General features: G+C 34.6%; 10 protein-coding genes and 1 non-coding gene across 11 annotated transcripts; 7 read left to right on the forward strand and 4 right to left on the reverse strand.

Annotated features, from left to right (window-relative positions):
- Positions 1-25,005: 25,005 nt before the first annotated feature.
- Positions 25,006-25,123, forward strand: LOC131850046 (U5 spliceosomal RNA). Its single transcript, XR_009357822.1, has one exon. It is a non-coding gene; the product is annotated as a U5 spliceosomal RNA (small nuclear RNA).
- A 64,198-nt stretch (positions 25,124-89,321) lies between these two features.
- LOC131849364 (uncharacterized) lies at positions 89,322-107,431 on the forward strand. The gene is made up of 13 exons (XM_059199462.1): positions 89,322-89,434; positions 90,602-90,736; positions 91,710-91,830; positions 91,910-92,037; positions 92,118-93,205; positions 93,590-93,813; positions 94,423-94,596; positions 95,590-95,741; positions 96,820-96,984; positions 100,973-101,227; positions 103,724-103,854; positions 104,958-105,096; positions 107,390-107,431. The coding sequence occupies exons 1-13, from the start codon at positions 89,339-89,341 to the stop codon at positions 107,429-107,431; spliced, it is 2,850 nt and encodes a 949-aa protein (XP_059055445.1). The 5' UTR covers positions 89,322-89,338.
- Positions 107,432-110,618: 3,187 nt separating this feature from the next.
- Positions 110,619-156,809, forward strand: LOC131849458 (uncharacterized). The gene is made up of 8 exons (XM_059199573.1): positions 110,619-110,706; positions 119,783-119,928; positions 145,470-145,615; positions 146,035-146,149; positions 149,631-149,753; positions 151,412-151,562; positions 154,105-154,276; positions 156,689-156,809. The coding sequence occupies exons 1-8, from the start codon at positions 110,619-110,621 to the stop codon at positions 156,774-156,776; spliced, it is 1,029 nt and encodes a 342-aa protein (XP_059055556.1). The 3' UTR covers positions 156,777-156,809.
- Positions 156,810-161,998: 5,189 nt separating this feature from the next.
- On the forward strand, positions 161,999-175,372 carry LOC131847271 (caveolin-3-like). Its single transcript, XM_059196841.1, has 3 exons — positions 161,999-162,334; positions 173,897-174,076; positions 174,595-175,372. Exons 1-3 carry the CDS (start codon positions 162,254-162,256, stop codon positions 174,781-174,783), a joined length of 450 nt encoding a protein of 149 aa, XP_059052824.1. The 5' UTR covers positions 161,999-162,253; the 3' UTR covers positions 174,784-175,372.
- Positions 175,373-177,653: 2,281 nt separating this feature from the next.
- Positions 177,654-194,908, forward strand: LOC131849550 (mutS protein homolog 5-like). Its single transcript, XM_059199673.1, has 18 exons — positions 177,654-177,772; positions 178,871-178,925; positions 180,580-180,648; positions 181,507-181,711; positions 182,575-182,803; positions 183,319-183,489; positions 184,508-184,646; positions 185,421-185,483; positions 185,968-186,072; positions 186,752-186,848; positions 187,438-187,628; positions 188,131-188,176; positions 188,482-188,620; positions 189,460-189,680; positions 190,229-190,374; positions 191,044-191,256; positions 192,711-192,866; positions 194,364-194,908. Exons 1-18 carry the CDS (start codon positions 177,654-177,656, stop codon positions 194,454-194,456), a joined length of 2,457 nt encoding a protein of 818 aa, XP_059055656.1. The 3' UTR covers positions 194,457-194,908.
- Positions 194,909-196,447: 1,539 nt separating this feature from the next.
- LOC131844690 (ubiquitin-like modifier-activating enzyme 5) lies at positions 196,448-203,925 on the reverse strand. The gene is made up of 9 exons (XM_059193668.1): positions 203,789-203,925; positions 202,197-202,332; positions 201,456-201,652; positions 199,562-199,748; positions 199,173-199,284; positions 198,395-198,492; positions 197,856-197,982; positions 197,380-197,453; positions 196,448-196,788 (listed from the first exon to the last, which is right to left on the reverse strand). Exons 1-9 carry the CDS (start codon positions 203,923-203,925, stop codon positions 196,675-196,677), a joined length of 1,182 nt encoding a protein of 393 aa, XP_059049651.1. The 3' UTR covers positions 196,448-196,674.
- Positions 203,926-207,271: 3,346 nt separating this feature from the next.
- On the forward strand, positions 207,272-232,146 carry LOC131845760 (peroxidase). Its single transcript, XM_059194886.1, has 13 exons — positions 207,272-207,470; positions 210,031-210,200; positions 211,148-211,382; positions 214,566-214,777; positions 216,702-216,872; positions 217,370-217,528; positions 219,174-219,392; positions 219,818-220,015; positions 226,364-226,500; positions 227,308-227,475; positions 229,782-230,014; positions 230,801-230,967; positions 231,926-232,146. The coding sequence occupies exons 1-13, from the start codon at positions 207,340-207,342 to the stop codon at positions 232,099-232,101; spliced, it is 2,376 nt and encodes a 791-aa protein (XP_059050869.1). The 5' UTR covers positions 207,272-207,339; the 3' UTR covers positions 232,102-232,146.
- Positions 232,147-254,692: 22,546 nt separating this feature from the next.
- Positions 254,693-256,566, reverse strand: LOC131849831 (dnaJ protein homolog 1). The gene is made up of 3 exons (XM_059199994.1): positions 256,417-256,566; positions 255,458-256,290; positions 254,693-255,105 (listed from the first exon to the last, which is right to left on the reverse strand). The coding sequence occupies exons 2-3, from the start codon at positions 256,274-256,276 to the stop codon at positions 254,872-254,874; spliced, it is 1,053 nt and encodes a 350-aa protein (XP_059055977.1). The 5' UTR covers positions 256,277-256,290; positions 256,417-256,566; the 3' UTR covers positions 254,693-254,871.
- A 2,209-nt stretch (positions 256,567-258,775) lies between these two features.
- Positions 258,776-272,711, reverse strand: LOC131846769 (cysteine-rich protein 2-binding protein). The gene is made up of 13 exons (XM_059196200.1): positions 272,392-272,711; positions 271,386-271,523; positions 270,744-270,892; positions 269,103-269,195; positions 268,601-268,726; positions 266,293-266,417; positions 264,953-265,365; positions 263,781-263,865; positions 262,761-262,951; positions 261,688-261,806; positions 260,776-260,957; positions 260,251-260,331; positions 258,776-258,898 (listed from the first exon to the last, which is right to left on the reverse strand). The coding sequence occupies exons 1-13, from the start codon at positions 272,601-272,603 to the stop codon at positions 258,806-258,808; spliced, it is 2,007 nt and encodes a 668-aa protein (XP_059052183.1). The 5' UTR covers positions 272,604-272,711; the 3' UTR covers positions 258,776-258,805.
- LOC131844596 (transcriptional adapter 2A) lies at positions 258,891-260,242 on the forward strand. The gene has a single exon (XM_059193563.1). It carries the CDS (start codon positions 258,911-258,913, stop codon positions 260,186-260,188), a length of 1,278 nt encoding a protein of 425 aa, XP_059049546.1. The 5' UTR covers positions 258,891-258,910; the 3' UTR covers positions 260,189-260,242.
- Positions 272,712-273,371: 660 nt separating the features above from the next.
- LOC131845573 (lysosomal Pro-X carboxypeptidase) lies at positions 273,372-281,651 on the reverse strand. The gene is made up of 8 exons (XM_059194685.1): positions 281,399-281,651; positions 279,497-279,585; positions 278,642-278,799; positions 277,416-277,617; positions 276,655-276,898; positions 275,366-275,476; positions 274,346-274,562; positions 273,372-273,556 (listed from the first exon to the last, which is right to left on the reverse strand). The coding sequence occupies exons 1-8, from the start codon at positions 281,594-281,596 to the stop codon at positions 273,387-273,389; spliced, it is 1,389 nt and encodes a 462-aa protein (XP_059050668.1). The 5' UTR covers positions 281,597-281,651; the 3' UTR covers positions 273,372-273,386.
- Between the last annotated feature and the right edge of the window lie 6,707 nt (positions 281,652-288,358).

Here is a 288,358-nt window from a genome sequence, read left to right on the forward strand (position 1 = left end):
GAAAAGTAAATGAAAAGACCATTGATGATAAGTACCCTATCCCGAATATAACTGATGTTTTGGATAAGTTGGGTAATTGTCATTATTTCACAACTCTTGATCTGGCTAGCGGGTTCTACCAGGTCGAAATGAATCCAGATGATATACAGAAAACCGCCTTTAACGTTGAACATGGACATTTTGAATTCATGCGTATGCCCATGGGACTTAAAAATTCTCCTTCCACGTTCCAGCGCGTAATGGATAACGTTCTAAGAGGCCTCCAAAATGAAATATGCCTCGTATATTTAGATGATATAATTGTATTCAGCGTCTCGCTACAAGAGCATATGGTTAACTTAGCAAAAGTATTCAAACGTTTGAGAGAATCAAATTTCAAAATTCAGATGGACAAATCAGAGTTTTTAAAATTAGAAACCTCATATCTAGGACATATTATTAGTAAAAACGGTATAAAACCTAATCCAGATAAGATTGTTGCTATTCAAAAATTTCCTTTGCCTAAAACAGCCACAGAAATAAAACGATTTTTAGGATTACTAGGCTATTATCGCAAATTCATTCCCGATTTTGCTCGCATAACGAAACCAATGACACAATGCTTAAAAAAAGGTTCAAAAATTTCCATCAATAACCCAGAATATATTAATTGTTTCGAAAAGTGCAAAACTTTATTAACCAATGACCCAATTTTACAATACCCAAATTTCACTAAAGAATTTGTTTTAACAACTGACGCTTCAAATTTGGCAATAGGCGCGATTTTATCACAAGGACCCATTGGTGCTGATAAACCCATAGCTTATGCTTCGAGAACATTAAATACAAGCGAAATAAACTATAGCACCATTGAAAAGGAATTGCTAGCAATTGTGTGGGCTACTAAGTATTTTCGCCCTTATCTGTTTGGGAGAAAATTCACTATAGTTACAGATCATAAACCTCTTCAATGGGTTATGAGTTTAAAAGAACCTAATTCTAGATTAACTAGATGGCGATTAAAGTTAAGTGAATACAATTTTACTGTTATCTATAAGCAAGGCAAATGCAATCAAAATGCAGACGCTTTATCTCGAGTTGAAATACATAACGAAGATTTAAGCTCCATTGCCGTGCAACCCTCTGAAAAACCTCCATCAAGAGCCGACTCTACAACCCTTACAGCTCATACTAGTAACGAAAATCCTATTTTAGAGATACCTATTACGGATGAACCTATTAATAAATTTAGTAGACAAATATGTTTCACGATTGTAGGCGATGTAAAAAGACGTCCAGTTGTTAATAAACCTTTCGAATCACACGTTCGAACTAATATTCAATTATCTGAAAATAATCTAGAACAGGACATCATAAATGCGATTAAAGAATATGTCAATCCTAAAGTTAGAACTGGTATAATAATTTATCCACCCTTAGCAATGTACAAGATCATTCCAATAATACAAGAAAAGTTTAAAAGCTCAGCTATGAATCTCATTTTAACCAAATTAGAAGTTGAAAATGTTAAAGAGTATGTACGTCAACAGGATATCATTCAGAAGTACCACGAGGGTAAGACTAACCACCGAGGTGCAGGTGAATGTTATCTTGCATTATCAAATAAATATTTTTGGCCTAAGATGAGAGATCATATCTCTAAATACATAAGTGAATGTAATATCTGTGGAATGGCAAAGTATGACCGTAATCCAATAAAACAAAAATATTCTATTGTACCACCTCCTACTAAGCCATTTGAAACAGTACACATTGACTTATTTACAGCTGAAAATGAGAAATATTTAACTTTGGTTGACGCATTCTCTAAATACGCACAGGCGTATCACCTTCGGGATGGTACAGCTGTAAGCGTAATACAAGCGCTACTTAAATATTTTACTCATCACGGTGTTCCCATAATGTTAATATCTGATCAAGGTCCTGAATTCACAAACCAAATATTCTTAGAATTTACTAGATTACATAAAATACAGCATCATAAGACTTTAGCACATAATCCTAATAGCAATGGAATAGTTGAACGATTCCATTCGACTATTCTGGAACATCTACGAATTCTTAAATTAGAACATAGCAATGAACCAGCTGTCAATTTAATGCCGTACGCGGTACTAGGATACAATAGTTCTATCCATAGCTTTACGAAATGTAGGCCTATAGAAGTTATTACAGGTCACTTTGACCCACGTGACCCTATAGATACGAACATAAATGAACATCTTTTCCAACAGTACGTAATAAATCATAAGTTACGAATGAGTATGGTTTATAACATCATTAATGAAACATCTTTACACAATCGTACGGAGATTACAGAGGCTAGGAATAAAGATCGAGAAATTGAAAATGAATATAGTCCAGATGAGCAGGTTTTCATTCGTAACCCTATGGCTAGCAGACAAAAATTAGCTCCACGTTTCACCCAAGATGTGGTACTGGCTGATCTGCCAATACACATATATACTAAAAAGAAAAGAGGTCCCATTGCTAAAGCACGCCTTAAGCGAAGACCTAATAGTAACCCGTTGTTACAGAACATTCCTGACGATCACATTACAACTGACCAGAGCGGAAGACGTAACACTTGACACCCTTGACAATGGACCAGGAATTCTTCCCTTCAACCTTGGACCCACAAAAGTCATTTCCCATTATCACTCATTTTTATACTACATAGACCTAGATGACATGTTCACAAAAATAGAATCAGTTATAAGTCAGATAGATAATTTTAATCCTCAACTTAAAAATAAAACGTTATCTCTCTATGAACCTCATCTCTTACATCTTAATAATAAGCTCATAAGAGTACGCGAACAGTTGCAAACTTTCTTACAGTCACGTAATAAAAGAGGACTCATAGATGGTCTCGGTTCAATAATTAAAAGTATTTCAGGTAATCTTGATTATTCTGACGCTGTGAAGTATGACGGTGCTATAAAAGCTCTTCAAAATAATGAAAATAAGTTAGAAACAGAGTTGAATGAACACATTAGTTTAGGTAAAGAATGGATAACCGATCACTCTGTAATATTAAATAACATAGTAAAAAATCAGGATGAAATAAGTAAAACTATTAACCTAAAACTAAAATCAGACGCAGACAGAGATACTGACTTAATAAAGTATGCACATCTAGCTCAATATCTATTGATGCTCACAGATAATACAGATAATTTGTCAGAAATTTTACTTAATTTAGAAAATACGTTAGCTTTTATTCAGACTAAGAGTATATCTCACTCTATAATTAATATTAATTCATTAAATAATATGCTAATTAAACTTAGACAACTTTATTCTAAGGAAAAGGTTATAGATATAGAATTAAGGGAATATTTTTACATTATAAAATCGGGTTCATATTATGTAGGAAATAAAATAGTTATAGTTATTAAGGTGCCGATTGTCTCTCCTAATACCTATATCCTGTATAAACTATCAATCATACCAAACCAACATAATCAAATACTTATACCTACCCAACCCTTCATAGCAATTCAGAGAACAGGTTCTATGTACATTGCGACAGAATGTCCGAAGTTAAGCACATACTACCTTTGTGAAGAACAGCTCCAGTACCAGTACCAGATTCGTGATAACCAAGACTGCATGCAACAGCTTATCCTAAAACAACAGGTCAGTCCTTCCTGTGACCTGACTTCAATAAATCTTACCAGAGCAGCCCTCGAGAAGCTCGATGACCAGCACTACACCATGACACTACCTAAAGCAACTAGAGTACATATATCCTGCGGGCACGAGTACTACAAAATTCTTAAAGGAAGCTATCTAGTATCAATTCCTATAAATTGTATGCTGTCAACTCCAGATTTTACCATCTCTAACATTCAAGATAGAATTAAAGGACATGCCGTGCAGATTACACTGACGGAAGTACCATATGACGAGCGTGCCACATCTAAACCTCAACCTATAGTAAGATTAAATTCTATCAATCTAGAACATCTTCACGAGACAAATGCTAGAATATCATTGCAGCAGCCAGCAATCTTAGAACAAGTCAATGTAGATAGTGTCTACCACACAACTATACCTATCTACACTATTATAGTAATCATCTGTGCAAGTTTTGTAATTATTAAATTATATCGCCGATTCCGTAGCTATTGCGGACAAATAAATTCAACTGATGTAATGGATACAGTGAACATTACAAATGAACAACCTGAGGTGAGAAATATCCAACCTAAAGATGTGAAGATCGACACTAACAGCATCCCGGCAACTTTCTCAGTACAGCTTACGAATAGTTGCCTATCTTCGAGGGGAGGCGTTACGAAATCATGAAACATTGAAAACGCTGTATAGGCAGCGGCCTCAATACGGCGCATCGTACCATGCGCCGAAACGTGCCGTCGAGTCAGCAAAACTGAAATGTTGAAATCGACCAAAGAACGCTATCGGAGTTGAATCACTCTTGGTTCTAACATCGACCAATTGGCATCTATAATAGTTAATAAGTTAAATTGTAATTTTTATATTTCAATTAAATTTAATATATAATATTTTTTGGTTTTTTTTGCGCCCTTCGGCTGTAGACTTTTTATCTAACACTTTATTGCACCAGAATAATGTATACAAATACAATACACCAAGATATTATAAACAAATACAAAATACACAGGAGTGTTAAGTAAGTAATTATGTAACACGCAATTTCGAATAAGCTAACTGGATGAAGAATGACAGAACAAGAAAAGTTTAGTTGGAGAGATAGTAACATTTAACAGAGTTCTTGATAACGGACAGTGATGGTGCGCTACGAATAGAGAATGGAAGTGAGTTCCACAAACGAACAGATAGTACAGAAAAGGATTTAGTATAGAATGAGGATGTATGGAAGGCATTGGATGCGAGCAGCGCAGGACCGGTCATCGTGGAGATCTTTGGTGGAGGCTTATTTCCAGCAGTGGACGTCTTCCGGGCTGCGATGATGATGATGATGATGAGGATGTATGGATAGGTGTTTTAAAACTGAGATTTGTAGCACTGCGTAGCCCATGACTTGTTAATTTTTTTATAATATTTTTTTGTGTATATGTTAGTATGCAGTCTTGTATAAATAAAATAAACTATAATGCGATTGGTAATAACTAATACGTGTTGCCATTAGCCGAGCGTTTAAAATACCACTCTAAATCAAGACCAAACACACACTTAGCCGACGCTTACTTTAACAAATCTATAAAGCGATCTCCACACTTGTACGCAATAATGTATTGAATAATCTATTTACTGTGATATCGGATACAAATACGATATTATAAATACGAAAGTGAATGTGTATGGATATTTGTTACTTAGATTTACATTAATAAGTGAAAATTCGGCGGGTAGTTGTACAGTTATAATATAGCTCCATAAAATTTTAATATATTTAATTGTTTTCTAACTTACATAACAGTATTTTCCTAGAAGTGTATTAATAATTGTCTAAAGTTTAATATACAGTGTTAGCACATCATTACATGTGCTAAATAACTAAATATCTGCATAAACCTGCCGGCCACTCTCACACTTGTTTCAACACTTGATAACTTCGAGATGTCAAACTTTGCTGACTTAGCCTCCACTCAGAAGACATTGGAGAGCACTCTTCTTAAGATGATGGCTGGCTTTGAAGGTAAGCTCCAAGCTATTAGTCCACAAACAACAACAGATATTGAACAGTTGTCGAAGGAATTTAATGACTTTAAAAGCTACACTCATCAAGTCTTGAGTCTTCTACGTCAGCAAATTACATACTTAGTGCACACTACTGATGAAATAGAAATGAGGCATAGGCGCAAGTATCTTCTACTTGGTGGAGTTCCTGAAAGTAGTGACAGCTTGACCACTGTGGTTGCTACTATTTGTAAAGATCAACTTGAACTATCTGATGTCCGACCCTCAGACATTTCTAGCTGTCATCGTCTTGGTACAGTAATTGAAGGCAAATGTAGACCCTTAGTGTTTCGAACCGCCAATCCAGCCCTCGGTACGTTAATTTGGAAAAACAAGACGAAATTGAAGGGAACTAAGTTTGTTATTTCCGAATTCTTGACCCGTCGGAGGCAGGAGTTGTTCCTTGAGGCCCGAAAGCGACTGGGTATGAAAAATGTTTGGACGCTGAGTGGCAATATATATACAAAAGATCCGGCTGGCGGCCGCTGCCGTATCCACAACATCGACGACTTGGACGCCATAATTCCCATATCTAGTGTGCCCAGTGCTGCCCACAGCTTGCACACTTCGTCCAAAAGCTGGTTACAGCTTCCCAACCTACTCAGCGTGACAATGAGGCTTCTGGGGCATTAAGAACTCGACGTGGTATGCGAGACAAACATTAGTATTAAGTAGTTGATGATTGTATTATCCAATCAATTTCAATGATACACTGAAGTCACTACCGCTAAATTTCATTTTTCTTATCAACCCTCATATTTGTTTTTATTTTGAAAGTTCACTCTAATTGTTAGTGTTACAACAATTTTATTTTTCTTGTATTTATTATTTTTAATACCTTCCATGTAAGAACTTATTTAGTATGTAGTGACAGTGACAGCTGATAGCTGACTCTGTCATGTCTGACATGACACTATTACCCATTTTGGCATGTTATCCAATATTGTTTTAAACGTAGTGATTATTGGCTTATTAAACAACACTACTCTATACCTTACGTACGACTAATGTGGTGCTTTTTGTTTTTGTGTTGTAGTGTTTTTTTTTTTTTACATTAATGACTTGTTTGTATTTCTGTATTTTGTTTATTTTATAAAATGAAAGAATACTTATATTATTGTAAACGGTTGGCCGGCAGGCTCCTGCAGAGACTAAATAATATTAGTTTTATTTGATATTTTATTAGGCATATTTATTTATTTATACAATCAACAAATAGTTTTTTTTTTTTTTTAACTTGGTATGTCAGAGGATGATTCTTTCTATTCTGCTTTAGATGACTCGAATCCTTCAATTCAGTCGCAAAATATTTCTTTAGATGAATCTCTTTCTTCCCTTCTCTATGACGAATTTCAGCGCTTCCCCTTTAGCCTCAATATTTGTCACCTGAATGCTCAAAGCATCCCACAACATCACAGTGAGCTTTTTAACATGGTTTACAATATTAATATCGATGCTATTTTAATCTCGGAAAGTTGGCTTAAACCGTCTATACCGTCCACCAATTATAGTCTCCCCGGGTTCGTTATGATTCGTAACGACCGCTTGGAGAAACGTGGCGGTGGTGTTGCAATTTACGTACGCACTTCTTTTAAATACGAAATACTGGCCTCCTCTCCCACCTCCGCTAACGCTGAATTTTTATTTATTAGTCTTAATGTCAAGGGGACCAAAATTATTCTTGGTGTTATTTATTGTCCCCCATCTCTCGATTATTTCCTAGAATTGGAAACAATTCTGGAATCCATCATGTCCGAGCACACTCACCATATAATCATGGGAGATTTTAACACTGATCTCATTCGTGATACAGCAAATACTCGCAAACTAGGTCAAATTGTTAATTCAGTGGGATTAACTTTGTTGCCGTCAGGGCCGACACATACCAATATAGATTATCCTGATAGTTGGATTGACCATATTTACATTTCATCTCCAGATTTCGTCCTTAATCATGGTCAAGTTCCGGCACCTGGTATATCCCGACATGACGTTATATATGTATCGTATAATACTAAAAAAATTAAACACAAACCGGTAATCAAACAAATTCGTAACTTTGCCAGGATTGATGCAGAAGCACTGGAAAAAGATATTCTTGAAGTTAATTGGGATTGCGTCACTAAAGCTATTGATGTCAGTGCGAAACTCTCTAACTTTAACGCCTGCGTCCTGCAGCTTTACCAGAAACATGCTCCATTACACTCTGTTAAGTTAAGAAAACCACCTGCCCCCTGGATCACGAGGGGCGTTTCTATGGCAATGAAAAGGCGTAACCAGGCTTTTTGTAAATTTAAGGGGAATCGCACTGAAGAGAACTGGTCTTCATTTAAAACAGCTCGCAATCGGTGTAATTACATGGTAAGAGCAGCCAAACGCCGCTATATCCATTCACTTACTTAATGCTTCACCGGCCAATACTTGGAAGTTCCTCAAGTCGCTTGGTGTGTGCAAACAGTTCAACGATATTATCCTTCCCTTCTCACTAGACAATCTGAACAGGCATTTCTCTTCTTATTTCCCGCTCAGTTCTTCTATCAAGAAAGCCACTTTAGAGGAAATTGCTTCCTGGCCTAAACTATCCACGGATATATTCTCATTTTCTTCAGTGTCCGTCGAGGAGATCCGCAAGATTATATCCTCCATTAAATCCAACTGCATTGGTGCTGATAATGTGAGTAGAATCATGATTATTCTCATACTTGAACATGTACTTCCTATGGTCACTCACATTATTAACTGCTCACTGCTTTCTAATACCTTCCCTTCATCCTGGTTAAATGCTTTCGTCCTTCCACTTCCTAAGGTATCATCTCCTTCTCTTCTCAAGGATTTTCGGCCTATTTCCATTCTGCCCTACCTCTCTAAAATTCTGGAAGCGGTGGCTCACAGGCAGTTGTCTAATTTCATTTTTGGAAACAAACTTGTGAGTCCTTTTCAGTCTGGTTTCCGACTTGGTCATAGCACCATTACTGCACTTCTCAAAGTGACGGAAGATGTGAGGGAGGGCATGGAAAACTCCAAAGTTACTATTCTTGTCCTTATTGACTTTTCCAATGCCTTCAATACAGTCGACCATGACGTCCTTCTTGCTTTACTTTCTCATCTTGGGGTCTCCTCCGCGGCCATTAATTGGTTCCTTACTTATATTCAGGGTCGCCGGCAGGCTGTCCGCTTTGACGAAGCTTTATCTGAGTGGTGCGAATTGGTCGCTGGTGTCCCTCAAGGCGGTATATTGTCTCCGTTATTATTTTCTATTTTCATTAACTTCATCACTAATGGTCTCAAGTGCTCTTACCATCTTTATGCAGACGACTTGCAGCTGTATTACCAAACTGAAGCTGAAAGAATATCTGAAGCTGTAATCAGCTTAAATGATGATCTCTGCTTACATTGAGGACTGGGCGGCTAGGTTCGGTGTCACTGTTAACCCTAGCAAATGCCAAGCAATTGTTTTGGGTAGCTCGAGACAACTAAGTAAACTGGACTTGACTTCTATTCCACCAGTAATCTTCAATAAAATGTCGATACCATATTGCTCAAATGTTAAAGACCTTGGATTAACAATTGATACCACCCTCAGCTGGAGTAATTACGTCAATGAGGTTAGTCGTAAAGTAACATACACCTTACGTAATCTATATCGTTTTAAGAATTTTCTACCTACCAGTACTAAGACCTTACTCATTCAGTCCCTGGTACTCCCCATTATCGATTACGCTGATGTGTGCTGCTCGGATATGAATGAAGAACTTCTAAATAAATTGGATCGCCTTCTTAATAATTGTATACGTTACATTTTCGGTCTTCGCAAGTACGACCATATCTCCTCTTACCGTGCTCAGCTTAAATGGCTTCCAATCCGCCAACGCAGAATTGTTCGTCTCTTGTGTACACTTCATTCTTTACTATACGATCCTAACTCTCCCGAGTATCTTAATACCAAATTTCTTTTTCATGGGGACATCTCCTATCGCAACCTTCGTCCGTCTAGGAATTTACTTCTCCACGTTCCTGCTCATCGTACGAGCTTCGTTTCAAAATCCTTCACATTACAAGCCATCAAACATTGGAATAAGTTACCCCTTGACATTAAATCCAGCGCTTCCAAATTCTCATTTAAATCAAAATTGCGTAAACACCTTTCCTTGAACTAGAGTAATTCCTTTTATCCCAAATTTCAATACTATTTAATCTTCCTCTACCTCTCCTCCTTCAGGAATCTGACTTTCATTGTTGATTTGTATATATATTGTATGTATATGTATTGGTATGTATTTATATATATATATATATATATTATTACGTTATGTAAGTATTATGTTAATCATAATGTACCGCCCACATAAATCTCTGTTTGCCCTATGGTTGACTGGGAGAAAATGCCTCTAGGTGTTAAGTCCGCCATGTGCACCTTTATTAATGTATCTGTGCATTAAAGTTTAATAAAAAAAAAAAAAAAAAATAAGGATTAGGCATACGACAATCAACATAGAAACCGCTACGCACTTAATCTCTGTTAAATCCGTCCCTATGTATGCTTAACTCTTTAAAACTACGCAACGGATTTTGAAGCGGTTGTTTTCTAATAGATAGAGTGATTCAAGAGGAATGTTTATATGTATAATACATATACATCCAGGCGAAGCCGGGGCGAGTAGCTAGTATATTATAAATAAATGCGAAAGTTTGTGAGTATGGGTGGATTTTTACTCTTTCAAGCAAAAACTACTGAACGGATTTTGATGAAACTTTACAGTAATATAGCTTATGCATCAGAATAACACATAGATTATATTTTCTATTGATATTCAACGTGGGTGAAACTGCGGGCTCAGTTATTAATATATAATGTTAAAATAGTAATTACGAACAACATTTATTTAAAACTAGCTTTTACGCGCGGCTTCGCTTGCTCGTCGTCCTTAGGGGTGCAATTTATCAAAATCCTTTCTTAGGTGATGCCTACGTCATAGTAGCTTTTTGTATGCAAAGTCTCAGCCCGATCGGTTTAAAATTGACAAAGTTTCATATAAACTTTCATCCTAAGTTATTTTATCCCCTTGGGGGTAGAATTAATCAAAATCCTTTCTTAGCGGATACTTAGGTCATAGCATCTATCTGCATGCCAAATTTCAGCCCGATCCGTTCAGTGGTTTGGGCTGTGCGTTGATAGATCACTACGTCAGTCACCTTTGAGTTATATATATTTAGATGACTTGTAATAATGTGTGTTGCTGGCGGCTTGTCTACCATTCTTTTTATTTTTGTTATATATTGTTTTAAGTTTGACGCGGTCATTATTTATAAGTTTAATTAGTAAATCACGGGATCTGACCACGTTTTATTTTTCATGATCATCATGACCGTTGAAACACTGCCTAAATATCGGGAACTCAACAAAAATAAAACGTGGTAAGATCCCGTGATTTACTTATTATATTTATATTTTTATATATCACTTTTGACTACTTCTCGTTACTCCCCGCCGATCGATCCCCCGTCCAATTCAAACGGGGATCGAAATTACGACGGCCTGAGCCGAGGTTCGAACCCCTAGTGGTGCCCTCAGACTAAAGTCGTATCCGTCAGGCAGGAGTTGGCTTTCAGCCGCTCCATAAGACCTTCCGGTTTGGAGTGCCATCTGCACTCGCCCCCTAACGTCCAGTGAAGCTGTAAAGGCCACCTACGGCCAACAGCATAAGAGTAGTCCGAAAAAAATTCCTGTTACTTTCATTGTTCGCAGTGAGCCCTTTTGAGAAAAATACAAATTTTTTACTAGTATTTTATTTTTAATTAAAATAGAAGTTCTGTTCCCGCTCCAGTCACAATATGAATTAAAGCAATTTTAATTCAATATTCACTTTATTCAAAGTAGGTTAGTAAGTAGTAAAGTAGGTAGGTTGTAGAGTAATCGTCTATCGTGGTATAGATATGTAATGCGTGGGAATATAGATCATATCCTAAGGACGGTGTTACATATGAATGTGGATGGTTATAGGGGCAGAGGAAAGCCGAAAAAGAGATGGATGGACTATGTGAAAGATGATATGGTAAGAAAGGAAGTAAATAACGAGATGATTGCGAACAGGGATGAATGGAAGAGAAAAACATTACGTTGACCCCAAATAAATGGGATAAGGAAGAAGCATTGACGAGTCGCCTTATTCAATGTGAGTTGTAGTGCGAAAGAGTGTGTAATATCCTTAACACAACAGTATGTAACTGTTTAGTATCGAGTACGTACCTATGTAATTCCATAAACCGCAAACGCTTGATATTCTGATTTCCTTTCACTGGCCCGATAATCACTGGCTACTTTGCGCACATGCAGATTGTGGTACAAGCCATAAGCGGCGAGTGTCACATCATTATTAATTTAGCAAAAAAAATATATTATATTATATACTATATATACAAAGATGATGATTGTGGATAGAGCTGGACAGAACAGACCTGATATATCGACAATTGGAAACTGTGAAGTTGTATCAAGTTATGTATATCTCGGTTCCACAATCACTAATACAGTCGGATGTCAGGACGAGATAAGAAGGAGATGCGCTATCACGAGAACAGCCGTGACCAAGTTGCAGAAGATATGGAAAAACCGTAATATCACGTAGAACACTAAAATGCACTTAATGAAAACACTAGTTTTTCCAATTTTCCTTTATGGTGCAGAGACTTGGACAGTGAGGATGCAAGAACGCAGGAAAATTGATGCCCTCGAGATGTGGTGCTGGCGGCGAATGTTGCGTATACCTTGGACTGCTCGTCGAACCAATGTTTCCATCCTTAACGAACTCAATATCAGAGAGAGATTATCGTCGACTGTGCAAATACGAATTCTCAAGTATTTTGGTCACATTAGCCGGAACGAACACTGTATGGAGCGGGTAATTATCCAAGGTTCGGTTGAAGGCAGACGTTCTCGGGGTCGATCACCAACGAGATGGACTGACATTATAAGAACGGCTACACAGCAGTCCATGGTACAATGTTCTCGTGCAGCCAAAAACCGTACCAGGTGGAGACAAATTGTAAGGAGCTCTTTCGCCAAGGACCACAATGATACCATATCACAAAATATACCATCATGAAAGCCACGACCACTCTGCCAAGAGTGAACGACTGAAGAAGAAGATATACTATATTATTGAAAAGTTTCATTAAAATCCATTCAGTAATTTTGACGGGAAATACCTATATTGTCAGTGTTTAATCATTTATTTAAAGGAGCAACACGCAAGTTTCTTTCCCGTTCATTCTGTGATCAGTCTGTTTTCCGAATGAGCGGTAGAAGAAAATTATTTTTTATTTAGATTATTCAATAATTTTTATGTTATGTATATTTGAATAAAGATTAGTTTTATTTTTAATTGGTCAAAAAAAAAAGTTATTGATCAATAAGAAATAACGACCGAGTAAATAGAAATCATCTTTATTCAAATAAACTTAATATAAGCACTTTTGAATAGTCAAGTTTTTTTATTCTACCGCTCATTCGAAATGCAGACTCATCACAAGAAGAATGAGCAAGAAACTTGTGTGTTGCTCTATATAGACTTTATAAAATAGTAGACTCTCTAATAGATTTTATAAAACAGTCAAAAGTTCATCACTTGGACTGTACTTACAAAAAAATTGGCATGCGTTGCGTCACTGCAAAGTTTGTGGTTTTATATGATCTAAATTATCCCAGCAATTAGATATTTTTATTGTTCAACGATCGCCGCCGTATGATTATAGTGTAGTTAACATGTAGTTTATCTGAACTGTCGAACTTCCTCATAGCCCAAGTTTCGAATCTCGTTAACAAGTTAAGTATATTTGCGTAACACCATTTTGCCGTCTGAAATGAACGAAAGCCGTGGCGGACTAGCGGTTTAACACACCGCCTCACTACCGTCGGTCGCGGGTTCTATTCCTGGCACGGTACAAAAATTTGTATTCATGTGTATTTTAGATAGAAAACTCTCAGACCAATATATACGTGAATGGTTCTGGCTGTTTCCTATCTATGTTATGTATGTATTTAGAAATATAATGTACTAGCTACTCGCCCCGGCTTTGCACGGGTGTACATATATTATATATATAAACCTTCCTCTTGAATCACTATTTATCAAAAAAAAAAGCGCATCAAAATCCGTTGCGTAGTTTTAAAGATTTAAGCATACATAAGGACGGACAGACTGCGACAGCGACTTTATTTTATACTCTGTAATAATTTTCTCATCGTTTAAACCTTCCCTGGAGTTGCACGAATATTTCAAGACTAAAATTAGCCAAATCGGTTCAGCCGTTCTCGAGTTTTAGCGAGACTAACGAACAGAAATTCTTTTTTATATATAATAGATTAGATTAGATTGGACTTTTAGTCTGTTTTTTAGTATTACATAAATCAATTGATTTTCCTGTATCTTTGAAATTACATAATACGCAACGAAAAAATCAACTCGCCTTTGACATCTATAGTATTTTCCGTAGAATGCACATTAAATTATTGTCATTGTTAACTTCTATTGGTTTTTGTGTGTTGATGAAGACGTGATCACGCCGTGACGACGTGATGGCGTGATAATGTCAACTCTATTCATGTCCGTATATAGAAAGTTAACAACAAATAAAAAGTACGTGGGCCGAACATTGAATACGTATGTTTTTTTCTTCGCTGTTCGATTTATCTTGAAAATAAACATTGAGGTAGTTCGATGTTTTTTATCACATTGGAATGCCAAACAAACTGATAGCTGGAAAGTGACAACTGCCTCCTACAATTATAATAATACTAACTGTGCATACGGTTTCATTCGCGTGAAATTTAGAGCATATGTGTTATTCTGAGGTATAAAGCTATATTACTGTAAAGTTTCGTCAAAATTCGTTCAGTAGTTTTTGCGTGAAAGAGTAAGAAACGTCCATCCATCTATACATAGATACTAATACTAGCTATGCTGCACCGTCTTTGTAACAAGAACTTGACAAGAAGAATCTTCAGAATCTTCAATCATTGTTAAGAATCTTCTTATAAATTTTTGTATGTATATTCAGTAGGTACGAGTATAGTAGTAAATTTTTTTAAATTTTTTGAAAAATAGATGTTGGCCGATTCTCAGACCTACTCAATACGCTCACAAAATTTCATGAGAATCGGTCAAGCTGTTTCGGAGGAGTATGGGAACGAAAACTGTGACACGAGAATTTTATAAACGCGAAAGTTTGTGAGTATGGATGGATGTTTGTTACTCTTTCACGCAAAAACTACTGAACGGATATTGATGAAACTTTACAGCAATATAGCTTATACATCATAATAACATATAGGCTATAAATTTCACGCAGGTGAAGCCGCGAACAAAGCTAGTAATTAATAAAAACAAATCGATTCAAATTCCTTCTATTTTACATTGTATCCTTACCATCACGACACATCTTATATATACGACGATTCTTATATATAAAATTCTCGTCACAGAGAATTTTATATATAAGATTATGGATACAGAAGGAATGGATAGACTGCACTATAAGTCCATCGTATCAGTATTGCCGTGGATATTGACGTCCGTGTGAACAGCCCTATAAGGTGCACTGTCTGAGTTACTTTCACCTTCGTATTATTGAGATGGTGAAGTGGGCACAGCGCCCATTGTCCGCGGTATAGCATTGGTGATCCCCAATCCCCAATAGTGATACATCAAACATATATATTAACTGGCTGCGCCCTCGGTTTCACTCGCATGAAATATATAGCCTATATATTATTCTGATGAATGATCTATATTACTGTAAAGTATCATCAAAATCCGTTGAGTAGTTTTTGCGTGAAAGAGTAACAAAGTTCCATCCATACTCACAAACTTTCGCGTTTATAATATTAACTAGCTTTTGCCCGTGGCTTCGCTCACGTTAATTTATCCTCTTAAGGGTGGCATTCATCGAAATCCTTTCTTAGGGGATGCCTACGTCATAGTAGCTTTATGCATGCAAAGTTTCAGGTGACTGACATAGTGATCTATCAACGCACAGCCCAAACTTCTGGACGGATCGGGCTGAAATTTGGCATGCAAGTAGATCTTATGACGTAGGTATCCCCTAAGAAAGGATTTTGATAAATTCCAACCCTAAGGGAATAAAATAGGGTTTAAAAGTTTGTATGAAACTTTGTCAATTTTAAACCGATCAGGCTGAGACTTTGCATGCATAAAGCTACTATGACGTAGGCATCCCCTAAGAAAGGATTTTGATAAATTCCACCCCTAAGGGGATAAATTAACGCGGGCAAAAGATAATCATAATATAATGATACACGACATATCGAACCATATCTGCCTGCGTCGAACACTGAATTGGCTACCATTTTCCTAATATTTCTCCCGAGCTTGTGCATTATTACCAATAATTTTCAGACCTCGTGACACCGTACAATTATCAATTGCACACCTCAATTAGTCACGAATGTCCCCACTACTGAGAAGTTTGTTACCGACTATGTTTACGCGTGATTATGTGATTAAAAAAATACGTCTCGTACATAGTTAGTTGAGATCAGGGCTGCTAAGGGTACACAGTTGCAATTTTAAGTTAAATAACTGAAGGAATGAGCACAGTTCAGCTACATCAAACAAATTAAGGACTGGGAGTGGTGTTGTATTAGAATTAAGAGAATAATAGGAGATCTGAGAGGTAGATCAGAGATAAAAGTCTGGATTAGGTTTTGTGTCTATGGGACACAGTCACCTAGATACCTCAAAATAATAATTGCATTTAATAATGTCTAGTAAGACAAATTCAATATTGTCTACTAAGCACTGCTGTGTCTAAACTGTGTCACCCCACCTTACATTTTCCTATTGTTATTTAGTATATAAGATCATTATTTCTATGTACACATTGTCAGTTTATCATCATCTGTAATATACATCGTCTCGACCAGCAACATCTTATTATTTACCCGCAACAGTGTCAATAAATTAATCTCGTATCTGGAGAAATTTTTTTTTTTTTTTCTATTGTTTATATTATTTTGTCCAGTGCTTTTTTTTATATTTGTTCACTAATTTAAGATAATAATAACTAACTATAACTGTCCACACTTCTGTGTGTCAATATATGATTTATTTATTTATTAATTTACCAACAACTTACATATTTAAACACATAATTTTATAATTTCTAAGTTACATCTAAACTATACTGGAATTATAAAGTTGAAGAATTTATTTGTTTGTTTTGAAAGTGATTATCTCGGAAACTACTGATTGGAATTGTACCAACTGAAATGAAATTGGAATTCAAGAATTTTATTATTTATTCATTGAGGATTCGACCAATAGGAGCGAAGCAAAATAATCGCAAAAATGGGAAATTTCTGCGAAATTACGCTGTTCAGATAGATATGCCCTTATTTTATAATAAAACTAACTGTTCCCGTGACTTCGTATGCGTGGAAAATAACTTTATTTTTAAAATAAAAGATTTTTTTTCTAAAATTAATGTAACCTAAGTTACTCCTTATTACGTCAACTACTTGGCAAAAAAGTTCCTTAAAAATCGGTCCAGCCATTTTAAAGATTAGCTGGAACATACAGACAGACAAAAATTGTTGTAAATTATCTATACATATAAAGAAACGGTTATTTTAATATTACAAACAGACACTCTGTTTGTAATATTAAAATAACCGTTTCTTTATATGTATAGATAATTTACAACAATTTTCACTTCTCCATATGAGCCAACAAGATCCAAGAGAGCAACCCTGCTCGAGATAATAAGGTTTAAGGTCCTGCTCTAATTTATGGTTAAAAAGAACCGTGTATAGTTACGACAAATTGTTTAATGTTATATTACGACCCACGTTTGTTTTAAGGTACACCTTATTAGTTTGTAGGTACAATGATTGCAGAAGAAAGAAAGAGATAGAACATACAATCAAGTGGCAAGTACTAAATTGCATGAACAACGCACTGTCATGAGATATATGTTTTTTTTATTTGATGATAGTGGAATGCACCCACCTGCATACACCACTAGTGGATGATGATAAAATGAGCTTGAGGTCAGATCAGTTAACCCATTGACTAACAATTTATCATGATGGTTTCCAGGGGGAACCGTGTGGAGGTCAACCTGGTATGGTACATTTCTAGCAATGTGTTTAGTCCACATGTCCGACATCTGTCTGTTATTATCTATTTTGTTAGTAATATAAATTTAGTACAATTCTATATAAAAACAAAATTGTAACTGGCAGTTTATCAATATGTGCGTTGCCATGTCGGTAAAACGTAATAAAAAAAAGTTTAAAAAAGAACAAATTAAAATTACATTGCATTTTTGTTTAATCTATAGATCATCCTTCAAATCTTAGTGCAGGTTTTAAAAAATTCTTATGGTTAATGTTAGTAATTAGAAAATTAAACAGTACTGTTCGGACTATTGCTGCTAAACTCCATCAGATGTGCTGTAGAAATGGTTCACTTATAAGTCGTAGTTCAATTGCCAGCAATATTGTCCAAAATACTGTTGATGCTTCCTTTTTTTTTTTTACGAGGGGATATGTTCAAAACAGAACCGTCCGCCTTTATGAGAGGGACTTGACCCACGAAAACCCCCCGATGTTCCATCACACCACAAAGCACGGGAGCACAAGATTCGTCCGCGTTCTCTATGACAGAGCCGCCTCCGAGTGTGGGTTTTTTTAAAAAGGATGATAATAGAATGCTCTGCGCTAATGGTTTACGCTGGCGGGCACCAGTGGAGGATGATAGGATAAACATGAAGTCAGATCGGTTAGCCCAACGTGACAAATTCACCAGGAATGTATCACGATGGTTTCCAGGGGGAACCGCGTGGAGGTCGATCTGATGGTACATTGCTAGCAATGGGATCATCAGTCCACATTACTAACAATACCCTTAACCCCTCCGAGTGTGGGTTACGGGGTACTGTACCTACCCTCCACGGACCACACCTCGCCAGTGAGTCTTGGATGTTGGTGCTTCCCCTGGTGTAAGGTAGACCATGTCAGTTTCCGTTAGTTCTCATGTAGTATTTCATGAATATACATCTTCGGATTTAGAGAAAATGTGGTTAGTATTGCGATTTCGTGGAGCGGGTCGTTTAGCCATAGAAACAGTATACAGACCAGAATCAATATAATATCGCTGAACAACTTCCACAACGCCATCAAGCACCAAGGTAACTAAAGCTTGTGTGAAGGCCTCGGTGCTCTAGCGGGGTACCATACCACCTTACTTCTAATGATCGCGGGTTCGATTCCTCGCACGGCACAAATATTTGTATTATTGTGTGTCGGTCTGAGTATTTCTATGTATATTAATTCTTCATGTAAGTATTTATATCAGTTGTCTAGTACTCATAACATAAGTTCTCCTTAGCTTGGGATTAGATGGTGTTGTTTAAATTATCTGGGGTATATTATATTATTACAAAATAAAACATAACATCAGAGTTAATGCATACAGTTTGTTTTATTGCAAAAATATTGACCTTTACTGTGTGAACGCAAATTCACTTCTATGGTACAAACGTTTCGGATGAACAAGTTTTTATTGATCAAACAAAAAAATACATGTTTCTTTAAAATTATTATAATTATCGACCAGTGAAAGCTTATCATAAATATTGTTAGGTATATTTTAAAAGAGAAATTCACAAAAAGATTGGTGCATGTTAATTTTAAACAAAACCCAGTAGGTGTAGTGGAATTAACACTGACCTCTCGGTTGTATCGGCCTCACTGTTAAGATGAGGGGTCGTCAACCTATCTGTTACGTGTGTACGAGATTTCACTTTCGATCGGCCCCAGTCGGTTATGCGCATTGATGTCAAGCTCATTGAAGATGAAATTGACTTGTTGTATCTCACGGCTTCACGAGTGGATTCGTTAACATACCAAATTTTTAAAAATGTGATGAAGCAGCATCAGCTGTTTTTAAGGCATATTTACACAAAATGGAATATTTGCAATTATTATAGGATATATATAGCTGTGCCCACAGTTTTACTCGCGAGACATTTATAGCCTATATGTTGTTCTGATGTATAATCTATAATACTGTAAAGGATCATCAAAGTACGTTCAGTAGTTTTTGCGTGAAAGAGTAACAAACATCCATCCATATTCACAAACTTTCGTGTTTATAATATTAACTAGCTACTCACCCCGGCTTCGCACAGATGTATATATATTATACATATAGACCTGCCTCTTGTATCTATTAAATAAATATCTATCTATTAAATAAAAATCGCTTCAATATCCGTTGCGAAGTTTTAAAGATGTAAGCGTACATAGGAACGGACAGACAGCGACATCGACTTTGATTTATACTATGTAATGATGATAAGATTTTTTTGTACGAAAAAATAAAGATCTCTGGACAATTCACACAACGCCATTTAGTCCCAAGCTAAGCAGAGCTTATGTTATGGGTACCAGACAATTAATATAAAAACTTAGATATTTCTTTTGTAAATAAATAATATAGGTAGAAAACATTCAGACTGATACAAACAATCATACGAATACAAATGTGGAAAATGAGGATTCGAATCTGCGACCACCTGATGTAAACCTGCGAGCTTAACCATTAGACCACCGTGGCCACTCCACATTATGGCGTCCATGCAAGCCATACATTTATCTTATTGTGCTACCATTATCATTAATTTTAATAATTTCTTAATTAATTAAATCTATATATATATATGTGTGAAGCAAAAACTTTGTATCCCTTATGGGAGTGAGTAGAGCTGTATGAAATTACGCACACTTATAGTTCATATAGAGAAAGAGAACAGAATGGTATTATTTTCTTAAAAATATGCATAAAAAATATATGAAATCAATAAAAAATATATTACATATACTACAATTTATATGACACACGCATATATACTCTTTTGTTTATTGTTATAGTCTGTGGTCAAATTGAGAATAGATTAATATTGTTTGTTTTTAATATTATTTGTCTATAGTATTACTGAATGTTAAATTAATTATGTTTGAATTTCGTACATTGGACGACCACTATAATATAAATAATAATAAAAATCTAAAGACAATTCCCATAGCGCCATCTAGTTTGAATAGAATAGAAAATAATTTATTCAAATTAACTTAATTTAAGTTCTTTTGAAGAGTCATATAATTTTTTTTTATCTACCGCTCGTTCGGAAAGCTGTCTCATCACAAGAAGAACGAGCAAGAAGCTTGTGTGTTGCTCTTTTAAATAATCTTTGTAAGTTTACATGTACAAGTCGAAAGTCACAAGTTAAAGCTAGCTAAAGCTTGTGTTATGGGTACTAGATTACTGATATAAATACATATATTTTTTTCGTAAATACATACATATTATACATAGATTAATAGTATAAATTATTCGGTCACTGTACGAGTGGTTTTCGTTTTAGTTTTTATAATGTGTATTCAAAATTTATTTGCTGTCCGTACTTTCGAAACGCTATGAACTTGAACCTATGCATATAATTAGCTTAGATACATTATTTATATGAGTAACATCCGTTTATAGTTTAATAGAATGCTGTGTAGTGTCTTCTCAGCGTGAATTATGAGTTTTAACGACCTCGGTAGTTTAGCACACAGCATTACTTCCGATAGTCGCGGATTCGATTCAAACATTTGAATTAATAAGTATCATTGTTTGTATCGGTCTGAGTATTTTCTATGTGTGTTATTTATGTATTTCCAAAACAAAGTATTTATACCATTGTCTAGTACCTATAACACAAGCTCTGCTTACCGTGGGACGACATGTATTTTTTTATTGAAGAATATTACTTATATACTAAAAACTAAAATATATTATTAAAAGGAGTCCCTTCAGGCAAGGTTCCGAAGATACTGGCAGCGTTCCCCCTTTGAATGGCTATACTAATTCTTTGTCCGAGGTAGCTGCCAGCTCTTCGGTCTTCTGTGATGTCGGCTAACCTTTTTAAAAAGCCTTCAGGTATTAGTACCAAAATGCCAGATCTTGACGTAACCAGACTTGAAGTGGTGACCCGGCGCGGACCGGTCCTGGTATTAATTACGAAACAATTTCGCTTTTAATACACGCTACTACATGCCGGATGGCATTTTTTGTATGAAATCGTAATCAACTCCTTTTGGGACAGGTGGGCGGAATACTTTCGTTTAGTGTTGTTGCTTTTACTATCAAATATAAATAGAATAGAATAGAAATAATCTTTATTCAAATAAACGCAATACAAGCACTTTTGAATAATTTACTTACCTTTTTAATGAAAATTACTATCAAATCCTGAAAAAAAAAACATTTGTTCATTTTAGTCGCTTATAACCGTCAAGTTTTTTGTATTATAATAATAAATAATAATAATAATCTCAGGACAATTCATACATCGCCATCTAGTCCTAAGTTAAGCTATCTAATGCTTGTGTTACGGGTACTAGATAACTGATACAAATAAATAGATTTTTTTTTTTCATAATTACATACATATTATACATAGAAAACACCCAGACTGATACAAACAATCATACTCATGAATACAAATGTTTGTGCCGTGCGAGGAATCGACCCGCGAGCATCGGACGTAAAGCGGTGTGCTACACCGCTAGACCACCGACGTCGTCATACTTTCATTTATTATTGTTGCTTTTACTATCAAATCAAAAATCATTTGTTCATTTAAGATATTTTAGCCGCTTATGAACTTAGTATACGTACCTACCTAATAATATATTAATTCCTAAGTAAAAATAGAAAAAACCCTGAACTTTCATAATATTTCATGTTTATTTCTTTGTTTACAGATAACTTGCGATTGGTTTGTTACACAAGCCCACGTGTCTACCAGATAGTTACAAGAGGTATGTAATGTTACAGATTAAAATAATGTATAATTGTAAACTAGTCAAATTACCAGATGACAATTTTGTACAATGTAAATAATAATACTGTACTACTATTATATAAAGTACAAAGTATGCATAGATTGCCAATTTTTTAATTATTATTTTTAATTATTCTGTCTATAAATTTCAAGTTTAAGATTTATTGCTATCTTTATCTTCATATATAAGAATTTCTTGTCACGTTGTTTGTCCGCGATGAAATCCTAAACTATAAAACCGATTTTGATGAAATTTTATTTGTATACTCGGTAGGTATAGGAATAGTTTATTATCATTTTTTTATATATTCAAGCGATAACGGTTGTTCAACCCAAAAATAAACCTTTAATTTATGACAAATTAATATTTATGATTCATCATTATTAACCCTAAATTTTCACCCTTCTACCATGAACCATCTGCTTCTTCCTTATCCCATTTATTTGTGGTCGTCGTAATATGTTTTCGCTTCCATTCATCCCTGTTCGCAGTCATCGCGTTATTTACTTCCTTTCTTACCATATCATCTTTCACACAGTCCATCCATCTCTTTTTCGGCCTTCCTCTGCCCTTATAACCATCCACATTCATATGTAACACCTTTCTTAAAATATTATCCTCGTTCCTACGCATTACATGTCCATACCATGATAGACGATTACTCTTCAACCTCTCTGACACCGGTGCCACTTTCATACTTCCTCTAAGGGTAGATACTACCCTTCTACCATGAACAATTATTTTTTTAATAGCGATATTAATTTATATGCCAATATTTTGTGTATACATATTTGTTTTTATACTTTAATAGTGACCCCTCCTGATTTCGTACGGATTCGTTACAAATCTTTAAATTACTCTGCTTGTTCTATACTATAACACGCATGTATTATACATATAAACCTTCCTCTTGAATCACTCTATCTATTGCTGCTACTGTTAAAGCTTCATTAAAATCCGTTGCGTAATTTAAAAGATACAAGCGAACAGACAGCGGCTGTGATCTTGTTTTATGTAAAGATGTAGAAAACAATAGTTGTCTCCTCTCCTTCTACATACAAGCTTTAAAAAACTTTTCGCTTCACATATTAATGTTATGATTACTGTTGGAAACTCCGACAAAAATAGGTATTAAAACCTCAATTATTTACTTCATAATATCACAGATAATATAATATTACAGATAATATAATATTACAATAATATTTAAATATAGAACGCTGTGTTTTCATTTGTTTTAAAATGTGCTCGTTGAGATTCACACAATTACTAATAATAAAATCCACACAGAAATACCGTACACGTTTCTCGTCCGACTAAAAATTTCATTTCGCCATTTTCTTCTTCAATTATCTAGTCCGTGGCCATAATTCATAATCTGCGAGCGATTTTTAAATTACCACTATTGGTAATAACGTATAATTTAGGTTGGCTCGTTAACTCTTGGAACTCCAAATATTGTTATTATAAATTGACATGTGAATGAGTTGCTGTTACTTTGCGATTTTGTAACAACCAACCGGTTATGGTCGAAATGCTTTACTCGTAAATATAAATTGTCCACATATACATTCATGACTTATTGCATAAAACAAGTGGTGGGAAAGAGTGGGTAAAAAACCGAAGTCCTATTGGATGTTCAGTCCAGATGTACAGTCAGCTGAATGTTACTGTCAGCGCCGCACTACAGGCGTCAGGCGATGCCGACAGCTGGTCGACAAGATCATGTAGAGTCACGATTCTCAGCAGTGAGAGAACGATCAAAAAGAGAAGTGGGAGTGAAATATTTTGATTACGGGAGGCCTGTATTCAAAATATATATCAAAAATACAATGTACAAAATTAACAATATTAATAGAAACAGAAATAGAAATAATCTTTATTCAAATAAACTTAATATAAGCACTTTTGAAGTCACATTTTTTTTATTCTACCGCTCATTCGGAACGCAGACTCATCACAAGAAGAATGAGCATGAAACTTGTGCGTTGCCCTTTTAAATAAATATTGTTTTAATTAGATTTTTATTAACGACGATTAGGCGACAATCAACATAGAAACCGCTACGCACTTAATCTCAGTTCAATCAGATAACATTGTCAGCGCTATGAATTTCATTATCAATTATCAAAATTACAGACTATTATAAAAAACCTAAATCTTTTTTAGATAGGTTTATTTCTCGTGTTGATAACGTATGTTGTAAAACTGTAGATTTATAGATTACGAGGACATATCTAGACTCATTTACTTGTATCTCTAAAAGCGGACTTAGTTTTGAAATGTATGAAGATTACTCCTGTGTGCCACTAGATGTCGCTAATCAATATTGTTAACGTTTCTACAACGCGCTATTAAGATTTTTTCCCTTTCAATAGGGTGAAATTGTTGGACTAATCTCGGTACTCTGGTTTCCCTTCAAAACGTATAAATCTTTCGCCTTTTACTAAAGATTTCCGTGGAGGGGAGCACTCAAATGAGTCTTACTCGATTTTTTGTTAGCTCTACTTCGGTAGTGCTACTATAAACTGGTCGATTGCGTATTAGCAACCAAGGTACACTGAGATTGTACTTTGGCGGGCTTGGTGGTCCAGTGGTTTAGCATACCGCCTTACTTCCGATGGTCGCGGGTTCGATTTCTCGCACGTCACAAATATTTCTATTCATTAATAGTATGTTTCGGTTGTATATCTATTTACAAAAAAAAATATCGAAATATTTATATCAGTTGTCTAGTACCCATAACACAAGCTCTGCTTACAGTAGGACTAGATGGCGCTATGATAATTGTTCAGGGTTATTATTATTAAAATGTTATTATATTATTTATTTAGACCAGCTCACACTTGACACTTGACAGTCATTAGAATCCGGTTTTACCTGCAGTTGGTAATACATTTGTCACAGCGGCGTGTTCCCGGGACGGCAGTGTTTGTTGATCATGTAATGTTTGTATTTATTGCACGGTCAGGGGCATATCTGCAAAACGATCTATACCACTTACGACAAGTGATTGGTCGCCAATATCTTTTAACTTGGTGTCGGCGCGAATTATAAACTTTAAGCGATATTAAACATATTGTTATATGTATAACAAATGTTATTTATTGACGGCCTCGGTTGTATAGCGGATTAGCGCGCCCCGTTCGTTCCTATAGTCGCGGGTTCGATTCCTCGCACCGCACAAACATTTGTATTCATATATGATTGTTTGTAGTCCATCTGGATGTTTTCTATGTATGTAATTTATGTACTTACCTACAAAAAAAAGTATCTATGTATTTGTATTATTTGTTTAGTACCTATCCATAACACAAGCTTTAACTAGCTTAAATTGGAACTGGATGGCGCTGTGTGAATTGTTCTTATATATATATATATATTATTATTATCTAAATATATATAACTCAAAGGTGACTGACATAGTGATCTATCAGCGCACAGCCCAAACCACTGGCGTATTGAGTATGTCTGAGAATCGGCCAACATCTATTTTTCATCCCCCTAAATGTTAGGGGTAGTCCACCCCTAAATTTTTTATTTTATTTTTTAGACAAAATTTTTAGTTTCTATTTTTTTATGATACAACATACAAAAATACATACAATCCTAAATTTTCACCCTTCTATCATCAACCCCTATTTTTTATAGCGTTATTAATTTATATGGCATAACAACGTTTGCCGGGACAGCTAGTAAATATATATGTATATATAACTCAAAGGTGACAGATATAGTGATCTATCAACGCACAGCCCAAATCATTGGACGGATCGGGCTGAAATTTGGCATGCAGGTAGATGTTATAACGTAGGCATCCGCTAAGAAAGGATTTTGATTAATTCTACCCCCAAAGGGATAAAATAGGGGATGAAAGTTTGCATGAAACTTTCTCAATTTTAAACCGATCGGGCTGAGACTTTGTATCCATAAAGCTACTATGACGTAGGCATCCCCCAAGAAAGGATTTTGATAAATTCTACCCCTAAGGGAATAAATTAATGCGAGCGAAGCCGCGGGCAAAAGCTAGTTAGATATATAATCTAATAAAAAATTACGTCAAAATATTTTTCTGTGCGCAATTAAGAGTTACTTATATTATTATTATTAATAATAATAATCTTTAATATCTAATAATAAATACACAGAAAAATATGTATTGAAGGATTCAACGTTTAATAATGTAACGCTGTACTACTCGTATTTATAAACTTTTGACATATTTTTCACCATAATTTTAATATTTACCTTATACTTTATAGATATTAACATTTCTCTCACTAAAATGTGCAGACACGTGGCGGCGTGGTGGGCAGGGTCATTGGGCTCCCTAAAATATGGTCGAGCGCAGTGATGGCTGGCTCATCCGTCATACTCGTGAACGAGTGCTTGTCTGTGCTGGTCTGCTCTTATCACTATGACTGATTTAATCTTATTGTTTATTTATATTTGACCCAAAAAATTAGTGCTGGTTGGTAGTTTGTATTCACACGTTTCGACTTGTAAATGTAAACTTACAAGGCTTATTTACATAAAAGAGCAACACACAAGTTTCTTGCTCGTTCTTCTTGTGATGAGACAGCTTTCTGAACGAGTGGTAGATAAAAAACAAATTGTTATGACTGTTCAAAAGTGCTTAAATTAAGTTTATTTGAATAAATGATTTTTCTATTCTATTCTTTCGACTAGGTTGCACTATCCGTGGTCACGAGCTGACTGCCAGTCTCGAAACGTCTCGAGAGGTAATTTATTTACCATAAAATTATTCATGTTAAAATCCGTTGAACTATACTTATAGAAGAACATAATTTGAGAAGTTTAGAAAGACAGAATACGGTATAATAGTGTTAAAAATATATATTAATAGTGTCTAATATATAATTGATTTATCGTAAGAAATAAAAAATCCTTCATTTTGTATCCACTAAATCCCAAAAAAATATGACTAAAGTTGGTTAGCCTATACGTCGTCGACACGACGCGAAGCAGAGTAGTACTTATTGTAAATTACAAGTATAATAATAATATATAATTAAATCTATTAAGTTTATTCTAATTAGGTATCTAAAAACTATCTTCAATCCACTCATGACTTGTACCACTGCGGACATGAGAGTGAGGCGCGACGCACGCGCATCCTAATCTCCAGCATCGTTTCTGCTAATTGATCGGCCGCACCTGCCCGCCGTCCGCCGTCCACCGTTCACCGTCCACCGTCCGCCACCGAGCGGCATCCGGCAGGGTTGCCAATCTAAGGCATACAGCCTTACACCTCTAAAAAAATTCTAAATTAAAAAATAATTTATTTATGTAGGACATTTTAGCTGCTTATGAACGTCAAAAAAAGTGGCTTTTATGTGGCCATTGATAAACCACGAAGTCCACAAGAAACCTCGAAATAAAAAAAGAAAATAACAGTGGATCATATGTACAGGATAATTAAAAAGAAAAAAAAGAGGCTAAAAGGAAGTCGCCACAAAGGAAGCGGCACATCATTACGTAGTATAAAAAAGTCGCCGTCACTGTCTGTCCGTCCCTATGTATGCATAAATCTTTAAAACTGTGCAACGGATTTTAAATCTTTTTTTTTAATAAATAGAGTGATTACTAGAGGAAGGTTTATATATATATATATAATACATGTACACCCGAGCGAAGCCGGGGCGAGTAGCTAGCATTACTATAAATTAAAAAAAAACTGGAAACCGTATTTTGTTGAATCCTCTCACTGTTGGCATCCCTGCCAAGCGGCATGCGGCAGGCCGTCTGCTCCATACGCTATATAAAATTCTTCACTTCTCATTTATTATTACTCTGCTCTTATTTTCTTAGATTTCAGATAAACCCACTCTCTAATACCATCTCTACTATATAAGTTCAAACTCATTAATAATAATAATTATATAACTTTTTATTGTGCACAGAAAATATATTCAAATGAAAGAAATTAATTATATTAATTTCTGAATATTGAAGGATATACATTATAATAATTCCTTGTATTACTAGAAATATATGGAAATGAAGAAAACACGTCTTGCGACTACAAGACTCAACATTATAACGAACAAAGACAAAGAATTGAATAGAATAGAATAGAATAGAAAATCATTTATTCAAATAAACTTAATTTAAGCACTTTTGAATAGTCATAACAATTTGTTTTTTATCTACCACTCGTTCGGAAAGCTGTCTCATCACAAGAAGAACGAGCAAGAAACTTGTGTGTTGTTCTTTTAAATAATCCTTGTAAGTTTACATTTACAAGTCGAAACGTGTGAATACAAACTACCAACAAGCACTAATTTTTTGGGTCAAATATAATCATGCAATAAGATTAAATCAGTCGTAGTGATAAGAGCAGACCAGTCCCTACAAGCAGCACTCGTTCACGAGTATGACAAAAACACATTTACCCACATTTGACACACAATTGTTACATTACTTGTTTTGTACATTGTAATTACTTGTATGCGAAAGCATATAAATACAGGGGTCTAGGCTCCGACTATGATTTTGTCCCATTCGGTGTCGAGACCCTTGGTCCGTGGGGTCCTAGCGCTATAAGACTTTTCAAAGAAATAACGAAAAGGTTAGTCGACATCACAGAAGACCGAAGAGCTGGCAGCTACCTTGGACAAAGAATTAGTCTAGCTATTCAAAGAGGGAACTCTGCCAGTATCTTCGGAACTTCTAAAGGGACCCCTTTTAATAATATATTTTAGTTATTGTATTATATTTTTTAAGCTTTTTAATTTTAGGTTGTAGTAAGTATTATATAAAGGTCAATGAAATTAAGGCCCATTACACATATATACACACACTAGCTGTCTCGGCAAACGTTGTTTTGCCTTAAAATAAAAAAAAAAAATTAGGGGTGGACTACCCCTAACATTTAGGGGGATGAAAAATAGATGTTGGCCGATTCTCAGACCTACTCAATACGCTCACAAAATTTCATGAGAATCGGTCAAGCCGTTTCGGAGGAGTATGGGAACGAAAACTGTGACACGAGAATTTTATATATAAGATTACACAAAAATGATGTACAAAAGGCGGGCTTATCGCTTAAAGTAATCCTTTTTATAGATTCTTGGAAGATATATACCTCATTTATATATAGTGATTGTATTTTTTTATTTATTAATTTTACACAACAGGATGTCTTACAGAAAACATAGTTTTATATTGATGCAATAAACTATGTAAGTAATGCATCTAACTAGATTTTAATGCTTAATTATTATAAACACAAAATGTAATACATTCATAATAATAATATAATAAGAATATCTAAGGATTCACACAGCGCCATCTAGTTCTAAGCTAAGCAGACCTTAGGATATGTTTACTAGACAACAAATATAAATACATAGATACTTTTATACTATATTATATTATATTTTATATATTATATTTTATATATATATTTAATTATACATACAAACATTTTTAATAAATTATTAATTGCACACTTTAATCCACTCAACACTTACTTACTTGTCACATTTTGTTGGGTTGACGGGAAGATATCCTCTTTTCTTAACATAATTTTTAATAATCATACTTATATAAATTAATTCAAGTGCAAGAAAGAATATACAAACATGAATAAAAATATTTTGTACCGTCCGAGGAATCGAACCCGCTACCGGGTTAAGTCTACACTGGTAGACCACCGAGAGCGAGAACCTAAATTAATCGACTATATTGTATAGTAGGCTTGTTAATATACTCTTGTACATTACATAACGTCTTATGAATGCTCCATTAACGTGGTGGCCTGGTGGGGCAGTGGCCAGATAACAATGTGGTGGTGAAAAGCAACAATAGCACTGTACGGAGTGGAACAATGCGGCGCGAGAAGCCGCGGGCGGAGCGTGTATGTACTAGGATGTGAGATGCTCTCAAAGTTGGACAGACATGTCATACTATAAACGAGAAAGTTTGTGAGTATGGATGGATGTATGTTTATTACTCTTTCACGCAAAAACTGCTGAACGGATTTTGATGAAACTTTACAGTAATATAGCTTATATATCAGAGTAAACATAGGCCATAAATTTCCCGCGAGAGAACAGGTGGTTATCTAATATTAATAGCTATTTCATTATATAGTCTTATTATAGATTGTTACTTTTTAAATTAATTAATTTTACTTTGTTTTGTATGTGTATATTAAAAAATTTATATCAGTTGTCTAGTACTAATGACACAAGCTATGCTTAGCTTGGAACTAGATGGCGCTGTGTGAATTGACCTGAAATATTGCTATTATTATTAATTGATCAAAACATCCTAGTCCTCGGGAATGACAATTTAAAAGCGGTATCACAAGCGTTACATGATAACATGATGTCATGATGAAGTGTTCATATGAACACTTCATCATGGCGACGGTTGCAACTTACCATCAGGACGGCGACGGTTGCAACTTACCATCAGGACGGCGACGGTTGCAACTTACCATCAGGATGGGGAAGTGGATTGTTAGTAATATGCACTAATGACCCCATTGCTAGCAATGTAATGTCAGGTTGACCTCCACGCGGTTCCCCCTGGAAACCATCGTGATAAATTCTTTGTGAATTTGTCACGATGGGCTAACTGACCTGACCTCATATATGATAAGATTATCATCCTCTACTGGTGCCCCGCCAGCGTAAACCATTAGCGTAGGTGGGTGCACCATTCCATTATCATCCATAAAAGAAACTTACCATCAGGTGTGTTGTATGTTTATACGTCATACTCGTGAACAGATGCTGCTTGTGGGGATTGGTATTCGGGTTACGGACACTAAATAGACTATTTTCCTTTAACAAAATTGCAATAGCATATGCTGGCGGTAGCTATTATCCCAAATTTGAATTTAAAAATGAATCTGTATTATTGTAAACACGTACAATCATATTTGAAAAGAGTACAAGCTTCTCATTTCTTCAAAAGTGCTTAAATTAAGTTTATTTCAATTAAGGATTTTCTATTCTATTCTATTCTCATCTCGAATGCACTCCGAAGTGACGGTAGATTTGACATATCATAAGTCTGTAATAGACCAACATGAATCTATGTAGATGCTACAGGCGTAATACCTGACAATGGCCCAAAACCCTCAATAAAAAATGGTTGTTCAGACTTGTTCTAATTGTGGCATATCCATTCCAAATTTCTCTCATCGTCGACTGGAGGGCAACTATTAGAGCGTCTGGTAGACAATATGAGAGATGTTAGATTACGTGACCATTGTTTTCATGAGGTGGCGGTCAGCTCGCCTGAACAGTACAACTTAGACCACACCGGCCTGACCATTATAATGTTAATACTAGATTTAAAGACAAACTTGCTGTCCCCAAGTATCGTTTAGAAAAAGCCAATACGTCTTTCATGGGAATAGGTATAAAAAATTACAATAATATTAATACTAGGTTTAAAGACAAACTTGAAAGAACAAAACGTGGATTTTAACTTTATTTTTCTAAAATGAAAGTAGCCTAAGCTTTTCCTTATTACATCACCTACCTGCCAAAAAAGACCCGTCAAAAGCCAGGCATTTCAGAGATTAGCCGGAACAAACAGACAGACAGACAAAAATTGTAAAAAGTGTTATTTTGGTGTATTATGTAGTGTATTTATATTCATATGCATGTAGTAAAAAACGGTTATTTCAATATTATAAATAGACACTCCAATTTTATTTATATGTATAGATAGATAAAAACAAGTCGTAATAATATAGTATAATGGAAGTGGTTTGTTTTGTTTATTTTTATAATTCTAAGACGTAATGTGCTCCAAATTACATATGTCCCATTCATATGTGGCAGTTTAATGAGCGGCAATTCAATTGTAGACTCTTCACCTGCATTTTCTTTCATTTCACGGGGAATATGACGTATGTATACTTTTTTAATTGAAGTTTATAACATACTAGTTTGTTCTCACAGCTTCGTCCGTGTCAACTTAACTGGGTATGATTAAATATCCTCACTAATATTATATATGTGAAAGTAACTCTCACTGTCTGTCTTTCTCGTTTACTCGCCAAATATTCTTAACCTAGTCCCTGAGAAAGGAGATAGGTTATTTTCTAATGCGAAAAAACTTGTAAGGGGTTGAAAAGGGGAGATAAAAGGTTGTATGAAAGTATAATTTTTTAAACTAGAAGTTTGAAACATAGTTCTAGGCTGTTTATGAAATATAAATCAATATGACATTCAATAGAGAGATAACTCTTAATAAATTTTATGGAAATTCGTCATATTTTAGCTAGAACAATGAAACTTTTTTATCTAACTTTTTTTTTAATTACAATATTAAATAAATCGTCGATTAAATAGAAAAATTACATTTTTCAAAATTAGAAGCTAGAATTGTCTCCTTTTATATAAGTCAATTAAATTAACCATGTCGTCTTAATCGTGATCTCTAAATAATTTTAAAATGATATATAATACTTCTGTGTAAATTTAAGACTTTATAGGAAAAATAATTTAAATAAATAAAAAGAAAACTTCAAATGCTTGTCTTGTAAAAAATGTACATTTTGAATATTGCCATTTTTCTATTTAACCGACGAAATCTTTATTTGGTCAAGGTCACGATTCCACGCGGACGAAAGCACAGATAGTAATTAATTTTGTTTTAAACATCTCACATTTGACATTCATGATTAAATTTCCCGCCAATTATTTTGTTTTTATTATAATTGACATATTTAATAGTCAGATAGATGTAGTTTAAAAACTTAACATTCTAAATTCAAATTTGGCCTTAACATTTTTTAATACGTACAGGTAATATATTTTTTAAAAACTACAAAATTAAAATAATATAACAACAGCCCGTAACATATGAATGCCTACAGATTATATATATTTTTAAAACATTCGAATTTCAAATATTTCTAAACAATTGACGCTACAGATGGCCAATAGATGATATATTTTTTAAAACTCTACATTCGAAATTCAAATATTACTAAACAATTGGCGCCACAGATGGCTAACCAAGGACTTTTATTATCTGTACCATGTGAATGAAGAGTCGAATATTTATACCTGTCAAATCTTCAATTAGAAATTGATTATGATGACGTGTAGGTAGAAAATCATCAATTGTTCATTAGCGCTCGCTCCATCATCATCAATATTAGCAATGCTATTAGCTGCGGTTTCACTCACTATGTCCGACTGTCTGTTGGATTAGATGTGACGAATTTTTTACAAATAACTTTGATTTCACCTATGGAGAAGTTCTATTCCAATGTTATCTATGCTTATTTCCTACTAGCTGTACTCGCGACTTCGTCCGCATGAATTTAACTTAATTTTTCTAAAATAAAATAAATTTTCTACAATAAAACTAGACTAAGTTATACCATATTCCATAAGCTACCTTCCAAAAAAAGTCCTGTCAAAACATGTGCAGCCGTTACAGAGATTAGCCGGAACAAACAGACAGGCAGACGAAATTTTCTACAATAAAAATAGACCAAGTTATTCCTTATTACATCAGCTACCGTCCAAAAAAGTCCTCTCAAAATCGGTACAGCCATTTCTGAAATTAGCCGGAAACGGACAGACAGACGAAAATTGTAAAAAATGTTATTTTGGTGTATATACCGTATTTATATTCAAATGCATGTAGTAAAAAACAGTTATTTCAATATTACAAACAGACACGACAATTTTATTTGTATGTAGAGATGAGTACCTCGGGTGATGACAAATCCGTACTGGTCATATGTACAACAGTTACCATATAAGTACCACACGGTTGATCATCACCAATCTTGTTACCAATTATATAAAAAAAAGTTACCTATTACCGTCCATTACTGCACTTGATTGCATGCTAACCCGTTGATAATCACTCTCACACTTTCTTCTCTGTACTTATTGTCTACTAGCTGTTCCCGCGACTTCGTCTGCGTGGAATTTTACTTTACTTTTCTAAAATAAAAGTAGCCTAAGTTACTCCTTATTACATCAGCTAACTGCCAAAAAAAAGTCCCGTCAAAATCGGTCCAGCCCTTTCAGAGATTTTGAGAAGGGTTTTTTTTTCGGACTACTCTAATGCTGTTGGCCGCAGCTGGCCTTTACAGCTTCACCGGACGTTAGGGGCGAGTGCAGATGGCACTCCAAACCTGCGGAAGGACTTATGGAGCGGCTGAAGGCCAACTCCTGCCTGACGGATACGACTTTAGTCTGAGGGCACCACTACGGGTTCGAACCTCGGCTCAGGCCGTCGTAATATCGATCCCCGTTTGAAATGGACGGGGGATCGATCGGAGGGGACAGAAAAGGGAAAGATCCGACTATGCATTTTTAATTTTGATATATATTAGTTTGTGCTAAATTATTTTTAAACGTGATTTATAAAGGTGTCACTTAATGTTTTGAAAAGATTTGGGTACTTTCTTACTTTGTACGTTTATAAAATATACTATTCAAATTCAAATTCAAAATATCTTTATTCATGTAGGTCTATTACAGACTCTGTTTTAAACTTGACGCGGTCATTATTTATACGTATAATTAGTAAAAATCACGGGATCTTCTAATATTCAAATTCAAATTCTTCTAATGCCTGGAATCCAGTGATTGGTTTAATTAAACAAAAACAAAAAACGCGATCGAAAAGTGTATTAAATGTACGTAAAGATACTGTGATGTGTGCCGAGATGAATATCGAGCGAGTTCCAGTAGTAGCAACAAACGAAGACGTGTGAAGGTAGACGCATATGTCTGCCCATAAAAAGATTTAATTTTCCATCTACCCGCTGCTCTTCAGTTTACCCGTGATCATGGTGGTTGAAACACTACCGAAATATCGGGAACTCAGCAAATAAATATAAAACGTGGTAACATCCCGTGATTTTTACTGATTATACGTATTACAGACTCTTATGATATGTCAAATCTACCGTCAGTTCGGAATGATTTCGAGATGAGAAGAACTGAAAAGAAACTCAGCTCGTATTCTTTTCAAATTAATATTATACATGTTTACAATAATACTGAATAATTTTTAAAATCAAACTTGGGAGAATAGAATGACTACCAGCCTATGATATTTCAAAATTAATTAGTTATAATTATTAGTCTATTACTCACTAAACGATTACTTGAATGACGAGTGTGCATGGCAATAGTTGTTCATGCACTGAATTTTCATTTAATGTTAGACATAGACACCTATATAAAAATACATTGTAAATAAACTGGCTTTAAAAAAAAAAAGTAATTCAATTGAGTTTCTTGCCAGTTCTTCTCAATTGGAACTATATACCGAACTGGACGGTAGGGAAAAAATAAAATTATAATGTAAAAATTTGACGTTCATAAGCGGCTAAAATGTCCTACATGAATAAATGATTTTTGAATTTGAATTTGAATTTGAAAATAGTATATATGTATATACTGAGAGCTCATTTTATACTGGTTATTGGAGTTGCCACTTTACGTGTAATTTTTAATTACCCAAGCTTGCAAAATCATGGGCGTAGGAATTTAATTGAACTTGTCGTATTAATTTTAACCTTATGTATTTACTGTTAAGGTCTAAATTTAATTAAATGTGCATATTCTAATTTTGCAACAATGAAGGGACTATTCTGTAATTAAGAGACAGTGGTAATAAATCTTTTGTATATCTTGAAACATCATTTTAATTGTATTGACAACAAAATTACCGAGTAAACGTACGTTAATTTATTTCTGATGCAGCTATATTAGTGTTATAATTGCGAAAGATTGTCTGTCTGTCCGTCTGTATACCTGATTGTTACATTTTCGCAAATAAACTTTTATCTAAAAGAATAAGTGAAATAAGGGGTTGCAATATGTAATTTGTAATTTCTCATTATTACTTAAAAATATATATATATATATAACAGCGAAATATGCCTGCGCAATATAACCATAAATAAAAGATTTTAACCCATTTTCAATATTTTGATATCATAATTGACTTTTTCTATAAGTGCAATTTTGCAATTATATATAAAACAATATACATAGTATAAAACAAAGTCGCTGTCGCTGTCCGTCCGTCCCTATGTATGCTTAAATCTTTAAAACTACGCAACGGATTTTGAACCGTATTTTTTAATAGATAGAGTGATTCAAGATGAAGGTTTATATGTATAATACATGTACACCCGGGCGAAGCCGGGGCGAGTAGCTAGTATATATATGTAGTATATACGAAAATCTGTCTGTTCGCTACCTTATTACAAAATCAAATTGTGTCACGAAGTCGGATATAGGAACATGTTTTATCTCAATATTAATAAAGGGGTTGAAATAGGGGATGAAAATTTTCAAGACGAAATCGCCTGCAACACCTAGTGTACCACAACATTCATTTAATTCCATAAAAATTAGCATAGTTTCGAATAATTTACGTATAATAATAAGATTTCTCACGGAACAAAGGACGCACATCAGTTTCTTTGTTTGTCCGTTTGTAAAAATAGTGTGACATTTTGTAATAATTATCCCACTTTAAATGCATTCCCATTGTTTTTTGAAATGCAACAATTATGCAGCGGATAAATGGCCGAGTAGCCGTGGATGGGCAATTATTAAAAATGCAAAACTAAAATTAGTACCGGCATGACAAAGTCTTGCAACTTAGGCTGGATTTCACCAATCGCAGTATGAACAAGTTCAAGGAAACGGAGTTCAGCGTAAAACTCGAAAAAAAGAAGGTTGATCACGTTTTACTTTAAATGGAATTCACCAGCGTTATACAGATCGCGTTTACCAAAATGCAGTTTAGATTTTCATTCGATGCAATGGGTAATTTAACTAAAATAATTTTAAGAAATATTTGCAATTCAATCATGAGATAATTAGGATAAGTTTGTTAATTTTTAATTTAATAAGCACCGGCGACTACAAAATATATAACAACAACCGTTACCTATAAACGATGTAAAACGTTATTTTATTGAGATTTTTTTATACTACTGGAAATTTCTTTTTTCTTTGATATTATAATATCGGGAATAAAAAACAATATATTGTTGATGACTGTTTGAAAGATTTGAAATTATGAATTTGAAAAATTTTATTGATGATTTTTTGACAACTGACAACTATTTTAAATACGTTTAAAGAGTTAACCATAATCGGGCATTCAGAATTTATAAACGTGTTTAGCGAAATTTGTAGTGGTGAAATAGAAAATGAAGCTTTGAACTCGTTTAAACGTTTTAATCGCGTTCAGCTAGAACTAAACGTAATCAGTTTGTTTGGTGAAATCTAGCCTTAATCTCCAATTTATTTACAATTAAAAACCGAGTTAAGATGAAAAATACATAATTACTTGTACGTACATGTAAATGAAAAATTAATTTACAATTAAAAACCGAGTTAAGATGTGAAAAATACATAATTATTTGTACGTACATGTAAATATGATACTCATAATTTAGTCTGACACTGCTTTTCTTCACCCTGCATGCTACTGAAATGAGAATGTTGAGGTGGATGTGTGGTGTGTGACAAGAATGGATAAGATAAAGAATGAATACATTAGAGGAAGTATGAAAGTGACGCCGGTGTCAGAGAGGTTGAAGAGTAATCGTCTATCATGGTATGGACATGTAATGCGTAGGAACGAGGATAATATTTTAAGGAAGGTGTTACATATTAATGTGGATGGTTATAAGGGCAGAGGAAGGCCGAAAAAGAGATGGATGGACTGTGTGAAAGATGATATGGTAAGAAAGGAAGTAATTAACGCGATGACTGCGAACAGGGATGAATGGAAGCGAAAACATATTACGCCGACCCCAAATAAATGGGATAAGGAAGAAGCAGATGATGATGAAGACTGCTCTTCTTCACCCCATAGAGGGGTGAAGGTTGCCGGGGTGAAATGTACATGCGAAATTCCCAGCTCCGGGTATAGGCGCTTGCAGGTTTCTATATTCAATACTCTTTTTTTTACTACGACGGTGGCAAACAAACATACGATCCATCTGATGGTAAACGGTTACTGTAGCCTATGGACGCCTGAGACACCAAGGATGTCACGTGCGCGTTGCCAACCCTTATGAAACTTTAATATACCCTTCTTGAAAAACCCCATGCTGTAGTCGATGAAATTATCGGCAGGCCCAATTTATATATAATAAATTGGATCTGCTTAGTTATAAATTATAATAAATAAATAAATAACCCTGAACAATTAACACAGCATTTAGTCCCACGGTAAGCAGAGCTTGTGGTAGAGGTACTAGACAACTGATATACATTTATATATATTTAAATACATACATACACAGAAAACAATCAGACAGATACGAACAATCATACTCATGAATACAAATAACAATAATAATGTTTAGTAAAAAAATCAACATCAGCATACCTACATGAAATTAATTTTGCAGTATGTATACATGAATGAACATATATATATATATATACCGCCACTCCAATATAGTAAAACAATAATTAAAACCGACACAAATGTTTGGACCGTGCGGGGAATCGAACCCGCGATCTCCGGAACTAAACCGTATATATACAGGTATGAACGTGGTATAGGACGTCATTCTCTGTATCTGTATGATGTAACAATAATATTCCGAATAATAAAGGCATGGAGCGGTATTGTACATACATAATCATTATTATTAGGCGTGTGTCCGCCCAAATTGTTCCGATTTGTTAAGGCGCAGATCAATTACAAGCTATTACACTTTACTTAGCTTGTATAGAACTGTAGATTTATTTCACTTGGTATGTATAGAACTGCAGTAAGTTCGATACTTTCCAGTATAGAATCAGGCCTATATGCCGATATATATGATGTTTTTTTTATCGTTTTGTTCAATTACCCGCTAGTGTCATTTACATGTATCACGTGTAATCAGGACCAGTCAGTCATTTTATTTGAGAACAAAAGACATATTTTTGAATCATCATCATTGCCTTGCCTTTATCCCATTATTTGGGGTCGGTGCAGTATGTCATTCTCTTCCACTGATCTCTATCAGTCGTCATATCTAAACATACTCTTCTTTTATTCATATCATCTTTCACACAATCCATCCATCTTTTCTTAGGGCGTCCCCTCCCTTTATATCCATCCACATTCATATTATACACTTTCCATAAGACATAGTCCTCATTCCTCCGCATAACATGCCCATACCAGCTCAATCTGTTACCTCGCAACTTTTCTATAACCGGCGCAACTTTTAAACTTCCTCGTATATACTCATTCCTTATTCTGTCATTCCTGGTAACCCCACACATCCATCTTAACATTCGCATTTCTGCCACATGCACACGCCTTTCGTCCATCCCTTTGAATGATTTTTTAAAAGAATTAATTAATAATGGCTATGTGGTTATTTTATATAAAATCTTCTAAAAGAATTTGGTACTATACAACTGATAAAAATACATAGATATATATTTTTCTAAATACATCGAAAACACTCAAACCGTAACAGTCATAATTATGAATACAAATGTCTGATTGTGCGAGGAATCGAACCCGCGACCATCGGAAGTGAGGTGGCATGGTAAACCACTAGACCATCCAGGCCGTCAAATATACAGCATAAATTCACTCATGAATAGTTGTTATATAATACTAGCTACTCGCCCCGGCTTCGCACGGGTGCACATGTATTATACATATAAACCTTCCTCTTGAATCACTCTATCTATTAAAAAACCGCTTCAAAATCCATTGCGTAGTTTTAAATATTTAAGCATACATAGGGACGGACGTACAGCGACAGCGACTTTGTTTTATACTATGTATCATGCACCAACACAGTACAGTGTACAATTGTCAAATGTGTATATGTAATAATGGTTGACAATAAATGTTTTTCTTTCTTTCTTTCTTTCTCTCAACAGTATCAACAGTTATGAGCGCCAGCAGTATCCTGATACTGTTGATTTCCCACCAGCATATAACTAAATGGCACGTCGCCTTAAGTGGTCCAGTCCATTCTCACGGGTATAGGCGGTCGAATCAAAAGAATCCGCTGCGACTATGCTGCAATCCATACATTATCCACTACGGATGTATTAGTGATGATATAAGAATATTTAGACTCCGAATATTTGCTCCAGGCTTTTATGAACATATGTTATTATATTCATAGCTAACTAATTATTTTTCCCACGAACAATATAATAATAATAATAATAACACACACACTGCACTTACTTGGTTTCGGCCCGTAAGTGTGGTAAAAAATCTAGCAAAAGCTGAGAAAATGTAGTGTAATTAATAATAATAAGTGAGTATTACCTTATAAAAGAAGAGAAAGAAAAGATAAAAGCCAAGTTAATTGATAGAGTGATTCAAGAAAATCAAAATTCAACAATCATTTAATCATGTAGGACATTTTAGCCACTTATGAACGTTAAATTTTTACATTATAATTTTATTTTTTTCCCTACCGTCCAGTTCGGTATATAGATTCAATTGAGAAGAGCTGGCAAGAATCTCAATTGAATTACTTTTTTTTTTAAAAGCCAGTATTTACAATGTGTAGGTATTTATATAGATGTCTATGTCTAACATTAAATGAAAATCCAGTGCATGAACAAGTGATCAACTATTGCCCTGCACGCTCGTTAGGTTTACGTATATGTATAATACATGTACACCCGGACGAAGTCGGGGCGAGTAGCTAGTGAATGTATAAATCTGCAAGATTATAAGCAGATGGTGTTACGCTAGTTCACCGTGACCTCATTACAAGTTCAATTTGAGTCAGAAATCATACGCAAACATAAGTATAGTCATGTTTTGTCACGTAATAATAAACATATGCTTGCCATTTTTGTCAATGTAATTAAAATCCCATCAAAAACATAAATGTGAAATGATAGCCGAGTTTAATATTATGATATATACCTTGATTGTTGACTTCTACGACAAAAGAGATGAGAGCTGAATGGGTGGCAAGTTCAATGATCTGTCCAGGATAATATACTGTAGCCTAAGGTTCTCATATACCATTACTTTCGATTGCTAGTTACTACTAATAATAAAATAGGAACCGACAAGTAACATGTTTAGAACTTGCGAAGGCTACAGTATATTATCCTAAGTTATAAGAAGAAATGATATTTTATATTGTTATAAATACATTTCAGGACAGACCATTGAACTTGGCACCCATTTAGATCTCATCTCTTTTGTCGTAGAAGTCAACAATCAAGGTATATATCATAATATTAAACTCGGCTATCATTTCACATTTATGTTTTTGATGGGATATTTACTTTTTGTACATAAATTATGTACTTATTTATAACTAAATTAATACCAAATTATTTTTGATAAATTACTGTATTTTCGTATATTTACGGGGTATAATTGTCTTTTTTTGTGTTATTTTCTATATTTTCTTGTAACTTTTAAATGTTCAAGTGCATTGCCAATTCAGTATCAGGAATTTTTGGGCAAATCGGGGCGGTATAACGTCCACAGATGGTTGTACTCTACAATAGAGCTCTCGTGACTTGGATCAAAATTGTTAAGACGTACTCCATCTAAGGTTTTAACTCTGAAGAGTCCAACGTAAACCTGCCCTTTATTAAATATAGAGGAGGCTATGTTGAGAAGAGGACTGCCAAAACTAAAGCCTTGTGATTTGTGGATAGTAATAGCATATGTTAAGCAAATACGGAATTGTTCTCTATCAACATATGCCTTATTTAATATCTGAAACTTCGTATTGACACGTTATAGTTCGTAAAGACGATTATGTAACAAATTGACTGTTATCTATTGAATTCTCAAGAAAACAATTTGTTACCAATAAGTTCTCATTCTCGAGTTAACTGTACATTCCTACTTATAATATACTAAAATTGTTATTAATTTTTGGTTTAAACTATTGTCTATACCATACGTATTTACTAAAATAATGTAATAATAATATAATCACAAATATATAAGTATAATTTAAGAAAGCTATAAATTTCGTAGCATAAATCGCAACCTTATAGGTTAGATATCCAGAAACAAAACATTGAGTTTTATCGCACCGCTCCCACACGGCGCCGCCGCGGCGCCCTATACCGAAATGCCTATTATTTAATAATTATTTATAAAAATAATGATTTTACACTATCGATGTGCGCTAATTATGAAACAATAATTAATACCAAATCTCAGTTAATAACATAATAAATACGAAATTCGACTATACTCCTAGTTATAAGTACGAGTATATTTTAGACAGAATCTAAATTATAGCAACTAGTGTTTACCGCTCAATGCAATATTTGAAGTTTGCTAGTTATCGACACTGATGTGAAGGGGTCAACGTAAATTGGTGGCTATCGACGTTTTCATACAATATTACTTTCCGTCCAGTACAAGATGAGATTTTTCGCCAGGGATCAATGTCAATTGGTGGCTATCGACGTTTTCATAGAATTTTAGTATTCGTCCAGTATAAGTTGAAATAGAATCAATTAAAGTGAAAAATTGTAGTAAAATGATAACAATTTACCAGTTTCAGATTTTTTCCTTTATATTCACCTAATTACCTATCTGCATACCAAATTTGAACTTCCTAGGTCATCTGGAAGTGGGTTATAATTTTGATCTATAGTTGATCAGTGATAAAAATGACGATTTTTGGACATTAATATCTAAATAACCGTTTGAGATATGTTTATGAAATTTGGAACACATATTTATCTCGCAAGTCTCAATATATGAACCAAATTTGACAGGTTTGTGTGAAAGAGTTTTTGAGTTATGAGGGGGTCAAAAGTGGCTCCAAATGGTTCGTGTAAATATACACATGCTGCAAGCCAGTTTAAATAGATATATCTTTTTATGGATCATTTATATGTATATATGTATAAATAATATTGGAGTGTCTGTTTGTAATATTGAAATAACCGTTTTTTACTACATTCATATGAATATAAATACAGTACATATACCAAAATAACATTTTTTCAATAACATTTTTACCATTATTGTCTGTCTGTCTGTTTGTTCCAGTTAATCTCTGTAATGGCTGGATCGATTGTGACGGGACTTTTATTGGCAGGTAGCTGATGTAATAAAGGCCACTTTTATTTCAGAAAATTCATCTAATTAACTTTTTTGTTTAATTCCACGCGGACAAATTCACGGGTACAACTAGTATTCTATAAAATTCTCGTATCATAACGTTAGTTACCATACTCCTCCGAAACGGCTTGGCCGATTTTTATGGAATTTTATATGCATATTCTATTTCTATTTCTGAAAATCGGCTGCTATCTATTTTTTATACCCCTAAGTGCTGAAGTAAGTGAAGAGTTGTCCATACCTGACATAATTTTTTAATTTTTTTGGACTATTTTTTTTAATAAGGTGGCATTAAAAATACATACAACCCTAATGTTTACCCTACTATCACCAACCCCTATTTTTTATTTATTTATTTATTTAAGCTTTGCATTCCATAATTTTACAGTAAATAGATAGACAGGTACATTTCAAAGTAGGTTAATTATGGACCCTGTTGGGCAGCAAGCGGAAGAGAAGAGAGGAGGACGAGTTATTTTTTATATAATATATAATAATAATAAAAAAATAGTAATAATAATTAATAATTTGAAATTGTATATATTTAATTACTAAAATTGTATAATATTTAATTCAATATGTCATTTTTATATTCTAAAATTATATAATCACATTTTTTAATCAATAATGTCTTGAGATTTCTTATAAATATTTTATCATTTTTTATCTCTTTTAAAGAAAGTGGTAGTAGGTTATATATGTTTATGGATGACACCAGAGGACCACTTGAATGTAGTGCTAACGTGGAGGAAGGAAGAAGGCGGCGAAGAAGACGAAGTTTTAATAGCGTTAAAGCAACTTTTCCACAAGTAAAGTGCCTAAACGCCTAAACCCCTATACCAATGTCAATTGGATTTCATTGGGTGAAAATTCACAAACATATATACATATATATCTATTATATAAGATATACAATGTCCCGTTTTAATGTTTATACACGCTTGGCAGTAGGTACTTGAATTTTATCACGCCCAAGCCTTCAAAATCGATGTTAAAAACGTAATATCAATAATGCAAGTCACATAACACTGAAGATCGCAAATATTTAACATTGTTATGTATTTTTATGTGTGTATGTACGGGGTATTGCATACAATCTCGCCCACCTTATGGTAAGTGGTAACTGGACGCCATTACGTCATCATATGTACCACTTATACTTGTTATTTCGGAAAAGTAAGGAGTCAAGCCTTCGTACCTTGTAATTTCACCAGCTTATCTAACTGCTACCGGTTAGCTGTTCTCGCCACTTCGTCCGCGTGGAAATTAAATTCATTTTTCTAAAATAAAAGTAGACTAAGTTGCTCCTTATTACATCAGCTACCTGCCAAAAAAAGTCCCGCACGGAACAAACAGACAGACAGAAAGATAAAATTTTTTTAAATGTTATATTGGTGTATGTATTAGTGTTTATATTCATAATGTAGTAAAAAACTGTTATTTATCAAAATCCTTTTTTAGACGATGCCTACGTCATAGTAGTTTTATGCATGCGAAGTCTCAGCCCGATCGGTTTAAAATTGACAAAGTTTCATACAAACTTTCAACCCCTATTTAATCCCTTTGGAGGTAGAATTAATCAAAATCCTTTCTTAGCGGATGCCTACGTGATACCATCTGCCTGCATGCCAAATTTCAGCCCGATCCGTCCAGTGGTTTGGGTTGTGCGTTGATAGATCACTAGGTCAGTCACCTTTGAGTTATATGTACTTAGATATAGGCCCACATATACCTTAGGGACTAATATAAGGGGTTGGTGATAGAAAGGTGAATATTATAATAATTCATATGTTCTTATGTCACATTATAAAAATATTGTTTAAAAAATGAAAAGGGATGGGCAACCTTAAAATTTACTGAATATCGCGCATTCAACCGTTACACGGCCTGAGCCGAGGTTCGAATCCCTAGTGGTGCCCTCAGACTAAAGTCGTATCCGTCAGGCAGGAGTTGGCCTTCAGCAGCGCCATAAGACCTTCCGCGCGTTTGGAGTGTCATCTGCACTCGCCCCCTAATGTAGTGGTGAAGCTGTAAAGGCCAGCTACAGCCAACAGCAGTAGAGTAGTCCGAAAAAAAAAAGGCCACGGCATTCGGTCTTTGAGCACAGGATGTGCTGGTTGTATTTTAATTGCTAAAGTGAATTGTGTTAGAGACATAGTTAAATTAATGTTATATAGTTGTTATTTTATTATAATACATACTTTTACTAGTACATAGAGTTGATATATCTAACAATAATAAAATGTAATCTCTGTGGTTACCACACTAGCCATTGTCAATCTGGCACGATAACGCCGGTACACCAGTCCCTTCGGCCAGTAGTCTTTCTTCATGAAAGTGGACTGCATGTTAGTGGGGATCAGGGCCACAAACGCTTTGAGGGCCTCGGTGGTCCCCGTCCCTACATGAGGTCGGGCGGTTCCGTATGAAAATATCACCTCGTAAAAAAAGGTCATCTAGAGGTACCCGTGCAGACAACTTTGTGCAAAGTGTACCACGGTAAATTGTCTATTAAACGGCAACCGGGTACTATCCAGTATCTAATGACTATAATAAATGGATATGTACACGAAGAAAGATAAGTTTGTACGTTCACTTTCGCAATAGAATTTGAAAGGAATATATTGTCAAACAGTGGCCATTTAGATAAATCTATAGCTGAAATGGCTTCTGTCGTAATAATATCGACAACTAGACACAAACGTGTCGACAGGAAACGTATTTTAATAGTTAAATAATATTATAATATAACATTAATAATTCTGGGCAGTTCACATAGCGCCATCTATTCCTAAGATAAGCAGAAATTGTGTTATGGGTACTAGACAAATAATATAAATTGTTGCAAACTCTGCACATTATTATATATTTATTTTTCTACAAATTTTAAACGTATTTTCTTTATAGAATTGTCATATATTTTTATTGTTACTTTTTGCCTTACAACCGTTTGTACACGTATCTTCTTTATAAGTATTTACCATTTTCTATCCCTTGTTTGATTTACATCACACATACAGTCCACTCATTCTATCATCTACATACATAAATAGTAATACTAATCATACTCATGAAAACAAATATTGCGAGGAATTGAAGCTGCGACCATCGGAAGGAAGGCGGTGTGCTAAACCGTTAAACCACCGACGCCGTCGTGTAATTGTATGAAGTTTTGGCGTGGGATATGGAATATTAAATCAAAAATGCTGGTCACGTAACTTGTACCGGTGAAATATTTTCCTTGTAAACATTTATGAAATCACAATTTTTAAAAACTAAACGGCATGCTTGACGAGAAATCTCTCGACTGTAAAATTTATGTGTGTTTCCACATTTTTACCAAATATATATTAAACAATTATACTAATATAAAAACGTGAAATTTGTGTGTGCGTAGATAGAAAAGAGCTGAATGAAATTGGATTATTTTCGAATCATTTTAATGCCATCGTCACTGAACTTCACCGAATGGTAGAGGCCGAGTGCGGATGGCACTCCAAAGAGGCGGAAGGACTTATGAAGCGGTTGGTATTCACCAACTGCTGCCTGACGGATGTGGCTTTAGTCTGAGGGCATCGGTAGGGGTTGGAACTTCGACTCAGACCGTTGTAATTTCGATTCCCGTTTCAATTAGACGGGGAATAAATCGGAGGGGATTGGATTTGGCACATTGGTTGTTTTTGGCAATTACCTGAATTTACCAAGGTATCATAACGTTTTTTAGGGAAATCTTAATTTACTGTGGGATGATCAGGTATGATTGAAATTTGGTGTGTATTTTATTTAATATTATTAAGTTATAAACTATTATCATCATCATAGAGTTTGTTAGATATATTTTCGTTTATATTACTATGAGTTTTAACCTAAAAGAATGGGAACACGCTTGCAAATTCCCTGGTGCTCATGAGTGGCGGTAATCACTTACCATCAGGTGATCTGCCAGCTACTTTGTCCTCGTTGCTATAAAAAAAGTGTTCTGCGTGATGATACTCACAACGTTATGTCACAAACAGAGCCGCAGGCAAAAGTAGTTGTGTAATAAAAACTACACTTTAAAATGCGTAAAGGTTTGTCAATATTTGTTTATGACTGTTTGAATTTCGCAATTTGAACATTTAACGAGTCGAGGGCAGGTTTGTTTATTGAAGTCGTAAAGTATAACCTTCGTGTGATTCGACATAAGTGTCGAAGCATCTTATATATGTGTTTAATTAATTTATGAGCTGATGAAAACATTGATTAAGACTTGCTTACTTAAGAGGGAGGGTGTCTTACGATTTTTTTTTCGATTTTTCAAAATTTTAGACATAAATAATAATAATAATAAACAACCCTTAATAATTAACACTGCGCCATAGTCCCACGGTCGGCAGACCTTGTGTTATGGGTACTAGACAACTGATATAAGTGTATCAATATTTTTTTGTAAACTATTATCATCATCATAGAGTATATAATATACATAGAATATACCCAGACCGATACAAACCATCATACTCATGAATACAAATGTTTGCGAGGAATTGAACCCACGACCATCGGAAGTAAAGCAGTGTGCTAAAGCACTAGACCACCGACATGTACAGTCTCGGTGGTCTAGTGGTTTAGCACATCGCTTTACTTTCCCATGGTCGTGGGTTCGATTCCTCGCATGGTACAAACATTTGTTTCCATGAGTATGATTGTTTGTATCGGTCTGGGTGTTATCTATGTATAATATGTATTTATTAAAAAAAAATGTATCTATGTATTTGTATCAGTTGTCTAGTACCCGTAACACAAGCTTTGCTTAGCTTGGGACTAGATGGCGTTGTGTGAATTGTCCTGAGATATTATATTATTATTATTATAATTCAGGAATATTATTGCTCTTTTATCTAGAGCCTCCCAAAAATATAAGTGTCAAAAAAGAAGTCGCTGGCACTAGTAGAATAACATAAGTTTAGTGTACTTGTTAATTGGCTCAAAGGTACTGGTATCCAGAGCCGTAAAACGTGATCAATAAAAAATAAAAAATATAATTACAATGTTGTGAATCTCATAGTGTTGTCAAACAAAAACCAGTTTTATCTGTATCTGTACATGGTATAAAATGAAGTTGCTTCGGATGTCTGTTCACTTAGATCTTTGAAACTACGCTGCGGATTTTAGTACAGTTTTTAGAAGTAGCTGGGATGGCTGGCTTCACCCTGGTGCATGTATTATATATATAACCATATATAAACCTTCCTCTAGAATCACTCTATCTACTGCTAAAAACCGCTTCAAAATCCGTTGCGTAGTTTTAATGATTTAAGCATACATTGGGACGGACGGACAGCGACAGCGATTTTGTAGTGATGTCTTTATGAAAGAAGATAGGTTTTAATACAGTTCTTAGCAGTCATTGAAAGGTTTATATGTATAATATTTATAATAGTAACATTAACACTTTTTATTCTGCATGAAAAAAACAAATAATTCCAAAAAAGAACAATATAAAAATATTCGAACAAAAGGCGGTCTTATCGCTCAAAGCAATCTCTTGCAAACAACCTAGTCTAATATTTACATATACACCCGTGCGAAGTCGGGTCGTGTAGCTAGTAAACAATAAAGTTTTAAACAAAGAAACCGAATGGTGAAATTGTGCACTCTCCAAAACTTTTTATGAAACATCGCGTGATGTTGGTAACATTGCGTAACAATTTTCCTTTAATGTTTTGTTGAAAAAATCGCAGAATTACGTGTCAACCGTGCGAAGTTAAAGTTGCAATTAATAACGGAATGCATGGTTGTTACTCACGAGATGGTATTAAATGGTAAATGGTAAATAAAGTGGTAGGTATAGGTATAAATAAAGTAGTATTTAACACATAAACAGTCAGCAGTAATGACTTAACGATCACATTCTATGTTTATAGTTACAATATCATACTCGTGAACGGGTGCTGCTTGTGGGGACTGGTCTGTTCGGGTTACGAACACTGATTAGACTATTTGCTTTTGCAATAGCATATGGTCACTCTATTCTCCCAAATTTGAATTTAAAAATGAATCTGTATAATTGTAGACATGTACAACGTTTATTTGACAAGAATACGAGCTGAGTTTCTTGTCAGTTCTTCTCATCTCGAAATGATTCCGAACTGTCGGTAGATTTGAAATATCATAAGAGTCTGTGATAGACTTACGTGAAAAAAGATATTTTTAGTTTTATTTTTAAAATTTTGAACAATGTCTGTCATGGATTATTGGTCGCAAAAATTACTAAATTCTTCCCACAACTACAACTTCCGAAGTCCGTTCTGAAGTTCCGTTGAAGTCGACACATCTCCGAATATTTCTCCATTTATTAATATATTATTTATACGTTGGAATAATCTTACATTAAAGTAAGTTAGAATATATTACATAATTATTTTATGTTGATCATTTGAATTATACATTGTAATTGTGTCGATTTTGTTTGTAATATGTAGATTGTAATTATTTAGCGGTGTGAGTAATCTGATGATAAGAAATAAATGTATTATAATCTGTGTATTGTATCTTTTAATATTTATCTATATAAAAACTATATTAGAGAGAAAAAAGAAAATTTTCATTATTTGTAATCAAATCAAATCAAATTAAACATCGATCGCCAAAGAAAGACATTATAGAAATAGTAAACAAGACGAAAGTCCACTATGGGCAAGTAACAGCCAACTTTATTACTTTCCATTTGGTGGACAATTTTTAGGCATCACCTCGTCTTCGTACCCGTTACTTTTGTTCTTTCAATTTGATTAGATTTGATCAAATCAAATCAAATCAAAAATTCATTTATACCTGTATGACATAATCGCTTGTGAACGTAAAATTTTTTGTATTAATATATTTTCCCTATCGTCCAGTTCGGTATACTGATTCAATTTAGAAGAACTGATAAGAAACTTAATTGAATTAGTAAATTAGTAAATATAAGTAATTACTATTTTTTTTTTCTTTGAGATAGTTCATTTACACTGTGTATGTCTAACATTAAATGAAAATCCCGTGCATGAACAACTATTGCCATGCACGCTCGACAAGTAATCGTTTGAATTAATAAATATGATTATGTTTTGAATTTATTTAAAAATAATTCTAGTATATCCTTTTTCTTTGATTTTTTTTATTTACAAAAGTGTGTAATATATATATGTGTAAAATTATTTGTGATCATTTTAAATGATGAAATACTTTTTATGATATGAATTACAACTATTGCCATGCAACTATATGTATTTTTTATCGTTGATAATGTAATGGTGAATCCGCCTGCGCTAATGGTTTACGCAGGGGGCACCAGAGGAGGATGATAAGATGAGCATGAGGTCAGGTCAGTTAGCACATCGTGACAAATTCACCAGGAATTTATCACGATGGTTTCCAGGGGGAACCGCGTGGAGGTCAACCTGAAATGGTACATTGCTAGTAATAAGATCATCAGTCCACATTTCTAACAATCACCTCTCCCCCAACAATGTGTGTGGTATTATTATTACATTGGACCGGTGTAATGCGAGCATTTAACAACAATGTGTATTACATTGTCACATTTTTGTTGCGTTACACAGGCTGAGATTACAACTATTACGCATTGTTTTTATGTAATAGCGACAAATTACGGCACATACCGATTCATAATCACAATGCCAACAATAATGAAACGTGGATAAGGTTGTGGGTTCGATTCTTGATTTATGCAATTACTAACTGTGCTCGCGATTTCACTTGCATGAATTTATAGCCTATATGTTATTCTGATGTATAAGCTATATCACTGTAAAGTTTCATCAAAATCCGTTCAGTTTTTGCGTGAAAGAGTAACAAACATTCATCCATACTCACAAACTTTCGCGTTTATTACATTTGTAAGATGAATGATAAGCTTACGGCCTAACTGATGGTAGGTAGCGGCCATTTATATCTATACTAATAAATATGCTGAACTGAGTAATTTCTGTACAACTTAACAGATTTTCGCCAAATGCATGTGAAAGCGTACAAGGTATTACATATATTGTATATGGTATTACATTAAAAATGTCTAAAAATTTATTGTCTGTCTGTCAGTCTGTTATTCTTGCTAATCTCAGAAACGGGTTGACCGATTTTGACGTGACTTCACTAGCAGATAGCTAATGTTATAAGGAGTAACTTAGGCTACATTTACTTTAGCAATTTTATTTCTTTTAATATTTTAAATTATAGATAAGAGAGTAAAAAATATACATACATTTATTTTAGAAATTTTATTTATTTTAATTACAAAAAGTTACATTCAAAGCGAACGAATTGTTGGATACCAGTCTAAATATATAAATTTTATACAAACCAAATAACAGTATATATATAATATAATCTGAAAGTGAAAAAAGTTATATAAAATCATTTACGGCGACTGCTAACTTGTTACTGTCGTGTTTACTCGTGATGCAATAGTTAGCTATTGTAGACAGATGAACTGAGTTCATCTTGAATGACTGAAGTGTTTATAGAAATCGTAATGACATGTCTACATGTTATTTTTTAATAACCTATACTAATATCATAAAGCTGACGAGTTTGCTAGCAGACTGTGTTTCGGGTACTAGACAACTGACAATACATAAGTACATACATAATACACATAGCGAACACCCAGATGAATACAAATTTACTTATGAATACAATTTTTTAATCGAACCTGCGACCATCGGAAGTAAAGCGGTACGTTAAACCACTATACCACTGAGGCCTTCGTAAAAATAATCCAACGCAACTTTGAAGCGGCAAAAAGGTTAATATTTCTCATTAGGAATTCGCAAAACTATCATTATGTACTTACTCTATTTTTACCGACTCTACGGAATTCTTTAAGAGCGTCATAAACACCTCTTAAAGTGTCGACGCTGTTTTTACATTAATTTGCATTTAAAACTACGTGTACTAATAAAGTTTGCTTAATTAATGTTCAGGAATCTTCGTAGTCGATAAAGGAGAGCTACATTCAACATTGTTCTGTTTAAGGTATATATTGTGTGTGTAATTGAAAATAATTTACTTATGTTTATTAGTTTATTTTTATTTCTTTCTTTCCACAGACAGCGGTCCGTGTCTAACATAATTTCTTCTTTATCATTACATAGTTTAAAAATGACGATCTTTACTAGTTATTTTGTACTTTATTTGAAATAATTAATGGAATCGAACCCGCGACCATCGACGACAATCCTCGCGGGCCAATAATAATTTAATTAATCATTATTGGCTCGCGAGGATTGTCGTCTGTAATTAATCTAATTAATGGGCAATTAATTAGATTAAGTCCTTCCGCGGGTTTGAAGTGCCATCTGCTCTCTCCCCCTATCATCCGGTGAAGCTGTAAGGGCCATCAGCATTAGAGTAGTCTGAAAAAATCCAGTAATAACAAAAGACAGAGATTTTTTTTTACTACAATGGTGGCAATCAAGCATACGGCCCATCTGATGGTAAATGGTTACCGTAGCCTTTGAACACCTGAAACACCAGGGGTATCACTTGCGCGTTGCCGGCCCTTAAGAAACCTTAATATACCCTTCTTGAAAAACCCCATTCTGTAGTCTCGTGGGAAAACCTCGGCAGGAAGTTCATTCCATAATCTAAGTGTACGCGGGAGGAAACTCCTCTGAAACCGCACTGTTCGGGACCACTTAGGTTCCAGTGTGTGGGGATGAATTCCCTGTCGATGGCGAGCGGTGCGGTGGTAAAAGGTGGCTGTCGGCATCATGTCGAACACTTATAAATTATAATATTCCCTATCATTAAACAAATCATGAGATTTATACCATCGATAACGGCAACCTTTACCATTTTCGTGTACAGCATCCGTTTATCTATACATTGGAGCAGACCAACAAAGCAACTGTCAAGAAGGGTATATTTGACGACCTCGGTGGTTTAGCGGTCTAGCACACCGCTTTACGTCCGATGGTCGCGGGTTTGATTCCTCGCACGGCACAAACATTTGTATTCATGAGTATGATTGTTTGTAACGGTCTGGGTGTTTTCCATGTATAATATGTATGTATTTACGAGAAAAAAAATATCTATGTACTTGTATCAGTTATCTAGTAACCATAACACAAGCTTTAGGTAGCTTAACGTGGCACTAGATGGCGCTGTGTGAATTGTCCTGAGATAAAAAAAAATCTCTTAAAAAAAATAACAAAGAAAAAAAAAATAACAAATAACTGTCGTAACCTGTCAAAGGTCACAGTATAACTACACGGTAAAAATTTAAACTAGAATTACCAACCGTCCTGTTTTCCCGGGACATGTCCTAGTTTTTGAAGTGTCTTGGGGAGTCCTGAATAGTTATAGCGGCTCCACCCCTGCACTAGCACTATTGATATCCCTGCTCGCTAACTACAGCTGCTCGAAGTATCCGTTTTGCATCATGTTTCCTTATGCGAGCAGCTAAGGAGTGAAACTCTCTACCAGCGTCTATTTTTCCTGCCTCTTACAACATTGGATCTTTTAAGTCATGAGTGAATAGGCATTATTTTAGCTTAGACATCATCACTTAACATCAGGTGAGATTGCGGTCAAACGCGCTCAATTTTATTATAAAAACAAAGTTATTTGACAGCTTCCTGGGCTTTTAAAATACGCTCGCCTCTTAATTACGGAATTTCAACAGTATAATTTTATCAAATACTTTTTATTAAACACCTGATTATATTAATTACTAGAATTTTACTATATATTAATAATACTATTGCAACACTATTATTGCGTTCTGTTTTTAAACAGGACAGTCCTGGTTTCTTGAACTTTCTATCCTGGTTTCTTTAATTTGTGCTTGGTAACCCTAATTTATACGTCAGTAAATCAATCATATGCATAACTGGTTTTTTTATGTAATCTGAATAGTATACAATCTTAAGACCTACCAGATTGAAGAGCATCACGGATGTCACAAAATACATCAACATATGTGACAGTCTCGGTGGTCTAGCGGTTTAGCATACCGCCTTTATTTCGATGGTCACGGGTTCGATTCCTCGCGCGACATAAACATTTGTATTCATGAGTTTGTATCTGTCTGGGTGCTTTCTATGTATATTATGTATGTTTTTACAAAAAAACTCCCTATGTATTTATAATTATAACAGTCGTCTAGTACCCAAGCTAGTTTGCGATTAGATCGATTAAAAAAAATTGTATTCTGTACTTCTTCTCTATATAAACTACTACCTACTCGCCCCGGCTTCACCCAGGTGTACATGTATCTTATATATAAAATTCTCGTGTCACAGTTTTCGTTCCCATACTCCTCCGAAACGGCTTAACCGATTCTCATGAAATTTATGAGCGTATTAAGTAGGTCTGAGCATCAGACAACATCTATTTTTCATCCCCCTAAATGTTAGGGGTAGTCCACCCCTAATTTTTTTTTTTTATTTTAAGGCAAAACAACGTTTGCCGGGACAGCTAGTTATATATATAAACCTACCTCTAGATTCACTCTAATTATAAAAAAAACCGCTTTAAAATCCGTTGCGTAGTTTTAAAGATTTAAGCATACATAGGGACGGACAGACCGCGACAGCGACTTTATTTTATACTATGTAATGATGTGTCCGAAATTTGTACCCCTCTGTTTACCTAACTTCGTAAAAAGGGGTACATAGTTTTTGTTTCACGTGTTAATATACTGATTGTAGAAAACAAGAATGAAGGGGCGCACCCACCGCCACCGGCCGTCCGAACGCGAGTAGCTTAACTGCACTCGCCATTACGAAACTAATGGACGTTCTGGCTAGGGTTGCCAACTTTTTTCAACACAAAAACATATAAACTTGTTTGAATTGGTAAAAAATAAAGTATTAGAAAAAAAAAGTATTTTTCAAATGTTATCTTTTTATTGCTCTAAAAACGTACTTTTGTGTGCTTTTAGCACATGCTAACGATTTTTTGTTATCTATAACTGTTGCAAAGCTTATTTGACAATCAATATTTAAATTTAAATAAATAGAATAGAATAAAATAGAAAGTCATTTATTCAAATAAACTTAATTTAAGCACTTTTGAATAGTCAACATTTTTTTAAATCTACCGCTTATTCGGAAAGCTGTCTCATTACAAGTAGAATAAGCAAAAAACTAAACGAAAGAAATAAACAATTTGTTTTTAATCTTCAATTATACACAAAACCAGCGGATCATTTCTGTACAATTTCGTCGATAGTGAGAGACATCTGTGAGCTGTGACAAATGTCACAACTCACATTTAACATTTCGTTCAGTAATTTTGTTTTACGCATCACAGTAGTAGTTGAAAATAAAGTACTTTTGCATACTTTATTTGTACGTAATAGTATAAAGTATAATAACCGAAAATACGTTATTATAAATGTATAGTTGGCAACCCTAATACTGGCCCACATTTGTATCAACAATTTGATGGTTTCCATTACCCATTTAGGAGACATTTACATTGGTACCTACGACACTTATTTGATGAATTATTTATCGTATAGTAACAAGTAAAATAAAAAAAAAAATGATATGAAATATAAAAGTACTCCAAGGGTATAAAATAAAAATAGGAAATGAAGAAACAAAGGATTAAAGAAAAGAGGCAGATCATAAACATTATTGAGATTAGGCGGAGAAAAATGTTGGGGCACCTTGATACGACACGACGAACTAATAGGAAAACTAGCAGACCCGACCACGTGGCTAAGGTTCTTGAATGATATAATATTGCGACTATAAATTGAGATGTAAGCTATCCTATCTTTCAAGTTGGATCAAATTGCACACAATGTGCAAATCAAATTTGCAATCGGTGCAATACGAGTCCATCACGGACAAACAACGTGACGCGTAATTTTTATATATAAAGATATTATCGAAGGAAAAATAGAAGAAAAGAGAGGAAGGGAAAAACCAATTCAAAGGGAGATCGAAATTACGACGGCCGAGGTTCGAACCTCATATCCGTCAGTGGGAGTTGGCCTTCAGCCTTTCCATATGTCCTTCCGCGGGTTTGGAGTGTCATCTGCACTCACCATAGCAAAAATGTTTGTACCGTGCGAACGTGAGACTATCGGAAAGGAAGGCGATGTGATAAACCGCTAGAACTTCTTTCATCGGACCGAAATATCATTTATCTCTATTCTACTGTACAGAAGTCCAGCTACAGACTACAATCGCTACCTCCCCACCACTGCTATGGTGTGGGAAAACAGTCGACAAGTGCGCCGCGTGAGCCGTACGACCTTGCGCGTCGACCATTCGCTAATGGTATATTTGTGGTATCTACACCCACGACCGGGTTTCATAGATATAGATAGATAGACGAAGCAAATACCTCAATATATTATGTTAGCCTGTCACTAATGAACTTAGGTACTTGATTACAAAAGCTATTTATGAGCACGATAAGACTGAGTTCAGTGGGACGAGGATTGTTAGTAATGTGGACTGTTGGCCCATTGCTAGCAATGTACCATGTCAGGTTGACCACTACCAGATTTACCATCATGAAAACTATGGTCCCATTACTTACAATCAAATTCCTGGTGTAATTGCCACGATGGGCTAACTGACCTGATCTCATGTTCATTGTATTTACTTCCACTAGTGCCCTGCTAGCGTATACTGTAAGTGCAGGCGACTGCACCATTCCATTATCATCCCTTAAAAAATATTTCTCATACCCCAAAGTGATAAGGGTTCTCCACCATTTTTTTTATTTTTAACATAGTTTTATTATTTTTTATGATTCGCCATAAAAAATACATACAACCCAAAATATTAATTCTTCTACAATCAACCCCTATTTTTTATAGCTATTAATTTCTATGGCAAAACACTTTTCTACAGCTAAAAAGCTAAAGTTTTATTTGAACAGCTAGAGATTTTTTAAGTTACATTTTTTTACATTGGACTTGAACTTACGACCTTTCAAATCTATGAGTCAGAGTTATAATCCGCAACACTCTCAATAGTTTAAGAAACATTAAGCATTGGGCGCGGCTAATGGTTGTGGCCCGGTTACGTCCCCTTTTGTGGCCTATATTTTACGGCATTGCGACAAGCTGTCAAAAACATTATTGACCGGGGGAAAGGGACTAGTAATATGGACTGATACGGTGTACCATGTCGGGTCGACCTCCACGCGGTTTCCCCGGAAACCAACTGAACTGTAAAGGCCAGCTGCAACCAACACCAATAGAATTATTTGAAAATATCATCATATTCAATTTAAATAAGACAAGCTTCGAAAAGCACTTTTAGAAGTAAGACTGTCCAAGCAGAACCGCGGCGGATGGTAGGCCTGGTTGAATGGTGCCTATCTAATAGATGAACAAAAGATTAATCACTGCACAATGCAATACACAGCCAACTGTACAGTGTTGCGTATTGCGATGCGTAATTGAATCGCGCAGTGTTGCCACATCACCGCCGTACTTTCCTCCTCAAAATTCCCCTAAATTTAAAGTTTTTATAGTAATCTGTACAGAAAGTATAGTTTTTAAGTTTCGATATTTAAATGAGTTTAGCTGAGGTTGCCTGGAAAAGATTGTTTTCTGAAATAATATAATATAATATAATAATAATCTCAGGACAATTCACACAGCGCCATCTAGACCCAAGTTAAGCTAGCTAAAACTTGTATTATGGGTACTAGATACATATACGGTGGTGTAGTAGTTTAGCACACCGCTTTACTATCCGATGGTCATGGGTTCGATTCCTCGCACGGTACAAACATTTGTATTCATGAGTATGATTGGTGGTTTACAAAAAAAAATGTATCCATGTATTTATATCAGTTGTCTAGTACCCATAACACAAGCTCTGCTTAGCTTGGGACTAGATGGTGTTATGTAAATTGTCCTGAGATATTATTATTATTATTATAGCACACTTGGCGGACATAACAACGTTTTTCTACCAATCAACCACAGTTAGTACAGAGAATAATTTAATATTTATAATATTTGTTCCCCCAAATTTTCCTCCTTACATATTCACATGAAAACTCCCTAATTTTTGGGGAAATCGTTACAATCTGGCAACACTGGAGTCCCAATTGTTTCCAACCACCTGTCAAGGTTATAATCATAATTTTCTTGTATTGTTTCAGGTGAGTGGACGTTTTAAGAGGCGGTGCAATAAGTAAGTCGATATAATCAGTTTAGCCGTATGCTTGTTTGCCAATATTAAACGATCTGGTCAAGATCGCTGGAAGGCATTGGATGCGAGCAGCGCAGGACCGATCGTCGTGGAGATCTTTGGGGGAGGCCTATGTCCAGCAGTGGACGTCTTCCGGGCTGCGATGATGATGAAACGTACATAAAGACTGATACCATTTTTGGTATAATCTAGAATATATATTGACGACCTCAGTAGTCTAGCGGTTAACACACCGCATTACTTCCGATGGTTGCGAGTTCGATTCCTTGCACGGTGTAAACAATTGTGTTCATGAGTATGATTGTTCAGGTCTGAGTTATATTTGTATATTATGTATGCTTTTAAAAAAAATATCTATACATTTACATCAGTTATCTAGTACCTATAACACAAGCTCAGCTTAGCTGGAGACTAGATATCAGTGTGTATTCACTCAACAGATACCCATCAGATTATACCGTAATTCCTTTCTATCGTATAGTCCAATTACGAACTATTTCTGTTACAACTACTAATTATGATGAAAACTTAGGCTTGGATGCCGGCCACCGGGAGAGAAACCCCAAGTAGCACCCGTGACTTGTGACACGGGTGTAGGTTTAAAAGGCCCTTTTAGAATGCATTAACACTCACCTTCACTACTTGCAGCTTCCCCCCAACTAGGTCCTGGATAACCCTCTAATACAATTCAGTTTAGCATCCAAAATACAACCGGCACATTCAGTGCTCGTTGACAAAATGCCGTGGCTTACAAAAACTACTAGTTTAACGATATCGAGTAATAATGAAACTACCTTCTTTTAATTCAAAAATCATTTATTCATGTAGGACATTTTAGCCGCTTATGAACGTCAAATTATTACATTCTAATTTTACTTTTTTTTTTAAAGCCAGTTTATTTACAATGTATATTTATATAGGTGTCTATGTCTAATATTAAATGAAAATTCAGTGCATGAACAACTATTACACTCGTCATTCAAGTAATCGTTTAGTGAGTAATAGGCTTTGCTCAGTAAATATGATTTAACAGATGTTTTGAATTTATTTAAGGGTAATTCCTATATTTTTAAAATATCGAATTTCTCTACAGTATCGATGTGAATCCTAATTTGTAATTCAAAATCTACTCCTTGAATATATTGACATGAATACACAGCCCAAAGACCGCAATAATTGGCACTAGCGTCATTTCCCGCTGGTATACGTCATGCTCGTGAACGGGTATTGCTTGTAGGGACTTGTCTGCTCTAATCACTGACTGATTTCCTCTTATTAATTGTTTAACCAGTTGTTGTGTATTCAATATTTTTTCTATTTGATTATTTAATTGAATTAGTGCTAATCGGTAGTTTGTATTTACACATTTAAACGAAATTGTAAAGTAAGAATAAAATTATTAAAAAGAGCAACACGCAAGTTTCTTGCTCGTTCTTCTTGTGATGAGACAGCTTTCCGAATGAGCGGTAGATTAAAAGAAATTCATGACTATTCAAAAGTGTTTCAATGTAAGTTTATTTGAATAAATGATTTTCTATTCTATTCTATTCTATTCTATACATTTCCTGTATATAATACAACGCTTGCCCAATTTCCTCCAGTCGGAAACAGCTATCAAGCTAATCTCAAATATTGAGGGAACGACTTAAGGTGTGGCTAAAAGGTTGATAAAATTAATGTCATTGGACTATGAAAATATGTTAACTGCAATAAACGCCTTTATGGGGCAGTTATTATAACACTGGTTTAATATTATTACACACTACCTGTACTTAACTATAACTACTAACTAACTACTACTAGAACTAACTACTAGAAAAATAAAGTTAGTGTAGTGTAGTGTACACTACACTAAAGTATCATAAATTGCTCCTTATTACATCAGCTACCTGCCAATAAAAGTCCCGTCAAAATCGGTCCAGCCATTTCAGAGATTAGCCGGAACAAACAGACAGACAGACAAACAAAAATTGTAAAAAATGTTATTTTGGTTTATTGCTGCCGAAAAATATTCAGTTATATCGCAAAATCTTCCATTATTGAGCAATTATAACATTCATTTCAATATTCATCAAGAAAATTTTCTCAAGAGCGCCGTCATTTCATGGTAGTCATTTGTTTCAAGCGTTCCGAATGTTATAATTTTGAGTCGTAATAGTGTGTCAGTTCTGTCACCCGTATTTATAGAAGAAAAATATCGGAAATTATTTTGGTATTTTCATTTATTGGAACACAATTTATAATATATTTATATATGAGAATAGCGACACGAATAGAGGTTCGTCGAGTGACTCTACTAACAGTGTTTCCTATATTGATGCGGAATACATTATAAACATGGCAGAACAGGACAAGAAAAAATTGATTACAGGTGTATGTAAAGCAACTATTACACGCCTTGAAAAGTTTTTTGCCGATGAAAATAAAATACTTACGACAGAAGACGTGCTTATAAGAAAAAAGAGCTTGATAGAAGTTTACACAAAATATCAAGAACTGTCACTGGACCTGCAATTATTGGGTGAAACAGCCGACGAGGAGGAGGAAACTGAGGAGCGCTACTATAAATTAATGATAATCATGGAGCGTAGACTGAAGTCCCCTCCCCAAGGAGATCACTCTCAGTTATATAATGCGGCGAAGCTGCCGACCTTAGATATACCGGTATTCGACGGCAAGAACATTGCAAGTTATAAACCGTTCATGGAGATGTTCCAAACAGTCGTACATGAAGATACAAGGATATCACCTATTCAAAAACTTTGCTTTCTCAAGAAATATCTCAAAGGAGAGCCATTACAAATAATAGATAATTTGCCAATTATTGGTGAATCATATGATTCTGCTATTCAATTATTGGAAAAGCGGTATGATAATCCATCATTATTAATTAATAGTCACGTAACTAGTCTATTAGATCTTCCAAGTCTACATAGAGGTACTGCACAGCATCTGCGAGACTTAGTGGTAAAGGTTAGACAGCATATCATTGCTTTACAAAACCTCCAACAACCAGTGAAACAGTGGGATGCGATTTTATCCTGTATTATAATGCGTAAGATTGACTTCTTCACAGTGAGGTTATTTCATGCCGAGCGTGACGCTACTACTGTCGTAGGTGTTGAAGAGTTGCTGTGTTATTTAGAAAAGCGAGCCACATCATTAGAGGCCAGTCCTAATCCTGTTGAGAAATCTCATGGGAAGTCATCATATGTCCACTTTGCTACATCAAGTAAGGCTATTAGTGATAAAATGCAATGCATATTGTGTTCTCAAGAACATAAGTTATTTAAATGTTCTAAGTTTAATTCGTTCACTTCTGAAAAACGTAATGATTTTATTGATAAAAACAAACTGTGTAAGATCTGTTTAAACTCTCATTCCCAAAAATGTAAATATAAATTCATATGTACAATTTGTAATTCCAGGAACCACAATACATTGTTACATGTAAACAGGGAACTTTTGAATAAAGAAGGTGAATGTGAGAACTTAGTAAGTATGCATATTCAGCATTCAGCACAGTCATTAAGCAAAGGTGTCCTGCTTCCAACAGCCAAGGTAATGGTTCACGGAGCTAATAATAAAAAGTTTATTGTTAAGGTACTTCTAGATTGTGGTTTCATTCTGCACCACTACGTTTGCCAAACAGTTAGGACTTCCATATTTTTATTTATATAAAAATATTAGTACTCTGGGTGATGCATGTAGTAGTAATTCATATAAAGCCATTAACTTGCCCATAGAGTCTTTAGTTCATGATTTTAAATTAAATATTACTTGTTCAATTATTGACAAGATTACTTCAAAGTTGCCACAAAGGGCTCTTGATTTACATACGTTTAATATACCTAATAATATAGCATTGGCTGATAAGGAATTTTATGTCCCAGGAGAAATATCGCTATTGCTTGCTTGTGATGTATTTTTTAAAATTATTCAGGACGGTAAAATTCAGCGGATCCCATATTACTTAATACTTATTTGGGATACATCGTTTCGTCCTCTAATCAGCTGTTCGTAAAAAATGTTCATTCTATGCATATAGTTAGTTCAGAATCGGATATCGAATATTATGTTCGTCAGTTTTGGGAGACAGAGAAGGTTCCAGAAATATATCAGGAATCTCTCCCAGAGCTTCAATATAGTGAGAAGGTTTTTAATGACTCTGTAACCTTACAGAATAATACATTTGAAGTGAAAATTCCTCTTAAGGTCGATTTAAGTGAAATTGATCCATCAAATTCATATGCTATTGCATTAAAGAGATTATTTAATTTAGAAAATCGATTCAAAAAAGATCCTATATATTATAACTTATACAAAAATTTTATTCATGAATACTTAGATTTAAAACATGCTAAAATTATTGATACAAAAAACTGCAATACATGGGATATGCCATTATTTTATTTACCACATCATGCTGTATTACGTCCTGATAAGCAGACTAACAAACTAAGGGTAGTTTTCGACGGAAGCGCGAAAACAAAAAATGGTAATAGTTTAAATGATTTTATGTGTAATGGTCCTGTAGTGCAACGTTTATTATTTGACATATTATTATTATTCCGTACGTATAAATATATTATTCAATGTGAACGTCATGTACCGTATGATCAATATTCATCCAGATCATAGGTGTCTTCAGAATATTTTGTGGCGGGAGGATGGAGTCATGATGACTCTACAGCTACAAACAGTAACGTATGGATTAAAAAGTTCAGCATATTTAGCTACAAGGTGTCTCATTGAATTATCACACGTTATAAGGATAATTTTCCATTGGCAAGTGCAGCAATAAGGAATAATTCATATGTTGATGATATACAGTCAGGTAGCAATTCAACAGGGAGCTATACGTCTTAAAAATGAGTTAATGAATATTGCTAAATTGGCTAATTTTAAGCTTCATAAATGGGTGTCTAATTGTCCTGAATTACTAAATGATATACCTAAGGAAAGCCTGGGAATGAGTTGTAAAAATTTTGATCAGGACAACTCAATTTTCAAAATATTAGGTCTTTCATATAATGCAAGAGACGATGTATTTCAGGTAAGTGGACATGTTATAAACCCTAAACCTGAAGTGCCAACAAAAAGAAACGTTCTCTCGTCAATAAGTAGGTTATTTGACCCTATGGGATTTGCTGGACCTGTCATAACTAAAGCTAAATTAATATTACAAGAATTGTGGCGACATAATCTTCATTGGGATTCTCCATTACCTAATGATTTAATGATTACATGGGAAAAATTTTATACTAATCTTATTAATATGCCAACTATTTCTATTTCACGTTATTTAAACACCGCTGAAACATCTAATATTCAATTAATTGGCTATTGTGATGCTTCTGCGTATGCTTATGGCTGTTGTATTTATTTAAAGGTAAAAAATAAAGATGAAACTCATATTCACCTACTTTGTTCTAAGTCACGTATCAATGGTTTGAATTCTAAGCTTACTATACCAAAGTTAGAGTTAAACGGTGCTTTTCTGTTGGCTAAACTTATGAATAATGTATCGAACATACTTAATATCATAAATATTAAATTATTTTGTGACTCAAAAATAGTTTTAGGTTGGCTTGATTCACCTTTTCTTAAGGTTCCTCCTTATGTAGGGAATCGCATAAAACAGATTAAAAGGCTTACTACACAAAAGACATTATGGTATTTCACTCCTGGTCTACTCAATCCTGCAGACATTCTTTCTAGAGGCGCAGACCCAAATGACATTAATAGTAATTCTTTATGGAAATGTGGACCGGATTATTTAGTAAACTGCGATGATTATAATTTTTATATGTCTGAGGTTGAACTTCCTTTTAATATTTGTGATAGTAATGTAAATAATAGTTTTTCTATTGTTAATAAAGAGACTATAGATCCTTTGTTTGAAAAGTACTCTAACTTATATAAAATGACTCGTATTATTGTATATGTATTGCGATTTGTAAAAAGATGTAAACGTAATTTAATTCGTAATGTGAGCCATACATACTGTAAGGATCTATGTTTTGCAATTTTCTAATATGAATTTTACACAAAATTAATATGTATTGCTTTCGGGCCCCCAATTTATGTCTATGACATAACTTTTTAATTGTCTATTTTTAATATAATTGTCATTGATTTCTTTGTAGTGTAACGATGACAGTTCACGTCTCTATATTAATTATATATCTGATCTAAAATAATTCATTTTTATTATTTATATATATCTATTGTTAGACACAAAGTTGTGTCAGAAACACTGTATTTATATTCATATGCATGTAGTAAAAAACGGTTATTTCAATATTACAAACGGACACTCCAATTTTATTTATGTGTATAGATATATAGATTAATATAACAATCCACATAACGCTGCCTAGTCATAATCTAAACTAAAAACAAGTGATGTAATCCATACGGGTAGCGCCGGGAGATATAATAATGCCGGGAGGAATAATAAAAGTATTATTAATTATTATTACTAGACAATTCACACAGCGCCATCTACATATATAAATACATTTTTTTAAATACGTAAATAATATGCATAGAAAGCAACGAGATCAAATAAGTAATCATACTCATGAATACAAATATTTGTGCCGTGCGAGGAATCGAACCCGCGACCATCGGTATTAAGGCGGTATACTAAACCGTGAGCCCATCGAGGCCGTCAAATGACTACTCGAATATATGTTTTTTTTATATGTTCAATCGCACTCATGAATATGTTTGCAATGCGTGCGGAATCGAACCCACACCCTTGGGAAGTAAGACGGTATGCAAGACCACCGAGGCCGTCAAATAACTACTTGTATAAATATGTATGTATGTCTGTTTTGATATTCCATCACTACGAAATCTATCACAATCCCAAAAGTTGATTACCACGTTCCAGGTGCAGTTGCGTAAAAGCTATTCATCAACAAGCGGCTGATTATTAAGCTTTTTGTCTTCCTGTCCGTCTGTCCATCACGAGCTTGCGATCCAATTACTGTGACCATTTGTTATCTTAGATTGTGTAAGTTTTGACACAAGTTCGTATCTTCGTCCATAGTTCCTTGAACCTTGAAGTGACGTGGTACTTTTAGTGGGCCTGAAAACGCTGTTTTTTTATATCTCTTAAGTGTCTAGTACCCATAACACAAGCTCTACTTAGCTTGAGACTGTATGGCGGTGTGTTTATTGACTTGGATTGTTATTGTTACTATTAAAATAGGTTGTTCGAAATTCTTCAGTAACAGCGATACTCTGTAAAATTACGCAAGCCTATAATTTTTAATGCAAGATCTGTTATAAATGAGATAATGATGACAATTTACAGATGTAGTTAGATATATTAATAATAATAATCTCAGGACAATTCACACAGCGCCATCTAAGTTAAGCTAACTAAAGCTTGGTTTATGGGTACTAGATAACTGATACATATACATATATATATTTATTTTCGTAAATACATACATATTTGTAGTATATATAGTTTGTGGTATAATTAATATTGTTGTCTATCACGTACTCTGTGCATTTGACAGTCTGTATTGTAAAATGGCGGGAACGGCCAAATAAAATGTGAAACACAAATTAAGTTTTTATTTAAATACAGTACAATATTATATATAGAAAATATCTAGACAGATACAGACAATCATACTCATGAATACAAATGTTTTTACGAGGAATCGAACCAGCGACCATCGGAACGGTGTGCTAAACCAATAGACCACCGTGCCGTCGAGTATTAAAATTAGAGAAAATGTCTCTGTTAAATATGTTACCTTTACCACAGATAACATAATATTACATACCTTTACCAAGTGGCTTCACATTACGAAACTGCATGATTTTTCTTTTTAAATAAGATCCGGTAATCCGAATCCCAATCTACTTAATGAGAAAATAAATTATGAGATCAAAATTAACAAAATATATTTATAACTAGCTATACCCACGACTTCGTCCGCGTGGAATTTAAATTTATTTTTCTAAAATAAAATTAGCCTAAGTTACTCCTTACATCAGCTACTTACCTAAAAATGTCCCGTCAAAATCGGTACAACCATTTCCCTGGTTACCTTGTATTATATCTCGTGAAAGTTGCATAATGAAATGTACTTTGATGAGTTTATAGAAAGTTCTAGAATTTCTCAGTACTAATCACCTATAAAGTAATTAACGTTAATTAATGAACATTGTCAACATTTAACTTCTAATGTAGGATGTGAAAATGCTGGAATTTCTCTTCTACTTTCCATATCAAGTTACTTTAATTGTTATTTGCAGTTATTAAAAAGTAATTTATTGACTATGTTACCAATTAGTTCTATTTATAATGATCTATACATATAAATAAAATTGGAGTGTCTGTTTGTAATATTGAAATAACCGTTTTTTACTACATACATACGGTACATACACCAAAATATTTTTTTTTACAATTTTTGACTGTCTGTCTGTTTGTTCCGGCTGGTCTCTGATCTGGACCGATTTTGACGCGACTTCTTTTTGGTAGGTAGCTGATATAATAAGGAGTAACTTAGGCTATTTTTATTTTAGAAATATTAAGTTAAGTTCCACGCGGACGAAGTCGCGGGAACAGCTAGCATACATGTAATAACATTCAAGTACTATTGAACTACGTATAATATAATCTCTAGATTAGTGTTTTTTTTTATATTTATTACACCATTTGTCTATATATGTAAATGTTCACTAGGACAGGACAACCTAGGACCTAACAATTCACACAGTGCGCTCTAGTCCCAATCTGAGCAGAGCTTCCTTTCTAAGTAGGTACTAAATAAAACCTGATACTTATATACGTTGTTTATGTTGTAAATTCATATAAATTGAAAGAAATATTTAGAAGATCGAGCAGGAAACTTGCGTGTTGTTCTATATACAAAACTAGATTTTACCCGCGGCATAAATAAGGCATTACGACTGAGTATCACGGCTAAAATTACGTGCCGCAACACCGACCACGGCAATGTACCTATCCCGCCTACACTACGCTACCAAGGAACAGGACATTGTTGACTACATCCGGACTAAAAGCAACCTGACATTGAGGGTGACGCAGTTGGAATCGACCCACAACGCGAGCTTCAAAGCGTTCGTGGCCCTGGTCCCCACCAGTATGCTGCCCACCTTCATGAAGGAGGACTACTGGCCGAAGGGGGTGGTCTATCGGCGCTACCGTGGCAGATTGCCGTCGTCAGTGCCGTGACCATAGATACAATTTTATTTTACATATTTGATTATTATTTCTTATGTATGTTAGTCTATAAGGTATTTATAATATGGGCCATGTAGCCTGAATTAAATAAATAAATAAAATAGAAATAGAAATAATCTTTATTCAAATAAACTCATTACAAGCACTTTTGAATAGTCATATTTTGATTCTACCACTCATTCGGAATGCAGATTCATCACAAGAAGAATGAGCAAGAAACTTGTGTGTTGCTCTTTAGAATAGATGTTTTTTTATATAATAATTACAGTATAACAAGTAAGAGGCATGCGATAATCAACATAGAAATCGCTACGCACTCATTAGTGTAATCAGATAATATTGTCAGTGCTATGGATTTCAAGTTTTTCTATAAAAACATCAACGAATTCTTCAATTTTATAGTAAGTTTTTTTGCAAAGGAAGTTTTTATATGACATTAAAATTTTTTTTCAGGCAGATTTATAACAGACTCTGGTATTTTGTTGTAAAACCTTACGCAATTGCCATAAAGCGAATTACTAACTATAGTTAAACGACATTTAGGTAAAAAGCTATGTGCAGACTGAGTTTCGACTGTGTGTAAATAGTTATTAAGAATTTTAGACTAATCTTGAACACTCGTTTACTTTCTCTTCACAAAACATTTACGTTGTAAACCTTATTGATACATTAACAAACACTTCTCATTTATGAAACCAACTCCATTCCAAATACGTCTTTATATCCTACATTATAAAGTTCAAATACGCGAGTTAAATTTACCACACTTTATGTATATTCTATGTAAATTTTCCGGCTAATTTTAAAGTACATACAATGTACTTCTATCTGAAGGCTTCGTGGTATTATGTGTTTTACACCATTGGTGATAGAATGCAGAATTCTTTGATGAATTTTGAAGGGACCAGGTGGGCCTAAGTGGTTGTTAGGTAAACATTTGGAAGCAGCTCCAGTGACCGGTTGTGTTAGGACCGGCCCTATGACACACTGACTGACTGGCCCATTACATATAACGGTGCCCTTTTCCAGTTTATTTACTGGAGCAGATTTATTTACTACTAGCTGTACCCGCGACTTCCTCCGCGTGGAATTTACCTTTATTTTTCTAATATAAAGAATTTTTCTAAAATAAAAGTAGCCTAACTTACTCCTTATTACATCAGCTACCAGCCAAAAAAAGTCCCGTCAAAATCGGTCCAGCCATTTCAGAGATTAGCCGAAATAAACAGAGAGACAGACAAAAATGATAAGAAATGTTATTTCTGTGTATGTACCGTTTTTATATTCATATGCATGTAGTAAAATACGGTTATTTCAATATTACAAACAGACACTCCAAGTTTATTTATATGTCTAGATTTTTAATGTACAATACCGTATAGGTTTTTCGATGGTAAGTGGTAACTGTCAGCTCTACAAATATATATATATATATATATATATCTATATATATGTACTTTAATAACAACGTTACAAAATTTATTGCAACAGTACCATGACTGTTGCAATAAATTTTACATACATTGCGTTGTTTTATAGAAATCATTATTTATAGAAATCATTATAATAATACCTCAGTGGTTTGCAGTTTAGCAGACTGCCTTGCTTCCGATAGTCGTGTGTTCGATTTTTCGGTGCAGATATTTGTATTCATAAGTGTGTTTGTATGTATTGGTCTGGGTGTTTTATATGTATATTACGAATGTAGTTAAAAAACAAGTCTCGTGGATGATCATGGAATGGTGCACACTGCGCTAACAGTTTACGCTGGCGGGGCACCAGTGGAGGATGACAGACGAGCATGAGGTCAGGTCAGTTACCCCATCGTGGTAAACTCACCATGGATCTATCACGATAATAATGGGAAACCGCGTGGAGATCAACCTGATATAGTACATTGGTAGCAATGGCGTTATTATGACAGCCTCGGTGGTCTAGTGGTTTAGCATACCGCTTTCCTATCCTATGGTCGCGGGTTCGATTCCTCGCACGATACAGACATTTGTATTCATGAGTATGATTATTTGTATCGGTCTGTGTGTTTTCTATGTATAATATGTATGTATTTACGAAAAAAACCTGAGTATATATCAGTTGTAACCGATTACACAAGTTCTGTTTAACGTGGGACTAGATGGCGCTGTGTGATTTGACCAATGTTATTATTATTATTAGTCCATATTACAGAAAATCTCCTTCCGCTTAAAAAAAATATTAACATTCTACATTCCAACTCTATATAAACAATAAGTTTGCGAAATTTCATCACTTCTCCGTCCGCGCAGTTTTCATAAAAAGGGGTAAAGTTATTGGTTCTCATAACAATATATATATAAAAAAATATGACTAAATCAGGTTACGATTAACCTCATGATCCAGTAATGTGAATTAAAACAAAACAACAGCGGTTCAACAGTGGCTATGTATGTTAACTGATTGCGAATCACAATGTTGGGACTGGATGCTCTCTCCACGCTCTATTTCCGACGAACGCGTCCAACATAAATGTAGTGTAATTAAAACTAGTTGTAAATATTTAGCTACTGGTAAGAAATCATAACAGAAACAGAAATAGAAATAATCTTTATTCAAATAAACTTATTACAAGCACTTTGTTTGTTGTGATAAATCTGCGTTCTGAATGAGTGGTAGAATCATATTTTTTTTTTATACTACTATGGTGGCAAACAAGCACACGGCCCATCTGATGGTAAATGGTTACCGTAGCCTATGGACGCCTGAAGCACCAGGGGTGTCACGTGCGCGTTGCCGACCCTTAAGAAACCTTAATATACCCTTCTTGAAAAACCCCATGCTGTAGTCTCGTGAGAAAACCTCGGCAGGAAGTTCATTCCACAATCTAAGTGTACGCGAGTAATCATAATCATAATACGACTATTCAATTTTTATTCTACCACTCATTCGGAACGCAGATTTATCATAAGAAGAATGAGCAAGGAATTTGTGTGTTGTTTTTTTGAATAGATGTTTTTTTTTATATAAATAATTACACAATAACAAGTAATAGACATGCGATAATCAACATAGAAATCGCTACGCACTCATTAGTGTAATCAGATAATATTGTCAGTGCTATGGATTTCAAGTTTGTCTATAAAAACATCAACGAATTCTTCAATTTAATAGTAATCTTTTTTACAAAGGAAGTGTTTTATATGACATTTAAATATTTTTTTAGGGAGATTTATAACAGACTCCAATATTGTATTGTAAAACCTGACGCAATTACTGTAAAACGAATTACTAACTTTAGTTAAACAATATTTAGGTAAAATCAGTTTTTTATTGGTACGCAAACTTTTATTATATATATTATTAAGCTGTTTCCCGAGGTGTAATGGAAAAAAGTACTGAAATACCATCCTGATCATCTGAATGAATGGCGGTCCTGCACCGTGCAATTTTCCAGACACTTTTTGCCACGCACAACCACATTCTGGAATCACCTTCCAGCAATGGTATTTCTGAAAGTACGATATTGAAACCTTCCTGAAACTGGATGGAAAATAGTGAAAACAATAATTTCATTTTCCCATACAAACTTTTCGAACCTTTTAAACAGGGTGCGTTGAGAAATTTATTGCGTAACTAAACTTCAAAAAACCTTTGATATAATTAATTCTGAGACGGAACGAAGTTCGTGGGTTATCTAGTTTAAGAATAAAGGTTAACTTAACTATAGGTTTTTGTTATTACACTAAATACACAAGTATTGGGTAATGGATTAATACAATGGGGAATCCGCTGTTAATTCACCAAAGTCATGGTTCACCTGAAGGTTAGTTCGCCAAAAGATAGGGTTGATAATAAAACGAGAAGAAGGGGTTTAGATTTGAATGTGGATGGTAAGGACAGAGGAAGTCCGAAAAATACTTGGATGGACTGTGTGAAAGATGATATGGTAAGAAAGGGAGTAAATAACGAGATGACTGCGAACAGGGATGAATGGAAGAGCAAAACATATCATGCCGACCCGATTTGGGGTCCAAATAAATGGGATAAGGAAGAAGCAGATAATGATGATGATGGTCTGCATATGTAAAATCAGGTGAACGGGTGCTGCTTGTGGGGACTGATCTGTTCGGGTTACGAACACTGATTAGACTATTTGCTCCTGCAATAGCATATGCTGGTGATCACTCTATTCTCCCAAATTGGAATTAAAAATGAATCTGTATTATTGTAAACATGTACAACATTTATTTGAAAAGAATACGAGCTGAGTTTCTTGTCAGTTCTTCTCATCTCGAAATCATTCCGAACTGACGGTAGATTTGACATATTATAAGAGTCTGTAACAGACCTACATGAATAAAGATATTTTGAATTTGATTTTTTTATTTGAATTAATAACAAAATACTAGGATCAGCAGGCATCAGCCCTGCTGTGTGGTAAGTGGTAGACACGCTGGCGCGCGGCTACGAAAGAGTGTGAGCGAGACAGATGGATTTCACGGTTTATCGACGTAACCGGCTGGACGGCGACTTTGAACTGCTTATCCGGCCATTCATGCCGATATCTATGATGGTTTTTTTATCGTTTTGACCGATTACCCGCTAGCGCCATTTACACGTGTCACAAATGATTAGGAACTTGGATTTTATTGTACAAAAAAAATTAATAATTAGGAATTTCGATGTCAAGGTTGTTCCTTAAAAAAATGTTTGTTTACAATATTTTTTTAATATAAATGGAATGGTACATAAATTCACGGTACATTTGATAGAAATTGAGTACCATCGCCTATGTACATTAACAGTACCACAGACATCACGTTATCATAATATCACATTATGACGGCCGTTGCACCTACCGCCTCCCACACTAAAGAATTAGAAAGAATATTCTATTTTTACAAATATACTTTTATTTTTAAATTAAATAGTCTATTTTAAAAAATACTTTTATTTCTCATTTTTACCACCAAAGATAGGATTTACAGATTTTTTTAACAGAAACGTTAACTGTGAAATCTCCCTGTAGGAAAGTGGTAATAGCCAACTTTACTACTTTCCATTTGGTGGACCATTTATAGGCATCACCTCGACTTCGTACCTGTTACTGTTGTTTAAATGAAATCAAATTAGAAATTATTTATTCATTCATTCACATTTTTGCCTCTTATGACCGTCAGAAATCATTTATCATGTAGAACACTTTAGCCGCTTATGAACGTCAAACTTTTTGTATGAATATTTTTTCCCTACCGTCTAGTTCAGTTGAGAAGAACTGGCAAGAAATTCAATTGAAATTCCTTTATTTTTAAAAACCAGTTTATTTACATTATGTATTTATGAAGGTGTATATGTGTAACATTAAATGAAAATTTCGTGCATGAACAACTATTGCCATGCACGTTTGTCATTCAAGTAATAGTTTAGTGCTATAGGCTTTGCTCAGTAAATATGATTTAACATATATATAGATATAGTAATACTAATAATTCATTTGTACAACCACAAGATTACAAAATTAAAAATGAGAGTACATAATAGTTGAAGTTAGCTAGGTAACCAAATAAGAAATAGAATAGAATTTTACTAACTCGTTTTTACAGTAATAACATAACATTTTTTTTCTTTGTATATAATGATTTCATCCCTAATTTAATGAACTATTTTTTATTTACGGTTTTCTTATATAATAATTTATATGCAGCTGTCGGCATCGTTTTTTTTTTTTGTGTTGAGATGTGTGATGTAATAAATAAATAAATAAATAAATAAGAAACACAAGAATAATTTACACATTAAAAAACGGAGTCAATGTGGACCACAACTCAGCATAATGCCGGAAAAATTTCCAGCGCTGATTTTCAGTTGGGCCTTCAGTACGGACGCGCAAATATTACAATTAAAAAATACGTATACATTAGCTTAATAAATCAGATATTATACAATTAAAATAAAAATAATAATATCAAGAGAAAAAGTATATAAATAATGAAAAGTAAAGTAAAATAATAAAAAGTAAAATAGAATATATTAGAATATAATAAATATTATTATCCCACACAACACAACAATGAGGCTCACAGCAGCATGTAAATTACTATATCGTTTAAATTATAAAAAAAAATACATAAAATCGGACATGATTCAAAGGAGAACAAGGAAAGCAAATAGATTTGACAGCCTCGGTGGTCTATCAATTCATAGACTTTACTTTAGTTTGTCATCGTAAGCAAAAGAAAAACAGTAAACGTTTAATTAAACAAATGGCCGTTAATGAGCGGCGATTGTGGCGGGAGATGTTCCCAGGTGCGGCAAGATGGCGGCGCGGCGCGGAAGCGCGCGCGCTGTGCTCTCGCGAATAATTTTCCGCATCCGTGCGCCGGCGCATAACTGTTAAACTTTTAATGACGCTTCAATAGGGCTGTCACAGTGGAATAGGCTATTGGCACTCGGCCGTCTGTGTCATGCAAAGTTATTTATAAAGTGCATCAATCGAGTTTCTTACGCATTCTTATCAGTAAAATCATGGAACAGGCTATTGGCACTCGGCCGTCTGTGTCATGCAAACTTGTATGTAAAGTTTTAGATTTGACGCGGTTATTATTTATACGTATTATTAGTAAATCACGGGATCTTATCACGTCTTATTTTTATTGAGTTTCCGATATTTCGGTGTTCATCCGCCGTGATCATGACGTATCTATTACAGATCAGATATCCTGATTAGCCGTGATAGTAACACTGCCGAAATATCGGGAAATCATTGAAAATAAAACGTGATTTGTAAGTAAAGTGCATCAATCGAGTTTCTTACGCATTCATCGCAGAAAAATCGTGCAAATCTTATATATTCAGAAGCATTTAAAAAACGATCCAATTATTTAATAAAACTTAAATTTACTTGAACTATTGGAAAGTTTTTTCGTAGAATAAAAGTATTTCCAACTTAAGAGCCATTCTGTTTCGTAATTATTGCAAAAACTATTACAATTTTTAGGAGACACTTAATAAAATAATGCACACAAACACATACTTTTTTCTCCGGGATGAAAGTTTGTATGAAACTTTGTCAATTTTAAACCGATCGGGCTGAGAATTTGCATGCATAAAGCTACTATGACGACGGCATCCCCTAAGAAAGGATTTTGATAAATTCCACTCCCAAGGGGATAGTATATGTGATTAAAGTTTGTATAAATCTTCTTAGATTTTCGACTGATTGAACTGAAATTAAAGATTGTAGCTACTATGATGAAGACGTTCGCTTAAAAAGGATTTTGATAAATTCAACCCCCATGGGGATAAAATAAGGGATGATGCAGGATGTAAATGTATTAGTTTGAACCTATCAATACCTAATGGAACGAATACATTAAGACGAACAAAATAATTTTTAATTTTTTAGACTAGATTTATTTTAGAAATTCCACGCGGACAAAATCGCGGGAACAGCTAGTACACCATACTGGTTGTAGAGTAGTCCGATCTGCAGCCAGCCCTACCGCTCGGTGCGGACACTGCGTTCGCTACAATCGTCATCACTTTATGAGAAATTCTCTATGAGCGTTCAGCTGACTACATTGTAAGATAAATGTGCTGATGATGCTATCTGCTATGTATCACCTAGGTAGGAAGCATTTATTGTTATCATACTGTGATCATACATCTGTCAACACATATGGATGATGATGGAATGATTCTTCCCTGTAGCTGTATAGCTATAGCTGTCATGGCAAATGCTGAGGGTCGGCCATGTTGCCAACCATTATATATAAATACTAGCTTTTGCTCGCGGCTACGCTCGCGTTAATTTATCCCCTTAGCGGAGGAATTTATCAAAATCCTTTCTTAGGGGATCCCTACGTCATAGTAGCTTTATGCATGCAAATTCTCAGCCCGATCTCTTTAAAATTGACAAAGTTTCATACAAACTTTCATCCCCTATTTTATCCCCTTGAGGGTAGAAGTAATCAAAATCCTTTCTTAGCGGATCTCTACGTCATAACATCTACCTGCATGCCAAATTTCAGCCCGATCCGTCCAGTGGTTTGGGATGTGCGTTGATAGATCACTACGTCAGTCACCTTTGAGTTATATATATTTAGGTAATAGATGTATTTTTTGTGTTCTACGTATATATGTATGTGTATGTATATACCTATATATGTATATATGTATGTGGGTGTGTGTCTGTGTATATTTGTGCATATATATATATATATATATATGTAAAATGTACCCATGTCAAATGTGTAAATGTATGTTTATATAAATAATGGTTGTCAATAAATGTTTTTCTTTCTTTCTTTATTCCCCCCAGCTTTCCCCCCAAAATTTACTCATTTAATATGAGTAAATTTTTGACGGCCTCGGTGGTGTAGCGGTTTAGCACACTGCCTTACTTCCGTTGATAGCGGTTTCGATTCTTCGCACGGTATAAACATTTTGTAATCACGAGTATGATTGTTTGTATCGGTCTGGGTATTTTCTATGTATGTATTTACGAAAAAAAATCTATGTATTTGTATCAGTTATCTAGTATCCATAACACAAGCTTTAGTTATCTATGTATTATAAAGATATACAACTTAATATAAATGTTTGTCTCGTCCGAGGAATCGAACCCGCGACGTGTGGTGTGTTTTTTTTATGAATGATAATGGAATGATGCACCCGTCTACGCTAACGGTTTACGCTGGCGGAGCTCCAGTGGAGGAAGATAAGATGAGCATGAGGTCAGGTCAGTTAGCCCATCGTGACAAATTCACTAGGAGTTTATCACGATGGTTTCCAGGGGGAACCGCGTGGAGGTCAACCCGATTACTAGCAATGCACCATGCATTGCTAGTAATGGGGTCATGAGTCCACATACTAACAATTCCCTTCCCCAAAGTGTGTGTTAAACTTATATATGATATATATAAAAGTTCTTATTCGTCTACCTACTATCTATTCTTTAACATTCATCAATGGAGGAATATATTTGCTAATAGGCAATACTACTAAGAAAAAAATAACACTTCTCGTATTCTGAGTATGTAAATCTTAATTGTACCTGGTACTCAGAACCTAAAAAGTCTACAGTGAAAGAAAGGAACTAAAGAACCTAAGAGGAACAGTCTAACTGCCTACACCGAGTACTGGGATAATATATTTTTTATTTTGATTCCCAGCGGATGACGCAAGGCAGCAGATGTAGCGTGTTTTATACATTTTAATTAGCTGAACCCGCAAATGTACTTTTGTTATATAAATTAAAATCACTAATATAAAATAGGGGTTGATGGTAGAAGGGTGAAAATTCGGGGTTGTATGTATTTTTAATGTCACATATTATAATCTCTTAAGTTCCACACTTTTGAATTAGATGGCATCTAATTAGATTGTGAATTTATTACTAAGTAATGTTTAAATAGTAATATTTTTCGTAGTCGCACAAAAAGTCAATGCCGGCGGTGAGGATGGAACGCAGTACTAAAAAGCATAGGTGATTATTCCAAACCATGCACAACTGCTCCAACAACTGCTTATGAATTTTTGGTGAAATAGTGGATATTATAATCGTGTTATGATAATACAACATCTTCATTTGAATGACTACCATATACAACAACCGCACTTTTTCTGAGTGTAAACAATAAAATTTTTAACACTGACTTTTGCTGATATTTTTTATAATACTCGTATTTTTGTTAGAATATATACCACTGGTGTCAGAAAGTATAATTTGCACTGTATGTAGCAATGTCAGATTGTATTTTTAATGTCACATTATAAAAATATTTAAATAAAACCTCTCAACCTAGGTATAAATTTACAGAAAAAGTAGTACCTCACACTTCATATTTTGGGCAAAAAGTTTGACTCAGCTGATGCTGTGAGTGTAACTTTTACGATGTTCAGTCAGTCCCTCTAATCAAATAAACTTAACAAATTTTTTATAACAGAAACGAAAATAAATGATTTATTTTAATAAAATAAACACACAGACTAAATCGCCGGTAATAGCTAGTGAATCATAAAACGTGCCACCTCTTGTGGCTTGCACCACATATTCGTTAGGAATGTCTAGCGGTGGTCGAATGGCGCAACACGCGTTACTTTATTTCCGCAATAAATGTTTTAAATTTAATTTTTATAATAAATAAGTAAAACTCCACGCGGAAGTTGATAACTGTCACAAGAAGAAACCTTAACCACCATCATCATCATCATCTGCTTCTTCCTTATCCCATTTATTTGTGGTCGTCGTAATATGTTTTTCGCTTCCATTCATCCCTGTTCGCAGTCATCGCGTTATTTGCTTCCTTTCTTACCATATCATCTTTCACACAGTCCATCCATCTCTTTTTTGGCCTTCCTCTGCCCTTATAACCATCCACATTCATTTGTAACATCTTTCTTAAAATATTATCCTCGTTCCTACGCATTACATGTCCATACCATGATAGACGACCTTTATTCAAAATTTTATTTATTTTAATAGATATGTTAAACTCGACGCGGATGAAGTAGCGGGTCAGACCTAGTGAATCATTAAACGTGCCACCTCTTGTGACTTGTACCACACATTGGCTAGGAATGTCTCGCGGTGGGCGCATTAACACGCGTTACTTTATGGCCGAGCTCGCTAATTATCGGTTCTCTTCGTTTTGGACGTCCTCCCCGAGTTTCTTACAGCTTTCTTTATACTTATTGCGTTGATAATAAAGTCACAAGTTTGTTTGTAATACTTTATTGTACAATAACATCTTCTATACATATAAATATAATTACATTAGCTTCATTTTTATTGAAATGTGTAACGTGGGTGAAATCGCGGACACAACTAGTAATGAATAAACTAATCTGTACATCTATACATATAAATAGAATTGGAGTGTCTGTTTGTAATATTGAAATAACCGTTTTTTACTACATGCATATGAATATATATACGGTACGTATATCAAAATAATTTTTTTTATTATTTTTGTCTGTCTGTCTGTCGGTCTGTTTGTTCCGGCTAGTCTCTGAAATGGCTGGACCGATTTTGACGGGACTTTTTTTGGCAGGTAGCTGATGTAATAAGGAGTAACTTAGGCTACTTTTATTTTAGAAAAATATAATAATACATAAAAGGACCAAAATTTGAAGCTGTATGTTTTTTCCAATACTAAATCATAATAAAATAAAAATGTTTATGACGGATAAATAAAAAAAATATTTAGTGGTGAACAACCCTTATCATTAAGGGGTACGAAAAATAAATGTTAGCCGATTCTCAGACCTACATATTATGTACACAAAATTTCATAAAAATCGGTAAAAAACCGTTTCGAAGGAGCATGGTAACTAACATTGTGACATCCGCGTGAAATTATGCTGATGTATAAGCTGATGTACTGTGAAGTTTCATCAAAATCCGTTCAGTAGTTTTTGCGTGAAAGAGTAAAAATCCATCCATACTCACAAACTTTCGTATTTATAATATACTAGCTACTCGCCCCGGCTTTGCCCGGATGTATATGTATTATACATATAAACATTCCTCTGGAATCACTCTATCTATTAGAAAACAACCGCTTCAAATTCCGTTGCGTAGTTTTAAAGATTTAAGCATACATATGGACGGATTTAACAGAGATTAAGTGCGTAGCGGTTTCTATGTTGATTGTCGCATGCCTAATCCTTATTAATGTAAATCTAATTAAAACAACATTTATTTAAAAAAGCAACAAGTTTCTTGCTCATTCTTCTTGTGATGAGTTTGCATTCCGAATGAATGGTAGAAGCAACAAAATGTGACTATTCAAAAGTGCTTATATTGAGTTTATTTGAATAAAAAATATTTTTGTTTCTAATTGTATACTGAAAGAAAGTCAGAAAAATATTTTATTCAGTGGTTTTGAACAATGTAAAAAATACAATACAATCACACTATTTAAAAAACAAACGAAAAAATATATATATAATGTACCTACGTATAATTACACTTAATTTACCATGTAGATTGTAGATAATCTAAATATATATAACTCAAAGGTGACTGACGTAGTGATCTATCAACGCACAGCCCAAACCTCTGGACGGATCGGGCTGAATTTTGGCATGCAGGTAGATGTTATGACGTAAGCATCCGCTAAGAAAGGATTTTGATTAATTCTACACCCAAGGGGATAAAATAGGGGATGAAAGTTTGTATGAAACTTTGTCAATTTTAAACCGATCGGGCTGAGACTATGCATGCATAAAGCTACTATGACGTAGGCATCCCCTAAGAAAGGATTGTGATAAATTCCACCCCTAAGGGGATAAATTAACGCGAGCGAAGCCGCGGGCAAAAGCTAGTTAAGAATAAATTAAAAGAATCATTTTGTTACATCCATATATGCACTGAAATGGCTCCACTCAGCTTTAATGTATGTCCTATGTGAACATACAGCTAGTTTTCAGTGGCACCAAAACGAGGAAAAAATATATATATAAAATAATAATGAAAACTGAATTACAACTAATAAATACAGACCAATTAATATAATGTTACATACTATATCGCTACTTGTGGACGGACGGATGCTGCGATTATCATAAAGAAAGTGGGCCCATCTGTGCGCACGCGCATTTCTCCGCGAGAAACCCAGTACGTGGGCTATGCACTTTTGCCTTCATCGGACAGGGGTGTCACGTACGTGAGATATGCACTACGTTTGCATTTAATTGTATCCGGAAGAAATTATTTGGAGAGAGATTTTATCTATATACTTGTGGCAGCTGTAGATTCGCGCGGGTGATCAAAACTGTGAGTTTTTCTATGTTCACACTACTTTTTTTATATACTACGATGGTAGCAAGCAAACCTTAAATTTTTGTGAGTTTTATATACATTTTTTTATCTACGATGATGGCAAACAAGCATACGGCCCATCTGATGGTGAATGGTTAGCCTATGGACGTTTTTTTAATTCGGAACGCAGACTCATCACAAGAAGAACGAGCAAGAACTTGTGTGTTGCTCTTTTAAATAAATGCTGTATGTGTATATATCTATTGTTCATTCTGTATCACAGATTGTTTTTTTTTATTTTAATTTATGTATTAATACTTGTTTTTTTTTCACTGTGTTTTCTGCTATGAAATGACCAGCCCATAACCAACTATACTAGCATGATCTCACTTGTCATGTTAATTTGTACTTTCGCCCGTTATTAATTAGAATTTTAATACGATGATCATTGCGATGGTCGTTATGATTTATTGTATTGTTACGTTATGTTTGGAGCGTTGTTTTTGCGTCTTTATGTTTTATGTATCAAAGTAGAAAATATAACTAAACTAACTGTTACTCGCGACTTTGTTCACGTAGAATAAAGACAGACAGACAGACAGGAAAATAATAAGATTGCAATATATTATTATTACTCTTACTAATGTTATAAATGCGAAAGTAACTATCTGTAGCGGTTGTACGCAAAAACTATTGAACTGATTGAAATGAAATTTGGTATACAGATAGTCTAGACCCCGAGAAAGAGCATACGCTACTCTGTAATGCGAAAAAAGGGTTGTATGGGGTTAAAAGGGGAAATGAAATTTTGTATGGAAGTATCGTTTTTTTTAGAGCTAGAAATTTAGAAAGACAGGAAAATAATTACATTTTTAAATGTTTTACGATCTTTATTTTTGAAAATGTAAATTTATAAAGTAAAAATATAACTAAACTAACTCGTCATTTTTTTACTCGATGACTTTGTTCACGTAAGATTTTTATAAAGACAGGAAAATTATTACATTATGTTTTACGTCTTTATGTTTTATGTATAAAAGTAAGAATTAACAAAACAAAAATATAACTAAACTATGCAATTGTTACTCGCGACTTTGAAAATCACGTAGAATAAAGACAGACAGACAGATTCGGCTTTAAAAAAATAATAAAATTGCATTAATATTCACATTGAAATTATTCTTACTAATATTATAAATGCGAAATTTTGTAACTTTAAAGTTACATCTGTAGCGGTTTTATGCAAAAACTATTTTTGAACCGATGAAATGAAATTTGCTGACAATAAAAAAAATTATACAGATAGTCTAGACCCCGAGAACATAGCATATAGGCTACTCTCTAATGCGAAAAAAGGGGAGTGTTGTCCAAAAGAGGAAGAACTTATGGAAAGGAAAACTGTTCTGTATGGCTATAAGACATATCGAATATTTTTTGCGCGCTAGAAGCATTTAGAGCAAGCTAAAGCTTGTGAGTAGAAAAATAAGTAAATTCTACTTATTTTTTAAATACATAATTATTGAAAATTCAAATTTGAAATTCCAAGATTTAAAAAAAATGCCCTCAAAAATAGGAGATTATGCGTAGAAAATGCACAGAGATGCAATTCTTGAAATTAGAACGATGAAACTTTGTTCTTTAGCTTTCTTGGGTTAGATTATAAAATTTTTATATGCAAGGACACTATCCATCCGGACGAAGTCGCGGGCACAGCTAGCTATTGATACAATCTCGGCCGTGCATGTATGCACCGTCAGAGGTCACTGTGCTGCGGTCAAGGTCATATGCGCGCGCATCATTATGACATATGTAAACAAATAAATCATCCTACTAATAAATAATGAATTAACAAAACAATTCAATATTTTAATATTAGACTTTAAAGATACAACTTGAGGGTGGATTTTCCTAGATATGCAATTTTTGAGATAATGCATTACGGTTTTAGGTGTGAAATCGCGCCTCATACGCAAATATGAATTAACAATAAAAATCAATAATTTGAAATTCGGCTTTAAAAGTACAACTTTAAGTAATAAAGTCATATATGGATTTATCGTAAAATTTGCATTTTAACCGGACTCCAGACTCTTACAAGTTAATGCATATACTTTTGGTTTTAAGTGTAAAGAATTTATAGCGCTAAAATTGATACAAAGGTGGACTTAATGCGTAATGCAACTATGAATGAATATAGTTGAATTTTATAATAATAAAATCGCTGTCGCTGTCTGCTGACAATAAATCTCAGGAAAAATATGTACATGCTATAAGTTTAAGTACTGCGTTGTTTAATTGCTTTTACAAAAACACAATGCGATTACTTTTTTTTCGCTACAAACACGGTGGAAAACTATTGAAACTCAGCAGTTAGTATTAATCCAATTTAAAAATAATTCCTCAGAACACTCCCAGTGATATATGTGGTGATGCACAGAGATGTAATATTTCGCCGCAGAGCCAATGGGTCGAGTCTGTCACAAAGACGTTGATTACCAATGATTCTGGCTGCTCGGTTCTGAATGCGGTCAAATGGAAGTAGCTGGTATTGTGATGCTCCTGCCCAGAGATGAGAACAGTATTCCATGTGCGGCCGGATCTGCGCGTTGTATAATTGCAAGCGATGGGCCGCCGTGAAATACCGTCTCACTCTACTGAGCACACCAAGTTTTTTTGAGGCTATTTTAGCCTTGTCCTCCTAATGACCGCAAACCTGAACGTCACTGGATATATCAACGCCAAGGACCTCAAGATTTGGCTTCGCATCAAGGAGAGTGTCTTGAAACTGAGGAAACACTATAAATGGATACTTTATTGTTTGTATATTTGTTTGTATGTTTTTATATTTGAGCCAAAATAAATTAGTGCTGGTTGTTAGTTTGTATTCACACGTTTCGACTTGTAAAATATGAACTTACAAGGATTGTTTAAAAGAGCAACACACAAGTTTCTTGCTTATTCTTCTTATGACGAGACAGCTTTCCGAATAATCAGTAGATTAAAAAAAAATGTTAACTATTCAACAGTGCTTAAGTTAAGTTTATTTGAATAAATGATTTTCTATTCTATTCTATTCTTTATCTAGTCCTATCTGCGGGGCGTCCGCATACTCTCTTAAATAATAAATAACCTATAATTATGTAATTATAAATAATTAAACCTCCTACTTGGAGGTATACGTCCAGCTTTCTCTTAATAAATCTCACACAGTATTTAGGGAGCATAAATTATCTAAATTACCGGACCACACAAGACGAAACGCTCGGAGGGTTGGTCCACTAACGAACCTCACATATCGCCATCCCATTGGCATTCTCGTTTCATGATTTGTAATATATTTTAACCTTTAAAATAATTAACATAGAGTACAATCTATTTTGTAATGTAATATTTATATTAACCGGGTCTTGACACGAATAATTTTATGGCAAATGAAGGTTATCTTTTACCTCTGTGGACGTTTCGGCTAGGTTGCACTAGCCGTGGTCACGAGCTGACTGAAAAAAATTCACTATTTTGTAATGTTTCTGTAATAAAGGCATATATCATGAGATATTATTAGGTTTATTATATAACACAGTAAGTCCTCGGAGAGAGCCTGGAGATCTGTAATACAGGTTTTAACTTAGTTCGGACTCCAGACTCTTACAAGGAATAACTTGTAAGTTTCAATATATACTTTTGTTACTTTGTTTAATATTGCAAGTTTCCTTGTGAGCAGTAAATAAAGATTATTATTATTTATTTATTTATTTGCTTTATTGACCACTAAAATTGGTACAAAAGGTGGACTTAATGCATTAATAAGAATAATAGCATTCTCTTCCAGTCAACCTTTGGGATGTGCGAAATACATGAATATAACATAATATAATTATAATTATAAAGAATATAATGTAATTATAATAACAAAATACACATAAACAATAAATATATTGTGTGAACAGAATTTTATAATCATTATTACATAGTATAAAATAAAATCGCTGTCGCTGTCTGTCCCTACGTGTGCTTAAATCTTTAAAACTACGTAACGGATTTTGAAGCGATTTTTTTTAATAGATAGAGTGATTTTGATTCAGATGGTACTGTAATCTGTACTATAATTTTGTATTTTTAGGCGTTATTTTATTACATATATGCTGTGCCCGCGACTTCCTTCGCGTGGTTATCAAAAACACAATCGCGATTATCTTTTAATTTTTCCCGTGTTTGCAACATTTTTCACTGATACTTCGTTTCTATTGGGTCATAACGTAATTTTATATAGCTTTAAGCCTTCCTCGACAAATGGACTATCCAACACAAAAAATATTTCTCAATTCAAAACAGTAGTTCCTAAGATTAGCGAATTCGAACAAACAAACAAACTCTTCAGCTTTATAATAATAATAATAAGCTCAGGACAATTCACGCAGCGCCATCTAGACCCAAGTTAAGATAGCTAAAGCTTGTGTTATAGGCACTAGACAACTGATACAAATACATAGATTTTTTTTTCGGTAATAAATATTATACATAGAAAACACAAAGACCGATGCAAACAATCATACTCATGAATACAAATGTTTGTGCCGTGCGAGGAATCGAACCCGCGACCATCGTAAGTAAGCTCAAAAGACTATTGTACTTGTCTTAGAATATTATCTAAAACAGCTGCAAATTATTAACACGAGGCAGGTGGCTGTCTGCGGAAGTGTTTCCATATATCGTAGTACAATGCGCATGATGCGCATGCGCCTTGGGCTTACTACTATTAAGGATTAATAGTCCGAGAAAACGCCTCTTCAACCATGAAACAGATTGTAAGGAGTAGCTTATGGACGCGTAATATTTTTTAATGTTATTACAGGCTGTTTTAACCGTCCGATACGAATAATAGGAGAAAGTTTAAGCTTCGGTGATTGCTTTGGGCGTTAATATATTAGGGGTTTTAGTTATGTTACTGTATGGATGGTAGGGTTGTCACAAATCGTATAAAAAGCATGATGGTAGTCGCTATATTCTCTCTAATTGAATTTTTCATTTCTGTAATCATTTACTCATTTGAAAGGAATAAGAGCTGAGTTTTATGTATGTACTAGCTTTTGCCCGCGGGATCGCTCGTGTTAATTTATCCCCTTGGGGGAAGGAATTTATCAAAATCCTTTCTTAGGGGATGCCTACGTCATAGTAGCCCGATAGGTTTGAAATTGACAAAGTTTCATGTAAATTTTCATCCCCTATTTTATCCCTTTGGGGGTGGAATTAATCAAAATCCTTTCTTAGCAGATACCTACATCATAACATCTACCTGCATGCCAAATTTCAGCCCGATCCGTCCAATGGTTTGGGCTGTGCGTTGATAGATCACTATGTCTGTCACCTTTGAGTTATATATATGTACATATATATTTACTAGCTGTCCCGGCAAACGTTGTTTTGCGATATAAATTAATAACGCTATAAAAAAATAGGGGTTGATGACAGAAGGGTGATAATTTAGGATTGTATGTATTTTTGTATGTTGTATCATAAAAAAATAGAAACTAAAAATTTTGTCTAAAAAATAAAAAAAAAATTTAGGGGTGGACTACCCCTAATATTTAGGGGGATGAAAAATAGATGTTGGCCGATTCTCAGACCTACTCAATACGCTCACAAAATTTCATGAGAATCGGTCAAGTTTCGAAGGAGTATGGCAACGAAAACTGTGACACGAGAATATTATATATAAGATAAAAAAATATCTAAGTATTTGTATTTCAGTATCTAGTTAACACAAGCAATGCTTATTTTGGGATTAAATAATGCTGTGTTAATAGTTAGGGTTAATAATAATAACATTTGTAATCCGTGTTCTTCTTAATTGTTGCCTCACTGCTGAGGATCGCGACTCTATACGATTCTGTCGACCAGCTGTCAGCATCGCTTACGCTCAGACGCCTGCTGTAGTGCGGCGACGACAGTAATATACAGCTGACTGGATATCTGGTCTGACGTTCCAATAAGATGTACACCGCTTTACGACCGATGGTCGCGGGTTCGATTCCTCGCACGGCACAAACATTTGTATTCATGAGTATGATTGTTTGTATCGGTCTGGGTGTTTTCTATGTATAATATGTATATATTTAAAAAAAAAAAATCTATGTATATGTATCAGTAATCTAGTACCCATAACACAAGCTCTGGCTAGCTTAACTTGGGTCTAGATGGCTCTGTGTGTATTGTCCTGAGATGATTATGATTATGAGATGATTATTATTATATATTTATATTATATACATATTAAAAAAAAAAAAAAATAAGACTTCGGCCTCCAGGTCTTCTACCCTATTTCTTCCCTGTTATTCTATCCTTCGTTACTAGCATACAAATTTTTTAATTTATAGTCGAGCGCAGTGGTGGCTGACTCATCCGGCATACTCGTGAACGGGTGCTGCTTGTGTGGACTGATCTGCTCTAATCACTATGACTTATTTTCTCTTATTAATTGTTTAATCAGTTGTTGTGTATTTAATGTTTTTTCTATTTTATTATTTCATTGAATTAGTGCTAATCAGTGGTTTGTCAACACTTAAACTTAAATTGTAAGTTAGAATAAATTATTTAAAAGAGCAACACACAAGTTTCTTGCTTGTTCTTCTTGTGATGAGACAGCATTCCCAATGAGCGGTAGATTAAAAAAAAAGTTATGACTATTCAAAAGTGCTTCAATATAATTTTATTTGAATAAATGATTTTCAATTCTATTCTATTCTATTTAGTTCCGATTTACGTTTTTAACATATTGAACGGTTACAACCCTGACCGAGAACCACTATATTTTGGGACGAGCTGTTAATCTTGACTTATGAGTTACGCCCAGTGCCCTGTAATTTGTAACTTCGTTTGTACTAATAGAAAAGATTATAAAAGTTATTTTATTGCTTTTTTATATCTTTTTTTTATTATAGGTTCTATTAATTTTAAGTGATTGGAAACATGGGTTTTACTCGCATAGTGAGCTTCTGTTTTTAAACAATTTTTAAATTAATAACTATATAATTTTTCTTGTATGTCTTTACATAAAAATGTATTTATATCAGTTGTTTACTATACATAATGCAAGCTCTGCTTAGCTTGGCACTAGATGGCGCTGTGTGAATTATCCTTAGATATAATTATTATTTACATAATTAATATTTGAAGCAAAAACTTTGTTCCCCTTTTTACAAAATTTGGGCTGACGGACGAGTATGAATTTTCACACATTTATAGTTTACTAGCCCGCGGCTTCGCTCGCGTTAATTTATCCCTTAAGGGTGCAATTTATCAAAATCCTTTCTTAGAGTATGCCTACGTCATAGTAGCTTTATGCATGCAAAGTCTCAGCCCGATCGGTTTAAAATTGACAAAGTTTCATATACACTTTCATCCCCTATTTTATCCCCTTGGGGGTAGAATTAATGAAAATCCTTTCTTAGCGTATGCCTACGTCATAACATCTACCTGCATACCAAATTTCAGCCCGATCCGTCTAGTGGTATGGGCTGTGCGTTGATAGATCACTATGTCAGTCACCTTTGAGTTATATATATTTAGATATATAGAGAAGGAGTGCAGAATGCGATTTTTTTTAATTATGCATAAAAATAATATTATACACACTACCACGTATTTGACACACACACACACACACACACACACACACACACACACACACACACCCACACACACATACATATATATACTCTTTTGTTTGTCGTTATAGTCTGTGGTCAATTTGAGAATAGAGCAATACTGTTTGTCTTTAATATTATTTGTCTATAGTCTGACTGAATGTTAAATTAATTATTAATAAAAATCACGTGATCTTACCACGTTTTATTTTGTTTTTGTTATTTAGTATAGGTACGATGGAATTGATAACCTATATTAAATAACAAAAATAAAATAAAAATCAATTTAAGACACTTAAACTTACTATGATACTAATATATCATGGAATACTCTTATGTCTAACCTATTTATCTTTGAGCTTGGATGATATATTCCCTTTTAGATGCATTACGAATACATTCCGACGACCTCGGTGGTCCAGCGGTCTAGTACACCGCTTTACGACCGATGGTCGCGGGTTCGATTCCTCGCACGGCACAAACATTTGTATTCATGAGTATGATTGTTTGTATCGGTCTGGGTGTTTTCTATATATAATATGTATGTATTTACAAAAAAAAAAATATCTATGTATTTGTATCAGTTATCTAGTACCCATAACACAAGCTTTAGCTAGCTTAACTTGGGTCTAGATGGCGCTGTGTGAATTGTCCTAAGATTATTATTATATTATTATTATTCCACCAAAATATGATGCAAATATTTCCCACAAGCACTTTTTTTTTCTTTTAGCTCCGGCGGTCTGTGTTGCCATTAGTCATACCTCAAGACCTTAGAAATGTTATAATAATAAATTATTTTTGTTTTTCAGATGCGGGAGCAGGTATAGCAGTGGTATGGGCCAGGCAGGCAGCCAGCCGTCCGCCGCGGTCCCTCAGCGAGCCCGGCGGGCGCACACCTTGCCGCACGAGCCACCGCGACATGCCCCCAAGGTATTACTGCCCTTATTTATTTATTTATTTCAATGTATAGCAACTTAAAAATACTTTATAGACTAACATAGAGTATCAATCTATTAAAGCTAATTCTTATAAATAAAACAAATCTATACATATAAATAAAATTGGAGTGCCTGTTTGTAATATTGAAATAGCCGTTTTTTACTACCTGCATATGAATATAAATACGGTGCATACATCAAAATTACATTTTTACCATTTTTGTCTGTCAGTCTGTTTTGTCCGGGTAATCTCCGAAATGGCTGGACCGATTTTGACGGGACTTTTATTGGTAGTTATCTGATGTAATAAGGACGTAGGCTACTTTTATTTTAGAAAAATAAAGTTACATTCTACGAGGACGAAGTCGCTGGTACAGCTAGTATATAGTATAGAGAGACGAACTTCTTAGCATTCCATGGATTCACCGTGCGGGTGTCGAGTCCATGGTGTGGCAGAGAGGGAAACTCCGAGCAATTCGCGAGACCCGGGTGTAGGCTGAACCCTTTGCCTTTTGGGAGAAAAACACTCAAGTTTTTAGTTTTTGTAACAGTTCTATTGTAGAGGAGGGAATTTGCAATATATCTAGATATTTTGCAAATACCTAGATGTTTAAAAGGATAAATTTTATCATGTATATGTATTATTTCTCAGCATAGCTGGTTTTGTAGAGACAAGGACAGGTTTTTTCCAAGTCACTTGTTCTCATATATTATTTTATTTAGTAGCAATGTTAGGAAGATATAGAGATATATAGAGTATATATGTATTTAATACTGTAGATTTCTGGAGTTCAATGAAGAATGTTTTATTAAGGTTATTATTATTATTATTATTATGTATCTTTTCTTTTCTCTTCTTTAATCTTGTTTAAAAGAAAGTGGTACTCTGGGTGAATATCATGTGCAAATGTTTTATTGCCGAAAGTTATACATTTTGTGGGAGAGGTAGTGCTATGTGAAGATGTTATTATTGTGGAAATTAGAAATTTTAAGTTTGTGACGGATGTTTGTTACTCATACACATAAAAACTACTGAACGGATTTTGATGAAATTTTACAGTAATATAGCTTATACATCAGAATAACATATAGGCTATCGATTTTACGTGTGAAACCGCGAGCACAGCTTGTTATTATATAAAATACAACATGTTTCCAGGTCCTTCCGTCGCTGCCGGACTCACCACACCTGCGCAGCACCGACAATGGTGCCATCCTTCAGTCAGGAGGCACTATTAGTGGACGGAGACCTACTTCCATCCTACACGAGCCCCGAGTACCTCATGGACATGTGGTAACATGTGTTTGAATTATTTACCAGTTGATGACCTCGGTGGTCTAGCTGTTTAGTATATATACTACATACTACTTTTCACAGGTTCGATTCCTCGCACGGTGCAAACATTTGTATTCGTGAGTATGATTGTTTGTATCGATCGGGGTGTTTTGTATGTATATTATGTATGTATTTACAAAAATAACATATTTAAGTATTTATGTCAGTTGTGTAGTACCCATAACACAAGCTCTGCTTAGGTTGGGACTGTATGGCGGTATGTTAATTGATTTGGATTATTATTAAATGAGGTCGTTCGAAATTCTACTAACATTAACAGTGACTACCAGGAATATCCTGTAAAATTACGCAAGCCTATAATTTTTAATGCAAGACCTGATATCAATTATATAATGACGACTGTTTACAGATATAGTTAGATATATTATAATTAATAATAATAATAATCTCAGGAAAATGGAGGACGAGGACCACACAGGACCATATAGACCCAAGTTAAGCTAGCTAAAGCTTGTGTTATAGGCTCTAGCTAACTGATACAAGTATATAGATATATTTTTGTCGTCAATACACACATATTTTACATAGAAAATACCCATACCGGACATAATCAATCAAATGTTTGTGCCGTACGAGGAATCGAACCGCACCATCGGATGTAAGGCAGTGTGCTGCACCGCTAAACCACCGAGGCCGTCAATGTATATTGTATGTCTAACGAAATAAAACAACCTTAATACACAACATGAAATATTAATTCATCTGTCGAGAGTGTTGACAGCAAACAATTTAACACTCAACTATGAACGCACTAAAACATAGGAATCTAGAAAATTAATCACTTCCCTATCAGCCAGGTCAGGTTAAGGTCATATAACATTGCACCCTAGAAAATACGTAGAAACTACCATGTCCAAGACGCCGTTTATTAAGTGCCTATCATATTTTAAAGCAATATAATTATTTACAGCATTCCAACGTGTTTCGTTCTCGTTCAGCGGGTGCTGGTGTCGAAACAGGTGACCTGCGGTCGAGAGAGAGGGACCCTTTACACAGGTCACACACAAACCTCGACCTTAGGCATCACGAAGGTAATTTTAATTTACATTAAAGCAAACTATGGACATTTGACATTTTCTATCCGTGACACTAAATCTAAATTCGTTGCAGGTAGTAGTTTAAATAAGAAATTTGGATCAGAACCTGATCTTAGGATTGAAGAAGAGCGTCAGAAACCTAAATGTAACAATAAACATTTTCGTAAAAAATATCGGGCTCCACCACCGCCAATAAATGATGTAAGTAATGAAAATAACTATAGAAATAATAAAGTGGGTACGTGAAATGGATTCTTTAAAACGATATTTCATTATTCCAGAAATACGACGGTTCATCGCCTGATTCCAGCGAAGGAAATGCGAAAACGGAACCGCAACGGAAGCTGCGGCTTTTTAAAACAAGAAATGAAACGAAAAAGATGAACGGCCTCGATAATAAATTATACAGAAATGTCAACAATGACTATAGATCACTAGACTTGAACGAGAATCAAGCTTTTGAAAGACGTTATAGATCACCTTGTAAAGACAAGGAACAGCATCTTAAATATCCAGACAGCAAAGACATGGTACAAAGTACGTCATCACTGAAAAGGGAAGAGCGCCTGCTACAACAAAGACAAGATTACAAAAAGGCGAGAACTGACAGAGTCAGTGGATGCAGAGCTAAAACTTCAAAAACGATAGAGCAAAGTGAGGCTTGGAAGACCCCTTTACTTAATAGAAATTTCAGGTATTCAGATAGGTTTAGGAGAGACGACAACGAACAGCCTACATTAAGAAGAGAAAAGACTTTTGATAGCACTTTACTATCAAGTGAAAATGATTGTGATATTCCAAAATCTTCACATGAAAGTAAGTTAAAAAGTATAGGTGAGCAGCTGAAAGGAGCTCGGCTCACACCTTTAGCAGAAACAAATAATAAGCCTTTGAGAAAATCTCTTCCGTCACTATTGCCCAAAAGTAGTGATGAAAAAGATGAATTTCAAGCGGAGCTCAAAAAGGCTACAAGTAGAATAAGAAACGAGTTAGGCAATAAAATTAATATAAGTGAAAACAAAACTAGTCAGAGCGATAAAACGAACACACAGAAACCAAACCCAACGAAAACCGTAACACAGAACAAAGTCAAAGAGTCTAGTCTTAAAACGAATGTTTGTAACAAGAAAGAAACTAAGACGGCGATTAGTAGAAGACCCTTGGTACGATCAAATGATACCAAATTGAAAGCGAATGCGCCAAGCCATCCAAATGTAAAAAATAACGCGGTAGTCAGTAAATATAAGTTCAATAGCAAAGAGAGTGGAAAGTCGATACCAGACCGAGGCCAGGCTTCTGGCAAGGAATCAACTCCAGAACACTCTCCCACCAGGAAAAGTATATCATCGACTGAACTTTCCCAAGATCTGTAAGTAATAGTTCTACTTTATATCTTTATATGTATAATACATGTACACCCGTGAGAAGCTAGGCTCGATAGCTAGTTACCTAATAATTGTGAGTTAATAAAGATGAAGAGAAAAATATGTGATATTTAGTTTGTAATGGAGATAATAAAACAATACTTTTTTTTTAAACCTCTCTAAAATTCCTCTTTAAATCTACGTTGTTAATAAGAAACATAAGCTATATATTATTTAAAACAAATACATAAAAGAAAATATAGAGGTTCATACAATAATGGCCCCAGTACTGTGTCGATTGACACTGCAATTTAATTAACGTAAGACCGTAGTATTACATAAAATATTGACATAATTAATAAGAATTTAATTATAATGTTTATTTCTAGGAAAAAATCGGCACCATCCAAACAATTCTACTTTGGCATGATTGAAAGTAAACAAACTGAGCCGCGGGAACACTTGAAGGATTTCCCTGGATTAGGAAGCCCCATAATAGAAGAAATCAGCAACTTTCACATTATAGAACAGAAGTTATTAGGATATCATGACGAGGATGCTGAATTCGAAAAGTTCAATGCAAAACTAAGAGAAGACTGCAAACTTAAAAATTGTGAGTAATTGTTTTAAATATATAATACTAGCTTCCCGGCAAACGTTGTTTTGCCTTAAAATAAAAAAAAATTAGGGGTGACTACCCCTAACATTTCGGGGGATGAAAAATAGATGTTGGCCGATTCTCAGACCTACTCAATACGCTCACAAAATTTCATTAGAATCAGTCAAGCCGTTTCGGAGGAGTATGGGAACGAAAACTGTGACACGAGAATTTTATATATAAGATTTCATGCAATGTATTTTTAACTCGTTGTGTCCGTGGTTTCACTCGCCTAAAATTCATAGCCTATGTGATATTTTGGTGTATAAGCTATATGTAAAGTGTCATCAAAATCCGTTAAGTAGTTTTTGCGTGAAAAAGTAACAAACATCCATCCATCCACAAAAAAATTAAGTACATCTATCAGTTTTGTACCCATAACACAAGCTCTGCTTAGCTTGGGATTAAATAGCGCTATGTGAAATATATTAAGATTTGTATAGCACCATATACCACTAGCTGCTATTAAATCAATTTTACTGAACGTTTTTTTTCCATTAGCCTCAACTTGTACATAGTTAAAATAACAATAGACATTAACACCATTTTATGGTCTCTCTCCAGTGTCATCTGAGTCAGCGTTGTCATCAGGGTCAGATGGCGAAGGGTCAGAGGGGTCCCTTGGTATCGCAATAAGACTACGACCTACCTTACCTAAGAAACAGCAACCTGTGCCGCGCTTCTCACCGGCTGCTGCTTGGCGGCAATTAGCATCGTTAGACGCATATTTAGCTGCAGGTAAAATTCAGATAAATTCAAAAACGTATTCGTGTAGCATTCATATATCATTTATTCATATTAGCCGCTTATGACTGTCTAATTTTTTATGTCTAATGTCTAATTTTTTCTCTACCGTCCACCGTCCAGTTCTGTATATAGATACAATTGAGAAGAACTGGCAAGACACTCAATTGAATTTCTTAAAATTATTTTAATATGCCATTTTAAGTGCAACGTTTATTTATATAGGTGTATATGTCTAACATTAAATGAAAGTCCCGTGCATGAACAACTATTGCCAGGCACGCTCGTCATTCAAGGAATCGTTTAGTCAGTTTAGGTTTAGTAAGTAAATACATCAGTTTGATATTATTTTCTTTTCTTCTTTTGCCGTATTACCTACGTGTTCAAGAATTTCCGTCTCCCTAAGGTTGTCTTTAAAAAATTGCGTTCTGCAGTATGTTCACCTTAATGTAATTCCATATTATCTTTAATATATTATTTATGTCCTTTCTTCTCTATATATTATAAATAAAGATGGTCTGGACGATATTGCTCAGCGATAAGACACCCTTTTGTATCAGTTAATGTATTTCTAATATTTTAATTATTTTCTGTATTTGGTGCAATAAAGAGTATAAATAAAGTAATCTAATTATTTTATTTATTTATTGCATATAAATAAATAAAACATATTATAATACAACACCATAACAGATTATCCAAATCGGTTTTGCAACTTAGTACAGTGCAACTTAGTATATATATATAGTAATTTATTTCACAATATAAATATTATAAAAATTCAAGAAAAATTAAATATGAAAATTTTTATAAATTGGTCCTGGCTAACAGAAATCGGAATAAAACTTGATTATGGTGCGCACCTACGTAACCATTCGCTACCTATAGCTGGAGTATAATCTATCTACCTATCAATTATAACATCAAAGATTATCTTCAAAACACCAACTGCAATGAAATCTAAATAAATCGCATCTGAATTTGCAGAAACACAGCCGCTGGCAGTGGAAACGAAGATGTCACCGAATGTGTCGCCAGAGTCCTCACCGAGATCGGAGCAGTCGGCCGACAAGTCCGGCGACTCGGGTATATCTGGTGACCATGGGCATAGTGATCAGAGGATTGATTCACCAGGACATGTGAGTACCTCAAATTTAGTTTTATTTAAATTAGTGTACACCACACGAACAACGGATATCATAGAAGATGTGGTCAAAGGCATTGTCAACTGTCAATGAGGCGGTAGTGCATCGTTATATATTTTTTTATAGCCAAGGGATAATCTGACTGCGGCTCACCTGATGATAAGTGATTACCGCCGCTTATGAGCACCCACAACACCAGAGGAATTGCAAATGTGTTGTCGTCCAATTAAGAAGAAGTAATTTCTTTTCTTCGCATTGGATGCGAGCAGCGCAGGACCGATCGTGGTGGAGAACTTTTAGGGGAAGCCTTTGTTCAGCAGTGGAAATCTTCCGGGGTTAGATGATGATGACGATGAATTTCTTTTCTTATTTGTTTCAATATATATCGGTCCGGAAATACCATTTGCTGGAAGGTGAATCCACAATGTGGTTGTGCGTGGCAAAAAGTTTCTAGAAAAAGCGTGGTGGAGCACCGCCATTTATCGAGATGATCAGGGTGGTATTTTAGTTTCTGATGGTTAGTGCGATGGTGAAATTCAGTGGCTGGTATTAATTCGAACAGTATATATATATACCTATATATTTTGAATGCAACGTGTCAGGGGGCGAGTCTACTCGGATTAAGTTTTGGTTTTGATGTTACTTTCAACGAAGAGTAAGTCAGAATATAATATGACAGAGATTTTTTTTGTGTTCGCCAGGTTTTATTCACTTATGAAAGTCAAGTTTTTTGGTTATAAGTTTTTCCCCTATCGTTCGAGCACAGGCTATAGATTCAATTGAGTCTGTGTAGTGAATTGTACTGAATTCCTTTTTTCTGAGTTTTTTAATAATGTTAGACATACGCACACATACATACACATATAAACCTTATATGTGTATGTATGTGTGCCTATGTCTACCATTAAATAAAAATCCGTTGTTATTTAAGTAATCATTTACTAAATAAAAACGGCTTTACTCGATATCGTTTTAAATTTATATAAAAGTAATTCTATAATATCCTTTGGTGAAATCAAATCTTTAATCTTTAGTTCAGACTATATAGACAATTTCTGTGTAATTTTGTCAGATGCAAGATTCACCACCAGCTTGGACGCCTCAGCAAGACCTTGGTGACAGCAGTTCCGACGGGGCTGGTGGAACGCGAGGAGTGCTACTCCCAGGTGGTGCTGTCACATATAATCCTGGTGCTCAGCCATTCAGCCTGTCCCTCCCTAGAGATGCACATGACAGGGTGAGTGTTGTATTATGCGGCAGGGATGGTGGGGGAGCGGTTGGTAATTCAGATGATTTCTCTATAGTATTCAGAACTAGATACCGTGAGGCCACAAAGCTGCTATTGAGGGTTTTAATTGGAATTTCCATTCAATTTATAGACGAAAACCAGATGTGGTTTTCATCGATCAGATTTAACTTTATTAAACGACTTCACCGATCGAGACCAAAATTTCATCCAAGTTCGATCTTCGGGCCTTCGTTTCTTCCTTTCTTCGTTTACCACTTAATAATAATAATAATAATAATAATAAATTTATTTGCAATAGATTTTGGGTACATACATATATGATGTTATACAAAAACTTCGCTTATATCCGTACAAATTTTTAGTTAATTAAATTATCAATTGTTTATATAATTATTAATTATTGTATGTAGTTATATGTCAATTTGTATATAAATCTAAAATGAGGAACAATTTATTATTTTAATATTCCAAAAACTCTTTAATTGAGTAAAAACACTTGGAAACTAACCATTCATGCAGTTTTCTTTTAAATAATATTCCATTAAATTCCATTAAATTGTTTTTATTAATGTTTCATAACAAAGGTCTATGTGTATGTTCATAATAAAAATCTATATATTTAAGTTTCGATTTGAAAAATGTAAACTCCTAAATCCTTGTAGGATTATTTAAAAAAGCAACACACAAGTTTCTTGCTCGTTCTTCTTGTGACGAGACAGCTTTCCGAATGAGCGATAGATTAAAAAAATGTTATGACGAAAGTGCTTAAATTAAGTTTATTTGAATAAAGAATTTTCTATTCTATTCTATTCTATTTTATCTTATATAGCTATTATGTATACATATAAATAAAATTGGAGTGTTTGTCTGTAATATTGAAATAACCGTTTTTTACTACATAGATATGAATATAAATACGGTACATACACCAAAATATCAATTTCTATAATTTTTAGACAGACAGACGTGTGTCGGTCTGTTTGCTCTGGCTAGGCTAATCTCTAAAATGGCTGGGCCGATTTTGACGGGACTTTTTTTGGCAAGTAGCTGATGTAATAGGGAGTAACTTAGGCTACTTTTATATTAGAAAAAAAATAAAATTCAACGCGAACGAAGTCGCGGAAACAGCTAGTTCTATTATATAAGTAGGGTAATAATCGTAATGGTCTATAGAGAAATCATCATAAACAATACATGGTGTAACATTAATTTTATAACTGTCTGTTGGACTGTAACTAATAAACTAATCACTCGCCTTACCTCCCGTCAATTGAGCAGCTGAGGAGGAGTAAAGACTGAGGAATTCATTCATTAAGGAACTATTAACTCTATATACATTATGTATTATAGTATTATATTGCTTGACACTTGCTATGCTACTAACGCCTCTTCTTATATCGCACTGGCTACTCGCCCCGGCTTCGCCCGGGTGTACATGTATTATACATATAAACCTTCCTCTTGAATCACTCTATCTATTAAAAAAACGTTGCGTGGTTGTAAAGATTTAAGCATACATAGGGACAGACAGACTGCAACAGCGACTTTGTTTTATACTATGTAATGATGTACGTATTAAGATAAAAAAAAACAAGAAACCTTTTTATGTCTTATGTGAAAGATGAAATGGTAAGAAAGGGTAATATAATCATTGTATAATTTTAAGTAGTATAAATAGTTTTAAAATATAAACGTGTTGGCAATTAGCTGTAAGTTTATATTGTGTTAATTAAATAAATAAATAAAAATAACGAGATGAATGGAAGAGAAAAACATATTAGGCCGACCACAAATAAATGGGATAAGGAAGAAGCAGATGATGATGTTACAAGGTCATAGTTGACTAGCTGACTCGTGCTTCGTCTGCGTTTCATTTCCCCACCTGTCGCAATATTTTTCACTGCAGCTCCGCTCCTATTGGTCGTAGCGTAATGTTATATAGCTTAAAGCCTTCCTCGACAATTGGAGTATCCAACACAAAAAACAATTTTCAATTCGAACCTGTACTTCTTGAGATTAGCGTATTCAAACAAACAAACAAACAAACTCTTCAGCTTTATAATTCTAATTCAAAAATCATTTATTCATGTAGGGCATTTTAGACGCTTATGAACGTCAAATTTTTTATATTATAATTTTTTCCCTACCGTCCAGTTCACTATATAAATCCAATTGAGAAGAACTGGCAAGAATCTCAATTGATATTAGTATATATTAATATACATAATCTTATATATAAAATTCTCGTGTCACAGTTTTCGTTCCCATACTCCTCCGAAACGGCTTGACCGATTCTCATGAAATTTTGTGAGCGTATTGAGTAGGTCTGAGAATCGGCCAACATCTATTTTTCATCCCCCTAAATGTAAGGGGTAGTCCACCCCTATTTTTTTTTTTATTTTAAGGCAAAACAACGTTTGCCGGGGCAGCTAGTGTTAATATAAAATAGTTAAATTCTAGGATGAAGTCACGTGTAACAGTTAGTATTAACTACGATCTCATCGTATCTTTGTACTTTAAAATGTTCCTAAACTTGTGTGAAGCGTATATTATAGGTAGACAGGTAATTTAGCAATTATACACATGTTTTTTACTCATAACATGTTATTAGATGACATAATCTTTGAGATTCGTTTGGCCCATAAAAACTTTAACATTAGAACAAGGCGTGACTTCAGATAAATTACTATGGTAATTGCTATAAGAAAAAAATATTTCTAAAATAAAACGCTTAAGTTACTACTTAGGACACTAATGTCCTAAGTAAGTCCTCTTTCAAAATCAGTGTAGAGTTTCTCTTATTACAGTTGGCTTATTGATCACTTGAACAGATTTACCCTACTACGAGGATAGAATACGGAGGGTTATGATTTTGACCGTTTTATAGTATAATTCTGCCGTGTCAATGGTATATTTAAAAAAAAAAATATCTTATTTACTAAAAAGTATTTAAAGTACATCAATTTACACATCACCTGCTGCGCTGTTACCGATTTTGACGGGACTTTGAAAGCGAGTGAAAGTCCCGTCAAAATCGGTACAACCGTTTCAGAGACTAGCACGAACAAACAGATAAACAGACAGGCAAACAAACAGTTTTGAAATTTTAAAGTTTAGCACACTGCTTTACTATAATGGTCGCGGGTTCGATTCTACGTACGGTTTGTATTCATGAGTGTGATTGTTTGTATGAGTCTGGGTGTTTTATATGTATTTACAAAAAAATGTATTTAAGTATTTCTATTTGTTGTTTAATACGCTTAACACAAGTTCTGCTTAGCTTGGGACTAGATGGCGCTGTATGAATTGGGTTTATTATGATCAAAATAAAGCACATCTTACTCGCTAATAATCCTTTCTTCAAATTAATAAATTCTCAAAACCGATTATGTATTTCCTTATATCCATCACCTGCTAATAAAAAAATATATTTCTTTATTGTTACTTTGTCTTTGACAAACAACTCTCTATGATTTATTTTTTAATTTTTAATTATGCCATTCTTTAGCTGGTATTTCAATTATATGATTTTATTTTTAATGAAACATTTTTTTATCGTTGAATTATTCTATTCTTTATCTAATCTTTCAATTCCATTATTTTATTCTTAATTAAACATTGTTTTAATATTTACTTTAAATCAATTATTAAGTACATCCATCAGCTACTAATGAAAAATTATCTTACTTTAAATAATGTTACTTTCTTGTACAAATATCTGTAATTTCTTTTTTATCGTTTAATTATTCTATTCTTTATCTGATCATTCTATTCTATGATTTTATTTTATTCTTAATTAAACATTGTTTTAATATTTACTTTAAAACAATTATTAATTGAAATAAATTACATTTCTATATATATAAACATAATATTGAAGTCCTTTCGTACTTTATTCCTCATCAGTATAAATGAAGGAGTTGTTTTGATCTCCTCGTAGTTTAAAGCGATATCGTGCTTCTACGAATGCTTCCAGGGTAAACAGTTGCAGCAAGGGTTCAACAGTCTTCAGAAACTGAAGAAGTCTGTATCGGGGGCGCTCGGTGCAGCGCTGGGCTCCAGAAGGTTCGATCTGGAACATGAGCCGATGTTGCAGGAACCCGAGCAGAACTGGTTCCTGACTAAATCAGCACCGAACTCCTTGAGTAACCCGCTGTTGTTCCAGCAGCCTGTTAGAAAGGGGTCTGTTGAGGATGATATCAAAGAAGAATCAGCGCCACCGTCCGAGAAGGTAAGTTTAATCGATATATTGTTTGGATTGATGATTGACGGCCTCGCTGGTCTAACGGTTTAGCACATCGTCTTCTGATGGTCGCGGGTTCTATTCCTGGCATGGTACAAACATTTGTATGTTTGTTGGTCATGACTATGGTTGTTTTAATGTATATTTGTATGTATTTAAACCGCTACACTACTGAGATCATGATGTTAGAATACTCAGTATTTTGGGAGAAATTTATTGATAATTTTGAAAATTTATAGTACAGTTATATTCCATATGCTATAGATATGTATATTTCATATATACTATAGAATTTGCAACGATATCGCATTTTTTAAGTTATTCTTATATAGAAGTAACAACTTATATGTAACTAGCTACTGGCCCCGGCTTCGCCCGGGTGTACATGTATTATACATATAAACCTTCCTCTGGAATCACTCTATCTATTAAAAAAACCGCTTCAAAATCCGATCCGTAGTTTTAAAAATTTAAGCTATGCATATCCCTATGTATATAGGTACAGACAGACAGCGACAGCGACTTTGTTTTATACTAAATATGTAATGATATTTCATTCAGTATTAAACAAAGTCGCTGACGCTATCTGTCTGTCACTATGTATGCTTAAATCTTTAAAATTACGCAACTGATTTTGAAGCGGTTTTTTTAATAGATAAAACGTTTCAAGAGGATGGTTTATATGTATAATACATGTGGTGGGTAGCTAGTTCATTATATAGTAAAATCTTATTTTTTTTTAAAAGTTCCTTCATGCTAGTGAGATTTGAAAAAGTGCCTCAATGTCAAACATGATACTTTAAAAATAGTTACAAAAAGGTAATTACCAACGTTTTTTTTTTGTAAAGTTCCGTCATTGAGTTGTAACGAAGTCATATCACGATGTTAATCTAATCTCGCGGTGATTAATGAGAAACTATTTACTTTTAATTTAACATACAATATAATTTGCGTTGTTCAAGTAACACTGGGTATTAATTTTTCACTTCAAATCTAATTGTTAACTCATTCATTTACTATTACATTAGCTAAATCTAAATACTGGAAAATAAAATACTAAAAACAAATACTAGACCCAAACTAAGCAAAGCCTGTGTTATGGGACAAGTAAAGACAAATACTTATATTATACTAGCTGTGCCCGTGGTTTCACTCGCGTTAAAATACAATAAAACATATAGCCATGTGTTATTATGATTTATAAGCTATATTTCTGTAAAGTTTCATCAAAAATCATTTACGTAGTAACAAACATCCATACTTACAAACTTTCGCATTGTATAGTATAAAACAAAATAACTATCGCTGTCTGTCCCTATGTATGCATAAATCTTTAAAACTATACAACGGGTTTTGAAACGGTTTTTTTTAATAGATAGAGTGATTCAAGAGGAAGGTATTTATATTAATAAGATATGTTTTTGTAATCTATATTAATAATTTCGTCAAGTGGTACGGTAGACTCGAACGAAACCTTATGTGAATAACAAAACATAAAAAAATATTGATTTCGAGTCGACAACATATATCCGCAAAATTCGGATTATGGAGTATTTCATTAAATTTTAATGACACTGACAAACAAACCGCAGTCGCCATCTTTTCATTTCACTAGCATTTTCTTCAGTCGTGGACGTTCCGCGAAAATATTGTTTTTGACACTTTTTTTATGATAAAAGAGTATGTGTTTTTTCTTTAAACCTGAAATTGGCCGATTGCGAGACAAATTTGGCAATTTTTTTTATTAAAATGTTTTACGACTCTGGATACAAAGGCTAAAAAGGACTTGTGTCCTTTTTAGCCCAACTTAGAATAACCACATTGTGGAATCACCTTCCAGCAATGGTATTTCCGAACCGATACGATATTGAAACCTTCAAGAATAGAGCTTATTCCTTTTTAAAAGGCCGACAACATACTTGCAATTCCCCTGGTGTTGCGGGTGCTCATGGGCGGCGGTAATCACTTACCATCAGGTGAGCCGTATGCTCGTTTGTCCCCTGTGTTATAAAAAAAAAAACAATTAGAATAGAATAACACTTTTTATTTACTATATTTATTAAACATAATGATCGAAGCTTTACAAATCTATTCCTTGCTTATTTTTAATATTCCATGAGAACCGATGACTACAGAAATACCTACCCACATTTCACCGAGCGAAGCCGGGTTTTCATCTAGTTACATATATAATATACATAGAAAATACCCAGCGGTCTGGGTGATACAAGCAATCATATTTATGAATAATCAAATGTTTGAACAGTGCACCGACCATCGGAACTAAACCGTTAGACTACTGAGGTACACTCCATATACATATTATTATTAATATATTATTAATTAAAATTTATATAATGGTAAGTATCTCACGGGAGCGGATATACGCTATGCATTATTGCATAAAAGCAAACGAAGCTGCGGTTAACAGTTAGTTATTTTCTGGGTTTTCCTAAAATGCTAGTAATTTCTGTTTCTTTTTAGGAGGAATCAGCTGCGTGGCGCCATGGGAGCTCTTACCTGTCATGGGGGGGACATGTTATGTACCTGCCCCCCGCCCCAGCCGCCCCTGATCAGCCACTCTCCATACTTGGTCCACTCGATAGGCCTGTCAGGTATATATAAAATATCTTGATTGATTTATATTCTCAGATTTCAAATTTATTTTGCGGACAACGTTATAATTTGTTTTTTATACTGCTTTCTTGATATATGATAGCGTAGCGGCTTTTATATTGATTGCCGCATGCATCCTCATGTAAAGTGCGAATACTGTAACTACCATATAGTAATTTTAAGTAGCTGTGACGTGGTCGAGTGGAATGAGTAGTCATGCTCACTAAAATGTCCAGACATGTGGCGGCGTGGTGGGCCAGGTCATTGGGCTCCCTAAAATATAGTCGAGCGCAGTCATGGCTGGCTCAACCGTCATACTCGTGAACGAGTGCTGCTTGTAGGGACTAGTCTGCTCTTATCACTACGACTGATTTAATCTTATTGTTTTTATATTTGAGCCTAAATAAATTAGTGCTGGTTTGTAGTTTGTATTCACACGTTTCGACTTGTGTCGAAAATGTGAACTTACAAGGATTGTTTAAAAGAGCAACACACAAGTTTCTTGCTTATTCTTCTTGTGATGAGACAGCTTTCCGAATAAGCGGTAGATTTATCAAAAAATATTGACTATTCAAAAGTGCTTAAATTAAGTTTATTTGAATAAATGATTTTCTATTCTATTCTATTTACTTAAAACATGTTACATTTAGTTCGTCAGTTACAAAATTACAATACAATAGTAAACATTAACATCAATCTAATATATAACATTCTCGTCACACAGGTTTCGTGTTTATTCCTCCGAAACGGCTTAACCGATTTTGATGAAATTTTATACGTATATTCAGTAGGTCTGAGAATAGGTTTATGACTAATTTTTATACCTCATTGTTTATGATGTGATAAAATGGATTATTTAAAATTAAAAAATTAAATACTTTATTGTTTTTCTAAATATCAAAATTGGTAAGTCAGTTATTTCTTTTGGCAATCTTCTTTTATTATATATTATTATCTTCAATGGCAGTCCCTGTTTAATAGATAGATTTGTAATAATACAATATTTATGATATTATAGCCATGACATTAATATTTGTATTTTGCGGGAATCGAACTCACAAGCAATCGTAAGTAAGACGAATGAATTATGTTTTCTGGACAGGAGTAAATCGAGTGGTTGTCTGGAAGTGGCCGCGCGTGCAGCCCGAGCGGCGCTCGCGAGTGAAATGCGCGAACGCGAACGATCAGCTTCGCCGGAAGTTGCGCGTGCGCTGCCGGCTCGCGTCGAACCGACTACCAATGTGAGTATTCTTTTTTCAAATATTAGATCCGGCAACGTTGTTTTGACATATAAATTAAAATCGCTATTAAAAAATAGGGCTTGGGGATAGAAGGGTGAAAATTTAGGGCAGTAGTTTATATTATTCTTAAATGCCACATTATAAATATATATTTTTTTGTCAAATTTATGAAAAAAAACCCGTTTTTGCGCTAACTTTTATAATATGCTAACATTTAAGTGGACGATGATGAGCATGAATCTAATTTCTATTTTATATTATATAATATATATATATATAATATATATTAAAATAATACATTATTTGGAGGTTTTTCTCTAAATATGATATTAATCCTTGTCAAAATACATAAGTTATTCATTGGGGGATTATATATCCAAAATTGTCCTTTACATCATTTCATTTCAACCAACACTTTGTGCCTATATTCTTTTTAATAAAAGAACATTTATCAGGCAATAAATTGACGCAGTAATATAGCCAGCAAACTATTTTACTTTGTCTATTGTCTATGTTTTTAATATTATATAATATAATATAATACTATATTGAACATGTATGACATAAGCGCGGTGGTTATCACTCACTGTAGCGTCATATATTATACGACTAGATTAAAAAAAATTTAATGACTATTCAAAAGTGCATAAATGTAAGTTTATTTGAATAAATGATTTTCTATTCTATTCTATTCTATTCTATGTTATGATGAAGGTGTCGCTACACAATATATTGTTTATTGTAGTATGTAGGTAGTGAAAAAGGGTAATAATTGTACATTAGTAAGTTTATTTGGTAGTGCTACATACCTTGTTAGTAGTGCTACATTCGACGCGGAGACGTAAAACTGTTTTTTTTTTTTTTTCTGACAATATGCTGTTGGCCCAAACAACCCGTTATGGAGCGAGTGCAGATGGCACTCCAAAAAAAGGACTTATTAATAACGTGAAGGCCAACTTCGACGACGGATACGAGACGTAGACTGACTTTACACTAAACTTAAATCTACGTTATCTGGAGAGGTAGTAATGGACACTTCCATTCAGATAACGAGTGTTGACAGAAATATTACAAGTGTACAAAATAAGAGAGTTTATATCAAAATTGTTTTTTAATATTTTTATGTAAACAAGATTTTACAACAGTCATGTTCATTACTAATAACCTTTGACTCGCCACCTGCCTTTCCCCGTTGCTATTGATGATTCCTATGATTAATTATAGCAACCATTTAACTGAGACGTTAATGCCCGTATCACGGCTGTTACTAAACTCATTGATGGATTGTTAACATCATATAATTATATATTAAACATTATTACGTTGATGATGTTGTTAATGAAGCTTTGTTGGTATATATATATGTATTTATATTTTATATTTATTTTAATTATTATTTTCACGTACCCTCAGATGGGTTGAAGCTGAAAATCAGTGTTTTGTTCACTGAACAATGTTCCACGCAGAGCTTCGACCTTTTTGTTTGGTACCGATCACACATAATAACACAAACTTGTAAATCTTATGTCATACTATGTATGGTCTATTTGTATGAACATGTAATTGTGTCCTGATCATCTGGATGAATGGCGGTCTTCCACAGTGCGGTTTTCTAGAAACTTTTTGCCTCGCACAACCACATTGTGGAATCACCTTCCAGCAATGGTATTTCCGAACCGATACGATATTAAAACCTTCAAGAAAAGAGGTTATTCCTTTTTAAAAGGCCGACAACGTACTTGCAATTCCCCTGGTGTTGCGGGTGCTCATGGGCGGCGGTAATCACTTACCATCAAGTGAGCCGCATGCTCGTTTGTCCCCTGTGTTATAAAAAAAATGTAATTGTGTGTGATTAGTAACAAACAAATAAACCGATACATATATCTATCTATTTTTCTTCTTTCGATTCAATGGCAACTAGGTGTATTTTTCCCCAGAATGTTGCGACGATTTTAACACTTGTTGTAGTCGGCGAGCCAGAGACTAATTTCGTCAAACATTTCGCCTGGCCGAAAATTTCTAAAATGCTTCATATAGTGGTATTATGCAGCGTAGTAAAAGACAGCTGCAGTTCCGAGTATAGTTTGAGAGCAGGACCCTCGCAAACATATTTTTTTTTTATATAAAACAAATAATATTAATTTTTTAGGTATTGTATGTTTTGTTAAATTTAACAAAATTGTTTTTTATGCACCATATTCAAACACTATATCGACTCTACGAGAGGACATACAACGACTAAACCATAACACTAAGCACAGATTCGGTGATAAATCATTCTGTGTCTCACCAGAATACTCCTAACAGTAACAATTTCATCAGTACTCAGCTATGAAGCAACTAAACGCTGTCAATTCACAAAAGGCGCTCGAAATCGTTTGTTTAATATACATAAACTAATTCATTACAAATAAAACGACCATATATTACTGCCTCTTACCAATGGATTACGTCGATGTACGATAGAGTTGCCAATCGTCATACTTTTGTCCTACATATTGTAATGTCCTGGGACATCCTCAATAGTTTTTCAGAAGTGTCCTGTGATTTACTTTTTAAAATTCACGTTTATAATTAGGAAGGTTTCAATACCTATAATTTTATTAAAAAATTGATTATTTTAATTTATAATTTGAATTTCATTTTATACATTTTCACTATATAGTAATTTAACTATTGAACCTCTATTACTGCGTCCTGTTTTTAAACTGAACTGTCCTATCTTTCCAAGTAGATCCGGGTTTTTAAATTTGTAGTTGGTAACCCTAATATACGATAATGTAATAGCCCCTTTTTATTATGATTAATAACGTTATTCATAATAGAGTGTCATATTTCATTTTTTGTCGTAATATTATAAAATATATTTAACTCAACGCCGTTAGTTTTTGACCTTAATACTGTTACGAAATAATATTTATACCGTAATACAAAAAACTGGTTTATTAACAAACTAAACTCTTTAGTTTAGTTATTCTTTGTTGTTTGTTGGAGATTCCTCCAGTGTTTGTAATATAATAATAACATAGAATATTTATAGAATCATTTTGTAGATATTTTCATTAATGACTCCGCGGAATGTTCGAGAAGTGTGTATAAATTCATCAAAAGAAACGAAACAACACCGATGTTCTTTTTTTTATTTTGTTTATCGCTTAACGTAATAGTTTTGTAAACCAGATATATTTATTATTGACACCGTGGAATATTCGAGAAGTGTGTATAAATTCATAAAAAGAAACAAAACAATACCAATGTTCTTTTTTTGTTCTGTATATCCTAAAAGAAAGGCAAAGGGAACTGTGGCCAACAGCCATGTTTGCATATTATGTTCTATGCGTGACGTTTCATATTCAAATTAAATAATTTTATTTTTAAATATAATATAAGGATATTTGCGATCGCAAACATCTACAAATACAGCGCTATCTGTTATATTTATAAAACAATTGCTTTAGAAACTTTTGTGTACTAAAGTTAAATAAAAAAGCAAAAAGGATGATATGTAACACAATCATGTTAATGATTTCTAGAGTTTTAAAATTGAGTTAAGAAAATTTGATATCACTTTTTGTTTCTATATTAAGTAGAGTCCCCATCGATCGAACCTCCGTCCAATTCAAATAGGGATCGAAATTACGATGGCCTGAGCCGAGGTTCAAACCTCAGACTAGTCGTATCCGTAGGCTGTAGTTGTCCTTCAGCCGCTCAATAAGTCCTGCGGGTTTAGAGCACTATCTGCACTCGCTTATCGTTTGGCGAAGCTGTACAGCCCAGCTCTAATTCGTAGCGATACCCTTAAACTAAGATCGGGTCCGTCAGGTAGAAGTTGGCCTTCAGCCGCTCCATAAGTACTTCCACGGGTTTGGAGTACCATCTGCACTCGCTTATCGGTGAAACTGTTACAGACAGCAGCGGTTAACAGCATTGTCCAATAAATTTATGTATAGTAAATAAACTTTAATAAACTAAAATAATATAAATAAAACTAAAAAAATAATAATCTAAGGAAAATTCACATAGCGCCATCTAGACCCAAGTTAAGCTAGCTAAAGCTTGTGTTATGGGTACTAGATAACTAATACATATACATAGATATTTTTTGTTTGTAAATACATACATATTATACATAGAAAGCACCCACCCAGATACAAACAATCATACTCATGAATACAAATATTTGTACCGTGCGAGGAATCGAACCCGCAACCATCGGACGTAAAGCGGTGTGCTAGACCGCTAGACCACCGACAGCAGATTCAGTGACCATATGCAGTCACGACTTACGTGTTCGACCGTCAACTTATTTGCCTTTCCCAGTAGTGGGCAGCCCTCCGTGTCATGGGCAGAAGTAACAATACTTCTTTGTTGGAGTGTTCGGTACGTATAAAGTGACCAGACGTTCCGTCACGAACGGGCCTGTCTCTTTTCATAGGATTTTGATAAATTCAACCCCCATGGGGATAAAATAAGGGATGAATCAGCATGTAAATGTATTAGTTGGAACCTATCAGTACCTAATGGAACGAATAAATTAAAATGAACAGAATAATTTTTAGTTCTTTAGGCTGCTTTTATTTTAGAAAAATAATGTTAAATTCCACGCGGACAAAGTCGCGGGAACCGCTAGTTTCTTTTATAATTGTCATTGGTGATATTCACACGCAATGACAAGTTTAACACCACATCAAAGGGAGATATATATGTATATGTAAATAAACAATAATATTTATCTCAGGATAATTCACACAGCGCTATTTTAGTCTTATAAACTAATAAACTAATATTTGGACCTTACGTTACCCTCCGTGTCAAGGGCAGGAGTAGCAATACTTCTTTGTTGGAGCATACGGTATGTATAATAGGGTGGAGCGATAATGTATGGAGTTTTCAAAAATTCTTCTTTTTTCAACGGCATAGCGATGAAAAGTTGCCTTGTAATATATAAAACAAACGTACAAAATTTCATCCATCTGTTTTAATGTTTTGAGGTGCCCCAACACAATTGTATTATTTTTTTTTATTTTATAATAATTTATTGTAAACATTATTCAGAAAAAATATACACTAATTTAAACATAAAATTGTTTTTTTGTGTCGAAATTAGGCATTCGTTGACGGGATAGTAGTCTTGCCCTAATGAAACCATCCCGTTTATTTTCCCCACAAACTGTATTTGATGCTTCTGTCACCAACTTGATACACCGCTCTACGGCTTGGGTGTGGCATGGGAAATCGTTAATGTTATGACATGTTCCGAGACCGTTTTAACAATGTCTTTCAATATCTCATCAGACATTTTTAAAGTTAAAGGCTCAGTTATCTCGCAGTCTTGCCACATAATGATGTCAGGATAATCTTCGGCGTCGAAATTAAATGCAGGCACCTTAAACGTTCGAAGTCCTCGAGCATTCTCTAATATTGCTTTTTTAATTCTTATACATTGTATAAACTGATCATAGACGTCCCGTTTCGAACGGGACTGTCCCTTTTTACAATCACGAGTCCCCAGTTTCCCCGAAATGACTTCTGGAACGAAAGATTTTGGCGTTTTCGAAAAACGCGCAGAAATTTCAGTAGTCGAGGCGGGTTGTGATGTTGATAATAAAGGTGAATATAAAATAAACATATTAAGAGTTTCATTCTGACTTATTAAAACAAATTTGTTCTGTTTATTTAGTTTTATATTAATACTAGCTGACCCCTCGACTTTGTCCGCGTGGAATTTAACTTTCATTTTCTAAAAATTCCTTACTACATCAGCTACCTGCCAATAAAAGTCGGTCCAGCCATTTTAGAGATTATTCAGAACAGACAGACAGACAAACAAAAATTGTAAAAAATATTATTTTGGTGTATGTACCGTATCTATATTCATATGCATGTTGTAAAAAACGGTTATTTCAATATTACAAACAGACACTCCAATTTTATTTATATGTATAAATTTCTTAATTAGTAACTTGTGAACTAACTTTTTCTAAATAAATAACTTTAAAATAATGTTTTTTTCATAGACTCTGTTGATTGATGTAAATAAACCAATGTCCTGTTTTGAGTCAAAGAATAATTGGTCACGTTAGGTATGTATTAATGAAATATGTACACATGACTCCATTCCTGAATACACATCATCAAGTTCCCACACATGTGATGACAATGAGATGCCAAGTGAATTAAGAGTTTCCGTACCGATTCAGTGGTACACGACAAACTTGTGCAAACGGATTTATTTTCTCCTCTATTTCTCATTCCTAGTGGTCATCCAGTGCTCGAAATTCGGCCATAATTAATTTAAGTTATAAATTTTAGGTTCTAATTGAGATTACTGCTACACAAGTTTCTTTTTATATTAGATTTATATTTATTTATTGAGCGAGCGATATTTTGACTATATATACCCATTCTAATAAATGAATTTATTATAGTTATGTTTGACAAATATAATGTTTACAAACAAGAAATATTCTTGATTTTTATATTGATCTTACTTATATATATATATATTTGATTCAATTGGTGGTTAATCAGACAGAATAAACAAGTTTTTTTTAATGCGGAGCAGAATAATCAAGTGGTCCAAAAGGAAAATAGCAAATTTTACTTAAAGGAAACTCTATTTTTGTTTTTATTATTAAATATAACTGCCTTTAAGATTTATAAACTTTTTTCCTGAACCTACTAAAGAAGTAAGAAAACTATAATATTTTTTTAATTCACTTGTTCAAATATGAAGAAGTTTAAAGGTAGACTAGGCTGTATGGTCTAAGGATCTTTGCCTGTTCCATCACTGAAAAGGAGATGGACGAATATGGAAAAAAAATCATAATGCTAATGTCAAGGATACATTTTGTGTGTTCTTTATTTAAATATTTAAGGAAAACCATTCAAAGTTATATTTTGTACGCAATATTTTTAAATTTTTACTAGCTGTGCCTGCGGTTTCTCTCGTGTGATGATAGTCTAAGTATCATTTTGATGTACCATGTAATCTTATTGTAAAGTTTCATTAAAATCCATTCAGCAGTTTTTGCGTGAACGCAAAACTTACAGCCGTCCTTCCAACCATACTCCCATGCTCCCGCGTTGGTGTAGATTAGTAGTAGAGGCGGTCCGTTTTTTGTAAAAGAAAATTTGCGTCGTAACGCGAAATCATAGTAAGTAAGTAAGTAAGTCATTTATTCGCATTACAGACAGATATGCACATAACAATAAAGCCCCAGTGACAGTAGCAGGCTGCGCTATAATATGCCTTTTTTCAGTAGGCATGCAAATGTTATTAATAAACCTATTATATATATTAATATCTACATTATAACAATTAGATTAATATTAGATACTTAAATTTATAGATTATTAGCATTATTACAATTATTATTACTTTATTATTATTTATAATATTTATAATTGAAATAATCGTCAAATTTGTCATACCATGCATATGTTGCATTTCTTGTGTGATTTTCGACAAAAGCGGTACACCTTGGAACGCTATCTTCTTTATCAGCGGAATGTTTCTTCGCCGGGTTAGATCGTTTCGTCTCTCGTAGAGGATTGTGTTCTATTATTTATTCCAACTGTGACACCAATTTTCTTGCTAGTGGTATGCAATTAAATGAAATTCAATTCAATTCATGCGCTTTATATACACGCGATTACATTCAGCCGCTTCCCCTGCCACTCGCGCTGCCGGAAATATTGCCGGGCGAAAACTGAGCGAGAGGGCTGAATGTAAAACCACGCTGCCACTCGCGCTGCCAGTCCTTGACTCGTGCACGAAAAACCGACAATCGAGGGAGCGCCGGGCAGCGCAAGTGGCAGCGCCAATGGCATGGGTAGTATCGTGTTTACACTCTCGCGCTGCTCACTTCCCTGCCCACTCGGGCTGAGTGTAAACTGAGTGTAATCTCAATAAATATTAGCAAGATTAAACATACAGAACTTCAAGACCAAAAATAATATTTCATTGTCAAGTTTTTTTTATTAATTATGACAAAGACGTGTGAAGATTAATATCTCTATCAAAATAATTATTTGTTGTCTGTCCTTTGATACATCTATTTTATATAAACACTTCCGAGTTACATTTACTTAGTTATTAACTTAAAAATCACGGCCGTGGTAGTGTAATAATTGAGCACTTAGCCTTGATTTCTGGGGATCGCGAATTCGATCTCTACTCAATACAAATATTATTATTTCTACTATTTTTATTATTTTATTTATATTCTTTATTGCACCAATTACAGAACAAAGAAAACAATTAAAATACAAAATATACATTGACTGATACAATAGGCAGTCTTATTGGTAAGTAAGCAATCTCTTTCAGACTACCAGAAAAGTCGGTCCAGCCATTTTAGAGATTACCCGGAACAGACAGACAGACAAACAAAAATTGTAAAAAATTATATTTTGTTGTATGCATCGTATTTATATTCATATGCATGAAATAAAAAACGGTTATTTCAATATTACAAACAGACACTCCAATTTTATATGTATAGATGGACTGAATAATCCAGAAATGTTTACTCATTATTTTTTAGTTACCCCTATGAACTTAACAATCGGTGATATAACTGAACTCTCAAAATACTCAGATTATTTTGTATAAACCCAATTAGTCGTCAAGTTTCCCTATTACGACTAACGTTCCACTAGACACAGCCACCAATTTATTTATTTGTTTCGAAACCAACAGCATACACAATACATAATATAATACGGTAGGGAAAAAATAAAATTATAATGTAAAAATTTGACGTTCATAAGCGGCTAAAATGTCCTACATGAATAAATGATTTTTGAATTTTTGAATTTTGAATAAAAACAGAAAGTACAAACCAATAGCTAATAATAGATTTCACAATATCAGTAAAAAATATAATAAAGTAACGGACTTCCACTATAGATACCAGGAATATATTCCAAGATTTCAGGAATGACCGAGGTCGCGCAGTAATGGCGTTCATAGTTCGCAGCACACGTCAGACTAGTCAGGACCGAAGTAATTATTACGTATCCTTGGTACCATTACCAAAGAAATTGGGACGTACCAATCAAATGGTTCTATTATCATTCCAACAATTGATAAAAAATTGAAAAAAAAAATTGAAGTCACTACTAATAGACAAATGCCTGTACTCAGTTGACGATTTTTGATGTTTTTTTTTGTTATTAATGACATTCTGTAAAATGACAATATGTAAATTTATAAATTTTATCAACCATCGTATCAACATTCAAATACAATGTACATTGTTCATGAATAAATAAATAAATAAACAACCTGACGACAAATCGGCTGTATATCAGCAGCCTAATATTTTCAGATCATAGTCTATGGCCGTATTGGTGAATGTTACTCAACTGTAGAAGTATTAGTATTCACCGCGTGGATGTCATTGTAAGTCGATAACACAGCGTACATGAGTTACTTCTGTTTGCAGAGCTCACTCGTGATCTCCGAGTAAAGTTCGTGATAGATCTAATCGACACTAAAAGTTTACGAGTACCTAAGTACCTTAAATACAAGATTTATGTTTCTGCCGACCTCAAATTTTATACCATAGCTCTTTTTGCGAAAGTGTTTCGAACCCCTAGCGGTGCCCTCAGATCAAAGTCATATCCGTCAGGCGGGAGTTGACCTTTAGCTGCTTTATATATCCTTCCGCGGCCCTCAGACTAAAGTCATATCCGTCAGGCGGGAGTTGACCTTTAGCTGCTTTATATATCCTTCCGCGGCCCTCAGACTAAAGTCATATCCGTCAGGCGGGAGTTGACCTTTAGCTGCTTTATATATCCTTCCGCGGCCCTCAGACTAAAGTCATATCCGTCAGGCGGGAGTTGACCTTTAGCTGCTTTATATATCCTTCCGCGGCCCTCAGACTAAAGTTGTATCCGTCAGGCGGGAGTTGACCTTTAGCTGCTTTATATATCCTTCCGCGGCCCTCAGACTAAAGTTGTATCCGTCAGGCGGGAGTTGACCTTTAGCTGCTTTATATATCCTTCCGCGGCCCTCAGACTAAAGTTGTATCCGTCAGGCGGGAGTTAGCTTTCAGCCGCTCCATATGTCCTTCCGCGGGTATGGGGTGCTATCTGTACTTTCTCCCTTTAGCTGCTTTATACGTCCTTCCGCGGCCCTCAGACTAAAGTTGTATCCGTCAGGCGGGAGTTAGCCTTCAGCCGCTCCATATGTCCTTCCGCGGGTATGGGGTGCTATCTGTACTTTCTCCCTTTAGCTGCTTTATACGTCCTTCCGCGGCCCTCAGACTAAAGTTGTATCCGTCAGGCGGGAGTTAGCCTTCAGCCGCTCCATATGTCCTTCCACGGGGTATAGGGTTAGCACCATAGGAGCAAGTACAGATAGCTCTGTACTTGCTCCTATGGTCCGGTGATACTGTAAGGTCCAGCTATGGACAAAAGCATTGGAGTAGTCCGAAAAAAAAGCGAGGGTTAAAACTCGTTTTTAATTAAAAACAATATTTATGATAACCATCAGCCACTACGCTAAGGCTTTCCGCGTCCTTACAAAATTTACTTCATTATTATTCAGTACGTAGTAAATAGTTTTATTATTAAAAACTTCTTAAAACGAAATTGTTAAATATTTAATTCTGAACAACTTTTATTTAAAAGAGCAACACGCAAGTTTCTCCTTCGTTCTTCTTGTGATGAGTCTGCATTCCAATGAGTGGTAAAAAAAAACTATTCAAAAGTGCTTATATTAAATTCTGCGGTTTTCTCACGAGACTACAGTATGGGGTTTTTCAAGAAGGGTATATTAAGGTTTCTTAAGGGTCGGCAACGCGCACGTGACACCCCTGGTGTTTCAGGCGTCCATAGGCTACGGTAACCATTTACCATCAGATGGGCCGTATGCTTGTTTGCCTCTATAGTAGTACCTATAAGAAAAAATATTATTTCTAAATTGTTACACAGTTATGATAAACTTTGGCCGTAATTTAACTATTTAAACACGTTCAACAACTACATAAATAGTAATATTCACGTTTACTCATACATCTAAAGTCATTAAGTATTCTGGATGGAAATCACTACGAATTCCCGCGTAGAAACGGGCCACGTAAATTGTATACGGTTTACTCGAATAAGAATAGAATAATAATGTCTACGAAATTATTTGTACTGTAATAATCTATACATATAAATAAAATTAGAGTGTCTGTTTGTAATATTGAAATAACCGTTTTTTACTACATGCATATGAATATAAATATATATATATATATATATATATATATATAATACCAGGTTTATACACCAAAATAAAGATTTTTACAATTTTTGTCTGTCTGTTTGTTTCGGCTAATCTCTGAATAGATTAGACCAATTTTGACGAGAATTTTTTTTGGCAGGTAGCTAATGTAATAAGGAGTAACTTTGGCTACTTTTATTTTAGAAAAATAAAGTTATATTCTACGCGGTCGAAGTCACGGGAACAGCTAGTGGTAAAATATATGTTGAATGAGTAATGTTTTTACGCCTTGAAAAACTAGACAAGTTTATTACTATAATATAAATAACAATAAAATACATATAAAAAAGTAATTTGTCTTTAGATCTATTGTTAAAAATAAATTACGTTTTTATATGCATTTTGTATTGTTATTTCAACTCCAATGTCCAGTTTAACTGACAATTTCAATTGAAGAACTGGCAAGAGGCTTTCCTGGTAGTTTTTAATCAGTTCATAGACTCTTACTCAATCTCATATCTCCTTTATTAGCATAAACCAAAGTCGCTGTTTTGTCTGCATGTTGAAACGCATAAACTTAACAAATTTTGATACAGTTTTCGTTCTTCTTCCAAAAAAAATTAAACTTGCATTGAACCACTTTTTAAATAAACTCTTATTATTTTTAATCTACTACTTATTCGGAAAGCTGTCTCATCACAAGAAAAATGAGCAAGAAATTTGAGTGGTGCTCTTTTAGATAATTTAATTGTAAAACTTTAGCTATTTCCATAGCATTATGTATTTTTACAATATTTATACAAAAGAGGGCCATTCTCCATTTACCACTTGCTTCTCAATATATTTATGAAAATATCATGTATGCCAGGAAGAATATAGACAGTTTCAAAAGAGTTAGTGATTGCAAGCTTACGTAACAATAACAAACTGATTTTACCTCATTGCGTAAGGTTTTACAATAAAATACCAGAGTCTGTTATAAATCTGCCAGAAAAAAGATTTAAATGTCAAATAAAACACTTCCTTTGCAAAAAAGCTTACTATAAAATTGAAGATCGTTAACGATAATAATGTTTTTGTAGAAAAATTTTAAATACATAGCACTGACAATATTATCTGATTACACTAATAATGAGTGCGTAGCGATTTCTATGTTGATTGTCGCATGCTCTTTTACTGATATTAAAAAGAGCAACACACAAGTTTCTTGCTATTCTTCTTGTGATGAATCTGCATTCCGAATGAGTGGTAGAATCAAAATATGACTATTCAAAAGTGCAATTTTATCTATTTCTATTTCTATTTCTTTACATTTTTATTCGACATAAAAATGTAAAGTTACAATCATAAATATGTGTGTGATAACAAACTACCAACTGGCACTAATTCATTAGAAATTACTAATTCATTACAGTCAAAATGATGTTCAAGGGACATTCTTTACGATATTGAATACACTCTTAACTTTCTCAATGTTAAGTATTAAGCATATTTACATAAAAATTAAACAAGATTTCAAGTATATAGAAATGGTGTCAAGTTAAATGTTGAAGTTAAAGTTACCAACAATTTGGTAACAGAACGAATCTTAACTTAACATAATGATCCGTAAAGTTTTTACCTATTGATGACATATATATGTCGTAAATACTTACGAATGGCATAATAATATTTTTAACTGACTCACAGAAACGCATTTTTATATATATTTACGTATATATGTATATAGATGACTTTTATGTAATATATATTTTATATATTATATAGGTCACTCTATTCTCCCAAATTGGAATTAAAAATGAATTTGTATTATTGGAAACATGTACAAAATTTATTTGAAAATACGAGCTGAGTTTCTTGTCAGTTGTTCTCATCTCGAAATCATTCCGAACTGACGGTAGATTTGACATATCATAAGAGTCTGTAATAGACCTACATGAATACTAGTACATTTTGTTTTTTTTTTATTTATATTGTAAAGTAATTTACTAATTATATTTACCCTATCCTGTTTTTTATTAGCTCTGACCTGCTTAACTTTTTTTTTAACTGACCTGTTTTGAAATAACCAACTTAAATATAAGTTTAAATCAAAGATAAATTCACGAGGTATCTATTATTGGCTTTACTAATTATGTAAAACTCTATATATGTGTATAAATTATATAAACTGTTGATTACCTAAAATAAATAAATAATTCTGAACGTAATTTTGTGCCAGTGTCGTTAACTGCGTATTGGAAGGGCCTCTTTATAAATAAAACATTACTTACATAACAAATTCGTGTCAATACGGGTATTTTAAATGATATAAGTGGAAAATGGTCGGAGCTAAATAGTACTTGGTTTTGACATTTCATAATATGGTGAATACTGAAATGAATAAGTTTAACGTATGTTATTGTCTTTCAAAATTCTGTATTAGACTGAGTTCGGTACAAAATTGTGTAATAGAATTCTTAATAGAAAATACAATGTATAATATGAAGTATAAAACTATATGACCAGTTCGTCAGCAACAATGTACATATTTATATTATTGTGGTGAAATTGTGCTGCCTGTGTTAGAATAGAATAGAATAGAATAACATTTATTACATCACACATCTCAACACAATAAAAACGATGCTGACAGCTGCATATAAATTATTATATAAGATAAACGTAAATAAAAAACAATACATTAAATTAGAGATGAAATCATTATATACGAAAAAAAAGAACAACATAGTAACAAACAAATAAATAATAATAATAAAAAACCAATAATAAATAATAATAAAAAAGTAAAATGCATTTCCTATTCACCACTGCGGAGCATCGTCACCGCGTCACTGTGTACTGATGTGTGTGTAAGGGACCCATCTCAGCATTATGCCATGACAAAACTGGTGCTGGTGCCACGATGCTGATTTTCAGTGGAACCCCGAATAAATGATTCACAGTGTTAATAGAACTTGGTGTGGGGACAGGAGTAAAGGATGAAAGGATGATCCCTGTTGTTAGTTTTGTAAGATATTTTATTTTATACAGATATTTTTATATTATAATTAAATATCCCTTGAGAATTCATACAACGATACATAGTATCAAACTAAGCAGAGCGTATACTTTGGGTTTAGATAATTCAAATATTTAAAAATCAATTCTGAGGTTTTGATTTTAAAGTCTATTTCCAATATTTATAAATCTTGAGTTAATACATAATTGCACTATACATTACAATGCACGTCTAAACTTGCAATATATAAGAAAAACACCAAAACGAAAATACTAAAACTTTTAAATTCTAACTTACTAATACAAAAATTTAGTTCTAAATGTCTGTATTGAATCCGCGAACGTCTTAGAGGAAAGCAGAGCGCTAAACAAGTGTACCATATAGGTAGTCGATTATTTATTTATATGTTAGGTCGTAACACTGAATCGAGCGTTTTCTTTCATGAAAAGACTACGTTTTCCTAGAGTGGGAGGGGCAGACCGAGCCGAGGCGCATTTCGCACACACGTGTTCCGCGCTGCGCGTGCGCACCTGTCGCTCAGTATAGTCACTTGTGTTGGTTATTATTTACATTTATCTACGTTTGTGTTTGTGAGCAGTTTCAGAAAACGGTTAGTTGCAATATTTTTATTTATTATTTATTTATTTATTACTATATCTTTAAAAATAGTATTATTGCTATATAAGCGATCTCTTCAAGATGTTGTTTAGGTAGAGTAGAAAAGACCTGAAGGTGTTAGATGGTGTATGAGTGGAATGGAAGAAACGTAAATAATAATAGTAATATATCATATATAATAATATATCAATAACAATATATGAACACATATGAACACACATACATATAATTTTAAGTTCTTTTAATTTTTTTAGTATGCAATATAATAGTGTATCTTTATCACTACATATTATAAAACAAAGTCGCTGTCGCTGTCTGTCCGTCCCTATGTATGCTTAAATCTTTAAAACTACGCAACGGATTTTGAAGCGGTTTTTTTAATAGATAGGGTGATTCAAGAGGAAGATTTATATATATGTGCCATTGTACATGTACATGTACACCCGTGCGAAGCCGGGCTGGGTAGGTAGTATAGTATAAAATGAAGTGCTGCGGAACTGCGGAAGGCGCAGTGTGTTCGCTTAGATCTTTTAAACTCCTAATAACTGTATTAAAATCCTTTGTCTGATTTTAATGCAGTTTTTAGCAATAGATAGAGTGATTCAAGAGGAAAGTTTATATGTATGTTAGGTAGCTAGTATAACACAAAGAATTGTAGCTTTATTTTCTTTTGTTACTTGTTTATTGTTGCCTTTTGTTTGGTTTTTGTACTCAATTATAATCTTTTTTTTTTGTGTTTGGTATATTGATGGTAAATGGTATGTGCATAGTCCTATACAAATGGTATACGCTGTCCAGTCCGGTTATAGATGATGGGATGATGGTGAAGTCAAGTCAGTTTTTTTTATTTTATTGGTTTGTTTGGGACCTGTAGCACTGCGACCTACATAGATCTATTGTGGTCGCCCTTTCTTATAGTTCCCTACCTAGAACCGTCAGGTACAAGAATTGAAGGATATTCTTAGGAGCGATGGTTTTTATCTCCTCGGAAAGAGTGTAAACTTTCCAAAGGAGATAAGTTAAGTCAGGAAGTCATAGACATTTTTTTTTATTAGGAAAACAATAGAGTGCAATTATATTAACAAACAATATTATTTATTTAGATCCTTTGTTATGTAAGATAATATATCTTACATAATATGGGTCATAATATAGGTGTATATGTCTAACATTATATGAATACGATAAATATATATAATAAATATCATACGATTTCATAACGTAAAATATTTAAAAAATAACATAGTTTTAATTTGAACCGTTAATTGTGTAAAACTTAATCCATATTTTATGTTTTTGGCCTTTATGTCTATTAAAATGCATACGTAAATTTCAAAGGTCAAAATAAAATAAAACTTTAAGGAATTCTAATATTTCATATAGCATTTGTATATTATGCATTTTTTTCTTTGTGTTGTATTTATGTTTATATTATATTTATGATACTGGTGTGACAAACGACTCATCTATACATATAAATAAAATTGAAGTGTCTGTTTGTAATATTGAAATAACCGTTTTTTACTACATGCATATGAATATAAATACGGTACATACACCAAAAAACCACTTTTTACAATTTTTGTCTGTCTGTCTGTTGGTCTGTTCGTTACGGTTAATCTCTGAAATGGCTGGACGGATTTTAACGGGACTCTTTTTGGCAGGTAGCTGATGTGATGTAAGGAGTAACTTAGGCTACTTTTATTTTGAAAAATTCTTTTATTTAAAAAAAATACATTTCTACTTTTTTTTTATCTTTTCCACAGACTCGCAGTCATAGACCACTCTTATTACTTCATATTGTTTATTTCATTTGTTCGTACTAATATTTCCTATGAGTAAGTGAGATAATAATTATATTTATTTCCCGCCAAAATCTACCCAGCGCTCCGCCATTTTGAAGGAAACAGATTATAAAATTTCCGCGATATATTTATATATGAATAACAATAGCGTTACTATATAGAGGAAGAGTTAAAAGTGAAAGGGAACTCATAACGAGTTGAATATTAAATATTCACGAGTACATACATTACATTACGTTTCACTCTTTGATTGTTAGCATTTTTATAATTTAATAGTATTTATGTATATTGGAAAGGGAATTAAATTATACATGCATTAATTATAGTAAATGTGTATATATTAAGTTAGTAGAGAGTGAATGAATTCTGAAAGTAAACACAGCACTGCACCGAGAAAGAAAAACAAAATGTTTGAATGTTTGAATTAAAAATTATTATAAATTCAAAGTGACAACCTATGTCCTATATATGATCTGAACGGGATTTTTTTTATTCTTTGAATTGTTATTTACAATTCAAAGAATAAAACAAAATCCCATTCAAATAAATATGTAGGTAAAGAAAAGTATTATTAATTACAAAAACTTATTTATAAATTGAAAAATTGAAGAATTCGTAAACGATAATAATGTTTTTGTAGAAAAAATTTTAAATACTTAGCACTGACAATATTATCTGATTACACTAATAATGAGTGCGTAGCGATTTCTATGTTGATTATCGCATGCCTCTTACTTGTTACACTGTAATTATTTATATAAAAATAAAACATCTATTAAAAAGAGCAACACACAAGTTTCTTGCTCATTCTTCTTGTGATGAATCTGCATTCCGAATGAGTGGTAGAATCAAAATATGACTATTCAAAAGTGCTTGTAATGAGTTTATTTGAATAAAGATTATTTCTATTCTATTTCTATTCTATTCTATTCTTATATTTTTAATACTATTTTTACGAGTCCTTCACACTACATAATATTATTTCTATTTCTCACATGTTTACATAAACAATTAAAATATAATTTAAATCCTACATCGTTCGTTATAAATGGTCAATTCGTTATAAATACAAAAAACTTGACGTTCATAAACGGCTAAAATGTCCTACATGAATAAGTGATTTTTGCATTTGAATTTGATTAACCTATATCTATACAATGAAATAAATATTCAAGTGTTTCTTTTTAATATCATATGTTCTTATTAATCTCTGAAACGGTTTCTTGACGGATTAAAATTTATGTGTTTGTAATATATTATGTTCTTGCTAATCTCTGAAACGGCTGGACCGATTGTGACGGGACTTTTACTCGCAGACTGCGAATCTTATAAGAGGTACTTTCGGCTGCTTTTATATTAGAAATTTTCGACGAAGTCACGGATAACAGCTAGTATAAAAAAAAAGACTTACTAAATTCAGACTGAAAATATCACATGCATTCGATATACATAAATGTAAAGTGATAGATTAATTAAATAAGAGCAAAACACTTTCGTGCTGTTCTTTTAAATAATTGTTGTAACTTTACATTTTTCATGTTACAAATGTGTGAATATAAAGTACCAACTAGCACTAATTTATTAGGGTCAAAATATTAAATACACAATAAGGTTAAATCAATCGTTTCGTTTAGTTTACAATACTGTCGATTACAAATAGAATAAGATTGACATTTAGTTTTGCAAAAAAAGAATATTAATATACAGATAAAATTTATTTATTATCTACACATATAAATAAAATTGATTGATCTGTTTGTAATATCGAAATAACCGTTTTTTACCACATGCATATGAATATAAATACGGCACATACCAAAATAATATTTTTTACAATTTTTGTCTGTCTGTCTGTTTGTTTCGGCTAATCTCTGAAATGGCTGCACCGATTTTGACGGAACTTTTCTTGGCAGGTAGCTGATGTAATAAGGAGTAACTTAGGCTACGTTTGTTTTAGAAAAAATATTTTGTTTTAGAAAAATAAAGTTAATATCCACGCGGACAAAGTCGCGTGTACAGCTAGTCCTGCATAATGTAAATTATAACTTAGTAATAAACTTCGATACGGTATTTGCAATTTCGATGACACGATAGGTGCAGTGTGCATGGGATGACATCAGTCGTCGAGGTCGACTGGTTCATATGTTTATATGTCAACTCGTTGACACTAAAAACATGTGATATGTTTTACATTGTTCTACATTTTTTTTTATACCACGGCGGTAGAAAACAAGCATACGGCCCATCTGATGGTAAATAGATTACCGAAGCCTATGGACTGGCCTGAAACACCAGGGGTGCGTGTTGCCGATCCTGAAGAAACCTTAATATACCCTTCTTGAAAAACCCCATGCTGTAGTCTCGTGAGAAAACCTCGGTAGTAGTTCATTCCACAATCTAAGTGTACGCGGGAGGAACCTCCTTACACATGTAATATATTCAAAATGTAAATAGAATGTAATGTAAAACTAAATTTAAAGTGTCTAACATTTTTTATGATATCTTAATGGGAAACTTATAAATGGCCCACATGATGGAAAGTAACCACGAATGTAACAAAGTACATTATACTGTGATTTACAATTAAAGTTTTATCATATTAAACACTTCCTATGTTACACTTTTTCAGGCAGTCGCCATTTTTATTGCTTATTTTATTTGTCAATTATTTTCACGTCAGAAATCGTTTAAAGCTGAAAATCTGTGTTTTTGTATATGTGTTTTAATACATGTATTATGTTGTTCTTTTATTCCTCGATAACAGAAACAAATGGGCATCCTTTCTTTGGAAATAACAATACATCTAAATACATATAACTCAAAGGTGACTGACTGACATAGTGATCTATCAACACACAGCCCAAACCACTGCACGGATCGGGCTGAAATTTCGCATGCAGGTAGATGTTATGACGTAGGCATCCGCTAAGAAAGGATTTAGATTACTTCTACCCCCAAGGGGATAAAATAGGGGATGAAAATTTGTATGAAACTTTGTCAATTTTAAACCGATCAGGCTGAGACTTTGCATGCATAAAGCTACTATGACGTAGGCATCCCCTAAGAAAGGATTTTGATAAATTTCACCCCTGAGGGGATAAATTAACGCGAGCAAAGCCGCGGGTAAAAACTAGTTCTTAGTATAAAAACTCTGTTTAGTTTTTTTTTAGAACAGTAACAATCGACGTTAATTTAGAATATCGTAACTGGTATAGATAATTATTTATATACTTGATAACTCTTTGTTAATTGCTATTTTTTACGAGTCCTTCACACTACATAATATTATTTCTATTTCTCACATGTTTACATAAACAATTAAATGGAAATTAATATCTTACATCGCTCGTTATAAAGTTTGATTTTATACGAGCAAAAGTTTTAGTTTGTTGGGTAATTATTTCTCGTAATAAATTACAGTTTTATTATTTTCAAAGAAACAGCTATTAGGTTTTTTTGGGTTTTGTTACTCAGATAGGTTGATCTCACGAGTGACCTTGAGGACGGATCCCAACATACATAAATACTTACATGTATGTATGTTTGGTACCTACAGATACATACATCCATATAAAACGTGTCATGGTACATATCTAAATGTAAAATCATAATTCGAATTCTTTCATATATATTGACGGCATCGGTGATTTAGTGGTTTACACCGCCTTACTTCCGATGGTCGCGGGTTCGATTCCTCGCACAGCACAAACATTGATATTCATGAGTATGATTACTTGTATTGGTCCGTGTGCTTTAGCTAGCTTAACTTTGGTCTAGATGGCGCTGTGTGTATTGTCCTGAGATTATAGATTATATATAATACATGACGAATAATCACTATTTAATTGTCAGATTAATGTCCATGTTTCACGGCCTCGATAGTCTAGCGGTTTAGCGAGCCGCCTTACTTCCGACGGTCACTGGTTCGATTCCTCGCACGGCGCAAACATTTATATTCATGAGTATGATTGTTTGTGTCGGTCTGGGTGTTTTCTGTATATAATATATGTATTTACGAAAAAAATCTATGTATTTATTAGTTATCTAGTATTCATAACACAAGCTTTAGCTAACTTAACTTGGGACTAGATGGCGCTGTGTGAGAAATTGTCCTGAGATTATTTTTATTATGTATTTATGTGTGTATGGTATATTTATGTATATTCTATAAAAATATTATAATATTATTTGCATCGCCAACAACTTATCTCTGCACAACTTATGATTGCCTGGTAGAAAATACCATTAGGTGTTAACTCCGCCATGTTATTTTAAAATTTTTATCTGTCTGTCTGTCGGTCTGTTTGTTACGGTTAATCTCTGAAACGGCTGAACCGATTTTGACGGGTCTTTTTTGGCAGGTATATGATGTAAAAAGGGGTAACTTAGGCTACTTTTTTTTGAGAAAAATTCTTTTATTTTTTTTTAGTAATTCTTTTATTTTTAGTAAAATAAGGTTAAATTCCACGCGGACGAAGTCGCGGGAACAGCTAGTTTCTCTTTACTTATGTATGACGTGCATTAAAGTTATTTAAATTTAAATTAAATTAAATACTAGTAATAAATTTAAGATAATGTTCTATATGCAATGCGAGGGATTGAAGTAAAATTAAATTATATAAAAATATGTAATCTATCTAAATATAATTACTTTACGGTTAACAACAAATAGGTTAAGGTGTCTTTTAGGCATGCTTTTAAATTACCATATTAAGTATGTAAGTAAATATTACGCACGAGAACTTAAATTCAGATAAATTATCATAAAATAAACATTAACAATATAATTATAATTAATTGTTATAAGTTGAAAATACACATTTTTAAATTACGTATGTATCTGCGTAGGTAATTTACGGAACTTAACGTTAAGTTTAGATTTGTGTTTGTACAAGATCGACATCGTATATATATCGATAAATATTTATCGAATTATTTTTATACTAGCCTTGCCCTAGTATTCTGATGTATGAGCTATGTTTTTGTAAAGTATCATTAAAATGCATTCAGTAGTTTTTGCGTGAAAAAGTAACAAATATTTATTCATCCGTGCTCACAAACTTTCGCTTTTATAATATTAGTAAGATGTGTTATTCTGAAGTTTAAGCTTAATCAAAATCCGTTTAGTAGTTTTTGCGTGAAAGAGTAACAAACATCCCTACTGTCACGTATATAATATTACTAGCTACTCGCCCGGCTTCGCACGGGTGTACATGTATTATACATATAAACCTTCCTCTTGAATCACTCTATCTATTAAAATAAACCGCTTCAAAACCCGTTGCATAGTTTTAAAGATTTAAGCATACATAGGGACGGACAGACAGCGACAGCGACTTTGTTTTATACTATGTAATGATTAAGATATATATTACTTTGTTCTACATAAGAAACACTTGGCAAAGACGAAGGTTTTGAATACAAAGTATTTCAATATAACGAAGGACAGGTTTACTATTCATAATATTTATATTTAATTATGATTCAGTGTGCGTCGATGGTTTCACACCTCTATTGCGTAATGTTTGTTTTACAACGAGGATGATACTCGGAGAGCGTAGTAGCCTAGTGGTTTATGACCTCAGTGGTCATGAGTTCGATTCTAACACTAAAAAAATATTTATTTTATTTATAATGCGTAGTAACTTAGTGGTTTATCACTCGACCTCGGAGATTATAAGTTCGATTCTGACCAACACTATTTTTTTTAATGGCTAATAATGGAATTGTGCTCCTGCCTGCGCTTTAGCTTTAGGCTAGCAGGCCACCAGGAGAGGATGATAAGATGAGCATGAAGTTAGGTTAGTTAGCCCATCGTGGCATATTCACCAGGAACCTAAATCGTTAGTAATTTATTTATTTATTTATTCATAATAAAAATTATTGTATCGATAATATGGACTAATAGGATTGGAATGGGATTTCCCTCCTAAATCGTTAGCCACGAAATCGGCAGTTAAAAGGCCTCTGACTATCCCCATTTGGGATAATAGTCATATGGTTTCTGATGGCCTCGGTGGTCTAGCGGTCTTCCACACTGCTTTACTTCCGATGGTCGCGGGTTCTCTTCCTTGAACGGTACAAACATTTGTATTCGGGGTGTTTTCTATATATATTATGTATGTATTTACAAAAAAAAGTATTTCAGTATTCTATCAGTTGTCTAGTACCCATAACACAAGATCTACTTATCTTGGGACTAGATGGCGCTGTGTTTGTAAATAATAGTCCAGAGTTATTATTATTCTTATATATATATGACTATGATTCATTATATTCACACCTCTATTAGGTAATGTTTGTATTCCAACGAAGATGGATCACAAAAACGTAATCGTCTTGACATAATAGCTAATGAACATGGAATCTTATGGGCCTCATTTGACATGACTATGTTTTTTGCACTAGGTCACATTACACGTAATTACATCATACATTTTTTTTTATACCACTTAGGTGGCAAACAAGCATACGGTCCATCTGATGGTAAACGGTTACCGTAGCCTATGGACGCCTGAAACACCAGGGGTGTCACATACGCGTTGCCGACCCTTAAGAAACCTTAATATACCCTTCTTGAAAAACCCCATGCTGTAGTCTCTCGAGAAAACCTCGGCAGGTAATTCATTCCACAATCTAAGTGTACGCGGTAGGAAGCTCCTGGTATACAAGTAAATGAATGATTAGCTATTTTAGTTGAGTTTAGAATATAATAGAATAGAGAATCATTTATTCAAATAAACTTACATTGAAGCACTTTTGAATAGTCATCACATTTTTTTCAATCTACCGCTCATTCGGAAAGCTGTCGCATCGCAAGAAGAACGAGGAAGAATCTTGCGTGTTGCTCTTTTAAAGAATTTTATTCTTACTTTACATTTTCAAGTTTAAGTGTGTATACAAACTACCAAATAACACTAATTCAATTAATGAATCAAATAGAAAAAATAATGAATATACAACCAACTGGTCAAACAATTAATTAGAGGAAATCAGTCATAATGATTAGAGCAGACCAGTACCTACAAGCAGCACCCGTTCACGAATATGACGGTAGAGTGATCTTAGTTTCAATCATTGTTTGTCTTAATGAGTTTCAAAATAAATCTTTATAATATGGTACTTACTTTGAAAATGATTACTTAAATTAAATATTAAACAAAAAGTTAAGGTTGTAGTTTCAGAAGGCATCTGACTATCCCCATTTGGGATAATAGTCATGAAGTTGTATGATTTGTGACAGCCTCGGTGGTTTAGCATACCGCTTTACTATCCGATGGTCGCGGGTTCAATTCCTCGCACGGTTTAAATAAACCGTTGAAATCAAATATTCTTTTATTTCCGAAAATAGTCTGTACTAAAATTATGTTAAAAATGTATGCAGACAAAGTCGCGGGTAATAACTAGTCAATAATAATAATAATAATAATCTCAGACAATTCACACAGAGCCATCTAGACCCAAGTTAAGCTAGCTAAAGCTTGTGTTATGGGTACTAGACAACTGATACATATACATAGATATTTTTTTTGTAAACACATACATATTATACATAGTAAACACCCAGACCGATAGAAACAATCATACTCATGAATACAAATGTTTGTGCCGTGCGAGGAATCGAACCCGCGACCATCGGCCGTAATGCGGTGTGCTAGACCGCTAGACCACCGAGGTCGTCAATATAATGCAACTATTATAATTTCGTTGATTAGATACAGTTACATTGCAGTCGTTCAGTTAAAATGGCGTCTCAACAATTAAGCTCAAGATCGCTACCGAGTCAAATACCTTAATTACCAGAGTTATAATGATAACCAGTTAACTTCGAGTGCCGTATGTGAGACTAACTAACATTGTAACGCAGCGTGACAACCGTTTTTTTATAACTGTAATATAATATTATTACTACTTGATGGTTTTATATCATTTTGTTTAATTCAGCTACAATTAACATGTATGTGACCACAAACATTCGGCGTGGACACTTGACTGCCGTTACGACCTTCTCTAATGGTGATCAAATCCCGACCGTTATTGAGTTTACACCCATATTGCGACACGTGTATCGCCTCTGAACGGAGCATCATCAGGTGTTGAATAGAGTTTGGATATAGCTTGGAGGCTAATATATATATAATACTAGCTGTTCCTACGACTACCTCCGCGTGGAATTTAACTTTATTTTTTTTAAATAATAGTAGCCTAAGTTACTCTTTATTACATCAGCTACCTGCCAAAATAATTCCCGTCAAAATCGGTCCAGCCATTTCAGAGATTAGCCGCAACAAACAGATGGACAGATAAGAAATTTTTAAAAATGGTTTTTTCAATATTACAAACAGACACTCAAATGTTTTTGTATGTATAGATTATGTTTTATGCAATGTGTTTATATGGATGTCAATGGAATAGTGTACCCCCTTGCGGTAACTGGGTACCAGTGGAGGATGATAATGATGAGGTCAGATCAGATAGCCAATCTTGGTTAATACATCAGGAATTGGTTATGTTATGTATGTTATGTTAATGTTATGTTATAGAAAGATATATATATTCATATAGTCCATTTATCGAGGAAGCCTATATAACATATAACATCACGCTATGACCAATAGGAGCGGAGCTGCATTGTAAAAAGTTACAAACCGTAGAAATAGTGACACGGACGAAGTTGCGTGGGTCAACTAGTATGTTATACAATACAAATATTTGACATTGAAAAAATTAACATGCCATGTTTTCGTTGCGTTACTATAGTCATATTATTTTACATGAATAGTATATAATCAGGTGTGACTTGACGAAAATGTTACAACTATATGTTAAATAAGTCTGTTTGTAACTTTACCATACAGTAACAAAATTCTTGTTCTGTTCCGAGAGATTAAGAGTATAAGTATACTCGTATTATATGTTACAACTAGATTTTTCCCGCGGCTTCGCTCGCGTTAATTTATCCCCTTAGGGGTGGAATTTATCAAAATCCTTTCTTAGGGTATGCGTACGTCATAGTAGCTTTATGCAAAGTCTCAGCCCGATCGGTTTAAAATTGACAAAGTTTCATACAAACTTTCATCCCCTATTTTATGCCCTTGGGGGTAGAATTAATCAAAATCCTTTCTTAGCGGATGCCTACGTCATAACATCTACCTGCATGCCAAATTTCAGCCCGACCCGTCCAGTGGTTTGGGCTGTGCGTTGATAGATCATTACGTCAGTCACCTTTGTGTTATATATATTTAGATTGTATATATGTATATAATAGCCGTCCCTCGCAACTTCATCTGCATCACACTTGCATTTATCATTATACTAGCTACTCGCCCCGTTTCGCCCGGGTGTACATATATTATACATATAAACCTTCCTCTTGAATCACTCTATCTATTATTAGAAACCGCTTCAAAATCCGTTGCGTAGTTTTAAAGATTTAAGCATACATAGGGACGGACAGACAGCGACAGCGACTTTGTTTTATACTATGTAATGATGCTAAACATATGACCGATTCCGAATTACTACCTGTTGTTTGTACCCTTCATGATTAATCTTTAGGTCTAAAAAATGCGACTAAAAACAGCGACTTTGTTTTAGACTTTGTAATGATTTCACCGAATTTACATAATATCTTATTTAATTTATAGCCTATGTATTATTCTGATGTATAAACTATATTACTGTAAAGTTTCATCCAAATCCGTTCAATAGTTTTTGCGTGAGAGAGTAACAATCAACAAACATCCGTCCATACTCACAAACTTTCGCGTTTATAATAATAATAAGATATATATACATAATGTGCCAGATTTAATTAGTTTAGTTTCAGGATAGTTTTCTATGTTTTCTCCTCTACCCAAAGGTTGTCTGGAAGATATCGCTTAAGCAATAAGACGGCTATTGTGCCTATATACTTTTAATATTATATTTATTAAAGGTGCCATGAGTAATAGATAAAAAGAATCAGGATATGGTTTTATTTAATTTTAAATTAGTATATTAAATCACTGAGCCATTAACACCAATAAATGTACACACAATTCAAGTTAATATTGTACATTCTTTTCATTATAGTTTAATATAGTTTTCTTTAGTTGTATGTATATTTAAGAAATGTTATGTTTTATAAACATATAATTAAATATATGACAATGAGGAAAATCCCTACAATTTACTATAATTATTAATTTAACAATTTCTCACGAAATATCAAAATAATTGCAATCAAGTTTTCATACAGTTTTTGTGACATCCAAACAGGACGTGGTAAAAACATCGGTTATGTGATTATTATTTTAATCTAGCAACATTGTGTAGTTAATATTATTTTAAAACTGTGTATTTAGTTCTACAAAAAATATCAAAACACGTACATTATAAAATACTAATTGTATGTGAACGAAACCGCTTGTAAAAATAACATATATTACTCATTGACCATTCTTCATTATGCCCTCCAATTGTTCGCCCGTCCAATTCAAACGGGGATCGAAATTACGCCTGAGCCGAGGTTCGAATACCTAGCAGTACCCTCAGACTGAAGTCGTATACACCAGACAGAAGTTGCCCTTCAGCTGCTCCATAAGTCCTTCCCCGGGTTTGGAATGTCATCTGCAGTCCCAAAAATTTTGTGTATACGCTTGGTACGATTAGTAATACGATTGTAACCTCATAACCGGACAATAGGGGGTGAGTCCAGATGATACTCCAAACCCGTGGATAAGTCCTTCCGCGGGTTTGGAGTATCATCTAGATTAAAGTTGAACTCTAACCTGACGGATACGAATTTAGTTTGAAGGCACCCCGCTAGGGGTTCGAATCTCGGCTCAGGCCGTGGTAATTTCGATCCCCATTTCAATTGGGCGGGAGATCGATCGGAGGGGGCATAAATAAAAAAAAATTACATACCTCTATAAAGTCTAACAAAAATATCTTATCAGCGCGTAGTAGAAAAATATATAAATTAATACAGCGCCATCTAGTTGTACTGATATAAAACTATTAACTCAAACAGACCGTGAGAGGTTTTCTAAAAAACACCATACGGTAACTAATAGTCTTATTAGTGAAGTGTTATATAATTGACCTTTAACAGTTTGACATACTTCATTATTAATTTATGTGCACAGTTCACAGTTTAAACATGGACCGTCGGTTCTTATGGTAATGGATTTGATGTTCAACTGCTTGACTGTTTATATATGGACAACCTTGACGATTGACACGGTTGCTTTTATTGGTTGTATTCAGATAACCAGTAATGGCAAATTGAATAGTAAACTTTGATGAATTAAGATTACTAACCTATATTTTTATCTCCAATTTCTGTTTGAAGAATTAAGGGGGATTTTTAATCAATTTTAAATTAATAAACATTTTAATATTATTAAACATTTAAATTATTAGTAACATTTGTATTCATGAGTATTTTTGTTTGTATCGGTCTGGGTGTTTTCTATGTATAATATGTATGTATTTACAAAAACAATATATCTATGTATGTTGGTAACATTAATAATAATTTACATTTAAATTTGTTGGCAACTCTCTCTCTCTGCCGAACGCCATCGTTGAGCTAACATCGTTTCTTACTGTAATTAATTCCAAATATAAGTTAATTGGTTATACACGGGCCGATCTTTTATTTATATCGCCCTTGACACTTCTGCCACGAAGCCTACTCAAGCAGACGTCACGAACGAGGATATAGAGGAAGTCAACAGTCCACATTTCCAACAATGTATTTAAATCAGTGATCTAGTAACACAAGCTTTCGCTAGTTTACCATGGATCTAGATGGCACTATGTGAATTGTCCCTAGATATTATTATCTACGTAGAGTGTCTTACTAGAGGTAGACTACAATGTAGTCTCACAGATTTCGAAGGCCTCGATGGTTTAGTGGTTTAGCACACTGCCTTACTTGCGTCACGCATTCAATTCCTCGCACATTTGTATTCAAGAGTATCATTGTTTGTAATCTAGGTATACCTGGGTGTTTTCCATGTGTATATATATGTCTTTATAAAATGAAGTATTTATATCAGTTGTCTAGTACCCATAACACAAGCTCTACTTTGCTAAGTACTAGATGATACTGTGGGGAGTGTCCAGGATTTTTATTACTTCAACCAGCCGCAAAAGGGTTTTATTTTAATTTTTTTTTTTTAATATTTATTTTTATTTTAATTATAACATTTATTAAAACTAGCTACTCGCCCTAGCTTCGCACGGGTGTACATGTATTGTATATATAAATCTTCCTCTTGAATCACTCTAGCTATTTAAAAAAAGTGCATCAATATCCGTTGCGTAGTTTTAAAGATCTAAGCATACATAGGGACAGACAGCGACAGCGACTTTATTTAAATTATTAACCGGGTCTTAACACGAATAATTTTATGGCAAATAAAGGTATTTACCTCTCTCGACGTTTCGACTAAATACCTTTATTTGCCATAAAATTATTCGTGTTAAGACCCGGTTAATAATTTAAATAATGTATATTAAACACGAAAATTTAAAATTAACGACAGCGACTTTATTTTATACTACGTAATTATGATAAACATAAGACCGAATTACTACCTGTCCTTTGTGCCCATCATGCATAAAGGCCAGATCTAAAGAATGGGCTAAAATCGTTGGAAATTTCTGGGAAAAATATATACATATAGTTGTCATTGAAACTAAAGAAGATTTAACAAAGTTTTAGTTATTAAAATAAAATGAGTGGATAGTCTCGTATTTGGTACGAAGACAGCAAAAATACCGTTGTCACGTTATATTTACAAAGATTGCAAGTATCCGAAATGAACACCTGTTCAATTTTGTTTGGTTTGTTACCGAACCGCTATTTTAGGTCATAGAGGTACCAAATGTTTATGGCCCTCGTTGTATGTGAAAGAAAGTATAATTGTAATAGTTATTTCAATTGTTTTTCAAATGTATATAATCCGTTGATTACCGTGAAGCTAGTTTGCTGGAAATATCCAATTTGTAACTTTCCCATGGATGTCAAAATAGTTGTAGCTATCGAATAGTTGGTTAGGTCTGCGATTTTATAAATATTAGCAATTAGTTGAACCCGCTACTTTGAACGGTTGGTATTTGGACCTTAATAACTTTACATTCGACGGCCTCGGTTCTCTAATGATCGATGGTCGCGGTTCGATTCCCAGGACGACACAAACGTTTGTCTCATAAGTTGATTGTTTGTATCGGTCTAGGTCTTTTCTTTATATGTTACATAACTATTTACAAAAATAATAGCTAAGTATTTCTATCAGTCGTTTAGTACCTATAACAGGCTCTGCTTAGCTTGAGACTAGAGAGCGCTATGTGAATTGTTCTAAGATATTATTTTAACTAGAAAGAAGACTAAATATTCTTTCGCGTGGGTACCTTAGTCTCACCTATTTCAGTCAAGCATCTTACTTTGTAAGCTGTTTCGGTTCTAGGTTGCATGTTTGATTTATCGAACCTCAGAGTAGTGAGAGAAACACCGTGGAGTTTTTAGTAAGTACAATCTAACATATCCTTCCCGTTCCCCTGGGAGAGTGGTCGAATCTATGAAGATTTTCTCCCCGTTAGAAAAAGGTTGAAGTTCTAATAGTGAAATTTCAGAATAAGTGAAATGACAGTTTAGTCCTATAAAATGGTTACCGGTGTCAAATGATAATGTATTAGATTTGACGCGTATAATTAATGAAAATCACGGGATCTTACCATGTTTTATTTTATTGAGTTCCCGATATTTCGACAGTGTTTGAATTGCCATGATCACGGGTAAATGCGGTTGAAACACTGTCGAAATATCGGTAAGTCAATAAATGAAAACCGAATTACAAGGTACAAAAATATCTACCTTGCTAGATCATAACACTAGATCATATCTCGTCATCGCTACCACAAAGCCTTAAGACCAAGGTTTATAACCAATGCGTCCTACCCGTTATGACTTACGATGCCGAAACGTGGGCACTGACGATACGATTGGTCCACCAACTCAGTCGCTCAACGAGCTATGGAAAGAGCTATGCTTGGAGTTTCTCTGAGGGATAAAATCCGAAACGAAGTAATTCGCCAGAGAACTAAGGTCACCGACATAGCTCTTCGCATCTGTAAGTTGAAGTGGCAGTGGGCTGGTCATATCTGTCGCAGAACCGATGCTCGCTGGAGTAGGCGTGTTCTAGAATAGAGACCGCGAATTGGCAAACGTAGTGAAGGACCTGCAACTAGGTGGAACAACGACATACGTAGGGTTGCGAGTAGTAACTGGATGAGAAGGGCTGAAGATCGTGCCCAGTGGCGTGCCTTGGAGAGAGGCTTATCAGCCATTATCAGATCATAACATGATGATATGTGGAGTTACATACTAGACTTAGACAATAAGCTAAGCAAAATGATGATAGTTCACCCGTGATCATGGCGATTGAAACACTGTCGAAATATCGGGAACTTAATAAAAACAAAACATGGTAAGATCCCATAATTTTCACATGATAATGTTCATTGGTTTATACGCGACGGTTACCACTTACAGGTGGTCTGTTAGCTTGTTTATCGCTTCAATTACCTAAAAATGCATATCTTCGTAAACTGCTGACTCAGTTTAAGACGCATTAACACCGGACGTTTATAAGGTTAGTAGGTGTCGTAATTTAGTTTGTGGTTCTGTTAGGTTCTGTAGCTTTATAGTGCTTACTGTTTGACGGCCTCGAAAGTCTAGCGGTTTAACATACCGGTTTACTTTCGATGATCGCAGGTTCAATTCCTCGGACGGTGCTAACATTTTCTATTCAGGAGTATGATTGTTTGTATCGGTCTGGGTGTTTTCTGTATTTATCTGTATCTAAGTATTTATATCAGTTGTCTAGTACTCATAACACAAGCTCTGCTTACAGTGAGACTAGATGGATCTGTGTTATTTGTCCAGGGTTATTTATTATTACTGTTATCAGTACACTCGGCTATATATAAAAGAGACAGAACTTCTTAGCATTCCATAGATTTGATTAGTACCAGGTTCATAGCGTGTCAGAAAGGGAAACTCCGAACAGTTCCCGGGACTTGTGACCCGGGTGTAGGTTTAAGAGACCCCTTTGCCGACGTACGTAAACACTCACCTTCACCGCTCGTACTTCTCTCCCTGACTACCCAAATCAAGGAGTCTTCCAATGCAGCTTTAAACCTAAGTATCCTCTCCGATCGATACACCGTCCAATTCAAACGTATCGAAATTACGACGGCCTGACCCTACATTCGAAACCCTAGCGGTGCCCTCAAACTAAATTCTTGTCCGTCAGGCATGAGTTGGCTTTCAGCCGCTCCATACGTCCTTCCGCAGAGTGCCATCTACACTCGGCCCCTATCGTCCAGTGATGCTGTAAAGGCTAGCTGCGGCAACAGGGCCAACTGCATTAGAGCAATCTGAAAAAAAGGCTTTAAATCAGGCATCGTACAATACGTAATTTTGTTTTAAATTCTGATAACTTAGTCATCATCATCATCATCATCGCAGCCCGGAAGACGTCCACTGCTGGACATAGGCCTCCTTCAAAGATCTCCACGACGATCGGTCCTGCGCTGCTCGCATCCAATGCCTTCCAGCGATCTTGACCAGATCGTCGGTCCACCTCGCTGGAGGCCTTCCCACGCTGCGTCTTCCGGTCCGGGGTCGCCACTCGAGGACTTTACTGCCCCAACGGCCATCTGTCCTACGAGCTATGTGCCCTGCCCATTGCCACTTCAGACTCGCAATTCTTCGGGCTATGTCGGTCACTCTGGTTCTTCTGCGGATCTCCTCATTTCTGATTCGATCACGCAGAGTAGTATAGATAAACACATCTTAGTATAGATAAAGTATATATGTAAGAGCGGGTATTGATACCAGACAACACATCGTTACGATAATTAAATAATAAACACTTTTATCAAATTCCAGAGATGTATTCGGTGCAACGGTTACACACAGAAAGAGAGTTATTCAACTACCGACCTCCGTATTTATAGACCGAAGTCAGTGTAGTAGGGAGAGAAGCAGGCGTAACGATTATCTTATGACAAACAACTTAGTTCGGTCTATAAGTACTAGATGGCGCTATTTACAATATTTATAATAATCCTTAACTTTAATACTTCATTATGTTAAATATTAAATAACAGTGATTTGATCAATATAGGCCGAATATAATTAAATTAATCAATTAACAATGAAAATAGTTATTATATTGAGTTTGCGCTATCATATATATAACAGTGTGTTAGTTGAAACACTTGCAAACAATACAACTCATGAGCATTTGATAAATACACTAGCCTTAACATATTTCTTTTCAATACTCCATAACAAGTAACAATACGCCTGCCAAGGACAGACTCCTTTATTGGGACAATGGCGAAGGAATGTCTGGTCAGCCATGCCCTGAATATTTCAGTGTATCGATTCGTGACCAAAGCAGTTACTAATAGAAAATGATTTGTGTACGATTTGTATGATATTAGCTGCCATTTAATATCGAGTTGAACTTAACTTCTTATAGGAATATAAATAATCTTTAATCAAATAAACTCATTACAAGCACTTTTGAATAGTCATATTTTTGATTCTACCATTTGGAATGCAGATTCATCGCAAGAAGAATGGACAAGAAACTTGTGTGTTGCTCTTTTGAATAGATGTTTTTTTTATATTACTTGTTATTGTGTAATTAATTATTACACAATAATAAGTAAGAGGCATGCGATAGCTGCTTTATAACCCACCCTCGGATACGCAATTGACTAGTTAGAAGTTCTAGGACTGGGAGGAAATTGTTTACCTTGACCTGTTGACACACGGGCCATAAAGTATACCTTAATAAAAACAATATAATTTTTGACAGCCACGGTGGTCTAGCGGTTTAGTATCAATGGTCGCAGGTTCGATTCCTCGCACGGTGCAAACACTTGATTCATTAGTATGATTATTTGTATCGGTCTGGGTGTTTTCTACGTATATTATGTATGTATTTACAAAAATATATATCTAAGTATTTACATCAGTTGTCTAGTACCCACAACACAAGCTCTGTTTAACTTGAGACTGTATATCGCTGTGTGAATTGACAATAGTAAAAAGATACATATAATCATTTGTAAAATTGAACACCTAAATACTTATCTCAAATTGACCTAATCTGTTCATCTTGACAAGACATTAATTAGACATTTCGTAAGGTGGCGTCACCGACCGTACAAATGCTCACATTGTGTCAAATGCACATTAAATTGGAACAACTTAAGTAACTGTTGTGAAAGGTACACTCTGAACGTAATATGATCAACAATGGCATACTCCACCAGTATATCTTGAGCTCCACACATTATACTGGTAACCCCCTCTGTATAATGAATTCATATTAAGAAAAAAGGGCGCGGGAGGTCGTCTGATACTGGTTTTGTCTTCACCATGAGGACATGAGACAATGTTCACTACGTCTAAGTGTTTACATAATATTTTCTTGTTTTATATAGGGTTGAAAGATGTACCAAACCGAAATTTAAAAAAAGAAATTAAGTTGCTAATATATTCAATTGAGAACTAGTGAGTCCCTCACTAGTTCTCAATTGAATATATATAGAACTGGACGGTAGGAAAAATATTAATACAATAAACTTGACATTCATAAGCGGCTAAAAAGTCCTACATGAAAATGATTCATAATTTTGATTTTTATTTGTTATGGTTAGATTTTACAATAAAATACCAGAGTCTGTTATAAATCTGCCTGAAAAAAGATTTAAATGTCAAATAAAACAGTTCCTTCGCAAAAAAGCTGAAGAAAAAGAGAAAAAAGAAGAAGAAAAAAATTTAAGAATTCGTTAACGATAATAATGTTTTTATAGAAAAACTTTAAATCCATAGCACTGACAATATTATCTGATTACACTAATAATGAGTGCGTAGCGATTTCTATGTTGATTATCGCATGCCTCTTACTTGTCATACTGTAATTATTTATATAAAAAAACATCTATTAAAAAGAGCATCATACAAGTTTATTGCTCATTCTTCTTGTGATGAATCTGCATTCCGAATGAGTGGTAGAATCAAAATATGACTATTCAAAAGTGCTTGTAATGAGTTTATTTGAATAAAGATTATTTCTATTTCAATTCTATTTATTTATGTATGACTTTATACAGTACTTCTGGTGATTCATGATTCATATTTTGTCCCATAACACCATCACGAAAATTCGATAAAAGCAAACGCCCTTCCTTCAGTCGTCAACCTTTGCGGCCAACACGCAAATACACTGTCGTTACCAACCGCGCATGACTGAGTGGTATTATGTATTTTGCGTGCCCAATCAAGATGCACGTGACTTTATCTCCGTTTAGCATACCTTAGTTAACCGCATTTAACTCCGCGATGACAATCAAATGACATTCCTCATCAGTACATAGGTCTCAACGGATTTCTGTATGCTTTTTGTGAATGATGATATGGTACAGGATATACTAATGGTAGATATAAAGCTGGACGCTAGAACTAAGAACCCACTCATTTTAACATTATTATTGTAAGGATCTGTGATGTTTTAGAAAATGCAACATAGAATAATTTTCTCAACTACTTTATCTGTGACAAAGAAATCATTTTTTTTCTTTTTAATATTAATTTAACGTGGAATAATTATCTGGCTCGTTCTAGCTTCTTATAGGTGAAAAAATTCGTCAAAACCGTTAAGTTTTTCTACTTTATCTGTTACAAAGAAAACATATTTTTTTCTCTTTTTAATATTAGTTTACATGCAAGCATCATCGGTGACTTATCCGTTATGGAGTATTCACCAGAAGTTTATCGTGCATATGCTACACTTAGACTGTGGAATGAATTACCTGCCAAGGTTTACTCTAGAGACTACAGTATGGGGTTTTTCAAGAAGGATATATTAAGGTTTCTAAAGGGTCGGCAACGCGAACCTACTACCGTCATGTTCGGACGTCCATAAGGTACGGTAACCGTTTACCATCAGATGGTTTTTTATGGTTTTTTTATGGTGACAACCATACGTGATATAAAAAAACTATGCTAAACTCCAGGTGAATCGCTAATTATAACTAACGGAAATCTGGATGGATTATTAATTAAAGCTAACAACAACAACCAAGGGAATTGCAAGTGCATGTCCTACCTTATAAGAAGGAATAAGCCCATTTCTTTGCTCTACTATTATTAGAAGGTTATTCCACAATGTGGTTGTGCGTGGCAAAAGTTTCTGTAATAACGCACGGTGGAAGGCCGCCATTCATCCAGATAATTAGGATGGGTATCTTTGTTTCTGGCGAGTAATTCGTGATATTCAGCACCTGGTATTATTCCGAACAATTCCTCAGGACATTTACCGTGATATATGCAGCAGAATATGCACAGAGATGCAATGTCCCTACATAAAATTAATGTGTCGAGTGTGAAATTGAAGGCGTCGAAAAAATAACAGTGTTATAATTCAAGCAGTATGCATACTCTACTTTACTTGGTTAACTAACGACCGATCTCGACCAGAACTCGTCTCAGATGTCACCACACCAATTCGAATGGTGCTGGCTAAACCAACAAACAGAAACGTGATTACGAAGTGTTTGTCAAACAAGCCTGTCTTAATATTTGCTGAGCACGAACTTGGGACCACAGATGTGTTATATACTCGTAGATGATGCTATACGATTTTTTCAAAATAAAAATGGATTCAAAATTATTCCACGTAATGTTGTTAATGTGAAAGTATATAATTAACTTATGTTTATTTCTGTTGCATCAGAAGCATTTTAAAAAGATAATGTACAGAGTATATTACCATAATTTACAGAGTAATAAGGTACACCTACAACATAAAAACAGAGAAAGAAATGGTCATATATGAAATTGCATATATATACATAATATAATTGTTGTTTTTACTATTTTACATGCAATTGTTTCATATTTTATCAACGTTTAAAACTTCCCTGGACTTCCACGAATATTTTAATATTGAAATTAGCCAAATCGGTTCAGCCGTTCTCGAGTTTTAGCGGGACTAACGAACAGCAATTCATTTTTATGTGTAATAATAATAATAATCTCAGGACTATTCACACAGTGCCATCTAGACCGAAGTTAGGCTAGCTATAGCTTGTGTTATGGGTACTAGATAGCTGATACATATACATAGATTTTTTTTTTTTTTTTTGGAACACCCAGACCGATACAAACAATCATACTCATGAATACAAATGTTTGTGCCGTGCGAGGAATCGAACCCGCGACCATCGGTCGTAAAGCGGTGTGCTAGACCGCTAGACCACCGAGGTCGTCTATATATATAGATATTGTATTTGTTTCATCTTTTTTGTATACTCTATTTTTTTTTGACATTTATACTGTGTTGTTAATGTAATTAAAGCAAATAGTGTCTGTCTGTTTATATATCTACTATTATGACTCTTTTCAGAATTTAACATTGACTTTTCTGTATATCCGTCTTGTGACAAAGATTAATGGATTATATAAATCTGAATAATGAGATAGCACTTAACATTCACGTAATTTGAATTGATATCTACGAATTATGTTTTTTTTAACACATCTATATTAATTATTAATAATTTATGTTATTTACTTAGTTCGATAAAAAATGTTGGTATGACATGTAAATGTTTACCACAGTTTTTTTATATAAGGTGTCCGCTGAAAACCAGCGTCGTGGCACCCCGTCACGACATATGCTGAGCGGAGACCTAGTTGGTACTCTAATTATTAATATAAAATGTAAATTTAATTTTAAAAATTATTTTATGTGTACCAAATAAACAATTTTCTTTCTTTCTTTTTCTCTTTATTATATTATATAAGATGTTTTTTGTATTTTATATACAATATTAGCTACTCGCCCGGCTTCGTCCGGGTGTACATGTATTATATATATAAACCTTCGTCTTGAATCGCTCTATCTTTTAAAAAAAACCGCTTCAAAATCCGTTGCGTAGTTTTAAAGATTTAAGCATACATAGAGACGAACAGACAGCGACAGCGACTTTATTTTATACTATAATATATACATAATTACAAATATATAATCGGAAGGTCTCAGAATATGTTGATATCTAATTTTATACGCCTAAGTGTTAGAGGTGACATACCCCAATTTTTTTTTATTTATATGTTGGTGCATTAAAATATACACATTCCAAAATTTACACCCTTCTACCATCAACCCCTAATTTTTATAGCGATATTATTACTTTAATTTATATAGCAAAACAACGTTTGACGTGTCATCTAAAATTATATAAAGAATCATATAACAAAAATTGGTTATTCAAAAATGCATTTTAAATTTACTTCAATAATGTTTATTTCTGTTTCTATTAAAAGCTTAATAACTCAGGCAAACAATATAGCACGTAAACCAAAAGCATTTGTCTGGTTGTTCTAATTATTGCAATGCTAGTTTTAACATATGAAAGCAAAGGTCATATTGCACAACATACAAAGGATGCATTAGATGTTATCACTTCAATTAACGAATATAACACATCGCTATGAATTAAATGATTTATCTGTGATGACTGTTTCCTTTTAACAAAAAAAATCGCTTTGTTATTGTAATACACATACTAATAGTGCAGGTTATACCTTTGTATTACTGTGATTGGTACAGTTTATGCTGTAAATAATATAAATGACGTAGTGGAGTGACTTGAAACAGTCATGCTCGCTATAAAGTTCAAACTTGTGGCGGCGTGGTGGGCCGGGTCGATGTGCTCCCTCTAATATGGTTGTGTGCAATGATGGCTGGCTCATCCGTCATACTCGTGTACGGGTGCTGCTTGTGGGGACTGGTCTGTTCAGGTTGCGAACACTGATTAGATTTTTTGATTTTTTTTATATAGCATATGCTAGTGGTCACTCTATTCTCCCAAATTTGAATTTAAATGAAATAGTATTATTGTAAATATGTACAACATTAAAATAAAATACGAGCTGAGTTTCTTGTCAGTTCTTCTCATCTCGAAATCATTCCGAACTGACGGTAGATTTGACATATCATAAGAGTCTGTAATAGACCTACATTAATAAAGATATTTTGAATTTTGAATTGAATTTTAAATTTTTATGAATTGTTACTTGCTAATTCATTTAATACTAGCTGTTCTTAAATTTATAGCCTATATATTATTCATATGTATAAGCTATATAAGCTGTAAAGTTTCATCAAAATCCGTCCATTAGTTTTTGCGTGAAAGAGTAAGAAACATCCGTCAATACTCACAAACTTACGCGTTTATAATATTAAATTAGATTATTTTAGCAGATGAAACAAATCATAACTTTAATATATAAGTAATATTAATGGAAAATATATCTAAATGGATTCGTATTTAGATATATTTTTGATTGATTAATAATAATAATCTCAGGACAATTCACACAGCGCTATCTAGACCCAAGTTAAGTTAGCTAAACTTTGTTGTGTGGGTAGATAACTGATACAAATACATAGATATATATTTTTTGTATATATTTTTATAGTATATATTGTATATATTTGATATATATTTTTTGTAAATACATATATATATACATAGAAAACACCCAGACCGATACAAACAATCATACTCATGAATACAAATGTGCCGTGCTAGGAATCGAACCCGAGAATTGAGGCGGTGTGCTAAACATAGAATATAAAAAACGAGTAATCATTAGGGTCACAATTTTTTATAAAAAATAGAAGCGTATTCATCAGGTAGTTAGACATAATGCTAAGGAAAGTATAAAAGTCGTATTTTGGATCGTAGCAAGGTGTTGAGGCCGTAACAAGAGAGACAATCAAGACGTCGAGAACAATTCAGATTGTGCGGCGCCGAAAGTAAAAGCCAATGGCTAGTATTTTCTTTTGTTGGTAACCACACGTTTTCGAATTAGTGTATGGAAAGAGCTCGTCGGATTTGGAGCGTGAGACCCCAGATATCACATCGTTTACGGCGAACGGACTCGTAAATGACTCATAGATTAGAATTTGGGGAATAGAGTAGGTCATGTTGTATATATATTACTAGCTGGCCTGGCAAACGTTGTTTTGCTATATAAATTAATAACGCTATAAAAAAATAGGGGTTGATGATAGGAGGGTGAAAATTTAGGATTGTATGTATTTTTGTATGTTGTATCATAAAAAAATAGAACCAAAAAATTTTGTCTAAAAAATGAAAAATAAAATTAGGGGTGGACTACCCCTAACATTTAGGGGGATGAAAAATAGATGTTGGCCGATTCTCAGACCTACTCAATACGCTCACAAAATTTCATGAGAATCGCTCAAGCCGTTTCGGAGGAGTATGGGAACGAAAACTGTGACACGAGAATTTTATATATAAGATATAAAATCTATGGCTGTTTAGTCAAAGATTTTTTTAGTAATAATAAAAACAATACCAACCCTTGACAAACAAAGATCTTGTGTTATGTATATGAATGATATAAATTTATATACTAGCTTTTGCCCGCGGCTTCGTTCGCGTTAATTCATCCCCTTAGGGGTGGAATTTATCAAAATCCTTTCTTAGGGGATGGCTACGTCATAGTAGCTTTATTTATTTAAAATTTCTCCGTCCGTATATTGAGGTTTTTAATCTCAATAATATCAAACTCTATTGACAATAATTAACCATTCGTCTTATTTATTTATTACAGCGCAATAACGGACATAGTCGCGGGAAAAGGTTCACCTTCCAGTCTACAGTCAGACAGCTGGAGAGGCGGCGGCTGGCGGAGAAGCTGTCAAGGGAGGCAGACTTTAAAGAACAGCAAAGAAGAACGGAATTAGAAGCTATGAGACGGTGAGTAATATGTAATTTACATAAAACAATGTAAAATTAGGACTTGAAATTTCGTACTGTCCAACAATAGTACTGTTTTTTTAATATATTCATAGTGATGCAAGTAGATTATAAAATTACTAGCTGTGCCCGTTATTTCATCTGCACGAAATTTATATTCAAATTCAAATTCAAAATATCTTTATTCATGTAGGTCTATTACAGACTCTTATGATATGTCAAATCAACCGTCAGTTCGGAATGATTTCGAGATGAGAAGAACTGACAAGAAACTCAGCTCGTATTTTTTTTAATGTTGTACATATTAATATGTATATAAATACATAATGATCTGATAGTCAAATTATAATCTTTTCGCCCACAAGTAGGTTTAACGAACCCCATTGGACTGATTGTAATTGTATCTGATGAATTTACAGAGTGGAAGAAGAATTCCAACGCAAGCGTGCCAGAGAAAAGGCAAATATTAGACAGCAACTGCGGCTGGTGAGCAGCGGAGCCGCCAGTATGCCGGTCACCACCAGCCACACCAAGGTATGAAGCCATATTCAATACTAGCTTTTGCTCGCGGCTTCGCTCGCGATAATTTATCACTTTATCGATTATTTCAATTATAAATAAAAATAAAGTAATAATAATTGGGGGAGTAAAGTCCTCGAGTGGCGACCACGGACCGGAAGACGCAGCGTGGGAAGGCCTCCAGCAAGGTGGACCGACGATCTGGTCAAGATCGCTGGAAGGCATTGGATGCGAGCAGCGCAGGACAGATCGTCGTGGAGATCTTTGGGGAGGCCTATGTCCAGCAGTGGCTGCGATGATGATGATGATGATGAATAATAATTGTAATAATCTATAATTTTATATATGTAATATATAATCTAATTGTTATAATGTAGATATTAATATATGTTATTATTAGGTTTATTAATAACATTTGCATGCCTACTGAAAAAAGGCATATTACAGCGCAGCCTACTACTGTCACTGGGGCGCTTATTGTTATATCTGTATGTAATGCGAATAAATGACTTACTTTAGGGGTGGAATTTATCAAAATCCTTTCTTAGGGGATGCCTACGTCATAGTAGATTTATGCATGCAAAGTTCACCCCGATCGGTTTAAAATTGACGAAGTTTCATATAAATTTTCGTCCCCTATTTTATCCCCTCGGGGGTAGAAGTAATCAAAATCTTTTCTTAGCGGATGCCTACGTTATACATCTACCTACATACCAAATTTCAGCCCGATCCGTCCAGTGTTTTGGGCTGCGCGTTGATAGATCACTATGTCAGTCACCTTTGAGTTATATATATTTAGATTAATAATATCTCAGTATATTTCACACAACGTCATCTAATCCTAAGCTAAGCACAACCTGTGTTATAGAGAATCGATATACATACTTTGTACTTTTGGATGAACATTTTTATTTTGAACACAAATTTCTTGCTCGACCTTTTTGTTATGAGATAGCTTTCCGAGTGAACTTTTAGTAAGGTTCCCTAATTTTTTTACAAGTAACAAATACAGCTTACATATATTACTCAGCGGTAACGTAGCATTCCAATGGTCAGAGTTGTTGGAATCGATCCAATATTTAGGGTATTTTTCGTTATAAACATTTAATATAATATAAAATTTATTTTTTTTATTTACTTATATAACTTTAATGCACACAGTACAAAAGTAACAGTACATAATAACACCAATATTTTCTAAGTCAACCATAGGCAGTACAGAGAAAAATTATTGGCATGCAAAAATAATAGGCATAAAAAATGATATAATAATATTTATACTATTACATTTACAATAATATAAATATAAATTATAAACAAAGAAGGAATATATAATATGATATACAAATACATACTCATACACAATACATACACAACTATATGAATACATACCAAACAATCTGACAGTTACACCACAGAGAATAAAAAGAAAAGTATAAGGTAAAGAGAAACGAGAGAAAAATAAAATATATAACAAATATGTAGTTAAAATCCAAGAAATATATTATTTTATATTATATATGCCTTGTTTAACACTGTCATAGTATAATCTATTTTTTAATAAAGCTATTCATATAATTATCACGTTAAAGATCGCATGCCCACCGGTGGGTCACTCCGCTACAACATTACCGACCCGCATGCCCACGGGTGGGCACACGACATCTTTTACCTGGGGACCGCTTGTACACCTGTGGGCTGATCCCTCGAAAAGATACAGCATATAACGGACTTAGTTAATTTAACATAGCCTCACTTAATCTATACATATACATAAAATTGGAGTGTCTGTTTGTAATATTGAAATAACCGTTTTTTACTACATGCATATGGCATATAATTTTTTTTTTTTCCAATTTTTGTCTTTCTGTCTGTTCCGGCTAATCTCTGAAATGGCTGGACCGATTTTGACGTGACTTATTGGCAGGTAGCTGATGTAATAAGGAGTAACTTAGGCTACTATTATTTTAGAAAAATAAAGTTAGTTTCCTCGCGAGTACAGCTAGTTAATAATGACAAAAAGCCGATTATGTGAGAAATAAGATTTCTCAATGCGGTTTCTATACGCATAATTTCAGGTAAAGGTATTTATAATATTAGTATATAAATCGGTCAAGATTACATCGTCTATATAGTTCTAAGAAGACCTATGTAGCATTCGCACCAATCCGAAATAGCGGTGGCTTTATGCTACATAGGGACTATTACGTATACGAATAAATCGATGTTCTAAAAACTCGTTGACAATAGCAGATATAATGCACACACGTACCTTGTTCTGCTAATGCCTTCGATGAACATCCACCTTCGGTAGATCCGGTCTTTGAAGACGTGAGGTGAGGTTGAATGTAGAGATAATTTTCGAAACGATAGACATACACTCGCGCCGTAGTCACAGATACAACTGGGCGTGGTGCATGGCAGCTTGTACGACTGCTATTGCTATGCGTTGCGAGTAATAAACATCGATATTGAGGGTATATATAAAAAAAAACTAACGATAAAATTAATCTAGAAAGTTCGCGACGAAACAACCTACTTTAAATAAGGGAACGCTATAGTCTCATCATTAACATGACAATCATTCAGGAGACGTACGCGGATCTTGATGTTGGCAGACGAGTCACGATTTTATATCAAAACAGTGGCAGATGTATATCTACGTGGTAACTTGTTTTCCGTGATCACAGCCTACTTGCATAGCAATTTGAATTTGTGATTCATCAGTCTTTCATTGTCATTATGAACCTATTTTTTTATAACTACCTAAATTTAAATATTTATTGACGACCTCGGTGGTCTAGCGGTCTAGCACACTGGTTTACGTCCGATGGTCGCGGGTTCGATTCGAATAAAAGTAGCCTAAGTTATTCCTTATTACATCAGCTATCTGCCTATAAAAGTCCCATCAGACAGACAGACAGACAGACAAATATTGTAAAAAATTTTATTTAAGTGTATGTATTTATATTCATATGCACGTAGTAAAAAACGGTTATTTCAATATTACAAACAGACAAATCTTATTTATATATATATAGATGTTAATCAATTAACTATAAGGTTAATTGTTAAGACCCGGTTAACAATATAATTAATATATATTTATATATAATAAACCATTATCTTCAACCATGAAAAAGTAGATATAATATTAAAATAAAGGACGTTTCCACTAGATTTTGTAGGCCCTAATTTTTTATACACGCTAAAGAAAAGTAAAGTCGCAATAGCTACACCTAATTAATAATAACACTCACTACTACGCAAGCGAAGCCGCGGGCAAAAGCTAGTGTGTAGTAAATGCTGTTGGTTTCCCAATAAATAAAACAATGTGAATACTCCAGAGAAATCATATTTTACAAATTTATTCGTAACAATTCGACTAGTCAATTTGTCTTCATTTGACTTAATTAGTCATTATTTAGATCGCCATTTCAGTTTCTGATAAGAAAACTTAAGGATGTAATAATGATTTCTTCTTTGTTGTTCTCAGACGCGTGATGAGCCAGATGGTTCATGCAGGGAGTCTTCAGCATCAGAACGGAACCGGGACGGCAGGCAGCGGCACAGCAATGCATCATCGGAGATCAGCGGCCGCAGCAAAAGCACCACACCTGTAAGTCTATATTTTAACTACCTATATTCCTGGCGTTGCCTGCGTTTATAACATATGGCACTTGGTAATAATGTTGGATCTAGGTGAAATATTTTGGAAAATCAGTCAAATGTATGGAGTTAATCAAACAAATTATTACATACACTAAAACAAATCTTTTCCTTTTTTAAATATTAGTACCTATAATAATAATAATAATATCTCAGGACAATTCACACAAGCGCCATCTAGTCCCAAGCTAAGCTGAGCTTGTGGTATGGGTAACTAGACAACTGATATAAGTACATGGATACATATTTTTTTGTAAATAAATACATATTATACATAGAAAACACCCAGACCGATACCAACAATCATACTCATGAATACAAATGTTCTTACCGTGCGAGGAATCGAACCCACGACCATCGGATAGTAAAGCGCTGTGCTAAACCAGTAGACCACCGAGGCTATATAGCTTGTTTGCCTTGCCAAGTACATAAAAAACATCTATTTTTTCTTCTTCGGTCCACCAGACCTGATTTTATCATCGTCCTGGAGGACGAAATTAGGTCAGTTGTATCAAAAGTGCTTGCTTTTTTATACTACGATAATGGCAATCAAGCATACGGTCCATCTGATGGTAAATTATTACCGTAACCTATGGACACCTGAGACACCAGGGGTGTCATGTGCGCGTTGCCGACCCTTAAGAAACCTATAACCTTCTTGAAAAACCGCATGCACGCAGGAGGAGGCTCCTCTGAAACCACACTTCATGACACCACTTAGGTTCTAGCGTGTGGGGATGAATTCCCTGTCGATGGCGTGTGGAAACTAGTGGAGCTGTATTGGAAGTGGCAGGTTCTGTGTTTATTACTCCACTGGGGGAGTGTGGGAAGCAGTGGCGTAGTGTTGTAAGTGTCAGGGTGTTGTGTTTACTAGTCCACTGGGGAAGTGTGGGTACCAGTGGCGCTGTATTGAAAATGGCAGGTTTTTTTTTATTTTCTACTCCACTGGGGAAGTGTGGGAAGCAGTGGCGTAGTGTTGTAAGTGTCAGGGTGTTGTATTTACTGTTCCTCTGGGGAGTGTGGGAACTAGTGGAGCTGTATTGGAAGTAGCAGGTTTTTTTTTTCTACTCCACTGGGGGAGTGTGGGAAGCAGTGGCGTAGTGTTGTAAGTGTCAGGGTGTTGTATTTACTGTTCCTCTGGGGAGTGTGGGAACTAGTGGAGCTGTATTGGAAGTGGCAGGTTTTTTTGTTTTCTATTCCACTGGGGGAGTGTGGGAAGCAGTGGCGTAGTGTTGTAAGTGTCAGAGTGTTGTATTTACTGTTCCTCTGGGGAGTGTGGGAACTAGTGGAGCTGTATTGGAAGTAGCAGGTTTTTTTTTTCTACTCCACTGGGGGAGTGTGGGAAGCAGTGGCGTAGTGTTGTAAGTGTCAGGGTGTTGTGTTTACTGTTCCACTGGGGTAGTGTGGTAACCAGTGGAGCTGCAGGGTTTGTGTTTATTACTCCACTGGGGGAGTGTGGGAGGTAGCGGTATGTGTTGTAAGAGTTAGGGTATTGTGTTTACTGTTCCATGGAAACCAGTGGCGCTGTACTGGAAGTGGCAGAGTTTGGGTTTACTTTTCCACTGGGGGAGTATGTGAGATAGTGTAGTAAGTTTATTGTGTGCACAGATCCGGAGCGTGGAGCTGTCGGAGTGGCGCGGGAGCGGGTCGGCGCGCGTGTACCGTGACTGGGCGCCCGCGCCGCCCGTCGCCGCGGCTGCCATCGCTCACCCGCCCGCCTGCGCGCGCATGCCCATGTCCGCCCACGTCGTCTACAACGGTAACTTGCAGACTAATCATTACTCCGGACAGTTCACATGGCGACATCTAGTTCCATGCTAAGCAGAGCTTGTATTATGTATGCTATACAACTGTATCTTATTTCGTAACAAAGAGTACAAAATGCTAATATTTTTTTTGCTTATAATAATCTCAGGACAATTCACACAGCGCCATATAGACCTAAGTTAAGCTAGCTAAAACTTGTGTTATGGGTACTAGATAACTGATACAAATACATAGATAATATTTTTTTTTTCGTAAATACATACATATACATATAAAACACCCAGACCGACACAAACAATCATACTCATAAATACAAATGTTTGTGCCGTGCGAGGAATCGAACCCGCGACCATCGGACGTAAAGCGGTGTGCTAGACCGCTAGACCACCGAGGTCGTCTTTATTATGCATAAATAATAGTATAAATAAAAAAAATCACACACATTACCATTTATTTCGCACACACGCGCATATATACTTGTTTATTTAATGGCTGTACCTTATTCTGTGAATATAGATTATAGATTATAGTCTGTCTGTGATTATATAGAAGTACAGTCTGACAATAGGCCTTTGATAATATTCAAACTTATAACTTAACTAGCTTTAGCCCGCGGCTTCGCTCACGTTAATTTATCCCCTTAGGGGTGGAATTTATCAAAACCCTTTCTTAGTGGATAGCTACGTCGTAGTAGCTTTATCGATATTTTACTTATTATTATTATTACTTTGCATGGAAAGAGATATGAGATATCGACCCTATCGGTTTGAAATTGATAAAGTTTCATACAAAATTTCATCCCCTATTTTGTCCCCTTGGGGGTAGAATTAATCAAAATCCTTTCTTAGCAGGTGCTGAAATTTGGCATGCAGGTAGATGTTATGACATAGACATTTACCTGCATGCCAAATTTCAGCCCGATCCGTCCAGTGTTTTGGGCTGTGCGTTGATAGATCACTATGTCAGTCACCTTTGAGTTATACAATATCACTAGTTTATTATTATTTTAATCTTTTCTTTTCTCTTCTTTTAACGTTTAAAAGAAGGTAATACGGTGAGTATTATGGGCACCATCAAATAGCGCAACCTCTCCCACGGGTGGGAGTCAGTGGAGGAGATTTCACATAGCCCAACCTTTCCCACAGTGTGGGAAGATTGGGCTATGTGAAGATATTATTGAGGAAGTCAGGAATTTTATACTTGTTATTATTATTATTATATAAACCAACCATGGTTGGGTAACATGTTATTATGTATATTTTTAACACCAAGGCCGCCTCGTGGTAGGCGAGGCTACAGTTATGATGTCTATGGGAATTGTGACGTGCTAACCGCTTCCGTCCCATACCAACGTCATTTGCAATAATACAATAATTATATATGAAACATTTCAATCATCATTAGGTAACGTAATAGGATATCTATTACGTTACCTAAATTAACGATTCTTGTGTACTAGCTGTTACTAAGACTTCGTCCGCGTGGAATTACTTTTTTATGTTCGTCATATATACATTTTTGTGTGCAAGAGAATAAATAAATAAAATATATTCGTTGCAATTAATTAAGACACAGGCGATTTGATCAGCATAAAGTTTTGTGTATGTTACCAAATATAACAGCTTTCCATAAGAGGGCCTTTAACTCACACCATAAAAACCCTAAGATCCTCACGCCCATATTTGACATCTATATATATAAATAAAATTGGAGTGTTTGTTTGTAATATAGAAATAACCTTTATTTACTACATGCATATGAATATAAATACGGTACATACACCAAAATAACATTTTTTACAATTTTTGTCCGCTGTCTGTCTGATGGAATAGGCAGGTAGCTGATGTAATAAGGAGTAACTTAGGCTACTTTTATTTTTGAAAAATAAAGTTAATCTCCACGCGAATATATAGTATAGCTAGTTATAAATAATATATACTGAACAAGTAAGTTGAAAAATATTTATAATTTTCGTCTGTCTGTTTGTTCCGGCTAATCTCTGAAATGGTTGGATCGATTTTGACGGGAATTTTATTGGCAGGTAGCTGTAGTAATAAGGAGTAACTTAGACTACTTTTATTTTTGAAAAATAAAGTTGAATTCCCGCGGACGGAGTTGCGTGTACAGCTAGTACATTTATTATAATAATAATAATAATCTCAGGACAATTCACACAGCGCCATCTAGACCCAAGTTAAGCTAGCTAAAGCTTGTGTTATGGGTCCTAGACAATTGATACAAATACATAAATATTTTTTTTTTCGTAAATACATACATATTATACATAGAAAACACCCAGACCGATACAAACAATCATACTCATGAATTCAAATGTCTGTGCCGTGCGAGGAATCGAACCCGCGACCATAGGTCGTAAAGCGGCGTGCTAGACCGCTAGACCACCGAGGTCGTCATAACTAAAACTACTATAAAATAAAACTACAACGTAAGAACTAATATTATATACGTTATCAATTATTCGTAAGATTTCTATTCACTTTTCAGCCATTTAAGCTACCATCTGTTTTGTACAGCTGCTGCAGAAGTGGAGGCTTTCAGTGGCAGCCCGCGTTCAGACAACTACAGGCTGGAGTTCGCCCGGGGGCGCTCCCCCCGGACCCCCCGACCCCCACGGCTGGTAACAGCCGCCAGGACCCCGTCTACCTCAGGCTCGGAGCTTTCGCTGCGACAGCCAATTAAGATCAGGTAAACCTTTGGCTATAGTAACATATGGGAGTGTTTCAGTGTTACCAGAATATTTTTACTTTTAAGTTATGTAGTAAACACTAGCTGTGCCGTGAAACTTTACAGTAATATAGCTAACTAGCTACCCGCGATAAATTTCAATAAAAAATGTAGCCTAAATATTATTCTGATGCGTAAGTTATATTACTGTAAAGTTTCATCAAAATCCATTCAGTAGATTTTGCGTGAAAGAGTCTATACTCACAAATACATACTCACAGATACATCAAAATAACACATAAGCTATAAATTTCATCCGGGGAAACCGCGGGTACAGTAATAACTGTACTATATAATACATTATACTGATATAAAAATACATACCTATAAAAGTAATTGCTGTGTGTCATTACCCCAGTGTCAATTGCTACTTTATACTATAAGTTAAAATAAAGTTTTATTAGTGTAGCTTTAATTTATAAGTTGATAACTGTCTATTAATCTATATTTTAGAAAATAAATTACTCGATTGAAACTATCTCGAACTGAATAACCTGGCTGTATGGGCTGAATCCCTTTGCCTGTCCCTGAACGGGAAAAAATAGAAACGAAAAAAAATAACCTGTAATATGGCGGAGTTGCGGATAGCTAAATCGATAAAGCATGATTATCGCTTCTAAATTTAGATATTAGATTAGAGTTGGTTTTATATAGCTAACAAACATAACGTGTCTCTCCAAAGGTGGTGATTACCGGTCGTAGTGCTTTAACCCTTAACCGCCTTACGCCTGCAGTTACGGTGAGTGCTTGTATATGCTTAATTGACCTGTACATATATTTTAGTTAATAATTAGATTAGTTATACGGTGACCGCATGACGGTTAGAAATATGTGTTCCCAAAAATAACAACAAATATTATATTGTATTGAAAATGAAATATTTAACAAAATGGAACAAACTGATTCCAAATTTAAAATAAAATATTTTATTTTATATTTGGAATTGTATATACTCTATGAATAAAACAAGATTTTTAAAATCTTTTAATATTTATAAATGAGAGGAGACGGACATTAAAAAACTATTTTAAAACGAGTAAAAGAAAATTACTGAAAAAAAGACGTATACAATTAGTATACCTAGAGATATAGATTTACAGATTAAATAACAGGGCATGTAATCTCTAAATTAGTTCTTTTTTTAATGACAATGGCTCGGAGTATCCACCATTTTGCCAATGTCAAATTTGGAACAAACACTACTTGTGGGTTGCAGTATTTTTAGTAATCCGAGTTTGTTGAGAATCTAAAACAAAGGAACACCTTTAGTTCTTTGTTTTTCGTAAATATAAATTGTCAATTATTATTGTTATTTAGTACACCTATCATGCGGTTATTGTAAAGATAAACTCTTAAAATACATTATCAATTTATTTACCATGCCCATAGACTAAATTTATACCCTTATACTGATTTTTAAAGCCAGCGCTACCAATATGACAAAAAACTAGTATTCCTCTTATTCGCTTTCTGTTAAAATGTTTCATATTATCATATTGGAAAATACCATGTTCATAAAAATATGAATCGTCTAAAAAACTTAATTTAATAATGAGACTGTTCCATCTTTTTAATTCGAGTTAAGCTCTTAATTCTAAAAAAAGGGGCAAAACACTCGAATAAAATGTGTTTAAATGATGTAATGATTTTGTGAATTACCCATATATATGGAGTATTTTTACTTTGGAATATAACAATTCGAATGAACCATTAACACAAATAAGGTTTGCGTGTTGGTGCATAAAAAAATGCATGCAAATGCAAGCTTTTCTGTGAATAATTAAATACCCATATTGTATAACTTTAATTGCATGCATTCGAATGAATTCCTCGCTTTGAATACCTTGATTAATTTACCTAATTAATACAATTAATCGTTGCAAATTCGTAACGATTATACTTTGAATGGCCTTCAATTTGCAGGCACGTAATGGAAAATGCGTTTTATTATATCGCTGATTAAACGCCAAAGGGCCACAACGCAAAAAAAACTGAAACTATTTTTTTTTTTTGGAAAAAAAATAGTTTCAGCTTTTGTGTAGAAAAGTATTTATTAAATCTGTCATATAATTCAAATTCAAATTTCATTTATTCATGTAGGACATTTTAGCCGCTTATGAACGTCAAATTTTTTGCATCATAATTTTTTCCCTACCGTCCAGTTCGGTATATAGATTCAATTATGAAAAACTGGCAAGAAATTCAATCGAATTACTTTTTTCTTTAATGCCAGTTTATTTACAATGTATATTTATATAGGTGTCTATATCTAATATTAAATGAAAACCCCGTGCATGAGCAACTATTGCCATGCACGCTCGTCATTCAAGTAATCGTTTAGTGAGTAATAGGCTTTCTTGTTTTTAAATACAGGGAATCTACGAAGGAGGAAGATGAAGAACCCGCAATTGTACCCACCATCCGACCGTCAGGACCGCGTCGTGCTGTGATCACTCATTAACAGATCGTTGAACGAATCGGACGTCCTTTGCCAAAATAAAGATTTAAAAAAAAAATGAGAAAGATAGTTGATTTTACACTTTACAAATTTATAGACCTCTTATGTAATTATTTTAAAATATGATCATAATATATATTCTATTTTCTAATTTATTTGAAATAAAAAATTCGAGTTACTTTATTGTACACATTCGTTATTTGAACATTTCAATAATAGTGAAAGAATTTGCAATCGATCTGAAGTGGCATTATAATTTAACCCGGCGGACGGAAAGGCTCACGCGAATGGACTTTTATGGGTCAATTGGGTCGGTTTTGACCTTAATATTTTGGACTAAATACCAAACTGTACTGTTAAATAATATCTGATAATGACTAACATTCAGTTCGTTTAAGAAATACGACAATATTGTCTATGAATTATTAAGATCACTAAAAAATTTGATAATTAGGATGTGTTGTGGCGCATTCAAATATGATATTAATGCAGTACTTATTTGATTTTTATTTTGTTATTACTCCGAAAAGTGCTTTAATATTGTCTTGTATAAAATTGTATTTTATGTAATTATTATAAAAGAAAAATGTTTTTTAATAATGTAAGTTTATTAAGAATTTAATAATAGCTATTTCTATTGTCTTCCAATATATGATCACAGAAGCTTTAATGTAGACTTTACTATAGAAACTAAATATTGAACAGGTTGGAACAGGTGCTGATAAATGTAAAATACACAATTATAATAATATAAGGTGCCTTTATATTAAATTAAATGTATAATAATACTAATTCATTTTATTTTTAATTTATAATTATTGTTAGAACTTGTAAAACATTTATATTAAATTGTTAATAGAAAATCTGTATTTTAAATAGCTAAATAAATTTGATTATTACTAAATATTGATTTTAATATTCCAATATTTATATTGGACATAAATAAGGGACATTCGTTATTAAACATATTGTGGGATCATCATACAGCAATTATTCCTTCTTAAAAGGCCAGCAACGCTCTTGCATTGCAATTTCATTGGTGTTTCATTTTCACGGGTGCTCATGGGAAGCGGTAAACACTTATAATCAGGTGAACCGTAGCTGGTTTCTTCCCTATGCTAGAAAAAAAAATAGATCTTTACATTTTGTGTAACCTTTTGCTTGTCGATCAATCATATTAAAGAGGGTAGGACCGCCTTCTGTGCGCCCTGTGGATAGGTGTGACCTGGGCGCGCCGCCGGTACGTTAACTGCATAAAGGTCACTCCACAAACATCGGTTTTACATTATTCATTTATTAAAATTATTAAATTAAATGGCGGCAAGAGTGAAATAAACTTCTTTATGCTTATTCCTTTTTTACATTTCGCTGTATACAGTTATATTTGAATTTCAATATATTTTTCCAAAGCAAAGTTGCCAGTTTGTATACTTATTAATTTTATTTTCCAGTTATATTTGATTCTTATAGAGGCAACATATTTTTCCAAATTGCGAGGTTGTAATTTTTTTTTGTAACAACATAATTTGTGATAAATATGATTCCATATTTAACAAAAGAGATCTTTACCACAGATTGAAATTAATCAAAATAATCTTGTTTAGTAAGAAATCATTATGAATGATCAATTTGTGTCATTCAGTACGTCATTCCACGCTCAATGTAAAAATTAACACATACTTAGAATTGTCTATTATTTATATTAAATATAGTTTTACTGGTTTTGATGCTACCTGTATTTATATACTTTTTTGTTGTTATTTTAATAGTAGTACAGTAATATCTACATGTGAGGAATTTTTGAAATTTCGTTCTAACTGAATAAAATGACTAGTAAGGAATAAACAAAAGAGTTCAATATGTATCCTAGTCCTTCCTGTATTATTTGTAAACCATTTGTAATAAAACACACTTTTAAATTTTAAATTAAACTTACCAAAATACAGTCTATCACAATTTAATACGTCAGTTTGCATGTCACACAAACGGTCAACAATAAAATATTTTTTTGAATCTGTGTAACATTTTTTTCAGAACGATAAAAGTAATAGTTTGCACAGATATATTTTGAGACCTTCATAATAAAAATCTATGTCATGTCATGTCTTGTCTTGACATATATAAATCTCGTTAATTAAACAATAAAAATGCTGGCTGTATGGGCTGAGTCCTTTTGCCTTTCCCTGAAAATGGAAAAACCGCACCAAAAAAAATTGCTATGTGAATCTGTGCAAACTTCTGTCTTGGTTTAACTCTACATATTATAATGGCGGCGCCAATGCCCAACATAAAACGTGGTGTTAATAGAAGTAATATTTATTCTAATAAACTTTATGACAAACGTTTTTGAATAGTTATTTTTTTGCGGAAAGCAGACTCATCACAAGAATAACGAGAAAGAAACTTGCGTGTTGCTCTTTTAAAATGTTGTTCAACATTGTATATTTACATTGTATTGTATACAACATTTTATCTGAATACAAAATTTACTCTGTGTTTTTTATTGACAGCGTCGCATCAAAATCAGAACTGTATACTAATCATAATAACTTTTAAATATTGTACATAAATAAAACGGTGCATGTATATAATTGTAGTATATAAGTCATTGTTTATTCAAAACAATAAACATTTGTATTTCAAAGTTTGGTGTTGTCATTTGAATCCCTCGATGCACACAAAACGGCAAATGTGTGGTATTTTAAAATGTCAGGGTAACATTTAAATCAAATAAATTTGGAAGTAATTTGCATCTAGAGAACCTATGCGATCGATCTCCCGTCCAATTCAAACGGGGATCGAAATTACGACGACCTGATCCGAGATTCGGGATCCTAGTGGTGCCCTCATACTAAAGTCGCATCCGTCAGGCGGGAGTTTGAGTTGAGCGTCACGGAGAAACTCGCGTGTTGCTTAAACATATGTTCAGAAGAATAATCCAGAAACTTTTCAAGTTGCTCTTTTAGATAGTTGTTCAGTTAATTTGTTAATACAATACTGCCAAATCGCCAAGTTGGCATAATTAAATGAATAGTTACTTGAGTAACAAAATAAAGCAGTCATAGAATAGAATAAGAAATCTTTTATTCAAATAAACTTAATTTAAGCACCTTTGGATAGTCATCACAATATTTTTAATCTACGGCTCATTCGGGAAGTTGTCTCATTACAGGAAGAACGAGAAAGTAATTCGCGTGTTGCTCTTTTAAATAATCGTTGTAACTTTCAATTTTAAGTCGAAACATGGGAATACAAACTGCCTAGCTATCAACCTAACTAGCACTGGTTTAGTAGAGTCAAATATTAAATACACAATAAGATTAATTCAGTCGTGATAACAGCAGCCCAGTCCCTACAAGCAGCACTTGTTCACGAGTATGACGTATGAGCCAGGGAGTTGTGCCGTCGACCAAATTTTAGTTATCAGACCAGACCATTTATATAGGTATTAGATAAATCGATAGCATTGTATACAAAATATTAATAATTCAGTCAGCATACATATTTTATTAGGTACGAGTAAATAATTTATTGGTCCTTGACAAACAAGGAACTCAATAAGAAATATCATACATACATATGTTAGGGTTCACATCGATGTTATCGAAAAATCTGATATTTTATATTAAAAGAAGGTAGTTTCATTATTACTCGGTATCGTTAAACTAGTTGCATATAACCCCCACTCATATCTTCTCTGTATAAAAGGGAGGGTTTTTCCGATCGATCCCCCGTCCAATTCAAACGGGGATCTAAATTACGACGGCCTGAGCCGAGGTTCGAACCCCTAGTGGTGCCCTCAGACTAAAGTCGTATCCGTCAGGCAGAAGTTGGCCTTCAGCCGCTCCATAAGTCCTTCCGCGGGTTTGGAGTGCCATCTGCACTCGCCCCATAACGTCCGGTGAAGCTGTAAAGGCCAACTACGGCCAACAGCATTAGAGTAGTCCGAAAAAAAAAAAAATGGCCGCGGCATTCGGTCTTTGAGCACAGGATGTGCTGGTTGTATTTTAATTGCTAAAGTGAATTGTGTTAGAGACATAGTTAAATTAATGTTATATAGTTGTTATTTTATTATAATACATACTTTTACTACATAGAGTTGATATATCTAACACATATGACCTCTAAGTAAGTCTAAGCAGTAATCAAGTATAACTTTTATGGTTGTCAAGTTCATACATAGTTATTAAGCCCCAATGAAAAAGTATATGTGGCATCGTAGCTCAAAAACGAATGGATCGATTATGATGCTATTTTTATTATTTAAAAGCTGCCATAATCGATTTTGTTAGAGTATTTATTTTATCGTGATATAGATAGGTACTTTTTTCATTTATACCTTTATAATAGTATAATAGTATTTTCAAGTACAATACGAAAATTAAAAATAAACTGGATGGTTAATATAATATATTCGTGGTATGTACTACAAAATAATGTTGCTATGATTTTGATATGTCGTGTCGTCAAATCTGACTACGGCAATTTTATGTCGTACTGACTTTCCACTGATCGAAACATCGTTAACTCGCAAGCACAACTAGTATAAAATAAATAAATAAAAATAAAAAATCCTTTTTATTTCTTGCTTATTACAAAGTAATGATGTTAGTAAATTAGAATTATATAGTAAATTATATATATATATTTATTTATTTCTATTTGTTAGTTTCCAATTATTATTTTTGTGGCCCAACCAAAATGAGCATATCAAGTGAACAGAATCCATTAGGATATCGATCTATAAGCAACAATGTGTCAAAACACATTTTACCATTAACAATATGATCAGTGTCACCACATAATTTCTATAAATTTGATGCACTACTGAAGAAATAAGTTATTTCGAACATGCGCAGAAAGTGCTTCGAAACTTGGAGGGAAACAGTCAGTTTCATAAAGTCAATTCAGCGAGTTGATCGTTACATACGTGTGATAATGTAAACTTACTCGTATATATTATAATTACGATATTTTATATTATATAGATAATATAATTTAATTAAATATTTAAATCTATCTGTATAACATATGTAATAAGTATTTGTAAATTTAAATTTCGAATAAATCTTTCGCTTTCCCATTAATTAACAACATTTGTCTTGTGAATTATTATAATTGAATTTAGAACGTCGTTTTATTCAATTCTTAATTCAAATAAATATTAAATTGTAGATTTAAAATTTAAATTATGTTTTCGAATAATATTTGAATATAGAATAGAATTGTTCAAAACTGAATATAATTCTAAAGGTGCGTATACATTGTCGACCGTGGCATTTGAAGACGTACCGCTCGGGTCCGGCGGGGCCGCCGTCCCTTTAACTCGTTCGACGTCGCGCCAGTGCATAGCGTGCCAGTACAAAGCCAAACTGTTCCCAGAGTTACCGGAACCGGCGTCGGCTCCGCCGGTTTTAATTCCCACACCGGTACCGGAATTAGTGTCGGAGCCGATATATAGAGCTCCGGGAGCGTCGAAAATGGCGGCAAATAAACCGGAAAGTGGAATACAGGAAGCGTTGGAGGATAGAGATCCTAATAATCTTAATCAACATGTACAGGTAAGACTTTTTATTCTAAGGCATGTAAACTCAGTGGTTTATTAGTGACTTAGTACTGCTTTTTTCTCATAGTAAAATAGTTTCGGTCCTGCTCAGTTATATTATTTTAGGTGTTTTTTATTAAGTTACATCCTTAACATATATATATATATATATATATATATACATATAACGTAAATCAACCTATATGATAAGAGAAGTATAAACTTTATATGTTTTATTACGAAAATTACGCGAACGCAAGGTTATGAATTTAGGTACAGCAATGTCCTGAAACCAATGGTGTTTTTTGCCAATTATTTCATCCCGGTCAAAAACTTCTAAGATATTCGGTTGTGTTATGGAGCATGAGCTTTACACAATAATTGTAAGTAGCTTTGACGTGGTCTAGTGTTTTGAGTAGTCATGCTCACTAAAATGTCCAGACTTGTGGCGGCGTGGTGGGCCGGGTCATTGGGCTCCCTAAAATATGGTCGAGCGCAGTGATGGCTGGCTCATCCGTCATACTCGTGAACGGGTGCTGCTTGTAGGGACTGGTCTGCTCTAATCACTATGACTGATTTCCTCTTATTAATTGTTTAACCAGTTGGTTATATATTCAATATTTTTTTTATTTGAGTATTTAATTGAATTAGTGCTAATTGGTGGTTTGTATTCACACACTTAAACTTAAAAATGTAAAGTAATAGTAAAATTATTTAAAAGAGCAACACGCAAGTTTCTTGCTCGTTCTTCTTGTGATGAGACAGCTTTCCGAACGAGCGGTAGATTAAAAAAAATGTAATGACTATTCAAAAGTGCTTCAATGTAAATTTATTTGAATAAATGATTTTCTATTCTATTCTATTCTATTCATAGCGAAAGTTGGCTATGGTTCCGAGAGTGGGTTGAGGAGTACCATTGCAAACATGTAAAAAAAATCAGTAACTACCTCCCGGTTCATATTTCTATGAAATAATAGATAAACCTATATTAAATATGAAATATCGTCTAATTTATACTAATATTATAAAGCTGAAGAGTTTGTTTGTTTGGACGCGCTAATCTCAAGAACTACCGGTTCGAATTGGATAATTACTTTGTGTTGGATAGTCCATTTGTTGATGAAGGCTTTATATATATATAATATAACATTACGCTCCGACCAATAGGAGCGGAGCTGCAATGAGAAATATTGCAAAAGGTGGGGAAACGCAGACGAAGTTGCGTAGATCAGCTAGTCTAACTATATATAAATCAAAGATGACTGACATAGTGATCTATCAACGCACAGCCCAAACTACTGGACGGATCGGGCAGAAATTTGGCATGCAGGTAGATGTTATGACGTAGACATCCGCTAAGAAAGGATTTTGATTAATTCTACCCCCAAGGGAATAAAATAGGGGGTGAAAGTTTGTATGAAACTTTGTCAATTTTAAACCGATCGGGCTCAGACTTTGCATGCATAAAGCTACTATGACGTAGGCATCCCTAAGAAAGGATTTTGATAAATTCGATTAATTCTACCCCCAAGGGGATAAAATAGGGGATGAAAGTTTGTATGAAACTTTGTCAATTTTAAACCGATCTGGCTGAGACTTTGCAAGCTTAAAGCTACTATGACGTAGGCATCCCTAAGAAAGGATTTTGATAAATTCCACCTCTAAGGGGATAAAATAACGCGAGCGAAGCCGCGGGCAAAAGCTAGTATATAATAAGATGACTGTAGCGTGCGAACATCTCAATCTTAATAATATTATAAACACGAAGGTTTGTAAGTATGGATGTTTGTTAGTCTTGCACGCAAAAACTACAGAACGGATTTTGATGAAATTTACAGTAATATAGCTTACGCATCAGAATAACATATAGGCTGTATTTTGTTATTGACATTTAAAGGAGGTAAAACCGCGGGTTCAGCTAAAAATAAAATTCTAATCTATACGTATAAATAAAATTGGAGTGTCTGTTTGTAATATTGAAATAACCGTATTTTACTACATGCATATGAATATAAATACGGTACATACACCAAAATAATTTTTTTTACAATTTTTGTCTATCTGTCTGTTTGTTCCGGCTAATCTCTGAAATACCTGGACCGATTTTGATACGACTTTTTTTGCCAGGTAACTGATGTAATGAGTAACATAGGCTACTTTTATTTTAGAAAAATAAAGTTAAATTCCACGCGGACGAAGTCGCGGGTACAGCTAGTAATAATAATAATAATAAAGCCCTTTATTTCCATAACCATCCAGAAGTTTGTACAAATAAAAAAAAAAAATAAAAATAATTTTTTTTTTTCGATCTATTTGTTAGTATTATATTATAATTATAATTATATTATTTGTGGATATGGACCCCTCTTTGAGTGAAGGCCTCCTCCATCTTTTTCCAATATTCTCTCGTCTCGTTTTTTCCTATAGCTAACCAGTCTTTTCCTATATAGTCTACAATATCATCAGCCCACCGTCTTATTGGTCTTCCAACTTTCCTATTTCCCTTTGGTCCTTTCCATTTTGTAGCTTTAATAGTCCATCTACCATCTGTAACACGTGAGATGTGACCTGCCCATTGCCATTTGAGTTGCAGGGCTTGGTTGACTGCGTCGGTTAATTTCGTTTGCAGTCTAATTTTTTCACTTCTTACTTTATGTTTCTTTCTTATTCCCAGTAAACATCTCTCCATTGCTCTTTGTGTTGTTAAAATTTTTTGTGATGTTCTTTTTGTAAACGTCCATGTTTGGCTGGCATATACTAAACAGGGCGAAAGGCATGTATCAAAAACTAATTTCTTCATGTATATGGGGTAGTGTACCTTTGAAAATTTCTTTAAGTGACCAAAATTTTTTCCATGTTATATTACATCTCCTTCCTATTTCTTCGTCGTTATTTAATTTGTTAAATGATACTTGTTTGCCTAAATATATATACTGGTCTACATATTCAATTTTATGTTCTTTTCCTTTGATAGGTATTTCTAGGCTGTTAGTCATTATTTTAGTTTTGTTCGAATTTGTTTCGAGACCTATGCAGGAACTTTCTTGATCAAGCATATCTAGCATGGTCTGCAACTCTTTCGGTGTCTCAGCCAGTACAACTATATCGTCTGCAAATCTGAGATGACTTAGGTAAGAGTTATTTATGTTTATACCTTTACTTTGCCATTTTAATTTCCGAAATATATATTTTCCAATACAGCAATAAACAATTTAGGTGACAAGGGATCGCCTTGTCTGACTCCCCTTTCGATTTTTATTGTATCTCCCCTAGTCTTTAATTTTACTCTACTAGTACTATTTGCATATATATATTTCAGAATATTTATGTATTTTTCATTAATGTCAAACGTTTTCAATGCTGCCCATATAGCGTTGTGACTAATGCTATCAAAGGCCTTATTATAGTCGATAAATGGGTACAGCTAGCAATAAATATAATAACAATGCAATTATTTTTATGCTAAATAGTGACGTGTCAACCCTTAAAATAGAAACGGATTTGGCCACCGGAAACCTATTTACATTTGTAGTCATTTTGTGGAATGAAGTGGAAGCGAAAGGGGACAGAAAGGTCAAACGTCACATACAATTGTTCTGTAGCCTTACATTAATTTTAGCTACATTTATTTGCACAATGTATATTTTACACAAAGAAGCATGTAGTTGGAAAAATTGTGTAGTATACAAATATCTATAAATATATATATATATATATATATACATCACAGAAGACCGAAGAGCTGGCAGCTACCTTGGACAAAGAATTCGTCTAGCTATTCAAAGAGGGAACGCTGCCAGTATCTACGGAACGTTGCCTAAAGGGACCCCTTTTAATAATATATTTTAGTCATTTTATTATATTTTTTAAGCTTTTTAATTTTAGGTTCTTAGTTGTACAATTAAGTTATGTAAGTTTAAATAAATCCTTAAAATAAAGTATATATATATATATATATATATATATATATATACTTACTACTTACTTACTTACTTATGTACGTATGGATGTTTGTTATTCTTTCACGCAAAAACTACGGAACGGATTTTGATGAAACTTTAAAGTAATATAGCTCACGCATCAGAATAATATATAGGCTATAAATTTCATGCGAGTAAAACCGCGGTCACAACTAGTATATTTGTCGAATTTTGCGGAAGTCTGTTTAATTTACTTAATGGATTTATTTTGTTTAATTTCGCGTTAAAATAACGCATAAGCTATATTTTTTATTAAAATTGAACGGGGGGAAACCGCGCGCACAGCTAGTGTAGTATATACAATAAACTACCAGACCAATACAAACAAACACGTGTGTATCGCGCGAGGAATCGATCCCGCGATCATCGGAACTAAGTCGGTGGCGTAACTAGTGGTTAGTGACCACCGAGGCCGACTGACTGAAAATTGTGAAAGGTCAACGTCCGTAATCAGAAAATCTAAATTTTGTGAGCTGCAGACGAGGTAGGTAGGTACTTGAGTCCGTCTATAGTTTTATTGAGCACCCCATTATGAACGCCGCGCCCCTGATGGTCACGCGATGACCAGTTCTCAACCTTTTCTTTTGTTCTTTTAGGGTTCCGTACGTTATATATATAAAGGATATGAAATTGTCTTCAACGAAGTAATAAATTTTAACCTCATTTTTTTTGATTGCGTGGAAAATTCTTCAATAGACGGTCCAATGTTATTGCCGAGCCGATAAGATATTGAAACTTTCAAGAAAAGAGCATATAAAAATTCAAATTCAAAATATCTTTGTTCATATAGGTTTATTACAGACTCTTATGATATGTCAAATCTATAGTCAGTTCGGAATGATTTCGAGATGAGAAGAACTTACAAGAAACTCTTCTTAAAATGCTAATGCACTTGCAATTGTTGGTCTTGCGGGTGCTCATGGACGGCTTCTTGAGCACCCGCTCATGGACGGCGATAATCACTTCCAGGTGACCTGCCAGCTCGTTTGTTCCGTGCTATAAACAAAAATTAGGGGTGACGAGATATTTGGGATTCTTACCCACTAAAAACTATAAGACGGATGTTAACACGACGCGAGGTCGTGTTGTGTATATTATATTGTATATTATGTATATCTTCCTAATATTATAAAAGCGATAGTTTATATGTAGTATGTACAGATGGATGCATGTTTGTTACTCTTTCATGCAAAAACTGCTAATTTTAGGATTTAAATGTAACTCTACAATAGCGTATACATCAGAATAACACAGAGGCCATAAAGTTCAGGCGGGTAAAATAGCGGGTAGAGCTAGTCTAAATATATATAACTCAAAGGTGACTGACGTAGTGATCAACGCACAACCCAAACCACTGGACTGATCGGGCTGAAATTTGGCGTGCAGGTAGATGTTATGACGTAGGCATCTGCTAAGAAAGGATTTTGATTAATTCTACCCCCAAGGGGATAAAATAGGGGATGAAAGTTTGTATGAAACTTTGTCAATTTTAAACTGATCGGGCTAAGACTTTGCATGCATAAAGCTACTACGACGTAGCTATCCCCTAAGAAAGGATTTGGATAAATTCCACGTAAAATAACGCGAGCGAAGCCGCGAGCAAAAGCTAGTATTATATAACCACAAAGCAAATTATAAATACGGAACCCTCAGTACGTGGCTTCAAATCGCGTTATAAAGATTTTATTTCTTAAGGGTTGACGAACGAATTATGAATCATAGGGTCGCGTACGTTGCCTTTGTTTGCAGCCAACTCTTTGTATTACCACAGATAACATAATATTACATACAGATACCCCATCCCATACTAGAAAATGGTTCCTTCCTAACTCGGGCTATTCTTCGGGCTATTTTATTTCGCCACCGTAGCCGCTAGATGTCGCTAGATCTGAAGCAGTTCGGATTACTAGTGGGTGCTTAGTAACAAAGCATGAAAATAGATGGCAGTCAATTCAGTCTACATGACATCTGTTTTGCAAAGATATGTATATAATAGATATGTAGGTAACTGTATCGTGTACCTCATTAGGGACGATTCAAGATTCAATGTAAATGTGTAGGTATAATATCGTTAGCCGACACTCTGCAGATATGGCTTATGTGCCAATGTATATACCTATTATGTTATGGTTTATTTTACATTCCATGCCTATTTTTTTGATATGTTGTAACGCGTCTGCGCTATACGTATAGCCCGATTTTGATACTTTTATACTCGTACGTATCAAAATCGGGCTATATGATTTTTTATTTCAATCGTTATGTGTAAGAGACTGGTTTTAGCTACAATTAATTTACTGGTATATACTTCATGTATTCTACGATGTACCCCTCTTTTCCCTAATGAGAATTCCGCTATATCTTATATATAAATTTTGTATCACAGTGTTAGTTGCCATATTTCTCCCACATTTTGATGAAATTTGATATGTATACTTGCCAGGTCTGAGGTAGGGTTGTTATCTATTTTTTATACCCCTAAGTCATAGGGGTGGCCTACCCCGAAAAAATATTTTTTTGTATTATGGACAATTTTTTATTTATTTATAATATTACATTGAAAATACATACACGCCTAAATTTTCACCCGTCTTTCACCAACCCCTATTTTTAATAGCGATATTCTTACAAATATTATAAATGCTAAAGTAACTCAGTCTGTCTGTTTGTCTCGCTTTCACGCCAAAACTACTGAACTGATTTAATTGAAATTTGGTAGACAGATAATGTAGACCCTGAGAAAGGCTACCTTTTAATGCGAAAAAGTATTGAAAGGGGAAATGAAAGGCTATATGAGGATATCGTAATTTTTAAAGTTAGATCTTGTAAGATTAAGTGAACAGGGTTGGTCTAGGTTTTTCATTATTAGAAATGTTTAACGGGGTAACACGTTATTTAGTGCGAAATTGTGTATATTACAATAAAATTTAACGAGAAAATATTATAATGATGTCACTGGGACACTCATTGCCTTACTACTATATCGTCCGTTAGTCGCGAACTTTCTGGAAACACGAGAGGCGCGCTCCTATTGGTTAGTAGATGAGGTAGACGAGTCTCACGGCGCCGCAGCGTAAGTACTTACTATACATACGTAGTATACATATGGGTGTTACAAATGTTTTTATTACGAGTAATATTACTCTGTTATCTAAGCAAGTAATGTGTGCTTATTTTGAACTTGATAACATTCTGAATTACTCGTATATCTTTCAATATCTTTAGCGGTATAAACCAGGTTATGTACTACTACTAGTATTGTTAGTGAGGGATAAAGTTGATGAACAAAAATAAAACAATATTCGTATTAAAAATATATTCATCTAATATTTTTGGCATTATTTTTAAGTTTCTTCCAAATACAAGGGGTCTGACATGGGGTGTTATGTACCTACATTAAAAGATACTTTTTGAAATGTATGTACCTACATTAAAAGATAATTTTGAAATGTATGAAAGAAATGTATGTACCTACATAAAAAGTTCATTTTTGAAATGTATGAAATGTATGAAAGAAATGTACGTACCTACATTAGAAGATAATTTTTGACATGTATGAAATGTATGTACCTACATTAAAAGATAATTTTTGACATGTATGAAATGTATGAAAGAAATGTGTGTACCTACATTAAAAGATAATTTTTGACATGTATGAAATGTATGAAAGAAATGTATGTACCTACATTAAAATATAATTTTTTAAATGTATGAAAGTAATGTATGTACCTACATTAAAAGATAATTTTTGACATGTATGAAATGTATGTACCTACATAAAAAGTTCATTTTTGAAATGTATGAAATGTATGAAAGAAATGTATGTACCTACATAAAAAGTTCATTTTTGAAATGTATGAAATGTATGAAATGTATGAAAGAAAGTGTGTACCTACATTAAAATATAATTTTTGAAATGTATGAGATGTATGAAAGAAATATATGTACCTACAAGTTCATTTTTGAAATGTATGAAATGTATGAAAGAAATGTATGTATGTACCTACATTAGAAGATAATTTTTGACATGTATGAAATGTATGTACCTACATTAAAATATAATTTTTTAAATGTATGAGATGTATGAAAGAAATGTATGTACCTACATAAAAAGTTCATTTTTGAAATGTATGAAAGAAATGTATGTACCTACATTAAAAGATAATTTTTGACATGCATGAAATGTGTACCTACATTAAAAGATAATTTTTGACATGTATGAAATGTATGTACCTACATTAAAATATAATTTTTGAAATGTATGCACCGTACAATAACAATACACGTTAAACATCATACCACAGAGTCATACGCAAGTTAAAAACAAACTGCTATGATATATTAATGAGAAAGGAAAATCAACTTTATGGTATTCGAGTTAGGGTCGATTTCTCTCTTTTTTTAAATACTATTTTAATCTTACCAGTTGCCAGTATTCGAAGACAGCTACGATTCGTACTCGATATTTTAAATTATTATGTAATCGATTATTCAGTACAAATGTAAATAACCAACGACACTAATAATGTACTACTATATTCCGTTCTTTGAAACGGAACACTGCTATAATACATAATAATGAAAATTTACTGTTCACAACGACTCATTAAAAGCATCATCGAATAATGCGCTGTAATAAAATCCTGTTATCGATTATTCAAAAAAATCGATAATACATGTATTTATTTTTAATATGACAACACTTCATACATAAGTATTATTGGAAATAGTATTACTTGCTTGTTCGGCTATTTTTAATTTACTTAAAAATTTTTTATATGTTTAATTTACAATAATAATATATTAAGTGCTTATTATTGGAAAATATAAAAAAGACATTTAATTAGGCCGATACAAATGACGACAATGCCATCTATGAAAGCATTTTGAAAACATTGAGCCCCATATTAGCACTGATTAAAGTGTAATTAAGTACTGGAAAATAACAAAATGAGTAAATATATGAAAATTACTTTTCTAAACGCATTATTTCATTTTAACATGTATATATAACTTTTTAAAAATTGATTAAACATTTTTGAAAACACAGTTTTGTTTTTTAAAACGTTTGCAAAACTATGAAGAATTCCATCGATACCAATTACGCCATCTATATGCAACTTTTAGCAATAATAATGGCTACTTCCTCATTGAGTGCCACTGGTATTACTCTTTATTGACAACCATGTCATAAGTACATTAAGTATGACGGCCTCTGTGGTCTTGTGGTTAAGAACCACTTTACTTCTGATGGTCGCAAGTTCGATTCACGCAGTACACACATTTGTATTCAAGATTGTTTGTTGGGATGGGTGTTCTCTATGTATATAATCTGAAGCATTAAAGTTTTAATAAAGAAATAAGAAATATCAATGACCATGTATTATTTTCAGTAATCTAGGAATAGTTCTTTTGAACGCGCCGCGTTAAATATAGCTATGGCTACGAGGATATACTATATTATTATTAACTATATATATATGTATATATATATATATTCTCGATCGACGAGGATAAGTAGTACTTTATCCTTAATACTATATGTTTTTAAATAATATTTATCATAGTATTAGTAACAATTTCTTAAAATTGTATGTTTATTATTAACTACATTTATAAATACATTAATTATATTGAATGACACCCAAATATAGGACATTTACTGATAAGAAAAGTTTCATATTACATACAGAAGCGTATAGCGTGTCTTGGTAGGGCCTATATAAAAAGATTGCAGGCCCTTACGAAGGGTATAAATTTCTCACAAAAGAAAAAAAATTGCATAAAATTAAAGGAAATATTTATTCATCCTAATCTGTAATTTGTCCAAAATTTTTAAAAACAATTCAAATAAAGTATACGCTCTCCTTGCCTTTTTTTCGGGAAACTGAGTTATTAAATCATTTATAATGCTTCTTATTAGTTCGTTTCATTTGTGAAAAAAAAAATTTAGGAAGTATATTTTTGCTTATGCACGTTGGGGGAGCCTGAGGCCCGATGGTCCCGTATAATTGATACGGTAGATACCTATTGCGGTTTCTGGTTGCGGATCACAAATATTGTCATTGTGCGGGAACTGAACATCGTACATCGATTGTAAAGCAGTAGGTAGTGAATATGATCATTTAGACATATATTGAAATTCATACAAAAAAATACATAATTTTAATAATATTATATTATACCTATATAGATAAATTATTCACCTATGTCAAGACTAATATAAATAACAGGCAAGTATTTTAGTCTGTCTGACCTTTTCACTAAACATCTGAATGAAGTTTAATGAAATATGTCATATCACAAAGATAGAGACCAAATCATATCTCAAAAAGCAGACAAAGTCGCAGGTAATAACAAGTAAACAACTACTACCCTTGCTCAATCATCAATGACCCATTTCAAATGCACACCGTGAAACTTAATATTACTCCCCATTTCCCTATTTCCGGGGAGAAATAGCAGCGACCTATTGCCCTGACTATTTCGACTCCAACGTTCATAGCATGCATGTAACAATCAAATATTTGTTCAAGTATAATTTGATCGCTGGACGTAGACTTATTGTTTGTGTAGTTTTGTAAGGCAATTTTGTATGTACGCTGAAACGGTTTTCCTATTGTGAAATGTTTTCAGGAGCTATTCAGGTCAGTTGTAATTGAGCAGCAGTGACGGTAGAGTTTCGTGTTTGTTGATAGGCACAGTCCATAATCCAATGAGAATGAATGGATGTAAAAAACGTATACATACAATACGTGAAGCCAAAATGTTGTACCTCTTTTTAAGACTGCGCGGACTGAGAAGTGTAAAGATTCGCACACTTATAAATGAATAAATAAAAAAAATCTTTACTTTGTCTATGAATCACTATTATTATTATTATATAGTATAAAAAAGTCGTAATAATTAATTTTTAAAGGTAAATTTTTCTTGGTCATTTTTCTTGTCATGAGTCTTCGTTCTACATAGAAATGGTTTGTTTTTTGATAATTTAAGAGCCACTCTCCTGTCGGTGAACGTCTTGGCACTTTCCAGGATCTTCCAACATCCTCTTTAAATGTTGACACGACTTCAATTTTGTCTGTGCTGTTTGGTAGAAGAAAAAACATGTTAATTCGAAAGTTTCTTTTTATTTGTTCATTTCAGGCTACTAGAGTCATTTTATAAATACCTTATAGATTATTAATAATAATCTCAGGACAATTCACACAGCGCCATCTAGACCCAAGTAAAGTTTTGAGGTAAACTTCGTGTTATGGATACTAGATAACTGATACAAGTACATAGTTTTTATTTATACATAGAAAACACCCAGACTGGCTCAACAAATCATACTCATGAATACAAATGTTTGTGTCGAGGAATCGAACCCGCGACCATAGGAAGTAAGGCGGTGTGTTAAACCGCTAGACTATCGAGGCCGTCATAGAAAATTATTCGAATAAAGAATTTTCATATTATAAGACAAATATTTTGAAATTGTCTCTGCGGTCACTGCACTGACGACGGCGATCTGCCATTATGTTTAAGTTTATTCAAATAAAGAATGTGAATTTTTGAATTTCTTTTCTATTCTATTATTTATATTTCTATTGCAGATAGTCTGGGATGACATCATCGGAGAGCCGGAGGGTGCGCGCAGCCCCGAGTGCGCGTGGCGTTTAAGCAACGTATGCTTCCAATACGCGCGCAACTGGTGCTACATGTGCCTGGCTGTCATCCTAGCACCACCCTGCGCATTGCTGCTGGGCTGCGGATTCGCATGTCTCGCCTTTGAGGTTAGTTTTAGATTGTTTGGGCTATTGTCAGGTGCATGAACCTGTAGCACTGCGACCTACATAGATCTATTGTGCTCGCCCTTTTCAAAGTTTGCTACCTAGACCCATCAGGGACAAGAATTGATGTAAAAAAGAAGTGAAATTATGGTTTTTATCTCCTCCTTGAGATTAGCTACTATCTATACAATTTGTTACTTATAGATATACCTAATAATTTTAGTGAGAAGGCGGTAAACAGTAGCTATATGAATTGTAAGAATTGTAGATTTTGTAAATGTAAATATGCATGAATAATTGTAATTTATTTAGTAAGACAACTTAAAAACGTAGTGAATATTTACTCATTGAGATAAATGGCAGCAAATAGCGGGAAAGGTTAAAAACTCATTTAATTAATATTAAAAAAAATATATTTAATAAATTCTTGCGAGTTCCATTTTTAAATATTTAATACAAGTTACTTAATCTAAAGAAATGCTTATCTCTAAAAGATATTTATCCCTTTGTTTCATTTACAGCAAATCTGGTGTACAGCACCATGTCTCCGTTGCGTGAAGATCTACTGCGCATCACTGCGCACGATGGTCGCGTCCTGCATGGCAGCTACGCTGGTACCCACAGCCGAGGCTATCGGCCATATTTGCCGCCATGTTCGAGTGAACTTCCGAAAAGACGCGCCAGAAGAAAAAGATCTCCTAGTCATTTAGTGAGAAATTAAACAATTCACCCTAATTACAATAGCAACTAAACACTATATTCGTCACATTTTGACATATAGAGTTATTAATTAGTTAGAAAAGAACGTATATAGAAATATCATTTCGTAATTAACCAGGTTAGCGCTAGTTTATATAACCTCTACTACCTTTGCAATGAATTGATATTAATATATGCGGTCTCTTCTAACTCATTAGTAACTGCATAAGTAAAAATATATCGACTATATTTGGTGTAGTTGTTTTAACCAGAATTCTATGCTAGTTCTTGTTCTTAGAAATAAATTTATTACTACAAATTGTTTCTATTAACTTTTTAAGAACTGATTAAAGTGTTTTTAATTCGTTAATAAATACATAATTATTATATATGTACCTGTACCATAATGTGCCTTTTAGGGTGAGTCGTGAATTACCAGACCTACGTGCTTCGTTGGTATTCTGTTCTGGAGTGTAATGTAATATGTTATGAAGTGATATGAGATGTAACATTACATTGCTATAATGCTTGTAATGTTAGGTACATTACAAGCATGATAGCAATGTAATGTGTAAATAGCAATTTAATAAAAATGTAATTTTCGCTACCAATTAAATAAAAAGTTTTTAAATTAATTAATTAATCATTATAAAATTCGTATTAAAATATATTATTATAGTTATTTATTATTATCGTACCTGTTAAGTACAATTTGTCTAAAATAAATATTCTCTGATTATTAAATCTGATAGTTTATTTTTTTCAGACATACCTATTACTATTTTTACGTAATTTAATATTTTAATCATCATATACCTATATTCTTCTCTTGTTACTGTAAAGCAGGTGCAGCAATGTAAGTATCAATTCTAGGTATACAATAATTCTTACATCAATAATGAAATAAATAGGCTAATCCACGGGTTCAAGTACAAAAACTTAAACGTGGCAGATAAATACATTAGTCATATATACATATATATTGAATAAATATGTTACTTCTATTATATTACACAATTAAGTCTTTCAATCAACGTTTTTACGAAATTTTATCCTTATATATTTTTTCTTCTATTTACTACACATACTTATAATTCATCCATTTAACTCACTCTTCATTTTATATATTTAAATTCATCACGAATGCTATTTCTTTTTTTCAAGTGGCTCCACTGAAAATCAGCGCTGTAGTGACACGCTGCGGCATCAGCTGAGTGCCGCAGCGTGTCACTACAGGGCCTTTCAGCTCATAGCGAAATATTACTTTTTGAGTTTTCTTTTTTATTCTGTTCTATGATGCTAAATAAATGATTATTATTATTAATAATAATAATAATAAAAGTAATATGCAACCTAGTCGAAACGTCGAGAGAGGTAAATACCTTTATTTACCATAAAATTATTCGTGTTAAGACCCGAATAATATAAATATTGTATAATTAAAGTAAGTTATATTTAACTAACTTTCCGGTGATAGTAACACCGATAACAAACCAAATTTATGTAGAGAAAGATTACTCTAGGGGTGTCTACATAAATAACGTCACGTCCTAAGAAAAACATCGTCACAACAATATAGACATTTGACTACGTGTCTGGCCACACCATTTGGCGTTACATTTGTAGTAATATATATTTATTTTTATTAAATGGAATAGATTTTATCTTAACAGAAGGTTGAACTGGAAAAGTAGAACATTTCACCTCTTCGATATTTATCGCCATGTACTGCCCTACTAACCTATGGTGTAACACGCTATAGGCTTGTCACCCACTAGTTATGATGAGTAATTACTGGGAAACACGATTAAAAAATATTACAAGGCTATTATATTAAAAAAAATCAATTGTAACTAATTTATTATAAAAACAATACAAACCTTATATGTACTATGTTGTTGATTATTAACAAAACTATACCTAAATATACTTTAATGATTCAGTCGTAGTACATTGTAGTCCATTTTATAATACGTGACTTGGCACTGTATTTTTTAAACACAAAAACGTTACTAAACCATAGGATAAGAAAATTGCACTGCACCTCTGTTCAATTTTCTTTCTCTATGGCTTTTTTCAAGTCGTTTGACATAAACAGCACTTAACTGCATACTACATTAAGGAAAGGAAAAGAAAATTATTAATATCAAATATTATGTGTTTCTTAAAAATATAATTATCTAGCTACTGAGCAAATAATCACTATCTACCTAATTCAAGGCAGAATGGTTTGTGGTTACAGCCTGTCCAAAAGGAGAAAAATAAAAATAAACTTTTTTATGTGTGATATAATTTTGGCGGGTAAATGATATTTTGTATTAGAACTACCTACCAAATTTAAGGCAGAATGGCTTATGGTCACACTCTGTCCAAAATAGGAAAAAAAAAAATAACTTTTTTATGTGTGGTATAATTTGGCGGGTAAATGAGATTTTGTATTTTCACTAACTACCAAATTCAAGGCAGAATGGCTTGTGGTCACAACCTGTCCGAAAGGAAAAAAAGAAAAATAAACTTTTTTACGTGTGATATAATTTTGACGGATTTTGAGTAAATGAGATCTTGTATTTTCACTACCTACCAAATTCAAGGTAGAATTGCCTGTGGTCACACTCTGTCCAAAATAGGAAAAATAAAAATAACTTTTTTATGTATGGTATAATTTTGGCGGGTAAACGATATCTTGTATTAGCACTATCTTCAAAATTCAAGGCAGAATGGCTTGTGGTCAGAGCCTGTCCAAAAGGAGAAAAATAAAAATAAACTTTTTTATCTATGTTATAATTTTGGCGGGTAAAAGATATCTTATTTTTACCACTATTATTAAATATAAAATAAATATTACAGTAACTAATAATTGAGCGTTATAAGTGTTGTTATAATGACTGAAATATCATCAGATAACACCTCAGTGAAGGTGACTCGGCGTCCAGTAAGCAATAACAACAACACGGGGTCTAATGAAAGCGGTAATCGATTTGTCATATCAAAGTGTAGAAGGTATTGATGCATTCTTGTTACTTTCCGATATATTTTCTTATTTAACTAAAGTATGAGTTTATAAAGTTTCCAAATATTGTATGCCACATATAACATTGTAAAATGACCTTCCAGCAATAGTATTTCAACTATACTTAGTAGTAGGCAACTCACTTGCCGGGTGTTGCGGGTACTTATGGGCGACGGTAACCACTTACCATCAGGTGTAGTGCCCCAAGTTGGCCCCTCATTCTATAAAAAAGTCTTCAATAGTATTAATCTATACATATAAATAAAATTGGATCTCTTTGTAATATTGAAATAACCGTTTTTTACTACATGCATATGAATATAAATACGGTACATACACCAAAATAACATTTTTTACAATTTTTGTCTGTCTGTGTGTTTGATCCGGCTAATCTCGAAATGGCTGGACCGATTTTGACGGGACTTTTTTGGCAGGTAGCTGATGTAATAAGGAATAACTTAGGCTACTTTTATTTTAGAAAAATAAAGTTAAATTTCACGCGGACGAAGTCGCGAGTACAGCTAGTCTAATATATAAAGTCCCTCATCATAGTGTTCGTTAGGATCGAACTCCTCCGATATAGCTTGACTGATATTTGTAAAATGTTGTGTATATTTGGTGGATCTGAAAATCGTCGGTAGGTCGCAGACTATTTTAATACCCCTATGATACAATCGTGGTCCACCCGACAAAAAAAAATATTTTGTACATAATTTTATAAACATTTTTTTTTATTTGTATTAAAACATACTGTATTTTTTTAATTTTCTATTTATTTAATTTCAAACTCGTAATTTTTACTCTTCTACCATCAACCCCTATTTTTTAATAGTGATATTAATTTATGTGGAAAACGTTTGTCGGGTTAGCTAGTATATATAATAACTAGCTACTTGCCCCGGCTTCGCACGCGTATACATATATTATATATATAAACCTTCCTCTAGAATCACTCTATGGATTAAAAGAAACCGCCTCAAAATCCGTTGCATAGTTTTAAAATTTTAAACATACCTATATAGGGACGGACAGACAGCGACAGCGACTTTGTTTTATACTATGTAATGATATATTTACATTTTTTCTAGAGATGCCAATGATAATATAAACCAAGAGACCAGTGACGATACTGAGCATGAAGAGGTATGTTTTCTATTATATTTTCAATCCATACTAACATAAATAATAAAGTAGGCTTGTCTGTCTGTCTCTACTTACTTTTTGGCGGTTAAACGGGTAAACAGATCCTAGTAAAATTTAACGTAAAGATAGATTGCGTAACGAGGACTGAATACTTTTTTTTTGCATAAGCAATAATCTGGAAGGGGTTGAAATAGGGGATGGGAGCTTGCGCTGACGAAGTTGCTAGTTAAATGTTCAAAAGGTAGACTTACGGGTTTTATCCATGGTTTATCCAATACTGGTGCTCTAGGTAACGTCAACTTATTTGTTTCTTTAGTCATAAAAAATCATATGTATAAGTGACGATATACATACATTCATAGGTGATGGTAACAACTTTCCATACAGTGGGTCGTCAATTTATTTGTCTTTCTAGTCATAAAAATCATATGTATGACGATATATATACATAGACGACGGAGACAACTTTCCATCATGTGGGTCGAAAACTCGTTTGTTATTGTAGTCACAAAACATATTGCAAAATTTATATATATATATATATATATATATATATATATTATGCGCTAATTAATTAAAATGAAATTAATTATTAAATGTCAGTGAAGCACACGATTCCCTGCTGTATAATGAAACCGATTTAAAACCTCTACTAAAGTTTCCACACCTTCCATTACAAAATTAAATGAGTTAGCGTAGTGGCGGATAGCATTGTGTAACCACACTTCCACTGAATGCTAATTAATTAGTCGCTATATTATTTACTATATATATATATATATATGTCTATCTATATATCTATATATATACATAACTCAAAGGTGACTGACATAGTGATCTATCAACACAGCCCAAACCACTGGACGGTTCGGGCTGAAATTTGACATGCAGGTAGATGTTATTATAGAACATATTCTATTTCTATGTAGAAAGGATTTTGATTAATTCTACCCCCAAGGGGATAAAATCGGGGTCGAAAGTATATATGAAACTTTGTCAATTTTAAACCGATCGGGCTGAGACTTTGCATGCATAAAGCTACTATGACGTAGGCATCCCCTAAGAAAGGATTTTGATAAATTCCATCCCTTTTCGTTCGTTAGTCTCGCTAAAACTTGAGAACGGCTGAACCGATTTGGCTAATTTTAGTCTTGAAATATTCTTGGAAGTCGAGGGTAGGTTTAAACGGTGATAAAACGAAGAAATTGCATGTAAAATGGTAAAAACAACAATTATATTTTCCCATACAAACGGCTGATACCTGTCAAACAGGGGGCGTTCAGAAATTTATTGCGTAACTTCAAAAAACCTTTGACATATTTAACTTTGAAGCGGAATTCGCGAGGTCAGTTAGTATATAATTAAAAATACTATCGTATACAATTAATACTTGTTGTAAATTACTGTAAATATATCATTATTTTTAATCTTATTAATATTAAAACGCGAAAGTTTGTGAGTATGGATGTTTGTCACTCTCTCACGCAAAAATTACTGAACGGATTTTGTTGAAACTTTACAGTAATATAGCTTATGCATCAGAATAACACATAGGCTATTTATATTGAAATATGAACGCGAGTGAAACCGCGGTCACAGCAAGTATATTATATATGTATAATACATTATTAGAAATATATACGTATGTTTGTAGAGATTACTATCGGTATACTGCCGGTCCGGTAAGCTGGGAGCAGCGCACTACACGCTACAGACCGGGGAGGTGGGTTCAATTCTGTAGTTCTGTACAATGTTTGATATATTTGAAAATAAGAAGAGTCTGCAAAAATAGTACTGAAATTCCCGTACATAGTTATAAAATATTAGTGCAAAAACAAACAGAAGTATAAAATAAATAAAGTGTATCTACTACACTAATATCGATTTGTTTTTGAGAGTATCACGGTCTTTGCAGACTAATCTTTTTTTGTACGACGGTGGCAAACAAACATACGGCTCATCTGATGGTAAACGGTAACCGTAGCCTATGGACGCCTGAAATACCAGAGCAATCACGGGCCCGTTGTCTACTCTTAAAAAATCTTAATATACCCTTCTTGAAGAATCCATGCTGTAGTCGCTAGAGAAAACTTAGAAAGGTAGTTCATTCCACAGTTAAGTGTGCGCGGGAGGAAGCTCCTCTGAAGCCGAACTGATCGAGACCCCTTAGGTTCCAGCGTGTGGGGATGCATTCTTTAAATAAACATGACGTTATTCTTAATAATATTATAAACGCGAAAGTTTGTGAGTATGGATGTATGTTACGCTTTCACGCAGAAACTACTGAACTGATTTTGATGAAACTTTAGAGTGATATAGATTATACATATAAATAATATATGGGCTATAAATTTAAGAACAGCTAGTATTAAATAAATTAGCAAGTAACAATTCATATACAAAAGTATAACCTGCACTATCAGTATGTGTATTACAATAACAAAGCGATTTTTTTTGTTAAAAGGAAAAAAGTGATATAGCTTATACATCAGAATAACACGTAGGCTATAAATTTCACGCGAGTGAAATCGAGACACAGCTAGTATACCATATTTGCAACTAACTCCCTTATGTCTATCAGCTGTACGTACTTGAAGAGATAATGGACCGCCCACCAGAATTCCAAATGTTCTTAAATCTGTTCCGCCAAGTGGAACCAGCTAAGATTCTTCTAGAAGGAAAGTCACAGAGCACCTTCGTACAGACAGTCAAAACGACGGTGTTCGATTGTGACGCCAGTGGTCAGGGAACTTGCAAGCTGATACTTTTATCCGCAAGGGAATACAGTAAGTTAGATTCCGAATATCCAATATTACTTAGAAGTAAATTGCTATGACAAACAAACTGACGGTCCATCTGATGATAAGCGGGCATGACGTCATTATATGATGCCCATGGTACCTTGAGTGGCCATTCCTCAGGACTAAGATGTCAGGCATCTATATCCTGTAATTTACTGCCATATCTCAGCATCAACTGACACGTATCTTACAAAGCAAGCTGCTTGGTGACTGAAATACCTTGATGAGACAAAGGTAAATTTTCTTGAGTTTGGTCCTCCTTAATAATTGACTTACTGCCACCTTTCATCTGACGGGCATCTATCAAAGCAAGCTGCTTGGCAAAAAAATGCAACATTTCTGGACTATGTGAACTTGTGCCTCCTTAATAAATTAAAATTAAAATTAAAATATAATTTATTCATGTAAGACATTTTAGCCACTTATAAACGTCAAATTTTTTATATTATAATTTTTTCCCTACCGTCCAATTCAGTATATATCCATGATCCAATTGAGAAGAACTGGCAAGAAACTCAATTAAATTACTTTTTCTTTTAAAACCAGTTTATTTACAATGTATATTTATATAGGTGTATATGTCTAACATTAACTTCCGTGTATGAACTGGCTTGGCTGATAATGTTTCGTTCAGAGGCAAAACTCTTATCGCATTATGGGTGTAGATCCAATAATTGTCGCAATTTGATCACCAATAGAGAAGATCATAACGATTCCAGTAGCGGTGGTCAGGTTTCCGCACAGAATGTTTGTGCTCTCACACATGTAGCGGAATTAAACAAAATAATATAAATTCAATAATTGTTGAAAACTCGGATTATTTGACTGGTAGTTATTAAATATCATAGGTTTCGAAGCCTGCAAACGTCGTATCCACTCCCTCTCGCTGCCCAACGAGCCACCCAATTGTACAGAAGATGAAAGGAAACTGTACATTAGGACCGTTGTAGATTTCTCTCACGTACAGAGCGTGCACGCACTCGGTGCGCTGCTCCGGTACTTAGACCTCAACTGGTCCAGTCTTGCCATGGAGTTGCATAGCAAACCACAGTTTTTGAGCTTAAGGAAAATTTCCCTGTAAGTTGTATTATTATTATCTTTGAAAACACACAATAGACAAATACAAACAGTCATACTCATGTATGTAGCATGCAAGAATCAAACACGCGACGTTCGAATTTAAAGCAGTGTGCTAAACGGCTAGACTACCACTAAAATGTCCTTGTACCGTAGACCATATTTGCACGAAGATCCTTTTATGGTTAGTATCTTTGACCTTGTTCAAACGGGATGGAGGACCGGACTTGACGAACTCTATCATGGAGCCTCTACTCTCAGCTGTGCCGTTGCCAGTAGTTTTCTTGATATCCGGCTCGAAGGACCAATAACACGGCTGTCAATGGCAGAATGTCTCTTATGATTAAAATAAATAACTTATCGATCTTTTACGTCTAGCACAGCGAATATTTGACACAAACTTAAATAATAAACAAAAATTTAGCAGTCAAAAATAGTTATAAAACAAGTTAAAACTAGAAACAGAGGTCTGTCGCTAACAATGGTCCTGTTTTTTTTATATCATACGTTTTCAGTGCAGATATAGTGACAATAGACGAAGACACGTACCGTGGTCTCCAGATATTCAGCGCGGTGTCACACCCCAGTAACTTCAAGAAAGGCGTACAAGGCAGTAACAAGGAGGGTCTCAGCTTGTTACACGTCTTCAGCAAATGCTCCTCCAAGGTTGGCCAGAGCAGAATGAGGTAATCAACTTATTTATAACTTGCGACTTATTAATATTTATATAATTTTAATGTCTTCTTTTCTCTTTTTTTTTTCTTTTCTCGTACACGTATGTATGGCTGATCTAATGACCAAATTATTCTATAACATTTTCTAGGTTTGCTGGAAGAAATCTCTTTTTAGAGTTAAGCTCGTCCTTGTATATTACTGCTATTTTTTTTCCTGTGTGTGTACAATAAAGAATTATTTATTTATTTATGTTACATTATACAATTATGATACTACAGGCAAATTAGTAAATTGACTATAACATGCACCGTGCTTTTTTTTCTTATGGGCCTTCTGGATGGGGTAACTGGCCTGACCTCATGTTCATCTTAACATCCTCCACTGTTGCCCCGCCAGCGTGAACCGTTAGCGCAGACGGATGTACCATTTCATTATCATCCACAAAAAAAATACTAGATTCAAAGACAAACTTGCTGTTACTAAGTATCGTTTAGAAAAGTCATTGACTTTTACAATAAAATACAAAACGATGTACAGCCATTCATAACATTAATACTAGATCTAAAGACAAACTTGCTGTCCCCAAGCATCGTTTAGTCAATAGGTCCTTTATGGGAATGGGTATAAAAAATTACAAGAAAATACCAAAGGATATACCGGAATTACCTTTAAGTCAATTCTAAACATCTGTTAAATCATATTTACTGAGCAAAGCCTATTACTCACTAAACGATTACTTGAATGACGAGCGTGCATGGCAATAGTTGATCATGCACGGGATTTTTATTTAATGTTAGGTGTTCATACCTACATAAGTACACAATGACTTAATGAAAAAAAGGATATTCAATTGAGTTTCTTGCCATTTCTTCTCAGTTGAATCAATCAATGAAAAAAAATATTAATATAAAATTTTTTACGTTCATAAGCGGCTAAAATGTCCTACATGAATGAATTATTTTTTATTTGATTTGATACAGAACCAAAATTTTGTGACAACCAATGTCATCCAATCACATTACTCTACAGAATATTCCTGCAGCATCCCACTAAGGATATGTCAGTGCTGAAGCTGCGTCAGGACGTAGTGGCCTTCTTTATGCGGCCGCAGAATGAGTGCACAATGAAGAATATTTGCTCCTCCCTCAGATTCATCAAAAATGTTAATGTTCGTAATAATCTTCTGTTTAATTATTTAGACCCCTTCCTTTACCCATGTAAAAGAAGAGAGGAAAACCTATGGTATGGTACCTATTGTAGTAGAACATTATATAGCTAAAGAGAAGGCCGAAGAACTGTAATGGGTGGTAGAACATTGTATATATGTACATAAAGAGAAAGTCGTAGAACAGAAGAATCTTCTTCTGTTCTTTGACTAACGATAAATACGATCATAATATTATATTAACGATATAATAATAATCATAATAAATCCATTTATTGCCATTATTAGTATAGTAATATAGTTACACATACATATTTAATATGATTGGCAATAGGTACAAACTCAGCTATTGCTGGACTGATGCGCGTCCAGCACTGGTTTTCAGTTTGTACGTACGCACACATAATGAAATAAAAACTTAACAAATTAATACATAAATACGCAATGCATGAGTAGGTACCTACACAAAAATTCATAAACGCGGAATTGTATGAGTATCGATGGATGGATGAATTTTAAATTAAAAACAGACACTTTAATTTTATCTATTTGTGTAGATATATTTTGAAATGGTTATCCAGGGAGTTATTGTTACTAACTGTGCCCGCGGTTTCACACTCGTTAAATTTATTCTACATCAGATGAACATATAAGCTAAGCTATATTATTGTAAAGTTTCATTAAAATCCGTTCAGTAGTTTTTGCGTGAAAGAGTAATAAACATTTATCCATACACATGAACTGTAGCTATTATAATAGCTCTAATATTCCTTTTAGGGTATACTTACAAAAATGAAGGCGTTATCAGCAAAATCTTATCAATGGAAGTCTCTTTATAATGTAAGTTTAATAGTAGATAGTAAATTATTATGACTTTTACGGTAACATTTACCATTAGGTGCTTTATTTCATTACCACCATCCTGGTTTACAAAAAATCTATGAAATATATTAGGCTTACAGGTACTGGTTAAGCACACCACCGCCTCGCTTCTGATGGTCGTTGGTTTGATTCCTCGCATGATGCAAACATTTGTATCCATGAGTATGACTGATACAAACAGTGTCGGTCTAAATGTTCTATATGTATATTATATATCTAAAAAAAATTATTCAACTATTTCTATCAGTTGTCACAGAAAGATTTTCTAGCAGCTTTTCTTTCAGAAGCTTTAGCTAGCTTAACTTGGGTCTAGATGGCGCTGTGTGAATTGTCCTGATATTATTATTATTATTATAATTTTGTGTGTGCAGTACCATAGGACTAGATTTCGCTGTATGAATAGTCCTGCGTTATTATTATTATTATAATTCTGTGTGTGCAGACATTATACAATGCAGTGTTGATATGTGAGATCTGCGAAAATGCGGGAAATGCGAGCGAATTCTTGCAGCAACTCGCATCCTGCGATAACAACAAATTGTATGAAGTAAGTTGTACAAAAAATATATTAACTGGTGGTCTACGTTATTGTATCTATCTTAAATCTGTAGAAACTACAGTACATATTATATTACTAGCTGCACCCGCGACTTCGTCCGCGTGGAATTTAACTTTATTTTTCTAAAATAAGAGTAGCCTAAGTTACTCCTTATTACATCAGCTACCTGCGAAAACAGTCCCGTCAAAATCGGTTCAGCCATTTCAGAGATTAGCCGGAACAAACAGACAGACAGACAAAAATTGTAAAAAATGTTATTTTGGTGTATGTACCGTATTTATATTCATATGCATGTAGTAAAAAACGGTTATTTTTTATGTAAATACTCTCTTTCCAGAGGTTGTCTGTAAGAGATTGCATTAGCGATAAGAACGCCTTTTTTACTTAGTTTTTTTTATGTTTTTAATTTTGTTCATGTCCTTTATATGTTGGTGCAATAAAGTGTTATAATATAATAATAATCTGGTCAAGATCGCTGGAAGGCGTTGGATGCGAGCAGCGCAGGACCGATCGTCGTGGAGATCTTTGGGGGAGGCCTATGTCCAGCAGTGGACGTCTTCCGGGCTGCGATGATGATGATGATGATGAATATAATAATAATATTTCCATATTACAAACAGACACTCCATTTTTATATATATGTATAGAATAATAATAATTTATATAGATGGCGTTATATATGAACAGAATAATAGATTTCGACCTGTCCAAATCTGAAGGGAAGTTTACAGTGAAGGCTGGAGTAGATCCCGACTTAGATATAAGTAAGTATATTTTTGTAATATAAACGATTTGTATACAATTCCTAAACTAATAATAAACCTGGACAAGTAACGTAACGTCACCTAGTCCCAAGCTAAGCAGAGCTTGCGTTATGGGTACTATACAACTAAAATATATTTATTTGTAATGTTAGATTTACAAAAAAAAATGGTTGTAAGTTGCCTAGTACGCATAATAAGACCAGAATAATACTCAAATTGGTGCAAACAATGATATTAATGAATACCAATGTTTGTATCATGTGAGGAATCGAAGCTTCAACCATCGGAAGTAAGATCGTTAGCTCAAACACTAACCTACCGAGGCCGATCACTATAGTGATATAGGTACAATTGATGATGTTATTATAGTATTACTTTATATGTCAACAAAAAAATATTACTGTAAAGTTTCATCAAAATCCGTTCAGTAGCTTTTGCGTGAAAGAGTAACAAACATCCATACTTACAAACTTTCGCGTTTATAATATTATTATGATCAAGACTTGTATATCCAAGTTGTACTAATGAAAGAAAATTATAATTTAAAAACACAGTACAATTCTTTTAACCATTTTGATTGACTCTATAGAGAAGCAGACCATGGCAAGCCTTCATGGGCTGATGTCGGAGACAGCTAAGGTGGAAATGGAGCGTCTGCCGATGTTCATCGAGGAGTGCACAATGCTGTACATGCCACACTTGGGCTACCTGCTCGGGGTGAAGGCCTGGAGTGACGACCTCACCATGGATCAGAAGCAGTTGCCTAACATGAAGTTTATGGTAAATATTTTTTTGTTTATCTGATAGTAAGCGGTTTCCCTAGAATATAAACATTAACATAATTGTAAGGTACATATAAAAATAATAAATAAATAAGCTAGTTTCTGTCAAATTTTGTATTCGTACAATAAATATCGTCCTGTGTTTTACTCGCTTTTTATTGCTTAATTATTCACATACACTACATAAGGAGCAGGACATTATCAACTATATATGGACCAGGAGTAACCTAACATTGATGGTGACGCAGCTGGAGTCAAGTCATAACGCGAGTTTCAAGGCATTTAGGGCCCGGGTCCCAATCAACATGCTGCCTACCTTCATGAAAGAAAACTACTGGCCGAAGGGGATGGTGTATCGGCGCTACCGTGGAAGATTGCCGTCGTCAGTGCCGTGACCACAGAGACAATTTATTTATATTATTATTACATATGTATGAGGTGTTAGTCTATAAGGTATTTATAATATGGGCCATTCATTCCATTAGTCATTATTTACTCAGTTTCAGAATAACGACTATATACATTACAAGAGTAAAGGCTGCGAAGGTAAGAAAAAAAAATGATTGACATTCTCAATCGAAATTTTAAATTTAAAGTCAATTATAAATATTTACCTGTAATATGCCGACAATTGTTTTATATTATCACTTATAGTGAAAAGAGTAACGGCAGTAGAATCAATCGTCAAACGTCATCTATAAATAATAGTAACCTTAATTAATCATAAAATACTATTCAAAAACACTTAAAATTAAGTTCAGTTAAATAGACCATTCCATTTTTAATTAATTTAATTCTATTCTATTCCATTTTCTCCCACTCCAGTCTTTTATTTATCTATTATACTTTAGAGTTAGACGTGATGATAGGCGACACATACCCTGAGATAGTGGCGCACGAGACGCGCATCATGATGAGGCTCACCAACATCGTGCTGGAGAACCTCAGCACCCTCGCCGACGTTATCGACAAGTGCGCCGAACTTGATTGGTAAATACTGATATTTAATAATCATCTTTATTTGTCTCTATATATAATAATAAAATTTAGAAGTAATAAACGAGTCAAAACGTTTTATAAATCAAAGGGAGTGAGTCCACCCTCTCTGCTATTCTGTTATAAGCCTTTATTAGTAAATTAATGCAATGACAAATCCACGACGACTAGTACTAGTACTTAAATTCTAAGCTAGTACTAACAAAATAAACACAAAAATTTACAATATTACAAACTAATAAAATTGGACAATAACAAATTTAAATAAAATATATCATGCTGTAGGAACATTCATGCTTGAGAGCAGATCATTATCGTCTATGCACCACAATGGTTATGGTTATCACAAAATATATAGTGTTAAACTAATAGTTTATACTATGGTAAATGATTACCAATACCAAAGCTAATCCCAAGCTCTAACAATGCCAGAGATATAATAAAAGTCGGTCTTTTAGGATAGAAGGAAGCTCTTTGCCCGTAATTTTCAATATCGTATCTATTAGGAATAACCAAAGTCGATACTTGATTCCACCACGTGGTTTTCCTAGTCATAAATTATATTTTTATGGACCTTGTTAGTTATGTCACTGTACCAAGCAATCTTAGATTTATTTCAAGATTTATCCCAAAATATACATACCAAAGGCCATCGTAATTTGATCACCGTTTAAATTGGGCGTGGGATAAATCGAAGACAAATACTGTATTTTTTAACAATGATCTCTCACTTTCTTTCTGAAATGCATTAAATAAAATAGATAAAAAAGAAATTGTGATTTCATTGAAGATTTCATTGAATAAGTTCTTATAGTTATGTGATTTTTTTTCAGTCTAATATCAATATCTAAGGTATGCAAGGAGTTAAACTTTGTGCGGCCCACATTGACTGATGAGAAGATAATCAGCATCAAACAAGGGAGGCATCCCCTTCACGTCCTCAACTGCGAGAACTTCGTGCCCAACGACGCCGAGTCAAACCAGGAAGCAGGATATGTTAAGATACTGACTGGACCCAATTCTAGCGGGAAGTCAGTTTATATGAAACAGATTGGTGAGTTGTAGCAGAATATCATTTCGAATCTAGTATCTTGCGCGTTCTCTTTCTTCTGATGATAATGCTTTCCGAATGAACGGTAAAATAGAATAGATATATAATACTCATAATAGATATGACTCAAAATCAAAAAATCTTTATTCATAGATCTATTACAGACTCTTATGATGTGTCAAATTTACTGTCAGTCGGAATGCTTTCGAGACACGAAGAACTGATTCAGATCTTATTCTGTTCAAATGAGCATGTACATGTTTACAATAATGCAGATTATTTTTTAATGAAGCAACCCTATGATACAATGGAGCCTTTGCGTCGCCAATGACAGACGCATGCCTTATATGTTTTAAAACAGTAAACTAAATGGGTAAAACATAAACTGGCCCATGCGATACCAACTACGCTTAGTGCAGAAACCGTTGTAAAAAACACAACTGATCACTTTGTTAAGATCTATGTTTATAAAGTTGTGTCTTATGTGAAATGTTTTTCTTGATATAAATATTATTATTATTGTATATGATAGTTCCAAATTTGTATAATAGCGCTGATAGTGTACCTGGCACACATCGGCAGCTTCGTGCCGGCGGAGACGGCCACAGTAGGGACGGTAGACCGGCTATACTCGCGGCTTCACTCCGCGGAGTGTGTCGCCGCGCACATGTCGGCCTTCCTCGTCGACCTGCGGCAGGTAACTACCATCTACCATCCCCAAAATATAGTCCTGAGCAGGAATGCTTCGCTCCTCCGTCATACCTATTATTCTACCACTTATTCGAAACGCATACTCATCACAAGAAGAATGAGCAAGAAACTGGAGTGTTGCATGATATTTTATTTTATGGTACCCTTGCCTGCGCAAATGCTTACACTGAAGACCTTATTTATTATAACAAATTTGATTGTATATAAGCCGACTAGACTGGACTCATCCGTCATACTCGTAAGGGAGTGCTGCTTATGCCTTCTCTAAAATCTACGTCTTTTTAATTGTATGTACCAGTTGGTTGTGTATTTAATATTTTGACCCCAATGAATTTGTGCTAGTTGGTAGTTTGTATCCACATATTTCAACTTAGAAATGTAAAGTTACAACTAAATTTTAAAAAGCAACATGCAACTTTCCTTCTCGTTCTTCATGTGATTAGTCTCCAAACCCGCGGATGACTTATATAGCCGCAGAAGGCCAACTCTTGCCTGACGGATAGTCATATCCGTTAGACAGCAGGGCACCGCTAGGGCTTCGAACTTCAACTCAGGCCGTCGTAACTTCAAACCCCGTTTGAATTGGATGGGGATCAACCGGGGCACCGGTGAAAGCGTTCTCTTGATTTTTTTTTTAATGTTTCTGTCCCTCTAGATGGCGCTGGCTCTTCAAGAGTCTACCTCGAATTCGTTGATCATAATCGACGAGTTCGGCAAGGGTACATCAGAGGTCGATGGGCTAGCGCTCCTGGCTGCTTGTCTCAACACGTTCCTGTTCCAAGGCGAGAGCTGCCCTCATGTCTTCCTCTCCACGCATTTCCTCAACATCAAGGATTACATTGTCAAAACGCCGATTGTCAAGTTCCTGGCAAGTATTTGATAACACAAAACAATATGGTAACTTCATCAGGGATACACTGTAAAATATTCTGCGTGAGTACCTCAGTCTCACCTATTTCAGCCGTCAGCTTGATATGTGAAAGGAATCATCAAAATGTATAACTAATAACCAAGATAGAACATAACATATTACGTTTAATTAAGAGATATTACTTGTGGAAGTTACTTGTTCATCTTACAAACGTTCAGCACCGAATGTCTCCTCAGAATCTATTTTCCTTTCTCCCTACCTGCACATTTACCCCACCACAGTTATTTAAAACAGATGGCGCTGACTGATTCCAGAACGTAATACAGTGGCGCCCCCAAACTATCAAAGTGGCGATAACTGACATTTTTTATAGTATAAAGACAAACGAGCTTGCAGCTCGCCTGATGGTAAGTGATTACCGCTGCTCATTAGCACCCGCAACACCAGGGGAACTGTAAGTGAGTTGCCAGCCTTTTAAGAAGGAAGCTCTTTTTTTAACGTTTTAATATCGTATTGGTTGGAAGGAGATTGTTAGCAATATGGATTATTAACCCGTTTGTGAGTAATGTAACATGTCAGATTGACCTCCATGCGGTTCCTTCTGGTTCAATTCCTGGTGATTTGCCACAATGTGCTAACTGACCTGACCTCATACTCATCTTATCATCCTCCACTGGTGCCCCGCCAGCGTATACCGTTAGCACAGGAGAGTGCACCAATCCATTATGATGCCTTAAAAAATATCGTATTGGTTCGGAAATACCATTTCTGGAAGCTCATTCCATAATGTGATTGTATGTGGCAAAAAATTTCTGGACTGTGGAGGACCGCCAATTTTTTCTACTAAGAAAGCAATATTTATAAAAAATATGACAAACAAACACATGTAGGTGACTTAAAGTTCATATTTACAGATTTATACATATTATATTTTATTAAAATATATTCACATATATAGAATAGAATAGAATAGAATAGAAAATAATTTATTCAAATAAACTTAATTTAAGCACTTTTGAATAGTCATAACAATTTGTTTTTTATCTACCACTTACTTATTTGTTTTTTATTATTTCTTATTTGTTTTTTACCTATTCACATATATAACTATAATAATATAAATATATATACATTTATACTCTTATTATATACATATACTATACTTATATACACATACAATCATTATTGTACAACACTAATTTAATTCATGAGCATACTCGAGCGAAACCCGTAGTATGCGGTTGGCCGGACTTTCTGTGATGTACTTACCTGAGAGTCGTCTAACAAGTTTTGTAACGCATCGCTTTGCTGCACCGTGCAGCGTCCGCTGCCGCTCGGTCATAGCCAGTTGCGATTATTCTGTATTAGGTTACCGTGTCGATTGTACGCTCATTTCAATTAAATAATTACGAGTTTATTGGGAGTATTTTTATCAATTACCCCAAACACAGAGTTTCGAACACGTATTACAAGACGGCGAGCCGGTGTTCTTGTTCCGTATCCGGGAGGGTGGCTCCTCGTCCAGCTTCGCGCTGCAGGTGGCCGCGGCCAGTGGCATACAGCAGCGGGTCATTGACCGGGCCACGGTGGTACTGGCTAGTCTCACGGTACGTACCGTTCATTCATAATTTAAGATCACTCTTGGCGGAGTTCTTGACCACGATTTTTTTTACATTTCTTTATAACTAGCTGTGCCCCTATTTATAACTAGCGAGCAGCGCAGGACCGATCGTCGTGGAGATCTTTGGGGGAGGCCTATGTCCAGCAGTGGACGTCTTCCGGGCTGCGATGATGATGATGATGATGTGCCCGCGATTTCACCTGCGTTAAATCTTATATATAAAATTCTCGTGTCACAGTTTTCGTTCCCATACCCCTCCGAAACGGCTTGACCGATTCTCATGAAATTTTGTGAGCGTATTGAATAGGTCTGAGAATCGGCCAACATCTATTTTTCATCTCCCTAAATGTTAGGGGTAGTCCACCCCTAATTTTTTTTTTAATTTAAGGCAAAACAACGTTTCCCGGGACAGCTAGTTTCAATATAAAATATAGCTTAGGTGATATTTTGATGCATAAGCTATATTACTGTAGTTTCATCAAAATCCGTTCGGTGTTTTTGCGGGAATGTGTAACAAATATCGATTCTTACAAACTTTCGCGTTAATAATAGCTTTTACCCGCGGCTTCGCTCGCATAACTTCATTACTGGCTGCTAGATGGCGCTGCAGTAGCAAAATATTGATATTTTATTTTTTTGTTTTTTTATAAAAATATTTGGTTTTTTTTAATAAAAAGTATCCTATGTTCATTCTAATACCTATAAGAACATGTGTACAAAATTTCATGATGATCGGTTCGGTAGTTTTTGGGGAAAAGTGTAACAAACATCCCTATTTTCACATTTATAATATTAGTAAGCTATAAAATTATTCATACATGCATATACAATAAATTAATAATACACACATTGAGTCTGTTTAAACAGAGTAGAAATTTCGTAAATGACTCATTACATATGTTACGATACCCAAAAGAGTCCTGTCTGTCAGTTTGTTAGGACTGAATGAAATTTAAAATTAAACCCTCTATAGTGTCCTAGTAATAATAGTTTACCGTTTACACTACGTGAATAAGTCCGAGGTTGATGGAATAAAAATACTTTATTTAACAATATAATTCCTGTGTTTCCCGCCATATTATATACAAGAATATAACGTATTTTCTTTTTATAATTATATGGCAACGGAATAACCATATACAGCCTAAACACTACGCCTGCAATTTTTTTTTTTGGTTTGCTCTGAAAACTATGACTGATTTATTTTTGTCACTCAAGTAACTATTATATTTATTTACTTTTGTCAATGTTGCTATTTGGTTGTTTGTATTCACATAAAATTCTAAATATGTAATGCTGAACAATATTTATTTAAAAGAGCAACACCCAAATTTCTCGCTCGTTCTTCTTGTAATGAATCTGCTTTCCGAATAAGCGGTAGAATAAAAAAAATATTGTATGACTATTTAAAATTGTTTCTATTAATTTTATTTGCATAAAGATTATTATTATTCTATTTATTCATATTTTAACATTATTTCAGAACAATTCCTTACCACCTGAAGACAAGAAGATCACAGCAAAACTGAGGGCCTTCACGGAAATAATAAAAAACGATCTCCTCACAAATGTTTAATTAATATCCATAAAATTTGTTTTATATATTAAATTACAATATGATATCTTTGCGTATATAACATTAATAAATATTTAATATAAAATACAAAATATATCAAAAAGAAATAATTACAACATATAGGCTGGCAATATACTGTTGACGTAACCGACTGTATGTTACCAGCCTAACTCTTATTACATCTACACTCAGCAAGCTGACTTGGCCAGCATTTTCGTAACCTATACATATAGAGAAACTGTGGGAATGTATGAGTCACATTCATACATACATTCTACGATACACACAATATTTTGACACAACGAAGCGCCTTTATAGCCACAATTTGAATCGGTTAAACCGATATTCTGGGTTGAAATCGTAACTGACCTCTTCACATGCCGTTAATCGATTCAGAACACTGACACCAGAATTATATATATTAGATTCAGCAATTCGTCATTAATATAATAATAAATACTTCATTATATATATATATATATATATATACAAGTACATTCGTTATACACATTCATAAGAAGCTGTGACAATGTGCTCATTCACATAAATTTGTGACAAATTTGGTTCAACCATTCAAATTTATAAAGAAGTATTAATATAGCCACCGATGAAAGATGTTAAAAATCTGAGATTTATAATAAATAATATAATTCTCATAATCATAATAATAATAATTTATTTCCTTACATGGTTCGGTTTTTATATTCATATTCAATATAGAATTCATACTCAGATTTACATCATACAATTATTTCAGTAACATTAATTACAATTAATTACAGTTATTGACTGTAAATAATTAGTGATGTTGTTAAATAAAAATTGCAATTAACGATGTTGGTGGTACAATAAGATATATACGTTATTAAGTAATTAACATTGTACACACTGTTTGTTCATCCAAATAAACTAAAATAAAAAACAATAACTCAACCACATTACCGTTACGCGAATAACCTTATAACTCTAGAACTCGAGTTATGGAGTTCTTCCCGCCGGCCAGGAATAGCTGCCTTTACACGACACGTTCTTTCACGATATAGCGCGGGAAAGCCAGTCTATAAATACATTAATTATGTGCATAGTCTGGCCATAAATACTGCTACAATTAAAAATAAACTAAATATTGCATTTGAATTTAGAATCCGTCATTCTTTAATTAATGTTCATTATATTTTCTTATTTTACTTGCGCCAGTCTATTACATTACATTAATCATCTATATAGCCTGGCCAAAAATACTCTTACAATTAAAAAGGAACTAAATATTATATTTGAATTTGGAATCTGTCATTCTTTAATGTATGTTCATAGCATTTTTTCATTTTTTCGCTTTTTCCCGAATCAGCTGTCACGCAGGACAGAACATAAAATGCAATCACTCAATCAATCGTGACTGATTGTGAGTTGAGTGATTTTATTCTTTTATTCAGCAGATTTTATTTTCCAAAACCCGTTTAAGATTTATAAATAATCAATCACTCTATAGTTATCTTTTATCTTTGCTACATACTCGGATATCCGCCATTTTTGAGTTTTAATGAATTAATACAAATTATTTAATTAATAAGTACACGTGAATGCGCTCTTGTTTGGGCGCGCGGTCTCTCTCGTTCTCTTCGTCTTCTATTCGCGCGTGAAAGAGCGTACGTGTAAAAGCAGCTTTAATTACACTTATATGTATCATTGTACTCATATCTAATATCATTCTGGAAAGTTCTCAAAAATATGCTATTTCGCGAGTATAATTATTAATATGATAATAATTTCATCGACTCGCAAAGCAAACACCAACACTCTTATTCATAAAAAGTAAAATAATAACTCTGGACTATTTAAACAGCGCCATCTAGTTCCAAAACTAAGCAGATCTTATTTTTTGATGAGTACTAGACTAGTGACAGAATATATTTTTTTTTATGATTTACTGACATAGAAAAAAACCCAGACCAATACAAACAACCATACTGAATGCATGAATGCCTGTAGCGTTCGAGGAATGAAACTCACAACCCTCGGAAATAAAGCAATGTACTAAACCGCTATATCATCGAGGACGTCAAACCAATTTTAACTAAGATATACTTTGTCACCGTCTTTTAAATTAAAAAAAAATCATTCGTCAGAAAGAGACAAAATAGTACAACATCATTTACACGTCTTTATGAATATGAGAGGAAGTGCTGATAGAAAACGTGGAGCTTTGAAGTCGATAAGCTTACATAGATTTCATTTGCTGCATAAGTTCTTCGAGTGAAAGCTCGGAGGCTGCCACCGCGCCGCCCGTGCTTGACTCCGGAGTGCTGTTATCTACTGGGATGCTGTACGCCACCTGTGATAATGTACAATGAGATAACAAAATGTCTAATTGTCTGTCTACTAATGTTTTTTTTTTATTCTTTTAATGCTTTTTTTTACTTAGTCCCCAAGTATGGTAATGCTTCTTAAGTTAGATTAAGTTTGCTTTAATTAAGTTCTGTTAGTTTTTAAGTAACCCGTCCTAAGAGGCTGAAATCCAGTCACCCAGGAGTTGTTGATGCCCGGGCAAGTGGATCGCCCCGATTCCATCCTTCACCCTTTATGCGAATGACCCGTGTCAGTCAATATAGAGCTTGATTAAAATACAATGGTGAATAAACTTATTTTAAAACTAACATATTATATGTGGATTAAACCATTGACCAATGGAAAATGAAACTGTACACAAAAATGTAGTTTTTTTTGGGAATTTTATTATATTTAATTATATCTGTACTGTTTTTTTCCTAATCATTGGCTCTAATATGATTGATCTCACTCGCCATTCACAGCATAACAGCCGCATGACGCCAGCAGTGTGCGCTAGAGACGACAGAATACTTCGTTCTCTTTCTCTCATTATACCTATTGCAATAAAATCCAAAAAAAAGAAAAATATTTTTACCTGAATACCGTCGACCAGCTTTAAATTGGACGTATCGTCTTCATCTGGCGTGTTTTCGTCCACTAGACTGATTCCTATAATCGACAGACACCCATATATATATTAAAATAAATATATAAATTATTATTATTATATATTATACATACAATAATACTGAATATAAATACGGTACTTACACCAAAATAACATTTTTTACGATCTTTGTTTGTCTGTCTGTATGTTTGTTCTAATCTCTGAACTGGACCGATTTTGACTGGGCTTTTTTTGGCAGGTAGCTGATGTAATAAGGAGTAACTTAGGCTACTTTTATTTTAGAAATATAAAGTTAAATTCCACGCGAACGAAGTCGCGAGTACAGTGTATTTAATAAAATTAAATTCGTAACATGAAAATCCTCGTATCCTCACGGCTACAACAAAATGGATATACTGTAGGATTCAAACTGGAAACCTAATGAATAGACAATGGGTACTGACCCCACTCGTTGTCAGCATGTACAGGGCCGGTATCCTCGGTGACTTCAGTGGCCAGCTCGACTGCGGGCCGCGACCGTACCTCGGCCTGTCGCACCAGACAGTAGCGATCGTCACACTGGGGGTTAGGCTGCGGAGTGAAAACAAAGGATAGTGACAGTAATAGACTAACGACTAACTAAATAGGGTGACGGCCTCGATGGTTTAGCGGTTTAGGACACCGCCTTCCGCTTTCGATGGTCGGGGGTTCGATTCCTAGCAACAATCATACTCATGAATACAAACATTTCTAATCATATGATTCTTTGTCCGGTCTGGTTTTTCTTTTTCATTTTATAGTAATATCTGCCCCTTCCTTTGTGGCGACATCTTTTAGACCTATTAAAAGTGTCCGGTCTGGATGTATTCTATGTATTTTTTTTTATATTTATAAAAAAATCAGTCGTCGAGAACCCACAACACAAGCTCTGGTTACTTGGGTCTAGATAGCGTTGTATGAATTATCCAAGGATAATAACTATATAAATTATGTACTTGCTTACCTTCAAACTCATTGTGGGGAAGAAATCTGTTAATGCACTGTATCCTAAATAATGGCTGACTGTCCCAAACTCCAAAAGATACTTTAGAGTGTTTTGAACTGAAATTAATCATAAAGTACTACATTATCAAATTTTACAACAAATATAGAGACGATTAGAGGGAAGGGAATTGTTAGTAATAACCTACTAGCAATTGTACATTGCTATCAGGTTATTACTCCACATTACTAGTGTCTACTAGTGTCTCTACAGTACTAGTGAGGTACTACTAGTTGAGGCGCTCCCGCTGGAAACCATCGTGGTAAATTGGCATTTGACTTACTGACTTGACCTCATGCTCATCTTAGTTTGTTACTCAAACATCCATACTCACAAACTTTCACGTTTATAATAATACTAGCTGTGGCCGCAGTTTCACCTGCGTTGAATGTCAATAAAAAAATATATGTGTTATCTGCATAAGCTACATTTCTGTAAAGTTTCATCAAAATCCCTTCAGTAGCTTTTGTATGAAAGAGTTACAAACCTCCGTCCATCCATCTATTCATCCATACTGACAAACTTTCGTGTTCATAAAAATAAAAAAATATTCATTAATAAGATTATTTTCAGTATCATAATGTTACCATTATTAGAAAAGAGCTTATTCCTTTTTAAAAGGCCGACAACGTACTTGCAATTCCCCTGGTGTTGCGGGTGCTCATGGGCGGCGGTAATCACTTACCATCAGGTGAGCCGCATGCTCGTTTGTCCCCTGTGTTATATAAAAAAAAATTACCTAAAAATCCAGCTACAATGCCCATAGTGGTGGGGAGGCTGGCCGCGCAGACACCCTCACGCTTCAGCGTCTTCTCGTCGATCTTCGAAGCTACCACCAGCGGCGGGGCGCACTGACAACAGACAATTATGTATATATACACACTACTGGTAACCTCGTGGTCGAAATTCCACAAAATTTAACAAGTCCCGTTAAAATCGGGGTCCAACCATATAAGTGATTAGCCGAAACAGACAGACAGATAGACAGACAAAAATTACAAAAAATGTTTTTTTGGTGTATGTACCGTATTTATATTCATATGCATATAGTAAAAACGGTTATTTCAATATTACAAACAGACACTCCAATTTTAGTTATATGTATAGATTAAAGAGATCGCAACTCACAGCAAAACACGCAGTCTCCCCGGGTATGATGAGCTGTATGTGGCCGGACACAGCGTTCTCACTCACACCGGACTCGAACCAGTTCTGGTTGAGCTCGTTGCAGGCGGTGTTGATCGCCATGCGGGCCTCGAAATTGTCTACACAGCTCAGCACCAGCTCCACAGGGCCGCCCGTCAGACTTCCCGTACTTGTAAAAAAAATTGGTTAACTAATCACCAACTTGCTCGTTCTTGTCATGAGAGAGCTTTCCGAAATTCCGAAAGAGCGGTAGATTAAAAAAATTGTTATGACTATTCAAAAGTGCTTAAATTAAGTTTATTTGAATAAATGATAGTAGTTATAAAGAATAGTCTCATGTGTGGTAGCAACACTGAAAATCAGCGCTGTGGTATATGTATACTACAGTATAAATGCTCAGTGGGAGTCACATTCTTACACGTCACGTTACTAGTATGTTTTAGCTTTTAAATTGTATAGTATATAAGATAGATAGCATGTAAGAATACTGTAATACTGAATAAATGTCTTTATTATTATTATTATAGTTTAGATAGTTGCGGGTAGTAACTGGAAGAGAAGGGCTGAAGACCGTGCCCAGTGGCGTGCCTTGAGAGAGGCCTATGTCCAGCAGTGGGCTAATGATGATGATGAATAAAGGATTTTCTATTCTATTCTATTCTACAAAAGTATAGAAATACTTAATGCACAGGGTTAGTCGGAAAGGGCATAAGGCGCAAAGATATGAAAGTACCCATGGTAATGAACAGCCTGTGTTCTATAACTTTCCCTAGAAAGTATATATTTTTTTTCAATAAAAATGGATTCTAAATCATAAAATACAGCAACAACAAAAAATACAGTCCTAACAACAACAGTCATTAGCCTTATAATAATAGGGAAATATAGAGCGAAATTTTTAGTTATATTAATGAATAACTTGTTATATTAAAATACAATAACAACAAAAGACACAGCCCTAACAACAACAGTCATTAGCCCTATAATAATAGGGAAATATATAGCGAAATTTATAGTTATATTAATGAATAACTTGTTATATTAAAATAGAATAACAACAAAAGACACAGCCCTAACAACAACAGTCATTAGCCCTATAACAATAGGGAAATATATAGCGAAATTTATAGTTATATTAATGAATAACTTGTTATATTAAAATACAATAACAACAAAAGACACAACCCTAACATCAGTTGTCCTTAGCCGTATCATAATAGGAAAATATATAACTAAATGACTGGTTTTTATTAATGAAAAATCTGTTATATTAAAATACAATAACAACAAAAGACACAGCCCTAATATCAGATATCATTAGCCCATAATAGGAAAATATGTAATGAAATTTAAAATTTTTATTAATTAATAACTTGTTATATTAAAATACAATAACAACAAAAGACACAATGTCATTAGCAGTATAATAATAGAACAAATATGTAACATTACTGGTTTTTATTAATGAGAAATCTGTTATATTAAAATACAATAATCACAAAAGACACAGCCCTAACATCAGCTGTCATCGTTACAATAATAGGAAAAATAGTAAAACATTTATTGTTTTATGAATGAAAATCAAAGATGTGATTTTTTAGATACACCTCTACTTCTAATTCATTAATTAAGAATGTCGCTGTTTTGGATTTAATACCAAAGAATAGGTTGTAATATCAATTATTAGTAACCCTGTAAAAAGAAAACACCCGCGACCATCGACAAGACGACTGTATCCTAAACCCTAAGCTGCTGCTTTGTTCAACATAACTATATATCAGCAGCCTAACCTATTAACAGCATAGAGCAGTTTAACTAAAACATATTGTGTTGAGAATTGTATTGTAATAAATATTAATTTCATTCTATAACAAACCTGATGGTGTCACAGAACTTCTGGAAATTCTCAACCGTCGTGATGTTGTAATTGTAGGCATCGATAGCTACATCTGGATTAATATTTTGCAGTGTTGCAGCTGCAGCGTCCACCTTGCTTAGACCGGCTTGGTGCGGTTGGAAGAACAGCCGGTTCATGTTAGCAAACTCCACTTTGTCATAATCAAACAAGATCAACTGCAATTAATTAAGAGTCAAATATAAAAAACCAAGGTTTTATTTAGAATGATTTTATGTAAAATTTCTTTACTCTTCATTAATAAAAAATATATATATTTATAGAGTTAATATTTAGAAATATCTTTCCCATACAATACTAGGCATGGTATAAATGCTCAGGAAGGATTAGGAAGGATCCAGTAAGGAAGATCATTATCTTATTCAGATCCTATTCAAGACAATTTATATAAAAAAACTGGCTTATCAAACAGACAATAATAAAAAATAATTCTTCCCTCTCCGGATAATAACATACAACATAAAGATAAAACAGCCTCAATGGTTAGTGGTGACTAACTAATCAGAAGAAAGGTAGTGTACCCATTATACAAACTGTACTTATCTCGAGACTAGATACAGACAATTCACACAGCATCATGCTATGTGAATGGTCCTGAGATATTAATTATGGCTTGAACTATTTCGCTTTCTTTCATAGGCTTGCTTTCAACATAGATTAATTCCCTTCAATCAATTAATAAGTGTTATAAATCAGTTATACCTTCCCAATACCACATCTGGTGAGCATCTCGGCAGTTACACTTCCAACTCCGCCCACTCCGACCACGGCCACGGACAGCTCACGGATTTTCTCATAGTTATCCACTATACCCATCCTTTTGAGCGCCATTAGTCGACTGACATAGAAGAATACATTATACATAAGTATTACTAAATTTGGATTGTTACTTTATAAAACTTCTCTGCCTGGGGAAAGGGGATTGTTTTTATTTATTGATGACAATGACACACCCATCTGCGCTAACAGTAAGAGGATTTTTTTTATTGATGACAGTAATGGGGTAAACTGGCAGGGCTCCAGTGGAGGATGACAAAATTAGCAAAATCTTAGGTCAAATGACAATTTACCAGAATGGTTTCCAGGGGGAACCATGTGAACCTGTCATGGTACATTGCTAGCAAAGTAATGTGGCTAAGAACCTCATTAGGTTCTTACCCACATTACTAACAAACCCCTTCCTTCCAAAAGGGTAATATTAGCAATGGGGACTTGTTACTCTATTGCTAACTATGAATCATGTAAGCTTAACTTCCATACAATTTTTGGTGAAATTTTCATTTCCTAACCTTATGCTCTTATTATCACAAATCGAAATCCTAATATCATCAATATTATTGTGCTATTTTAAGTGCACAAGCATAATATGCTTTGTTAAAATAAAAGTATGTATATTGATTATTTAAAAACTGAGAGGAAAAATTATGGTAAGATTATATAAATTGTAGCATTACGAACAGATATGTTAAGCACTGTTGAAAATATAAGAAAGCGATTGTGAACTGTATTGTATGTATTGTTTTATTTATAATATTATCTTTTTTATAACATATAAACTTAAAAGAATACCATCACCTATACTCTTAAGCTGACCCCAATGTACATGGTATTTTTAAATTGAGATTTATGTAAAAATTTAAACTTATGAAATAAGTACACATCAAGTAATAATATATAGGTAAGTTTGAAATAATAGTTTCCGACCTACCTGCTTGATTATGTCTTCCAAAATGTGTGAAAATTGTTACAATAATATATATTAGAAACTCCAACAAAAAGTGATTAAAACCTTATTAATAATTTGTTTTAATTTTTAAATAGAGAACTCTGTGTTCTCAAGGGCACAATTGTCTTTTGTTTCTGGGCCTCTTCATTATTTGCTACTGCGCTGTTACATATCGAAATTATAATAAAAATATAGAACTATAATTTAATATACAATTTACTGTTTTATAATTGTTTTTAACGATTACATACACACACCTCATTGAGATTCGCACAATATATTTAAAATGAGACAGATACTTGTAAAGCTTCTATATTATATGCGAAAGTCTCTGTTACATATAATACTTTAATAATTTCTCTATAGTTTGTGATTAAGGATGAAAAAATAGAATTTCTGACAATGGTATACGGTAACATATTGTTATGAAATTCAATTAAATAGAATATTGGAGGCACTCTTACGACTAAACAAAATTAACTTATACATTGTCCTAATACTAAATTAAAAATATTTACACATTAACAATTATTCTTTTGAATAATATTTATTGTTGAACATTGAGTACCTGTAGGGATTTGAGTCGACAACTTCCGAGGACATTACGTCTATTTTCTGTCTAACAGGCCCGGCATTGCCTTGTACGGCAGCCAGCTTAGCTTCCAGCTGCTCCACCTTCTTTTTCAATTCTTCTATCGTAGCCATTTCTACGATGTTTTTGATAAATTACAATAAAATACTCTTGGAAGTGATTCAGTTTAGAATTCGGAATCCACACAGAGGGAGTGACAGATAAAATTGACAACGTCAATAAAAACTGTCAACTTCACGTGGAAATATTGCCATGTAGCACTAGAAAATTGCCATAAAATATTTACATTAACATATTACCTCTTAAGTTAATGTGAATATTTTTTATGTATAATAAATCCTTAGCTTAGATTTTAGAATTTAAGTTAGTTTTAGGAACCAGCCTTAACAGGCTGTCAATCCAGTTACCATAGGTGTTGCAAGTGGAATTGATGGCAAGGCAAATGGATTTGGCCCAAGGACTCAACCTTCGGAGGGTGCAGAAGACCAGTATCAGTCAAAATTTCCATGAATGAATAACATAATTCGTATTCTGCGGCTGCGGGATTTCATACCAATCATATTTTATTAAAACAAGCAATTCGAATATTTATATTACATATATTATTATACTTTCGTGTTCTCTGTAGGTACAGACTACAGATACACAACAACTAAATAATGTTCACGGTATTACTAGAATATAGTACTAGTGGAGAGAAGGGATGGTTAGTAATGTGGACTAATAACCCCATTGTTTGCAATGTACCATGTCAGGTTGACCGCCACATGATTCACCCTGGAAAATTCATTTTTAACCGACCTGACCTCAAGTTCATCTTATCATCATCCACTGGTGCCCCGCCAGCGTAAACCGCTAGTGAGACGGGTGTATCATTCCTTAAGAAAAAATATAGTACCTATTAGTAAATAAGACACGTATATATGTATATGATATACATATTCACGACTATTATTCCAAATAGAGTAGTCTCAAGTGTTTGAATTCAACGCGGCAAGGAGTAAATCTACTGACGGCCATGTGTCTAGTGGTTTAGCATTCTACTTTACTTCCGAAGATCCCCGGTTCGATTCCCTTCACGGTACACACATTTAAATTCATGAATACGAAGGTTTTGTCAGTCTGGGTGTTTTCATTGTATATTATGTATGTATTTATATTAGCTCTCTAGTACCCATAATATAAGGTCTGCTGAGTTTGGGACAAAATGGCGCCGTTTGAATGGTCCAATGATATTATTATTATCAATCTACTGCAGTTTTTGCATTTAATATGTTTTGTTATTGATATTTTCCATCAAAATGAAATTCATCAGAAACAAACTGTTTTGGTATCGACACGATTCGATCTTACGGCATTTGGCTCTACCAAATGTTATTAGAAATATAAGTTGACAATGTTTTGGTTCTAAAAATTCGATCTTACGACCTTTAACTCTATGTCTGTGTAGTGAACGACTAGGCCAATTAGACATCTATAGCTACTATAACGTGATCTACTGACTATAGCCTATTACTGATACATGAATCGAGTAAGTAGGTAAGTTACGCATTGGATAAGGAACCGCTCGCTTGTGTACGTCCTAGCTCCAGCCAGCTATATAAAATTACTGGAACACAATACAGAGTAATTTTAAAGTTATTGTGATCATGTGTACACAAGATATTTAAATAAATTTGAACGTTGTTATTAATTAATCTGTGAAGTCTAAATAACTAATTCGTCAAGACTTTGATAAAGGTATGTAAATCATGTTATTTTTTTAGCAACGTTGATGGCACACCAGTTTAATCATTGCTAATATTATAAATGCGAAAATAACTCTGTCTGTCTATCTGTCGCGCCTTAGACGCCAAAACTACTGAACCGATTTATGCAAATTTTTAACACAGTATTCGTAAAATCGGTTCAGAGACAGTCTGGACACTGAAAAAGGACGTAAGCCGTTGATTAAGTGTAAATAATAGAATAATCCATTTTTGTAAATTTTTTCCCTTAAGGTGGTAAAACAAAAATTTGAATAAAATTTTATATGGAAATTCGCCATTTTTGAGGCTAAATAATTATTTTAATATACTAAAAAAATAATAGACATTAATGTATTTCGTACGGGTGTTTTAATAACTAAGTAAGTACTTATAATTAAGTAAGAAATATTAATATATAAACATTTGACCGCTTTATTTACGATAGTCGCGGATACGATTCCTCGTACGGTACAAACATTTGTATTCAGGAGTATGATTGTTTGTATTGGGTTAGTTATTTTGTATGTATTTAAAAAACATTTAAGTATATCTAACATTTGTCTAGTGTGGATTTCACGGTGTGAATTGTTCAGGGTTATTATTATTATTATTCATGAGTTTGATTATTTGTAGTGGTCTAAATTGTCAGATGATTAAATGTGTATTTATGTATGTGTATGTATATATGTATGTAGCTAGTTATTCATATATATTTGTGAGTTGATGAGTACAGTTTAATATATTTATATTCGCATCGCCAACAAGTATTCTCTGCACCACCCATGGTTGACTCCCCTCCGATCGTCCCCCGTCCAATTCAAACGGGGACCGATGTTAGGACGGCCTGAGCCGAGGTTCGAACCCCCAGCGGTGTTCTCAAACTAAAGTCGTACCCGTCAGGCGGGAGTTGGCCTTCAGCCGCTCCATAAGTCCTTCCGCGGGTTTGGAGTGACATCTGCACTCGCCCCCGGTGAAGCTGTAAAGGCCAGCTGGGGCTAAAAATATTAGAGTAGTCCGAAAAAAAAATCATGGTTGACTGGTAGAACGCGGCAGTGTTAAGTCCGCCATATGTAGTTTAAAATTTTAAAATTATGTGCATTAATATAAATAAATAGTGAAATATTAAATTATATCCGAGTAAAATATTTTTTAACTATTATATTTTTATATTTATATTATTATTACAGAGTTGCGTCGTCTAATTGCGTTGCTTTTTCCTTTGTTTAGTTCTGCCATATTTTTTGGTTTAGGGCACCGCGCCGCACTGATAAGCCAGTAGAAAAAGCATAAAGTAAATTTATACATAAAACTGAAGTGTGCATTGTAATTTAAAATTAGCAGCTGTATATAACAATAAAAGACTGTATATAATAGGCTCATCCTTTATCTCCAGTGATGGAAACACCGACAACAACACAAATTAATCCGAGAGACGGCGACCGACTCGTCCTCTGCTATAAATCTATATAAATAAATAAATTTGAAGCGTCTGTTTGTGATTTCAAATTAACAGCTTATCACTAAATAAAAAAATAAAAGACTAATTTTAAATATTTCGCCGGTATGTCTGTTTGTTCTTGCTAATCTCTGAAACGGCCGGACCGATTTCTACCGATCTGTCGCAGATAGCTAATGTTTTAGTAAGTAACTTTAACTACTTTATTTTTGAACTTTTATTTTTTTTAATAAAGAAACAGTTTATTTCCTAGCACACAAAATCGCGCGTAATAACCAGTTCTAAATAAGTAAATAATATATATAATATATTAGACCTGTAGAATGCTGCGAGCTTCGACCAGTGGAGAGAGGACTCCGCTGGTGCAGCCCACGTACGCGTTTGAGTCCAGTTTGACGCGCAACTACCAGAAGCGGCTGCGCAGCTTCCAATGCGTCATTTGCGCTTCTTTATTGTAAGTTATAACTATTTACTACACATTACTCTTACACTTACTGACAATCCGTTAAAAAAATGTCGCGGGTTCGATTCCTCGTAAGGTACATGAAGCGGAGGTATCAAATGTGTCTGATGAGTGAGAGGTGCTGAGGGTATTAATGAGGAAAATACGGAGATAAAATAAAATGCGACTAGTATGACAGCGATATATAATAGAAAGTAACAAAAGGAATATGTCAAAGAATATTATTATAAAATTTAAAAATAGTACAAAAACCTATCAAGGAGTTCGCTACAGTACAGTACAAACACACGTTTGTATTCATGAGTAAGATTATTTGTATCGATCTCGGTGTTTTCTGGTTTTGTTTATTGATGAAAAATGGTGCTGCGCTAACCACCAGGCACCAGTGGATGATGATTCTTTCATGATAAGAATTTATCAGGTTTCCAGGAGGGACCGCATGGAGGTCAACCTGACATTACATTACTAGCAGACGGGTTATTAATCCATATTTGTCTATTTGCCCATAAAAAAATCATGTATTCCACATACAAGAGTCTCTCAGAATTTTGATAAGATAGATCGACGTACTAATCCTGCGCAGACGAAGTCGCGGTCTGCAGTCAGTAATAATATATGAAATACTAGCTGACCCTCGCAACCTCGTCTGGATCACACTTACTTGACATTTATCAAGTATTTCGTCCAATTTACATAATATGTTTTTAAGTTACACTATACACTATACACACCGGAAGACGCAGCGTGGGAATGCCTCCAGCAAGGTGGACCGACGATCTGGTCAAGATCGCTGGAAGGCATTGGATGCGAGCAGCGCAGGACCGATCGTCGTGGAGATCTTTGGGGGAGGCCTATGACCAGCAGTGGACGTCTTCCGGGCTGCGATGATGATAATGATGATGATACACTATGTTTTAATTTGATATATAAGCTTATATGTATAATATATATAATATATAAGCTATATTACTGTAAATATTGATCAATATCCGTTTAGTAGTTGTTGCGTGAAAGAGTAACAAATATCCATGACGGCCTCGGTGGTCTAGCGGCTTAGCACGCCGCCTTACTTCCGATCATATGTTATCTGTGCTTCCGATGGTCGCGGGTTCGATTTCTCGCACGGTACAAACGACGACATTCATGAGTATGATTGTTTGTATCGGTTTCGGTATTTTCTATGTATAATATGTATGTATTTAAGAAAAAGAAACATATCTTATGCATTTGTATCATGTGTCTAGTACCCATAATACAAGCTTTAGGTAGCTTAATTTGGGTCTAGATGGCGCTGTGGGAATTGTCCTGAAATTATTTCTTGTTATCCTTCCATCCATCCATACTCCCAAAATATAACAAGAAGGTGAGCCGAATAATTTATTTATTTATTTATTCATTTTAAAACATATTAATATTACAAAATTGATTATACATTGGACCCCGCACTAGGCGAGCCTGTATCGCGGGAGTCCACAAAAGAATTGCCAAATAATTATTAACTATTACAGATCAGTGAGTTTGACATATCAGACTAATTAATTTTTTTAGTTTGATTTCATAAAACACAATTGTTGACTGCATAAAAATTAAATAAAATAAACAGAGAAAACAAAATAAAAAGAGAAAATTTCAAGTTCACGTTACAATTTTTTTTTTCTCTTTGTTCTTGCGATGAAATGTGTATAGTCCATAAATTACTCAAATTATACTCTGTTAACGTTCTTATTAAATTATTGATTGTTTGGGATTGTAGGTTATAGGACAGATGAATTTATAGATGATAGCAATATATAGCAAGTATAAGTTTATTTGCGAACAACGTTATAATTTAATTTTCACACTGCTTTCTTGATATATGATAGCGTAGCGGCTTTTATATTGATTGCCGCATGCATCCGTATGTAAAGTGCGAATACTGTAACTACCATATAGTAATTTTTGTAGTGTGACGTGGTCGAGTGGAATGAGTAGTCATGCTCACTAAAATGTCCAGACCAGTGGCGGCGTGGTGGGCCGGGTCATTGGGCTCCCTAAAATATGGTCGAGCGCAGTGATGTCTGGCTCATCCGTCATACTCGTGAACGAGTGCTGCTTGTAGGGACTGGTCTGCTCTTATCACTACGACTGATTTAATCTTATTGTGTTTTTATATTTGAGCCTAAATAAATTAGTGCTGGTTGGTAGTTTGTCTTCACACGTTTCGACTTGTAAAATGTAAACTTACAAGGATTGTTTAAAAGAGCAACACACAAGTTTCTTGCTTATTCTTCTTGTGATGAGACAGCTTTCCGAATAAGCGGTAGATTTAAAAAAAATGTTGACTATTCTATTCTATTCTATACAATCCCAAAGATTGTACATTATCTCTGATGCTACTGAACAAATTTTAAATCGCATTACTATTTAAAATTTGTTAAATGGCATCAGAGTCTAATTTTTGTATGTAATGTTTTACCTTGAGTTTAGCTTCAATCTTGTTAATATTATCTAACTTGCAAAGCGCATTAATTTTTTTATATAAGAATGTAGTAAGATCATTGTTACATGTTAGGATAATTCTTGCGGTGGCCTTGCTGGTGACTGTGTCTTTGAACCTGGATGATGATGACGAGGGGACTAACAATAGTACAGCTGTGACACCCATCGTTATTGTACCCGCTAACCTGACCGGGGTTTCTTCACAGTTGGCACCGCTGCTGCGACTCAAGTGGCCATTGAGAGGTACACTTACTTTATAGTTAAAAAAGATAATTTAAGAGAAAAATTATTACTTAACCTTAAAAACTAGTTACCCGCCCCGGCTTCATACAGATGTACATGTATTATATACATATAAATCTTCCTTTTGAAACACTCTATCTATTGCCAAAACTTAATTAAAATCTGTAGCGTAGTTTAAAAGATCTAAATGAAGAGACAGTGGGTGCGCCTTCATTTTATACTATATGTATACAGTTGACAAACATGCATGGCAATTATTCATTCACACGGAATTTTCATTTAATGTTAGACATAGACACCTATACAATACAATAAAATGTAAATAAAACGACGTTAAAAAAAGTAGATTAGAAATTCAGCTGAGTTTCTTGCCAGTTCTTTTCGATTGAATGTGTACACTGACGGATGGCAGGGTAAAATAGTAATACAAAAGACGTTTTAAGCGGCAAAAATGTCCTACATAAATAAAATATTTTTTATTTGATTTGATTTATTTATTATGAAATTTACAAATATAACAAAATTGATTATACATACTTTGGACCCCGCACTAGGCGAACCTGTATCGCGGGAGTCCACAAAAGAATTGCTAGATGATTAATAACTGTTACAGATCACTGAGGGGAGTAGATTTAACATATATGTTTATATATAACCTATTGTTTTATTATTTACTAGCTACTGGTCGCGGCTTCGCTCGGTGTACATGTATTATACATATAAACCTTTCTCTTGAATCACTCTATCTATTAAAAAACCCGCTTCAAAATCCGTTGCGTACTTCTAAAGATTTAAGTATATATAGGGACAGACAAACAGCGACAGCGACTTTGTTTTATAATATGTAGTGATAGTCAAGATCTTATATTTATACGCCTGCAACTAAATAACGTATTTAACTATAAATATGCTATAGTCTGATGATATTTACCAACGTTTCTGTCCAGCTCGCTCCCCACCACAGTGGGCGGGTAAGAATGAAACAAAAGACATCGAGTTCGCAGTGACTATTGGAAAGAATGCATTACTAAATCGAACAACACTTGAGAGTACAAGGAAAGCTCTGGATATAAATACACCAGCACTGAAGGCACAGAGAGCGTCAGCCACGTCTGCAGCTGTGAAACCGATGGCGGATGCTGCGTACGCTGTAGAAGAAGCCACCAAGGTTTTAATCAATGGGTAAGTACCTATACCTGAAGTAAATTTCAAATTAATAACTAATAACTAAGCAGGAAGAACTAAATCATCATCTGTTTCTTCTTTATCCCATTTATTTGGGGTCGGCGTAATAAATGGGTTAAGAAAGAAGTAAGAATCACTAAATCTAATAAAATATATCGTTTATTTGTTTGTTACTAATCACACACAACATGTTCATAAGAATAGATAATACATAATACAACATAAGATTTATAAAATTGTGTTATTATGTGTGATCTGTACCAATTCAAAAAGTCGACCTATTTGTATAGCTCAGCGTGGAACATTGTTCAGGGAACAAAATACTGATTTCCAGTTTTAACCCACGTGAAAATAATAATTAAAATAAAAAGAGCAATATTATTGGTGATTGTCTGTGCGGTGTGTGTATAATAAAAATAATGTAAATAGTTCAGAGTATAATTTGATATAATTTTAATTGAGTGGTAAGGATTAAACGAAAAAAAAGAAAATATTAATAAGAGTAACATAGAAATTAAATCCAAAACGCTAATAACGGGCTACTCTAGTAAATAATATAATAGACTTATACATATGATCTTATCTGTGCTAATAAAAATGAGGAATAACAATGTATATAATATATGCAGCATGACTAAGGTCCTCACTGAACACTGCAAATTAAAATTAAACAAACATGTCAAACTCAGGCCAGTACCTATTTCGGACACCTCGTAACTCAACACGAAGCACTAAATCAATGGCAGAAAATGCCAGGATTGGTACATTCAAAAGACTTAATAACGGACAACACGAATCAATACTCCAATAGGTTAATGCTATAGAGTAAAAACAATATATGCATCATGACTAGTAGAGCAAGAGCCCTCGATGGCCAGACATTCGTCTTATTAGTAAATGTGAAAGTTCTTGTATATGTGTCCCCGACACAGGTATGGACGATCCCCAGATGAAACCTGGATCGTGGTTCCTTTGGCAGGTAACAGGTAAAAAAAAATAGAAGAACTTTCACATTTACTTATAAGACGAATGTCTGGCCATCGTGGGCTCTTGCTCTATTAGTCAGGATGGCCCTCACTGATTCCTGCAAATTAAATCAACATGTCAATAAGTTTGATATGTTTATTTCATTCGTAGTGGCCGGTGTCTATTTCTTTTTTATTGAGTGGTTTGGCTTGGCTTTTTCATATGCCTTAGACCTGTAGCACTGCGACCTACATAGATCTATTGTGCTCGCCCTCTTTCAGAGTTCGCCACCTAGACTCGTCAGGAACTAGAATTGAAGGATATTCTTAGGAACGATGGTTTCTAACTCCTCAGGACAGAGTGTATTATTCAAAGGAGATATTTCGTTTATGCATGAGTTAGCTACAACTACATAAGATGTGTACTGACGTGTAGCGTAGGTCTAAGTTTCCCATATGTTTATTAAATTTGCAGTGTGCAGTGATGATGTATATATTGTTTTTACTCAATAGCAATAGTCTATTGGAGTATTGATTCGAATAGCCTGTTTTAAGGCTTTTGAATTTACTAATCCTGGCATATTCTGCTCGCGATTTAGTCCTTCCTGTTTGGTTATTAATTTTAGAAGTCTAAGTTTTAGGCAACGAGGCACGCCACAGAAGGTTTCAGAGCTCTATTGGGTGGTTTTAATTTGGCCGGTGCCTAACAAAGATTTGCAGATTTTGCCAAATGGAGGACTTTATTTTCTTCTAAAATCTAGTACGCACTGAGGATATATAATAGGAGTTTCAAATGCCTATTTGGCGGGTTATTGTAATTTGGTTCATGTACCAACTACACACAGCTCAGATTGCAATAACCACAAAGAAGTCAATTGACCTAATATAAGACGGGATGCCAGTATTGACTCAATTATTATTAAACCGTTGCAATTTTAGAATCTATAGTGCATCATATGCTGCATATGTCGTCACCCGCTTTACTTGCGATAGGTTCGATTCCTCGCACGATATAAAAATATATTCATGAATGTTTGTTTGTATCGGTCTGGATGTTTTCTATGTGTATTATGTATATATTAACACAAACTTTGCTTAGTTTGGGGCTTGATGGCGCTGTGTAAAATGTCCCGGGATATTTTTATTACATTTTACTATTGTTACTCAGTATGTAAGATCAAATGATCAATATCTCTCTCATCTGTTAATATACATCGTCTCAACCTACAACATCATATTATAATCCCACATCACGTTTACTTTAGAATTATATAAATTTAGAACTTTTTACTTAAATAAGATCATTATTAAGCGTGCGTTATGTATATGAAGCTATATAATCAAAAATTAGAACAGTGTCCGGCCTCGGACGGCGACCGTTATCCGATCCGGTAAACCACAAAAGTACGTGGGCCGCCAGTTTGGCTACACGGCTTCATCTTGCTTCATTGGCTGCGTATACATTACCGACTCCACAAAGACGGGTGTCCGGTGACAGATCAATACTGATACCAATGTACGGTTTTCAATTCGCGGACTAAACCGGTGAATGCGAGTTTAAAACCCTATTTACATTATTTAAATTATTAACCGGGTCTTAACACGAATAATTTTATGGCAAATATAGGTATTTACCTCTCTCGACGTTTCGACTAGGTTGCACTAGCCGTGGTCACGAGCTGACTGGAGTAACAGCGATGTCAATGTAGATAGGTGACAGCAGTTTTTTCTTCATCTACCGTCTCTAGATTGTTTAACGAAAGTTCGCGACACACAGCACTCACGGTATCCGTACACTTATTGACTATTGATGCTACTGAACTTTGCTTGAATTTATTTATGACTGGATTATTAATTACTTATTTGCCATAAAATTATTCGTGTTAAGACCCGGTTAATAATTTAAATAATGTATATTAAACATGAAAGTTTAAAATTAACTAAAACCCTATTTGTATCGATCTGGCTGTTTCCTATGTATAATATGTATGTATTTACGAAATAAAACATATCTATGTATTTGTATCAGTTATCTAGTATCCATAACACAAGCTTTAGGTAGCTTAACTTGGTTCTAGATGGCGCTGTGTGAATTGTCCTGAGATTATTATTATTATGTATTAATAATAATAATGTATTTAAGTGAAAACAAAAGTACCTACTAAAAAAAGTAATAACACCTTGGACGTCAAAAACAGTTGTTTGTCGTGTTTAGTACCATCTCACCTGGACGGCAAGGTGGCAGTGGTCAAGGACCGTCCACCAGCGGCTCCTTCCCGGAGCCACCCTACTGCCACCCACCGCCGCCCTGCCCACCATCCAAGTACAGAAGCCAGGACGGCTCGTGCAACAACTTAAAACATCCATCGAGGTGGGGTGTATCACATACACCATTTAGAAGGGTGCTGCCAGCTGATTTTGGAGATGGTAAGGGTGTATTTAGACATTTTTTTTTATTCCAAGAAATGTATGGGGAATTATACTTTTTTTATTATAACAACTATCTTTTTATATCTTATAAGATTCTTATAAGATCTGCGAGTGAAAGTCCCGTCACAATCAGTCTAGCCGTTTCAGAGATTGTTTTTATATAAGTACAGTATATGATTTCTTTCTGTCAAAAACCGTTAATTTGAAATTACAGACAGACATTTCTATTTTATTTATTACTAGCTAACCGCCCCGGCTTCACACGGGTGTACTTCTATTATACATATAAATCTTCCTCGTGAATCACTCTATCTATTGCTAAGAACTGCATTAAAATCCGTTGCGTAGTTTAAAAGATCTCAGCGAACAGACAACGGAAGCGACTTAATTTTATACTATGTAAAGATGTAAAGAATATATATCTGTATGTATTTTTTTTATCTATAATACTATAATAGTGGAATGAATGCACCCGCCTGTGCTAACGCTGGCGGGGCACCAATGTGCAAATGCCTGCGCTAACGGTATACGCTGGCGGGGCACCATTGTAGGATGATAAGAGGAATATGAGGCCAGGTCAGTTAGCCCAACGTGAGAAATTCACCTGGAATTTATCACGTGGTTTTCAAGGGGAACCACGTGGAGGTCGACCTGACATGGTACATTGCTAGCAATGGGGGGGTACTCATCGGTTCACATTACTAACAATCCCCTTTCCCCCTTTATGTGTTAAACAGTATTTTTATCGGTCTGTCTTAGTCATCATCATTGCCTTGCCTTTATCCCATTATTTGGGGTCGGCGCAGTATGTCATTCTCTTCCACTGCTCTCTATCAGTCGTCATATCTAAACATACTCTTCTTTTATTCATATCATCTTTCACACAATCCATCCATCTTTTCTTAGGGCGTCCCCTCCCTTTACATCCATCCACATTCATATTATACACTTTCCATAAGACATGGTCCTCATTCCTCCGCATAACATGCCCATACCAGCTCAATCTGTTACCTCGCAACTTTTCTATAACCGGCGCAACTTTCAAACTTCCTCGTATATACTCATTCCTCATTCCTGGTAACCCCACACATCCATCTTAACATTCGCATTTCTGCCACATGCACACGCCTTTCGTCCATCCCCTTTACGGCCCAACATTCAGATCCATACAAAATGACAGGTCTTATGATAGATTTATAAACTTTACCCTTTAGTTTCAAGGGCATTCGGGGGTCGCATATCGTTCCCGAGACCTGTCGCCATTTCATCCATCCCGCACTAATTCTGTGCCTTACATCGCGGTCTATGTCGGCATTGTTCTGAATAACTGAACCGAGGTACCGAAAAACGGAGCAGACCGGAAGCATTACACCGTTTAGATAGATAGGCTTGAAACTGGAGAGACCGCCGAAATCGCAGAATAGGTATTCAGTTTTAGTTCTGCTGATCTTCAAGCCAACACTCTCCAGTTTTTCTTGCCATCTATCTAGTCTTAGTATATAAGAAAATAATGAAAGACGGTTTTTTTATTTGATGATAATGGAATGGTACACCCGCCTGTGGTAACGCTATACGCTGGCGGGGCACCAGTGGAGGATGATAGGATGAACATGAAGTCAGGTCAGGTTAGCCCAACGTGACAAATTCACCGGGAACTTATCACGATGGTTTCCAGGGGGAACCGCGTGGAGGTCGACCTGACATGGTACATTGCTAGCAATGGGATCATTAGTCCACATTACTAACAATCCCCATCTGTTGATAACATTACCTGGAAAGGTTTAGACGTTATATATATATCGACATACATTCAAAATGTTCTTACTTCAATGCTTTCGATATTTCTAACACCTACCCCTATTGAAAAAGGTATTATTTATATTATGTCTAAAACTGCGATATAATCACGATCCAATTCCAGGGATCAGCTCCCCTCGCAGGAGTAAGTCGGGGGCTGAGCTGCCCAGCGCCCGCGACGTCAGTGTGACGGTCCACCGTCCGAGCTACGCTCAGGATACTAGCTTCACAGTGATGCTGGCCGTTTGGGGGCAGTTCATTGATCATGACGTCACTGCCACGGCTCTGAGTAAAGGTGAATTGACATCAAAATTAAAAATGCATAAGTCTTTATCCTATGTCAATAAAAATGTAAGACTAGCTGTTCCCGTGGCTTCGTCCGCTTGACATTGGATAGCATTTTTAATTATTTAGGCTGATTATAAAAAGCCAGAATAAAAAGTTTCATCGGGCTATCATCAAATATGACGTATTTCCATACAAACTTTGATAAACATTCATACTCTATTTTATTTTACTTTCCGAAGGATAACATTTTTACAAAGTTGTGTTACATTTTTACTAAAAATGACTTATTTATACCTACATTTTTATTTTTAACAACTTAAAAAATAAGTCAACCTTTCATCTGCTCTTTCAACCCCTTACAATCCTTTTTAAGAACGAGAAACAAACTTACGTGTTGCTCTTTTAAATAAATGTTATTCTCAGTATACAAATATTAACAAGGACTAGGCATGCGATAATCAATATAGAAACCGCGAAATAATATGCCCAATCATTCTATTACAGGAGCGAACAGCAGTTCTTTGGCCTGTTGTGACACAAGCCAGGCACCGCATCCAGAATGCTTTCCTGTACCTCTGGACAAAGAAGACCCTTTCTACCAGCATTATAACCTCACCTGCATGGAGTTTGTAAGGTCCGCACCGGCGCCTACATGTCATTTCGGTATGTAGAGAATACTAGAACATTTATCTAAACCTGCATTAGCAGACTCCTAACAGATTTGGCTGGGCAGGGAGAGAAACACAGGGAAATTTAATGGAATGTAGTCAAAATTAAGAAACAAACGAATTAACGAAATATGGCTATATTCATCGAAGTGGAAGCGAGAGGTTTACCAGCGAAATCTCAAATTCAAATTCAAAATATCTTTATTCATGTGGGTCTATTAAAGACTCTTATGATATGTCAAATCTACCGTCAGTTCGAAATGATTTAGAGATGAGAAGAACTGACAAGAAACTCAGCTCGTATTCTTTTCAAATAAATGTTATACATGTTTACAATAATACAGATTCATTTTGAATTTCAAATTTGGGAGAATAGAGTGACCACCAGCATATGCTATTGCAAAAGTGAATAGTCGAATCAGTATTCGTAACCGAAATAGACCAGTCCAAGCAATGCACGTTCACGAGTATCATGGATTAGCCAACCATATTAGAGGGAGCATATTGCCCCGGCCCACCACGCCGCCACAAGTTTGAACTTTATACCGAGCATGACTGTTGCAATCTCATTAAAGATCTTAATCTATCTAGAGCTGCAGTAAGTTCTATACCATGTATCTAAAGCTGCACTAGCAGGCTCCTTTGACTGGGCAGGGAGAGAAGCACGAGCAAATGAATATACGAACTAAAAAAATATGGCTATGTGGTCAATTTATACGTGGATTGGAAGCGAGGTGTACCAGCGAAATCTCTCTAGAATCTTCTAAAAGATCTTAGCCTGCCTAGACCTGCAGTAAATTATATATTAGAACGTGTATCTAAAGCTGCACTAGCAGGGTCCTACCAGGTTTGGTTGGGCAGCAAAAGAAACATCGGCAAGGAGCCCCTTAAACCTACACCCAGGTCGCAAGTCCCGGGAACTGGGAGCAACAGGGAGTGACAACACGCGATTCAACTCACGATTATTCTAGATGTGGTTTTCAAATGTCGACATTTTGTTGAACTCAACACTTGGTTCGATTCCTCGCGCGGCACAAACATTTGTATTCATGAGTATGATTATCTGGGTCTTTTCTATTATGTATGTATTTACAAAAAAAAAGTTGTCTAGTACCCATATCACAAGCTCGGTTTAGCTTGAAACTAAATAGCGCTGTGTGAATTATTCTGAGTTATTATTACTATAGAAAACACGTAAACCACTAACAGTAATATCCAAGAATATAAATATTTGCAACGTCCGAGGAATCTAACCGGCGACCACTGAAAGTAAAGCAAGCACATCGCTTTACTTAACCGCTAGACCACCGTGACTTCTGCTCTTAAGACCATTTAACTCTCTTTCACAAACGCTGTGTAATTATTCATATAAAAGAAAATCTATATACTACAAAAGAGCAAGACAAGTTTCTTGCTCATTCTTCTTGTGATGAATCTACGTTCCGAATGATCGATAGAATCAAAAATATGACTATTCAAAAGTGCTTGTAAACAAAAGAACCCCGTACGAAGAATGAAACCCACAACAATTGAAAGTAAAGGGATGTGCTAAACCGCTAGACCACCGAGTGATGGCCTCGGTGTGTGTCTTTTAGTCTTTCTCAGAGACTCATTTAAATGTTAGATCCATTGCCGTACAGGTCCTCGCGAGCAAATGAACCAAGCCACAGCTTTCCTCGACGGGTCCACTGTGTACGGTTTCACGGAGCAACGGGCGAATCAGCTGCGTCTGGGAGTAGGCGGCCGGCTCCGGATGTTGAGCGTGGGCAGCGTGGAGCTGCTGCCGCCGTCCACCGACCCTACCGACGGATGCAACACGCTTGAGATGAACGCAAAAGGACGCTACTGTTTTGAAACCGGTTAGTATTTCTTATACAGGGTTAATCGGTAAGGGTATAGGTACTAAGCAGCTAGGACTACAACATATTAGTAACTAGCTGTACCCGCGACTTCGTCCGCCTGGAATTGAACTTTATTTTACTAAAATAAAAAAAAATCTAAAATAAAAGTAGCCTAAGTTACTCCTTATCCTTACGGCCCATCCTTTTCAGAGATTAGCCGGAACAGACAGACAGACAAAATTAAAAAAAAATATTATTTTGGTGTATGTATCGTATTCATATGCACGTAGTAAAAAACAGTTATTTCAATATTACAAACAGACACTCCAATTTTATTTATATTTATAGATGTATAGATTATTTAACGTGTATTAATTAAATAACAAAATTAATTACATATAATTTATTATTTATGAAGACACATCATCAATTTTACAATCCAGGTGATGATAGAGCCAACGAAAATCTCCATCTAACCACGATGCACCTGATCTGGGCGCGGCAGCACAACCGCCTGGCTGCCATCTTGGGTAAACTCAACCCGAATTGGGACGACGAAACCATATACCAGGAGGCAAGAAAGATAGTCGGCGCCCAGATGCAGCACATCACGTACTCCGAATTCTTACCTTCCATACTAGGTATTTATTTATTTATTTATACATTAAACCTTTAATCATTCTTTCATTCGTTCTTTCATTCATTCTGTCATTCATTCTATCATTTATTCTTTCATTCATTCTGTCATTCATTCTATCATTCATTCTGTCATTGATTATTACATTGATTCTTTCATTCATTATTTCATTCATTCTGTCATTCATTCTTTCATTTATTCTGTCATTGATTATTTCATTGATTCTTTCAGACATTCTGTCATTCATTCTTTCATTCATTCTTGTATTCGTTCATTTTTTATTTGTTACAAAAACATTATCATTTTAATTATTATGGAAGACAAAGCTTCTGTGTATATGTCAGCATCTTGGACCTTACCTAAAGATAAATTTATTAGTTGCAATGCTATCATAGTGTGCATGTACGTACCGCCGTATATATGTGTTCTACAATTAGAATAACTCAGATAAGATAATATTACATAATAACAATAACCCTGCAATCTCATCCCATCCCAAACTCATCGTGCGCAAACTCTGGTTCTACACTTTGACAACCACTGTTTTCGAGCAAAATAATAATAGCAATAACGTTGGTTAGGGGGGAAAGGGGACTGTTAGTAATGTGGAGTAATTACCCCATTGTTAGCAACGTACCATGTTATTTTTTTTTTTTTATTGGGTTGTTTGGGCTATTGTCAGATGTGTAGCACCTGTAGCACTGCGACCTACATAGATCTATTGTGCTCGCCCTTTTCAGAGTTCGCTACCTAGACCCGTCAGGGACAAGAATTGAAGGATATTCTTAGGAGCGATCGTTTTTATCTCCTCGGGAAAGAGTGTAAACTTTCCAAAGGAGATATTTCGTTTATGCATGAGTGGGCTACAACCACATAGGATGTGAAGCGGCGTTTCCTCTTCAGCTTGGCAGAATCTGCAGATACTTGTCGTGCATAGGCCTAGCTTAGCCATATGCTTGTTCAATTTGCAGTGTCCTGTGAGGGCCCTAGTCATCATGCATATGTTGTTTTTACTCAATTGCAGTAATCTATTGGAGTATTTGGTCGAGAAGCCCGATATAAGGTCTTTTGAATGTATTAATCCTGGCATTTCTTGCCAGTGATTCAGTGCTTCTCGTTTGGTTATTAATTTGAGATGTCCCAGTTTTAGGCAACGAGGCACACCACAGAAGGGTTCGGGGCCCAGTTGGACGGTTTTTGCCCCTAACTTTGCCAGATGGTCGGCATTCTCATTACCTTCAATATTTGAATGCCCGGGGACCCATCTCAGTATAATATTATTTCTGCTTCCTACTTCATTTAGTAGCAGGATACAGTTTCTAATAAGTTTAGAACGGATTTCGTACGAGTTAAGTGCTAGTAGAGCAGCTTGACTGTCCGAATAAATGTATATGTCCTGATTGATGTAGTTGAGGCTTAGGATTACTTCCAGACATCTAATTAAGGCGTAAGTCTCTGCCTGAAAGATTGAGGCGTATTTTCCTAAGCCTATATAGTTGCAGATTTTGGGTTTTACACCACATATTCCACATCCTACATCATCTCCTATTTTGGACCCGTCTGTAAACCAGACTAGGTCATGCTCTGAGTGAGACGGTGTATGGTTATTTTGCCATTCGTCTCTTCCAGATATTTCGATTTTGTAATATTGTACAAAGTTACACTCTGGTGCCATGTTGTCTTCAGGCATTCCCAGAATAGGATCACTCATAATCGAGTCTTGTATAGTTTTTATGGCCAGGGAATGCCAAGATATCCTCCTTTGGGAACTTATTCTGAGCATATTGGCTTTCGCCTTTTCCTGTATGAATAGAGGAAGGGGCGTCAAGTCCAATAATGCGTCTAGAGCTGCTCCCGGCGTGGTGCTCATGGCTCCTGTAATAATCAGACAAGCAATTCTCTGTAGGCTGTTTAGCTTGGTGGCAGCTGTGGATTGGAGGGTTTTCCTCCACCAGATTGCGCAGGCATAGGTGGTAAGCGGTCTCACCACTGCTGTGTAAAGCCATAGGGCAATTTTGGGGTTGATTCCCCATCTGGGCCCCGCTACCCGTCGGCTTATACCTAGGGATGTTTTCGCCTTTTGAGTTATGTTGTCTATGTGTGTGTTCCATGTCAGTTTTTGGTCGAAGGTTACGCCCAGGTACTTGACTTCTTTGGAGCACTCTAATATTCTTCCATTTACTTTAGGCATGACAAGTTTGTCAAGTTTCTTCCTTTTTATAAACGGAACAATTACTGTTTTATCAGGATTTACTGATAATTCATTTTCTTTACACCATTTAACTATGATGTTTAGTGCTCTTTGGATGCGGTCTGATATTGTTGTTGCACAGAACCCTCTGACCATGACTACTAAATCGTCTGCGTAGCCTTGTACCTCAAATTGGTTTTTGGTCATAACATCTAAGAGCTGGTCTACCGTTAGTAGCCACAGCAGTGGCGATAAAACGCCTCCTTGAGGGCATCCTTTGGTAGGTCGGATTTCTAACGTACTGTTGTGAAGAGTAGTTTTAATGGTTCGATTTGAGAGCATTGCTTTGATCCATTGAGTAGTGGTTTCATCCACTTTCTTGCGGATGAGTCCCTGTGAGATGGTCTCTATGGGCGTGTTATCAAAAGCACCCTCAATATCGAGAAATGCACATAGAGCTATTTGTTTGTCCTCTAAGGCCTTCTCGACCTTGTCGGTGAGTTCGAGCAAGGCGGTCTCTGTGGAATGTCCCTTGCGGTAGGCATGTTGATTCCTGTGCAGGGGAGCATTTTCGAGGATTGTAGCTCTAATGTGTTGGTCCAGAACCTTTTCCATGGTTTTTATTATGAAAGAGGTTAGGCTTATAGGTCTGTGAGACTTTGGCTGCGAGTAGTCTCTTCGACCGGTTTTCGGTACGTAGGTAACTTTGACCTGCGTTAATGGTTCTGGTATAAAACCCCAGGCAAAGCTGGCTCTAAATATTCTTACCAGATAGGGAGATAGGATGTCAAGCCCTTGTTGTAACAGGGCCGGGAAAATTCCATCTTCTCCCGATGATTTATATGGCTTGAAAGATTTTATAGCCCATATAATTTGTTTTGGTCGAAAAATCCTCGCAGCTCTGTTCCACGCCTCATGGTTGGGCTTTTGTAGATGTGAGCTTGGAGGGTTCTCCTTATCTCTTGAGATATGAACCGAACCAGGGAAGTGGGTTGTAGATAGCAGCTGTAGAGTTTCTTCCTCTGATGTCGTATAGGTACCATTGGGCCTTTTCATAAGTCCAATTTGGTTATTTGGCGCCTTGGCAAGCATTTTGTGTAATCTGGATCCTTGGGGAGTCTGAGTTATCTCCTCGCAGAAAGCACGCCATGATGCTCTTTTGGCTTTCCTAATTTCGCAGTAGTATTCCGTTTGGGCTTTACTATATTGGGCCCATTCGAAAGGTCCCTTTTTAGCCCTGTTGGATAATTTGCGAGTTTTCTTCCTCAGCTTTTCTAGACTCTTATTCCACCAGGGTGTTTTACATTTGGCGGTTTTGGTTTTGATGGGACAGTTGTTCTGGTAGGCACTTATTATGCCACTTAGAAGTATGTCCACAGCGAGTTCTAGTTCTAGAGGAGATTTGATACTCTTCGGAAGGTCCGCAATTAGGCTTGTAAGACTGTCTCTGTATTTAGGCCAATCTGTAGCCTTTGGGTTTCTGTAGAGTATGGGGTTTGAGTCTGTTGCAGCCTCAATTGTGAATCTGATGTGCTTGTGATCAGACATGAAGTTCTCATTGCTGACATGCCAATGAGTGATATATTCGGCCAGTTTGTCGGTCGCGAGTGTTATATCTAGTACCTCTTGTCTTGTGGCAGTGACGAACGTCGGTGTGCACCCTGTATTTAGGATTTGAAGACAGTTGGTTAGTATAAAATCATCAAGTGACTTACCTCTGGTGTTGATGTCAGAGCTTCCCCAGTTTGTGTGATGGGCGTTTGCATCGCAGCCCACGAGGAGTTCGGCCTTGTGCTTACGGGCGTATTCCACCACAGGCTGTAGGCCGGTTGTCGGGTCTTTGATGATTTTGTTGTTTTCATCATGTCCAGGTAGGTATGCAGAGCAGACCAGTACTTTTGACCCTGTGCATCCAGGGAAATTGACGAAGGCTGTCACTAGGTCATCTGTACATAGTTCTGGAACAGTCAGAAAATCTAGTTTCTTATTAAAAAGAATGCATGCTCTAGGTTTAGTGCCAGTGGTATTAAAAAGAATATTACCTGAGGCATTGAGGCCTAAAGGCGTGGCTTTGTTGAGCCATGGCTCTTGTATCAGAGCAAGGTCCAGGTCGTTTTTGCGGAAGAGGTTTTCTATGACCGCTGTTGCTGCCATAGCATGATGTAAGTTGACCTGGACAATGTTGGCTCTGATACATTGCTTGCGTGTGGGCGTGTTAGCAGCTTCCTTTCGCCTTCCCTGTGGGACGTGGGCGTCCCTTTGGGTTGCGATTGGAAGCTGTGGCGCTCCTGCCGCGATCTTTCCGTCCCGTCTTGAAACTGGGGATCCTCGTCTGCGAGGTCCCCTTTGGCTGGGGAAAGCTGCCTCTGGCGGGTTTGGCGTTGGTGTCTACGCCCTTCGCCGCTTCGGATGGTGTGGGTATTCCTGTGGCAGATCTTCCATTACCGTCCGAAGTAGGCTGCTGTGTAGGCGTGGAGATCCCCTTGACCCGGAACAGGACCTTTTTAAAGCCAAGGTTGACTTTATAGTCCTGTGTTCTGAGGAAGTCAACCGAAGGCTCGTCCAGAGATACGGTCAGGACTGTACCGTTCTCTTCAGCCTTACGGTTGAGTATTTTCCACAGTTCGGAATTTAGGCAGTCATTTTGGGACTTCAGCATTCTGAGTGCCTCATCGACCGACCTTGTCTCCGAACTGGGGATGAAGGCCGTTCCAATAGCTGGTTTGGTAACGTACCATGTTAGGTTGACCTCCACGCGGTTCCCCCTGGAAACCATCGTGATAAATTCTTAGTGAATTTGTTACAATGGGCTAACTGACCTGACCTCATGCTCATCTTATCATCCTCCACTGGACAAAAAATATCTATGTATCTGTATCAGTTATCTAGTACCCATAACACAAGCTTAACTTGGATCTAGATGGCGCTGTGTGAATTGTCCTGAGATTATTATTATTATGTCAGCATGGGCTAACTGACCTCATGCTCATGTTATCATCCTCCACTGGTGTCCCGCCAGCGTAATCCGTTAGCGCAGGCGGGTGCACCATTCCATTATCATATACAAAAATAACGTTGATTAATTAACACAGCGCCATCTAGTCACAACTTAGGCAAAGCTTGTGTTATGAGATACTAGGCAACTTATATAAACACATTTTTTTGTAAATTATATGGATCCCCTACTACAATAATAATAATAATAACCCTTGACAATTTATACAGCGCCATCTAGTCCCAAGTTAACCCGAGCTTGTGTTATGGATATTAGCTATAATATATATCTAGACACGCGGTAGCGTGTCAAGCCGAGTTTCAAGTAAGAGAACTGGCGATGGTCTGTCCTGAAATGTATTTATAACAATATAAAATATCATTTCTTCTTATAACTTAGGATAATATACTGTAGCCTAAGGTCTAACTTGGCCAGTTCTCATATACGAAATATACTGTAGCCTTCGCAAGTTCTAAACATGTTACTTGTCGGTTCCTATTTTAATATTAGTAGTAACTAGCAATCGAAAGTAATAATTGGTATATGAGAACTGGCCAAGTTAAACCTTAGGCTACAGTATATTATCCTAAGTTATAAGAAGAAATGATATTTTATATTGTTATAAATACATTTCAGGAAAGACCACTGAACTTGGCATCCATTTAGATCTCACCTCTTTTGTCGTAGAAGTCAACAATCAAGGCATATATCATAATATTAAACTCGGCTATCATTTCACATTTATGTTTTTGATGGGATATATTATAATGTAAATATTTATAAAAATACCTTCAGTAGTTTTTCCGTAAAACTGTAACAAATTTTAAAATCACTAGTATCCTGACAACTTAGGCGTAATGCCGGTTAGTCAGGGAGAGAAACACCTCAATGCCTACAATATTCACAATTACCTATGCCTTATTTGTTTTTATAATAATATCAACACTTTCGCTCCAAAACTCCCGCTGCCTACGTTCAATCGTCCGTCATCCACTTGTCAATGTCACAGATTACTTTGGCTCTGGCCTCTGACGTTCCGTTTCAGGTTACATGATTATTGACTTTACCATTTTTAATTAATGGTGCGTCACACGATAGTTAACACAAACAACCAACTATCCATACTCACAAACATTCGCGTATATAATATTAGTCATTTTTTTCAGGTGCCGACGTAATGTGGGCCTTAAATCTGACATTAAGGAACGAGGGTCACGACGACTCGTACGATCCCACAGTGGACTCGTCTGTTGCCAATCACTTCGCAGCTGCCGCATTCAGATTTGCACACACTTTGCTTCCGGTAAGCCTTTACCTACGTCCCATTCGATCGATCCCCCGTCCCCCTCCGATCGATCCCCCGTCCACTTCTAACGGGGATCGATATTACGACGGCCTGAGCATAGGTTCGAACCCCTAGCGGTGCCCTCAGACTAAAGTCGTATCCGTCAGGCGGGAGTTGGCCTTCAGCCGCTCCATAAGTCTTTCGGCAGATCTCCGCCATCATTGCTAAATGATAATTATTTTATTCTAAAAGTTACTAAAGTAAGCGCAATTTTTTATATTATAATTTCTCTACCGTCCAGTTCAGTATACCGATTCAATAGAGAAGAACTGGCAAGAAACTCAATTGAATTTCTTTTCTTTTTATTAAAAGCAGTTTATTTACAATGTACATTTATATAGGTGTCTATGTCTAACATTAAATGAAAATCCCGTGCATGAACAACTATTGCCATGCACGCTCGTCATTCAAGTAATCGTTTAGTAAGTAATAGGTTTTGCTCAGTAAATATAATTTAATAGATGTTTTGAATTTATTTAAGGGTAAATCCAGTATATCCTTTGGTATCTTATTGTAATTTTTTATACCCATTCCCATAAATGACCTATTGACTAAACGATGCTTGGGGACAGCAAGTTTGTCTTTAGATCTAGTATTAATGTTATGAATGGCTGTTTTTTGGAAATAAGTGTAGATTTTTATGTACATATAGAATATTTGAGTATATAAAGTGAGAAGCAACGGTGAGAATATTTGTCTCTTTGAATTTATCTCTTAATGAGTCACGACTCACGCTCGTCGATAAAGATGGTATCTTAATTCCAGGGTCTAATACACAATGTTGACCTCAACAACGGTACTATCAGTTACGTGCAACTCCATCGGATGCTGTTCAACCCGTACGCACTGTACAGTAGCCGAGGGTCTAAATACTCTGTAAGGTCTGCCATCAACACACCAGTTCATGGAGTCGATCCTCATGTCACCACTGAGGTAAATAATAACAGTTCTAAGTTACTTTTACTAGTTTCTTTTATGATAAACAACCTAACGACCTGAGCGGGCCATCCATTTTTGTCACTCCATTTGAATAAATTAACTGCCCTCCTCCCCTCCAGTCCCCCATTCCATTAAAATGTCACGTGCAAAATCAAAGACCTTGCTCAGACACTATATGTCCCTTAGTGTCTAATATAATTTCGATGGTCCTCTAAAATAGCAAGGAACTCGACTTTTATATGTTAAACCAAAATATCCTGCTGTATGTTTGGAACCCAGATGATCGGTATATATCCTCTGTCTCTCAGACAGAAAGGTTTGGCAAAAAAACACATACAACCTTAAATTTTCACCCTTCTACGATCAACCACATTTTTTAAATAACTGATTAATATATAAAGAACAAAAAAGTAAAAGAAAAAAACGTTTGTCTGCAAAAGAACGTTTGTTTACATACATATATATATAGCTGTCCCGGCAAACGTTGTTTTGTCTTAAAATAAAATAAAATAATTTTGGGGTGGACTACCCCTAACATTTAGGGGGATGAAAAATAGATGTTGGCCGATTCTCAGACCTACTCAATACGCTCACAAAATTTCATGAGAATCGGTCAAGCCGTTTCGGAGGAGTATGGGAGCGAACACTGTGACATATATATTATGGATGATAATGGAATGATGCATCCATCTGATGCATCAATCATGCCTCTTCATCATTGCGACACATAAGTCCACCACCATTAACTTTATTTCTAATTATAAAAATTATCTCATGTATGCTATAGAAATAGAAATAGAAATAGAAATAATCTTTATTCAAATAAACTCATTACAAGCACTTTTGAATAGTCATATTTTGATTCTACCACTCATTCGGAATGCAGATTCATCACAAGAAGAATGAGCAAGAAACTTGTGTGTTGCTCTTTTTAATAGATGTTTTTTTTATATATAAATACTTACAGTATAACAAGTAAGAGGCATGCGATAATCAACATAGAAGTCGCTACGCACTCATTATTAATGTAATCAGATAATATTGTCAGTGCTATGGATTCAAAGTTTTTCTATAAAAACATTATTATCGTTAACGAATTCTTCAATTTTATAGTAAGCTTTTTTGCAAAGGAACTGTTTTATTTGACATTTAAATCTTTTTTCTGGCAGATTTATAACAGACTCTGGTATTTTATTGTAAAACCTTACGCAAATGCCATAAAACGAATTACTAACTTTAGCCAAACGACATTTAGTCAGTTAAAATCAGTTTGTTATTGTTACGTAAGCTTTTATTAGTGCAATCACTAACTCTTTTGAAACTGTGTGTTTGTAATTGTTGAATAAAGCATTTATCTATATATCTATCTATCTGCGCTAAAAATTTATGCTGACGGGGCACCAGTGATAATATGGACATGAGGTCAGATCAGTTAGCCTCTTGGCAAATGCCAATTTACATAGTTTCCGGGAAGACCGTGGAGGTCAACCTGACTTGGTACATTGCTACCAATTATATTATTAGTCCCCATGACTAACAATCCCCTTACCCCCTATATCTATATACATATATTAACACAACCTCTACTTACCTTGGTACTAGATGTCGCTGTATGAATTGTACAGGGTTATTATATCATACGCGATACAAATATAGCCTAGTGTGGAGTTATAGATAAAATGTTACTTAAGTCAAATATTCCGAAGTATATTTTATGCATATTATCAGGGATTTTAGGGAGCTCCGTAACCGAAACCGACACTATCGGATATCCGATATAAAAAAAATATCCGTAACCGTAACCGAATCCGAAATAAAAGTTTCGGACAATATCGGATTGGGGCGGAGCATAATTGAGACACGTTATGTAACCATTTTATTAGCTATTTGTATTGTACTTTACAAAAACAATATCCGTAACCAAACTTATCCGAAATTAACGGATAATCCGAAATAATTTCATATCCGCATCCGTAACCGTATCTGGTATAATAATCATTCCTATATCCGAAACCTATCCGTATCCGAAATTTCATATCCATAACATCCCTGCTTATTCTATTCGGTGATTAAATGCCAAAGGGCCACATGATGCAAACGGTAAATTTGCAGAAGAGCTCATCAAAATTTTCACTTTCCTTAAGAATCTATATGTGCTATATCTGTGTTAGTTCTAGAATCATGGGTGTCTTTTTTAATATAAAAATTATAATGATTTAGATACCATTTTTGAAAAAAAATAGATTCAGTTTTTTTGCGTTGTGGCCCTTTGGCATTTAATCAGCGTATGTTTATTTCAGCTAAGTAATCACCTATTCGAGAACCCAACGAGCAACTCCTCACAATCAAGGAAACCACTGGGTCCGTGCGGTCTGGACCTGGTCTCGCTGAACATCCAACGTGGCAGAGACCACGGTCTACCGTCTTACCCCGCGTGGCGAGAACACTGTGGTCTGTCGAGACCAACAACCTTCGCAGAGTTAGAGGGTGTTTTCAACGACGTGTCTTTGGGTAGAATCGCTACTATATACAAGTAAGTCACTCAAATTACGTGTTTGGCAGCCGATGGCATATAAAAAAACAGAAAATGCTTATAATAAATTCCATTAAATAAATTATAGTTAATATTAAATCAAAATACAATATATTTGTTCATGTAGGTCTATTACAGAATCTTATGATATGTTACATCTACCGTCATTCGAAATGATTTCGAGATAAGAAGAACTGACAGGAAACTCAATTCTGATCTTTTTCAAATATTGTTTACAATAACAGATTCATTTTTAAATTCAAATCACATAATGTAGACACATAGAAAGCACCCAGACTAATACAAATAATCATATTCTTGAACACAACTGTTTGTATCTAACTAGAAATTGAACCCGCGACGCCGTGAATTAATCTCTGGATCTACTGAACCGATTTTGAAAATTCTTTCAGTGTCCGATAGCCGTTTTTCGTGGAAGGTTATAACGCTATAACATCACGCTACAACCAATACGAGCGGAGCAGTAAAGAAAAATGTTACGAAAATGGGGAAAATATAACGCAGAGTAAAGGTTTTTTATACCACGTAGGTGGCAAACAAGCATACGGCCCATCTGATGGTAAACGATTACCGTAGCCTATGAATGACTGAAACACCAGGAGTGTCACGGGCGCGTTCCCGACCCTTAAGGAACCTTAATATACCCTTCTTGAAAAATCCCATGCTCTAGTCATGCGTCTTGAGAAAACCTCGGCAGGTAGTTCATTCCGAGTTGGGCAGGTAGTAAACAATAAACAGATTTACAAAGCAATTCGTTTGTTATAGTTCGGTGGACGACATCGACCTGTACACGGGAGCACTGGCTGAGGACCCTCACGGTAGACTGCTGGCTCCCACCCTCACCTGCCTCATCTCCGACCAGTTCCTCAGGTTGAAGATCGGAGACCGCTTCTGGTATGAGACAGTGGACGAGACCGTCGGCTTCTCTATAGGTAAAATATCTTTAAACACTAGCTGCACCCGCTACTTTGTCCGCGTGGAATTTAACTTCATTTTTCTTAAATAAAACATTTTTTCTAAAATAAAAGTAGCCTATGTTACTCCTTATTACATCAGCTACCTGCGAAAAACGTCCCGTCAAAATCGGTCCAGGCATTTCAGAGATTATCCGGAACAAACTGATAGACAGATAAAAATTGTACAAAAAATATTTTGATGTATGTACCGTATTTATATTCGTATGCATGTAGTAAAAAACAGTTATTTCAATATTATAAACACATACTCCAATTTTATTTATATGTACAGATTAAATGAAATGGTATTTCTTCGGTAGATGCTTAGAAACACGACGCTCACAATTATAATCGATTTAAATTCAATATGAAGAAAACAATCATAAACATCCGTCATACTCGAGAACACTCGTTGCTTGTAGGAACTAGTCCGTAGATACTTAGAAAAACGACCTTTATAATTATAATCGACTTAAAATCAATCTGAACAAAACAATAAAACACACAATCATAATCATTCGTCATACTCGTGAACAAGCGCTGCTTATAGGCACTATTCTGCTATAATCATTACGACTGATTTAATTTTGTTGTATATTTAATTTTTAAATTCTATTGAATTAGTGCTGGTTGGTAGTTTATATTCACACATTTCAACTTAAAAATATATTTTTTTTATTTAAAAGAGCAACAGGCAATTTTCTTGGTCGGTCTCTTGTGATAAGACAGACAGCTTTTCGAATGAGTGGCAGATAAAAAAAACTATGAATACTCAAAACTGCTTAAATTTAAGTAATCTAAATGAAGGATTTTCTATTTTATTCTACTCTACTCTACTCTGTTCTCTTCTCTACTCTATTGTATTCTTTTCTATTAATACAATGTACATAACAATACCAAATGTGTCTCTATTTATTTTTATTGTTATTTACAGATCAGCTGACAGAGATACGTAAGACAACCCTAGCCGGCATCATCTGCGCCAACGAAGGTCTCCTGGAGCAGGCCCAGCCCAGGGTCATGGAGGAGGTCGGCCCCAACAACCCTTTAGTTGACTGCACGGAACTTCCACAACCCTCATTCAGTCCCTGGAGACAGGTTGATAAATAGGCAGTGTAAATATTTTGTTAGTTATAAGAGTTTCTTTTTCATTAAAATAAATAATTATCGATACGCATGTTCAGCTGTAAAAGAAACTGACTCCAGTCCCATTTTTAAAGATAATACAGAAACTATAGGTCGGATCTCGAAACTGAATTAGAAGGATTAGCTTTCTAATAAAAAATGAAACATCAAAATCGGAGGTCGTATTGAAACTACTACTAAACATAAGGTTTTTAATAAAAAAAGAACCATCAAAATTGGTTGACATAGAAACAAGGTCTGATGTAACATAAAGAACGCAAACAAATTAATAGCCATCTTCATTGCTGGAAATCGGTGATATAAATAACTTCTAGTCTGTAAGATGAAACAAACACAATTTCAGTTTGACTCCAATTGGTTTATTATCAGATAATAATTATTCAAAATTATCGTATTACTATTAAATCTTATATTTTCGACTAAGTATATATTCAATACAAAGTTACAAAGGACGAAGCTACCACCGTCAACAAAATAACAATAACACCTAATTTATATATACATTAGGTGCCATGTCAGTCATGTGTCTCACGCTAAGAAGTTTTACATGAGCCATGTCAGACACATATGGTAGAATATGGTATGGACATTTGGTAGAAGGCCACGACGATCACAGATGTCCGACGCAAACGATACATTTGCATTATGTTTCAAAAGCTTGGCCTATCAGGAACAAAACCTGAAAATTTCTTGGCTTACAATTGACACGTCTTGTCGAGAAAAAAAGTTTTAATATACAGCTATGTCAGTCATATATGTGTGACTTAAAAAAAGTGTTTTTCCGGGCATTTTGGCAAAAAAAAAATTCTGTGATACATTAAGTTTCCTTGATACATTTTTAACTAAATTATCTAATAAAGTTACCTTGGCCCGTGTGAAAATTTTTCTGATATTATCCTAGCGAGTTAAAATAAATGAAATTTCTACAAGAAATAGATTATTGGATTGAAGTTTATGTGTAGTATCGCAGAATATTTCTTATTTACTCTCTTTGAGAATTTAGTCGTAATTTGTAATTTATATTTAGGCCTATCTATTATGTAAGTTCCTATTATATGTACAAAGTAAACTATATACTAATTTTCTCTCATTGTATCATTTATACCTAACAAATATAAGAAATATTCTTCTATTAAAATTATGTAAGTTTAACGAATGAATTAATATAATTTACTTGATAGCAATATCGTTTTATTTTAAATATTTTAAAGGAGTAAAAAACATCATCATCTGCTTCTTCCTTATCTCATTTATTTGTGGTCGTCGTAATATATTTTTCTCTTCCATTCATCCCTGTTCGCAGTCAACTGTTATTTACTCTCTTTCTTGCCATATCATCTTTCACACAGTCCATCCATCTCTTTTTCGGTCTTGCTCTGGCCTTATTAACCATCCACAATTATATGTAACACCTTCCTTAAGATATGATCTTCATTCCTACACATTACATACCCGTGTAAAGGAGTACAGATTTCTATCGAATATTGGTACGATGGCGTAAATTAGGGGTTAAATACAGAAAGCAGAGACCCATTTAATAATAATAACAATCCTTGCACAATTCACACAACACCGTCTAGTCCCACGGTAAGCAGCTTCTATTATTGGTACTAGACAACTGATATAAATACTTAGATATTTTTTTAGTAAATACAGACGTAATATTAAAAAAAAACGTAAAACACCCAGATACAAACAATTACACTCTTGAATACAAATGTTTATAATGTGCATGAAATGGAACCCGCGACAGATGGTTGCAGTAAACCGCTAGACCACCGAGGCCGTCAATACATGGAATTAAAACTATTTTGTATAAACTCATTGAGCTTCCTCTCGCGTACACTTAGATTGTGGAATGAACTATCTGCCGAGGTTTTCTCGAGATACTAGGTACTGCACGGGTTTTTTCAAGGTTTTATTATAAGGTATCTTAAGGATTGCAATCCAACGCGCACGGACACGGCACGGTTGCCTGAGACACCAGGGATATCACCCCTGATGTCTCAGGCGTCCATGGTCAACGGTAACCATTTACCATCAGATGGGCCGTATACTTGTTTGGTGCTATAGTGGTATAAAATTAAAACAAAAGCGCCTTTAGTTATTACAATAGCAATATTTCTATCATGTAAATTATTGTCTTCTCTTATTTACTGTGTAGAGTTGTAGACAAATCATAGGAGCTGTAAGCCTGTAAAGGCTCTTTCTTCATTTCTACGAAGATAAATTATCAGCTTACTATTGCAAAATACATTAAAGTATACAAGACTAACTTTTTTTGTAAATACATACTTAATATGCCTATACATACAACACCATACAAACTCAGATTGTTTGTATATAGATAGTATATGGAATTAACAGCATAAATAACACATATAAAAAAGTATGTATAATAAAGTAACAATGAAAAGCACACTTTTTTATTTTCCCGCGCAAAACGTAATGCGCCACAGATACACAATATTGCACGGCGCGGCGCGCACCCGCAGTTGGATGACGATCGCGTCATAGCTGTATGCAATTTTAATATGTTGCAGCTATATATTATATTTTGTGTATATTATTATTATTAGTATATATATTTATTTTCATATATATGAAAGTATCCGCAAAATACCAGCGTTGTGGCACCTCATCACGTCTCGTCACGGCATATGTTGAGCGGAGACCTATTTGGTACCACAATTAATGATACAAAATATATTTTTTTTTGTATTTTCATGCGAATCAAATAAACATATTTTCTTTCTTTCGATGTAAATTTGATAATAGGTATAAATATTATTAAATTTGTAATAAATTTTAGAATCAGACTTAGATCTCTTAGCATTTAAATATTTTATTTAAAGAAAGTCCTATTAAGCTTATTAATAATGTAGTTACCATGGCACTATTCTCATAGCAGAAGGTCTGCTCCATCAAGCATGGAGTGGCGTCCATAGATGAGACCCTGGGTGAGGTCATCGTACTATGTAATGGGCCCACCTACGTAAATAAATATATCACTGGCTTCCTATATCGAGAAATTATAAAAACAATATTATTGGAGCTTAGACACTTAATAGAAATAATCTTTATTCAAATAAACTTAATATAGGCACTTTTGAATTATCATATTTTTGTTCTAACACAGATCGCAGACTCATTTCAAGAAGTTATAGGCTCATATAATAATAATACTAGTTACTCGCCCCGAGAACGACGATTGTTTGTATCTGTCTGGGTGTTTCTAGGTAGTAATTTACAAAAAAAATCTAAGCATTTTTCAGTTGTCTAGTACCCATAAAACAAGCTGTTCTTACCGTGGAACTAGGTGGCGCTGTGTTAATTGTCCAGGGTTTTGTGTTATTCATTTTCTTCTCGATTTTCACCAGTATTAATGCTATGAGAAGATGATCATTATTATATTTTGTGCCTTCCATACAAATGACGAATTTATAGTATCAATTTAATATAAAAAAATTCTAACTTCTAATATACTCCTCAGTGACAGTCGTTCAGTTTTATGAATATTAACACCGACTTAGCATAAATATTGTCTTATCTATGGCATAATTATACCATGACTAACTGTACGAACACAAAAAAAACGTATGAACCGTCTGCCACAATCTTCGGACATCGATTTAGCTTTTATCATACCTCCTATTTTTAGTCGATTAAAAATAACTAGATAAGCAAACAAATTATGAATCTTGCAAAATGTAAATAAAAAACATTCTAAAACAACGTGCCTACGTGAAATATGTGCTTCAACCTATATACAGAACGTACATTGTCTATGGTTCTGTTTTCTCTTTTTTCATATTCTCTATGGTTTCAACAACATTTTTTTTTAAATATAATGCTTACTTAATACAGGTTGACGTTACTAAGAACGTATTATTAATTACCTTTTAGCAGCTTGAAAAATTGCAAAATATTTTTTCATGAATTTCTGTTCTTATTTTCTTTACAATTATTTTTCAGCGCAACATTCTTTCATGCAATTGTAATGCATAAATTGATTAGTAAAGTTTTGTCCGCATATGCAAACATGAGTTTTGTAACTGTTCGTATACAAAACCTTAGTTTTCTAAACCTTTTCATGCATACAATTTTGATTCAATCTTCATAAGAACAATTATGTTTGTTTATGTGTGTAACTGATTATGAAGTCAACACGGAGCTAACCTGCTCACTATTGTGCTAAGCTCCTAAATAAATTAAGAAAAAAAAACATTATGTTTATAAGAGTTGACGCTCTTACTAAAATTACAGTGAATTGTTCTGTGACATAATAAAAAAAAAAAATATTAAACTGTATACTCTGTTTAAATTACTGTGAATTGTTCGGTGACATAATAAAAAAAATTGTAAATATTAAATTGTATAATCTGTTTAAATTACTGTTAATGGTTCTGTGATATAATAAAAAAAACATTTGTAAATTCAAAGTTGTATAATCTGTTTGATAATTGCAATCGTAAAACTTATGTATATTAGTACTGTCGACGAACCCATACATGTATGAGTCACTGATGTATTAACATTGTTATTTGGGTGGCTGTAGGAGGCCGACGGCCTTGCGTTTTCAAACAGACCTATATAATAATCATCTCTACACACACTACCTAGAATCTACAATTGAGCTATTTTGAACCTTATTCGTCTCGCAATAAGGGTTCATTGGTAAATTAGTGAGCGCAGGAACAGACTTGCATGCTGAATGTGTCTGATGTCAGGACCTGTTAGCGTATCCTATGCGAAGCTAAGAAACCTTGATTTTTAACAAGTCGTCCTTTCGATATACGAATTGTGTAATATATGTATTACATTCTTATTGACCGAAACGTACTTCCGTACCCTGTACCTAATTTTACTGCCATATGTCATCCTTCTACTTAATAATAATAATGTCGGGATAATTTACAAAACGCCATCTAGACTCAAAGTAAGCTAGCTAAAGCTTGTGATTTGGGTACTAGATAACTCATACAAATACATAGATATATTATTTTTTCAAATTATATTGTCTAGTTCCATAATACAAGCTCTGCTTAGGTTTGGACTAGATGGTGATTGACTCTGTTTTGTAATGTGTGTAAATTGTAGTACTCGTATGTATTTTTTTGTTATTTAAATTTTATTTTTAAACATTTTCAACTTTATTTAAATTATCAACCGGCTCGTGCAACCTAGTCGAAACGTCGTGAGAAGTAAATAAATACCTTTATTTATCATAACATTATTCGTGTTAAGACCCGGTTAATAATTTAAACAATGTATATTAAACATTTTCAACTTGTTTTCGAATAACAACAAAAACAACTACAGTAAGGTTACGTTTATTATTTTTTGTAAAACTTGCTCAAATGTGCCAAACTATGATGCCAATGGGAATTCTAATTTTGATGCATCCATTTCATCATATTGAATAATAGAACATCAAAACATACCGAAAGTTATCATTATTCTGACTGGTCTCTCTACACTGTCTCTCTGTAGAGAGTTATTATATCGAATATTTTGGGCGATTTAATTGAAAAAAAATTATCTTCAGAAGCTGGTTTGTCAGATCTTACCAGTACGAAACCAATATAACCATAACCCTGGACAATTAACACAGCACCATCTAGTCCCCTGGTATGCAAAGCTTGTGTTATAGGTACTAGACAACGGATATAAAGACTTAGATATTTTTTTAGTGAATACATACGTAAAATAAATAGAAATCACCCAGAACTATACAAACAACTCATGAATAAAAATGTTTGCACCGTGCGCGGAATAGAGCCCGCCACCGTCGGAAGTAAAGCGGTGTAAACCGCTAGACCACCGAGGCCGTCGAAATATACATATATGTTATTATTTTTAATGGATGATAGAAAAATAGGAGTATGATTATCCGTATTCGTCTGAATTTGTTTTCTATGTACATTATCTAGGTATTTACAAAAAAAATACATACACATATATAATGTATATGTACCTTTTTCGATAAATGGGCTATCGAACACTAGATTAATATTTCAATTTGAATCAGTAGCATCTTAGTATAAAGCGTTTTTCTAAACAAACAAGCTCTATAATAAATTACGTGGCACGTTGTTTGTCCGCGATGGACTTCTAAACTGTTGAATCGATTGCAAATTTGATTTGCACATTGTGTGCAATTTGATCCAACTTGAAAGATAGGATAGCGTACATCCCAATTTATAGTCGCAATATTGTTTTATTCAAGAACCTTAGCCACAGGAACGCGTGGCCAGTTCTGCTACTCGTGTTATAAATTTTATGACAAGTCGCTAGTGGCGACTAGTAACAAAATGTCATCTCTACAAGAGAGACGCCGGCCTGCCAAGACAATCGCACGCGTATGCCAGAAATAACACAATTTCGTAAATAAACATGTATTTAAATAAATCTCTACTGCAATTCTAGCGCTTTCATCAATAAGTAAAATTGTGGACGTATTTACTTTTCGTTTTTCAACGTTAGCAATGTTGGCAGGTGTTGCTAATATTTTCTTGGAATTATTTCTTAAATTGTCATTAAGAAGTTAACAAAGACAATGTCAATTAACTGTCGTCTCTAGCTAAGGACTAGCTGCGTAAAACTCGTTTACAAGTTCACCAGCGGAGGATTTGTTTAGTCTTTTCCTAAATTTTGTTTTATGTATTTAGAACAGAAGCCTGTGTACAAAATTACAGAAGAAATTATTACATTCATAGAAAGATAAAACTGTGTTGCGAAAATCAACACCCTCTTCCGTGTTCATGTAATTCCAAAATATGTAGGTATACCTATATGCTACGACGTTACTTACATTACGTAAGTGTAATAAAACTTACAAAACTTTCAAATTAAAATTGTCCAAAAAAACGAAAACAAATTTAAAAAATATCAAAACGTGCCTTTGCCTGCATTTGATATGCTATTCTATAATATTTATAATATGCATAAGTATAGATAACATGTATATATTAGTCTAACAACAATTACAAGGCTTTCAAATTAAAATAGTCCAAAAAACGAAAACAAATTAAAAAATATATCAAAACGTCTAGGTATGAAAAAAAATGGTAAGACGAGCATGAGTTCAGGTCAGTAAACCCATCATGACAAATTTATTAGTAGGTACTACTAATTTATCCGGTGGAAAAGTGTTGTAGTAATAAGAAAAAAGACTAGGTAAACGGAGAAAATATATTAATAAAGACTACTTACAATTAGGAATAGAAAAAAGGAATTGAAGTATCAAAAACAATAATGTAATAAAAAAGAACTATAAATTCAAATACAAATTTAGAATATAAAATACATATCTGATTAGCCAGTTACAACAAAAAGTATCAAGTTTCCTTGGTGGAAGGATAGCCTTTTGGAGATTTTTCAGACGATTAAAAAATGTAGATATTATGTAACGTGTATTTGATCATAAAATTTATTGAATGGACTCCTGCTTATCGAGCTCCACAGACACAGCTCCTTATCTACAAAATCTGACACTTTACAGACAGAATCTTATCAATATTGGTTTTTCTCTGTTTATTTTTTTAACTAGATCATACTCGTGAACGGTGCTGCTTGTGGGGACTGGTCTGTTCGGGTTACGGACACTGATGAGATTATTTGCTTTTGACAAAATTTATTTTTTATTTATTCATTTATTTCAGGGAACTAGGCCCATATTATAAATACCTTATAGACTAACATACATATAATATAATATTTAAAAACTAATACAATAATATTGTCTGTGTGATCACGGCACTGAAGACGGCAATCTGCCACGGTAGCGCCGATACACCACACCTTTCGGCCAGTAGTCCTCTTTCATGAAGGTGGGCAGCAAGTCGGTGGGGACCAGGGCCACAAACGCTTTGAAACTCGCGTTGTGACTCGACTTCAGCTGCGTTACCCTCAATGTCAGGTTAAAAAGGTTAAATTGCAATAGCGTATACTGATGGTCACTCTATTCTCCTCGATTTCACCAAAACAGTTATTAACGACTTTTTTCGGAATAGAGTATTTTAAAAAAACATAAGAGCTGAGTTTCTTGTCAGTTCTTCTAAGCTCGGTAGTCCTCCGAACTGACGGTAGATTTGACATAAGATTTTGTAGTAAACCTAAATGAATAAATATATTTTGATTTTGAGATATTGGTTCAATGAAAGAAAGTCGTCTATTGTTGAACCAAGAACTGGTATTGTTTGCCTGGGTAACTCTTTATAGGGGGGTTATTAGCATTGTGGCCTGATGACCCCATTGCTAGCATGGCATGTCGACCTCCACGCGGTTCCACCTTAAAACCATCGTGGTTTATTCCTGTTGAAGCTGTCATGATGGGCTAACTAAAATGACGTCATGCGCATATTATCATCCTTCACTGATGCCAGAGTTACCGCAGATGAGATTCAAATTGATTATCTACTAGCTGGCCTGCGCAACTTCGTCTGCGTTTCATTTCCCCACATTTTTTTAATATTTTTAATTGCAGCTCCGCTCCTATTGGTCGTAGCGTAATGTTATATAGTTTAAAACCTTCCTCGACAAAAGGACTATCCAACACAAAAATATTTTTTTCAATTCGTACTAGTAGTTCCTGAAATTAGCGCGTTCAAACAAACAAACAAACTCGTCAGCTTTATAATATTGGTATAGATTAAAACTATTCCAAAAACCAGAAGTTCCTTCGAATTACGCTTTCAAACAAACAAACAAACTCATCATTGTTATAATAATAGTACCTAGAGATAATAATGAAGTGATAACTGTGCATGCAAGACACGTTCTTTACCCGTATATGTACGTACGTATGTAGGAACTTCCAAAATATGTGTACTAGTAGGTAGTAGGTATCAGAGATAATCATTATATCGATGCGATAATAAATTTTATAATTATAGTAATCCTTTCTCAGAATTACCCGCGGGGAATTAAAAGGTTCGGCGTTTAAGTCTTAAGAGGAGGGTGTCCACGCTTAAAATTACTCTGTAAGTATTTTTTTTATATGATAATGGATGCACCCGCCTGCGCTAATGGTTTATGCTGGCTTTATTGTTAATTACGTATATTATTTTTTAAATTTACATAACCTAATTGTACAACTAAGAACCTAAAATTAAAAAGCTTAAAAAAATATATAATATGATGACTAAAATATATTATTAAAAGGGGTCCCTTTAGGCAACGTTCCGAAGATACTGGCAGCGTTCCCTCTTTGAATAGCTAGACTAATTCTTTGTCCAAGGTGCCGGCTCTTCGGTCTTCTGTGATGTAAATTTTGAAATATGTTTCTAGTGTACAATAATTTGAGGTAGACATTATTTAAATAATGTCAACTACTTTTAAAGGTTAACCCCTAGATTTTTTTATGTATGATAATGGAATGATGCACCCGTCTGCGCTAACGGTTTACGCTGGCACCGGGCGAGAATGATAAGATGAACATGAGGTCAGGTCAGTTAGCCCATCGTGACAAATTCACTAATAATTTATCACGATGGTTTCCAGGGGGAACCGCGTGGAGGTCAACCTGACATTGCTAGCAATGGGGTAATTACTTTACATTACTAACAATCCTTTTCCCCCCTCTGTTGGTATTTGTCAGTATTTGTTCCATCTCTATTCAAAGACCTCGCGTCTCCCCTCACTAGGGTTGCCAAGATAATTTTAAAAAATCAGGATTGAAACTTTAAAAAACCAGAACTATCCAGTGCAAAAACAGAACGAAGTAATAGTGTTGCAATAGTTATATTAATATGTAGTAAAATTCAAGTAATTAATATAATCAGGTTTTAATAAAAAGTATTTGATAAAATTATACTGTTGAGATTCAGTAATTTCAGAGGTGCGCGTATTTTAAAAACCCAGGACGCTGATAAATAACAATAGAATAGAATATAATAGAAAATAATTTATTCAAATAAACTTAATTTAAGAACTTTTGAATAGTCATAACAATTTGTTTTTTATCTACCAATCGTTCGGAAAGCAGTCTCATCACAAGAAGAACGAGTAGAAAACTTGTGTGTTGCTCTTTCACTATTTTTTAAGATCTCCCTTTGGTTTGGAATCCATCTGCACTCGCCCCTTATCATTCGGTGAAGCTGTAAAGGCCAGCTGCAGCCAACAGCGTTAGAATAGTTCGGAAAAAACTCATTTAAGAATACAATTAAAATTACTACTCTAGAAAAGATTTAAATATCTATACAGTTCAATAAGCGTTGATACGAGTAACGTTATAAAATTTTTATCAGTAATTTATGTTTGTATGATTATAGGTATAATATAGTTAATACCAACACTGCGCTTATCATAACAAATATAAAATATCTACTAGCTTTTACCTAGATACTAGATGGCGCTGAAGTAACAAAATGTTGATATTTTATTTTTTTGTTTTTTATAAACAATTTTTTTTTATAAAATGTGCCCTAAGTTAATAAGAGATGAGAGAGGCACAGACCTCACAAAAATAATGCTATATTTATAGCGCAGATAAAATTTTTACTTGACAGTTCCTAACAAAAAAGGTTGGTAAACACTGGGCTACAGGCACATAGGACTGGATAGGAGTTTGCTCTTCCATTTGGCAAAGTCTTGCAGCTTTGTTGAGCACGGTCCTATGTTTGCCATGTGTTTATTTAACACGTTGAAGACCTCATTGAAAAATCTTACATCTCACATAGGCATCGGCATTTTTTATTGTTAATTACGTATATTATTTTATAAATATGTTTCTAGTGTACAATAATTTGAAGTAGATATTATTTAAATAATGTCAACGGGTCAATTAAACGGGTTAACCCCTAGATTTTTTTTTATGTATGATAATGGAATATTGCACCCGCCTGTGCTAACGGTTTACGCTGGCGGGGCACGTATGAGCGTGAGGTCAGGTCAGTTATATCGTGACAAATTCACCAAGAATTTATTACGATGGTTTCCAGGGGGAACTACGTGGAGGGCAACCTGACATGGTACATTGCTAGGAATATGGTCATTAGTCCACTTTTCCCCTTAACCTCTAGATTTATTTCAATTAAAGAGACCACGGGTGATCACCCAGTCCCAACGTGTAAATTTACTTTCGTTGCGGAGTGACCCACCGGCGGGCATGCAGTCTTTAACATGGTAATTTGCAGCGGCCGGCGAGGGCTCATCTGTATGCATTGCATATATTGTTTTCACTGAATGGCATTACTCTATTGGAGTAATGTAATAGAGGACAGATGGCCGTTGGGGGAGTAAAGTCCTCGAGTGGCGACCACGGACCGGAAGACGCAGCGTGGGAAGGCCTCCAGCAAGGTGGACCGACGATCTGGTCAAAAATCGCTGGAAGGCATTGGATGCGATCAGCGCACGACCGATCGTCGTGGAGATCTTTGGGGGCGGCCTATGTCCAGCAGTGGACGTCTTCCGGACTGCGATGATGATGATGATGAATAGAGGCCTGTAGACTTGCTATTGTGTGCTATTCTGAAAACTTGCTCTTGTCTTTCCGCATTGTTTTTTATGGATATAAAAAGGTGACACACGGATATTCTTTCCTCCACCGTCATCGGAAGGAAGTTGACTAATTACGATTAGACGATTAATTAAGATGAAATTAATTTGTACATTATTATTTTAATGACTAAGGTGTCGTGCCTTACTGTCCTGTAATTTTCGTGTCATACATCACTCTTCAAATTGGTACTTTTTTTTTTATAGCCTAGGGGACAAACTCTTTTACAGCTCAACAGCAATAGAATATCTTAATTGCTAATTATATTAAATTTAATTATATTATAAGCAGACACAAAAGTACACTCGGAGACTTCTTCATGTAGAGTCCCTCAGAAATGTAATCTTTATTAATGAAACTAGCACTTCCCGCGAGTTCGTCCGCGTGGAATTTAACATTATTTTCTAAATAATTAAATAATTTTAGAAAATGAAATAAAATAAAAGACTTTTTCTAACATAAAAGTAGCCTAAGCTACTCCTTATTACATCAGCTACCTGCCGAAAAAGGTCCCATCAAAATCGGTCCAGCCATTTCACAGATTAGCCGGAACGAACAGACCGACAGACAGGCAGACAAAAATTTTAAAAAATGATATTTTGGTGTGTGTACCGAATTTATATTCACATGCATGTAGTAAAAAAGGGTTATTTCGATATTACAAACAGACACTGCAATTTTATTTATATGTATAGATGAAAAAATAATATATCTTCACAAGAGGTATGATCATTTTGCGTTAAACTTACATTTCGATGATAATTTTTTAATTTTAAAGTATTATATATGAATTTAAAAAAACATGGAGAAAATAAATAATGACATCCCTAAATAATATCATACAACGCCGTCTAATTGTACACAGCGCTATTCTGCGGATACCTTCATAGATATAATAAATATAATAAAATAATAGTGACATACATAACACAAGATCTAGGCGGATAACATTGTATATTTTTTAATACATTTAATTGGAAATACATACATAAAAACGATTGATCAACAATCATACTGGTGAATACAAATGTTTGACATGCGAGAAGGATATAACGGCGCGGCGGTGGTTTAAATGAAAATTCATCTTAACAGATATAAGAAAGTCCATGTAAAATCTTGTCCCTTGTCCCTTTATAATAATTTATGAAAATATTGTATACCCGTACAATATAGTTTCAAGAAACTTAAAGACTGTACAAGTAGAAACTTACGCCCAATAAAAATATGATGAATTTACCTAAATGCCGTCTACACAAAGTTGTAATTCATTTTATGTAACGTCTTAAGATTCTATAATAAACTGCCAGAGTCCAGCGTAAACCGTTACCAGAGAGGCAATCAATTCTTATATTCATCAAATGTTATGTAAAAAAGTCCTATTATAAGATAGATCAGAATTTATAGATGTTCACCATATATATCTGCTTCTTCCGTATCCCATTTATTTATGGTCGGCGTAATATTTTCTTTCCATTCATGCTGTTCTTGATATATGATAGCGTAGCGGCTTTCTTACCATATGATCTTTCACACAGCATGCATCCTTTTAAAGTGCTTCCTCTGCCTTTATAACCATCCACACTCATATGTAACACCTTCTTTAACCTTCTTCTTTCTCGTTCAACACATATCCTTATTATAAATGTTTGTCATGCAAAAACTACTGAACCTATCATGTCAATGGTGCGTGACGTCACGAATCTATGTAAGCTTTTCATTGAAAGGAAGAAAAACAAAGAAAATTGTTTATTTGGTACATAGCAATATTAAAAATAATTTTTATATTTTATATTACATTATATAGGTTTATATTAATTTCATAGTACCAAAAAATGTAGTGCTTGTTGGTAGTTTGTATTCTGCGGATACATACATAGATCTAGGCGGATAACATTGTATATTTTCTAATAATTAAAATTTTTACACACAGCAAATAAATGTATATCAAGTGATTATACAGCCAATGGATATACAAGTGAGACATAGCAATAAGGATATAATCAGAGATGGTTTAAATAAAAATATAAACTAGATATAAGAAAGTCCATGTAAAAATAAAATAAAGTAACTTAGAATATATACACTCATAGTAACACGCGTCGCGCATACTGCCATGACGCGCTCGTCACACTACTGTATCTGCGCACCGTGCACTATTATGCGTCTGTGGCACATTGCGTTTTGCGCGGGAAAAAACGCCTACAAAATGGCTTCTTCTGCAAACATTCTTCTAAACTATTGTAATTCTGATCACTTTTTTTATACCGTTCTACATTACTCTATCTGTAAATTACTTTTATTAGAATACACTACTTATATACAACAAAACTGTCATATAAATACAGCCCCTAATCATACGCTAACACCTAAAATTAAGATTTTGATGTCTCAGTAGAAATAAGTATTTATGCGTCTAATTATATCCATAAAAAACCTGGAAGTATTATCTATACATATAAATAAAATTGGAGTGTCTGTTTGTAATATAGAAATGACAGTTTATTACCACATATGAATATAAATACGGTTCATACACCAAAATAACATTTTTTACAATTTTTGTGTCTATCTGTTTGTTCCGGCTAATCTCTGAAATGGTTGAACCGATTTTGCCGGGACTTTTTTTGACAGGTAGCTAATATAATATGGAGTAACTTAGGCTATTTTTATTTTAGAAAAGTAAGGTTATTTTTCCACGTGGACGAAGTCGCGGGTACAGCTAGTAGGTACATACTAAAACCCATCAAAACACTTTTTAGTGCCAGTTACCTTAGCCTTTATAAAAGTCTTATACATCGTCGTGCATGGGTTTCTGATCTATATACTTACTTTGTTCCATTACTCGACTGGACAGAAATGATCAAAAGTAGTGACGTCAGATCTCATTCTCAGTATTCATACAAAGTCATCAAGGGAATTAATTACCTTTACTTAACAATAAAAACAACACTTTACTCAATAATCTATATTAATATAAATTGGAAGGTGTCTATATTTCGTACCTTACCTATTATTCGTACCTTTACTTGTCTATTTTTTTTTATGTCTAATTTCATCTCTCTAATTGAATTTAAAAATTATTCTGTTGTTTTTGTAATCATGTACAAGCTGATTTTAAAAGAATAGAGTTGGTTTCTTGGCAGTTCTTCTTAACTCTAATACACTCCGAACTGACGGTAGATTTGATATATTATAAGAGTCTGTTATAGACCTACGTAAATACAGATATTATATTTTGATTTCATTTGTTACATTTTATACCTTGTTTATACTCCTTATATTACTGACTCTGAACGACCGCGATGATCCAGCAGTTAAGCATATCGCTTTACTTCCGATTTGGTAATTTCCATGTGCCTAAACTATAATTAGGAAACTATATATTTTTTTCTTTACAAAACAAATAAGTAATACTAACTTGGGTAGTTTATAAGTAAACAAATGAATACAATCGTTTTCAATCGGAAATAACAAAATCGTTTTAAATTATATCTTATGTCTACAATTGTGTACGTCATTTTTGAAAGTGATAGCAATTGTAAGTATATGTCGGTGGGCATTGTATTCTCCATAATTCAATTTAAAAATGAATCTGTATTTTTGTAAATATGACAAGATCATTTGAAAAGAATAAGTGCTAAATTTCCTTAGTCAGTTTAACGCTAAAACACTACGAACTGGCGGTAGATTTGATGTATCATAAGAGTCTGTAATAGATCTACAAGAATAAATAAAAACAAAATATGCGACTTTAATAGTTATCATTAGAAGGGCCATCAGTTTGTTTTCCATTACAATTATATAAAAAAAACCATAGACAAGTAGTGATGTACGCGCGTCACTCACGTTTACGTAACACGTGATCTACTGCTACGTCATATGTGACTGTGTTTACAGAATTTAATCTTACAGCTACAGACTTAAAGTAGTTTTTCGCATAACTGTTTTCTATTATCAGTCTTGGTGTCACTAATAAAAACAATTAGTTCATTTAAAGTGGGAAAGTTACTATATACGAGTACCAATAGAAGAAAATATGAGTGAAGAACTAAGCATATTAGCTTGTTTTTTTTATGAATGATGTAACGGCCAAATAGTACCAGTGGAAAATAGAATAAAAGGATAAGAGTGAAATTAGGAATAAGCCCTGATGTTTTTCGGGGAGACAGCATAGACGTCGTAACTACATATCAAAATGTAAATTCGTCAAAACAGTTTTAAAAAGTCATAAATTAGTAAACCGTATTTCGAGCATCTCAAAACACTTTCACGCTTCTATTTTTTTTTTATTTGTAATATACATGTATCTCTTAAATAATAATAAACAATCAATAAATTGTTATATTTTACAACTATTTATTTATTTCCACTCGTATATTTATTTATTTATATAATTCCATTGTCCTATTTCAAAACAAATATTGCAAATTCATGATAAAATACAGTCCACGTGCAAAACAATCTGTAGAAACAGCCCAGTGTAGACCGCATGTCTCGAACGCTAGTTCACGAATGTTCTCGAAACGTCTAGAATCGTGGCGATCGCGTCCATCACTAGAGAAATCCAGATGTTTCTGCGTTCATTACACTACTACGGAAGAACCGTTATCAACGGAAATAATGTACTCTATTACGACGTAATAATGCATCGAATTAATATAACTGTATTTACGGCGTTTGTATAAGGAAATTAAACATTCAATTCCATTTTTAAATAGGTATAAAGTATGCCCTTACTAGAGCGAGACAATAGTATTGGATATACCTATATCTTTCTCTCAATGAAGATTAAGTTATGTCACAGAATATAACAATATTTGTACGTAAGCAATGATAATGAAATGATTTTATTGGAAATGGAATGTTCTTCTTATTTGGTATTGTGGTATTATACTACTGTTAACTAGTACTTAAATTATTTATTAATTTAATTAAAATGGACGCTATTTTGACTCATTCAACACTCTTTACGACACGCTGTTTGGAGGAGATCTCTTTTAGGACGACGCATCGTCTCCTTTGTTAAAATTATTTCTAATGTACATACCTAAATCAAGTATGTCCAATAAATAATATAAATGATTATGACTCGTATATTCTTTATTTCACTTAATATTGATCCCCAATGCACCCGCCTATCCTAGAGGTTTACGCTAGCAGGACACCAGTAGAGTATAATTGAATGAGCAGTCAGGTCAGTTAGCCCATTGTGGTGAATATGCATTGAATGAAGCGTCCATTATGAAATGGTGTCACCATATGCTCTAGTATAGGTCAGCAACTCGTAACGAGATCACTGGTGATCGATATAACTCCAGGTAAATATAAATTTAAAATACACTCTTCTATTGAATTTTTTCAAATTTAGCCTTTAAGCGCTTGTGCAGCTCGGCACTACTGCAGTAGCAAATCAACTTCCTTCCAGAAACGTAAAAATTTCCTGGTATTTTTACAGGCTACTTGAAACGAACTCACTGTTTCGAGGATTTCAGAAGAGATGGCATGACTTTCGTGATTATTGGCCCTCTCTTCTATAGTGACGTCATATATTTTGAAATTAGAAATATCTTTATTAATTTTCCAATTCAAATTGCATGTTCATTGTTGCATGCATAGGGGGGAAGAAAATTGTTAGTACTGTGGATTGGTGGCACCATTACTAGGAATATTTATTTTATTATTTTTTTTATTTATATAACTTTAATGCACACAGTACAAAAGTAACAGTACATTTGGCGGACTCAAAACTAGCGGTATTTTCTACCAGTCAACCATAGGCAGTACAGAGAAAAATTGTTGGCGGTGCAAAAATAATCATAACAAAAAAAAAATCAAGGCATAAAAAATGATATAATAATATTTATACTATTACATTTACAATAATACATAAATATAAACATAAGAATATTCTGCAGGTTGCCCTCCACTTGGTTCCCCTGGAAACCATCGTTATAAATTCCTTGTGAATTTACTTTAACTTTAATTAACTGGACATCATGCTCATCTTATCATCCTCCACCGATGCCCCGCCAATGTAAACCGTTATCGCAGGCACGGGTGCACTATTATTATCATCCACAAGAAAAAAAAATCATGTAGATATTAGTTGTGACATCACGACAATTTTAGACACCACTTCTCACTTTCTTCTCACACTTTCGATCGATCGATTCGATCGATGCCCTGCCCATACCTTAACTTGTGACGTAACTTGGATGGCCCCATACCGTAATGCATCTGTCTCACAGACCAAGTCCCCGAAGTGTTTTCCCATTGAAATAAAACTTATTTTTATTACGAACACCATTATCCTGTTGAGTCAGTTATTGTTGTTGGCTATTAATAATCTATAATACAGAATTCAATAGCATATTCTTTACATTTAAATAGCATTTTTGGATAGCCATACTTATTTTCATATACCCATCTACTAGGGGGAAGTGTATTGTTAGAAATGAATAGTATGTTATCTGTGGTAATGTGGACTAATAACCGTTGCTACCGTAATTAACCGTAATTAACCCGTTGCTAACAATGTGCCATAGGGGGAAAGGGGATTGCTGGTAATGGGAACTAGTAATTCCCATTGCTAGCAATGTACCATGTTAGGTCGACCTCCACGCGGTTCCTCCTGGAAACCATCGTGATAAATTCCTAGTGAATTTGTCACGATGGGCTAACTGACCTGACCTCAAGCTTATCTTATCATCATCTAGTGGAAAGATTTGCAGACAGCGCCTGAGAGCAGATCATTCAGATTCAGATTCATTTCACCAGCCTCATTACTTGAAATGGATACAACGACCAAGTTGGACTATTAAAAAAAATAAACAGATTGCCAATAAGCAGCATTTGGGCCATGTTAGTGCTTTAGACCTGTAGCACTGCGACCTACATAGTATATCTATGGTTCGCCTTTTTTGAAAGTTCGCTACCTGGACCCGTGAGAGACAAGAATTGAAGGATATCCTTAGGAGCGATGGTTTTTATCTCCTCAGGATAGAGTGTATACTTTCCACATGAGATATTTCGTTTATGCATGGCTATAACCACATACGATGTGTAGTGGCGTTTCCTCTATTTCCAATTAGCTTCTTTTTTTGCCTGGCCTTAGATCCATTTATTTGAGGTCAACCCGGTCAATCTTCGCCAGTACGGTCTGTCCTGGGTCGTCTGGGGCGCTTTTTTTAATTAGTAGTTTATGAAAACAAACCTTCACAAAGAAATGTAACTTTTAATAGCGTAATAGCTTTGAAACTATTGTTAGTAAAGCGGAAAGTGGGTCAATAAATAAACAATATGTCTCATATTAATAAACTAAGAAAGCAGGCTGATGGCCACCACATGATGGTGAGTGGTAAGACTCGCACGTGTAGACACTGTAGACATTAATAGTTCCGCGAACAACATAAGACATACTTCTGTATCTACATATACATATATCTTTATTGAACTAGATTTTATCCACGATTTCATCTACATGAAATTTGACTATTTTGTAATTAAATTAAATAAAAGTAGCCTAATCTATACCATTAGCTATCTGTGAGTGAAAGTCAAAATTAGTTAATAGAACAATCAGATAGACAGATGAATTTTATATCTAGGTAAATTTTAATTACATTTTTTATATAAGTAACATTGGTATATACTTGTATATATAACTATTTAATAACGTAATGTAAATTAACTAAAGCATAGAAAAATAAAAATACAGGACAGCTCTATTTTTTCCAAAGCCTAGAAAATATTCTTTCATAAGTTTCAGATGGACCAGGCAGCGGTTACTCGTCTATACAGCTTAATTATATTCCACCTTGGAATCTCTTGCACTATCCACAAGTTAATTAGTATAAAATGCCTACAACATGAACAAAAAGAAACAAAAACAAATGTATTACTGTCACTATATTAAGTACTAACATCGAGAAGTCTATTAACGTTTTTTAGGTTAGAAATTGCACTCGTTATCTTACTCGTAAGTGTAATCTAGTGATAAGGATGACTTTGTGATTACTCTGTGTCTATGATCTGAATTTCTCCAGCCACGAGTGCGGGGGCGGGAGCGCGCGTATTTTTGCTAGTGACGTCAGTGCGCGCGCTTCGACCTCCGCATGTAAGTGTGCGGCCGTTAAACAAGCGTTCTCCCTTCCGATCGATTCTCTGTACAATTCAAACGGGGATCAAAATTAGGACGGACATGTCTAGTAGCCGACGTTCTCCAGCAATTTGTTTCCGAATGACATTGAAGCACCGTAATATCTCAAAAGGCACAAAGTAAACTTTATACAAACTCATCTTTATAGCCAATGAGGCTATAGAGATGATAAGATGGTCAACCCAATTCAAAGGGGGATCGATATTACGACGGCCTATGCCGAGGTTTGAACACCTAACGCTGCCCTCAGACTAAAGTCGTATCCGTCAGACAGGAGTTGGCCTACAACCGCTCCATAAGTCCTTCCGGGTTTGGAGTGCCATCTGCACTCGTTCTCTGTCAACCGGTTAAGGTGAAATAGCCAGCTGCATCATTAATATCCCGTAAATAGAAATGCGTTCTATAGATAACCCATTTGTTTTAGATATTATATTTTTTTATTATTAAAGAGCGGCGGGAACACATACTCATATAGACGAGTATCTGTTCCCGTCGTATATATCGCTGCCAAATTATCACCCAAAGCTTTATTTTTACTACTCACGTAAATTATACAAATTTATATATTTATATATATAATAAAAAACTAGTATTTATATACTAGTTTTTTATGGAAAGATACTTCCGTCTGCACTAAACCTAAGTATGATTGTTTATATCGGTCTAGGTGTTTTCTATGTATCTTGTGTAGGTATGTATTTACATAAAATTATATCTAAGGATTTAGGTACAAATTGAAAAACAGCGCTGGGCGCCCATCACTCCAGCAATAGTTGAGCTTGTACCTACTGCCAATAAATAGATTTATTATTATTCTTTATGTATATATAATATATGGTTTAAAATGACAATAAACCATCATTTATACAGTTGTCTAGTAGCCATTACACAAGTTCTGCTTACCTTGGGATTAGGTGACATTGTGTGAATTGTCCGAGAGTATTATTATTATTAGAAGAAAACATATTTCCCGGAAGGCGCAACCTGGAATCGAGTATTAGGTAAGTAATTGTTAATAGGAAACGCTATTTTCCTGGCTCCAAGTCTCCAGTACGGTACCAAGGTCCGAATCGAGTCGCACTCGGCTAGGTCGCGGCACTATGGCGTGCCAACACGCTGCCGTGAATTAATGTCACTTATGAATCTCTTTCAGCTGTATATACATACAATCAATCGGGGAAATAGGCCTCTTTTGACGTCCAAGAGTCCTATATATTTTGATATCTATGCCTCATTTTTTTTTAATGGATGATAATAGATTGGTGCTCTTGACTGTGGTATCGGTATACGCTGTCGGCTCCAGTGGAGGATGAGTATGAGGTCAAGTCAGTTAATAAAAGTCTATCGTGGGAATTTTTTTTTATGGATATTTATGGAATGGTGCATCCGCCTGCGTTTACGATTTACGCTAGGTCGGGCCACCAGTACAGGTCAGGTCAGTTAGTCCATCGTGGAATATCATCAGGAATTTAACTAACCGCGTGGAGGTCAACCTGGTACAATGCTAACAATGGTATTATTAATCCATATTACTAACAATACCCTTCCACCTCTAGCCTCATATATTTGAATTTACAATGACTATTTGAACCTAGTATATATTAGTAAACAGTAACAAAACAATCAATGAAATCATTGTCATTCATATATTTAGTTTATATTTACGTTATTTAGAGATTCTTAAATGACAATAATTCCCTCATTCAAGCAAACTGTCGCTTACAAGCAGTTTGTTTATTTATATATATATATATATATATAATAAACAAAAAGTTTGCTATATAAACACTAACTGTACCCGCGATTTCAGCCGTGAAATTTATAGGCTGTGTGTTAATAGTATATAGTAATGTATAAGTTATATTACTGTAAAATTTCATCTAAATCCGATCAGTAGTTATGCGTTAAAGAATAACAAAAACATCTATCCATCCATACTCACAAACTAATGCGTTTATGATTGTTTAATATCTACTTTAACATTTAACAAAAAATTGGGTGCAAATATTATTGTTAACAGTATTTGACATTTCTATCAGGCAGTAATAATTTTATAAAATTTCAATTTAAACAGAATTATCATATGGCTGTACGGTCGACATTCCTGAGGCCGGCCCACATGAAGTTTCTTCCTAGTATCTATCAGCAAAAATAGATTTTTACGTGGGCAGAACGCACGCTGCGGCGATATCAAATATGCGCGACTAATGACAATTTTTACAAAAAAATAACATTTTTATACTAATTTTAGCAAACAACTTTGAACAAAGTCTACCTAGACTTTATTCAAAGTCTGTCATCTATTTCAGGCCCAAAGAGCTCGTTTGAAAGCTGTGGTTAATTGAAGAGAGTAAGGAATTAAATTTATGATAAGTATGTATGGTAAGTATACTCAGAAATGATGGAATAAACTAACGAGTAGTCCCAAGGGCACTTGTCTGGTGTTCATGTATATTTCCGGTGACCACCACTTACCATCAAGTATTCAGACTGCTATTCAAGCAAAAAAAAAACAAAGTTATAATTTTCATTTTGTTTATTAGTATTAAACAGCAATTATAAGTAATAAGTCAGTTTTTGTCACATTTTCACAAAATGTCTTCTTGTCTTCAATTAAATAGTCAATTACTCCTAAAACTTACAATCACTGTCACAAGATCACTATTTACAAGAGTATATTTACAACTTAACACAATTAAATACTTTCACATACAAATAGTCCTCACAACCATTCAACGTACCCCTACTATAACGCAGAAGTCTCTACCCATACAAACTCAATTTAGCTAACTCATACACAGTTCTACAAGCGAGATGTTACATTGGAATTCATGAGTGACACCCCTAACATAATTAGGCGACATGAGTACACAAGATCCTACAAATTCCTAGGAATGTCTCATCAAGATTCGAGCATAAACAATTATACTCTAGCACCTGCTAGTCTATGGTCAGGCAAACGCATGCCAAAGGCCTTCTTGGCATGATCTGCCAAACCGCAAACTTACTGAGAGGGATGTCAAAATATCACTGTATATACTCTATCTCTTAATGAGATATTCTGCAGTCTTACAGATTAATTGGGTAGAGTATCTGAGAGTATTTCTTTAACACCAGAACTTATGCGTTCGGGGAACTTGATCTCAAATGCGACAAGTAGGTCACCTTTCCTCGTTGGCTCCTTGGGGAACGGTAGCCCATACCCGGGGAATCTTTTAACTGTATGTGGCTTGACTATTTCACCTTGCAGGTTCACTGTTAATTTGTTACCAGACATGGTAGGGACTTCTATTATTGTACCACATAAGGCCTGGAACAAAACAGAAAGCATGTTAGATGTTTGTATGGAAAATTGTATTAGTCATATTTTATCAGTCATCTAATAAATTAGCACTACTGTATGACACTTCATCTGATTTGTTAAGTTTATTGATATTTGAAAATTTGTAATATAGAATTATATCATGCAACAATAATGTAAATTAGTATCAAATCAAATGATATTTATTGTCAGTCTCACATTTATTTATACCAATGTTATGTTTTTAAAATAATCAAAGTTGCCAGAATAATATAATAATAAACTATTGAAGGCTGAATGGTATAACACCTTTTGCCTGCCGACAAAGTGAAAAAATAAAAAAGACAATTGAGATACATACCTGTTTTAGTGAGATTTTGGCTGTGTACCTAATATCACTGCCTTCTCTTTTGAAGAGTGGGTGTGGTTTATCTCTGATGATGAAAACAATATCAGCCGGTATCTTATTCCTGCCTTGATCACCTTCTTTTTGGAAAGTGATCTTCGTGCCTGCCTTCCAACCTGGTTTGACATGAATGGTGAGCACTTTGTCTTCTTTCTTCGATGTGCCGTCGGTCTGTATGACGCGCCGTGAGATCTTCATTTTCTTTACACAACCACGAGCTATGTCCTCCAAAGACACATATAGGTCATGCTCTATAGGTGGATCTTGTGTCTTCTCCTTCCTGCTTGGTGAGCCATGGAAATTGAAGCTGTGACTGCGGAAAGCACCACCTGGACCACCGGGCCGCGTCTGTCCTAAGCCCATGTTGGCGAACGGATCCATATCCACGTCCATTTCACGGTCGAAGAACATAGTGGTACCACCGCCATTTTCGAAAAAGGCCTGGAACGGGCTCGCAGAACCAAAGAACTGAGCAAATGTCGCCTTCGGATCACCGTGGAAAGTGTACGAGAACGACTGACCGCCACCAGGCCCGTTCTGGTGACCCATTCCACCCTTCAGGCCTTCCTCGCCGTGTGCATCGTATATCTCTCTCTTTTTCTTGTCTGATAGTACTTCGTAAGCTTCTGCCACTTCCTTAAACCTCTCCTCTGCGCCAACAGATTTGTTCTTATCGGGATGGTATTTCAACGCCAACTTGCGGTACGCTTTCTTGATCTCGTCATCTGTGGCACCTTTTGTTAGTCCTAATATTTTATAATAGTTTTTTCCCATTGTGAAAACTTATGCTGTAACAAAAACCGTAATGTATGAGTTCATGATTGACACCTTTTTAGGAAATGGACAATGATCCCATTGAACACAAGGCTTTTTCAGCTTTATAACGTGAAACTGTACACATTTATTATACTCACAATTAACAGGTTGATTTGATGAACACGTTACAGCAATCCAATTATATAAATAGGAGAAATTATTCCTAAATATATATATATATATCACAACACAAAACTTCACTTTAGTAATTTCAATAAATGAATGAAACGCAGCGCTCTTGTCGCGCCAAAATATATACATTAAAACGTCTAGAACATTCTGAGACCTTCACGAAACACAAAAACGAGACGAAGTATATGTCTCTATACGAGCAAACCATGAGTTAGACAAGGATAAATATAAATTTCATTGTTCAAACACTGTAGAAAACGACAACGCGTCATGTCGTCACTACGAAAAGTATGTTCTCATTGATGCTTTTTTTAACAGTACGTTCTCTTTTAATGATTATATACATAGAAATACCTTGAGACTTACCGTGAGCATATTATCCTGTTTAGATTAAAATACTTTAAGTATGTATAAGATGAGAATACTTTAATTTTTTTAAAAGTATAAATCAAGGAAGATCTTAATTATTATCTATACTAATATTAAAGTGGGAAATATTTGATTGTTTGAATGTTAGCTTGCATTGACTAGGCTCGGAAACTACTGAACGACCGGTTGTTTCTTCGATTTCAAAAAAGCTTCAGTAGAATTTGTCATACAAAAGACAGTGACGCGTTATTATGCCTATCACTAAATTGAGGTTTTTCCTATTTAAATTTTGTAGCTATTTTCGATTATTAACAAATAGCGGTTGGTGTCCCACTTTAATTTTTTGTTTTAGTGGACATCTGACGAGTGGATAATGGATTCTTTTACCATTAGAATCCTATATTATCTTTGATAAACATAGGCGATAGAATATTTTCAAAAATGTCAGGGATTACTGTACCATATGCAATTACTACAGTTTTTATAGCATATAGTACTTTTATAATTAAACAATCTTCAAAAGACAGTCCCCATGCCAGTGGAGAAGACGAGGTGTGTGAGATTGTTATCCACTAAAAAAGCATGATGTAGGGTACCATCTTGTTAGTGCAAACTATTTTGCCCTACTCGATTGTGTAAGCTTGTAGAGCAATGCGCACCCCTTCTGAGCAATTTAGTTCGGGCGCTGCGTTTAGGCCGAACTTGGTATATTTACTTTACTCTTTGGGCCGGACTCTTTTGCGACTGATTAGCATACTAAGTAACAACATTTTTTTTTATAGATGATAATGGAATGATGTATCCGCTTACGGTAATGGTTTACGCTGGCGGGGCACAAATGGACGATGGTAAGACGAACGTGAGGTCGAGTCAGTTAGTCCATCGTGTCAAATTCCCCATGTATGTGTATATATTAGGTTGTGATGTGGAGGTCAACCTTACATTAGCAGAAAGGAGTCAACAGTCTACATTTCTAACAACCCTCCAACCCCTACAAGGTAGTTATAGGGAGGCATCCTATAGTTACATACTGTTTCATATTAAGATATGCTACAGTAACGTTCGCAGAAATTTAAAAAATACATGTTTATATGCATTGTTATAAGTGAGACAATGAAGAGTAAGCAAATAATCACTATGTCAGAATAATACAGTTACACTCATGTCAATGTAACATATGACAATTTAAAGTCAAAACTAGCATTAGTATTAATTTCACAGCTGACTAAAGATGCCGTTTTAGCAAAATTTTGATACTTTCAAACAAATTATTCCTAATTTAACTTTTAATACAATGCACATTTTATTAACTTTGGGGTATAGATAGTATATTAATAACTATAAGCTTATATGACTTACATAAATGAAACTTTATTCATGTGAGTTATTCAGCTTATACTATCATGACTCATGACGCCAAAAAATATTTAAATTTTTGATAAAGTTTATACATATTTTTTATTGCAATAAAAAAATAGAATAACAAAACAATTTTGAGATAATATGAAATTAAATTTCAGCTTATAAATATCGAGAATATTTTCGTTTCATTTTGGCACAATTTACCTAGTACATTTGAAAATTTTAATATGGTCACACTGTAAATTTCATTACTTGTTTTGCAGAGGTGTGTTATTTTATTATGAATTTAATTTGATAAATTGAGTCTGTGTTATTTAGTAGTATTACATTTACTGGTTATATATCTATATGTATGCTTACCATTGCTTGCATGTATTAAGTATATAACAATTCTAAATTTAAAATATTTACTTTTGTAGGTTTTCGATCTTACCGTGGACTGTACTCATCATCTAATTTTTGATAATTCCTATGTGCAACGATGGAAAGAAACCCAACGAATGCAAATAGATTTACAAGTTGATAAACAATTTCTCTTCAACTTATAGTAAACTCAAATTTTATTGTACCATTGGAAAAAATGAAACAGCATAGTAAATAAATAAAAGTTATAATTGTAACAATTCATCTAATGAGTCTCAAAAACAACGCGTGCCGACATCCTTTGTAATCTATATCGTAGTATTTCTCGTAGAAGTCTTGAATAAGCTCCTCGACCTGTGAACAATTATGTCCGGTGATTTGTTGCAAACAAAATGCGATGTGTGCACTGAGACCGCACATGAACCGTATATAGAGTGTGGCGAATGCGAAACAAATTTATGTACTAAATGCTTTGCGTCCGGCAAAGAGGTTGGATCGCACAAAAATGATCACAAGTATGCAGTACGTAAGAATGATATTCCTTTGTTCGACAATTGCAACTGGTCAGCAAAGGAGGAGTGCAAACTGCTGTCGGCACTATCAACATACGGATATGGTAACTGGGAGGACATATCCAAAAGTGTGCACACACGATCGAAGCTAGAATGTCAGGAGCATTATAAAAAGTATTATATTGAAAATGTTCAGTATGAAGAGTTAAAACTTCTACCCGAGACAAAGCAGTCCTTATTTCCTAAACCTTTAATACCATATTTGTACAGCTCAGATGTAAGTACGAACCCTCCTAGAAATAACCAATCAGATCCACATTTGGCTGGCTACAATGCTTATAGGTCTGAATTTGAATTGAGTTACGATAACTATGCTGAAAGCTTGTTCAATATTGAAGATGAGTACTCTGAGGATGATGACAATCTAATGGATGCACTCAAAATAGCATTGGCTAACGCTTTAAATACAAGACTTAGAGAACGCCAAAGAAGATATAAAATAATACAAAATCATGGACTTATAAAACCAAATAAATTAATTTCATGGTTACAAAAATATAATCCAACACTGACTAGATACAAATGTGAGAGACTCACGTCATTCATGCAGTTCATGACTGGAATGCAATTTGATGCCTTCATGGAATCATTAAGTTTAGAATCGGAATTAATGCAGAGAATAACGAGGTTGGGCGAGTCGAGAAAGATTGGGATCAAAACACTGTATAGTGCAAACCTTTACAAACAGTTGAAAGTCGAGAATGATTTGATGGTGAAGGAACAGAAGTATGTGACGACCATCATGACAAAGAAGTTTAATAAACAGTCGCCAACGAAGAATAAGATATTTGAAAAAGATAGGAAAATGAAGAGGCCAACGCTGCCGTTAGAAATTATAGACATGCCTGGCTTCCAAGTGTTAACAGACTCTGAGAAGATGTTGTGTTCAAATCTTAGGCTTATACCCAAAAATTATTTGGAGATCAAATACCAGCTTGTAGCGGAGAACGGCAAAAAGGGATTCCTACGTCTTATGGATGCGAGAAAGATAGTCAAGATAGATGTGAACAAAACGCGAAAGATATATGATTATCTAGTTACTGAAGGCTATATTATTAGCCAAATAAAATAAATATTTCCACTACATAAAACTTTGTATTAATTAATTAATCATGTTAATATTAAAATACTCACTTTGAATCCGAATTTTTGATACAAAAATATAGCTGGATTTGTTGGTGACACATGTAGGGTAACATCCTTGCCTGAGCATGTCTAGAAAAAACATTTTATGTTAATATAACAGTATTTATTTTTTAATTATATCTTTGTCATATTTAAAATAATATAAAATTGGTTTTATTTTTGTCTTGGCGAATAGTAGAGTATTAGAAATTCATAAGACTTTTTATCAAGTCCATAATAAAAATGTTACATAATATAAATCTTCCTGCGGACGATGCCGAGGGCTTCGCTAGTTCTATAAATATACAGAGTACCTTTACGAGTGAGAATGAAGTTATGAAGAAATCGCTTTTCAGCGATAAGCGATTCCAATGTTTCCTCTTTCTCTTGCTAATTGTTTTATGTTTATACATATTTATATATTTGCACATAATAGTGTATGAAAATTTTAGTTTTTTTTCTCTGAGGAGAACAATAAAGAATTTTCATCTCAAATCATCGTAGTATACAGAAAATATTAAAAAGAAACTGTACTTGTAATAAATGGTAGAGCATAAAGGAGCCGATCTTGGCGTTCCTCCACTCGGGCCTGGTGAGTATGAACGAGATGTAGGCCTCGTTTGGGCCCACGTCGGGCACCAGGAACGCGCAGCCCACCACCAGCCGCCGGTACGTCACCACGCAGCTGAATTCGGGGTACTGCAGCGACTCCGTCACTGGTGCATCAACATACTTATGATGGAGATATTCACTTTTCGTAATATTCTAATGCTGTTGGCCGCAGCTGGCATTTACAGCTTCAACGGATGGTAGGGTCGAGTGCAGATGGCATTCCAAACCCGCAGAAGGGCTTATGCAAGGGCAGATCCAGCTTTGGCGCCATGAGGGGGTCACGACCCCCATGACCCCCCCCCCTCGGATCCCCCGTGGAGCTTATGGAATGTCTGAAGGCCAACTTTTACCAGACGGATACAATAAGCCGCTCCATAAGTCCTTCCGTGGGTTTGGAGTGTGATCTGCACTCGTCCTCTATCGTCCGGTGAAGCTGCAAAGGCCCAGCTGCTGCCAAGAGACCCTTAGGGTTTTTTATTTATTAGCATTAGAGTAGATCGTAAGAAAAATATAGCACCCTGTATCTGTATATTATTTTTTGTGTCGACCGTTGAGTATGCACATTCTTACGTATATTAAGTAGCGCAGTACTTAGATAATTTATTTTTTAGGTTTGGTTAGGTACCTTCCAGGTCAGAGCCGAGGTGGAGCAAGCGCCCCACCCAGCCCCATGAAACAACTGAATAGATTTTAATGAAACTTTAGAATATAGCTTATACATCAAAATAATAGATCAATTATGGACCTTGTTGGTTATGGCAAGAAGAGAAGAGAGGTATCAGTCAAGCAAAATAGTAAAGAAATGGGCTTTCAATCTTATTAACCTATACTTACAGTCTATGCCCGGCCAGAAGAACTGTGCACATAGATTGTTGACCGCGGCGATGTGCTGCGGCCGGACGTACGAGTAGTCTATGGTTGCTCGAGGGGGAGGCTTGTAGTTTTCCACGTGTCTATATCGAAAAGAGTATGTTATGGCTGCGTTAACGGTTTACACTGGCGGGGTACCAGCCAGTGGAGGATAAGATAAACATGAAGTCAGGTCAGTTAGCCCATCGTGACAAATTCACCAGGAATTTACAATGATGGTACCAGTGATGGTTCCAGGGGAACCGCGAGGTGGTCTTAAAATTCAGTAGGTATTTATCATAATGGATTCCACGTGGAGGTCAACCTCCCTACTACTACATTGCTAGCAATGGGGTCATCATATTACAGATTATAAATATAGTTAAACGGGTTTTAACACGATTAACTTTATGGTAAATAAAGTTATTTACCTCTCTTGACGTTTTACTAGGTTGCACTAGCCGTGGTCACGAGCTGTAGTCAGTCGTATTTACCATAAAATTGTTCCTGTTAAAACCCATTTAACGTCAATAGGTTTGAATCTCAGTCCATTATTTACGTTACTTACCTTACGCAGTTCATAAGATATATTGATATCATTTTGACTTCACGTCCTATCTAACCTTATAAATCTAACCTTGGTCTTCATTAGCAGTTCATAAGATAATTTGATCTATTGAATCGAACCTTGATCCACTACTCCATCACTTACCTGTCGCTCTTGTTCAGGAGTTCATAGGATATATTAATTTCACCTCTTATCGAACTTCCTTTAGAATCGAACCTTGGTCGTCACTTACTTGTTGGTCTCCATCAACAGTTTATCGGATATTTTCACTTCACGTCCTATAGAATCGAACCTTGGTCCACTACTGCTGTCACTCACCTGTTGGTCTTTATCAGCAGTTTATCGGATATTTTGACTATACATGCTATAAAATCCAACCTTGGTCCAGCACTGCCGTCACTCACCTGTCGCTCTTCTACAGCAGTTCATAGGATATTTTGATTTCACCTCCTATAGAATCGAATCTTGGTCCACCACTACCATCACTCACCTGTTGGTCTTCATCAGTAGTTCATCCATAAGCTTGAGCCACGTGGGCTGTGCGTGTGCGTCCCTCCGGATGTAGGGCTTCAGCATGGCGCCCGAGTACACGGAGCGGGACGCCGCCGGCTCTATACGGGACACCATCAGAGTACCATAGTTTGTACTCGCTATTGTCCCGCATAGGTTGTCTATCAGGTACTAAGTCAATAATACATTATTATTTAACAACTAGCTGTACCCGCGACTTCGTCCGAATTTAACTTTATTTTTCTAAAATAAAAGTAGCTTAAGTTACTTCTTATTACATCAGCTGTCTACCAAAAAAAGTTCCGTCAAAATTGGTCCAGCCATTTCAGAGATTAGCCGGAACAAACAGGCAAAAATTGAAAAAATGTTATTTTGGTGTATGTATCGCATTTATATTTACATGCATGTACTAAGAAACGATTCTTTCAATATTACAAACAGACACCCCAATTTTATTTATATGTATGGATGTATAGATAATAGAGCTAACATATCAAGACCTCTCGAAAACGACTTATAAAGATTACATCGGTGGTCTAGCGGTTTAGCAAACTTACTTATGATGGTCGCGAGTTCGATCCTTGCACGGCACAAACATTTGTATTCATGAGTATGATTGTTTGTATCAGTCTGGGTGTTTTCTATGTATAATATGTAGGTATTTACGAAAAATCTATAATAGTATTTGTATCAATTATCTAGCGGCTAGAATTAGTAGCTAGCGAGTAGCCTATAATATCTATATCTATATAATATCTAATAGTAGAATCTTATAGTTATACTAGCTGTCCCGGAAACGTTGTATTGCCTTAAAATAAAAAAAAAATTTAGGGGTGGACTACCCCTAACATTTAGGGGGATGAAAAATAGATGTTGGCCGATTCTCAGAGCTACTCAATACGCTCACAAAATTTCATGAGAATCGGTCAAGCCGTTTCGGAGGAGTATGGGAACGAAAACTGTGACACGAGAATTTTATATATAAGATGTTAATACTTACAGTTTGTTGGAACCTGTCCAATATCCTCTCTGTGCTGACAATCCTGGAATCCTCTGTGACATAGCCGCCTAATATTTTGACAACCCTGCAAAAATACAACTTCTTTAACACATCATCATCATCGCAGCTCGGAAGACGTCCGTCGCTGGACATAGGCCTCCCCCAAAGATCTCCACGACGATCGGTCGTGCGCTGCTCGCATCCAATGCCTTCCAGCGATCTTGACCAGATCGTCGGTCCACCTTGCTGGAGGCCTTCCCACGCTGACTTCTTTAACACATTAAAAAAAAACCCAAGATAACTCTCACAGCGCCATCTTGTTCCAAGCTAAGTAGAACTTGTGTTATGGGTACTCAACAACTGATATAAATACATAGATACTTTTTTTGTAAATACATCTATATATATAAATAGAAGTGTCTGTTTGTAATATTGAAATAACCGTTATTTACTACATGCATATTTGTTCCGGCTAATCTCTGAAATGACTGGACCGATTTCGACGAGACTTTTATTGTGAGGTAGCTGATGTAATAAGGTGTAACTTAGCTACTTTTATTTTAGAAAAAATTAATTAAATTCCTCGCGGACGATATCGCGGGTACAGCTAGTACATAATATACATAGACAACACCTAGGCCGATACAAACAATCATACTCATGAATACTAACGTTTGTACCGTGCAAGGAATCGAACCCGCGACCATCGGAAGTTGTGCGTGTTAGCTAGTAAACAATACTTTTATTGTTTTTATAGTATTTTTATAGCTCTTAAACTTTCTGAGCTCACTCATAGGAATTTTTTGCGTGGTAAATGATGGAGGCCCTGCGATCGAAGGAATTTTTTGAGTGGTAAATGATGGAGGCCCTGCGATCGAAGGAAATTTTTGAGTGGTAAATGATGGAGGCCCTGCGATCGAAGGAATTTTTTGAGTGGTAAATGATGGAGGCCCTGCGATCGAAGGAATTTTTTGAGTGGTAAATGATGGAGGCCCTGCGATCGAAGGAATTTTTTGAGTGGTAAATGATGGAGGCCCTGCGATCGATTTTCGATGAAATTTTGGTCTCGGTCAAGCCGTTTCGGAGGAGTGTGTGTTACAAACAGTGCAAATTTGATATCTAAATCGGTCCGCTCAATTAATACTGATTAGAAAAACATTTTTAAAACTTACTTATCTAAATCAAAAAGCGGCAAATGTTTATGCCTCTTGAGTCTTCTTAACGCAAGTTTGGCCTTCAATCTATGCAGCTCTGCTTTCTTATTAATATCCTTAACTTTAGGTATCAGACCTTCAACTTGCTTAAGCAGCTGCAACTCTTCATACTGCGTCATCTCCACTAGATCATTCTTCGGCTCCGACACTTCCCCCATCCAAGGCATATCTATAGAGTTCAGCTCAGTTGAGAATAAAGACTCTCTTTTGTCATATGGTTTCTCTTCTGGTGCGTTTTTCTTGGGTTTTGGTTCTGGTTTTTTGGTATCGCAGTCAGATTGGGTATCGGGTTGGCAGTTGGGCGAGCGGCTGTGTGAATCTGAGTCGTAGTAGAGTATCTGCTGATATGAGTGGATGCTGGATGAGTCACTCTGAAAAATATAGATATGTAGGTACTAGCTGACTCCGCAAACATTGTTTTGCCATATAAATTAAAACATTGAACAAATTTTTTCATTATAAAAAAATATGACAAATATAATATCATCATGTTGGCCGATTCTCAAACCTACCCAATATGCACACAATATTTCATAAAAAACGGTAAAACCGTTTCGGAGGAGTTTGGTAACAAACATCGCGACACGAGATTTTATATTTTTTGCTAGCTGATCCCGCAAACGTTGTTTTGCCATATAAATTAAAATCGCTATTAAAAATAAGGGGTTGGTGATAGAAAGCTGAACATTTAGGGTTGTATGTATTTTTTAATGCCACATTATAAAAAAATATGAAATAAAAGTGTTGACAAAATATAAAAAATAATTATTAGGTGTGGACAACCCTTATCACTTAGGGGTATGAAAAATAGATAGTAACCGATTCTTAGATCTACTGAATATCTTTTTTTTTGTAAATAAATTCATATTATACAGAAAGAACACCCAGACCTATACAAACGATCATACTCATGAATACAAATGTTTGTGCTAGGAATCGAACCTGCAGCCATCGGATAGTAAAGCGGTATGTTACACCACTAGATCACCGAGGCCATCAAATTCTAGTATTTTTTCTTATTCTATTATGTATTTTTATTCTATTTTTTATGTAATGCATATTAAATTAATAATTTAAAAATGTAGTTTAAAATATATATTCGAGTATGCTAAAATAGAATGCTTCTCTTATAAAAATTCATATTCAAGTTTCAAATAAGATTCTATTATAAAAAAAGTATATAATTAGATATTCATAGATGAATAATCAATAATTCTCTATTAGAATTTCTAAAATTTTGTTCTGAATACATTCTAGTGTTATGTAGATCCCGTCATCCAAATATCAACTTCACCTACCTGAAGAGGCGCAGTATGACTGACTGGAGTGAAGTCGAACCCTCGGAAGCTGTTCTCCACGTCCGACTGCGAGCCATCTTTGGAAACGAATCCCATATCTTCGATGTACTCGTCGATCCTATTAATAAATATAGCATTAATAAAAATATATCAGCACAATTCACACAGCGCCATTTAGTCCCAGGCTAAGTGGAGCTTGTGTTACGGGTATTAGATACTGATATAAATACATTAAATTTATTATCGTAAATAATATACGTAGAAAACACCCAGATCAATAAAAACAATTTTACTCATGAATTCAAACGTTTGACCGGACAAGGATTAGAAACCCCTAGCGGTGCCATCAGACTGAAGTCATATCCGTCAGGCGGGAGTTGGCCTTCAGCCGCTCCATAAGTCCTTCCGCGGGTTTGGCGTACCATCTGCACTCGCCTCCTGTCGTCCGGTGAAGCTGTGGTCAGCTGCGGCCAACAGCATTAGAGTAGATAAAAACAAGGAATAGAACCCGCGACCATCAGATGTAAGAAGCTAAACCGCTAAACCACCGAGGCCGTTATTCAAATTCAATTCAAATTCAAAAATCTTTTATTCATGTAGGACATTTTAGCCGCTTATGAACGTCAAATTTTTACATTATAATTTTATTTTTTCCCTACCGTCCGGTTCGGTATAACAATTGAGAAGAACTGGCAAGAAACTCAATTGAATATCCTTTTTTTATATATTGTGTACTTATGTAGGTCTAACATTAAACGAAAAATCAATGCATGAACAACTATTGCCATGCACACTCGTCATTCAAGTAATCATTTAGTGAGTAATAGGTTTTGCTCAGTAAATATGATTTAACAGATGTTTTGAATTTATTTAAGGGTAATTCCAACATATCCTTTGGTATCTTATTGTAAATTTTTATACCTATTCCCATAAAATACCTATTAACTTTTTCTAAACGATACTTGGGGACAGCAAGTTTGTCTTTAAATCTAGTATTAATATTATGAATATTGCTGTTTTTTTGGAAATAATTTGTTAATAATAGAACATAAATTTGGTAAATAATTATGTTTAATGAAATAATAAATAGAACTAGAAAATAAATAATAGAACAGAATGAACTTTTATTCTAGCCTGGATTTTAAAAAGTTCATAATACGCTTGCAGGTCAATGTAATCCTGAAGTTAATCTCTACTCATATTATAAAGCTGAAGAGTTTGTTTGTTTGAACGCGCTAATCGAATTGAAAAATTAATTTTGTGCTGGATAGTCCATTTGTCAAGAAAGGCTTTAAGCTTACTTAACTTTAGGCTCTAAGCTACGACCAATAGAAGCGAAGCATCCGTGAAAAATTATAAATATAGCTTATTACACTATAATAGAATTTCTGGCAGACGTACTGTAGGAGCTAAGCAGATTTCAGTATCCTAACAAACTGATAGGCAAAAATATGAAAAGTGTCATCTACGAAATTGCAACATTCTTTAAACAGAGTCCATGTGTGTATTATTAATCTATTATATATAAATTTATTGTACATGTGCAATTATAAATATAAAAAAAAATGTTTCAAAAACAGGGAAAATTTATTCGTATGTGAGGGCTTCCGTTACGTGCGCTGCGCGAACGAAGTCGCGGGAACGACTAGTGGAGTTATAAAAAAATGTACCTACTTTTTTTTCGGGCTACTCTACTCTGCGCCCGGTTGATTGCGCGGTATGGTCGAGGTCGTCGTCTTCGCCGGCGAGGACGGTGTCGTGTGTGTATGTGTAAAAGTGTGATCGGGACGGAACAGGAGGACCCGTAGAGCGGTTAACTACCGTTATGGGGTCGTCGGGATCACTCGACGTTGTCGGACGGTATGGACGGTGTCGTGTGTGTATGTGTAAAAGTGTGATCGTGGACGGTACAGGTGGACCCGTAGAGCGGTTAACTACCGTTATGGGGTCGTCGGGATCACTCGAGGTCTTCGTTTATGGACGGTGTCGTGTGTGTATGTGTAAAAGTGTGATCGGGACAATTAAAGGTGGACTCATTTAGAGCGGTTAATTTATATTTATGGGGTCGTCGGGTTTATCAAATGGTTGGACGGTAAAATTAAAAGGAAAATGTCGTGTGTGTATTGTAAAAGTGTGATCATTTTTTTTTTTAAATTTATATTATATTATTTTTTATTTGTATTTTTATATATACCGTTATGGGGTCGTCGGGAACAAAAATCATTTATTCATATAGGACATTTTAGCCGCTTATGTACGTCGAATTTTTTATATTAATATTTTTTACCTACTGTCCATTGTCAGAGTCAATTGCTTCTTGATCGTAAGAGAATGTATGTTAATATCGTCCGTGTCGAATTGCGACGCTTCTTACATGGTACTGGTTTGACTGCTGTGGGGGATTGCTCTTCTTCGTTTATCAAATGGTTGTACCCTAAAATTAAAAGTAAAAATAAGATACATAAATCCTTTATTGACCAATTAAAAGTAGACTCATTTTTTTTTTTAAATTTATATTATATTATTTTTTATTTGTATTTTTATATATACAAATAAAATCAAATCGAAACAAAAATCATTTATTCATATAGTAAAAAACATTTTGGTGCGTATTTATATTCTTATGTACGTAAAACGGTTTTTTATATTAATATTTTTTATGTATACCGTATATCTAATAAAATGCAAGCTGCTTGGCAGCTGTAATAGGTGAGATTTAGGATCCACACAGATTACTTTCTAATTCGGTAATATTAGTATTAGGATAGATCATAAATACAGCTCAAATGATCAAGATATTACGTACTTACCCATACTGGTAACTTTCTCCAAGAACAAGGTTTTGTTTAGAGACATCTGGTTCTTTGGCCGCCCTTTCGGTTTGTCTTTGGCTAGTGCTTGTACTGTATAGATATAAACGGAAGATGTTATTTGTTTTAATATTTTTTTTATTTGTTAGTTTTTTTTTGTAATCAGTTGAACACTATAAGGGTATATGCTACAAATTTTGTCATGTGATGTGAATGTCACTCATATAATGTAATTAGCTTTTGCCCGCGGCTTCGCTCCCGTTTATCGCCTTAGGGGTGGAATTTATCAAAATCCTTTCTTAGCGGATGCCTACGTCATAGTAGCTTTATGCATGCAGTCTCAGCCCGATCGGTTTAAAATGGACAAAGTTTCATCCCCTATTTTATCCCTTTGGGGGTAGAATTAATCAAAATCCTTACTTAGCGGGTGCCTATGTCATAACATCTACCTGCATGCCAAATTTCAACCCGATCCGTCGAGTGGTTTGGGCTGTGCGTTGATAGATCACTACGTCAGTCACATTTGACTTATATATATTTAGATGAGTTTTTTTGCATCATGTTTTATCTTATCAATTTTTATATTAATAGTAATAACCTAGATTATTATTAACCAGGGATGTCAGGGTGCTCCGTAACCGTAACCGAAACTATCGGATATCCGATATAAAAAAAGATTCGTAACCGTAACCGAATCCAAAATAAAAGTTTCGGATAATTTCGGTTACGGATATTATTTTTTTAAGGAATTTCAAAAGTAAAATACAAATCCGCATCCCTATCCGATATAATAATCATTCCTATATCCGAAACCTATCCGTATCCGAAATTTCATATCCATAACATCAATGATAAAAACACAACTCACACAGCGCCTTCTAGTCTCAAGATAAACAGCAGCGGTACTAGACAACTAGGACATAAAATATATTGAAAACAGAGTGCTCACATCGTGCGAGGATTTGAACCCACGATCATCGGAATTAAAGCGGTCTGCTATACCGCTAGACCATTAGAATAGAATAGAATAGAAAATCATTTATTCAAATAAACTTACATTGAAGCACTTTTGAATAGTCAAAACATTTTTTTTTTTTAATCTACCGCTCATTCGGAATGCTGTCTCATCACAAGAAGAACAAGCAAGAAACTTGTGTGTTGCTCTTTTAAATAATTTAGGCTACCAATATTATATATTATATAGATATATAAATTATGTCTATATGTAAATATATATGTCTTCTTAATATTTTATTTTATTTATTTATTTAAATCAGGCAGCTAATGGCCCATATTATAAATACCTTACAGACTAACATACATGTGAATAATATAATTATAAGAAAGGAAATATAAATTTTTTATGTGATCACGGCACTGATGATGGTAATCTGCCACGGTAGCGCCGATACACCACACCCTTCAGCCAGTAGTTCTCCATCATGTAGGTGGTTAGCATGTTGGTGGAAACTCGCGTTACAAACGCCTTGAAATTCGCGTTATGACTCGATTCCAGCTGCGTCACCCTCAATGTCAGGTTACTCCTGGTCCATATGTAGTTGACAATGTCCTTAATATAGCAGACATAGTCAGTTAGGTCAATTAAACCTCCAATGAAATAAAAAAGTACATATAAATTACCAATATGAGCTGCTACAGCAGGTGAGAAGTTATGTAGTAATTTCCACCAGCCAGTCTCACCGAGAGCCATAGATCCAGACTGGAATATCAGGTTATTATATATGGAGAGAACACCGGCTATGGTCCCCACCCAGTTCTTCTTCTGTTTACTATAAAAAGGCATTGCAAATGCAATTAATATCTCAGGACGATTCACACAGACCCAGTAAGCAGAGCTTGTATTATGGATACTAGACAATTGATATAATATGAATTTTTTATTTCAAACAAATTAAATGGATAACACCCAGAACAATAAAAACAATCATACTCATGAATACAAATTATAAATGAATAATCATAATTATCATGATTAAAAAAAAAGTATCTATATTGTATGTGTATTTATATCAGCTGTCTAGTAGCCATAACACAAGTTCTACTTAGTTTGGAACTCAATAAAAATAAAACCATGTATTATGGATTAAAACACATTTAGATTTTAGAATATAGAAAACACCCAGACCAACAAACAATGATACTCATGAATACAAATGTTTGTGCCATGCGAGGAATCGAACCCGCAACCATAGGTCGTAAAGCAGTGTGCTAGACCGCTGGACCACCGAGGTCGTCATAATATCATAATAAAAATAAACTTACGTATGAGCTCCGAAAAGGTGATTCCAATGTCTATCAATGAAGGAGCATATGTGAATTTTGTAATGGAAAAAACCATTGTTGCTAATTCCATATGAGTGACTGTTCAAATGGTGCATTGTTAACAGGATCACATTTACCCTGGAATAAAAAACAATGTTAGTGGGAAATGCAGACAGTGACTGGCAATTTACACTAAATTGATATTAGATACTAAAAATAATAATAACCCCAGGACAATTCACGCAGCCCCATCTAGTCTCAAGCTAATAAGGCTTGTTATTGGTACTAGAAAACTGACATATATTTAGAGTTGTTTTCTTTTGTAATTACATGCATAATATATGTTTGAAATGTACTATATCAGGTAGACTACTGTTCTGGCTGGAAACCATAGTGATAAATTCTTGATGGATTTGCAACAATGGGCCAACTAACCTGACCTCATGCACATCCTATCATCCTCCACTGATGCTCTGCCAGCATAAACCTTTAGCGCAGGCGGGTGCACAACACCATCCATTAAAAAAATATACATAGAAAACACCCAGGCCAATTCAAACAATTATAGTCATGAATACAAATGTTTGTACAGTATGAGGAATCAAACCTGTGACCATTGAAAGTAAGATGATGATTGTTGTTTTGTTTTATTATCCTTATATTTGTTTTATTATCCTTATAGGAAAGGCAAAGTGTCTAAGCACATACAGCCATTGTCTTCAGTATCATTTTTATATGTTACTTCTTTTTCATTCTTCAGATATCTTCTACAGTAGAAATAATATCACCATAAATTGCTTTATAAGTTTCCTGATTTTTTAATAATGTCTGAATAGTGTGAGGGAGGGAGGGATATTCAGATTGAAATGCACATTTAATTGTTAATTAAACCCAGATCCAGAGTCTGACCTTTTCTAGTTTCTAGTTGAACAATAACTGCACACTGGAGTAATGTGTATGTTACATTGATTGTTATTCTAATTACATGTATTAGTGAGTATCTTACCAAGGAAATTTGTTGCGGTAGAACACCTCTTTGTTATCTGTGGAACAGTCTTCACAAGTGAACTCAAAGAAGACATCACCTTCGAAGTCGCCGGGAGTGCCGGGTCTTCGCAAACAAGCAAGGTGTACGAAACATGACTTATCATTACATACAAGGCCGGGCTTGTCTTGTTTGTTTTCAGGTTCCTTGCAATATTTACACAGCGGATTCATACTAGGATACTTTATCCTCTTATTGACGAGATGTATAATAAAACAACTGTTATAATTAATAAGAATAAGGCAAATGAGCAGAATTAACAAGTAAACAAACAATTGTAAACCGACTACACATGATATTTGACATTGACAATTTGGCACATTTATGATTTGACATTGACGTTTCGATTGCAAAATGTCAATGTCAGTTGTATTTTTCATGTTTCCACTTAATATATAAATTTAGTTCATACCGTTATATCAAAAAAATTTAATATAAAAAATAAGAAATTGCCCCAAGTATGGCACTACTTTTTGCAAGTTAGGTTAAGATGTTTATAATGCATACTCGCCATAGAATCTTTAACTCAGTCACCCAGAAAAGTTGTTGTTAAGTTGTTGTTAAGTTGTTGCCCCCTGAGTTGATGCCGGTGCTAAGGGGTTCGCCCCGAGACCCCAATCTTCACACTCCCTAGGGGGGGGTTGCGGATGACCAGACAGTGGTATGGTAGTGGTGGTAAAGATAAATCCGATATTCCGTCAGTAATTTTTTACAACTTTATTATTATCTTTCTTCATTTTAATTGGAATATATATTTTTTACACTAAGTAATATAATTTGCTAATACTTAGTGCTCTATGATTATAGTCGAATCTTTATTATATCATTTTTAATAATCATCTATCTTATTTAAGTATTAAGTCAGCGCTAGTGGACAAATTACTGACATAGTTCTGAAATATAATATAATCTACTCAAAGTGGGGAAATTAAAAGAAAAAATAATAGTTAATTTTTTTATTTCCGATAGGACTGAATCCACTTTCGTATATTCTGTTTGTGAATGTTTCTAGCTTCGATGACTGTTCCAGGATCACTAGGGTTCTTCGGCATCAGGTCAAGATGGTGGGCACCGTCGACGATCACAACTGCTACGACTGTGTCGCTCACAGTATTCAAAACGCCACCTTGGATAATATGTTTAGTAGTTATTTTACATTTCCGCAAAAAAAAAAAAAAAATTATGGTCTTTACATAAACAATTTTGTGGTAAATAATATTTCTCTAGACGTTTCGAGTAGGTTGCACTATACGTGGTTACGACACATATTTGTGATACACATAAAATAAATTCTATATATCATTTGAAAATGAGAATTTTTAATATAAAAAAATGAGCGTCGTTATATTACAGTGTATGCAGTATTCATATTGCCGTCCCTTTTCTTTACTTCCATGTGCTGTGTGATGGAAGGGATAGGATATAAGAAAATGGAGGTACATACCATTCAAATGCTAGCTAAAATGGCGCAAATAGAATCGTTAAATAACTTTTTTTTAATATCATTTATTATTTATTCAATAATAAATCACTCATTCAAATAATAGATTGAGATAGTGTAAAAAGGCGTGTGTGCAGTTACGTGTCTTTTTTGTCGCTAAGCAGGTTGAAATCTCTGTTGTGAGATGTTGGGATATAATATATTTTGATTTATATCTATAAATTCTAAATGTAGATACAACCTAGGTATATAAAACATTCTTTAATATTACTTTTTCTTTAGATAATTTTCGATTCAAATTTAGTTACTACACGCGTAATTTAGTCATTATGAAAGCAGTACCTATAATCTACCTCTTTTTTCCCTTTTGTGTTCATTATTTGAATACAGATATTGTTTAAATTTGTGAATTATTGGTAACTTCGATACAATATATAATCGTTAGGAATAAATAAATAATACTTGATGATTTACCTCCAGCCCATGGATCAAGGAGTCCATTACTCAAAACTATGTTTGAAGCTGCTTGTAACCTATTGCCGCCATATTGGATCCTCGCGGCTTCCTCTTTGGGAAACACATTATACTTTTTGTGGCAGCTGTCAGAGAATTGTGTGAAGTTCCATGGAACATTCTCAAACATGTCGACTGTTCCTGTTGTGCACATGGGCATCACCATTTCCGTACAAGCCTGTAGCACAGACAATATAATATTACATACCTATAGTGATAATAAAAAGCAACAGATTTTTAATGGATGATCATGGAATGGTGCGCAATTGTACCATTTTTTTTTTCTTCAATATAAATAAAATTCTGTTAACATGATAATTCATTGCATCAGGTAGTTATATATTATTTTCTATTTTGTTTACTTTTCATTATATATCCTTAGCTTTTAGGCATACATAGTGTTGGATTACAATTCAGTTTTGTACCGAACTACACGTTCCTAATGATATTATTGTATTGATTGTAATCTGTTTTGTATGCTAATAAATAAATAAAATTTAATAATTGCGTTTAATATTTTGTTCACTCTTTCGCGTGTCTCTGCGCGTGTGAATCATGTTTCACTTTATTTTAAAATATTATTTTTTATTTCCCAGAGACACGTTTAAGATTTATAAATTATTATCAACAATAACTTTATGTTTTCGCTCCATAATCAGATGCCGCCATTTTGCAATTATAATTCATTATAAAAAATGGCGCTGAATGACGCTTGATTGAAGGGCGCGGGAATGCGCACACTGTATTTCTCATTCCTATGTCTACATTTACATGCACTTTTCTGCGTGAAATCGTATTCACGCTTGAAAGAGCGTACGTGTATAGCCTAAGTTAGTTAATAGATAAGAACAAAATATACCTAGACTTATTGTTACGATACATGTGTCCTTTGTTATATTGTTTGTGCTTCTTCTTTACTGTACGTTGCAAATAAAGTATATTCTACCTATCTATCTATCTATCTGTTATTAAATTACGTACCTGGTAATCCCAACCGGCTGCATCCAAGTTACCATACGATTCACTTTTGTAGTTAATGCACTTACTAGTTTTCTTGTAGTTTGCATATATGTCTAATACTTTTCCTATACCCTGTAGATAGAAGGAATTAATGTACTATGGCAATACAGGTATAGATACAATATATAATATAAAAATTACGTGATTTTTTAATAAGAAACGATCAGTATTTGATCACTGATAGAGAAGGTCGTACGCTTCTAAGCAGTGGTTAGGTTTCCGCAGTGGATATTGTGGTCTCACATAAGATAATACGGAATTATCAGAATATTATAAATCCAATATAATTTACTAATAACTGCCTCCTCTGAGTTATAGACCGTTTTATCTCAATTAACCTCGTAATTTTATTATAAGCAACAATTGTATTATTTGAGACAAATAAAGATGCTTTCTGCAGATTTTAAGACAAAATTCTTTCACTGTTACATTATTCCAAATATTTATATATAAAAATTACGTGTCACGTTGTTTATCCGCGATGGATTCCTAAACTACTGAATCGATTGCAAATTTAATTTGCACATTGTGTGCAATTTGATCCGACTTGAAAGATAGGACATCTCAATTTGTCGTCGCAATGTTATTTTATTCAAAAACCTTAGCCACAGTTTTAATAAATGCTTACCGACTGTACTCAATTTGTTCGTTTTTGTTAATTTTTTTAAAAATATCTAGCAAGAACTAGAACCCCGCGTCACATAACGACCTTTTAAAATTATTTTCGCCAGGTTTCTTTTGAAGGAAGGGTATCCTCATGTACATCTCTAAAGAGTTATGTTCAAAAATGACTTTGTCTATTCAACAAAATAGTGCTTCATTAATAGGGTCCTACTACTACATTACATCATCATCATGACGACCTCGGTGGTCTAGCGGTCTAGCACACCGCTTTACGTCCGATGGTCGCGGGTTCGATTCCTCGCACGGCACAAACATTTGTATTCATGAGTATAATTGTTTGTATCGGTCTGGGTGTTGTCTCTTGTATAATATGTATGTATTTACGAAAAAAAAATTATCTATGTATCAGTTATCTAGTACCCATAACACAAGCTTTAGCTAGCTTAACTTGGGACTAGATGGCGTTGTGTGAATTGTCCTGAGATTATTATTATATTATTATTATTATACTAATGCGTCCAGAGCCTCTGATAGGCGAAAGACGGCGCTGAATACACAGCTGGCTCCACTTTCCCGGGCACATGTATGTACTCGATAAAAGTTATCGTAGAATTGTAGAATCTTACTGTTAAAAGCTCTTTCTCATCTTTGAAGGTATCCTTGAGGTACTGGCAGACAACTCTCACTGGCTGCGCGGGGAGTGGCATCAGGAAGTCAGACTCAAACGGGTAGTTCACCATCGCAAGGGTGCTGTACATATCCTGGAGGAAGTCAACGAGACTTTGCACATCATTGGTGTTGTTCAGCGGGTCGCACAGGTTCCAAGTCTTCTGTAGCCAAGCTGTATTGTTTGTGGATTTTGTGAAGTTCCTACAACATAAAGAAACTACTATATGGGGTTTTTTAAGAATTAAATTTTAATAAAAAAATGTTATTACTCTATTGCGGAGTTCTTAACAGATGACCATTTCTTGATTGTGTCAAATATATAATATGATAATTTTATTGGAATTTTAATTGATTATATGTGTCTCTGTATGATTCGATTGTTTGTTTCAATATGTTGTTTGACATGTTATTGAAATCTATACATATAAATAAAATTGGAGTGTCTGTTTGTAATATTGAAATAACCGTTTTTTACTACATGCATATGAATATAAATAGGGTATATATACCAAAATAATATTTTTTACAATTTTTGTCTGTCTGTCTGACTGTTTGTTCCGGCTATTCTCTGAAATGACTGGACCAATTTTGACCGGACTTTTATTGGCAGCAGATGTAATAAGGAGTAACTTAGGCTACATTTGTTTTAGAAAAAAATCTAGGCGAATCGAGGTGAGTGGCTAGTTTATTGTAAAAATCATAATCATAGAGAACAAACCTCAAAACAGCCCAAGATTCTCTAATATTGTTGGCACACGTGGCACTAGCTATCTTAAAGCTGGAGGTGACGATCCTATTGTAAACCTCGCAGGGGACCATTCCTGTGAACTGGTGTATTGGAGCTGATGCCGCGATAGCCCCGGTGACTAGGTGAGGGTACTTGATGCGGAAGTACGCTGCCAGCATACCACCGTATGAGCCTGAAGTAGACAAAATAATAACAATAATAATAATCCAAGACAATTTACAGCGCCATCTAGTCCCAAGCTAAGTGGAGCTTGTGATATGGAGACTAGACAACTGATAATTACATATGTTAGGGTTCACATCGATATTGTCGAAAAATCTGATATTTTATATTAAAAGAAGGTAGTTTCATTATTACTCGGTATCGTTAAACTAGTTGCATATAACCCCCACTCATATCTTCTCTGTATAAAAGGGAAGGTTTTTGTAGGCCGCGGCATCCGGTCTTTGAGCACAGGATGTGCTGGTTGTATTTTAATTGCTAAAGTGAATTGTGTTAGAGACATAGTTAAATTAATGTTATATAGTTGTTATTTTATTATAATACATACTTTTACTAGTACATAGAGTTGATATATCTAACACATAGATACGTTTTTTTTAATACATATAGTACATACATAATATACATAGTTTCAGTAGCATGCAGACATGCAAAACAAGCCCCTCAATGTTACTTAGGATTGGGAAGGGCTTGTTGTTATTGTACCTCACCGGACTATTTTAATGAACACGTGTGAAAAGTATTATAAAAATTATAACATCCCAGAAGATTTAGGTATTTCATCTTCCAGACTATATATATTCCAAAAAAAGCTAAACGTGTATTCCTAGAGGCCACTGTGAAAAAAATATATCTAAAGACCGGGCAATAAAAACAAACGAATTAAAGGAAGATGAGTATGTGGCTCGCTCTCCTTATATACCAATGAAATGTTCTTACAATCTTCTAAAATCTTGACCTGTCTAGAGCTGCTGTAAATTCTATACTAGAACGTGTATGTAAAGCAGTACTAGCAGGCTCCAAGCAGAATTGGCTGGTACGTCGGCAAGAGTCGCTGGTACACCCGGGTCACAAGTCCCAGGAACTTCTAGGAGTTTCTCTCTCTGCCCGTACGTTGAATCCTTGAAATGCTAACTAAACTTCGTCTCAAAACCCTATAAGATCTATCTACGAACTTAAAAAAAGGGTCTCACCTCCAAAAGCAATAACTGGGTGTGATGGCTTCAGCGAGTTGTCTTGCAAATAATTGACGAGGTCAGCGTAATCAGCGAGTGCTTGGGAAGATGTCAAGTAGCCGATGTGCTCGTTATCCAGCGATTTGTTTCCGAATGGCATTGAAGCACCGTAATATCTGTAAAGGCACGAAGTAGACTTTATGCAAACTCATCTTTATAGCCTTATATATATAAGCGTAGCTAATCGACCCACTGTCCAATTCAAACGGGGATCCTGACGGGGATTATGACGATCTAAGCCTACGTTCGAACCCCTTGCCCTGTGCCCCCAAACTAAAGTCGTATCCATCGGGCAGGAGTTAGCCCTCAGCTGCTATAAAGGTCCTTCCGTGGGTTTGGAGAGCCATTTACACTCGTGCCCTTTCAATTGGTGAAGTAGTAACGGCCAGCTGCGGCCGTTTGTCGTCGCACACATACTAATGGTAACGGAATTAAACAAAATATTATAAATCCATTAGATAATGAAATGGACTTTCAAATTAACATATAATTCATTATATACAAACAGCGGGTTATCAAAAAATAAAGAGTGCAAATAATAACAATTTATATTTGCCAAAATGAAGAGGAGACTACATCATCCTATGTAGATGTAGTCCACTCATGCATAATCGAAATATCTCCTTTGGAAAGTAAAGATTCAATCCTGAGGAGATAAAATCCATTGCTTGTGAGAATATCCTTCAATTCTTGTCCCCGACGGACCTAGGTAGCGAAAACTTTAAAAATAGGCGAGCGTAATAGATCTTTTTAGGTCGCAGTGCTACAGGTATAAAGCATAGAATTAAATAAAAGAAAATATAAAGTACCAACCTATGCTCAGCGAATACCAATTTGGCCCCGAACTCCTGCGCAATATCCCACATGAATCCAGTGTGTTGAGCGAACACCTCGATCTGACCCTGGAAACAGTCACCAATCATTATCTTTAACTGATTGTGGGTGCTTGCTTATTGCTCTCGTCTGTTTTCCTGTCACAGGCACTGCTGGGTACCTACTTAGGCAAAATTTAGATATCATTATCTATACTAATAATAAAGTGTAAAGTTCTCGTTCAAATAAGTAAAGTAATACAAAAAAATTAAATAAATAACGGCTTCGTTGGTCTAGCGGTTTAGCACACCGCTTTACTTCCAATAGCTGCGCGTTCGATTCCTTGCACGGTACAAATATTCATGAGTATAATTGGTTGTATTGGTCTGGGTAATATTATGTTATCTGTGGTCTGGGTGTGTATATAGATGATGTTAGAGATAGAGATGCTAGATGGCGTTGTGTGTATATTATTAAGTTGACTGAAATAATATTTTTTTTATTGTATATTATATATGTGCAGCTGCAAATCATGGTAAATTAATTATTTATATTTAAAAAAAAGCAGACATTTAAAAATTATAAATTTAAATATATTAAGAATTCGCTGCCGACGGCGATGAACGGTCGCCAGCAGAAATATTATGAATGCGAAATTTTGTCTGTCAGTCCGTCTGCTTGTTAGATGCATTTTGACAACTAACCGAGTTAGTAAGGTATTTATAAAACAGTTTATTGTATTGTTTGCTTTGTATAGTGATAATGTTGTTACGTAGCTACGGCTAATGATACTAATTGTAACTTTAAATAGAAACAGATGTACGGAGCAACGCTATTATTGGAAGTCAGACTCCATAAATATATGTAGAAATTATGTTTTAACTTCTTGATAGAAGATAGCCGGACAGTTTTCTACTAAAATATTTTTTTTCTCAGACTATTTTTTTGAATCCAAGTAGCCTAAAAGAAACAAGAACAGCATATCCAAAGGGTTAAAAAAATAGGACTGTGAGAAACTATTCGATTATGGTAAAAACGATTATCAGTTTTTAATGTTTTAATTTAAACATTAGAGATTTATATGTTTAGAATTGCCAACATGTCCTAGTTTTTGTAGAGTCCGTGGACGGCCTGAAAAGATTATAAACAAAATCCTGAATTTTTCGTTTAGAAAATAAAAAAATGTATTCAAATATTTTTATTATTACAAGTCAACAGAAAACACAGTTTACACAGCTAGTTGCAAAACCTACTCGTTTTGTAAGTTGGTTGATAAACGTTCATGATCTATGTATATGTATATTAATACGTGAAGCAATTACTTTATACCTCTTTTTACGAAAATTGAGCGGACGAAGGAATCTGAGATTTCACAAACTTATAGTTTACTAATTGATCCGCATAAATTCATCTGCGTTTCATTTCCCCTTTTGCAATATTTTTCATTGCAGCTCCGCTCCTATTGGTCATAGCGTAATGTTATAGAGCTTAAATCCATCCTCGATAAATGGACTATCCAACACAAAAAGAATTTTTCAATTCGAACCACTAATTCCTGAGATTACCGCGTTCAAACAAACAAACTCTTCAGCTTTATAATATAAGTAAGTACAGAAGTATAGATATAGAGGAGTGCAGAAAGCTATTTTTTTTTAAATAAATCATAAAAAATATCCCAAATTCAGTAACAAAGACTATACACTCATTACTATATTTGGCACACGCTCTCTTTTGTTTATTGTTAGTCTGTGGTCAAATTGAGAATAGATTAATATTGTTTGTCTTTAATATTATTTGTCTATAGGCTTTCTATTGTTCTTATTTACTGTACTAATATTACATTAATTACGGTCGCGTTTCGACCAGTGAGCGACTACTAGTTCAAATAATTAGTATTTTTACCTCATTTCCCGTGTAGAAGAATATGGGACCGTTCCCTCTGTCCCAAAAGTCTTCATTCTCCAAATACTTGATCTGGAAGGTCTCGTTTCTCTGGTAACCGAAGTGATCCAGCGGGACTTTGAACCATTTTGTAACGTATTTATATTCACAATTGGCCGAAGCCAGTAGCGCGACCAGTAAACAGAGATCCTTCCACATTTTGCACTTGCGCACGCGCACCGTATTGGGTTCCAATTGATAATACACAAGCCCCGGCGTGGACGCTACCAAATGGTGTTATATATTTATGTAATGTACAGGCAGAAAGAAAATTATTGGGTTATATCTTCTAATATATGTATATAAATCTCGTCTCACAGGTTTCGTGTTTATACTCCTCCGAAACGGCTTGACCGATTTTGATGAAATTTCTGAGAATAGGTTTATAACCCTTAATACCCCTAAGTTTTAAGGGAGGCTCACCCCAAAACATTATTTTTTATTTTTTTTTGTTATGATTTAGTATTGAAAAATACATACAACCCTAAACTTTCATTCTTCTATCACCAATACTGATACTGATTTATATTATAAGACAAAACAACATTTGCCGGGTCAACTAGTAAATATATACGAGAATATTTGTTAGTTTTATGTATTTTTTATGGATGATAATGGAATGCTGCTTCCGCCTGCGCTGATGGTTTACGTGAGACCTATGTGGAGGATGATAAAACGAGCATGAACTTAGGTTAATTAGCTCATCTTGGAAATTTAGTACGATGGTTTCCAGGGAGAACGGTGTGGAGATGAACCTGACGTGGTATATTGCTAGCAATGGGGTTATTAGTACACATTACTATAAATAAATCTACACATATAATTAAAATTGGAGATTATTAGATTGTAATATTGAAATAACCGTTTATTACTACATGCATACGAATATAAATAAATACACCAAAATAACATTTTTTATAATTTTTACCTGTCTGTCTGTCTGTTCCGGCTAATCTCTGAAATAGCTGGACCGATGTTGACGGGACTTTTTTCTGGCAGGTAGCTGATGCAATAAGGAGTAACTTAGGCTACTTTTATTTTAGAAAAATAAAGTTAAATTCCACGCGGACGAAGTTGCAGGAACAGCTAGTGTACCCTATATATATTTAAAAAATAACCTATAACCCCTGTTTCTTGCGGATCATATACCTGTTTATGAGTGGAATAATGTTTAAAATTGGAATTGAGTTTTTTTTGTATATAATTAAAATGGCAGACTATATGTAGGTAAAATGCCTCTTATTCTGATCGGTATTTTTTAAGTTTATGCTTTATAATCAAAATGTAACGTTTCTTCTACATATTATTTAGAAACATTAACATGGTGACCTTCATCTCAGCTCATTATTCGGGTATGCGTGGTAAGAAACATCCTATTTCGCGCCATTCCTTCCCACGAACATTCATTTGTCAGTGTTCATTGCCTCCCTATTCTACAATTTACATCTAAATTCCCCGGTATTGCTCTTGTACTTAAAATACGCTTAGTACATCTACTAAACTATTGAACCAACGTCAAGAAGTGAGATTTTTAATTATAGATTTTTTTCTCGGTATCAAATTTTAAAAAGATTGAAGATCGTGAAAGGTGGCGGGAGCTCCACCGACACACGACGAACACAGCTCTTTAATTATGAATGAATGAATCAAATTTTTGTCGTAATATATTGAAATAACACATTTTTTCTCCTTATCAGATTTTCGTCATAAAACATTGAAATAACACATAAATAAAAATTTGCGAAATCAATTCGAGTAAAATATTTTTCAATTTATGAAACTTATTTTTGAGGTTTATATTTAATTATATATAAATAAACATGACATTCAAAGTTTGTAACCATTTTACCCTTAAGGGAAAGTTTGTATGAAAATTTGTAATTTTTAAATTAACAATGTTTTTTTTTTCTTTGGTTTTTTATAATAAGGCTAAATAAAAATAATTAGAAATGGTATCCAGGATTACTATTCTAGGCGGACCAAGTTGCGGGCACAGTTAGTACTAGTAGGCTATAATTTAGAAAAATATAATGTAAATTGGGCGAAATAATGATAAATGTCAAGTAAGTGTGATGCAGACGAAGTTGCGTGGGTAGGCTAGTGTAACTATATATAATACTTTATATAAAATTATAAAATTATTATACATGCCCGATTGGGTATAACTGTTGATACAAATACTTATATATAAAAATAACGTGTCACGTTGTTTGTCCTGGATAGACTCGTAAACTACTGAACCGATTGCAAATTTGATTCGCACATTGTGTGCAATTTGATCTAACTTGAAAGATAGGATAGGTTACAACTCAATTTATTTATTTAATACAGGCTACATAGCACATATTATAAATACCTTATAGACTTATGTATGTTACATAAGAAATAATAATAAAATGTAAATAAATTTACTCTATGGTTACGGCACTGACGACGGCAATGCTACAGTAGCGCCGATACACCACCGTCTTCGACCAGTAGTCCACCTTCATGATGGTGGACAGCATGTTGGTGGGGATTTGGGTCTCTGACACTATATCTTATATATAAAATTATCTTGTCAGAGTTTTCCCACACTCCTCCGAAACGGCTTGACCGATCCTCATGGAATTTTGTGAGCGTATTGAGTAGGTCTGAGAATCGGCCAACATATAATTTTCATCCCCCTAAATGTTAGGGGTAGTCCACCCCTAATTTTTTATTTTTATTTTAAGGCAAAACAACGTTTGCCGGGACAGCTAGTTATTTTATACAAGAACAGTAATACATATATTTATATATACAATATATTGCTGGTTGGTAGTTTGTATTCACACGTTTCGACTTGTAAAATGTGAACTTACAAGGATTATTTAAAAGAGCAACACACAAGTTTTTGCTCCTTCTTCTTGTGATGAGACAGTTTCCGAATGAGCGGTAGATTAAAAAAAAAGTTATGACTATTCAAAAGTGCTTAAATTAAGTTTATTTGTATAAATTATTTTCTATTCTATTCTATTCTACTACCTACAAATTATTGTACCCACTCAGTTAACAATAAATATTTGTTCTATTCTATTCTATTATACACTTTTGTACCCGACTGTCAGTGGCTTATCGCGCTCATTTGACCCCTGCCACTGCAGGATGTACTCGATTGTGGTCTCATTGTTTACACAAAAATCAGTATTGTACCGGTTTTACTAATTCCAATATCACTAACATAATGTAAGTGTTAAAACATTAGTTAATTAGTCATATTATACGTATAGTTAGCAAAAATCACGGGATCTTAGCACGTTTTATTTTTATTGAGTTCCCGATATTTCGAAAGCGTTTCAACTGATATGATCACGGGTAAATGCGGTTGAAACACTATCGAAATATCGGGAAGACAATAAAAATAAAAACTGACATGAATTATAAGGTACAAAAATATATACCTTACTAGATCATAACAGCGCTATGTGGAGTTACATACTAGACTTAGACAAAATGATGATAGTTCACCCGTGATCATGGCGGTTGAAACACTGTCGAAATATCGGGAACTCAATAAAAATAAAACATGGTACGTATACGTATAAATAAAAAAGTTCTCATGTTATGTATTTAAATAATTTTATGTACACATATATGAAATAGCAGTTCAAGTCGTTTCTAATATTAAGTTCATGCATCTTACTAATATTTAAACGCGGAAGTTTGTGAGTATGGATGGATGGATGTTTGTTACTCTTTCACGCAAAAACTACTCAACGGATTTTGATGAAACTTTACATGAATACAGCTTATCAGTAATTAGCGTGGTGAGGTGAGGTGTATGTAATTCCGCACATACAGTTTATATAGAGACGAAGTTAAAAGATAATAGAGAAACTCTTCTCTGTTATCTTCTATAAGCAGAATCCATTTTTTTTAATATGCATAAAACACATTAAATCAATAAAAACCATTAAAAACTCCCATGTATTCGACACACACGCATAGAAGTATGGTTTTTGATAATAGAATCCTTATAATGTTAATACATTGAAATTAGTTAAGGTCAAATTTCGACAATTGGGCGACCACTAGTAAGTACAAATCCTTAATCCTTAATCATTATTACATAGTATAAAACAATGTCGCTGTCGATTTCTGTCCGTCCCTATGTATGGTTAAATGTTTAAAACTACGCAACGGATTTTGAAGCGGTTTATTTTAATAGATAGAGTGATTCAAGAGGAAGGTTTATATGTATAATACATGTACACCCGTGTGAAGCCGGGGTGGGTAGCTAGTATTATTATAAATGTGAAATTTGGGATGTTTGTTACGCTTTCACGCAAAAACTACAGAAACCGATCATCATGAAATTTTGTACACATGTTCTTGGAGGCATTAGAATGAACATAGGATACTTTTTATTAAAAAAATATAAATATTTTTGATTCAAAGCGAGCGAAGCCGCGGATAAAAGTTAGAACTGTATAAAAATATGACAATGACTCCCTTCAGGAATGTTTGTGTGCAGAAACCAATACTAGAATCGACGAGTCAAAAATACGAATTATAACCACTGGATTGCGGTAAAAGATAACGAACGTTATGTAAATACGAGGTTATCACTATTTACAGGAATGCTTCTACTATCATCATATCTATAGTAGCTTATTTTACGACAAAGTGTACTGTGTGTAAACCACTTTGTACAAAGTCTTCAGAAGAGTTTGTTATTATAGTTTATTTAAAAGAGCAACACACGAGTTTTTTGCTCATTCTTCTCGTGATGAGTCTGCGTTCTGAACGAGTGGTAGAATAAAAAATATGACTATTCAAAAGTGCTTATTTTAAGTTTATTTGAATAAATATTATTTCTATTTCTTTGACTCACCCATTTCTACAGCTAGCAGCTTACTCTGTAGGCTGTATTTTGGACTGTTACCGTTGAAATAATTTAATTAAAGTATTATGCATGCAAGTTTCATGCTCATTTGTGATGAGTCTGCATTCAGAATAACTCCTTTAGCGCAGTTGAGTGCACCATTGTGTATCAATTAAAAATCTCTCTATATCTCTGAGGAAAGAAAGCCTTACACGAATTGAAGATAGCTCTCCCTACTAGACATAAAAGATTTTACTATAAATTCACCAATTAGTGTGATTTTCCTGTAATTTCTTGAACCACAAAGTTTGTTCTTATCATTTTACTTTGAAATGAATTTTAGCGCAGTTGAGTGCACTATTCCATATCCATCAAAAATCTCTGATATTCCTATAACACTACAAATATTGCGAGTATACCAAAAGAGGAAAGGAAGATTTACACGAAATGAAGACAATTCGCTAGCAGACAAAAAAGATTTTACTGTAAATTCACTAATCAGAGTGATTTTCCTGTAATTTCGTAGACTACAAACTTTGTCCTTATCATTTTACTTAGAAATGAATTATCGGATGGGCCTTGAAATGTGCATCTGTAGGTTTATAACCTTTAGGACTGATGCACTGCGATCGCCTTGAGTTAATTGCCTCTCTGCTGATACTATCAAGTTGATGATTCAATCATCTTTCTGTCGATGACATTTTATTTTTGTATTTTATCTTTTCTACCTTTGGCATCTTTTACGTCATTATCATGTCTGTGTAAGGAGATAGTTGACTGGTAGAGAATGCCATCAGGCATTAAGTCATTGACATCTTTTACGTGATTATCATCTTCATCTACCGCGACGGTTAACTGGTAAAGAATGCCATCAGGCATTAAATCTGCCATGTATACAATTTTGTGTGCGAACTAATACATAAATATTATATAAATAAATTTATTTTTGCATTTATAATATTAGCTAGGTTTAAGGATTGAAGACAATTTAATGACAAGAAACGAGAAGATGTTTGTTATACAATAATTAAAAAAAAAATTGTTGTAACCTAACAACAGCTTCGGGGGAAGTAGATTGTAAGTAATGTGGACCTCCACGCGGTCCCCTGGAAACCATCGTGATAAATTCCCTGTAAATTTGTCAGGTTGGGCTAACTGATTTGACCTCATGCTATCTTATCATCTTCCACTGGTGCCCTGCTAGTGTAAACCGTTAGCGCAGGCGGGTGCACCATTCCATTATCATCCTTAAAAAAAACCCAACAGCTTCAGTATAATATATATATCTACATAAAGTACAATGTATTTGAATGGATTGTTCATACATTGATGTGATGTTCTTTTTATGCCCCCAGTTTTTATTTTCGGTCTACTCTAATGCTGTTGGCCGCAGCTGGCCTTTACAGCTGCACCGGACGTTAGGGGGCGAGTGCAGATGGCACTCCAAACCCGCGGAAGGACTTATGGAGCAGCTGAAGGCCAACTGCCTGACGGATACGACTTTAGTCTGAGGGCACCACTAGGGGTTCGAACCTCGGCTTAGGCCGTCGTAATTTCGATCCCCGTTTGAATTGGACGGGGGATCGATCGGAGGGGGGTACTGTTAGGTGTATATACGAACTCCTCATCGATTAAGTTTTATTACGAGTAATAGTTTAGTTGTCAAATATAGATTGACATTATTGTAAAAAATATTATAGAAAAGCTAATACAATTCTTCTGCTCTAAACGTACATATTATTTATTATTTAACATCATCACATCATCTCACATACCATCTCAACACAAAAGAACCCCACCACAACACTTACATTATGACATTCTCGAGTTATGAAAAGGACATCACAAAATTCTCAAGTATTTACTATTGCCACAGATAACAAAATATTACATACTATTGCATACTTGAATATGCACTTATTATAAACTACACTTTTAAATACTCGACAGAGACCTACTAGGCATAATATATATCTACAATGCAAACTAATATGCATTTGTTAAAATAGTAATAGAGAATTAGTTATTATTCAACTATGGAGTTTGATTTATATTTTTTAACTAGCTTTTGCCCG

Source organism: Achroia grisella, unplaced genomic scaffold (genome assembly GCF_030625045.1).
Source record: "Achroia grisella isolate CSIRO2021 unplaced genomic scaffold, CSIRO_AGI_Agris_v1 utg1056, whole genome shotgun sequence".
Lineage (NCBI taxonomy): Eukaryota > Metazoa > Arthropoda > Insecta > Lepidoptera > Pyralidae > Achroia > Achroia grisella.

Coding starts and splice junctions, on each gene's coding strand:
- LOC131846769 (XM_059196200.1), bottom strand. CDS start 272,603: ATGAATCCGCTGTGTAAATATTGCAAGGAACCTGAAAACAAACAAGAC. Junction 262,952..263,780: donor TGGACAGGTTCCAACAAACT/GTAAGTATTAAC, acceptor TTATTGACTTAG/TACCTGATAGACAACCTATG. Junction 258,899..260,250: donor ATCAAAAATTCGGATTCAAA/GTGAGTATTTTA, acceptor AATTGTTCACAG/GTCGAGGAGCTTATTCAAGA.
- LOC131844596 (XM_059193563.1), top strand. CDS start 258,911: ATGTCCGGTGATTTGTTGCAAACAAAATGCGATGTGTGCACTGAGACC.
- LOC131849364 (XM_059199462.1), top strand. CDS start 89,339: ATGGGCCAGGCAGGCAGCCAGCCGTCCGCCGCGGTCCCTCAGCGAGCC. Junction 95,742..96,819: donor GGATTGATTCACCAGGACAT/GTGAGTACCTCA, acceptor TAATTTTGTCAG/ATGCAAGATTCACCACCAGC. Junction 105,097..107,389: donor GCGTCGAACCGACTACCAAT/GTGAGTATTCTT, acceptor GTGTCTCACCAG/AATACTCCTAACAGTAACAA.
- LOC131844690 (XM_059193668.1), bottom strand. CDS start 203,925: ATGGCTACGATAGAAGAATTGAAAAAGAAGGTGGAGCAGCTGGAAGCT. Junction 199,749..201,455: donor AAGTTCTGTGACACCATCAG/GTTTGTTATAGA, acceptor TTTTTTTACAAG/TACGGGAAGTCTGACGGGCG. Junction 197,983..198,394: donor TCCCCACAATGAGTTTGAAG/GTAAGCAAGTAC, acceptor TTCACTCCGCAG/CCTAACCCCCAGTGTGACGA.
- LOC131845760 (XM_059194886.1), top strand. CDS start 207,340: ATGCTGCGAGCTTCGACCAGTGGAGAGAGGACTCCGCTGGTGCAGCCC. Junction 219,393..219,817: donor ACGCTACTGTTTTGAAACCG/GTTAGTATTTCT, acceptor TTTACAATCCAG/GTGATGATAGAGCCAACGAA. Junction 226,501..227,307: donor TTGCACACACTTTGCTTCCG/GTAAGCCTTTAC, acceptor TCTTAATTCCAG/GGTCTAATACACAATGTTGA.
- LOC131847271 (XM_059196841.1), top strand. CDS start 162,254: ATGGCGGCAAATAAACCGGAAAGTGGAATACAGGAAGCGTTGGAGGAT. Junction 162,335..173,896: donor ATCTTAATCAACATGTACAG/GTAAGACTTTTT, acceptor TTTCTATTGCAG/ATAGTCTGGGATGACATCAT. Junction 174,077..174,594: donor TCGCATGTCTCGCCTTTGAG/GTTAGTTTTAGA, acceptor TTTCATTTACAG/CAAATCTGGTGTACAGCACC.
- LOC131845573 (XM_059194685.1), bottom strand. CDS start 281,596: ATGTGGAAGGATCTCTGTTTACTGGTCGCGCTACTGGCTTCGGCCAAT. Junction 279,586..281,398: donor TCTTCTACACGGGAAATGAG/GTAAAAATACTA, acceptor GACTGTTTCCAG/GGTCAGATCGAGGTGTTCGC. Junction 277,618..278,641: donor CCCAGTTATTGCTTTTGGAG/GTGAGACCCTTT, acceptor TGTCTACTTCAG/GCTCATACGGTGGTATGCTG.
- LOC131849458 (XM_059199573.1), top strand. CDS start 110,619: ATGACTTCTGGAACGAAAGATTTTGGCGTTTTCGAAAAACGCGCAGAA. Junction 145,616..146,034: donor GAATTAGAAGCTATGAGACG/GTGAGTAATATG, acceptor ATGAATTTACAG/AGTGGAAGAAGAATTCCAAC. Junction 154,277..156,688: donor CGACAGCCAATTAAGATCAG/GTAAACCTTTGG, acceptor TTTTAAATACAG/GGAATCTACGAAGGAGGAAG.
- LOC131849831 (XM_059199994.1), bottom strand. CDS start 256,276: ATGGGAAAAAACTATTATAAAATATTAGGACTAACAAAAGGTGCCACA. Junction 255,106..255,457: donor CCAAAATCTCACTAAAACAG/GTATGTATCTCA, acceptor GTTTTGTTCCAG/GCCTTATGTGGTACAATAAT.
- LOC131849550 (XM_059199673.1), top strand. CDS start 177,654: ATGACTGAAATATCATCAGATAACACCTCAGTGAAGGTGACTCGGCGT. Junction 184,647..185,420: donor GATTCATCAAAAATGTTAAT/GTTCGTAATAAT, acceptor TATTCCTTTTAG/GGTATACTTACAAAAATGAA. Junction 185,484..185,967: donor AATGGAAGTCTCTTTATAAT/GTAAGTTTAATA, acceptor CTGTGTGTGCAG/ACATTATACAATGCAGTGTT.